Consider the following 288,358-nt stretch of genomic DNA (forward strand, 5'->3'; position numbering starts at 1 on the left):
TTTTGGGATTATTGCTAAGTAGTTTCTCCAGTCGTTTTTCACATTTTCATCATCTGAAAGAAAATATTTGAAAAGAAAGGAGGGATGGAAGGAAGGAAGGAAAGAATTGTGGTAGGATGGGAGGGAGGAAAGGAAGAGAGGGAAGGAGGGAGGAAGGAATATACATAAGGATCCATATGGACTATTTTAAGCAGTCACTCAGGAACTCAAATACAGCAATGTAAATCAATTTCAGGTGCTTTTGTTTATTATCAGTTCAGCCTCTCAGTCGCGTCCAACTCTTTGTGACCACACGGACTGTAGCACACCAGGTTTCTCTGTCCATCACCAACTCCTGGAGCTTCTCAAACTCATGACCATCAAGTCAGTGATGCCATCCAACCATCTCATTCTCTGCCATCCCCTTCTCCTTCTTTATTATGCTGCTAAGTCGCTTCAGTCGTGTCGGACTCTGTGCGACCCCATAGACAGCAGCCCACCAGGTTCCCCTGTCCCTGGGATTCTCCAGGCAAGAACACTGGAGTGGGTTGCCATTTCCTTCTCCAATGTATGAAAGTGAAAAGTGAAAGTGAAGTCACTCAGTCGTATCCGGCTCTTAGCGACCCCATGGACTGCAGCCCACCAGGCTCCTCCGTCCATGGGATTTTCCAGGCAAGAGTACTGGAGTGGGGTGCCATTGCCTTCTCTGTTCTTTATTATTAATGAGCATAAATACATTTTTGTGGAATACTCACAAATCAAACTCAAAGTAATGATATTGACTTGACTACAAGTTCATTGAAATGTGTGACAAGAAAGAATATGTGTTGATGGCATTGCTTGACCCAGGATTCAAGGGCAAATTTGAAACTCCATGACTACTTCATGAAGCTATAGATCACCAGGAAGATGTTCTCATAAAGAAAATGTGGCAGGTTAGGTCATTCTCCTCCTTCCGGACTTCCTGGTTAAGTAAAAGCACCTTCATAAAACATTCACAACATATTTTCATAGGATGTCCTAACATGTCAGTCCCTGCTCTGGGAGCAGAGAGAAAAGTGTTTGATGATAATTGCAGAAACAGTAGTTTTACATGTTTACTTTGAGAGAGAGAGAGGGAGAGGGAGAGAGATTTAGTTTTATCAAGCATCCATCATATAGCCTTCATGAGTTTGGGATGGAAAAGCAAAAGTTGGATTTTGGGTTAAATTCCAGAGTTAGTGAAGTGTTAATGTGATGTAGGAAATAAAATGATGAGTTAGAAAGATTAGAATCTCAAGAAAAGCAGAAGAAGGGAGATCTAGAGTATGATGGGTAAGTTTTACGAATGAGATGTTTGGAAACATAAATTACTTATATCCTTGTTTTATTCGATTATTTTTAGCAATAGCTTTTGCTTCTATTTTAAGACTATTGCCAGTTCAGGTTAGCAAACATAGTTTTGCACGCCTACAGTACAAAGGTGTTTCAACACTAAAAATTGTTTTCTATAGTCACTGTGAGTAATATAGAAACAGTGTTCCTTCTAGAATTTATTCTGAGCCCTGGATTTAATTGCATTTAATTGCATTGACCCAATGCATAACTGGATTTATTTGCTATTTAATATTTTCCTGAAGTGTGGAAGAGAAAGTGATTGTTACTTTAAATTACCTGAGAAATTGCCATAATTTGCCACTTTATAATGTAAGGCTAGATTTCCTAAATTAGACTCTGACCTCATGATGAGTTTAAATGCCAAGACTATATTTCAACTATGCTGAGGCATACAGCATTGAAGGAAGGCAGAATACACCACCCTAAAATATTCTGTCTTGTCTGAAAGGATAAAAACTGCCTCCATTGGTTACTCTGCTGCTGCTGCTGCTAAGTTACTCTGCTGCTGCTACTGCTAAGTCACTTCAGTCGTGTCCGACTCTGTGTGACCCCATAGACGGCAGCCCACCAGGCTCCCCCGTCCCTGGGATTCTCCAGGCAAGAACCCTGGAATGGGTTGCCATTTCCTTCTCCAATGCATGAAAGTGAAAAGTGAAAAGTGAAAGTGAAGTCACTCAGTCGTGTCAAACTCTTAGCGACCCCATGGATTGCAGCCTACCAGGCTCCTCCGTCCATGGGGTTTTCCAGGCAAGAGTACTGGTGTGGGGTGCCATTGCCTTCTCCGAAGTTACTCTAGGGTCACCCAATTGTTTTTGGATTCCATACTTATGAAACTGAATTTGTTTTTCTCCTATTAGTCTGTTTTATGTTAGTTTAATTATTAGAACAAAAAGAACCTAGAAGAGAAGAAGGGTAAGATTTTCCATCCCTATAGCATGACATGAAGCTTTATTTGTTTAGATTATAATTAAGCCTTATTTTGACACATTATTCTATATATTTCAGCATCTTATCATTTACTAGAGCATTACCAAAACAAAATCTTTTGTAAGTTAGGAATAATTTTTCCATTTTATATTTTTATAGTCTAGTTCTTTATGTTTCCTAAAGGTAAATAATGCATGAGAAAATCTACAGTACCTTGACTAGCATTTTTCTTTAAATATTACATATTATTTTTTGAAAATGTTTGAACTACGAATAGTGGTGCACAATATTTTTCCTGTTGGAAAGAAAGCCTGATGTTTATCCATTTCCCTTTGATGTCTTGGCATACTAATGCTATGCCGAGTGGTTGACTACTGAATTCCTCCTAAAAGTTATCAAACTTATAGTTTCATGAAAAAAACAGAATACAGGTATCCTTTGAAGAGATAATTTAAATGTTTAATAGAAGGCTGAATTTTTGTTTTTTGTTTTTGCAGTGACTTTGGTTTCTCACTGATATAGTTTTCACCACTATAGATATGTTAGATTTTTTTTAATGTCATGACAACCCTAAATTAAATACACTAATACAAAAGCAAAATTGTTCCATGGCTAATACCAGACAGCATTTTATTTATATTGCTGTAAACCTTCCAGAGACAGTTCAAATTGCTCCCACCTAAGCTGGTTGTCTAATTTGAGTCTACTGCTTTATTCATCCAGGTTTCCAACAGATTGAGGAAAAATCCTCAGTCAAAACAAGTGAGGATTTTATAATGAGAAAAAAAATTACAATTGTTTACAGGTAAAATAGGTACAATGACAGATATTAAAGTAAGACATGAGTTGTATTCTAAAAATGATCCAAATAATCATGAATATTCAGTAACATTTTTCTCTTTCCTTTCTGCCTTAAGAGTAATGTCTTCTGTTATGGACTCACTCTGCAGACTTTTCTTATTTCATGGAAATTTTACATACAATATAGAAAGAGCAGTAAGAGTAGTGGTAAAATATATGCATACTAGAGCCAAACTGTCAATCTTGCCAGTCATCTGACTTGGGAAATGTTCAATCATTCTGTGCCTTAGTTTTCTCATCTTCAAATGAGGATTGAACATAGGGCCCACTTCTAGCACTGCTGAGTAGTAAATACATTAATATACATCATGAAATAATAATGTCCGTCTGAAGCATATCACACAGATTATGATGTGGCAATATGGTAAGTTAATCAAATTCATATTTAACACATAATTAAATAATAATTTAATAGGTTAAGAGTGGGGGTGAGAAGTCTTCCTTCACTACCTTTTATTCCTTTAAAAAATATTTTTGGGAAATTGACCATGTGAATTCTGAGGTACTTAGGAAGATTGACTCTCTGAAACTATTGATGTTATTTAAGAATCCAGAAGTGTAGAAAAAAGAATCTGGCATGACTGAGCATGTCCCAGTCATTTAAGATATCTGAATGTCTACTAGCTAGAATTAAATATATTTTGGGTGTGTGCTCAGTTGCTTTGGCAAGAAGACTGGAGTGGGTTGTCATTGCCTTCTCCAGGGGATCTTCCTGACTCCAGGAACTAACTGGTATCTCCTGTATTGCAAGAGAATTCTTTACTGTTTACCCACAAGGGAATTTTTTTTTTTTTTTTTTTTTTTGGTGGGGTTAGCAATTTTTGGTGGGAAAGTAGACAAATCTTCAAAATGTTTTAACACTAAAGTCAAATCATAGACTGGGTTCCAATTTAATATTTTAGACAGGTATAATGTTAAGAATGAAACCAATCTCAGTCTTTACAAAGATATAATATGATATAATAGCATTTTAAGAAAGTTGGGAAAACCACTAGACCATTCAGGTATGATATAAGTCATTAACGATTATATAGTGAAAGTGAGAAATAGATTTAAGGGACTAGATCTGATAGCGTGCCTGACGAACTATGGACGGAGGTTTGTGACATTGTACAGGAGACAGGAGGCAAGACCATTCCCAAGAAAAAGAAATGCAAAAAGCAAAATGGCTGTCTGAGCAGGCCTTAGAAATAGCTGTGAAAAGAGAAGCAAAAGGCAAATGCGAAAAGGAAAGATATACCCATTTGAACACAGAGTTCCAAAGAATAGCAAGGAGACGTAAGAAAGCCTTCCTTAGTGATCATTGCAAAGAAATAGGGGAAAACAATAGAATGGGAAAGACTAGAGATCTCTAAAGAAAATTAGAGATACCAAGGGAACATTTCATGCAAAGATGAGCTCAATAAATGGCAGAAATTGTATGGACCTAACAGAAGCAGGGCTATGGTTTTTCCAGTGGTCATATATGGATATGAGGGTTTGACTGTGAAGAAAGCTGAGCACCGAAGAATTGATGCTTTTGAACTGTGGTGTTGGAGAAGACTCTTGAGAGTCCCTTGGACTGCAAGGAGATCCAACCGGTCCATCCTCAAGGAGATCAGTCCTAGGTGTTCATTGGAAGGGCTGATGCTGAAGCTGAAACTCCAATACTTTGGCCACCTCATGCGAAGAGTTGACTCATTGGAAAAGACCCTGATGCTGGGAGGGATTGGGGGCAGGAGGAGAAGGGGACAACAGAGGATGAGATGGCTGGATGGCGTCACCAACTCGATGGACACGAGTTTCAGTGAACTCCGGGAGTTGGTGATGGACAGGGAGGCCTGGTGTGCTGCGATTCACAGGGTTGCAAAGAGTTGGACACGACTGAGCGACTGAACTGAACTGAACTGAACAGAAGCAGAAGATATTAGGAAAAGGTGGCAAGAATAAAAAGAAGAACTGTACAAAAACGATCTTCACGACCCAGATAATCACGATGGTGTGATCACTCAGCTAGAACCAGACATCGTGGAATGTGAAGTCAAGTGGGCCTCAGGAGTCATCACTATGAACAAGGCTATTGGAGGTAATGAAATTCAAGTTGAGCTATTTTACATCCTAAAAGATGATGCTGTAAAAGTGCTGCACTCAATATGCCAGCAAATATGAAAACTCAGCAGTGGCCACAGGACTGGAAAAGGTCAGTTTTCATTCCAAACTCAAAGAAAGGCAATGCCAAAGAATGCTCAAACTACTGCACAATTGCACTCATCTCACATGCTAGCAAAGTGATGCTCAAAATTTTCCAAGCCAGACTTCAACAGAACATGAACCGTGATATTCCAGATGTTCAAACTGGTTTCACAAAAGGCAGTGGAATGAGAGATCAAATTGCCAATATCCACTTGATCATCTAAAAAGCAAGAAAGTTCCAGAAAAACCTCTATTTCTGCTTTATTGACTATGCCTTTGACTGTGTAGATCACAATAAACTATGGACAATTCTGAAAGAGATGGGAAAAGACCACCCGACCTGACTCTTGAGAAATCTGTATGCAGGTCAGGAAGCAACAGTTAGAACTGGACTTGGAACAACAGACTGGTTCCAAATAGGAAAAGGATTACATCAAAGCTGTATATTGTTACCCTGCTTATTTAACTTATATGCATAGTACATCATGAGAAATGTTGGGCTGGATGAAGCACAAGCTAGAATCAAGATTGCTAGGAGAAATATCAATAACCTCAGATATGCAGATGACACCACCCTTATGGTAGAAAGTGAAGAAGAACTAAAAAGCCTCTTGATGAAAGTGAAAGAGGAGAGTGAAAAAGTTGGCTTAAAGCTCAACATTCAGAAAACAAAAATCATGGCATCCAGTCCCATCACTTCATGGCAAATAGATGGGGAAACAGGTAAAACAGTGACAGACTTTATTTTTGGGGGGCTCCAAAATCACTGCAGATGGTGACTGCAGCCATGAAATTAAAAGATGCTTACTCCTTGGAAGAAAAGTTATGACCAACCTAGACAGCATATTACAAAGCAGAGACATTATTTTGCCAACAAAGGTCCATATAGTCAAAGCTATGGTTTTTCCAGTGGTCATGTATGGATGTGAGAAGTTGGAGTATGAAGAAAGCTGAGAACCAAAGAATTGATGCTTTTGAACTATGGTGTTGAGAAGACTCTTGAGAGTCCCTTGGACTTCAAGGTAATGCAACCAGTCCATCCTAAAGGAAATCAGTCCTGAATATTCATTGGAAGGACTGATGTTGAAGCTGAAACTCCAATACTTTGGCCACCTGATGGGAAGAGCTGACTCATTTGAAAAGACCCTTATGCTGGGAAAGATTGAAGGCAGGAAGAGAAGGGGATGATAGAGGATGAGATGGTTGGATGGCATCACAGACTCAATGGACATTAGTTTGAGTAAACTCTAGGGATTGGTGATGAACAAGGAGGCTTGGTGTGCTACAGTCCATGGGGTCACAAAGAGTCGGACATGACTGAGTGACTGAACTGAACTGAACTGAATAGCATTTTAATTGCCTAGGATAAGTTACACACCCATTATTAAATGTGCTTTTTATGAATGGCTTCATTGAAGGTCACAACAAAGCCCATTCTCTGTTGACCTCTGTACTGTGTCATCAAAGCCCATTCTCTGTTGACCTCTATACTAGGTCATCAGAGATGGACATGACCAGCTTTACCTGGCAGGGCGTTCATTGTTTCTCAGGTGGAGATGGAAGAGTGCTACACTGACATTATTATAAAATTCACTCGTACACTTCTTTAATTGAAGTACAGTTGCTTTACAATACTGTTAGTTTCTGTTGAATAGCAAAGTGAGTCAGTTTTATATATATACATACCTTCACTCTTTGTTAGATTTCCTTCTATTTAGCTCATCACAGAGCATTGAGTAGAGTTCCTGGTGCTATACAGTGGGTTCTCTCTCATTAGTTATCTATTTTATACATAGTAGTGTATATATGGTCTTCCCTGGTGACTCAGTGGTAAAGAATCCACCTGCAACTGTAGGAGATGTAGGCTTGATCCCTGGGTTGGGAAGATCTCCTGGGGAAGGAAATAGCAACCTATTCCAGTCCTTGACTGGGAAATCCCATGGGCAGAGTAGCTTGCCAGGCTATAGTCCATGGGGTCTCAGGGATCCAACATGACTTAGCAACTGAATCACCACCACCACCGTGTATATATGTCAATCCCAATCTCCCAATTCATCCCATCCTTCCTTCCTACCTTGGTAACCATAAGTTTGTTTTCTAATCTGTGACTTTATTTCTGCTTTGCAAATAAGTTCATCTGAACCATTTTTCTAGGTTCCACATTTAAGTGATATTATATATTTGTCTTTTTCTTTCTGACTTACTTCACCCTGTATAACAATCTCTAGATCTATCCATGTTGCTGCAAATGGCATTATTTCTTTCCTTTTCTTGGCTATATAATATTCCATTGTTTATATGTACCATATCTTCTTTATCCATTCCTCTCTTGATGGATATTTAGGTTGTTTCCCTTATTCCACTATTGTAAATAGTGCTGCAATGAATGTCAGAGTGCATGTATCTTTTTGAATTATGATTTTCTCAAGATATATGTCCAGGATTGGGATCACTGGGTCATATAGTAGCTCTATTTTTAGTTTTTTAAGGAATGCAGAAGCTGCAGGAGGTGTGAGTTTGACCCCTGGGTTGGGAAGATCCTCTGTAGAAGGAAATGGCAACCCATTCTAGTGTTCTTGTCTAGAAAATCCCTTGGACAGAGGAGACTCTTGGCCACAGTCCATCGGGTTACAAAGAGTAGGACACGACTGAGTGAGTAAACAACAGCAGCGATTGCGTAGAACCACATGTGGATGAGAAAGAAAAGAGGCAGGGGGTGAGCCTGGAGACAGAATTGTAGATGGGGCTAATAAGTTATTTTATACGGTTTTTAATGTTATAAACTAATAGATTTTATTTTTAGGGCAGTTTTAGGTTCACAGTTAAAGTGAAAGGAAGGTACAGAAATTTCCCATAAGCCCCCTACCCCTACACAGGGAATACTCCTCCATTATCAACATCCCTCACCAGAATTAGAACTGATGAATTTACATTGACCATCATAATCACACAGAGTTCATGGTTAACATTAGGGTTCTCTATTGGTGTTGTATGTTCGGTGAGTTTAGACAAATGGATGATGACATGTATCCACCATTATAGTACTAAAGTGCAGCAGAATATGCCACCCTAAAATATGCCTCTTTGGCATAAGCATTACTTTAATCTAAAGACAGTTGCAGATGCCTGAAAGGCATTCTAATTTTCCTTTTCATCCTGAAAACAGGAGATACAAATCCCCACGTGAAAGACAGTCTCCATGTCCCAGAAGGAAAGAAACATTCTTCAAAATGGAGAGTCAAAGCCAAGAGAATTCTATATAAAATGTACCTTATTAAAATTCTTATCTTCCTTTCACCTCCCCTATATTATAAAGTTAACATAGTTTAGTTATTATTCCACAGTTGCCTCTTTTTGTTCAATTCAATATTAAAGCCAATAAGGTTCACTATTTCTTTGTGTCTTCATTCCTTATGAAGGCTCCCATGCCATGTAGAACTTATCTGCATATGCTTTTCTCCTGTTGATCCCTTAGTTTAATTTTCAGGCCCAGCCAAAAAGCTAAGGGGGTAGAGGAAAAAAATTGCCTCCTCTTCAGTATCAGACAGACTAGTTTCACTGCCCTAGAAATCTGTTCTCCACCTCCTCATTCCTCCCTGCCTTCTATTCTTGACAACTACTGATGTCTTTGCTGCCTCCATAGTTTTGCCTTTTCTAGAATGTCATATAGCTGGCGTATGCTATTAATTAAAAAAAAATATATTTTTTATACTCTAATTTTCTTCCAAATAGTAAATAGTCAATGTCATGAAAATATGTTTCAGACACAGTTGATTTGGATGCAATTAGCAAAGTAAAACAGATTTGAATGAAAATAAAAATATTACAACACTGGTAAATTGTTCATCTTCATTTGCATAAGACAAGCTTGCTAAATGTCTGCAAAGAATATCTTTTTCATTGTCTACATGGCCCAGAGGAAGCAAAGGCAAAAAGTTAATTATGTTTTAGGCCTCAGTAGGGCTTGCCAGCTGTCTCCTTTACATACTTAAGATTTTTTAAATTCCAAATATACTGCAAAGTACATATTGCTATTATCCATTTTTTAGAGATGAAGAAATGGATTGTCATTGGATTGGATACAAGTAGTTTGCACAGGATCACACAACAGCTAAAGGCCACATCTGTGAACTCAACCCAAACCTGTTTCTAATTTAATAGTATATTGCCTTTTAGTTATCAAATTTATCCTCATCTCTTATATCCACTAATCACAAACTCCTACAAATTCTAGGTTTTAAATATTGTTATTTCTCTGACATAGAGAAAATACATACAACTTTGTTCCCTTCCACACCACTGCCTCTTCTTCTGTTACCCTTTATAGAAAAACACTTCCAAAAAGATGTTCTTTCTACTTCCTCACCTCCCATTCTCTCTTTATTTTAGGGTGATCATATTTTTAATAACAGGTTTACTGCAATATAATTGACAAATAGTAAACTTCACACAAAGTATACAGTGTGATAAGTTTTAGCTTATGTATCCTCCTGTCAGACCATCCCTACCACTGTGGTAATTAACATATCCATCACCTACAAAAGTTATTTCATGGCTCTTGGTTAGCATTCTCTCTATTCCTTATTATGGCTTGTACATTTCTATCTTTCTGCATTTTGGGTAACTTTTGTAGAGAATACCAGATATTTGTGCCTTTTATCTTGTTAAGTATTGGATATTTTTGTATTTATACAAGCAATTTTGAGGCCTCCCTAGGTGACAGTGGTAAAGAATCTACCTGACCAGTGCAGGAGATGTGGGTTTGATTCCTGGGTCAGGAAGATACCCTAGAGAAGGAAATGGCAACCCACTCTAGTATTCTTGACTGGGAAATCCCATGGACAGAGAAGCTCGTGGGATACAGTCCATGGGGTCACAAAAGGGTTAGACACAACTTAGCAACTAAATAACAACAACAAACAGTTCTGAGTTTTCTCCTGAAATTCAGTTAAGTTTCATGGGTCTTGTGTTTAAGCTTTGTTATATGTAAACAGAACAACATTTAATTTAGGGCTAATAATTATCCCATCCATTAGGCAAAAACCTCTGAGCAATCTATTTGATGCCCCATAAATCACAAGGTTTTCCATTCTGACTGGTAGGAGCAGCATTATTCCTGTTCCTCTGAGTGGCAAAATTTTCCCTCTTATCCTTTTAGGTAGTTCTTTATGGCTATGTAATTGAATCTCCATAAAAACTCCTCGATAATGAGGCTCACGATCTTAGGGGTCAGTGAACACATCAAGATATCAGGATGGTGGCACACCTGGGCAGGGCATGGAGATGCCACACACTTCCATCCATGTCTTGTCCTAAACGCACTTCTGCCTTCTGTTTCTTCCCTCATTATATCCTTTAAAACAGGAGTCCCCAACTCCCGGACCATGGCCAGTGCACGGCCAGTTAAGAAATGGCCAACCAGCAGGAGAAGAGTGGTGGGTGGAACCAAAATAATCCCTCCCCTTCCATCTCCACTCTGTGGAAAAATTGTTTTCCACAAAACCGGTCTCTGATGCCAAAAATTTGGGGACCGTTGCTTTAAAATATATCAGTGATCATAAGAAAAGCAGTTTCCTGAGTTCTGTTAATTATTCTAGTAAATTATAGAACCTGAGGGAATTGTAGGATTCCCCCAAATTTGTTGTGGGTGGAGCAGAAGTGTGGGTAACTTAATCACCCATTTGCAGATTAGGTATAAACTAGGGGAAGTATTAGGGCTTCCCAGGTGGCATTAGTGGTAAAGAACCCACCTGATAATTCAGGAGACACAGAGATTTGGGCTCCATCCCAAATGGATGCTTGGCAACCCACTCCAGTACTCTTGCCTGGAGAATCCCCATGGACAGAGGATCCTGGAGGGCTACTGTACATAGGGTAGCAAAGAGTTGGACATGACTGAAGGGATTTAGCATGCATGCACAGGGGCAGTATTATGGGCCTGAGCCCTTAAACCTATGGAGTCTGATACAACTCTGTGAGCTTTACCCTCTCTCAAATCCAGAAGGGAGAGTCCTTCACTTCTATTGATTTGTGGATAGTCCTTGGCTTTCATTGGCCAAGTGGTCCTTGGCTGCCTCACTTCAATTTCTCCTTCCAACTTTCCATTTCATTCTCTCCATTTGTGTGTTCTGGCTTTCTTTTCTCTGTGTGTGTCTATCTTCTCTTCCTATAAGGGTGCTGGTTATATTTAATCCTCATTCTAAGGACCTCATCTGAACTTGGCTACATTTGCAAAGACTCTACTTTCAAATAGGATCATATTCACAGGTAGTAGGATCTAGGACTTCAACATATCTTTCCTGAATGGATACAATTCCACACATCACACTGACCATTCTGTTAGATCTTTCTCCCAGCTTCTAAAAGTAGGAGAGTTCTTCCTCAGTCTTCACTTCCCTTCTTTTGTATATTAATTTGCGAATAATTCCATCTAGTCCTAAGTCTTTAAACACCACATCAGTGTTAAGGTTTCCAAACATTCTATCTCTGGTACCAATTTGAATTTGAGTCTCATATATCCACTTGCATAATCAGTATTCTAACTAAAATCATCCAAAATAAATACTTTGTTCACATTTTTGTTCCCCACTACCTTCAAACCTTCACTTCTCCTGGTCTATTTCATTTTACTACTATTTACTTGTTGCTCATGTTAACAAATTGGAATCGTCTTTAACGTTTTGTTTTTGCCAAATAGATCTGATATTCAATTGCTTAGCACTCCCTCCATCTCTATTATCAGACTAGTCATTTTTGGTTTTGTCAGGGTTTTTTGTTTGTTATTTATTTAACCTTGACCAGGAGACCTGGGTTCAATTCCTGGGTTGGGAAGATCCCATGGAAAAGGAAATGGCAATCTACTTCAGTATTCTTGCCTGGAAAATCCCATGCACAGAGGAGCCTGGTGGGCTATGGTCTATGGGGTCACGAGAGTCGGATATGACTTAGTGACTACACCACCACCACTGCAATGGTTTCCTAACTGTCTCCACTCTTATTCATGGTAATCCATCTACCACAAATTAGCATGCTGATCATTTTAATGCTCAAAGAGTTCACTGGATTCCCGTCACACTAAAAGCCCATATTTTAAATTATGACAGATCCAGTGTGATCTGGGATGTTAATTCTCTTCAATCTCTCTTCCTTTAATTATTCTCCTCATTCACTCCACTAGCTTTCCTTTCTAGCTTCTCCTTGAGTAAGTCAAGCACATCCCTACCTCAATCCTTCAGATAGTCTCTTTGTACCTGGCACAGTTCTCTCAATCTTCAAACAAATTTCTTCTCACAAATATTCAGTAGCTCACTCTCTTATTTCATTCAAATCTCTATTACAAACCACCTCTATGGTGGTATTTACCGTGACTGAAATGGCATTCCCAGGATTTCTCCATCTATTTTTCCTGCTTTATCCTTCTTTGCATTCTAATCTTTATTAATGTTTTGTTTGAGATATATTATTTTATTTTCCTTCTCCTCTACTATGTAATAAATATGTAAATAAATAAATGAATTAAAAAAAAACAAAGACTTGCTTAATATATTGGAGATACTCAAAATATCTTTGAAAACAAAATTACTTTTATTTATTAGTATGTGCCTTGTACCTAATCACAGTATCGGGCCTAAAATATGTTTTGGTAAGTATTTGCTTAATGAATGTAGAGTTTCTTAATATTAATTGAGCCAGCAGAAATTATTAATAAGGAAATATAACTTAGATTTAAAAAATCTCTATCGCTTATAAATTAATTCTAACCAACTAAGTACTAGCAACTCCTTGGGGAAGTAAAGCCATCATTTAAAATATCGCTATCCTTTCTGAGTGACTTTGTGCTTTTCTGATCCTTGTTGTTACTGTTTTCAGTCACTAAGTCATGTCTGACTCTGTGATCCCATGGACTGTAGCACACCAGGCTCCTCTGCCCTCCACTGTCTCCCAGAGTTTGCTCAGATTCACTCCCATTGAGTCAGTGATGCTAACTAACCATCTTATCCTCCTTCCACCATTTTCTCCTTTTGCCTTCAATCTTTCACATCATCAAGGTATTTTCCAGTGAGCTTGCTCTTTGCATCAGGTAGCCAAAGTATTGGAGCTTCAGCTTCAGCAACAGTCCTTCCAATATTCAGGGCTGATTTCTTTTAGGATTTGGTTTGATCTCCTTGCAGTTTAAGGGATTCTCAAGAATATTCTCCAGCATCACAATTTGAAAGCATCAGTTCTTCAGTGGGGGCAGGCAAAAAGATGATGAAATGATATCAGTGATAAGATTGACAATGATAAGGAAAAAGAGCCATTACTCTTTGGAAATTGTTATTATTATAGCTCTGAATTTGGACTCTAAATAAACCATTGGTTTTGAAATAACTGCAGGAATTTGTTACTTTTAAGTCCTTAATATTTTATTTTCCCCAACTTCTAAAACTTGGGGTCTCTTCACTTTCATCTATAAGTAACTTTTGAGTATTTGAAGTTGATTATGATCACATATCTTACATGCTAATGAAATGAGCAAATTTTCTTATCAATTTAAATATTTGTGAAATTGAATTTTTGTACACTCTGCTGACCAAACTACTAGTAGGGTGATGTGATAAATTAGCTTCATCTTCAAAAAGTTATACCTTTGCATCCAAACACAACCTTAATTCCTTCTCAAAGTTCTACAAGTTAAGTGAAGCACTCATACAAAAATAAATAAAGTGAAATTAGATAAGTATGCTAATCAAGCATAACTTATTTCCTGTCTGACATATTTTTTAACTTTCTCATATTTATTGAGGCATTAAAAAAGTGACTGCTTAAAGAATTTGTGTGATAATCTGTTTTCATTCCTATGGTCCAAGAAATTATGATTAATCATTTTTAATACTGGAGCTTCCTATGTGGCACCAGTGGCAAAGAGCCTGCCTGCCAAATGCAGTTGACAAGAGACGCAGGTTTGACCCTGGGTTGGGAAAATCTCCTGGAGGAGGGCATGGCAACCCACTCCAGTATTCTTACCTTACCTTAATTTTAGTATTTCAAATCAGTGTAACCAATTTTTCACATATGAGTATTTTGTCATGCCATATGTATGTTTCAAGATTTGAAAAACTGGAAAAAAAAAAAACCCAGTTCAAGGTCTTTTTCAAAATAATTTTTTATTGGGATGTAGCTGATTTACAATGTTTTGTTAGTTTCAGGTATACAACTAAGTGGTTCAGTTATACAGATACATATATCCACAAGTATGTCAGTCCCACTCTCCCAATTTATCCCTCCCTCACTTACCCCATGGTAATCATAAGTTTAACACAACTGTGACTCTACTTTCCTTTTGCAAATAAGTTCATTTTTAAATTCAATCTCTCCAACTGTAACTTTCATGGATTCAAATTAGGTACTGTTCTAGACTTTATATTAGGCACTAAGGTAGACAATGAAAAACAGTAACATCTTTACCATTTTGGGGAATGGAGAAAATCACAAAAACAATTTCCCAGGTAATTGAAATAAATAATTTTTTGTATTACTAAACAGCTTTTATATTTATCACTGGAAAGAAAAACATATCCTAATTGTGTTACCCGTAGTCTGGCCTCTTGAATAGAGCTTAATGTAACTTGAATTTCTAATGCATATCACTCATAGCACAGGGGTATGGTATAATCTGCCTTTAAAACTTGTACAGGAAACTGATGATACAGATTCAGCTGTGTGATTCCCCAACAACTATAATTTTCTGGTTTATATGTGTTCTCTCTGTTCTTTTTAAAAGTTACTTTTTGCCTATCAATATACCTTCCTCTAACTCTGTTCCCCACTTCTTAGTGATTCAGTTCAGTTCAGTTGCTCAGTCGTGTCTGACTCTTTGAGACCCCATGGACTGCAGCATGCTAGGCCTCCCTGTCCATCACCAACCACTGAGGTTTACTGAAACTCATGTCCATTGAGTCAGTGACACCATCCAACCATCTCATCCTCTGTTGACCCCTTCTCCTCCTGCCTTCAATCTATCCCAGCATCAAGGTCTTTTCTAATGAGTCAGTTCTTCGCATCAGGTGGCCAAATTGCTGAAGTTTCAGCTCCAGCGTCAGTCCTTCTAATAAATATTCAGGACTAATTTCCTTTAGGATGGACTGGTTGGATCTCCTTGCAGTCCAAGGGACTCTCAAGAGTCTTTTCCAACACCACAGTTCAAAAGTATCAATTCTTCTGCAACTCAGCTTTCTTTATACTGCAACTCTCACATCCACACATGACTACTGGAAAAACCATAGTTTTGACCAGATGGATCTTTGTTGACAAAGTAATGTTTCTGCTTTTTAATATGCTGTCTAGGTTGGTCATAACTTTTCTTCCAAGGAGTAAGCATCTTTTAATTTCATGGCTGCAGTCACCATCTGCAGTGATTTTGCAGCCCCCCAAAATAAAGTCTGTCACTATTTCCATTGCTTCCCCACCTATTTGCCATGAAGTGATGGGACCAGATGCCAAAATCTTCACTTTTTGAATGTTGAATTTTAAGACAACTTTTTCACTTTCCTGTTTCACTTACATCAAGAAGCTCTTTAGTTCCTCTTCACTTTCTGCCATGTGTAGTGTCATCTGCTTATCTGAGGTTAGTGATATTTCTCCCGGCAATCTTGATTCCAGCTTGTGCTTCTTCCAGTCCAGCATTTCTCATGATGTACTCTACATATAAGTTAAATAAGCAGGGTGACAATATACAGCCTGGATGTACTCTTTTTCCTATTTGGAACCAGTCTGTTGTTCCATGTCCAATTCTAATTGTTGCTTCCTCACCTGCATATAGGTTTCTCAAGAGGCAGGTCAGGTGGTCTGGTATTCCCATCTCTTTCAGAATTTTCCACAGTTTATTGTGATCCATACAGTCAAAAGTTTTGGCATAGTCAATAAAGCAGAAACAGATGTTTTTCTGGAACTCTCTTGCTTTTTCCATGATTCAGCGGATGTTGTCAATTTGATCTCTGGTTCCTCTGCCTTTTCTAAAACCAGCTTGAACATCTGGAAGTTCACGGTTCATGTATTGCTGAAGCCTGGCTTGGAGAATTTAGAGCATTACTTTACTAGCGTGTGAGATGAGTGCAATTGCACAGTACTTTGAGCATTCTTTGGCATTGCCTTTCTTTGGGACTGGAATGAAAACTCACTTTTCCAGTCCTGTGGCCACTGCTTGAGTTTTCCAAATTTGCTGGCATATTGAGTGCAGCACTTTCACAGCATCATCTTTCAGGATTTGAAATAGCTCAACTGGAATTCCATCACCTCCACTAGCTTTGTTCGTAGTGACGCTTTCTAAGGCCCACTTGACTTCACATTCCAGGATGTCTGGCTCTAGGTCAGTGATCACACCATCGTGATTATTTGGGTCGTGAAGATCTTTTTTGTACAGTTCTTCTGTGTATTCTTGCCACCTCTTCTGAATATCTTCTGCTTCTGTTAGGGCCCTACCATTTCTGTCCTTTATCAAGCCCATCTTTGCATGAAATGTTCCCTCGGTATCTCTAATTTTCTTGAAGAGATCTCTAGTCTTTCCCATTCTGTTGTTTTCCTCTATTTCTTTGCATTGATTGCTGAGTAAGGCTTATCTCTCTTTGCTGTTTATTCTTTGGAACTCTGCATTCAGATGCTTTTACCTTTCCTTTTCTCTTTTGCTTTTCGTTTCTCTTCTTTTCACAGCTATTTGTAAGGCCTCCCCAGACATCCATTTTGCTTTTTGCATTTCTTATCCATGGAGATGATCTTGATCCCTGTCTCCTTTACAATGTCACAAACCTCATTCCATAGTTCATCAAACACTCTATCTACCAGATCTAGGCCCTTAAATCTATTTCTCACTTCTACTGTATAATCATAAGGCATTTGATTTAGCTCATACCTGAATGGTCTAGTGGTTTTCCCTACTTTCTTCAATTTAAGTCTGAATATGGCAATAAGGAATTCATGATCTGAGCCACAGTCAGCTCCCAGTCTTGTTTTTGCTGACTGCATAGAACTTCTCCATCTTTGGCTACAAAGAATATAATCAATCTGATTTTGGTGTTGACCATCTGGTGATGTCCATGTGTAGAGTCTTCTCTTGTGTTGTTGGAAGAGGGTGTTTGCTATGACCAGAGCGTTCTCTTGGCAAAACTCTGTTAGCCTTTGCCCTGCTTGATTCCGTATTCCAAGGCCAAATTTGCCTGTTAATCCAGGTGTTTCCTGACTTCCTACTTTTGCATTCCAGTCCCCTATAATGAAAAGGACATCTTTTTTGGGTATTTGTTCTAAAAGGTCTTGTAGGTCTTCATAGAACCATTCAACTTCAGCTTCTTCAGCATTATTTGTTGGGGCATAGGCTTGGATTACTGTGATATTGAATGGTTTACGTTGGAAACAAACAGAGATCATTCTGTCGTTTTTGAGATTGCATCCAAGTACTGCATTTCAGACTCTTTTGTTGACCATGATGGCTACTCCATTTCTTCTAACGGATTCCTGCCCACTGTAGTAGATATAATGGTCATCAGAGTTAAATTCACCCATTCCAGTCCATTTTAGTTCCCTGATTCCTAGAAAGTCGACGTTCACTCTTGCCATCTCTTGTTTGACTACTTCCAATTTGCCTTGATTCATGGATCTGACATTCCAGGTTCCTATGCAATAATGCTCTTTACAGCATTGGACCTTGCTTCTCTCACCAGTTGGAGAATGAAATGGTAACCCACTCCAGTATTCTTGCCTGGAGAATCCCATGGATGGAGGAGCCTGGTAGGCTACAGTCCATGGGGTCCCAAAGAGTTGGACACGACTGAGCGACTTCACTTTCACTTTCACTTTCTATCACCAGTCGTATCCACAGCTGGGTATTGTTTTTGCTTTGGCTCTATCCCTCGTTCTTTCTGGAGTTATTTCTCCACTGATCTCCAGTAGCATATTGGGCACCTACTGACCCGGGGAGTTCCCGTTTCAGTATCCTATCATTTTGCCTTTTCATACTGTTCATGGGGTTCTCAAGGCAAGAATACTGAAGTGGTTTGCCATTCCCTTCTCCAGTGGACCACATTCTGTCAGACCTCTTCACCATGATCCGTCCATCTTGGGTGGCCCCACATGGCATGGCTTAGTTTCATTGAGTTAGACAAGGCTGTGGTCCATGTTATCAGATTGGCTAGTTTTCTGTGAGTATGGTTTCAGTGTGTCTGCCCTCTGATGCCCTCTCACAACACCTACAGTCTTACTTGGTTTTCTCTTACCTTAGGTGTGAGGTATCTCTTCACGGCTGCTCCAGCAAAGCGCAGCCACTGCTCCTTACCTTGGATGAGGGGTATCTCATCACCGCCACCCCTCCTGACCTTGAATATGGAGTAGCTCCTCTCGGCCCTCCTGCACCTGCATGAGCTCATCTTATATACCAAATACTATTTCAAGTCCATCATGTAGAAACTCATTCATCCCCACAAATACTCTGGGCTAAGATATAGGAATGTGACCTACTGGGCAGATGAGCTACTTCCTATGAAAGAATTTCCCAGCTAGAGAGTTGCTGTAATTACACACAGAAACAAGTCAAAAGGACTGAAATGAAAAATGTTCAGGAACAAATGGTTTAAAGTAGGAATTGAAAAAGTAGACAAGGGCCAGTTCTTCTAAATAACCTGGCCAAATCTCATATTCTAGACATGTACCTATTGAGCATTGCATTGTTTTTAAAAAACATTGCTCTTATTTTGTGTTATGTACAGTTATTTCTGTAATTCTTTAGTATTTTGGCATTTCCTCCAGGACTGAACATCTTTGTTTCTTTCTTTATCATTCTTTAATATCAGTACCAGTCTTTTATGAGGTAAATGGGTAATAAATGAGGCTGAATTTCTATCCACATCACATGGATACTAAGTCGCTTTAGTCATGTCTGACTCTTTGTGACCCTGTGGACGATAGCCCACCAGGCCTTTCTGTCCATGGGATTCTCCAGGCAAGAAAATGGCAGTAGGTTGCCATGCCCTCCCCCAGGGGATCTTCCTGAGACAGGGACTGAATCCACATTTTTTAAAGTCTTCTGCATTGGTGGGTGAGGTGGAGTGGGGGTGTGGTTTTCCACTACTAGCACTACCTGTGAAACCCAACTAAGGTTCAGTTTGCTGGAAGTAGGTGCCCAATATGCTACTGGATAACAGTGGAGAAATAACTCCAGAAAGAATGAAGGGATGGAGCCAAAGCAAAAACAACACCCAGCTGTGGATGTGACTGGTAATAGAAGCAAGGTCCCATGCAGTAAAGAGCAGTATTGTATAGGAACCTGGAATGTCAGGTCCATGAATCAAGGCAAACTGGAAGTGGTCAAACAAGAGATGGCAAGAGTGAATGTTGACATTCTAGGATTCAGTGAACTAAAATGGACTGGAATGGGTGAATTTAACTCAGATGACCATTATATCTACTGCGGGCAGGAATCCCTCAGAAGAAATGGAGTAGCCATCATGGTCAACGAAAGATTCCAAAATGCAGTACTTGGATGCAATCTCAAAAATGACAGAATGATCTCTGTTCATTTCCAAGGCAAACCATTCACTATCACAGTAATCCAAGTCTATGCCCCAACCAGTAGTGCTGAGAAGCTGAAGTTGAACAGTTCTATGAAGACCTACAAGAACTTTCAGAACTAACACCCAAAAAAGATTTTCATTATAGGGGACTGGAATGCAAAATTAGGAAGTCAAGAAACACCTGGAGTAACAGGCAAATTTGGCCTTGGAATATGGAATGAAGCAGGGCAAAGACAGTAGAGTTTTGCCAAGAAAATGCACTGGTCATAACAAACACCCTCTTCCAACAACACAAGAGAAGACTCTACACATGGACATCACCAGATGGTCAACACCAAAATCAGACTGATTATATTCTTTGCAGCCAAAGATGGAGAAGCTCTATACAGTCAGCAAAAGCAAGACCAGGAGTTGACTGTGGCTCAGATCACGAACTCCTTATTGCTAAATTCAGACTTAAATTGAAGAAAGTAGGGAAAACCACTAGACCATTCAGGTATGACCTCAATCAAATGCCTTAGGATTATACAGTGGAAGTGAGAAATAGATTTAAGGGCCTAGATCTGATAGATAGAGTGCCTGATGAACTATGGAATGAGGTTCATGACATTGAACAGGAAACAGGGATCAAGACCATCCCCATGGATAAGAAATGCAGAAAGCAAAATGGATGTCTGGGGAGGCCTTACAAATAGCTGTGAAAAGAAGAGAAATGAAAAGCAAAAGAGAAAAGGAAAGGTAAAAGCATCTGAATGCAGAGTTCCAAAGAATAAACAGCAAAGAGAGATAAGCCTTACTCAGCAATCAATGCAAAGAAATAGAGGAAAACAACAGAATGGGAAAGACTAGAGATCTCTTCAAGAAAATTAGAGATACCGAGGGAACATTTCATGCAAAGATGGGCTCGATAAAGGACAGAAATGGTAGGGCCCTAACAGAAGCAGAAGATATTCAGAAGAGGTGGCAAGAATACACAGAAGAACTGTACAAAAAAGATCTTCACGACCCAAATAATCACGATGGTGTGATCACTGACCTAGAGCCAGACATCCTGGAATGTGAAGTCAAGTGGGCCTTAGAAAGCATCACTACGAACAAAGCTAGTGGAGGTGATGGAATTCCAGTTGAGCTATTTCAAATCCTGAAAGATGATGGTGTGAAAGTGCTGCGCTCAATATGCCAGCAAATTTGGAAAACTCAAGCAGTGGCCACAGGACTGGAAAAGTCAGTTTTCATTCCAGTCCCAAAGAAAGGCAATGCCAAAGAATGCTCAAAGTACTGTGCAATTGCACTCATCTCACACGCTAGTAAAGTAATGCTCTAAATTCTCCAAGCCAGGCTTCAGCAATACATGAACCATGAACTTCCAGATGTTCAAGCTGTTTTTAGAAAAGGCAGAGGAACCAGAGATCAAATTGACAACATCCGCTGAATCATGGAAAAAGCAAGAGAGTTCCAGAAAAACATCTGTTTCTGCTTTATTGACTATGCCAAAACTTTTGACTGTATGGATCACAATAAACTGTGGAAAATTCTGAAAGAGATGGGAATACCAGACCACCTGATTCGCCTCTTGAGAAATTTGTATGCAGGTCAGAAGGCAACAGTTAGAACTGGACACGGAACAACAAACTTGTTCCAAATAGGAAAAGGAGTACATCCAGGCTGTATATTGTCAACCCTGCTTATTTAACTTATATGTAGAGTACATCATGAGAAACACTGGACTGGAAGAAGCACAAGCTGGAATCAAGATTGCCGGGAGAAATGTCAATAACCTCAGATATGCAGATGACACCGCCCTTATGGCAGAAAGTGAAGAGGAACTAAAAAGCCTCTTGAGGAAAGTGAAAGTGGAGAGTGAAAAAATTGGCTTAAAGCTCGACATTCAGAAAATGAAGATCATGGCATCTGGTCCCATCACTTCATGGGAAATAGATGGGGAAACAGTGGAAACAGTGGCAGACTTTATTTTGGGGGGCTCCAAAATCACTGCAGATGGTGACTGCAGCCATGAAATTAAAAGACTCTTACTCCTTGAAAGGAAAGTTATGACCAACCTAGACAGCATATTCAAAAGCGAGATATTTCTTTGCCAACAAAGGTCCGTCTAGTCAAGGCTATGGTTTTTCCTGTGGTCATGTATGGATGTGAGAGTTGGACTGTGAAGAAGGCTGAGTGCCTAAGAATTGATGCTTTTGAACTGTGGTGTTGGAGAAGACTCTTGAGAGTCCCTTGGACTGCAAGGAGATCCGACCAGTCCATTGTGAAGGAGATCAGTCCTGGGATTTCTTTGGAAGGAATGATGCTAAAGCTGAAACTCCAGTACTTTGGCCACCTGATGCGAAGAGTTGACTCATTGGAAAAGACTGTGATGCTGGGAGGGATTGGGAGCAGGAGGAGAGGGGAGCGACAGAGGATGAGATGGCTGGATGGCATCACTGACTCAATGGACGTGAGTCTGGGTGAACTCTGGGAGTTGATGATGGACAAGGAGGCCTGGCGTGCTGCGATTCATGGGGTTGCAAAGAGTCAGACATGACTGAGCGACTGAACTGAACTGAACTGAACTGATGGTCTTCAAGATAAAAGAACTTGTTTGTTTTTTTCCCTGTTGCATTTGAATGTGATTATCTTATCTCTTTCCTGGGTACAGACTTACTTCTCCACTTCATCCACCAGTGTCCCAACTTCCCACATGCATATTCAGTTATGTTTTTCACCAGAAATGCTTGTAATTTCCTTAAATTTAATAATAAAATCTGCTTATGAAAATTTTCCAGTCTAAGAATGCACTAACATTGGATGCTTCCCCAAAGTGACTAGTCACTTTCTTCTTTAGACATCAATATATGTTTTTACTTTAAACAAGAGAGCACACTGCAGTTCCCTTTGATTTGGTTCTGTATTTGCAAAACTAAATGTAAAGCAAATGTAGCTTTGTAAAAATCACCTCTCCTTTAAAACAAAAGAATATGAGGAAACAAACATAATAATTAGAAGCAAACCATCTTAGTAAGATGATGAATTCTTTGTACAGTAGAAACATGTAATCATCAAAGAGTTTTATCTCCCTCTGAATGCTGCATCACATAGATATGTGTAAATGCCAACATACTGCCAACACACCTGCCTGAACATTGAGAAAAACACAAAGGTTCCATCTTTCATTCTTATACTGGGCTTAGTTTTTACCCTGAGGTGCTGTAGGCACTCATGTAGCACCACATATTTTAAGACATTCAACACCTCGCATGAGTGTTCCCGAGCCAGAGCAGATTATTCAAAATAATAGCCTGGAATGGTGCCTGTATACTTCAGAGGGCTGCCTCATCCATTGTTTGTTTCAAAAGGAGAGACAAGTCCCTGAGAATAGATATTGCCAATCACATTTCAGTGCTGAACCAAATCCTCTAAGGGAAACCAGAAGTTTGAGAGAAAGGTAAGCATTTTCCTCCTAGATCTGCATTAAGCATTCTAACCTTGAAAATGGAAAAAATAGCAATAAATAAGCCAGGGACTAGGAAAAGGGAATATTGATAATCCAAGAAACTGGCAGTAAGAAAAATTTTTTTTCAAACCTGATTTTTAATTGAAAGAAGAAAACAATGAGATAAAGAAAAATAAGAGGACAATTTTCTTTTAGAAGGTAAAACAAAAAAACTCTACAAGAATTTTCCTCTTTCAGATTGTTTTGCTATTGTTCCAACTAAAAGTCATTGTTTAGTATTAATAATGTGTGTGAGAGAGAAATAGATTCAGTTTGAAGAAAATAGTGGATGATGATTTTTGTGAGGGTGTGGGAATCTGATAGTAATGGTTCAGTTGAACTTAAATAAGTATTTTTTTTTTCTGATTTTTTTTCTAATTTTATTTTATTTTTAAACTTTACATAATTGTATTAGTTTTGCCAAATATCAAAATGAATCCGCCACAGGTATACATGTGTTCCCCATCCTGAACCCTCCTCCCTCCTCCTTCCCCATACCATCCCTCTGGGTCGTCCCAGTGCACTAGCCCCAAGCATCCAGTATCGTGCATCGAACCTGGACTGGCAACTCATTTCTTACATGATATTTTACATGTTTCAATGCCATTCTCCCAAATCTTCCCACCCTCTCCCTCTCCCACAGAGTCCATAAGACTGTTCTATACATCAGTGTCTCTTTTGCTGTCTCGTACACCGGGTTATTGTTACCATCTTTCTAAATTCCATATATATGCGTTAGTATACTGTATTTATGTTTTTCCTTCTGGCTTACTTCACTCTGTATAATAGGCTCCAGTTTCATCCACCTCATTAGAACTGATTCAAATGTATTCTTTTTAATGGCTGAGTAATACTCCATTGTGTATATGTACCACTGCTTTCTTATCCATTCATCTGCTGATGGACATCTAGGTTGCTTCCATGTCCTGGCTATTATAAACAGTGCTGTGATGAACATTGGGGTACACGTGTCTCTTTCCCTTCTGGTTTCCTCAGTGTCTATGCCCAGCAGTGGGATTGCTGGATCATAAGGCAGTTCTATTTCCAGTTTTTTAAGGAATCTCCACACTGTTCTCCATAGTGGCTGTACTAGTTTGCATTCCCACCAACAGTGTAAGAGGGTTCCCTTTTCTCCACACCCTCTCCAGCATTTATTGCTTGTAGACTTTTGGATCGCAGCCATTCTGACTGGCATGAAATGGTACCTCATAGTGGTTTTGATTTGCATTTCTCTGATTATGAGTGATGTTGAGCATCTTTTCATGTGTTTGTTAGCCATCTGTATGTCTTCTTTGGAGAAATGTCTATTTAGTTCTTTGGCCCATTTTTTGATTGGGTCGTTTATTTTTCTGGAGTTGAGCTGTAGGAGTTGCTTGTATATTTTTGAGATTAGTTGTTTGTCGGTTGCTTCATTTGCTATTATTTTCTCCCATTCTGAAGGCTGTCTTTTCACCTTGCTAATAGTTTCCTTTGATGTGCAGAAGCTTTTAAGGTTAATTAGGTCCCATTTGTTTATTTTTGCTTTTATTTCCAATATTCTGGGAGGTGGGTCATAGAGGATCCTGCTGTGATGTATGTCGGAGAGTGTTTTGCCTATGTTCTCCTCTAGGAGTTTTATAGTTTCTGGTCTTACGTTGAGATCTTTAATCCATTTTGAGTTTATTTTTGTGTATGGTGTTAGAAAGTGGTCTAGTTTCATTCTTTTACAAGTGGTTGACCAGATTTCCCAGCACCACTTGTTAAAGAGATTGTCTTTAATCCATTGTACATTCTTGCCTCCTTTGTCAAAGATAAGGTGTCCATATGTGCATGGACTTATCTCTGGGCTTTCTATTTTATTCCATTGATCAATATTTCTGTCTTTGTGCCAGTACCATACTGTCTTGATAACTGTGGCTTTGTAGTAGAGCCTGAAGTCAGGTAGGTTGATTCCTCCAGTTCCATTCTTCTTTCTCAAGATCACTTTGGCTATTCGAGGTTTTTTGTATTTCCATACAAATTGTGAAATTATTTGTTCTAGCTCTGTGAAGAATACTGTTGGTAGCTTGATAGGGATTGCATTGAATCTATAAATTGCTTTGGGTAGTATACTCATTTTCACTATATTGATTCTTCCAATCCATGAACATGGTATATTTCTCCATCTATTAGTGTCCTCTTTGATTTCTTTCACCAGTGTTTTATAGTTTTCTATATATAGGTCTTTAGTTTCTTTAGGTAGATATATTCCTAAGAATTTTATTCTTTCCGTTGCAATGGTGAATGGAATTGTTTCCTTAATTTCTCTTTCTGTTTTCTCATTATTAGTGTATAGGAATGCAAGGGATTTCTGTGTGTTGATTTTATATCCTGCAACTTTACTATAGTCATTGATTATTTCTAGTAATTTTCTGGTGGAATCTTTAGGGTTTTCTATGTAGAGGATCATGCCATCTGCAAACAGTGAGAGTTTTACTTCTTCTTTTCCAATTTGGATTCCTTTTATTTCTTTTTCTGCTCTGATTGCTGTGGCCAAAACTTCCAAAACTATGTTGAATAGTAATGGTGAAAGTGGGCACCCTTGTCTTGTTCCTGACTTTAGAGGAAATGCTTTCAGTTTTTCACCATTGAGGATAATGTTTGCTGTGGGTTTGTCATATATAGCTTTTATTATGTTGAGGTATGTTCCTTCTATTCCTGCTTTCTGGAGAGTTTTTATCATAAATGGATGTTGAATTTTGTCAAAGGCTTTCTCTGCATCTATTGAGATAATCATATGGTTTTTATTTTTCAATTTGTTAATGTGGTGTATTACATTGATTGATTTGCGGATATTGAAGAATCCTTGCATCCCTGGGATAAAGCCCACTTGATCATGGTGTGTGATCTTTTTAATGTGTTGTTGGATTCTGATTGCTAGAATTTTGTTAAGGATTTTTGCATCTATGTTCATCAGTGATATTGGCCTGTAGTTTTCTTTTTTTGTGGCATCTTTGTCAGGTTTTGGTATTAGGGTGATGGTGGCCTCATAGAATGAGTTTGGAAGTTTACCTTCCTCTGCAATTTTCTGGAAGAGTTTGAGCAGGATAGGTGTTAGCTCTTCTCTAAATTTTTGGTAGAATTCAGCTGTGAAGCCATCTGGACCTGGGCTTTTGTTTGCTGGAAGATTTTTGATTACAGTTTCAATTTCTGTGCTTGTGATGGGTCTGTTAAGATTTTCTATTTCTTCCTGGTCCAGTTTTGGAAAGTTGTACTTTTCTAAGAATTTGTCCATTTCTTCCACGTTGTCCATTTTATTGGCATATAATTGTTGATAGTAGTCTCTTATGATTCTTTGTATTTCTTTAATTAAGTATTATAGAGGGTTTGATCCTTCACATCTAAAAATAGACATCAGTTTTACTAGACTATAACTTTTAGTATGTCTGTAAATCAAGGTTGTTTTTGTTTTTTTGCATCTTTTTGGGGCCAGTTTTGTTTATAGTTCTAAATATGTGATTCTCAAATATTATATGTGGAACTCTAACTTTCAGACATTTCAAGCTGCACAAGCCTGAGGCCACCATCTTCACAAGTAGAACCTTTTAACTGGATTTTTTGGGGGACCTGAAGGCAGACAAAGAACACTAAATGAATTGCAGGACTTGGAAACTGTCACAGAGATTTTCTTTCCCCAGGAGTGATAGGGACATTTGGAAGAGGCAGGCCTGCTTGTTCCCATTAACTGCTGGAGTTAAAGCTGGACTAGAGACAGAGTGATGGGCCCTGCAGCTTCAGGGGCAGGCTTGGGAATGATTAAAAAGAAAAATAAATGATGGAAATTATTTGGGAGAAAATTTATTTTATACACATGGGTATTTAGTATTTCAGTATCTTTTTTGATCTCTGCATCTTTGTTGAGAATCAATAGACTATATGTTTGAGAGTATTTCTGGCCTCACTATTCTATTTATCTAGGGGTATACCCTTTTTAATATAATTTTGTTTGTTTATTTTTGGCTGTGCTGTGTCTTCATTACTGTGTGGGCTTTTCTCTAGTTGTGGCAAGCATGGGCTACTCTCTAGTTGCAGTGCATGGGCTTCTCGTTGAGGTGGCTTCTCTTGTTGCAGAGCATGGGCTCTTGGATGTGGGCCTCAGTAGTTGTGGCACATGGGCTCAGTAGTGGCGGCTCCGGATAGTTATGGTGCTCAGGCTTAGCTGCTTCACAGCATGTGGGATTTATCAAACCATGTCTTCTGCGTTGGCAGGCAGATTCTTTGTTACTGAGCAACCAGGGAAGCCCAGGTATATCCTTTTAAGGATCACACTATCTTAGGTGCTGAAGCTTTATAGTAAAATTCATAAATTAAGTAGCATGAATCCTTCAATTTTGTTCTTTTTGGTCAAAGTAATTTTGGCTATTCTAGTTCTTTTGCTTTTCCACATAATTTTAAAAATCAGCTTTTCAATTTCTAAAGGATACTTCAGTTCAATTCAGTCACTCAGTTGTGTCCAACTCTTTGTGATCCCAAAGATTGCAGCATGCCAGGTTTCCTTATCCATCACACAACTCCTGGGGCTTACTCAAACCCATGTCCATTGAGTTGGTGATGCCATCCAACCAGCTCATCCTCTGTCATCCGCTTCTCCTCCTGCCTTCAATCTTTCCTAGCATCAGGGTCTTTTCAAATAAGTCAGCTCTTCGCATCAGGTAGCCAAAGGATTGGAGTTTCAGCTTCAGCATCAGTCCTTCCAATGAATATTCAGGACTAATTTACTTTAGGATTGACTGGTATGGATCTTCTTGCAGTCCAAGGGACTCTCAAGAGTCTTCTCCAACACCACAGTTCAAAAGTATCAATTCTTCGGTGCTCAGCTTTCTTTATGGTTCAACTCTCACATCCATACATGACTACTGGAAAAACCATAGCTTTGACTAGACAGACCTTTGCCAACAAAGTAATGTCTCTGCTTTTTAATATGCTCTCTAGGTTGGTCATAACTTTTCTTCCAAGAGGCAAGTGTCTTTTAATTTCATGGCTGCAGTTAAAATCTACAGTGGTTTTGGGGCTGCCCAAAATAAAGTCTGTCACTGTTTCAATTGTTTCTGCATCTATTTGCCATGAAGTGATGGGACTAGATGCCATGATCTTAGTTTTCTGAATGTTGAGTTTTAAGCCAACTTTTTCACTCTCCTCTTTCACTTTCATCAAGAGGCTCTTTAGATCTTCTTCACTTTCTGCCATAAGGGTGGTGTCATCTGCATATCTGAGGTTATTGATATTTCTCCCGGCAATGTTTTTTTTTTCTTGTTTGTTAAATCAAGCTTTATTGATAAAATGGAATTCAGAATATCTTACTAGGAACAGCAGCAGGCCCAGCCAATCATGATAGCAAAAATGTGGCAGTCTCCTACTATTTGTAGGAAGCTGCTGCTTATCAATTAGTAATTAAATGTAAGGACTTGTAAAAGAGGTGCAAAGAATCAAGGCATTTTAGCCCCAAGATTGATATTCTTACGAATATATTCTATTACCTGCAATACTCATGGCAACAAGGAGAGAACCTAAAAGACAGTTAAATGAAGGGATCAACTTTATCAACAATTCCAATCCCACTGCCAAGAACATTAAAATAGTTTGCAATTAACTCCCTGGATATTCAGCTTTGTAATAATATTCTGGAATAATTCTCCATAATCAGGTGCACATGTGAGTGTCTAGCTGACACGGCTGCTGCTCTTCCTGTCCCAACCCCAAGTCCAAACACAACATGACTTGAAAGGGCTATATATCTGTTGCATCACACAATAAGCCAAATATTTCTTATAACTTCGATAGTGATTTAAAGCAGTTCATAATTAAATATGAGCATTTTGTACAAGGACAATTACACTTTACAAAAAACAAAATCATACAACAAAAATTGCTGGAGTCTGATTTACTCCAGGCTTCCTGGAGATTGATGAACATATGAGAGTTATGTCAGAGAAGAAACATGGTGCTGATAGGAGTGGGTCAACAGCTGTGGGTGTCTTAATTTCTCCTCAACACACATATTTCATTAACTGTGGAGACTCAAGAGGTTTACTTTGTAGGAACAGGAAAGTTTACTTCTTCACACAAGATCACAAACCAAGTAATCCGCTGGAAAAAGAACGAATTCAGAATGCAGGTGGTTCTGTAATGATTCAGCGTGTGAATGGCTCTCTGGCTGTGTCGAGGGCCCTTGGGGACTTTGATTACAAATGTGTCCATGGAAAAGGTCCTACAGAGCAGCTTGTTTCACCAGAGCCTGAAGTCCATGATATTGAAAGATCTGAAGAAGATGATCAATTCATTATTCTTGCATGTGATGGTATTTGGGATGTCATGGGAAATGAAGAGCTCTGTGATTTTGAAAGATCCAGACTTGAAGTCACTGATGACCTTGAGAAAGTTTGCAATGAAGTAGTCGACACCTGTTTGTATAAGGGAAGTCGAGACAACATGAGTGTGATATTGATCTGTTTTCCAAATGCACCCAAAGTATCGCCAGAAGCAGTGAAGAAGGAGGAAGAGTTGGACAAATACCTGGAAAGCAGAGTAGAAGAAATCATAAAGAAGCAGGGGGAAGGTGTCCCTGACTTAGTCCATGTGATGCGCACATTAGCGGGTGAGAACATACCCAGCCTCCCACCAGGGGGTGAACTGGCAAGCAAGCGGAATGTAATTGAAGCCATTTACAATAGACTGAATCCATACAAAAATGATGACACCGACTCTACATCAACTGATGATATGTGATAAAACTGCTCATCTAGCCATGGAGTTTACCTTCACCTCCAAAGGAGAGTACAGCTCAACTTCATTGAACCTTTTAAACATCCATCCTCAACTTTAAAGAAGAGCATATATGACATGGGTGAGAATGATTACACCAGAGAACTTCAGCAGTACAACAGCTAGCCCAGAACTGATTTTTTTTGTTGTTGTAAATTTGAGACTTATGTAAACGTGATTTCAAACCATAATTCATATGTTGTAAATCAGACTCTCCCGGCAATCTTGATTCCAGTTTGTGCTTCATCCAGCCCTGGATTTCACATGATATTCTCTGCATAAAGAATACTTACTGGGATTTTTAATGAAATACTGTTTAATTTCCAATTAGTTTGGGAAAGCTGACATGTTAATATGTGTGTAATTTTAATTTTTTGAGGCTTGTTAATGGTTGTTTTGTAGTTCATAATATGGTCTATATTGGTAAGTATTCTATTTATATATGAAGGTAATATATACTCTGTGGTAGCTTCTATAAATGCCAGCTAGTTGGGCCAACTAATGATCTTGTAGTTTTATTAATTTTAATTAATTTTATTAAATTTATTAATTTTCTGCCTTCCTATTCTATCAGTCTCTAAGAGAGAAGCGTTGAAGTCTCAAAAGGTAAGGGTGGATCTATTTATGTCTACTTTGAGTCCTATTAGTTTTTGCTTCACGCATTTGGAAGATTTGCTCTTGGTGATGGATATAAGTTTATGATTAATATGTATTCTTGGTGAATTGATCTGCTTAATATTATGTAATAATGATATTGTCTAGTATTAATATATGCAGTCCAATTTGACTAATGTTTGCATGATGTAACTTTTTTTATATTCCACTTAACTTATTTGTATCTTATTTTTGAAGGGGATTTTGTGTAGATGTCTTTTAGTTGAATCTTTCTTTTTAATTCAATCTGATAATCTTTAAATATTGTGGACTTTTTAAGACATTTCATATTAATATAATTATCAATGTGGTTGAATCAATATCTATCTTTTTCTGTTTTCAGTTATTTTTCATTTATTATTTATTTTACCCCTTTCTGTCTTCTTTTATATCAAGTGGCTTTCTTTGTTTGTTTTCATTTTATAAATAACATTGGTTTATTATTTATATGTCTTTTTGAAAACTCAGTGAACCCCCTAGGTTTTGTGATATATATTGAATGAATTTGTGTGCCTTTAAAAAATTATACTGCTTTATATGCAGTTAGAAATCTCACAAATATATGCCATCAATCTATTCCTTTCATCTTTTCTTGCTAATGTCATACAGTGCATCTTTATACTTGCTATAAAAATAAATTCCTCACTTTTTTTTGCTTTAAGTAGCCAGTTATCTTTTAGAGTATTAATAATTAGAAATAGGATAAATAGGTTCATATACTTATCTTTATTTATGTAATATCCATTTCCCTTGATTTTTTGTTTATTTACTTAGATCCAAGTTTATGATTAATATCATATTTCTTTCTGAAAACATTTTTGAATATTTCTTATTTGCTGATCTTCTGACAATAAATTATCTTTATTTTTGTGTTTCTGTCAGTTTTAAAACTTTTTCTTTCTTTTAAAATATATTTTTTTAGCTATTGCATTCTGGGTTGACCATTGTATTCTTTCAGACTTCAATAATATACCTCCATCTTTCTCTTACACTGCATGTTTTTCCATACAGAGGTCTGCTATAATAATTTCCTCTGGGTTATGGGAGATGTGTCCTTTTCTCTAGCTATCTTCAGTAAATAGCTCTGTTTTGGTTTTCAGCTATTTTAATTGTCCTCTTGTTCCGATTTAGCCACAATTTGAGGCATGCATATGCCACTGATTTTAGTGGCTATGGTCTTGCCAATGATCTTGCCTTCTTACAGATCTCTAATGATTTGGACTCAAAATGTATTTCTATCTCTCCCCTGAATACATTATTTTTGTGTGTTGTTTCCTACCCCTAGATGCAGGAGAAAAGGGGGTGACAGAAGATGAGATGGTTGGATGGCATCATTGACTCAATGGCCATGAGTTTGAGCAAACTCTGGGAGATGGTGAAGGACAAAGAAGCTTGGTGTGCTGCAGTCCTTGGGGTCACAAAGAGTCAGACATGACTCAGCGACGGAACAACAACAACCCCTATATGCAGTGGGTACTTTCCTTTGATAACACTTAGCAAGTTACCTTTGTTCTACAGGTAACACAGGGGAATAGGATATTGGTAGGAACCATCCCTTTTCTGCTCTAGCTGCTCTTGTCTTCCCTCTAAACTGAAACCCCCTGGAGGCTTCTTGTGTATTTCACTGTGGCCTCAGATATTTTTCATGGATTCAAGCTCCATTGCCACCCCTAGAAACCATGAAGAAAAGTGCTTGCTAGTGGTTGAAAATTTTCCTAGGTGGAACCTCTGAGATTTGGAGCTTTTGCACTACCCCATTTTTACATTAGCTTTTAGGAATTCATTCAAAATTTTAGCTTTAAACAGACTTGTATTGCACCTGGCATCTTCGTCATGGAAACAAGTCCTTGCACCATGTCTCTCCTTGAAGGTATGATTTCCTTGAAATTTGTGTGTGTGACCCAGTATGTTGCTGTTGCTATTTAGTCACTAACTCATGTCTGACTCTTTTGTGAACACATGAACTGTAGCCTGCCAACCTCCTTTGTCTGTGAAATTTCCCAGGCAAGAATACTGGAGTGGGTTGCCATTTCCTTCTCCAGGAGATCTTTCCAACCCAAGGATCAAACTGGTGTCTCTTGCATCTCCTGCATTGGCAGGCAGATTCTTTACCATTGAGCCAACAGGGAAGCCTAGTATATAATTAATAAATTTCCACAAGTAGATATAATACAGGCAAGACTCTCTTACCACAATGCAAAACCAAGGTACAAACTTATAAATTATTTTAAAAAATATGAAAACCAAAAAATGCTAAATTTTAAATGCACATCTATAACAATTGATCAAAAATAAAATGAAAATAAAGTTAAATAATATATGAAAAAGTTGAAAGTACTGCAAATTAAAATGAATGTGATACTATTAAAAGTGCTTCAAAAGTTGATATCCATAAAAATGAAAAAAAAATGACAATAGAAAAAAATGAAAACAAGAAAATTCAACATTTAACTAAAATTTTGAAACATAACCATAAAACAAAATAAAGATTAGGAAAGTAATAAATATCATGGCAGGCAGAATTTTAAAATGACTTTCCAAGATTCCCTGCTTTAAATACAGAGACCATGAAATATAACAAGATACCACACTGTAATTATGTTGTTACATATGAAAAGGTTTTTTTGAAGATGTATTTGTGGCAAATCATTTATCTTTGATTATCTGTGCATGCCTGTATTAATCAAGAGATCTTTAGAAGTAGAGAGCTTTCTCCTCTTGATAACAGAAGAGAATTTAGAGAGTCAAAGCATAAGAAAAGATTCTGTTTTCTGTTTCTGTCTTTGAAGATAAGAAGGATCCACCTCACATAGACTTTAGAGTGTCCTCTAGGAACTAAGAAAGATCTCTGGCCAATAGAAAATAAGCTAATAGGGACCTCAGTCCTATAACCTCAAGGTACTAAATTCTTCTAACAGCTTGAATGAGCTTGGAAGGTGATTCTTTCTGAGTACCTCCAGAAAAGAGTCCCCCTCTGCTCAGCTGATTGACCTCGGCTTGGGAAAACCTTTAACAAAGAACCCAGCTGAGTCTGTCTGGACTTCTGACCTACAGAACTATGAGATATTAAATGAGCTTTGCTTTAAGCTGCATATGTGTTGCAATTTATTACATGGCAATAGAAAACTAAAAGAAAGATATAACAGAATTTAGTGAGTTAAACAACAGAAAAGTGGTAGAATAAATAAATAAACTGGTTCTTGAAAAGCTTACAACATAGATATCATAAACTAAGCATGGCAAAAAAGAAGAGAAAAAACAAATACAAATTATTTTGCTTGGTGAAAATAATAACAAACATGAAGAAAATAAAAATAAAAAGAACATATATATATATATGTGTGTGTGTGTGTGTATATATATATATATTACTTTGCAGAAAAGAGACGGGATAACATATGTATAAAGAAACTCAGGAAGAATACTGAAGAAACTGTTAACTAACAATTAATAGCCTGAGATGGAAGCAGGATGGGCACTGGAAACAGTCAATGACAGTGTGGGAGAGAGTATACATTTTTACTTATATGTCTGTGTATTTTATTCTTGAACTTATTTCCTTTTCAAAAATTAATTTTTAAAATTAATGGACAAATTATCCTAAAACATTACTAGATTACTTTTCTGACCTGCACTACTGTTGCTGCTGCTCATTCGTGCCCAATTCCTTGTGACATTTTGGACTACAACACCACCAGATTCCTCTGTCCATGGGATTTTTCAAGCAAGAATACTGAAGAGGGTTACCTACCATTTCCTCCTCCAGGGGATCTTTCCAGCCCAGGAATTGAACTTGCATCTCCTATGTCTCCTGCATGGCAGGAAGATTCTTTACCACCGAGCCACCAGGGAAGCCCCACCCTATTGTTAAGGTGATGTAATTACCTATATTTCAATTGGTCTTATTTTAAAGCAAATTCTTTGTACATTATTTTCATTTCATTAAAGTAAATATCTGACACACAGGTAATTGTCAAAGCTTACCTAGAGAATGTCTTTTTAGAAGATACTTTTTTTTTCTTTTTAATTAAACAAGGAGTCTTTTGGAACAACTAAGAAAATGTAGAAGTCTCTTTTCCCTCCTTTGTGGAAAGTGTGGGAAATGAATAATGGACATAGGCAATTAAGAATGAGCATTTTTTATTTTCCTATGATGACATTCAGCAAAACCAAGAGGACATCCTGGGGAACATTCAAAAAAATAAAAAGTCTTCTTAATAGATATGGGAAACAGGACAAGAAAAAAAGAATGACTTTTATTTAGATACAATGATAATGGTATTCCTTCTAGATTTGTTTCTTTGGTAAGAAAGAAGAGCTTCTTCTTGTGTGGGGCAGAAAATTATTCTAATAAGTTTTATATGGCAGGTTGATAAATATAAAAAAGTGATGTGATTGTCATTGCTTTTGTAACTTCTCCTAAAATATATCATTGGGAAAAGATAGAGGGGGATGTAAATATCCTTATAATGAATATATGCAGAGACCATATGGTAAAATTGTAGCTCCCAAATGGCATCAATTTCTAGATAGCACTATAATTTGGAATATTACTGATAACCTAATTTTGAATCTATTTCAAGCCCATCATCATATTTATCTCCAAGAGAACTAAGGGAATGCATTTTCAAAAGCAGAAAAGGAAAGAGAGAAAATCAAACTGTAGTCTGTTAGTTATTGAATGCATTTAGGGATAATAAATAAATAATATAAGTTACATAATGTGTAATGATACATGGCATGAGGAAGAAGTGATGGATGAGCCAACGTACAGATGCATGTGTTTGTTTTTTTTTTCTTTTTCTTAAAATGAGAAATCTCTTTGGGAGAATGATTAGATCAATGGATAATCACAAATAGTTAGTGAGTTTTTACAGAGTATACACACATACTCATACACACACACACACACACACACACACACACACACACTAAGTTTTTTTTTAATATATAGCCAAAGATGGACACAGGTAATAAAAAGCTAACTCATCTCTACTTACAATAAAGCTCTAAAATAAAGAACAAACCTTATTATAAGGACATGAAATTTCAAATGAAAGTATAATTGGCTTGCCGCATTTTAAGACTGCATTACTGAGCTACAACATTATTGTTGTAACTTTATTACATGCATTTAAAATTGAGCTTATTGTAAAGCAGTTTGGATTCTCTTTCAGTCTGCTTCATCATTCAGCCCATCTATTACCCCAGTTCCTACTTGATGGACAACTCTCTCTCCCAGGCAGCATGGGTCAGAGTTTATTCTCAATTGCCCACAAATGGTATCACATGGCCTCTACATGATTTTCAGTCATAATTGTTGCAATTTATCATTCATGTAATATCATATTTTTGAAACTTTTTTTTAACTCTGTAGACATCAATTCTAAGCTAATAACATAATGAAGATGATATCTCCCTGTCATGATTTTTTTCAGAAACATGAACATATTCAAGAACATAACTGTTCAAAGCTTTCTAGCTTTGTTTTGAAATACTCAAGATCAGTCAGGGAAAATGAGTTTTACCTAACTATTATATATATATTAATATATTAATTATATATATGTAATAGTCAATGTATATAGATATACCTTTACTGTAAAAATTTGTCATGCTCATTGGACAGCTTAATCATTTTTATTTTAGTTCCACCTAATAAAAGATGATCAAAGCAAAACAAGACCATTCTGTTTAAGGATGAAATGTTTTCTATTCTAAGTGTAAGAATTATCCTTGAACAAAAATTAAACTTGAAGCAAATATAATACTTAGGAATTAATAATTCATTATCCTGTCATCCAAGTTTAAGGTAATCTAGGTTTTATATTCAGACTGTTTGGGCTCAAATTTTGATCCATCATTTACTCAGCTGTATGACCTTCAGGATTTTCTAAACTGTAAAATAAAGTTTTACAAAAATGCCTCGTAGGATGGTTCTGAAGATTAAAGGAGTTAATGCTTGAAAAATGTTTTGCATAGTGCATGGCAAATTAGTTAGTACTCACTTAATGCTAATATTATTATTTTATAAACATCAGAGTCCTTTAGGGAAGACATGAACCACTGTTGCTTTCAAGAACAATTTATCTCCTATTTATTCCCATTTATTAAGTGAAATGGGAAATGTAGAGAGTGAAGGTAAAGAGAAAAATATTTAATACAGAGGAAATAACATGTACAAAAGCCCAGAGAGAGACCTGTCATGTGTCTATACAATCTTAATACATACTTATCCCTTGAAAACTTTCTCAAATCAAGCCTACACAATTATAAAAACACAAAAAAGTCATCATTCTCTCTCTCTCTCCTATTCTTTGTAGTCACACTTCTTTAAATAATTGAACCTGGATGCCACATTGATTTCCTCAGGACCTTCTCAGTGTTAAACCAATGGCAGTATGTTTACAATGGTCTCTCTATGCTAGTAAATACCTTGTATGTATTTCAGTCCTATTCTCTTTGAGTCTACTTGTTACCAACCCACCCTTAATTTGCTTGAGGACTACATCTTGGAATAGCATTTGATATCATGAACTATTCTCTTTACTTGATTCCCATAGCCTTATCTGGTTTTTCTCCTACTTCTCTGGCTTCTTTCTCCTCCCTCTCTGGCTTCTTTCTCCTCAATCTCCCTTGCCATCTCCTTAAATGGAAATGTTCCTTACAACAGAGTTATGTCTCTTTCTGACTGAGAGCCAAGGGATATTTCACTCACCTCTGTCTCCAAGATCTATATTTTCTACCTGGACCTATCTCCTGAGCTCCTGACTAAGTCTACTTGAAAACCTTCTGAAATAGCTAGTTGAGTGTCTTAAAGTCACAGTGACTTCAAACTGAGCTCTTCCACTATCTCTTTTTTAAAGTTGCTCCTCTTCTAAATGTCTCCAGCTTACTAAATGATCACCACTATGTGATTTCTCAGGCAAGAGGCTGGGGAAGCATGTGTGCCTCCTTCCTATTCATACAACCAGCGTTCCGTCATCACTAAACCCTGTCCCATCTATCTCCTATTGCCTGTTCACAGTGTAGTTCCATTTGTAGGACTGTCATTGTAGTCTAGCCGCAAACATCTCCTTGAGTTACTACAATGCCACTAAACTGCTCTCCTCAGCACCATCCAAGCTTTCCCTGTTCATTTCCTACCCTTATTCAAACATCAACCCTTTAAAAATGAAAATTTCATAAATGTTTTCCCCATGACAAGTTTTTAACGCCTCTCTGGAGTTCCTCGGAGAAGATGAAGATCAAAATCCTTTTGTAATTCAATCTTTGCTTACATATTCTTCTGGAAAAATACTCTTATGCCAATCTTAGTGTTTGATTTTCTATTTTTCAATTGCATTTTCTCTTATTTCAAGGTTTCTCTTAGTAGGTTGTATTCTGTGTCTAAAACATTCAAACTTGTTTAGTCTCTAATCATTGGGCACTATTGTCCTCATTGGGTTTAACATAATTTCTGAGGAGTAAGATAGGATTTTCTTCTCATTAAGTTATGTCACATCCCTCGATCCCAACCATTACACTTTGGAGGAGAGACTCCTATTTTTCAACCAATATTCATTATTAATAGATATAAATGTATTAGTAGAACTCTCATATTTTAGCTACAAAAGTGGCAAATCTATCTAAAGACTGCATTCCTAGCCTCCCATTCAACTCAGAGAGATCATGTAATTATTATGTCTGTCAATTGTGAACAGACATATGCCACTTCCTAACTGTGTCCCTAAAATGGAAAATGGACACATAGCTATTTTCCTTTCCATCCTTCCTTTTGATGAGAAGATAATGAGAACTAAAGCAAGCTGCCAAGGATCCAGCAATGGAAGCCATGTATCGCTCCACTAGCCCCAGATTACTTATCATCGTAAATTTATATGTGGTTTGTATCACTATATTTTCCAATCTCTCATAGCAGCTCAGGCTGTACTTATACGTACTATGTTTCCCTTATTTCAACCTATATTACTCTGTATTTCAATTTCTTTTTTAATGTCTGTTTAATCTGCCACACTCCGTGTTTTAATCACCATTTTGTTCTTAAAGCCTAACACAGAATCTGAATAAAAAGGAATGAATGAGTAATTAATGAATGAAAGCAAGCCTACAAGGTAAAGTTGGGGAGAAGTCTCCTGATTCTTTACCCAATTCTCTTTCATTTCATAACACATTATTCCCTACAAATAAGCACTCTAGCTATAGCTTGAACTCATAACATCACCAATACTGCTACCTAAGCACATTTATGCTGAGTGAAACTCCCAAATATTCCTTTCTAAAGATTGGATGATCTGAGATCTGAGCACTAGAGCCTTTTAAATCAAGGTTCAGAATGTACCATTTCTTGCTGACATGCTATATTTCCTTTTTGCTTTGAGTGAGATTATACAGAACACTGAAATGATACCTTCAGTACTGAATTATTTGGCATTCAAGAGAATTAAAATAAGCTTTCCTTTATGGTTAAAAGTAAATTACAAAAAAGGGATACTGGCAGGCAATTACTCTATAAGCTATAGGAATGATAGGGATTTCACAGTGTGAGTAGTTTAGATTCATATAATGTGAAGAGCTGTTGGCAAGTAGGAAAATCACTCAGCAATCTAAAGAAGAGTACTGAGGCTACATATGCAATCTCTCCTCTCTCTCTCTGTCTCTCTCACTCTTTTTTCTCTCTGTTTCTGTCTCTCTCTCTAATGCTCACAGACAATCATTCACACACCACAAATATGCCAAATGCAGTCACTCCAAGGTAAAGATGTAAAGTCTTACCTCAAAATGTATTATATTTTTATTTAAAAATAGTTGAGAATATATGTATTCTGGATATTTGTCATATAAAAAATAAATATTATAGAACTAGAGGTAAAATAGAGACATCTGCACTCTTAAATTATGTAATAGAATTTAAAATCTGGATTACATGAGAATTTAAAATCTAGAATTAATAAACTTAATGGCTTTGAAAATACCCTGGCATGGATTGAATTGTATCCTCTCAAAATCCATCTGCTAAAATGTTAACCCTCACTGCCCTAGAGTGTAACCTGATTTGGAAAAAGGGTGTCTGCAGATGATCAAGTTAAGATAAGGTCATTAGGATTGGCCCTAACCCAATATGAGTGACATCCTTATAAAAGAGTATATTTGGATATAGACATTCATTCACACGGGTGGAACATCCTGTGAAGATGAAGGTAGAAATCAGAATGATGCATCTACAAGGCAAAGACTGCTAAAAACTGCCAGCAAATCAGGAGAATATATGAGAGAGGCACTTAGAAGATGCCTCCTCACAGCGCTGGGGAAAAACTAACCTTGCTGAGACCTTGATCTTAGACTTCTACCCCCATAACTCTAAGATGATGAATCAGCCTCTGTTGTTTAAGCCTCTCAGTTTGTAGTACTTTGTCACAATAGCCTTGATCGACTAATACATACTCTGATGATTCAAAATGCCCTCTTTATTCATTTAATTTTTTAATGTCTGAAACATTCACAGTCAGTTCAGCAGAGCCTTCAAATGCTGTACTCAGCATTGCTACCAAGGAGAGAACATCAAAAAGACCTAAATTTTTAAACTCTTTGCTAGAGAAGGCAGTATCTTACTCTGTAAGATTTGGGAGCCAAGCAATTATTGTCCAAGATTACTGCATATCATTGTACAGGCTGAGCACTGACCAGCCATAGAGGTCACCATTTATAGTGTAGACATTGTAGAGACTTTTTTTACTAGATACATGGTAGACTTACTAAAATAATTTTGACAGATGGCATCAGCATCTCATATCCTAATAAAATCAATACATTATAATTTTTGACACATGGAAACAAAGTGTCTTGAGATAGGGGTACATTTTTCTAATTTACACAAAGATTATGTTGTCCTGTGCTGTGCTATGCTAAGTGGCTTCAGTAGTGTCCGACTCTGTGTAAACCCATGGACTGTAGCCCACCAGGCTCCTCTGTCCATGGGATTCTCCAGGCAAGAATACTGGAGTGGGTTACCATGCCCTCCTCTACACAAAGGTTATGAGCAAGCACTTGTTCTTGTATGTCCAACCAAAACTATTACTTCCAAGGTCTGTTAATGACACCTAAAGTTGTTATCATTTTATTTCCTTAAAGAAGAGGTTATAAATCATCAGCTTAAGAGTCATGTTTGGAGCATTTGCCCATCCCAGGTAAGTGAGAGATAGAAAATAGATAGATAGTAAGGATCACCCTTGGAAGATAGGTCTAGGCAAGTTGGTGAGCAGAGCCTGGGCTAGAGTGGCAGTGAAGATCTTTTCTCATTTATTTTATAGAGCCAATCTCTTCTGTCTCAGAAGCCTTATGTTTGGAAAAGTTTGAGCCCAACAAGTGCCACAATCTCCAGTGTGATTACCAGGTTCCCTTAGTCATTCAAGTCCTCTCTGAGGAGACTCTCTGACTCTCCCCTTCCACCAGCCATAGAATGCATTGACACTTCAGGGTCGTCTCTTAGAAAAGAGCCCTGAGAGTCTTGGGCTGACAGTGAAATAGATTCAATCTGTTAGGTAGTTTGAAAAGGAAAATGGCTGTGGCTAAAGAACTGGACATGGAAAAACAGACTGGTTCCAAATCGGGAGAGGAGTACATCAAGGCTGTATATTGTCATCCTGCGTATTTAACTTATATGTAGAGTACATCACACAAAATGTGGGCTGGATGAAGCACAAGCTGAAATCAAGATTGCCGGGAGAAATATCAATAACCTCAGATATGCAGATGACTTCACCCTTATGGCAGAAAGTGAAGAAGAACTAAAGAACCTCTTGATGAAAGTGTAAGAGCAGAGTGGAAAAGTTGTCTTAAAACTCAATATTCAGAAAACTAAGATCATGGCATCTGGTCCCATCACTTCATGGCAAATAGATAGTGAAACAATGGAAACAGTGACAGACTTTATTTTTTGCGGGGCTCCAAAATCACTGCAGATGGTGACTGCACCCACGAAGTTAAAAGATGCTTGTTCCTTGGAAAAAAAGCTATGACCAACCTAGACAGCATATTAAAAAGCAGAGACATTACTTTGCCAATAAAGGTCCATCTAGTCAAAGCTGTGGTTTTTCCAGTAGTCATGTATAGATGTGAGAGTTGGACCATAAAGAAAGCTGAGTGCCGAAGAATTGATGCTTTTGAACTGTGGTGTTGGAGAAGACTCTTGAGAGTCCCTTGGGCTGCAAGGAGATTCAGTCAACCAATCCTAAAAAAAATCAGTCCTGAATATTCATTGGAAGAACTGATGCTGAAGCTGAAGTGCCAATCCTTTGGCCACATGATGCAAAGAACTGACTCATTTGAAAAGACACTGTTGCTGGCAAAGATTAAAGGTGGGAGGAGAAGGGGACAACAGGATGAGATTGTTGGATGGCATCACTCACTTGATGGACATGAGTTTGAGTAAGCTCCGGTAGTTGGTGATGGACAGGGAAGCCTGGTGTGCTGCAGCCCATTGAGTCACAAAGAGTCAGACATGACTGAGTGACTGAACTGAACTAAACTGAAAAGAAAGAATGGAAAAAGCACACAAAAAGGGAACAAAGGAAAAATCCTTGGACCTGAGTGAGAACCTCAGGTGAAACAAACAGGCCCCCTTCCTGGCTAGCCCTAATTTGCATAAGGCAGGCTCCAGGGATAGGAGACAAAAGGTATAAAAAGAGGGAGCCAAGGTGGGTTGGGGCCTCTCCTTTGGGGTTGGCCTGTCCTCATGCCTCAAGGGTGTACTATCCTTTGTTTGCCAAATAAAACTCTGAGCTGTAACCAAGCTGTAACACTGGTCTACTCATTCAAATCTTTGTTGCAGCAAGACAGAATGGAGGAAATTACACACTCTCCCAACAATTCAAACAAGAGTAAACAGGGAGACAAGGGCCCTATTCTTTGCTCATGGTGTAAACCAAGGATAAAGATGACATGGGCCCAGAGAGTTTCTCTATCCCAGGTGACATTTCAGCCACCATAGGCTGATTACATATTAATATGGGGGCGAGCTTAGTCATTCAGTCTTATCCATCTCTTCACGACACTTTGGGCTATATTCTGTCCGGCTCTTCTGTCCATGGGATTTCTCAGGCAAGAATACTGGAGAGAGTTGCCATTTCCTTCTCCAGGGGATCTTCCCAACCCAGGGATCCAACCTGTGTTGCTTGTGTCTCTTGAATCACAGGGGAATTTTTACCTACTGAGCTATCAAGGAAGCCCATAGTGGGGTGGAGCGTGGGGTGCTTTAAATCTCATGTGCCTGAGACATATGAATTGACTAAGAATTGAATGAACTGCCAGCATTACATAGAATGGTTCTAGGGGACAGGCAATATTTCTATGAAATTGGCACTAGAAAGTTAGACAGTGAAAATCCTGGGATACTTTATTCAGTCCTCCCAGAGCAGTCTCTGCCCGGCTTCACTTGGCCCAGCATATTGCAGAGATCCTTGGGAGGTAGGGAGAAAGTGGGAAAGAAAGTTTTGGGGTTGGAGGGAGTGGTTTCTTGCCATGGAAAACCTTGGGGCTGGTAGGACTTGGACCCAAAGCTCAGAAACATAGCCAGAAGTCAGAAACTTGCTACACTTATGACTCAGCCTGTAAGGAAAGGAGAAGCTGCTATACTTTGGCGTTTACATTTTTGGGAAGAAAAAAAAAAAAAAAAACTGCCCCCTGGGGTAATTTATATTGCTTCTCAATCGTGGAAATGTTTTATTATTTCCCTTACAAAGTTGGCCACATCTACTACCATCCTCGGTCAGGACATCTAGCCAGCACACAGCACATGATGCTGTTTAAATTGGATTACAAACCAGTATTCATGTTCAACTTGTACTATTCTATATAAATAAATTTGTATTTCAGGAAAAAAAGAATCATATTTGAAGATACTCATTTTACTTTGTATACTTTGTGTTTTAAACATTTGAGCTAAAGTGTAAAAACTGGATGACTTACATGAAAATTTAGGTGTTTGCCTAGTTTTGAAAAACAATTAGAAAATTTTGCTACTTGGATATACATTTCAGCCTAGCAAGAAGAAACTGGTGATGAGTGATAGACTGCACTCACACCAAACTCACTGCAGTCCTAGAGGGCTAAGGATCAAGTGACATGTCATAAAGTTGTACTCTTGTACATCTTATAGTAAAACAAACAAATGTATTTCTCTGAACATATGTCTTAAGTGAAAATGTTAAATAGTGAAGCTGATATTTCAAGAAAAATGAGAAGCAGCACATATGCCCCATAACTTCACTCTTGTCTGTGGCTCACCCAACCCTAAAGTACTTTGGTATGAGACCCCAGGTAAAGGCATCACATTCTGTTAAAGTTCAAAAGCTCCTGGGAGGAACCAGTTAGCTTTATCAGTCATTAGCACCTTTCCGAGAATGTGCTTATCAGATGGACTGCAGTCCTTCAGGCAGGTGGTAACAGCAGTTTTGATAAAGGAGAGAAAGGAAGAGCAAGTATCTAAAAGAAGGTTGAGTGTCCATCCTGATGGACTCCAGATCATGAAGCTTATTCTTACTAACATTTTTGCAGTAAATTTACCTTAAAATTGGATTTCTCTCCTTCTCAGTATATCAAAATAAATAATTTATTTGCTGCTGTGTTCAGTTGTGTACAACTCTTTATGACTCCGTGGACTCTAGCCCATCAGGCTCCTCTGTCCATGGAATTTTCTGGGCAAGAATACTGCAGGGGGCTGCCATTTCCTACTCCAGGGGATCTTCACAACCCAGGGATCGAACCAGATCTGTTTCTCCTGCTTGGCAGGCAGATTCTTTACCACTGCACCACCTGGAAAGCTCATTTTAATATATTTACTGGTATAGAGCCTCCCAACCTTCTACCCTTACCTAAAACTCTTAAATAAACATTAGAATTGATCCAGCACTATAATAATCTTTACATCTGTAATTTCACTTTTGTGTTTAATATTAAGGTCTCTATAAATTAACTACTTCAGTAGGAAATAATAAATTTAGTACAATGTCATATGTGTATTAGAACAGACATGGTTAAGTATAAAGATATTTATTATTAAAAGTGCAAGCATCTAAGTTATCAATATATTGACCCACATATAGAAAAGGAGAAAAAGTAGACCCCCAAAGTTAAATGTTCTAACTTAGAGCATACTACTTGTGTGGATTTGGCCAAGGTATTTAACTTCTCCAACTCTTATCACTTTGTTAAATCCCTGCTTATCTCCTAGTCTTGATGTGTGCATCAGTAAAAGAATAGTGGGTGGGGAAATATTTTATAAATGATAAAATAGGGTTGTATAAATACAAAGCATCATTATCAAATAAAATCTACCACATGGAGAAGTTTTCCATGTATATAGTACACATGTGTGTGTTTGTGTGTGGGGGGGAGATAGTTCAACATTCTAAGATAGGTTTTAATCCCTTCTGTTTATAGATATGAACATTTTAGCTGAGAATGAAGATATTTGTATAAAGTTATATGGTTATAAGTGAAGTCTCAGGTTTCAAATCTAATGCTAACCATATTATGAACACATAGAAACAAAACAAAACCAAATTTCTCTTTTTCACAATAATACTTTTAAAGCTAAATAATAAAGGGTATCAGAAAATATCTACCTTCCCAAATATGCTAGTTTGGCATTGGACTATTTTGAACTGGAAGCAACTAACAGATGCAGAAAGAAGCCTTCTTGGAGCTTCACTTTCTGACTAAAAGCAGAAACCGTTGAGGGGTGAAGACAGCCTTAAATTTTCTTTAAAGAGGGCTTTTGGGCCATGAACAAGATGGAGAGTGAGTAACTACTACATCTTCACAGACAAATCTTACTAAAATAGCCTTCCATTAGTTGCCCCATATATTTATCTTCTAACAATATACTACTCCTGGAAACCCTAAACTTTGTCTAGCCACTTCTTCACAATTTATCAATGACTGTTAAAATAATGTACAAGCTTTTGAGTCTAATTGCTTCTTGTCTTTTCTGTGTTGTTCCTATGTATGCCTTTTTCTCTTGTTTTGCTCTCTTTTGCTAGTTTAATTTGCAGTGTCCAGGCAAGGAACATAAGAAAGCAAAGGGAAAGTTTTTCCTCCCCCACAATGATATTGCATATAACTTAAGACAGCTATGTTTTCAGAAATACATTGTTTCATTTTTCTATGAACAACATTTTTATTGTCTTGATTCCAACTCTGAATATAACATTTATATATACTTTTGAGAAGATTGTGTCAAAACTGGACAATAAATTTAAGTATATAGAAATATATTTAAACTTAATATAGGTCAAGGAAATGTAAATTATGCCACAGTGAAATATTTTTCAGTCAACAGAGTGACAAAGATACAAGAATATTTAAAATCTTACAAGGATGTAGGAAAACAAGATTAAACGCATTTTTTACTGAGGATAAAATAGAAATCATTTTCAATATCCATCAACATTAATTATAATTTTAAAGAAGTTTCCTGACTTTTGACTCAACAATTTCATTTTGGAAACTCAGTCCTACAGAAATAATACCACCATTAAACTCATGTCTATGTATGAAAGGAATTGAGTGTGGGGATATAATTGTAGTGTTGTTTGTTATGGGGTCTTCCCAGGTGGTGCAGTGGTAAAAAAAAAATCTGCCTGACAATGTAGGAGACACAAGAGACCCATGTTTGATCCCTGGGTTGGGAGGATTCCCTGTAGAAGAAAGCGGCAACCCACTCCAGTGTTCTTGCCTGAAAAATTCTAGGGACAGAGGAGCCTGGTGGACTACAGTCTATGGGGCTGCAGAGTCGGACACAACTGAGCATGCACACATCTTGCCTGTCAAGGTAAATCAACAAAACTGAAATTGCACCCTAAGGATCCACCAACTGAAGAAACAGTTGAAATATTGTAATCTATTGATCTATGTAATATTTCACAGCTATTTTAAATGTATTGGCTTAGAGAGTATCTGCAACATTAATTGAAAAGCCAAAATAAAAAGTAACATTTTCCATAAGCCCATTTTTATAACAAACGAAAACACAAGAAAACCTTTCTACCCTTGTCTCAGCTCATATATGAATATACAAACAGAAATAGACAAGAGTAAGAAATTAATCATCAAGTATTTGTAAACTAAGGCAAGGCATAGAAGAGAAGATAGAGTTTTTTTAATAAAAGTTTTTTTAACATGATAAAACACAAATATTATTTTATGTTTTATAACAAAGTTTAATAACATTTGGGGGAAAAAAAAGCAGTTCAAGGAGTCATCTTTGATGAATGGAGATTTTTGAGGGAAACTAAGCCAAGTAAATAAGCCATTTAAATCCCTTTTCAAAAATATAATAATGGCAGAAATTAGAAGTATCTCCGCAAATGTGCTATTGGGTAAAGGATGCAATACAGTTATAGAAATATAACAACCTAAAATAGTGTCCTTCTCATTACCTAGGATAGTTTTATGTGTCAATTTGAAATCATGTGAACCAGCTCCTTAACATAAGCACAATATACTACATAATATGTACTATATATACTACTGTTTCTGTTTTTCTGGAGAACCTTGACTGATACACTAAAATGTAAACTGCCTTTTATAAAATCACTAAACTAAGCAGATTATTAAGCATTTATTTGAATTATGTTTCAGTGGTAAAGGCCTAAATCAGTATACGTGGGCCAAAAGTGCTGATTGCATTTTGTTGTTTTAATGGAAAGGCTTGTGTTAGTTACAGATGTCGGAAACTGGTGTTCGTTATAGTCACAATGTGGACAATATTCCCTCCAACTATCACCTAAGTATTCAAAAATATGACACACAACTGTTAATAGAAACTTTCTTAATCTCCTCACAATGTCAAATCATGTTTTCTTAAGGACAGTATTTTCTTATGGAGTTTTTCAAAGGACTCATAAATAAACAATGACCTAAAATGAAGATAAATAAAAATGCCTCAATGTGTCCATTAAGAACCATTCAAAAACAGTTCACAAAGTAGAGGGTTAAATGCAGGACCAGTTTGATGATACATCTATGTAATTACATTCATTTCAGCTTTTAACAAATTAGTAAATAACATAATGGCGTGTCAGCGTTTCATCAAGTACAGAAACTCCTCTAAGCAAAGATCGGACTAGACAGATAAGATTTTAAATTCTTGCAATTTCAGTGAAGATTGTAATTTTTTTCATCAACTCAAAAAGACCTTAAGCACATAGACCATTATAAATAGTGAATCAGAAAAATTGTTTGACATAGGGTTATCTCCTTTTCATTTATCTTCCTAGACCCATTTCCTCCTGCTAGTGCCCTCTGGCCTTATTTCCATTGGTAATAATCTGTAATTTCTGCTATTTTCTCTTTCAATACAACTAAGAGTCAGATTTTCCTCAGGACATATTACCTATCTGTAGCCATTTAGAACATTTTACACCAATCGGCACTTTGGAGCTGTATCTTGCAGTGTAACTAGCATTTACAGGGTTTCTGCAGACTTTTATTACGTGGTGTGACATTAGATTGATGGACTGTCTCAATCTTATTCTCTGTCAATTGTACACTGATCCGTGACAGCATAATGGGTCTGTGACAGTGTTTGGAAGGGTGAGAACGACTACAATAACATTTTGGGGAAGATGGATATCAGAGTTCCTTTTAATACTCTTCTTAATTTTCCTCTCATATTAAAATTTCCAAAAGCTGCCAATGTTAGGATGTGCCAATTTTCTTCATCAAAAAAAAAAAAAAAAAGACACTTGTTTTAGACAATTGGTATTAAGTATGATGGCAAAATAGCTGTCGATCAGGCTGAACAGGGCTATTAGGCATTCCCCTGTAGCAAGGAGACTTCCAAGGACCCGCTCAAAAGGGAATCATGTTGTGTTCCTGTCTAGGTCAAAGGTTATTATATCTCAGAAGGTATTCTCTGTTGACCGAGGAGGAGAAGGGTTTACTGCTCTCACAGCAGAGAATTACTCAGGACTTGCCTGAGGAGATAGTTGAACCTTCCCCTCAGCAGGCACGTGGAAGCTGTGCCAGGGAACTCGCTTCTGTGACTAGCTAGCAAGCCTTTCAACACTAGACAATTTCAAGTTTATTTACTGTTTCAAAGGTTTTACTACTGTCCTCTCTTGGGGAGTAGAGGAAAGAGTACAAAAATGTTTGCAGCTCTTTGCTCCTTTCTGAAATGCCATAAATGATACCCTTAAGCCTGTGGCTTTGGTTTTTGGTGAGAGAGGTGCCAGGAAACTTCTGGAAAGTGGCAGAGAGAACCAGTAAGTTGGAGAATTAGCAATAAAGCAAAAAGCACTGGAGGGGAAGAACCGTGACCCAACTTTAGCTTTGTTTCAGCAGGAACAGCAGTCAAGGTTAACAGAGTGCAGTCAGACAGGGTGGCAGCCTGCAATATACGACATGATAATGGATACAAAACAGGGAGCCAGGGAGAAGTTACCAAGTCAGCAACAAAGAACCAGTCAGGGATACATACACTCTTTGTCCAAATGGAGAAATTCAGTCAAAGGTTTGGCAACTGTGTGAATCAGTCTCATTTATTTAAACTTTATTAGAAGCCATGTTATGCTTTTATTTTTGGAGAGAATGAGTATTCTGAAAAAATTTTATACATGGGAAATATGTAATTTACATCTCTCTTCCCTGCTGTGGGTCAATGCCAAGCATACACATACATGCATACACACACCAGCCCAAGTTTCTCTCAGTATGAAAAGAAATTGGAACAGTACATGTCTTTGTTAAAAAGATAAGAAAGGTCTGAATGTGCCAGTGGTTTGGGCTAGAGAACATTAAGTGTCAAGACTCAAAGTCTTTGTCAACATCGCAGGGAAGGTGTCAGTCTCAACCCCAACTGTCTAAAATGGAAAGTTCAGCCGCAGCCGGCTGCAGAAGACTTATCATAGTCTTGGGATTATGGCTTTGGGACGATGGCTCACCGGGACTTATTTCCACTAAGTCAAATGTGTTACTTGATCCTCATCCACATGGGTGTGATTCTGTGGGACTCCAAACCCAATGGAAATAACCAGCATGACTTTGATTCAGGTAGAACATCTAGGCTAAAAATAATGCAGCACTCAACACAACATGGGCTTCCCAAGTGTCGCTAGTGGTAAAAAAATCTGCTTCCCAATGCAGGATACACAAGAGATGAGGTTCTATCCCTGGGTTGGGAAGATTCCCTGGAGGAGAGCATGGCAACCCACTCCAGTATTCTTGCCTGGAGAATTCCCATGGACAGAGGAGCCTGGTGGGCTAAAGAGTTGGACACGACTGAGCGACTGAGCACACTGAGCAAACAACACAAAATACCTTAAGCAATGAAAGTCTGGTTCAGATGATCAAAAAATTAGGAGGAAATGCTGGCTTCTGACAGTCTATTTTAACAGCATGACCAGATCCTTCCTGTTCTACTCTCCAGGTTTTCTCTTCAGGATGGTGGCCAGGGGCTAGATGAGCCTCAGAATTTCTCTTTCACATCATATAAAGTTTGGGGTAGAGCTGGCCATAAGAAAGGACAGATACTTTATAAAATGCTCCTGTCTAAAAGAGAAATGGGTACTTAGTGGCAATAAATAACAAATATCAACTGCTGATCCTGTGTCATTGTGCTTCCTCCTCACCATTTTATCTCTTGAGTTTCATCCTTCTCCATAACTGGCCATTCATTTAGCCTGTCGGTCAACCAGTGTGCAAGCAATTGTTGGGTACCTACTTTATGATCTGTCTTATATACTTGGGCTACAATATTGTATTCCTATCTTTAGGAATTCTCACTGTAGTGAGAAGAGGAAATATAAACTTTAATTAAAATATTATCCATACATTCTAATTATGAGGATAAATGCAAGATATTGTGGCAACATGTCCATGTAAAAGGATGTCAAGGCAGGTTTTTTAGTAGCTGGATTTGGAATTTGACCCCAGTAAGAGTTCTTCAAGGTGGGGACCAAGTATGAGCAGAATAAAAAGCATATACAAAGGAAGGAGTAGGAATGATAAAAGTGCTCCGTGTTTTTGAGGAACAGTTAGAGAGATGATAAAGATAGTAGTCGTAGAATTTGAATCAAAAAAAAAAAAAAAAAAAAACGGACAGAGGGCTGCAGTTTTCGGTCATACTATTTGACAGCTGTGGGTCTCTGGACACACCAACCATCCTAGTTTTATGCAGTCAGAGGAAACTATTTGATGGTAACCCAGAATGGGGCCAACCTGACCTGGGATTTGTTTAACAATTTTTTGCAAGATGTTTGCTATGTGCAAAGCACTGGACTGCTTACTGCAGATGCGCCTGACCTCAAATAGAGCTTTTCCATTGAAGTCCCCTGACTCATCTCTCTAAAACATGTCTTCTCTCTTTATGATTCAATGTAGTCAAACTACATGTTATAAACTTGTATCCATCCACACTTAATCTTCAAGATGTGTCTACCTTTACATTCTTTTTCAAAACCTAAAATTTCATTTTCTGCTGTGATTTGTCTCCTCCTGTTCCCTGGTTCCAATCTCTGAAGCCTTGCACAAAGCATGCTTAGCCCTTCCTGCCAGATGATGCTCGGCCAAGCTCTTCAGTGATTATTTCAGTGTTAAATATGCTCAGGATTCTGCCTGAAGGAGTCTGATATGGCCAGGAGTAACTTCTCTTACCTCCCTGGTGCATTGTTCCATCATTTATCACTTTCCTGTCTTATTAGCTCCCTCTTCACTGACTCTTGCCCAATGACATTCAAAATGCACCAATAATCCATCCTCCCCAAACAAACACTAAAAATCACACATCAATTCTAATCTCCCTCAATATTCTTCTTCACATGGAAGAAGTTTAATTCTTGCCTTTTTTATATCTTATTACTAATTATTCACTCATTCCTTAGATTATCAAAATGAATTTTTTATATAGCATTGGCCACATGATTTGTGGACTCCAGCACAAAAGGAAATTGTGCTCTTTGTTACAGAGCAAGAGAAAAATGTATTCTCTAATTCAAAATATTTCTGCTAACCTGTCATAGAGTTTTTAATTTACCATTTAATGTCATGCTCCCTTGGCCACATGGATACTCAAATGAGGAGTGCAGACTATCACAGGCACCCTGGGACTCTACTTTGAAACTCAGTACATAAGATATGTACCCCCATATCAGGGGAACCCACAGGGGCAGAAGGCGAAAGTGCAACACTATATCCAGGCAAAAATTCTGAGATAAGGTGTCATCAACTCTGCCCTGGTTTGCAGTAACTTTCTACTTCCCTTCAGATAATTCTGCAAAGTTCTTCATTTCAGAGACACTCCTTTTCTTTCCTTGCTTCACAGTGGAAATTGTTGTGGTCTTTGTGCAAACTGCCTCAGCCACTAAGTAGGTGCCTAATTTTTTAATGAAAATAATTTTTAACTATGCCTATCAGAAGAGACGGAGAGGCAATGGCAACCTACTCCAGTACTCTTGCCTGGAAAATCCCATGGATGGAGGAGCCTGGTAGCCTGCAGTCCATGGGGTCTCTAGGAGTCGGACACGACTAAGCGACTTCACTTTCACTTTTCACTTTCATGCATTGGAGAAGGCAATGGCAACCCACTCCAGTGTTCTTGCCTGGAGAATCCCAGGGACGGGGGAGCCTGGTGGGCTGCCGTCTATGGGGTCGCACAGAGTCAGACACAACTGAAGTGACTTAGCAGCAGCAGCATCAGAAGACAAAAAAAAGGAGAAAAATGTCACTGACTGCTGCCTATCAAATAATTGGAGTTCTCATGAACAAGCCCTAGATGACACAGCAGCCTTAAATAAAAGATAAAATGGAAACAAGACTCTTTGAATAATACTGCCTGAAAGCAATTTCCTTCTTGAACTAGGACACTGCTGATCTGAAAGCCACAAATTTTAGAGAATCATGCAGGGCCTGAGACTTTGATTGTATAGCTAATAAAGGATTAAAAAAAATCTTCATCTTATACAGTTGATGACATGCAAAACAAATTCAAGATGTTCAGTGACAGAGTTGCAAGAATTCTAAATAAAAAATGAAATAGGAGTTAAGGCTGTTCTGCTCACAAACTTATACCTACAGGGTCAGATAATTTTTTTCCCCTTCAAATCACAGCATTGAAGTTTGGGGATAGAAACATTTCAAAAATTAATTCTCAAGATGTCTGAGTCATCCTTATATTGTCAGAAATTTCTTTGAAAACAAAAAAATTAAATGCCTTAGGACTTTTTATGCATTTAAAAAAATTCTTCAACTGGGATTGTGTTTTAGAAAGACCTCTCCTTTTCTTGCTTCCCAGGTATCTCAGTGGTAAAGACTGTGCCTGCCAATGCAGAAGACACAAGAGATGTGGTTTCGATCCCTGGGTCAAGAAGATTCCTCTGGAGAAGAAAATGGCAACCCACTCCAGAATTCTTGCCTGGGAAATTCCACAGACAGAGGAGCCTAGTGGGCTACAAGTTGGACATGACTGAGCATACATGCACTCCTTCCCTTGCTCTCTATCTTTTTTCTCAAGTCATTGCCTCTGCATGAAGGAAACCAGTATATCTGACATTTAGCTCAAGCCATTTTGCTCAAGACTCTAATAGCTTATGTTCTTTCCCAGAATCATGAAGTTTGAACTCGAGAGAAAATAAATATATTTCACATTTTTAAATGTAGTTGTTCTATTATAAGCACATTCTTCTCCCAATATTGATGATATTAAAAGGTTAATGAAAAAATATAAGGAATAAGCCAGCCACTAAGACTCCAGGCAGAAAGAGGATTGTCTGGCCAGATGATATAATTCCAAAAAGATAAAAGGGGTTAAGACTCCATTTAGTCAAGTACAGCAACAGGAAATGAAAGTCCTAAAAATTAGGTTTGACGGATGTAAGCAAGAAAGGAACGTACCATCATTTTTAAGAAATATAAGAGAAAATTTCAGAGATGAGGCACAGAGGTGACCATTGGGATGAATTTTGCTGTGGTGGCAAGACCTCTGGACCTTCCTGCCAGATTGTGTCTGTAATTGCTGTGATCATTTTAAAAGAAATCATAAAAATATTATCGTAATGTATATGTTTGTGCCTCTTTTTGCTAAATTCTGGGAATATCCTAAGATGTGGTAAGTGAAGGTCACTGAATTTTTTGTTTCTATTTAATGAAACTCATTTTTTTAGTGCTAACTTTCTATCGATGTGACTATTATTTTATGCTTTTAGCAATCACAGAGTGTTTATCTTCTGCTTATTGCATCTTCTTAATGAAGAGAACTTTGCTACAGACTTGAACTTTTCCCTCCTAGATTATTTTTAACTAGGGTAGGTCAATTGAACTTGAATCTGTTTCTCTTTCAGTGCTTGATCCAATCTGTATTGGGGGTGGGGGTTGGATCTGGGGAAGGGGAGAAGAGAGGCCTATGCTGTGAAAAACTGTAGATGAGTCTAAAGGGCTTCCCTTTTGGCTCAGCTGGTAAAGAATCCACCTACAATGTGGGAAACCTGGGTTCAATCCCTAGGTTGGGAAGATCCCTGGAGAAGGGAAAGGCTACCCCCTCTAGTATTCTGGCCTGGAGAATTCCATGGACTGTATAGTCCATGGGGTCTCAAGGACACAACTTAGGGACTTTTGCTAAAGGTGGAATCTTCCACAAACCTTTTAATCTTATCAAAGTTATTGCTCCTTTTTTTCCCCCCACTGAAAAATTATGAGTAGAAATGGAGACTTTATTCTGCTAACATAATCAGGTCATTCAGGGACAGAAATGCAATGTTTTTGGCCTTTGGCTAATGATCTTCTTTGACTGATATTATCACCTAATCCGCCCCCTGGAAGTAAATAAAGAAATCTAAAATCTTTGTTTAATTTTTTTTGTGAAGAAAAATCCTTCTGGCAAAAGTTCTATCAGCTGATACGAATTAATTGTTGCCATGGGGAAAGTTAGTGACAGGTATATTTTTGTTTTGTTATAGAAGTATTTAGATTTAATAATAATCAGGGCTTCAGGTATACATCTAGTGATTATATACTGTTATTGTTGTGTCCCTCAGTCATATCCAATTCTTTACCACCCCCATGGACTGCAGCATGCCAGGCTTATATATTAATATATGTTATATATATTCAATTCAGTTCAGTCACTCAGTCATGTCTGACTCTTTGTGACCCCATGAACTGCAGCATGCCAGGCCTCTCTGGCCATCACCAACTCCCGGAGTCCACCCAAACCCATGTCCATTGAGTTGATGATGTCATCCAACCATCTTATCCTCCGCCGTCCCCTTCTCCTGCCCTCAATCTTTCCCAGCATCAGGGTCTTTTCAAATGAGTCAGCACTTTGCATCAGGTGGCCAAAGAATTGGAGTTTCAGCTTCAACATCAGTCCTTCCAATGAACACTAAGGACTGAATTCCTTTAGGATGGACTGGTTGGATCTCCTTGCAGTCCAAAGGACTCTCAACAGTCTTTTCCAACACCACAGTTCAAAAGCATCAATTCTTCACTGCTCAGCTTTCTTTATAGTCCAACTCTCACATCCATATATGACCACTGGAAAAATCATAGCCTTGACTAGATGGACCTTTGTGGACAAAGTAATGTCTCTGCTTTTTAATACGCTGTCTAGGTTGGTCATAACTTTCCTTCCAAGGAGTAAGTGTCCTTTAATTTCATGGTTGCAATCACCATCTGCAGTGACTTTGGAGCCCCAAACAATGAAGTCAGCCAATGTTTCCACTGTTTCCCCATCTATTTGGGACCACTACATGGTCCCATCCCATGAAGTGATGGGACCAGATACCATGATCTTAGTTTTCTGAGTGTTGAGCTTTAAGCCAACATTTCACTCTTCTCTTTCACTTTCATCAAGATGTATTTTAGTTTTTCTTCACTTTCTGCCATAAGGGTGGTGTCATCTGCATATCTGAGGTTATTGATATTTCTCCCAGCAATCTTGATTCCAGCTTGTGCTTTCTCCAGCCCAGCGTTTCTCATGATGTACTCTGCATTTAAGTTAAATAAGCAGGGTGACAATATATAGCCTTGATGTACTCCTTTTCCTATTTGGAACCAGTTTATTGTTCCATGTCCAGTTCTAACTGTTGCTTCCTGACCTGCATACAGGTTTCTCAAGAGGCAGGTCAGGTGGTCTGGTATGCCCATCTCTTTCAGAATTTTCCAGTTTATTGTGATCCACACAGTCAAAGGCTTTGTCATAGTCAATAAAGCAGAAAAAGTTGTTTTTCTGGAACTCTCTTTCTTTTTTGATGATCCAGTGGATGTTGGCAATTTGATCTCTGGTTTCTCTGACTTCTCTAAAACCAGCTTGAACATCTGAAGTTCACGGTTCACATATTGCTGAAGCCTGGCTTGGAGAATTTTGAGCATTACTTTACTAGTGTGTGTGATTAGTGCAATTGTGTAGTAATTTCAGCATTCTTTGGCATTGCCTTTCTTTGGGATTGGAATGAAAACTGACCTTTTCCAGTCCTGTGGCCACTGCTGAGTTTTCCAAATTTGCTGACATATTGATATATATTAAATATATACTCTATGTATATTATGCATTTATGGATTTATATATGTGGGCTTCCCTGATGGCTCACTGATTAAGAATCTACCTGCCAATGCAGGAAACAGAGATGTGGGTTCAATCCCTGGTCAGGAAGATCCCCTGGAGAAGGAAACAGCAACCCAACCCAGTACTCTTGCTTGGGAAATCCCATGAATAGAGGATGCTGGGGTGTTACAGTCTATGGGGCCACAAAGAGTTGGACCTGATTTATCAACTTAACAACAACAAATATACATATATAAACACACACACACACACACACACATATATGTATATAAATCAATGTTTTTATTTAATAGTTCTAGTTGATGCCAAAAATGGCCCCTGTACATTTGTGTGGAATTGAATCTCAGAGACAGAGCTTTGGGTGAAGTAGAAAGTAACAGTTCTATTGCATTGCTTAGGTAAATGTTTATGTAGCAGGTTTTTGCCTCTCAAAACTGTGCTGCCTAAGCTGGGAGGATTTGGGAAGGAATTTTATAGCAGTGGTTCAATAAGTGTTGATAAGATTAAGGGGTGTGTAGCATGCCCTCCTTTAATATGGTCTCAAGTAAACTCTTGAGAGCCTCTCAGTTTCCTTTAACGTGAACTCAGGTGGTATTCTCTAGAATGAAGAATGCTGGCATTTTCCATTTGTTGGCCCACCAGGCTCCTCTTGTCCATGGAATTTTCCAGGCAAGAATACTAGATCTTTCGGACTCAGGGATTGAACCCATATCTCTTATGTCTTCTACATTGTCTGGCAAGTTGTTTACTAGCAACTGGGGAATCCCTTTTAGTTCTGTAAAGAGTCAACTCATTGGAAAAGACCCTGATACTAGGAAAGATTGAAATCAAAAGGAAAAAGAGTGGCAGAGGATGAGATGGTTAGATAGCATCATTGATTCAATGGACATGAAACTGAGCAAACTCTGGGAGATAGTGGAGGACAGAGAAGCCTGGTGTGCGACAGTGCAAGACTTGGGAACTGAACAACAAAAACATCAACAAAGGAGCTCAAAGATAGTGTTGTGTATCCCTTGAGGCTGATTGATGCTTTTGAACTGTGGTGTTGGAGAAGACGCTTGAGAGTCCCTTGGACTGCAAGGAAATCCAACCAATCCATCCTAAAGGAATTCAGTCCTGAGTGTTTATTGGAAGGACTATTGTTGAAGCTGAAACTCCAATACTTCAGGCACCTGATGCGAAGAACTGACTCATTGGAAAAGACCCTGATGCTGGGAAAGATTGAGGGCAGGAGGAGAAGGGGACGACAGAGGATGAGATGGTTGGATGGCATCACCAACTCAATGGAGATGAGTTTGAGTAAACTCCGGGAGTTGGTGATGGACAGGGAGGCCTGGAGTGCTGCAGTCCATGGGGTCGCGAAGAGTCTGACATGACTGAGGGACTGAACTGAACTGAACTGAGGCTGAACCAGGACTCTGCCCCAAGCCTGCACTATTGTTTCCTGGCTACTCCTCTCTTGTCTTTGCATCCCCTGCCTTTCCTGATAAGCAACTGAAAGGTCTCCATGGCCCAGGAGCCTGATAGTTTCCTCCTCAGTTTCATAGGTTAGTTTTCCAAAGTGTTATGAAGAATTGATTTTTGTGACAATGTGGGAATATATCTTTTCTGTCAATTTCATATGTGAGAATCATTTGAATTAGTAAATAAGTAGGAGATAATTTCCTCTATAAGAATGATTCAGTACGAAGATTCAGTAGTTGATCGTCAAGCAGAGTACCATACACTAGTTATCAAACTCAGGGCACGACTCTAACAACTTCTGCCCACAGCATCTTGGTATTAGAGTCACCAAGGAAAACACAACTCAGTCAAGCATTGAATGAAATAACACATTACTCATATAGAGAAGAGACAGAATACAATCAGCTTCACTACTGGGCATTGACTCCTCATGGCCAGCAGATCTTTCCCCAGTGCCCATGCAGGGCAACTAGCCTGTGTGCACCCTTCTTGTGCAACAAAGGAAGGACACTGCTCCCACACTCCCAACAGAGGACAAGATATAGCAGAGTTGGAGGTGGACAGATGCCGTATGATGCACACGCTTAAGCAGAACAAAAGAGTACACAATGAGCATGAAACAGGAAGAGATATTCCCATACAAGGTGATAAACCCAGCAAAGGATTTGTTGGCTTTTTATCCCTGGTAAGGAAGTATTCCAGGGCTTCCCTGATCAGTCAAATGGTAAAGAGTCTACTTGCAATGCAAGAGAGATGGGTTTGATTCCTTGGTTGAGAAGATCCCCAGGAGAAGGGAATGGCTATCCACTCCAGTATTCTTCCATGCAGAATTCCATGGACAGAGGAGCCTGGTGGGCTACAATTCATGGGATTGCAAAGAGTCAGATACAACAGAGCAACTATATTCTATTCTAATTCTATTCTAAGGAAGTGTTCCAGGTTCAAGGTCCATTCTTATGTAACTGAGCAGAACCCAGAAGACAGCATGAGACTACCTTTTCCAGTAGGAATGAACACATACCGTAGCCCATTAGGTGTGTGCGTTCAGTCACTCAGTAGTGTTCAATTCTTGTGACCCATAGACTGTAGCCTGCCAGGCTCCTCTGTCAGTGGGATTCTCCAGGCAAGGATACTGGAGTTGGTTGTCATTTCCTTCTCCAGGGGATCTTCCCAACCCAGGGATAGAACACAGGTCTCCTGCATTGCAGTCAGGCTCTTTACCAACTGAGCTATGAAGCCCCTTTCAAAAGAGGGGGAGTTGTGGTATCCATGGTGATGCCCTCTCCAAATGGTCCGTTAGGTGTATTGTTGCAAAGATAGTGGTCTTCATAGTTGGGAAGTTTTAGTTTTAATTGTAAGGAAATTAAACCATTCAGAAGAGATGTGTTTATGCAACCTCTTAATGGTTAGGGCCATGTCTTAATTGTGTGATATACTCTAATTGAGTAATAAGATGACTTTTTAATGAAAATATCAGGACACTTTTCTTATCCTGAGCTACACTTGTTCTTTTCTATCCATGAACACCAAGATAACTTTGGAAATTTCTGGCTTGAAGGAAGGAGTAGTTAAATATGACCCAGATTGGGGGCCCAAATCCATGCCACTCAGAATCATAAGATGGGTATTGATGTATTGGGAAAAATTAAGCAGCATATTATTTAAGATTTCCTGAGGAATATTTTATCCAATTGAGCTGAACTCTGAGATGAATCAACACCTACAGAAGGTGTAATAAACCAGCAGGATCTAGCCAAAGGAGTAGCTGACTTGATGGCTTGATGAAAATCTCTACCAATGCCTAACACTATGGAGAAATTTTGGAGCTAAAACAGCTAGTATTGTTCTACATTGGGTGGGCTGAAATGATCTGGCATTTATATAAACCCTCCATCATCAAGTGATATGGCCACTCTCGTAAGAGGATGATGCTGGACAAGGAAGTTCTTTGCAACTGAAGCCACTACTAAAGGTGCTGTCAATTGCAGCTTGCCCTTGAAGGTGGATTTGTGCAACAAGTACACCTTAAAGGAGGATCTGGAGAGGGTGTCACCATGGCTACCACAACTCCCGTTTCTTTTGAAATAAGGCCGTGTTGGGCAGGAAAAAATGTGCATGGAAGGGTTGCATACAATAATTCACTAAGCACGATTTATCATCATTTCCATGAGTACCTTAGATTTAATGTCAATTCCTACATAGATTTTCTTCTTCATAAAAGAAGACTCTCCAAGCTTCACCAGCACCCCACCACCGCCGCCACCTCCAAATTGTAGTAGTTAAATGCCTTGATCATAGAATATGTCAATAAATGTTCCTGGAGTTGATTTTTTCAAATCTGAGAGTTGTCCATTGAGAAAACTTCTAATCAAAAGAAACTCATGGCAGTTTTAAGTGTGAATGCACAACACTGTAGTAAATCTAAGGGTTCAAATTTCACTTAAAGTTTTCACAGTTTTAAAGAAAGCTGTTTCATGTCCCAGAATCTAACATGAAGGTGATTTTAATATGCTGTAATTATAACTTGTCTGGTAGAAGTGCTACTCCTAAAAGAACATTCATTATATATAATTTAATTTATAAAATATTATATCTTCCAAAAAGTTAATACAACGTTTTGACATTTAAGATCAAAGATGATTTAACAATATTTCCCAAGAAAAACACCATCAAGTACAAACATTACAAAGGATCTCTGAGTGTTATTAAGAGTCTAAATCATGTTGTATACCTTAATTATGTACAGTTTACGTATTTTTGTACATATAAGAAAGGGCCATTCACTTTAATAGAGTTTTCTGAGCATTTTTGTGCTCGTGTGGTAGTTGCTCTTTAGGATACCAGTTGGAAAACAGCTCTGCAGACATACTCTTTAGATGAAAAACACTATCTTCCTGACCAGTGGAACCAAATGCTTGTTTAGTGTAGAGATGCAGGTAAAGAGTATCTCTTTTCAGGCCCTCCCATCCCTGCCCCGGGGTTAAGATCCATCACAGAGCTCTGCTGTATCCTTGATGACCAGAGGTGAATCCATGCTGTTTAAGCCTAGGATCAACATCTGGGAGAACAGACTGAGTTGATCTCATCCAGGACAACCCATTCTCCTCTTTATTAAGTCCTTATTTAGCTGAACTATAAATATTATTAAACATTTGCTTATGAACTGCCAGAGCACCATGCTGTTCAACAGATGAAGCTGGTGTGTTTTAATTTTATGCACTCTGAATGTGCTTAGTTTAGTTTCCATTCTGCACTCCACATTTTCCTAAGTTCCAGTTATTGGAAAGAATTTTTACCTACAATCCAAGGCACAGATTGTCTTAATTTTTATTTTCTGTTGTTGGTGGGGTGGGGGTTGGTTTGGGGGCATGTGTGAGAACAGAAGGATTATGGGAGTGGAATGGGTTATGACACATTTTCATTTGCAGCTGCTACAACTCCCTTGCCTTAATCCAGCCCAGATCTCAGCGGAAACCTAAAACCATTCCAGTGACCCTAGAATTGCACCAGCACCTCAAATGGCCAAATAAGGTAAGTCGTTTGTTATCTGAGCCATAAATATTTACATTCACTAGTGACAAATGTATAAAAAGTGTGGAGTGACTGTGTAATTTCAGCTGCCCTCCTCAAGCCTGTCAATAGTTTCTGTTATCTCCTGAAAGCCCCAATGACTGATGTGTGCTAGTTTAATAAGAATGCGCTCACCAGCTTGTTACCCTCCTCTAATTGTTCACTCTGACCACATTTGTCATCTAGAAAGTTTTCTCCTTTTAAATTTAGGGCCTGTTACATGAAATTGTTTGGACTGGCAAGCATCCATCACCTTCCTGACCTCCTTCATTCCTTTATACGTTCTCTTCCTATTGTTACCAAAGCCTAAGAGATCAGCACCATTTCTTTTTCTTTTCCATTTTGCAACATAATAGAGACAAAACAATTTCATTTTTCTGATTTTTTCTGCATATAGATGACTTTGAAGGGTAAATCTTAAGAATGTGTCTAAGCAATGCTTAGGCATAGGCTGATGCTTTCTGAATCTTACAGGTGACCACACCACAAAGCACTTATGATATCAAAGCACTTTCAAGCAAACACAGTGAAAAATCTTTCGAATATTAAATGGACAGAAACAGAGTATGCTGAGGGCAAAGTGAATCCTGTTTTATTTTTGCATCAAGAGTGAACCAGTAAGAAAAATGGAAAATAGTAACATCACGCTGTTGGTCTTTTGTCCACTAGGCCAATATATAGAGCTTGCATTTTGATATAATCACTAGGCAAAGAACTCCAAAGATCAGATAGGGTGAAAAAAGTATATTTAATGAATTTAAAGGATAAGATCTAACAATATTTAAACATTTGGGTAATTCAATTTTTGAAGAATATTTTGTTAAAAGGAGTTTTTGATTGTTACTAGGTTCAGTTCAGTTCAGCCGCTCAGTCATGTCTAACCCTTTGGGACCAATGGACTGAAGCATGCCAGGCTTCCCTGTCAATCTCCAACTCCCAGAGCTTATTCAAACTCATCCCCGGAAAGTTGGATGCTGATGCCATCCAATTATCTCATCCTCTGTTGTCCCCTTTTCCTCCTGTCTTCAATCTTTCCCAGCATCAGGGTCTTTTAAAATGAGTCCGTTCTTCTCATCAGGTGGCCAAAGGACTGGAGTTTCAGCTTCAGCATCAGTCCTTTCAGTGAATATTCAGGACTGATTTCCTTTAGGATGGACTGGTTGGATCTCCTTGCAGTCCAAGGGACTCTCAAGAGTCTTCTCCAACACCACAGCTCAAAAGCATCAATTCTTTGGCACTCAGCTTTCTTTATAGTCCAACTCTCACATCCATACATGACTACTGGATAAACCATAGCCTTGACTAGATGGACCTTTGTTGGCAAAGTAATGTCTCTACTTTTTAATATGCTGTCTAGGTTGGTCATAGCTTTTCTTCCAAGGAGCAAGCATCTTTTAACTTCATGGCTGCAGTCACCATCTGCAGTGATTTTGAAGCCCCTCCCCACCCCCCCAAATAAAGTCTGTCACTGTTGCCATTGTTTCCCATTTATTTGCCATTATGTGAAGGGACCAGATGCCATGAGCTTAGTTTTCTGAATGTTGAACTTTAAGCCAACTTTTTCACTCTCCTCTATCACTTTCATCAAGACCTTCTTTAGTTCTTCTTCACTTTCTGCCATAAGGATGGTGTCATCTGCATATCTGAGGTTATTGATATTTCTCCCGGCAAACTTGATACCAGCTTGTGCTTCCTCCAGCCCAGTGTTTCTCATGATGTACTCTGCATATAAGTTAAATAAGCAGGGTGACAATATACAGCCTTGACATACTCCTTTTCCTATTTGGAACCAGTCTGTTGTTCCATATCCTATTCTAACTGTGGTTTCTTGACCTGCATACAGTAGTCTTAGGAGGCAGGTCGGGTGATCTGGTGTTTCCATCTCTTTCAGAATTTTCCACAGTTTGTTGTGATCCACACAGTCAAAAGCTTTGTTATAGTCAATGAAGCAGAAATAGATGTTTTTCTGGAACTCTCTTGCTTTTTTATGATCCAACGGATGTTGGTAATTTGATCTCTTGTTCCTCTGCCTTTTCCAAATCTAGCTTGAACATCTGGAAGTTCACGGTTCACCTACTGTTGAAGTCTGGCTTGGAGAATTTTGAGCATCACTTTGCTAGCATGTGATATGAGTGCAGTTGTGCAGTAGTTTGAGCATTCTTTGGCATTGCCTTTCTTTGGGATTGGAATGAAAACTGACCTTTTCCAGTCCTGTGGCCACTGCTGAGTTTTCCAAATTTTCTGACATATTGAGTGCAGCACTTTAACAGCATCATCTTTTAGAATTTGAAATAGCTCAACTTCAATTTCATCACCTCCAATAGCTTTGTTCGTAGTGATACTTCCTAAGACCCACTTGCATTCCAGGCTATCTGGCTCTAAGTGAGTGATCACACCATTGTGGTTATCTGGGTCATGATCTTTTCTGTATAGTTCTTCTGTGTATTCTTGCCACCTCTTCTTAAGATCTTCTGCTTCTTTTAGGTCCTTACCATTTTGTCCTTTATTGTGCTCATCTTTTACAAAATGTTCCCTTGGTATCTCTAATTTTCCTGAAGCGATCTCTAGTCTTTCCCATTCTATGTTTTCCTCTATTTCTTTGCATTGATCCCTAAGGAAGGCTTTCTTATCTCTCCTTGCTATTCTTTGGAACTCTGCATTCAAATGGGTATATCTTTCCTTTTCTCCTTTGACTTTCACTTCTCTTCTCTTTTTCTCTCAGCTATTTATAAGGCCTCCTCAGTCAACCTTTTTGCTTTTCTTTTTCTTGGGGATGGTCTTGATGGCTGCCTCTTGTACAATGTCATGAATCTCTGTCCATAATTCTTCAGGTACTCTATCAGATCTAATCCTGTGAATCTATTTGTCACTACCACTGTATAATCACAAAGGATTTGATTTAGGTCATACCTGAATGGTGTAGTGATTTTCCTTTTCTTCACTTTAATATGAATTTGGCAATAAGGAGTTCATGATCTGAGCCACAGTCAGATCCCAGTCTTGTTTTGCTGAGTGTATAGAGCTTCTCCATCTTTGGCTGCAAAGAATATAATCAAATTTGATTTCAGTATTGACCCTCTGGTGATGTCCATGTGATGGTACTAACTGAATATATACCTACATTATAGGTATTTTTTGTTGCTCAGTCACTAAGTTGTGTTCAACTCATTGAGAGCCAATGGACTGTAGCCCACCAGTCCCCTCTGTCCATGGGGTTCTCCAAGAAAGAATACTGGAGTGGGTAGCTATTTCCTTTTCCAAGGGATCTCCCCAGATCAGGGATCAATCCCATATCTCCTGCATTGGCAGGTGGACTCCTCACCACTTAACCACCAGGGAAGCCCAAACATTCTAAGTATAACCTTTAAGAAAATGGTTAAGGATTTTCTAATATACTATAGTGGTTTGATGGATAAATTCATAGTTTAGTGATGTTTTTTCCTTTTAGTAAGAATTTAGATATAACAAAAACATTAACAGATCCTCAGAAAAAACTAAGTTGGTAACTTGCCAAAATTTGCATCATACCTGAAAAGAAGATTCAACTCACAGATCCTCCTAAAAGTTTCCTAACACTTCAGGCTAAATTAAGTGCTACTCTTTTCCAGCTCCTGTACCATCCTATGAATATTCTTATTATAGAATGACCCAGAAATTTCAATTCTTTGAATCAGGATTCTGCTGATTCATTTCAAAATCTCAAATATTAAGCACAATTGTTAATTTGAGCATAAAAATGTTAGTTGAATGAGTGAATGAGAAAAGAAGATGATAAAGACAAAGTGGAAAGGATCTTAAGGGAGGGGGTGTTAAATCTTCTAAAATCTTGATTAAAATAGGCGGGTATCACGAACATTCTGTGTGTGTGTTTATGTGTGTGTGCGTGTGTGCGTGTGCACAGTATCTACTATATAACACTGTTTTTCAAGAGGCAATGACTTATAAAAGATTAAGCTGAAATGAACTGCAGAGCCTGAGCTGACTTAGGGAGAGTTATATTTGTAGCCTTAAGAATTATTTGGAATTCACTTACCTGAATTAACAGCCATGTGCACAAGATAATTTTCACTGATACATTGGCTGCTATCCAGGCTCAGGGGCACAACTTGCCTCTAGTATACAACTGCTTCTTCACCTTCTGCTCTGCCTTCCACCTTCTAAATGTTCAGTGCCCTCTTAATGGTTCCTAACAGTGCAAAGTTCTTCCCTTCCCACCAGGGTCTTATATCCTCCAGGCTCCCAAATTTCCTTTTTTCCTTGCCCAGCAAAGCTCCTATTTCCTGAGTTACTTTTTAGCTTCATATTCGTATGATTATTCAAATAATTGTCACTATGACTTACAGATTTGATCTCCTCAGGATATTTGCTTTTAAAAAGAGGAGTTTGCTAATCCAAATTAGTTTCTAATTGTTCAAATATTTATATGAGAAAAGATGAAGATATTTTAATTAGAAGGCCTTTTGGTGGCTCTTTCTATTCATACCTATCCTGGCTGTGCACTCCCACACTTACTCATCAAATAGTACAGTATACAAATCAATACTGTTCAGGTTCATATGGTCACACTATGTATCTTGCTACGTTCTTTGGCCAGTGTCTTTTTATCTCAAAATTTCCAGTGAAAGAAGAATTGCAACAAACAAATGCAACAAGGTTTAAAAGAGCCATCATTCAAAACAGGAGTCAGAGTGCATAAAAATGTCCAGTATCCAAGATGATGCTCTATTGTGGCAGGTCATCTAGATCAAGATTTATGTCATTTGGAAACTCATTTAGGCTTTTATCCACCATTTCCTTATGTGTAAAGTGGGAATAAATGCTGTTACTATGGATCGAGGAAGTAATATATATGAGAGTGCTGAGTAAAATAATCATCTTGAAAATATAAAACATTATTAATATCAACTACTGGAGAATATTGGAGTGGGAAATAGCAACCCACTCCAGTATTCTTGCCTGGAAAATCCCATGGATAGAGTAGCCTGGCAGGCTACAGTCCATGGGCTTGAAACAGTCAGACATGATTTAGTGACTAAACCACCACCGCTGCCACTGGAGAATATAAGTAGAATATATACAGTATGATTATTCTTGAGCTGACATTTTCTCATTTGAAGAATAAATCCTCTAAAAATATGATGAATATTTTATTATTTAAAAATTGTTTTGATTCTTAAAATACAATTCAGATTCAATGCAGTTCCTATTAAAATATCACTGGAATTTATCACAGAATTAGAATAAATAATTTTAAAATTTGTATGAAAGTACAGTAAAATTTGTGTTGATCCAAAATCCCCTGCATTGCAGGCAGATTCTTTACCATCTGAGCTACCAGGGAAGCCCATGGATAGAAACACAAAAGCCCTCAAATACCCAGAACAATCTTGAAAAAGAAGAGACATAAAAGTATCATGCTCCTTGACTTCAGACTACACTACAAATCTACAGTGATCAAAATAGTATGTTACTGGCACAAAAACAGACACATAGATATATGAACTAGAATACAGAGCTCAGAAATAAACCCACAGACTTATGGGCAGTTAATCTATGATAATGAGACAATGAGACACAATGGAGAAAAGACAGTCTTTTCAATTGGTAATACTGGGAAATCCAGAGAGCTATATGTAAAATAATGAAATTAGAATGTTTCCTCACATCATCTACAAAAATAAATTCAAAGTGGATTTAAGGCCTAAATGTAAGACTGGAAACAATAAAACTCTTAGAAGAAAACACAGACAGAACACCCTTTGAAGTAAATCATATTTTTTAGATTTATCTCAAGGCAAAATAAAACAAAGTAAACAAATGAGACCTATTAAACTTAAAAACTTTTGTACATCAAAGGAAACCATCAACAAAACAAAAAGACAACATTCTGAATAAAATAAAATATTTGCAAATGATATGACCAATAAGTAGTTACTATCCAAAAATATATACATAACTCATACAATATATCAAAAAAGAAAAAAGAACCCAATTAAAAAAATAGGCAGAAGACTTGAACAAAGACTTTTTCAAAGAAGATATACAGGTGGCCAGTAGGTACATTGAAAAAGACCCTGATGCTGAGAAAGACTGGGCAGGGTAGAAGGGGGCAACAGAGGATGAAATGATTGAATGACATCACCAACTCAATGAGCATGAGTTTGAGCAAACTCTGGGAGATATTGAAGGACAGGGAAGCATGATGTGTTGCAGTCAATGAGGTTGCAAAGACTGGACAGAATTTTGCAACTGGACAACAGCAACACCACTGATGATCAAAGAAATGCAACTTAAAGCCACAATGAGATATTACCTCAGATCTGTCCGAATCAGTTCAGTTCAGTCACTCAGTCATGTCCGACTCTTTGCAACCCCATGGACTGCAGCACTTCAGGCTTCCCTGTCCATCACCAACTCCTGGAGCTTGCTCAGACTCATATCCATTGAGTCAGTGATGCCATCCAACCACCTCATCCTCAGTTTTTCCCTTCTCCTCCTGGCTTCAATCTTTCCCAGCATCAGGGTCTTTTCCAATGAGCCAGTTCTTCTCATCAAGTGGCCAAAGAATAGCTATCAGAATAGCTATCATCAAAAAGTCTACAAATAACAGATGCTAGTGAGAATGTAGAAAAAAGGGCATCCTAGTACACTGTTGGTAGGATTGCAAATTGGTGCAGCCATAACAGAAAACAGTATGAAGTTCCTCAAAAAACTAAAACTAAAGTTACCATATACTTCAGCAATTTCACTGCTGGATATGTAGCCAAATAAAGCAAAAACACTAATTAAAAAAAGATACATATGCCCCAGTGTTCATAGCAGTGTATACAATAGCTAAGATATGGAAGGAAACTAAATGCCAATCAACAACCTAAGGGATAAAAACAATTGAATATATCTCAGCCATAAACAAGAATGAAATTTTACCACTTGCATCAATATGGATAGACCTTGAGATAATCGGACAAAGACAAATATTGTATTATTTATATGTGGAGTCTAAAAAATAAAACAAACCAGCTAATATAATATAAAAAGAAACAGACTCACGAATATAGAGAACAAACGTGGTTACTTAGTGTGAGAAGAGGAAAGAGGGGAGGGGCAAAACAGGGAGGGATAGAAGATTAAGAGGTACAAACTATTATGTATAAAATAAATAAGCTACAAGGATAAATTTCATAGCACAAGAATTACAAATTCCTCTTTCTAAAACTTGATGTAAGGGATGATTCATTGTGAAGTTGCTCAGTCATGTCCAGCTCTTTGCAACCCCATGGACAGTAGCCTGCCAGGCTCCTCCGTAAACTATATTATAACTTATGATAATATATGGAGAAGGAAATGGCAACCAATTCCAGTATTCTTGCCTGAAAAAGCCTATGGACAGAAGAGCCTCTGACCATCCATCAGTTCGCAAGAGTTGGATATGTCTTAGTGGCTAAATCACCATCACCATGATAATATAATTTTAGAGCCTCAAATTTAAAATCAAGGACTTGCAGTTGAATATTAAAGCTTAGAGAAAAATTACAGTTGGGAAAGTGAGTGAACAAGATACAACTTAATGTCTATTTGTCTGAGTTACATGTTTAAGGAAGAAATTTGGTTCTGTGTGGGATTGGTTGGCAAGAGTTATATGTTGCCATGTTCGGAAGGAGGCTGATTTTTTTTTTCTTTTTTTCTAGCTAATGTTTCTCCTTTCACTGTTGCCTTTGAAAGATTTCAACAGTTCTAGTTGCATGTGTGCAGAGGAATGTTTCTACTTTTAGTTAATTCATTATAGTGTTTCATGCTTATTTTAGATAAGACTTCTACCTTCTTTAATGCAGCGGAAACATGTTATGTATGATGTGAAAAAAAATGTTTAAAGAAGAACTATGGATCAGAATGTCATGAAGAAAACATATTGCAGATCCCGAAACACCTAATCAGGTTGCAGCTAGAAGGGCTCTCAAAAATATTAGTGACACAAGAAATGTCTTTGGGAATATCTTCATTTTATGTATATGTTTCCTTTTTTTTTTTTTCCTGAAGTGCTTCATTATTCATATATTATGAACTGTTCATAGGACTTGGCTTAGATTCTCTCCAGGCACTTTGGTCTCCAGTGACCTGTTAAAATGGTCTTAGCACATTCACAAGGCTTTTCATTGCAGTCCAGCCTGTTTGTAAAAACGATCAATCAATATCATGTTCAGATGACAGTCTATACAACCTGCCTTTGCTTAACCAGCCTGTCTAATGCTGAGAGCATAGAATTCTATCCAGGAATGACATCTTGAATAAGTTTGAGTTGGGGCATATTGCATTCTTCTTCAAGACTATTTTTTTTCCTCTTCTTTGCAGACATTTCCTTGCTTTTACAAGGCTATAAAAATAGGAACACATTTTTTTTTCCTTTGAAATGATGTTGGCCCCAGTTTTTCTCTTCTCTGGGGTGCAAGATAATTAAATCGGCATGCAAAGAAGGAAATGTTTACAAAGCCATGATTTTGATGTTAGATGCAATATTCAACCCCAATATCTATGCCAGCCCATCCAACCTCTGCTAGTTGACGTCAGCTGAATTTTCAGGGCTGACATTTATGGGGGTATCATTTATAAGACTTCCAGTTGTCTTCCAAAGTAATATTCAAAGAAGTTCTCCAAAAGATAGTCTCACAATTGTTACCCACACTGACTGATTCCTGTACATGCAGGAGAAGACATGACTAATTAGACTGAATTAAAAATTGCCCAGAAAGCTGTCAGTGACAGATATACATTACATGTGCCAGTTCTAGTCCAGATGCTGGAGACAGAGCATACTCTTCTTCCTTTAGCAGCCCTTAACTGAGATTCAAGTTGGTTTGCGTATTTTTGAATACTTTTAATGCTATTATTTTTCTTTTTTAAAGAACTCACTTTTTATTCTTTTTAACATTACTGCTCCATTAGTAATCTTTTCCTCTCCCAGGGTGGGCTGGCTGACACACAGCATATGTCTTTTTCCTCAATGTGATGCTGATGAAAGGGGTCCCCACCACTTCCTTTCTGCCTTCAGCACTCTTCCACGGCATGCCCTAAGTCAGTTTATGTTCTTAATAACAAAAGTGCAAACAGACCCCAAAAGGTATGAGTTCATATGCTGGGGAATTGAGAGAAAGGAGGAGGAAGTCCATAAAGAATATAAAGTACTACTTGCTACACAGTAATCTCAATGTTTTATTCTATAGAGTAGAAGACTGAAAACACTGACTTGTACTTAGAAAGAAGTGATACCACACAGACCCCTTCTTTATGCATTGTCTGAGTGCCTAATTCACCATAATAACTAATTTATGTGAACCTATATGCCAAGCATTGCATTATATACATTAACAATATCATCATATTGTTATTTATTTCAATTACACTATGAGAAATGTACTATTGATGCAATCATTTTATAATCATTGGAATTGAGGCTTATAGAGATTAAATGTGTTTTACCTAAGATAAGAGAAATAAAAACAAGGAAGAAAGAAGACTCTAGGCCAGTTATGTTCACCCCCAGAGGCCATGACCTAAAATTTCATTCTGCTGCATCTTCAAAATCACAAAACAGGAAGAAACTCTTTTAACATTGGCATTTTCTTAGGTGATGAAATAAGAGCTTATGACGTGATTCCAGTTCCTTATTAGTTAATGGTAGAACTAGAACTCCAACGTGTAAGTTTTTAAGCTCTCAGCCCACATTTTGGGCAGTAATCCCTCTAGTGATCACAGAAGATCCTTGAAGAAATAAATCTGTTAAAATACACTATCCAGATTCAGTTTCTGTTTAACATCTGTCTACCATTTTATACCTAACAACTCATAAGTGCTCATCATTACCTATATATTAAGATACAACATTTTGAAATTCAAGACTGTAAAAATTATGGCCCCACTTCACCTTAGAGCTTGTGTCCTACTGCACGTCTACACAAACACTCCTCTCCAGTCATATCACTTTACTCTTATCTCTCTGAATATTCCATGTTTGTTTTCCCTTGTACTATTAACTCTATTTGAAATGTTCTCTCATATCCTTTCCTCAATATTATGAAGTATTATTATCAGCAACCTCCAAAGAGGGAAACTAAGGTTCATAGAAGGGGTATATTTTGCTTGACTTATTTCAATTGTCATTTCCTTAAGAGAAGACAGTGTGGTGCTGTTGTGAGATCAAGAGTTTGAGATAAAGGGAGACCTAACATTCAGTCCCCATTCCGAAAACCATTAATGATACAAATTTAACTTCCTCCACCTCTCTAAACCACAGTTTCCTCATTTGAAAATTTGGGGTAAAAATATCCAACTCATTGAATTATAAAGCTCAAAAGTGGCAATGTTAGAAAAGCACTCAGTACACAGTAGGCTCTCAAAAATATGCAATTCCTTTCTCTTCTATACTCTTTGCAAATACTTAAGAAATGTTTATTGTCAGTCACAATATTTTTGACTCAAGTATTCACTAAGATAGAGAACATCCTGAGCAAACTCTTCTCTGCCCCAACATTGCAAATACTAAGTATCTAGTTGGGAACATGTGTTCAAAATGGAATGAAGCAGTTCAGCAGAAAGATCTTTTCACAATTGCTTCTATTGAGAAGACAGATACATGTTTCCCTATATCTTATGAAAGAATATGAATCTAAAATGCAGAATGATCAGGAGAGAAGAGAGAGGAAGATAAGATAGCTGCCTGATGAAAGGATAAATCTCTATCTGACTTATGACTATAAGAAATCTGGGTTGCATTATTGGGGTTTAGGACCAAATTCTTTAAGCATCAGCCACAAGCACAGCTCTCTGAGACAGATAATAATAAGATTTGGATTTGGATTATATGGAATTATTTATACAGATTCCCTGGAGAAGGGATAGGCTACCCACTCCAGTATTCTTGGACTTCCCTGATGGCTCAGCTGGTAAAGAATCTGCCTATAATGCAGGAGACCTGGGTTTAATCCCTGGGTTGGGAAGGTTGCCTGGAGAAGGGAATGGCTACCCGCTCCAGTATTCTGGCCTAGAGAATTCCAGGGACAGAGAAGCCTGGCAGACTACATACAGTCCATAGGGTCACAAAGAGTCAGACACAACTGAGAGACTGTCATAAGCACAGCTCTCTCAGACAGATGATAATAAGAATTGGATTTGGATTATTTGGAATTGGAATTGGAATGGTTTACACTCAGCTTCAATTTTTAACAACCATAGAAGCTAAAAATTAAGAACTTCAGTGGCTGGTATTCCACAGATGTGGGAGAAAAAATATATAATCAGTGATCCCCAACTTTTTCTACAAGCGAGGGCTGGATGGGGGTGGTACATGCGGTAATGCAAGTGATGTGGAGTGGCAGATGAAGCTTTGCTTCCTGGCCTGTCGCTCACCTCCTGCTGTGTGACCTGGTTCCTAACAGGCTGCAGATCGGTACCTGTCTGCTGCCCGAGGGTTGGGGACCCCTGATCTGAATCACCAAACATTGAACTCCCATCTTTTACAGCCTTGACTTTAAGGTATGTTTCCTCACACCTGCTTCTCAGCCAACAACAGCAATAATGGCAATAAACTCTTATAGAAAGCACCATTACTCCTTTCACAAAAGAAGACACTGAGATTTAAGGGGTGAACTCTGTTTCATGGTCTCAGTGAATGGACTGAATTGTGTCAAACACTAGAAAACATGTTCTCTTTCTTTTCTGAATCAAAGCATCATTCTGCTTACATGAAGATAACATTTTTAACTGCAAGCTTGGCTCCCCAGTCTTGGTAACTGCAGACAAAAAGCCCAATTATAACTGACATGTTTTTCTTACTATATGAAATCAATTTAAATCTCTACTTAAAATCCTTGTATAAATTTTTTAAAGTAAATGTTCTTTGCATAGGACACATAGGAATAGTTAGAAATAATTTTCTAAAGAATTTTCTCATCAGTAATTTGCAGAAGCTGCTAGATTCCTAAGCTATATTAGGGCATTTTAAAGATATTAAAAAATTAAATTAGCAAGGTGGGAAATCACTTCCTATTCAGTTAGTCAGGTCATCAGTTATACAGTTTTTCTAAGGACAAGTTTTGTTGTTGTTTTCACAACTTTATGGTAGACATTGAATTTTGAAGATGATTGGAAAATTTATTAAGTGAGATCTAACCTAACTCTTTCCAAATAAAGGGTGGTGTGCACATCCATTACTATAAACTAGGCTTTGCTGTGGTAAAAAAGCTCCAAAAACTCAGTGTTCTGACAACAGTAAATAGATTTTCCACTCAGGTTATATCAACCAATGAGGTCAGCAGAGCACCTCACCACAGCAAGAACCTGGTTCACAGATGCTCCATCTCAACATACACAGTCACAGTTTCTGTGGTAAGTAGATGGAAGCATGATACATCACACACTGGCTCTTGAAACTTCCACCTGGGGGAGACACATGTCACTTCTGCTCATATTTCATTAGACAAAGCAAGTCCATGGCCATGCTTAATTTCAAAGAAGGTGGAGAAGTATAACCTTACTGTGTGTCTGAAGAAGGAGGTCTGGATTATATGCAAATATCCTAATGCCTCCCATATAGGTATTCCAGCTTCCCTTGACTGTTGGTTCATTGTCATTTGTCTTAAAGTCTCTCTAATAAAGAGAGGTTAAGACACCTTACTTCAGAAGAAGCTAAACTACTTTTTGCCAGCCCACAAGTGATTAGCATTAAAGTTTTGGCAGGATTCCATGCTTATTTTGCCATACCTAGGATGGGAACTGGTTTTGCTTCCTTGCTCAAACCAACCATGAAAGTGAAAGTGAAAGTGAAGTCGCTCAGTCCTGCCAGACTCTTTGTGACCCCATGGATAGTAGCCTGCACCAAGCTCCTCTGTCCATGGGATTTTCAAGGCAAGAGTACTGGAGTGTGTTGCCATTTCCTTTTCCAGGGAACCTTCCCAATCCGGGGATCGAACCCAGGTCTCTCACATTGTAGACAGACGCTTTACCATCTAAGCCACCAGGGAAGTCCAAAAGCAATTGAATTTTATGTTAGTAGAAAGATTTTAAGTCAAATTTTTCCAAGCTGCTTGGGAAAATGTCAGTCACTTAGGACACATGAATTCATTCTTCTAGCCACTGCACTTCATTTTGTCTGGCTTGCAAGTAAATAAACATAAAGGGTAGCAGTGTTTTCAAATTTGCAAACTATAATTTTATTATATTTTTGACATGCACTCTCTTCTCTTTCATGGAAAAGATGAAAGTACAATCCAGTAATGGCTATTTAAGCTCTGTAGTGGTTTACAAGAGGAATTCTCTAAGTTCAGATATACCGAATAATAGCCTTTATATATAAAAAATACCCTAAAGTTAAAGCACAGGAAACTTGGCTCTTGATATAATTCAGCATAGATTTAAAAGAAGTATATTAGTCAAATTGGATGAAACAATACAAACAGATAAAGGTAACTGATTATAAATAAAAAGATTTGAGGGTATAATTTAACCAAAAGAAATATTAGTATAAGGGTTAGTATTTCATTTTATCTCTTTACTACTTTTACTTAATTTATTCTTTTCAAAAGAGAAAATACATAATTGTAATCTATATATCAGGAAAATTATGCTTATTTTGTTCAGATTTCATATACTAGATTATATTGTCTTTTGGTTGCAAGCACTCTAATGTCAGAAAACAGAAAATAAGGACTTTTAATGGCTAAATATGAACACTTAAGATAATGAAGTGAGACTTAACGACCAAGTAGCCAACATCCCCATGAGAAGCTTCTATTTCTGTTGTTCTCAATATAGTAATATTGAATGTCCTGTAATAGCTTTGCCCTTACTCTCTAACACATGTGATTATGTGACAATGACATATTCTTATGTCTGAGGTAGTTGACCCATTTTTGAATACAGTCCAAGATAGCTTTGTGATATTCTAAATTATATTCTATTTTTTTGCACAGCTTTTAGCAAGGTTTTAAACAATTGATATCGAAGAACTCAGAAAACTCCAATACACTCAGAGTTTTCATCTTTAAACCACAAAGGGAAAGAACTTTGCCAAAGGGAAAAACATATACCAAAGACAATGCTTGCAAATTAATATTACCCCAAGACTATGGCTCCAAATTTCAATATAGAATTCCTATGAGGTAAACATCCATATATGTGGCCATATTTATTCTAGATAAGGATTATTCTAGAACAGTATCCATTATCTCTTCTCCTTTCTCACCAAAACAACACACTAACACTGAGAGGAAATTAAATGAAAGATATTTACCTCATATGTGGGTAGGTCTTTGGAAGCTGTGGTGGACTGAGATCAGAAAGGAAACTTTTAGAGCTTGTTTCACTCACTATTTTAGCATCACAAGAGAAGACGTGAACCACAGTATATGCGTCTTCTTTTTTCTCTGGTTAACTTTTTGTGTGCAGTAGGATTAACCAATGATGAAGGTAGTATAGGTAAATAGTGGATATATGCTGTGTTTTCTTTTTGTGCATTTCTTAAAACTGTTACACAATAAACCTGTATTTATTAACAGGGATTAGAAAGGAAAGCTTATGAATTTTAGGGTATGACCAATGGTGCTTTCTACATTGCATACATCTACAAATTTTGTCTTGATTGATTTAAGTTAAAAGGTAATATTTAAAGGATAGTTTATTTGCAACTCTGGCTTTCTAGACTCAGTTCAGTTCAGTTCAGTCGCTCAGTCGTGTCCGACTCTTTGCGACCCCATGAATCGCAGCACGCCAGGCCTCCCTGTCCATCACCAACTCCTGGAGTTCACTCAGACTCATATCCATCGAGTCAGTGATGCCATCCAGCCATCTCATCCTCTGTCGCTCCCTTCTCCTCCTGCCCCCAATCCCTCCCAGCATCAGAGTCTTTTCCAATGAGTCAACTCTTCGCATCAGGTGGCCAAAGTACTGGAGTTTCAGCTTTAGCATCATTCCTTCCGAAGAAATCCCAGGGCTGATCTCCTTCAGAATGGACTGGTTGGATCTCCTTGCAGTCCAAGGGGCTCTCAAGAGTCTTTTCCAACACCGCAGTTCAAAGGCATCAATTCTTCGGTGCTCAGCCTTCTTCACAGTCCAACTCTCACATCCATACATGACCACAGGAAAAACCACAGCCTTGACCAGACGAACCTTTGTTGTCAAAGTAATGTCTCTGCTTTTGAATATGCTATCTAGGTTGGTCATAACTTTCCTTCCAAAGAGTAAGCGTCTTTTAATTTCATGGCTGCAGTCACCATCTGCAGTGATTTTGAAGCCCAAAAAAATAAAGTCTGACACTGTTTCCACTGTTTCCCCATCTGTTTCCCATGAAGTGATGGAACCAGATGCCATGATCTTCGTTTTCTGAATGTTGAGCTTTAAGCCAACTTTTTCACTCTCCACTTTCACTTTCATCAAGAGGCTTTTTAAGAGTATACCAAATCTTTGCAGAAATTAATCAGTGTATTCTGGTTGATGGTTGCCAATCATGAGTTGATATTTTAATTGTTGCTAAAGCCATAGGTGTCCAAATTGAATGAAATACCCTTTAAAATATTTTATCCATGCTGCTGGCAGCAGTGCTAATTTGAGGATACTAAATGAACATTTTTTTTTCTTTTCAATACCTATATTGATTGATAGCAGGGGAGTTATCTTTAGACAGGTCCAGTGTTTGGATATGTTTCAGCACGAAGCAATATAAGAAACACTTAAGAGGGGGAAGTTAGATATCCAAATCATATACTCTAGAAGACTCATTATATAATGGGGACCTTGATAAATTTATAATAATTACTCATTATTGAGTGCTGTTTATGCATAAGGAATTGAAGTTATTTTGTTGTTGCTGTTGTTTAGTCACTAAGTCATACCTGACTCTTTTGTGACCTCACAGACTGTAACCCATCAAGTCCTTTCTCCACGAGGTTTCCCAGGCAAGAACATTGAAGTGGGCTGTCATTTCCTTCTTCAGGGGATCTTTCTGACTCTGGGATTGAACCCATATCTCCTGCATTGGCAGGCAAATTCTTTACCATTAAGCCACCAGGGAAATCCCAAATTAATTATTTATATGATAGCATTTCTAATGCTCAACAGTCATATTAATTACAGGCATTCATCAATATTTTAGAGTGAGGATCCTGAAGCTGGAAAATTAATTTAATGCTGCAAGATAGCACTGAAATTAAAATCCAAATCTGTTGGAATCCAAAATCAGAAAAGTTACACAGTAACCTCAAGCCCCACTTTCTCATTAAAAAGGAAGGTAAACATGTATCCCAATGGATATTATGATGATTATATTAAATACTATATCTGAACAAGCTCAATGGCTAAAATCTTCAAGAGGACTTATACTGCTAACCAATACCAGGCACTAACTGGTGATGCTGAGCAAATCATAATCTCACTTTCCCCAGTTTTTCCCCACTTTCCTCACTTTTCTCATCAGTAAAATGGTAGTTTTTAATGATAGTAGTTTTTCTGTAAGTTTTGTGTGTGTGTGTGGGCAGTTAGATAGGTCAACTGCTTAGAATAAGACCTAAAGCATGTGAAGAACTTAATGAAATATTTTAATGGATTCTACTGTCACTTGGATGAAATCTCAAAAATGACAGAATGATCTCTGTTCATTCCCAAGGCAAACTATTCAATATCAGGGTAACCCAAGTCTATGCCCCGACCAGTAACTCTGAAAAAGCTGAAGTTGAATGGTTCTATGAAGATCTACAAGACCTAGAACTAACCCCCCCCCCCCCAAAAGATGTCCTTTTCATTATAGGGGACTGGAATTCAAAAGCAGGAAGTCAGGAAACTCTTGCTTTTGCTTTGGAGTACAGACTGAAGCAGGGGAAAGGCTAATAGAGTTCTGCCAAGAGAATGCCCTGGTCATAACAAACACCCTCTTCCAAGAACACAAGAGAAGACTCTACACATGGACATCACCAGATGGTCAACACGAAAATCAGATGGGTTATACTCTTTGCAGCCAAAGATGGAGAAGTTCTATATAGTCAGCAAAAACAAGACTAGGATCTGACTGTGGCTCAGATCAGTTCAGTTCAGTTCAGTTCAGTCACTCAGGTATGTCTGACTCTTTGCAACCCCATGAACCACAGCACGCTAAGCCACCCGGTCCATCACCAACTCCCAGAGTCTACCCAAACTCATGTCCATCAAGTCAGTGATGCCATCCAACCATCTCATCCTCTGTCATCCCCTCCTCCTCCTGCCCTCAATCTTTCCCAGCATCAGGGTCTTCTCAAATGAGTCAGCTTTCTGCATCAGGTGGCCAAAGTATTGGAGTTTCAGCTTCAACATCAGTCCTTCCAATGAACACTCAGGACTGATTTCAGGTCATGAATTCCTTATTGCCAAATTCAGACTGAAATTGAAGAAAGTGGGGAAAACCACTAGACCATTCAGGTACGACCTGAATCAAATCCCTGATGACTATACAGTGGAAGTGACAAATAGATTGAAGGGACTAGATCTGATAGACAGAGTGCCTGATGAACTATGGACAGAGGTTCCTGACATTGTACAGAGACAGGAATCAAGACCATCTCCAAGGAAAAGAAATGCAAAAAAGGAAATGGCTGTCTGAGGAGGCCTTACAAATAGCCGTGGAAAGAAGAGAAGTGAAAAGCAAAGGAGAAAAGGAAAGATATACCCATCTGATATTGGGAGGGATTGGGGGCAAGAGAAGAAGGGGACGACAGAGGATGAGATGGCTGGATGGCATCACTGACTAGATGGACGTGAGTCTGAGTGAACTCTGGGAGTTGGTGATGGACAGGGAGGCCTGGTGTGCTGTGATTCATGGGGTCACGAAGAGTCTGACATGACTGAACGGCTGATCTGATCTGATCTGATACCCATTTGTAAGCAAAGTTCCAAAGAATAGCAAGGAGAGATAAGAAAGTCTTCCTCAGTGATCAGTGCAAAGAAATAGGGGAAAACAATAGAATGGGAAAGACTAGAGATCTCTTCAAGAAAATTAGAGATACCAAGGAACATTTCATGCAAAGATGGGCTCGATAAATAACAGAAATTAGATGCACCTAACAGAAGCAGAAGATATTAAGAAGAGGTGGCAAGAATACACAGAAGAACTATGCAAAAAAGACCTTCATAACCCATATAATCACGATAGTGTGATCATTCACACTCACCTACAGTCAGACATCCTGGAATGTGAAGTCAAGTGGGCCTTAGGAAGCATCACTACAAACAAAGCTAGTGGAGGTGATGGTATTCCAGTTGAGCTATTTCAAATCCTGAAAGATGATGCTGTGAAAGTGCTGCACTCAATATGTCAGCAAATTTGGAAAACTCAGCAATGGCCACAGGACTGGATAAGGTCAGTTTTGATTCCAATCCCAAAGAAAGGCAATCCCCAAAATGCTCAAACTACCACACAATTGCACTCATCTTACACACTAGTAAAGTAATGCTCAAAATTCTCCAAGCCAGGCTTCAGCAATACGTGAACCGTGAACTTCCTGACATTCAAGCTCGTTTTAGAAAAGGCAGAGGAACCAGAGATCAAATTGCCAACATCCACTGGATCATCGAAAAAGCAAGAGAGTTCCAGAAAAACATCTATTTCTGCTTTATTGACTATACCAAAGCCTTTGACTGTGTGGATCACAATAAACTGTGGAAAATTCTGAAAGAGATGGGAATACCAGACCACCTGATCTGCCTCTTGAGAAACCTGTATGCCGGTCAGAAAGCATCAGTTAGAACTGAACATGGAACAACAGACTGATTCCAAATAGGAAAAGGAGTACATCAAGGCTGTATATTGTCACCCTGCTTATTTAACTTATATGCAGAGTACATCATGAGAAATGCTGGACTGGAAGAAGCACAAGCTGGAATCAAGATTGCCAGGACAAATATCAATAACCTCAGATATGCAGATGACACTACCCTTATGGCAGAAAGTGAAGAACTAAAAAGCCTCGTGATGAAGGTGAAAGAGGAGAGTGAAAAATTTGGCTTAAAGCTCAATATTAGAAAACTAAGATCATGGCATCCGGTCCCAGTACTTCATGGCAAATGGGTGGGGAAACAGTGGAAACAATGTCTGACTTTATTTTTCTAGGCTCCAAAATCACTGCAGATGGTGATTGCTGCTATGAAATGAAAAGATTCTTACTCCTTGGAAGGAAAGTTATGACCAACCTAGACAGCAATTAAAAAGCAGAGATATCACTTGCCAACAAAGGTCTGTCTAGTCAAGCCTATGGTTTTTCCAGTGGCCATGTATGGATGTGAGAGTTGGACTATGAAGAAAGCTGAGCACCGAAGAACTAATGCTTTTGAACTGTGATGTTGGAGAAGACTCTTGAAAGTACCTTGGACTGCAAAGATATCCAACCATTCCATCGTAAAGGAGATCAGTCCTGGTTGTTTGTTGGAAGGACTGATGTTGAATCTGAAGTTCCAATACTTTGGCCACCTGATGCGAAGAACTGACTCATTTGAAAAGACCCTGGGAAAGATTGAGGGCAGGTGGAGAAGGGGACAACAGAAGATCAGATGGTTGGATGGCATCTCTGATGCAATGGACATGGGTTTGGGTGGACTCTGGGAGTTGGTTACGGACAGGGTGGCCTGGCATGCTTCTGTTCATGGGTGGCAAAGAGTCGGACATGACTTAGCGTCTGAACTGAACTGAACTGTCACTTAATCCAACATGAAACACAGCAAATAAAGGATGAAGACAAATGCTTAGGATCCACAGAGTTCAAATTCTTATTAAGAATTTTAGACACTACTCTTTATTTTTATTCTTTGTCTTACTTTGAAATCTGAGGGATGATTTTTATCTTCAGGATTTTCCAGAACACATTATGCTTTGATGTAATTTCCTGTACATCAATCAGTGTATCATTGGATCATGTACTGAGGAGTACAGTAAAGGATCTAAAGAGACAGTGCAAACTCTAAGTGCTCACAGGGGATCTCATTTTGTCATGCCCTTTAAAAATAATCTCTTTGCTTAATTCCTTGCTGCCATTCATTCTCCTGTTCAGTTGCAAGTGACACTAGGTGACTAAATTCTTTTGGATTCTTATATCTTTGTATTCTAATTTCAAAAATTGAATATATATTTGATAAAATTTTTGTGCTTGCCTTACTTATTTTGAGCCGGCTGGTCCAACATGGGTTTTTTTTTTTTTTTTTTTTAATGAAGACATTAAAATACTAGGCTTAATAAATTCTTTAACTACTTTTTTGCATATCATTAAATTACACATGTAAGTGCCTGCTGATTAGCCACTTCACAGAGAAAGTGAAGTGAAAGTTATTAAAATACCTTCAATGCCTTGAAGGCAGTATGTTGTTTAGAGAAATAACAAAAACTGAATTGCTTATCATTTTACTCATTGAATATTATACCTCTCCCCACACTCCTCCACAATACAACTATAAGTAAAAAGAATCTGGATGTTTGGGAAAATTTTGTTTCTTGTCTTTTTTATTTTTAGAATGCTAATAGCCCACATTTAAATGTAATTTGAAGAGTTCTAAGAATATGCACTTAAATTAATTTCAAAATACAGTATATAGCATATCTATACTCCTTGGCATATTTAGACAGACAGTATCATATACACATGAACATGCAGTATCAATTTTCAAAAAATTATGACAAAAATGGAAACTTTAGACTTTACATTGTGCAATCTACCTTGATGGTTCAGAAAACATTTAAGGACTAAAATGTCATGTGGTCAAAATTATGAACATAATTTATCTCTGTAACACTCATTACTACAGATTTTTAGAGGTGCCAAATGAATAACACGTTCCAGTTAACCATCTATAATGTCCTTTTTCTTCAGTTCAGTTCAGTTCAGTTCAGTCACTCAGTCGTGTCTGACTCAGCGACCCCATGGACTGCAGCATGCCAGGCCTCCCTGTCCATCACCAACGCCCAGAATTTATTCAATCTCATGTCCATTGAGTTGGTGATGCCATCCAACCATCTCATCCTTTGTTGTCCCATTCTCCTCCCACCTTCAATCTTTCCCAGCATCAGGGTCTTTTCAAGTGAGTCCTTCGCATTAGGTGGCCAAAGTAATTTAGAGCACTGATTATCAAAGTAGTTCCCAGACCAACAGGATCAGCATCATCAGAGAATTTGGGGCCTTTCCCCAGACCTTGTGAATTTGAAATTCTGAGGATGGGACCCAGCAATCTGTTTACCATGTCCTCTGAGTGATTCATGTGCAGCTAAACTGAAGAGCCACCTAATGAGAGATTCACAATGAGGTAAAAGAAATGAAGAATCTCATACTTATGACTTTGATCTTTTGAGTTCCTGACTATAGGAAACAATGCCAGGCATTGGGCAGTCCATTTAAAGTAAGGTATGGGTCTTAAGCAGCAATAAATTTGGAAAAAGAAATCCTATTTCTACTAGGGCAATAGGTTGTTCCAAGACTTGAAGAGCCTCATGAGAAATGCTGCACTAGATTAAAATTTTTATGAACATATAGCCACCAACTAATCCCTCCACCTTGGCTTGGCTTCAACTTTAGGGCACCCCAGGAGTGTGAGACTAATTCCAGGGCTTTAATGGTTGTAGATGCCCTACATAGCCGAGGAGGTTCATTTTAATTTTCACTATTCCTTTTGCATGAAACAAGGACTGAAGGGAGATCTACATTAAAAAAAAAAAAAAAATTGGAACATAGGACAACTCCTGGGACTATAATATAAACCAAATTTCACATATAGGGAAAACAAAAACATGTTAATTGAATATAGTTTTGTCAGATACAGTAGAAGATGTTACGTTAAATTGGAATTTTGAAAACTACAATTCATTTTTTTATTACAAGTATTTACTATTGTTCAGTCACTTAGTCATCTCTGACTCTATGTGACACCATGGACTGCAGCACGGGCAGGCTCCTCTGTCCTTCACTATCTCCCAGAGTTTGCTCAGGTTCATGTCCATTGAGTTGGTGATGCTATCTAATCATCTTATCCTCTGCTGCTCCCTTTTTTGCTTTCAATCTTTCCAAGCATCAGGGTCTCTTCCATTGAGTTGGCTATTTGCATCAGGTGTTCAAAGTATTGGAGCATCAGCATCATTCCTTACATGATTCACTTCAGTTCAGTTGCTCAGTCATGCCCAAATCTTTGCAACCCCACGAACCGCAGCACGCCAGGCCTCTCGGTCCATCAACAACTCCAAGAGGCCACCCAAACCCATGTCCATTGAGTCGGTGACACCATCCAACCATCTCATCTTCTGTTGTCCCCTTCTCCACCTGCCCTCAATCTTTTCCCAGAATCAGAGTCTTTTCAAATACGTCAGTTCTTTGCATCAGGTAACCAAAATATTGGAGTTTCAGCTTCAACATCAGTCCTTCCAATGAACACCTAGGACTGATCTCCTTTAGGATGGATGGACTGGTTGGATCTCCTTGAAGTCCAAGGGACTCTCAAGAGTCTTCTCCAACATAACAGCTCAAAAGCATCAGTTCTTCGGTGCTCAGCTTTCTTCATAGTCCAACTCTCACATCTATACAGGACCACTGGAAAAACCATAGCCTTGACTAGATGGACCTTTGTTGGCAAAGTAATGTCTCTGCTTTTTAATATTCTATCTAGCTTGGTCATAACTTTCCAGGGAGTAAGCGTCTTTTAATTTCATAGCAGCAATCACCATGTGCAGTGATTTTGGAGCCCAGAAAATAAAGTCAGACATTGTTTCCACTGTTTCCCTACCTATTTGCCATGAAGTGATGGGACCAGATTATCTGGTTTCTGGTCCTGTCACTTCATGGGAAATAGATGGGGAAACAGTGGAAACAATGTCAGACTTTATTTTCTGGGCTCCAAAATCACTGTAGATGGTGACTGCAGCCATGAAACTAAAAGACGCTTACTCCTTGGAAGAAAAGTTATGACCAACCTAGATAGCATATTGAAAAGCAGAGACATTAGTTTGCCAACAAAGGTCTGTCTAGTCAAGGCTATGGTTTTTTCTGTGGTCATATATGGATGTGAGAGTTGGACTGTGAAGAAAGCTGAGCACCGAAGAATTGACGCTTTTGAACTGTGGTGTTGGAGAAGACTCTTGAGAGTCCCTTGGACTGCAAGGAGGTCCAACCAGTCCATTCTGAAGGAGATCAGCCCTGGGTGTTCTTTGGAAGGAATGATGCTAAAGCTGAAACTCCAGTACTTTGGCCACCTCATGCGAAGAGTTGACTCATTGGAAAAGACTCTGATGCTGGGAGGGATTGGGGACAGGAGGAAAAGAGTTGACTCACTGGAAAAGACTCTGATACTGGGAGGGATTGGGGACAGGAGGAAAAGGGGACGACAGAGGATGAGATGGCTGGATGGCATCACTGACTCGATGGACGTGAGTCTGAGTGAACTCCGGGAGTTGGTGACGGACAGGGAGGCCTGGCGTGCTGCGATTCATGGGGTCGCAAAGAGTCAGACATGACTGACTGACTGAAGTGAACTGAACTGAATGGAACCAGATGCCCTGATCTTAGTTTTTTTTTTTTTTAATTGATTATCAAGCCAGCTTTTTCACTCTCCTCTTTCACCCTCATCAAGAGGCTCTTTAGTTCCTCTTCACTTTCTGCCATTACGGTGGCATCATGTGCATAGCTGAGATTGTTGATATTTCTCCCAGCAATCTTGAATTTAGCTTGTGATTCATTCACCCTGGTATTTTGCACATTTTTTTTTATAAAAGTTAAGTAATCTGAGTGACAATATATAACCTTCACATACTCCTTTTCCAATTTTGAACCAGTCCATTGTTCTATGTCTGATTCTATTACTTCTTGACCTGCATGTTGGTTTCTAGGGAGACAGATAAGATGGTCTTGTATTTCCATCTCTTTAAAAAATTTCAACAATTTTTTGTGATCCTCACAGTCAAAGGCTTTTAGCATAGTTGATGAAGCAGAAGTAGATGTTTTTCTGGGATTCCCTTGCTTTCTGTATGATCCAACCGAGTTTGGCAATTTCATCTCTTTGTCCTCCGCCTTTTCTAAATCCAGCTTTTACATCTGGAATTTCTCAGTTCACGTACTGCTCACTTGGAGGATTTTGAATATAATCTTACAAGCATGTGAAATGAACACAATTATATGGTAGTTCGAACATTGTTTGACATTACCCTTCCTTTAGATTGGAATGAAAACTGACGATTTTTTCAGGATCAAACTTCCATCTCCTACATTGGCAGGCAGATTCTTTACCACTTGGCCACCAGGGAAGCCCATGACTAGTATGTCCATGCAATATTTGGGGGCATACTTATACTAAAAACAATATTATCTATTTGAAATTTATATGTACCAGAGTGTTCTGTGTTTATATTTGGTAAATCTGGCAATATTAACTGAGTATATACTATTCCTAATTCATCCATCCAACAATAAATTGGTGTGTTCTTATTATATTTATTCAAACCAGACACTTACTGCTCTGCTGATAGGTTAATTTATACATGTTTTTCTTAAACTTGTCAAATATATAGATGGGATTCAGGTTTTCAAATTTTCACTTGAAAGAGAGAGGCAAAGTATATATCTAAACATTAATTGTAAATTTTCATGTGAATTATCTTTATCTAGAAAACTATGTTGCATGTTATGAGACTTAAATGGTATGTAAAATAAATGTAATTCCATTTATCTTCCTAGTTTGTAGTAAAGATATATTTCTGAAATATAATAATTTTAAAAATCTAACATCACTTTAAATAAATTCTGGAAGTTTCATATTTCCAACATAATTGGTGGATAGTTTTTAAGAGTAAGAAAAATCCTACATTTGAATATTAGAAGAGTATCTGCCATTTGTACAATGTTATAGCAGACAAAGCCATTCTATAGATACCATGTCTTTGATTCTCACTATATTTTGTGAAATTTGTCATGATAGAAATATTACATAAATTTTTACCATAAGGAAAGTGAGGTGGAGAAATGCTAAGAGTTTTGCTTAAGAGCACATTGTAGGAGAACTATTATTAATATATATCTCATTAAAAAATCATAACATATACTTATCGTGATTTAGTACACATGCATGCTTACATCACTGATTCCTCTTAGATGCTCTGTGTAAAGAAAGCAGATTATATTTAACTCCCTTTACAAATAAATAAATATAGGCTCAGAAAAATGACTTGTCCAAGATTATAAGATCATAGTATAATAAATGATGAAACAATGACTCAAGTATAGTGTTTTATCAATCAGGCCATAAGGAGACCCCTCCTGAATCACAAATAATAAATTCTTTATTTATCAATTTTGGTAAGTGTAGAATTGTTTTATTTTTAGAGACTATAAACCAAGATTTTTTTAAATGTCTCTCTTTCCCTTTGATGAAACATTACAATTCATTCAAAAGTTAGGAAGCAATATAATATACTATAGGGCCTTAATTAATAATAAATTATCTCTGTGACAGCATTGAATCAGGTGACAAAAAGACTAAAATCACCCTTCAAATAAAGGCCCATAGATACATGAGATCAGAAAAATTAAAACTGCACCAAAAATTCCTTTACATTCTTGCATCTACTTAGCACATAGAAATCTAGAGATAGTACTGTTGCCACGTTCAGTTCAGTTCAGTCGCTCAGTCGTGTCCGACTCTCTGCGACCCCATGAATCGCAGCACGCCAGGCCTCCCTGTCCATCACCATCTCCCGGAGTTCACTGAGACTCACGTCCATCGAGTCAGTGATGCCATCCAGCCATCTTCACAGTAAGGAAAAAAGTTGAACAATCTATAGAATCATAATATTTTTATGAACTTATCAAAGAGCTAAAGATGCAGGACAACCAAGTAGACTGAAATCTAAGAAAAAAACAAACTCCTCCAAGGAGACATGGCATGAAGATGAGCTTACTTGGAGTAAGAAAATAGTGTAGGAAGAAAATAAATTCATTAAATAAGATATTAATTTTTCTTAGAGTGGCCGATACAGGAGAGCTGGCCAACAATACAGGAGTTCTGGCAACAGACCCTTCTCCACTGACCTAACCATTTAATCACAGGAAGGGTTGGGGATAGGCGGGGAGCAGAGATGGCTTCCTTAGATGGTAAAGGCCTTGGACAGGGAAACAGTATCTGTGTAGGAAAGACATGAAGCCATGACTGGGTCATTCTGCCATTTTCCCCTTTGGTACAAAAGTTTTATGACATTGGGGGAAGGACAGTAAACCCTCTTTGGATCTGAACAGGTGTAAAAGCATTGAGACCAGGGGATAGGAAAAGGAAACAACCCTCTACACTGGTGAAATGGCAGGAAGCAATGCTGAGTTCAGACCATTAAAAATTTCCCCATTAGTGGAGGAGAAGCCATAGAAAACTCTCTTCCCCCAAAGATTTATTGAAGATACAAGGTGAAGTTTGGCTGCCATGGGGAAGAAGAACAGTATCACTGAGAAAGCCTCATTCCAGAGACATGATGATGCTTGACTAGGACAGAGTCTGAACTGAACAACAGAGAAAATCTCCCTGAAAATCCCCACTAGGCTAGCAAGCTGCTGCTGCTGCTGCTGCTAAGTTGCTTCAGTCGTGTCCGACTGTGCAACCCCATAGACGGCAGCCCACCAGGCTCCCCAGTCCCTGGGATTCTCCAGGCAAGAACATTGGAGTGGGTTGCCATTTCCTTCTCCAATGCACGAAAGTGAGAGTGAAGTTGCTCAGTCGTGTCTGACTCTTCGCGACCCCATGGACTGCAGCCTACCAGGCTCCTCTGCCCATGGGATTTTCCAGGCAAGAGTACTGGAGTGGGTTGCCATTGCCTTCTCCACTAGCAAGCATGAAGAAATAAATAAACGTAGCCTTCTACTGCTAGAAGCAATGCAGGGTATAGGTCTCTCTGAGATGCATGCTGTAAGAGAAAGCCCAATGTTGATCATGGAACACAAACACTGAATAAATGTTTTGGCAATCAATTCAATTATAAGGAACACAAAAAGGATTTGTAACCTGTAGTTTGCTGAAGAGAATCATAAAACAACAACAAAACCAACAATACAAATCAGCTCATCTCCTAACTAGATTGATTCAATCTGTCCACTGTAAAGTCAAGAAGAAATGCCATTCCACTGGCCACTCTGGTTAATCTGCCTGATAGAAGCTAGAACCAATTGTATTCAGCTGTGTCACTGAGCGTTAATTAGGTTATTATCTCTAGCACTAAGAGCAGCAGCTCGAGGCCAACTAGTGATATTAAACTTCAGTATGATCCCAGGCTCTGGGAACCAACCAGCTGGTCTTAGAAAGCCAGGTGGCTTTATCCACAAGTTTCTGTGTTAATTTCCCCAGTTGGCCTGAGGCATTAATTCAGGTACAGCAGGGTATATTAATTATTGTACTAACTCCATATTGATCCATAAGGACAAAATCTAGAGCAATTCTGTATTCATACAAAACCTGGACAATACACTGAGACTGAACTAAATGCTTTTCCAGATCAGGGTGATTTTTTAAATTATTTCCTTCAGTCAAGGATAAATTCCTTCATATTTTTTCCTAATTCGAGGACAACATCATAGAGTTAAATACCTATTGATCATAAATTATGAGTTATACATCCCTCCAGAAAGTTCTCTTAAGTAACAAATTGTAGTCTCATTTTGGAGGGATCTTTGCAGTTAATGGGCTTCCTTGGTGGCTCAGATGGTAATGAATCTGCCTGCAATGTGGGAGACCTGGGTTCAATCCCTGGATCAGGAAGATGATCCCTTAGAGAAGGGAATGACAACCCACTCCAGCATTCTTGCCTGGAGAATCCCATGGACAGAGGAGCCTGGCAAGCTATAGTTCATGGGGTCACAGATAGTCAGACATGACTAAGTGATTAACACTCTCACTTTTTTTCAGTTATCTGCTGTGTGTGAAATCTACTTATTTTGTTTCCTTAAATGTTTCAAGCTCTCTTTTGACCATCCTTGAATTACAAATCAGGCTTTTGAAAGGAAAGCAAGTTAATAGCTGGCTTCCGTATAAGTAGAGTCCCAAGGCTGAACATGGTGCTGCTATAGTAAAGTGTCATTTAAAATTGGTGGACACTTCAAATGGGACCTTCCTTGGAAGGAAAGCAAAAGTTGACATTGCCTCTAAGTTAGTCTCCTGACTGGCTGGTACACCTTCTGATTCCAAGTTCAACTTAAATTTGAAGCCCATCTTTATTTTATAGGGGACTATCTGAGGGCAATAAGTTCATCCCCTTATGTTTGCCTGTATTGTCCTCAGTTGGCATTTATACACCTTGCAGAATGACTGAGTGATGGCAACAGTAATGAAGGTATGAAATATAGGAGTCTTGATAACTATTTCTTGTTGGAAATGTAAGAACTGGGCCGACCAACTCCTATAGTTTCCAATACTCAATAAGTTGAATGAAGATGAAGGTTAAATTGTGTCAGAGCCCTCTGACAGGGCTGGTAAACCCAGCAGTCCATTAAAGTTGTCCCTCAGTATCCATGGAGGATTGATTCCAAAACATCCTTCAATACCAAAGTCCACGGACTTAACTCCTGTACAGTTGGCCCTCCACAACCACAGATGTGCAACCCATGGCTTAGAAAGTCTGACTGTGCATTTAAACTTCTAGCAACAGTTTGGGAAAACCTCATCAGGAAGTTCCCTTCATGAGTTGACCTTCAGGGGTAATTCTGAAAGACAAAAATAATATTGCTCCCTCCCTCATAGCTCCTGGGGTCTGAGGTTTTCTCTCTACAGGTGCCAAAGTTTTGTTTTTTCTCATCAACTTCAAAATCACTGTTTTCTATTCAAGAAATCATAACTTTTATCTTTTTTGCAATCACTTTTTATTTTCACCCAAACTCCCCCGTTTCCCCCCGAAGGACCGAGTGCAAGGAAGACAGGGTATTTTTATAAAACTGACAAAGATTCACTATATCCTCCACTTTTGGTTTGTGTGGGCTGTTATGTGGGACTTGGAGAGATGTGTCATCAACAATATGGTCATTATTCTCGTGATATAGGGTCATGTCAACCCAACAAGAGAATCTAGGTAGCTGAACCCAAATTAAGTCTGAATCACCTATACCATCTTTTGGCCAGGCTGCCACTCAGAAAATGTACCAAGCAGACTGTTTAACACTGCTATCAGGGAAAAGAAAGAAGACCAGGAGTGGTCAGGGCAAAATATCAAGTTTTCAAACTAGGAATATGCAGTTCCCATCTTTTTCATCCTGATGGTTACCCAGAAAAAGATCTAGGGGGATTATTCCTTTTAAGAGTCAGCCACATTCAGTGACTAAACCACCTTGCTAAGGAAGATGCAAAGAAAGTAGAGTCAAAAAGGTTTCTAATACTTACCAGATAACAATGGATGATACAGAGAATGCAGGTCCATCAGCTTTGTTGAGTAGACCATCAGACTGTAGCTGATTCAGAAAGCTGCAAGCATGACATAGATTAGGATTAAGGACCACAGTAGTGTGATTGATTGGACTCGAAGAGCAACACAGTGGTTTGAAAAAGTGATGAGAGCAGTGAAGCATCACTGATAGTCCATAAAAGGGGTAAAAGGTCCAATTTAGTCAATTTTCCAGAAATAAGTGCAGTCTATGCCCCCAGTGATGTGGCTTCCCTCACCATGAGAAAACAGGTCAGTTTTGTCAGATATCACAATATCCGACATGTACTGGTAACTCCTTAGTCAGAAACATGCAAGCTTTTATCTTTCCTCCAGTCTATAATAATGAATATGTTGCCATGGCTGGTAGAATGATGGATTCAGACAACAACAGTGGAAATTCAGGGTCTGTAGACTTGATCAGCAATTTGATTCTATTCAGTCTCATCAGAGAATGAGATCTTTTCATGGACATGAGTGACCCAAACAGTTGACATATAGCTGTAGTTTATTTCTGTTGTTCACAGTTCCAAAAAGGAGTTTACCACTTTCCTGTTTTCTAGATCATCAGCAACAAGTGAGTAAAGTGCATGGAAGGAAATAGTGACCAGAGCTCAGAGAATGGCATTGAAATCTGTCCACTGAGTGGAGTAACCACATCCATCATCAACTCTGCATAGCTGATGCTAAAGTTGAGTGGCGACAGCAGGACAATGGACAACATCAGGTTTTGGCACAGCCAAACAATCAGTGAACTGTTCCCAGGCTTTTAGGTGCCTCTGTGATTTGAGAGCTCTTTGGAGCCAGTGGTTTTCTTCACATGGTAGAACAGAGGATACAGTTTCTCACAGAGGAATAGCTGTCACTTTTTCTTCTAACACGAAGATGTCTCTGACGCCAACTGTGTTCTTAATATACCATTTACCACACAAGCCCAGTTGAAGCCTTCTCACCTTGTTAGTTACTGAAGCTGAGTTGATATACACTCAAGTGGAAACACCACGCAGAGGTGTCATTGCAGGGCATCCATGCATCAAGAGTTCAGCTTTGATAAAAGCCCAGTAGCCAGCTAACAATTTCTTCTCAAAAAGGGTGGTAGCTGTGTCACAGAGGCAATAAGTCCAAATCTTAAAAGAGATCCCCTGAGTGGAGGTTGCCTCCTTTGATGGAGGCTCTAATTGGCAAAGTCATTAGCTACAGAGACTTGTAACTCAAAGTGGCCATTAGAGGAAAGTGAAAAAGTGAAAGTGCTGGTCACTCAGTCATGTCCGACTTTAGACTGACAGGCCCCTCTGTTCATGGAATTCTCCAGGAAAGAATACTGGAGAATACTGCCACTTCCTTCTCCAGGGGATCTTCCTGACTCAAGGATCAAACCCAGGTCTCCTGCACTGTGGTATTCTTTACCTTCTGAGCCACCAGGGAAACCCCAAGCCTACAGCACTCCAGCCATTCCCAAATGGTCTCTCATCCAAGTACTAACCAGGCCAACCCTGAGTAGCTTCCGAAGTCACATGAGATCAGGCATGTTCATGGTGGTATGGTGTTAGCTGGCCATTAGAAGAGGGGAGCCCCAAATGTACAGAGAGACCACAGCTTCCTGGACCACTTGCAACTCTGCCTGTGGATCAGGGCTCCTCTTAAACTAGGCTGACGTGTGGCTTAGCCAACATTAAGGACCAGGTAGAATACCCAGGGGAGATATATACTGTCTCTAGTTTTCAAGGAATTCAATAAGGGGTTGGGCCTCATTTTGGGTGTGTGTGGGTTGAAGTAACAAAAGGATTGACATATGAATCTATCCATATATTGTCAAGAAACTTTACCTGGGATTCATATAATGCCTTCTTCTTACTATTCCACTAGGAAACACTCAGTCTTCCATGGCTGCTTTCTATACAAACATCCCAAAAAGATAGCCCAGAAGAAAGGGCAGACAGTCCCTGTTTGAAGGAAAGGCACAAATGTGAGAACCCATGCACTGTCTCTTAATATTCTACACTAAGGGCTTCCCTGGTGGCTCAGATGTTAAAGAATCTGCCTGCAAGGTGGGACACCTGGGTTCGATCCCTGGTTTGGGAAGATCCCCTGGAGGAGGGCATGGCAATCCACTCTAGTTTTCTTCCCTGGAGAAACCCATGGACAGAGAAGCCTGATGGGCTACAGTCCATGGGGTTGCAAAGAATCAGATAAGACTGAGCAATTAAGCACAGCACATCACAGCACTCTACACTAAAAAGCATGAGTTTTTCTTTATGTAAATCATACATAATTTTTTGGAAAGAAATCAGAATAGGAGATGAGGTTTGACCCAAGGATCAAACCCAGGTCGCCTGCACTGTGGTATTCTTTACCTTCTGAGGTAAAGAAAATTCTTTCTTCTTTTCTGTCCTCAAGGTACATATTTCCAGTGTGAGAGTTTTTTTTTTTTTTTTTAATATATAATTGGATTGGAAACAGAACAAATAACAAAGCCATGCATGTTCTTAAGCAAAAGAACCTAATAGTATACTAAGTACTGGAATGCCCTTCAGTTCAGTTCTGTTCAGTCACTCAGTCATGTCCGACTCTTTGTGACCACATGAATTGCAGCACACCAGGCCTTCCTATCCAACACCAACTCCCAGAGTTCACCCAAACTCATGTCTATAGAGTCGGTGATGCCATGCTGCCATCTCATCCTCTGTTGTCCCCTTCTCCTCCTGCCCCCAATCCCTCCCAGCATCAGAGTCTTTTCTAATGAGTCAACTCTTCGCATGAGGTGGCCAAATTATTGGAGTTTCAGCTTTAGCATCATTCCTTCCAAAGAACACCCAGGGCTGATCTCGTTCAGATGGACTGGTGGGATCTCCTTACAGTCCAAGGGACTCACAAGAGTCTTCTCCAACACCACAGTTCAAAAGCATCAATTCTTCAGCTCTCAGCTCTCTTCACAGTCCAACTCTCACATCCGTACATGACCACTGGAAAAACCATAGCCTTGACTAGATGGACTTTTGTTGGCAAAGTTATGTCTCTACTTTTTAATATGCTGTTTAGGTTGGTTATAACTTTCCTTCCAAGGGTAAGTGTCTTTTAATTTCATGGCTGCAATCACCATCTGCAGTGATTTTGGAGCCCCCCCAAAATAGTCTGTCACTGTTTCCCCATCTGTTTGCCATGAAGTGATGGGACCTGATGCCATGATGTTAGTTTTCTGAATGTTGAGCTTTAAGCCAACTTTTTCACTCTCCTCTATCACTTTCATCAAGAGGCTCTTTAGTTCTTCTTCACTTTCTGCCATAAGGGTGGTGTCATCTGCATATCTGAGGTTATTGATATTTCTCCCAACAATCTTGATTCCAGCTTGTGCTTCATCTAGCCCAGCATTTCTCATGATGTACTCTGCATATAAGTTAAATAAGCAGGGTGACAATATACAGCCTTGATGTACTCCTTTTCCTATTTGGAACCAGTCTGTTGTTCCATGTCCAGTTCTAACTGTTGCTTCCTTATCACTAACTTTATTTAATTGAGCCCAGTCAGCTCCATATATCTTGAGAAATCCTCTGACATGACTGTTTATTCTCAGAAAAGATAAAATATATAATAATGTATTTGTTAATAGTTGATGGGGTTTTATATAATGAGGAAAAAAATAACTTTAAGAATGGAAGTTCCTCTTATTACTCTGAAACAATATTTTAGTAATATAAAAACAAGTTATTCTAGATCAGTCTATGGACAAAGGATTTCTGGGTCTTTGGCCTATATCTATTGTTCTCAACTCTAGCTGCATATTACCTGGAGAACTTTATGAATATTGATGCCAGATTTCACACCAACAAATTCTGATTTAATTGGCTTGGGGTAGAGCTCATGCCTAGGTGTCTTTTAAAATTCCCCTGTTATCCCAGGATTATAGACAGAATTGGGAGCTACTGGCATATGCAACAGAACATGCTGCTATGAAGTTCTCTTTTAGCTACTTAGTCTGTGAGAAAATTTCTAACACAGATCCACTAGTGTTATTTAACCATATGAAAAATAAAAGTACACAGAGCAATTTAAGAATTTTATGGTTTTGACTTTAACATTGAAACATGAAAGGTGAGACAAAAATATGTCATTAATTTATTTCAGCATTTTTTAATTTTGGGTTTAGAGGTGGCAAATCAGAACCATCTGGGTCATTTGTTCAAATTAAAGTACCCATGTTCCCACCAGAAGTGTCTAATGTTTAGGAAAGGACAAGAGTAGGAGAAATGTCTAATTTTTAAGAGTTCTCTGTTTGATTCTGTGTCCCCACTGTGGCCACCACCATTCTATTTTTTTGTGAAAAACAAAACTGATTTATTTCTTTTGCTTCTGACTTGCCAAATAAATTAGATACTTGTTCCAAGAATCTGTGGTCAGTCCCAAATCTCTACCCTCTTGTTATGTGATCAGATTAACCATTTGGGAAGCCTTAAATACAAATTTGAGAAGAGGAACACTGTTACAAAGACACCACAATGAAAGGAATTTTAGCACAGAAATAGCCAAAAACTTTTCTAATCTAAAAAAAAAATAAATTTGTTCTAGGAACAATCACAAACTTGTGCTTATCCTTAGAAATGTAAAATTCATACAATGAAAAGAAATGATCATTTTAGTAAATTCAAGGTATCATATTCTGGAACCCAACTTTGTCTATAAGGTTTCTAACTAACCCAGATAAAGCCACAAAAATGTTCAATTTCTTTGACAGTTAGAAAGAAAATGAGTTTCAAAACTTCTTTCCATGGATACACTATCGTCACACTTTTCTCCAATAGATAAGCAGAAATGTATCTCTGTAGAGTCTTTTAACCCTTTGCTACTCATAGTATGGTCCATGGACCAGCAGCATCCTATCATCTTGAGACCTGTTAGAAATGCTGAATCTCAGGCTACACCCCAGGTCACTTGAGTCAGACTCCGCATTTTAACAATAGCTATCAGTGACTCATATGCACAATAAAATTAAGAAGCACTTTTCTAGCCCTTTGTTTCTATGATGGACACCTAAACTATCCAGAAACGTGCAATAATACCTAAAAATGCCTGTGAAACAAATAGCAGAAAATAATTCATTTTAACAGAATTCTTTAAGAAGACAAAAATAAAAGCTTTAGAAAAGCCGTGTCCTTTCTGTAAACCGTTAAACAAGATTCTTACACTCTAACGTGGTGGGAATTTCATCTTTCTGTTTGAATGCAGTCAATGATGACAGAGCTGAAGCAAGCTTGCTGATGGTGTTAGTAGTAGAGTTTTGTTGCTATTCTTTTTTCTCAGTTTTCCATTTCTATTTCAGAAAGTGAACACAACAGGCTGCAGTTTGCTAACAAGCAGAACTTCAAACTGCTCTTGAGGGGGGGGGAGAACAAAACATAACCATGGCTTCCACCTGTTTTTTATTTAATTTTAGATCAATACTAGATAATACTTTTTGTCCAGGCATTGAATATCAAGGAGGAAGGGGAGAACAGGGTACAGGCCAAACTTAAGTTGTGTCACCTTAAGTAAATAAATGACCCTTTATCCTCCAGGATGGTAATTCAATTCAAGCTGATTTCTAAAAGCAACCCTAATTTAAACACTAAAGAATAATAAAAAACAAAAGCAACAATGGCAAAAATATTTAAAGCCTTATTCTTTCCTACTGGCACATTTGAACATTCCATCATCTGAGTTTTCCCATTTTTATTAACATCTTTTGTATCCCCTTCAGTTCTTTCTGTTATTTCCAGGTAAGAATGATTTAATATAATTCTTCTCACCAAGTGAGCTGATAAATAGCATTGTAAGCATTGTAAGGGTAACACGCTAGACTTTGTGTTAAGGTCTCCACAGTAAGTAGTTTGAACTGGAGAGCATTATATCATACACATAATATTTTCACAAGCAAGCAGCGAGAAGGATTTTCTTTTCATAATGTGTAAAACACTAACTTTAAAATTTCCAATGTTATAATTTTAATCTACATGGATAATTATGTCACTAATAAACACCATGCCTGAGAGTAACACCTAGAATATGCATTTAGTGAAAACCTTGGAAAACAGTGTCCATATGCGGACTATATATGATGTAAAGGGCCAAGTCCTAATAAAGATCCTGCCTTATAAAAAATGCATTGTGGATTGGCTGAGATACATAGAAACAGGTCTGTGCTTCCAAAGTAACACCTTGTGTCAAAATTCATAATATGAGATGTTTGGCTCAATGCCACTGTAGTAGGTTGTACCTGTAGGTACATTGTGTTTCTGTGATGGTTTTAGGCCAGCCTTCTAATTGCCATAAAAATGATTGAAAATTGCAAGTGATGAAAATAGAAATTAGAAAAACAGTTTAAGTCAAATCGCTACTTTACTTTGTTTGCTTGTTTTTTTCTCATATGATTATCTCTCTTTTTTTAAATTTCAGAGGAGATCCTTTGCATTATAGGTTTAGAAGAAAAAACAGCCTGATTTTCATTAGGCTTTAATTTAATGATTTTATTTTCCCAAGTCTGTTCTAGTTTGATTCTGATTTCATGCCTGTATCAATGCAATGAGAAATAGGAGTTTATACAGTGCTACTCTCTTGGGAAGTGATAGGGGGCTGGGATGATTGTTATGACTGAGAAAGGAAATTTAAATAGAGTTGGAAACTAGTAAGTTATTGGTCTGAAGTTTATGGTATAATTCAACATTAGACTATGTAAGAAAAGATTGGTTCAAATTATAAGGTTTAGGCTGCAGTTAGAAAAAAAAAAAATTGTTGTTCAGACACTAAGTCATGTCCGACTCTTTGCAACCTCATGGACTGTAGCAAGCCAGGCTCCTCCATCCTCCACTGTCTACCAGAGTCTGCTCAAATTCATGCCCATTGAATTGGTGATGCTCTCTAACCATCTCATTTCATCCTCTGCTGTCCCCTTTTCCTTTTGCCTTCAATCTTGCCCAACATCAGTATCTTTTCCAGTGAGTTGACTTTTTGCATCAAGTGACCAAAGTATTAAAAGAGAATACAAGAAAGTATTTTCGAGAGTGCTTAACATAGCCTGTAACACCTACTATTTATTGATCCAAAGAATAAATGAATGGAAAAGAATCATTGAAAAAGACCCTGATGCTGGGAAAGATTGAAGGAAAAAGGAGAGGGGTGGCAGAGGATGAGATGGTTAGGTATCATCACCAACTCAATGGACATAAATCTGAGAAAATTCTGGGAGATAGTGAAGGATAGGGAAGCCTGACATGCTGCAGTCCATGGGGTTGCAAAGAGTTGGACATGACTGAGCGAATGAACAACGCTCCGGGTCCCAAATTACCTCCGTGCCTTCTCTGACCAATCTTTCTGTGGCACAACCATGGCTTTTCAATTGTCATGGTTCCTCTGTCACATTTCCTGATAATTTTTTCACTATTATAATTCATGGTGTTTCCTCCCTCTCTCCTTTCTCTCTTTCTTCCTTTTCCTTTTCCCCATGTAAAGGTAAGCTTTACAAGGATAAGAAGCCTCTCTATCTTGTCTGCTGTCTTACACTCTGCACAGTACAAGTGTTCAGTAAATAATTATTTTATAAATAAATAAGGCTTTACATGTATGATTATCAATAGAATTTTATTTAAATTTCAAAATCCTGCTACAGTAGTTATTTCTCAACACATCAAAAGGTAGCAGAACGGTCAGCTTTCTTTTTACTGCTGTAAAATGTCTAAAATTACATTGTGTGAACTTCTAACAGACTTCTATCATGTAAACTTTTCCTTTTTGGGAAAAATGGTTGTGCTGATGGTTAGGAATAATTACTTTTATCATATAATCTATACTATTTAATTACAGAACTGCTGAAATAAAAATATTTACCACTGATATGCCCCTTATTGTTGGATTCAGCCTGGCTATACCTCCAGTACTTTGCCTGGAGAAGCCCATGGATGGAGGAGCCTGGTGGGCTGCAGTCCATGGGGTCGCTGGGAGTCAGGGACGACTGAGCGACTTCCCTTTCACTTTTCACTTTCATGCATTGGAGAAGGAAATGGCAACCCACTCCAGTGTTCTTGCCTGGAGAATCCCAGGGACGGGGGAGCCTGGTGGCTGCCGTCTGTGGGATCACATAGAGTCGGACACGACTGAAGTGACTTAGCGGCAGCAGCAGCATACCTCAAAAACCAATTGTACAATAACAAATTATGGTATTGCCATTAATGTTATTTGTGATTTGTTGAATTCAGGAAGAGAGGTTAACTCTGTAAAAAACACTATTCATAAAAACACAGGACTTGCTACAAAAAGCTATAAATGATTCAGAGCTTTCATTTCTACCCTTCCCATATTTCCATTTTTTCATTTCCTCTCCTTTTCTTCACATCCTTGTGAGAGTATGATATCCTGAGCATCATTCACAGTGCTCTCTTCAGCAGATGTTAGCATGCATATGTTAATTCAACACACTTCCTTCCTACCCATTTCTAAATTCTCAACATCTTCAGTGTTTTCTAAACAAAAACTCAAACTACCCAGATTAAAAATACTGATAGATGTATATGGTGTGTGTGTGTGTGTGTGCGCACGTGTGTATACCTATACACAAACTATATATATATATATCACAAAACTTGGCTGCAGAGAACTGCATTTTTTCCTGAAAAGTTTTGAATATCCTCTAAAATTGCTGAAAGTCTGAGCTTCAGTTTTATCAGTGCTTTCATCTTCAGCGTGAGTATCAGAAAAGGAGAGAATTTATATCTGATAAGAAAACAAGACAATATGGTTTTTACAATTATTTAAAATTATTTCTTCATGTGGAGAATAGTTTAGGTGATAAAGAATACATCCAAACAAGTGAATAAAACAGTATGAAGCTGTGCCCTGAAGAAACAGCCTTAGAAGACTTCTCCAAAGTGTTACCCATTTTTTTCCAGAAAGTATTGTTATCATTTCCTTTTCTGGAACCTGAATTTGCATATTTGTTTATTCATTTTTTTAATTAATTCAACAATAATTAAGTATATATTTTATCCAATAAATTATATACTTTGTAAAGCATAAAGAGCTAGGCTCTCTCCTCAAGAAATGTATAGTTTAGATGTGTAGACCATGCACATACTTGACTAAAATTCAAAGTAAAACAATGAAGAACATTAAAAGATGTAGAAATAAAATGACTTCAACTGGATCTTAAAGAATTGATAACATCTAATGGGTATTTAGCATTAAGACTCAGAAGGAACAGCATGAATAAGGTCAACAATAAAACGGCAAGAGAAATTTTCTCAGAAATAAATAGAAGTTTGCCTGGAAATAAAATACAGAAAAGAAAGTGAAAACAGTCAGAATACATATATATACAGAGGGCAACTTAAAGAAGACCATGAATGCAAGGATAACATATATACTTTTTTCTACAGGAAATGAAGAACCATTGATTGCTTAGTGAAAGAAAATGCTTGATTATGTGTTTTTACAGAATTAAAATGGTAGAAAGGACTATAGACAAGCAACTTAGAAAGAAATAGATCAAATAAGTTACAAAATATAACAGACAATTCAGATGGTAATTAGGAAGTCAACTGTTAAGTGAATAAATGAGAATAGATGTGATAAATACTAAGGATAGAAAATGGATTTAGGAATGAATCAGACATGGATGTGAAGGAAATGGAGATTTTGAACTTGGATGCATATGTGATAGTTGACAAGTGAAAGGAGATACAAGTATGAAGCTAAAGATAATAATAATTTTCAAGGCAAGTTTATATGTAAATATATCCAGTTGACAACTAGTAATGTTGGATTCAAACTGGGATGGTGATTGAAGGCCATAAAAAGAATTCTGTTAGTTCCTCTGAGCTCACTACAGTTTCAGGAAGTGTTTTCTAGTGATTTAATTTCTATGTAGCTCTTCGGTGTTCAAAGAGTTTGTCTCAACTACCCATGTGCACTAATAAAGTGTCACTTCTTTTTTTTTGCTCCACCCTAGCCAATAAGACAGAGAAGCCAATGGCACCCCACTCCAGTACTCTTGCTTGGAAAATCGCATGGATGGAGGAGCCTGGTGGGCTGCAGTCCATGGGGTTACAAAGAGTCAGACACAACTGAGTGACTTCACTTTGACTTTTCACTTTCATACACTGGAGAAGGAAATGGCAACTCACTCCAGTGTTCTTGCCTGGAGAATCCCAGGGATGGGGGAGCCTGGTGGGCTGCCATCTCTGGGGTCGCACAGATTCAGACACGACTGAAGCGACTTAGCAGAGGCAGCAGCAGCAGGCAATAAGAAACACTTTATATATCATAATTATTATAAAAAACTCATGAGGTAAGTATAAGTATTATCATCACTTTATAATTGAGGAGATCAAGTCATAGAATAAGTAACTTAGTCATGTACAGATGTGAGAGTTGGACCATAAAGAAGGCTGAGCACTGAAGAACAGATGCTTTTGAACTGCAGTGCTGGAGAAGACTCTTGAGAATCCCTTGGACAGCAAGAAAAGCAAACCAGTCAATGCTAATGGAAATTAACCCTGAACATTCATTGGAATGATTGATGCTAAAGCTGAAGCTGCAATATTTTGGCTACCTGATGCGAAGAGCTGACTCATTGAAAAAGACCCTGATGCTGGGAAAGACTGAGGGCTGGAGGAGAAGGGGGCAACAGAGGATGAGAAGATTGGATGGCATCATCAACTCAATGGACATGAGTTTGAGCAAAGTCCAGGAGTTAGTGAAGGACAGGGAAGCCTGGCATGCTGGTCCTTCCTCCTGGACCCCAATCACTGGGATTGCAAAGAGTCAGACATGAACAAATGAGTGACTGAACAACAACAAGATTATACAGCTAGTAAAAGGCAGATCTAAAATTCTAATCAAGGTCTTGAGCTTACCGTTATATCCCACCATAAATGCTTCCCCTAACCAAGATTTTCAGGAGTCGTTCACAACCTGAAATTAGTCTCATGGCTCTAAACATGTTATTAGGTGCATGAAGTGTGGATCACTTGTTTTCATATGTTTACTAAGCTTTAGTTTTCATCATTACCCCTATATTTAGTTTACTGAGTAATGTTCAATTTATCTTGCTGGTTTGGGGGCCTCTCTTCATTCTCTTGCTTGGAATTTCACTTATCCTAGTATACATTTTGCTGGCTTCTTCTATAATAGGCTGAATTCCAGACTATATAATTCCATCCAATAACATGGATTTCCCTCAACTCAGTTTAGTGATATTAGAAGTACAATTCTATAACTCTTCTCACTTTGCTTAGAGATTCTATACATTAGTCACCAGAAATAATTTGATTAAAATAGATAATCAACAATGATCTACTGTATAGCACAGGCAGCTCTGTACAATATCCTGTAATAACCTAAGTGGGAAAATATTTGAGAAAGAATAGATTCATGTATGTGTACAACTGAATCACTTTGCTATAATCCTGAAACCAGCACAGCATTGTTAATCAACTATGCTCCAATATAAAATAAAATAAAAACATCTAACTAGAATAGAACTGTGTTGCCACCTCCTCCCTGACAGCCAGATATTAACTATGAGTAGCTTTATTCCTGCTTATTCATCAGTTCTCCAGGCCTACTGATGAATACACTTTATCTTAACATTATACTGGGCTTGACATAATGAAGTTGATACAGTCAGGAGGATGTTTAATGGTCTTATCCAAGAAATGCCATGATGGGCATGTTTCTGCCCAATGAGGATAATATTTTTCAGCTTAGATACCAAATAATAAGTACATTTTTCTCTCAAAAAAGCATTCTCATCAGTCTTTGCATTGCTACAGCATAGAGCAGAATGCAGATAGATTAGTGACAGACCCATGGACTAGTGTAAGAAGATGATGTAGCTTAGTAGAAAAGCAATGGACTTTGAAACTTGTTTTATGACCCTATAAAAGTGAATTTTCCTGTCAGTTTACTTAAATATAAAATGGAAGTAACAACTATTGTGTGTGTTTTTTTGAGACTTATATGAGATAATATTTATAAAATACCAAGTATTGTTCCTAGAGCTTTGTGGAGTCTAAATAAATGGCAACTAGTTATCATCATCATCATCACTTTTATTATTAAACAAAGGTTCACCCATGAAAAGAGGAGCTATTTCTTAGTGATAAGAACTAGCATCTGAAAATTTCAAGACCATTTGGAGAGGAAACAACCTTCAATATGAGATGATAATCATTAAGTTTAAAGTTCACTTAAGCAATTCTAAATGGAGAGATGCAGGAAAAAAAGTGAAAAAAAAAAAAAAGAAAATGACGTGCTGGCATAGAAAATATTTTTTTCAATTATAAAAAATAACAAAAATATACAAGTAACTCCTACAGCTCAATTCCAGAAAAATAAATGATGCAATCAAAAAATGGGCCAAAGAACTAAACAGGCATTTCTCCAAAGAAGACATACAGATGGCTAACAAACACATGAAAAGATGCTCAACATCACTCATTATCAGAGAAATGCAAATCAAAACCACTATGAGGTACCATTTCACGCCAGTCAGAATGGCTGTGATCCAAAAGTCTACAAGCAATAAATGCTGAGAGGGTGTGGAGAAAAGGGAACCCTCTTATACTGTTGGTGGGAATGCAAACTAGTACAGCCACTATGGAGAACAGTGTGGAGATTCCTTCAAAAATTGGAAATAGAACTGCCATATGACCCAGCAATCCCACTGCTGGGCGTACACACTGAGGAAACCAGAATTGAAAGAGACACATGTACCCCCCAGTGTTCATCGCAGCACTGTTTATAATAGCCAGGACATGGAAGCAACCTAGATATCCATCAGCAGATGAATGGATAAGAAAGCTGTGATACATATACACAATGGAGTATTACTCAGCCATTAAAAAGAATACATTTGAATCAGTTCTAATGAGATGGATGAAACTGGAGCCTATTATACAGAGTGAAGTAAGCCAGAAAGAAAAACACCAATACAGTATACTAACGCATATATATGAAATTTAGAAAGATGGTAACAATAACCCTGTATACGAGACAGCCAAAGAGACACTGATGTATAGAACAGTCTTTTGGACTCTGTGGGAGAGGGAGAGAGTGGGATGATTTGGGAGAATGGCATTGAAATACGTATAATATCATGTATGAAACGAGTCGCCAGTCCAGGTTCGATGCACGATACTGGATGCTTGGGGCTGGTGCACTGGGATGACCCAGAGGGATGGTATGGGGAGGGTGGAGGGAGGAGGGTTCAGGATGGGGAACACATGTATACCTGTGGTGGATTCATTTTGATATTTGGCAAAACCAATACAATATTGTAAAGTTTAAAAATAAAATAAAATGAAATAACATGTGATCCAGTGAAGAATTCTTGTGAATAGAACCTAAATAATGAAAAGATGAGAGAAATATAGCCTGTAATAGCAAATGCACACATAAAAAAAGAGAAAAGACTCACAAGCTATTTAGTTAGGGGACTTAGAACTTAATATCAGAACTTTAGTATACTATATTTTAGTTGATATTATTATGCTTTAGATACATTTGTCATTTAGCTATATACACTTTTTATTTTCTAGTGTTGGATTGCTTTCTTTATTAAGTGCAATTATTGTCTTCATGAAGTCCACAGTTTCTGGCATAGACAGCATGCATTGTATATGCTCATTCTAATCAAGATTTTCATGCTCTGACTGAACAATATAGACGGTCGTAACCCTTGTAGAGTAGGAATATTATTGGTGATTGTTAATCAGGTGAATCTTTGGTATTCATGATATTGAATCATGGTATTCATGATATTGGGTCACCAGTAGCTATTTTGAAAGTATTATGAGACTTCTTTTGACTTATAAAAGGTATATCAATAAGTATAGGTGGGTTAGCCTGCAGTAACAAGCAAACCCCAAACTGTATTGGCTTACAACAGCAAAAGTAGGTTCATTTCTGCCCACATTATATGTTGCTTGAGAAGCAACTATAGTTGACAACCTAAAGTAAGCACTATTTTTCACACTAAATGATGTTATTTTTGTCTCTTTAACTAACTTTTTAGGAAGCCTAGAAACACAGCAGTCAAAGAACTATGTCTGATTAATATTAGGTTTTCTGTGCATCACAAGTCATGTGTAGGCCATTTATAATCACATTTTTATTATTTTAAAAAACTTGATAGTTTTACCATATATCTTCAAAAGATTAACTGTCAAAGCTTAATAGAAGACACTAATAATTTCAAGAAAGTAAAAAATCAGATGGCATTTCTGAGTCTTACTTTTAATAGTCACTAAATAAAAAACACACATAAGCAATTTAGCAATGGAGTTCAATGTTAAAATTAAGTAACTAAAAACATAAAAAGAAAAAAGGAACAAAAGATGCTTATTTTTAAGAACTTAAATATTTTCCTGTATAACCAGACACTTTGATTAAGTCAGGCCTAACTTCCTGATATGTCTCCTGGTACTTCCGTGAAAACTTATTTTATGACAGATGTTCCTAGAGGCAATACCAGAAGAGAAAGAGGTAAAAATGGGAAACAATGTCACTAAAGAATGACATTAAAATGTATTTTCCTCTAATACCAGATCTGCAGTCTATTTTGTATTTAGACTGAGGTATTGGTCGGGATGTGATTTGTACAGGAAAGGGAAAACTATAAAGGAGTAAGCTGTTTGTGGGCCTGTATTCCTCCTATTTCCCTACTTATTGGTTCCAAATAACTGAACTTTGCGCATCCATATGCTGCTGCTGCTGCTAAGTCGCTTCAGTCGTGTCTGACTCTGTGCGACCCCATAGACAGCAGCCCACCAGGCTTCCCCGTCCCTGGGATTCTCCAGGCAAGAACACTGGAGTGGGTTGCCATTTCCTTCTCCAATACATGAAAGTCAAAAGTGAAAGTGAAGTCGCTCAGTCGTGTCCGACTCTTAGCGACCCCATGGACTGCAGCCTACCAGGCTCTTCCATCCATGCGATTTCCAGGCAAGAGTACTGGAGTGGGGTGCCATTGCCTTCTCCGGCACATCCATATAAATGTGTCTAAAATCAATAGGGGTTGATTATAGGACAAATGTGTTACCCAGGACACGTGTGCATACATACACACGTGCACACACGCACAGCTGAGCTCTATTAAAAAAGATATCGTGTGGGACTTCCTTGGTGTCTCAGTGGTAAAGAATCTGCCTGCCAATGCAGTAGACACAGGTTTGATCCCTGATCCAGGAAGATCCCACTTACCTTGGAGCAACTAGCCTTGTGTGCCGTAACAACTGAGCCTGTGCTCTAGAGCCCAGGAGCTCCAAGTACTGAGCCCACATGCCACAGCTGGTGAAGCCTGCATGCCCTAGAGCCCCTGCTCTGCAACAAGAGAAGGCACCGCAGTGAGAAGCCCAGGCACTGCAAGTATAGAGTAGCCCTCTCTGCAAATAGAGAAAAGTCTGCAACCAAGATCTAGCACAATCAAATATATATATATATATATATATATATATTATTTTTTTTTTAAGAAAGTTATCATAGAGCAATGCTCTTCAAACCATCCCTACAGACCAAATCTGGTCTTAGGTCAGTTTTAGTATGGTTACCAAACCAAGAAATATTAAAAATATTTCTAATGTTAAACAACTTAAAAGAAGAAAAGAATTTTCATAAAATGTGAAAATTATGTGAACTCAAAGTTTGGTGTTCACAAATAAAAAGTGTTACTGCCACCAACACATTTCCTTCTTTCTGCAGTGTCTACAACTGCATTGACAGATACTGTATAGCCCACAAGGCTTAAAATATTTACTTCATGGCCCTTTACAGAAAAAGATTGCTGACTTCAGTCTTAGTTTATTCTTAAATTAAAATGTCTAAGAAGCATGCTCTAATGATCAAGGTATAAACTCTGTAATACAGAAACCGTTCTGGTAAACAAACATTGCTTTCACAGTGTGTGTGTGTGCATGGGCACGCGTGCATGTGTGTGTGTATGTGTGTGCTTGTGTCTGTGTTTTAGACAGTACATATGATATCTTTTATGTGGTTGACTCCATGATGCAGACCCATCAGACAGCATAACTTTCTTGCCTTCAGAATCTGAACACTTTGCTGTTTAGTCAGTCAGTCTGATCTGACTCTTTGGACCCCATGGACTGCAGCACGCCAGGCTTCCCTATACTTCACTATCTGAAGACGCTGCAGCTTTTCTTTTTCTGCTTGCATTGCTATAACTTTTGGTCTGAAGGTAGTTCCCTGATTGAGGTTGGTTCTGAGACCTTAAGGTTATTTCATTATCGGTGTAGTTTCCCAACTTAACTTTTAAGATCTTATTTCATGTATAGAATAAAATCACCTTGCAGTATTTTCCTTTAATTTCACAAAAGATCTCATGATTTTGATATTCTACAACCCTGATAACTAATCTGGGAAGAGATTCCTCGTTTTAAATTTGGAAGCCAGCTTGTTCTTTAATGAAAGTGGAAATGAAAGTCACTCAGTCCTGTCTGAATTCTTGTGACCCTATAGAATACTGGAGTGGGTAGCCTTTCCCTTCTCCAGGAGAATCTTCCCAACCCAGGGATCAAACACAGGTCTCACGCATTTCAGGCAGATTCTTTACCAGCTAAGCCACAAGGGAAGCCCTAGAATACTGGAGTGAGTATCCTATCCTTTCTCCAGAGGATCTTCCCGACCCAGGAATCGAACCAGGGTCTCCTGCATTGCAGGCAGATTCTTTACCAACTGAGCTATCAGGGAAGCCCCTGTTCTTTAACGGTTCACTTTAAAAAATACAATTTATGTAATCATTTGCAGGTAGTTTTCCTTCCATTTATGTTTGCACAAAATATGAAAAAGTGTTAATGGTCTAGTACTTCTATTTTTTTTTTTAAATCAAGTAATTGACTATTTGTGTTCTCTACCATTAAAGGGGAAATGTTACTTAAATTAATGTTTAGATTAGCAATTTTGGTATGTGAATAATTTAAATGTTTGTTTTCTAATGTTTAAGACAGACTCCTTATACCATTTATTTTGGAAAATTTCCAATTATTTTCTGAAATTCACCAATTTCAGTTATCATTACCTTCATGCTGACAGTTATATAGCATTTTTATTGCACTTTTCTTAATGGTTTCCCTCTTTTTTTTCATAACCTTTTTCTACCATGGACTTTGAAGCATCAGACTTTTGTGAAGAAGTTTCATACTTTCCTTCTCAAATCTGTTATAATAAAATGTCAAGTTCCATGAATCTTAATCAAATCAAAATGGTGTAATAGGGAGAAGATAAAGTAAGTTAATCAAATACATAATAAGTGTTTAATAATTCTGCCTGCATTCAAATGTGCTTTAAGATTTCAGAGAAGGATGCTATAACATAATTATAGACATATATCCTGTTGTGTATATATATTTTGGACATATCTGAAAACTTGTTCATGATATGTGTGACATAATAAGTATATATTTGGTCTCTGTCTGGTTCCTTACATAGAGCTACTCAATTCCTTGGAATTTCCTGGATAATAGGAGCATCCTTTATCATGATGAAGCATCTCTTTGTGGGATTCTGAATAACTTCAGGATAAGGGCTGATCACCAGTGAAGCCAAGACATGGTTAGAAACTTGGAACTTTCAACCACATCCCATCTTTCAGAAAAGGGAGAAGGGCTAGAGACTGAGTTAATAATCAATCATGCTTATTTCTGCTTTGCAATAGAGATACAGATGTAGAGAGCAAACGTATGTTACCAAGGAGGAGGGGATGGATTGGGAATTGGGATTGACATATATACACCACTGTGTATAAAGTAGATAACTGATGAGAACAGATTGTATACCACAGGGAACTCTACTCAATGCTCTGTGGTGATCATATGAAAAGGAAATCCAAGGAAGAGGGGTTATATGTATATGTGTGGCTGATTCACTTTGCTGTATAACAGAAACTAACATAGCATTCAGTTCAGTTCATTTCAGTCACTCAGCGATGTCCGACTCTTTGCGACCCCATGAACCGCAGCACGCCAGGCCTCCCTGTCCATCACCAACTCTCGGAGTTTACCCAGACTCACGTCCATCAAGTCAGTGATGCCATCCAACCATCTCATTCTCTGTCGTCCCCTTCTCCTCTTGCCCCCAATCCCTCCCAGCATCAGAGTCTTTTCCAATGAGTCAGCTCTTCGCATGAGGTGGCCAAAGTACTGGAGTTTCAGCTTTAGCATCATTCCTTCCAAAGAAATCCCAGGGCTGATCTCCTTCAGAACGGACTGGTTGGATCTCCTTGCAGTCCAAGGGACTCTCAAGAGTCTTCTCCAGCACCACAGTTCAAAAGCATCAATTCTTTGCTGCTCAGCTTTCTTTATAGTCCAACTCTCACATCCATATATGACCACTGGAAAAACCTGGAAAAATCATAGCCTTGACAACATAGCATTGCCAAGCAACTATACTCCAATAAAAATTAGCTGATCTTGCCTACGTGATGCCTCCATAAAAATGTGTAAACTATGGGGTTCATAGCATTTCCAGTTTGATGCACACACAATGGTGGGTGAGAGGGTAGTAGTCTTAGAGGGGGCATGGACACTCTGTGCCCCTTCCCCATATCTAGGTACCTCTTCACCTTATTATTTATTCTTATCCTTTATAATAATTCTTTGTAATAAACCAGAACATGTAAGTAAATGTTCCCCTGAGTTTTTTGAACTTTTCTAGCAAATTATCAAAGCAGAAGAGGGGGTCATGGGGAAAGTCTGATTTATAGTCATTCAATCAGATAGACATGACAATCTGAGATCTGTGATCCGTGTCTGAAATGAAGGACAGTGTTGTGAGACTGAGCCATTAATTTGTGGTGTTTGCATTAACTCCAAGGAGAATTGAGTTAAATTGTAGGACACCCTATCATTGTTCACCAAGAATGGAAGAATTATTTGTTGTGGAAAAACCCACACATATTGTGTCAGAAGTGTTCTGAAAATAAAGGAAATAGTCTATCTTTAGTCATAACAATTATAGATGTATATCTTTCTTTGGACAATATATACACATCTGAAAATTTTCCTATAATATGAAATTTCATTTATATGCCAACACAAGACTAGGTGCTTCATGTATATTATCATGTTTGACACCCACAACACACTCTGCATTGTGTATGTCACAGGTAATATTCTCCATAAGGAAATGTTGAGAAAGACTTTAGATGCAAGGTATGTATTGGGGATCAACATAATCCTTGAAATTTGTGAAAGAAAGTGGAGGAATGGTCAGAGAAAAGTCAAATAATGATGCAGAGCTGAAAATATCTTAGCCAACCATGTGAGGATTTTTGAAATGAATATTGCTTTTCAAAATTATTCTGTATTAAATAGAATAAGATCAGGCCTTTTTAATACCACCTTGCTCAGCCATGGGCTGCAGCTTCCCCAGGCATGATAAGAATAGCCTGCCATCCAATGAGGTAGTTCCTTGCACCTGATGCTGACTCTAATCAAGAGCTGGAGGCTCTCTAGTGACTATGCTTTCTATTTTAGGGGAAACAAGGAATATATCTTCGTGTTTTCCACAAAGAACTAATATCACCCTCATTTTATAGCTGCAAGAAAAAAAATTAAGTCTTAGAGGTGATGTCTAAAAAATGACAGATGGAACTCAAATCTAAATATAGGTTCAAAATAAGTAATCTTAACCAATTTGGTTCACTAACAAGTAACAGTGACATGATGCATCATTATTCATTCAACCAGTTAATTATTGCATGTTTCTATCTATATCATAGGTTAAGTATCAGCTTATAGATACATAAACATGGAAAAATAGTTCTCATGAAGAGATATCTCCCTATGAGGTAAAGGATATCATTCATAATTAAAAACACTTAAAATAATGTCTGAGAGCACCACCATGGCTTATAAGATCTGACCTGCACTCTTCTGCAAACTAATTTTATTCCACTTCACCCCCAGCACTGTCCCTGCCATTCACTATACATTCACTATAGAGTAGCCAGATTATCCTTGCATCTAACCTTTAAACAACTCAAGATACCTCTTCAGGGATTTTAGAAGTTTAGGTCCTCTGCCTGAAATTTCCCCTACCATTAAAAGGAAATTAATTTTAGAATGATTTTACATTTTCAAAAAACATAAAGATAATACAGATAGCCCTCATATCTTGTACCCAGTTTCCCCTACTGGTAACAGCTTACGTTAGCTGGTATATTTATTATAATTAATGAACTAATATTGATCCATTACTATTAAATACTATACATTATTATTACTATCCATACTTTATTCAATTTCCTTATTTCTTATTTAATTTCCATACAGAATACATCATGAGAAACGCTGGGCTGGAAGAAGCACAAGCTGGAATCAAGATTGCCTGGAGAAATATCAATAACCTCAGATATACAGATGATACCACCCTTATGGCAGAAAGTGAAGAGGAACTAAAAAGCCTCTTGATGAAGGTGAAAGAGGAGAGTCAAAAAGTTGGCTTAAAACTCAACATTCAGAAAACGAAGATAATGGCATCTGGTCCCATCACTTCATGGGAAATAGATGGGGAAACAGTGCAAACAGTGTCAGACTTTATTTTTTTGGGCTCCAAAATCACTGCAGATGGTGATTGCAGCCATGAAATTAAAAGACGCTTACTCCTTGGAAGAAAAGTTATGACCAACCTAGATAGCATACTGAAAAGCAGAGACATTAATTTGCCAACAAAGGTCCGTCTAGTCAAGGCTATGGTTTCTCCTGTGGTCATGTATGGATGTGAGAGTTGGACTGTGAGGAAAGCTGAGCACCGAAGAATTGATGCTTTTGAACTGTGGTGTTGGAGAAGACTCTTGAGAGTCCCTTGGACTGCAAGGAGATCCAACCAGTCCATTCTGAAGGAGATCAGCCCTGGGATTTCTTTGGAAGGAATGATGCTAAAGCTGAAACTCCAGTACCTTGGCCACCTCACGTGAAGAGTTGACTCATTGGAAAAGACTCTGATGCTGGGAGGGATTGTGGGCAGGAGGAGAAGGGGACAACAGAGGATGAGATGGCTGGATGGCATCACTGACTCGATGGACTGAGTCTGAGTGAACTCCGGGAGTTGGTAATGGACAGGGAGGCCTGGCATGCTGTGATTCATGGGGTCGCAAAGAGTCGGACACGACTGAGCGACTGAACTGAACTGAATGTCCTTTCCCACATTACATTTATTAGGCTTCTTTCCTTACAATCCACTTGGCTTTAATAATTTCTATCACAAACAGATGCCTTCTAAGATTACTCTGTAGCATATCATTTTATTTATCAATTAAAAATTTTCAATTTGTAGGTTTAGTCTAATTGACAGGAGTAATCTGATTCCCAAGATGATGCTTGAAATGACAAAGACTCAGAAAAGCCATTACCTTAATTGGAATTTACATGATTAAGAAACAAACATAAATTGTGTAATGTTACTAAAATATGTTTTTGAAAAGATAGCTTCTGTATGCTTAAATGTATATGGTTTATGCTTCTCAGAAACACCAACCAGCTTCTAAGTAGTAGAACAGACTGCAATCCGATTTAAATAGATCTTTTACAGGATGTTTTTTACTTAAATAGCTGTCAGTAATATGGTGTGTCAGTCACTAAGTCATATCCGACTCTTTGTGACCCCATGGATTGTAGCCCATCCGGCTTCTCTGTCCATTGAATTTTCCAGGCAAGAATGCTGGATCAGGTTGCCATTTCCTTCTCCAAGGGATCTTCCCCACCCAGAGACTGAAGCCAAGTCTGTTGCATCTCCTACATTGGCAGGTAGATTCTTTGCATCAGCGCCACCTGTCAATAATATAATTAGTTTTTTTTTTTTTTTAAACAAAGAGAAGCAGATATTTAATGCCTTCTGTTTGAGTGATAATAGGAAAAAAAGAGACTGCTGCTGCTGTTGCTGCTAAGTCGCTTCAGTCGTGTCCAATTCTGTGTGACCCCAAAGACAGCAGCCCACCAGGCGCCACCATCCCTGGGATTCTCCAGGCAAGAACATTGGAGTGGGTTGCCATTTCCTTCTCCAGTGCATGAAAGTGAGAAGGGAAAGTGAAATTGCTCAGTCCTGTCCGACTCTTAGTGACCCCATGGACTACAGCCTACCAGGCTCCTCCATCCATGGGATTTTCCAGCAAGAGTACTGGAGTGGGTTGCCATTGCCTTCTCTGGAAAAGGAGACTAGACCTTAGCAAAATTTGGTCAACCTGGCCTCTACATAAGGGAGGGTGTCAGAAGTACAGAAGAGAAAAAGGGAGAAAGGATTGTCTGAATATAGTTGACTATTACCAATCCTGTGGAATCCATGCAGATTTGTTCTCTATAGTTCTATTTGGCACATGAAAAGACTGTTTTAATATATAAAAATGTGTGTAGATACATTGAAAAATCAAAGATTATCTGTATATCCCAGATAATGACTCCTAAGTCCATAATTAGGGAGGTAATTAAAGATCAATATTTCCTTCATGTAAAACAGAGGTGGAAAGAGCATAGTGTAAATATTGTGTATAAAGCAACAGAAGTTCAACAGTTTTAAAAAGCAATTTAAAATAAAATATTGCTCAGCTTGATTTACATTATACATGTAATGTTGCTATAAATTTGGCCATTCTCATATTACAAATGTAATTCTACCACGGTTCACTGAAAGATTTTCCTACTTCTAAACCTGAACATCTTCTTAAAAATAAATGAACATTTTGGTTACTTTTGTTTTATTAACAAAATTAACATTTTGTATCTTTTGCTTTAAAAGCACTGTAATATCTTTCATTACTCTTCAAACACTATAGATAGCTAAATTTATTTTTACTATATTTCATTTAATCATTAATATAAGCTTCAGCAACCAAGAAACTTAGTTCAGATAATTGGCAATTTACTGAAGCATTGCAGATGGGATAACAGAAGTAAAACTCTCCTTTGGTCATTCTTTTATAATCAAAATACCAGTGCTCATAGTCTGAGACTTGCCATTTCAAAGAACATCATAGACAATTAGAGTAAAACTACCCAAGTGCTGTGTTTTTTCACAATCTCTCTTGGAACAAATTTTGATGACAAATATGGCACAGTGGTTAAGAACATGGGTCTGAGGGTCACTTAGAACTGGAGCTAAATTCCTTATCCTGGTTATTTCCTAACTGGCCTTGTGCATGCATTATCCTCTTTTACCCTTAGTCTCTTTTTCCCTAATATAGAGATGATAATAGTACTTACCTTACAGGAATATGCTGAAACAGATAATGTTACTAATGTATCAATATTAAGAATAGAACAAAGCAAGCTTTCAAAAATGTTATATTATTTGATGAATACTCTTTTATTTATTTTTTTTCATTCTTTTTTTATTAATTTTTTATTTCTTAAACTTTTTATTTTGTATTGGGGTATAACCAATTAACATGTCATGATAGTTTGAAGTGAACAGCAAAGGGACTCAGTCATGCGTATACATATATCCATTCTCCCCCAAGCTTCCCTCCCATCCTGGCTGCCACATAACACTGAGCGGAGTTCCATATGCTATACAGTAGGCCCTTGTTGGTTATGTTTTAAATATAGCAGTGTGTACAGGCAACCATAAGTTTATTCTCTAAGTCTGTGAATTTTTCTGTTTGTAAGTTCATTTGTATCATTTCTTTTTAGATTTTCCACATGTAAGAGATGTCATACGATGACAAATATTCTTTTAGTCAGGAGCTCTAAATTGTGTAATTTTATTGTACTCTGGGGTCATAGAAAAAACAAAACTAGATTAATTAAATTATTCAGGAAAATGTTACCTAGTAAGTTGATTATTTACATTTTGTTCTCTGACCTTTATCACCCTACTGATATGTGTATATGTATGTGTGTGGAGGAGGGTACTTTTCTGGGAGGGAGTAAAGTCTTTCCTGGTGGCTGCTGCCAAAGCAGGAGACATGGGTTCAATCCTTGGGTTAGGAAGATCCACTGGAGAAGGAAATGACAAGTCACTTCAGTATTCTTGCCTGGGAAATTCCATGGAAAGAAGAGTCTGGCAGGGTACAGTCTGTGGGGTAGCAAAGAGTCACACATGACTTAGCAACCAGACAACAAACAAAAGCTGTTGACTATATTATCTTACCCACTGATGATTTTTTTATTCCTCAAGGGAAATAAAAAAATACAACTTCCTTAATTTGGCATTCAAGAGCCTATATTCTGAGCTTCATTTTACCCACAGTAGGAGGATTAGTGGGAAGATTTTATAGCCTTCATTGCTGCAGTCAGTCCCAAGGCAATAATAGATGTTTATAAACTCTTTACTGAACATTCTGGATCCAGCCTCACCCCTGACCTATAATTTTACTGATCTAGTTTTCCCATAGAACATTTTCCTGTAGATTTGGAAGTAATTAACTTGCTACCAAGTGACTGGTTGGTCTCATTAAGAGATAGCACCCTAATCAGTACTCAGTATTGGTCTCTACTACTCACTTGGTTTAGGGGAAAGAAATGTAAGCAATTGAGTTCACGCATAACTTCATTTTTGTCACTGTGAATACTCTGTTCATGGGCCCCTTGAACAAGTACCACCATGGTTAGGGACATAAGCTGGCTGACATATACTGGTTGAATCATTTTATCCAGTGTTTGTCCAACATCTCTTCGCAGTGGGCACTTTCTAGTGGACATTGATATAAGATATAAAGATCTTATATTGATTATAAGATATATTGATGTAAGATATAAAGATATCTTTACTGATATATTGATTATAAGATATATTGATATAAGATATCTTATATCTTTAAAGATAAAGATATAAGATATAAAGACATCTTATATCTTTAAAGATATAAGATACAAAGATACTTAGTGCCCTCTCCTATAGGTCCCCATCTTTAAATCTTTTATCCCCTTCCTCTGCACTCTGCCGATGTGATTCTGGCATGTTGAACTTGTAGGCCAACTTTGTCTCTAAGCTTCAAGGAGATGTTACAGGTCCTTGTGAAAATACCGAATTCTGAATCACAGGAGACTGTCCTGCTATTTGTAAGTCTCCGTTGTCTTGTCTTATATTCTGCACTGCACTCAGTGGGTCATTTTAGGAATATTCTCATAAATACCCTGCCATTACATAGTATAAGGGTTCTTCAGATTTTTCGTGAATAATCCATACCAGGGACAGACTTCCCCTGTTAATGCCAGGACAAGACTTGATCTCATTTATTGAACATAGAATTGCTGATGCAGAGGAGTGGAGCAAGTACAGAACTTGAGGGGGGGGCAAATATCCTTCTGGCATGGACCTCATATGAAACCTTTGAATATGTCCAGACAAGGGGAGTGATGTTTTCCTCTGCCAGTGATGAGGGAGGTATAGAGGTTGAAAGTTCTCAAGCACACTTACCTACTAAATGGCTCATCTGAGTCCTTGATGTCTCATTCTTCCCTACATAGCACTGAATTTGGCATATAAGACTTTTGAGGGCTGTGAACTGATATTTGTTTGTAGTTACACCTCTCTTATGATCAAATGGTGAGCCTAACAGTTAGCACATCTTGCACTTCAGCTGCAGAAGAGGATCTCAAACACTGCCATGAAGGCTTTCTGCTCTCACAGCTCCGAGCTGATAGTTGGTTGACCTAAGGCTGTCATTCTCTTTCTTCAAGGCATTTACTTAAGTTATAAAAAGTTAATCTGCTCCACAATTCTTATATTTATCCTCATATATTTAAAGTTCTAAAGCATTGGCTCTTAAACTTTACACCATGTTAAAATCACTTGTAGAGCTTTTTATTTTTATTTATTTATTTTTTTTTACTTTCTTTTTTTTTTCCTTTTTTTTTTCTTTAATAGAAAATTATTTAATTAGTATACATGTGTTCCCCATCCTGAACCCTCCTCCCTCCTCCCTCCCCATACCATTCCTCTGGGTCGTCCCAGTGCACCAGCCCCAAGCATCCAGCATCGTGCATTGAACCTGGACTGGCATCTCGTTTCATACATGACATTTCACATGTTTCAATGCCATTCTCCCAAATCTTCCCACCCTCTCCCTCTCCCACAGAGTCCATAAGCCTGTTCTATACATCAGTGTCTCTTTTGCTGTCTCGTAGACAGGGTTATCGTTACCATCTTTCTAAATTCCATATATATGCGTTAGTATACTGTATTGGTGTTTTTCCTTCTGGCTTACTTCACTCTGTATAATAGGCTCCAGTTTCATCCACCTCATTAGAACTGATTCAAATGTATTCTTTTTAATGGCTGAGTAATACTCCATTGTGTATATGTACCACAGCTTTCTTATCCATTCATCTGCTGATGGACATCTAGGTTGCTTCCATGTCCTGGCTATTATAAACAGTGCTGCGATGAACATTAACACAGGGTTTGAAACCCCCAATCCCCGAGTTTCTGATTCAGTAAGTCTGGGAAATGGCATAAAAATCATCATGTTTACCATTTTCCCTTTTTACCATTTTTCCAGGGGCTTCCCAGGTGGCACTCATAGTAAAGAATTCACCTGCCAATGCAGGAAACATAGAGATGGAGGTTTGAACCCTGGTTTGGGAAGATCCCCTGGAGGAGGAAATGGCAACCCACTCCAGTACTCTTGCCTGGAGAATCCCAGGACAGAGGAGCCTGGCAGGCTGCAGTCCAAGGGGTTGCACAAAGTTAGACACAGTTAAAGGGACTTAGCATGCATGCACACACCAATTTTCCACATGATGTTAATGCTGATGGTCCAGAGACGACATTTTGGGAATCAGTGTGCTAAAACTATTGAAAGCCAGCACTTTCTCTTCCATTTCACATCTCAGTCTGTCATTGATGTGAATCTGTGTAATTAGATGTTACATCATGCCTCAATGAAGACATACCAGTTTTAGTTTGTATCACCCAAATGCAGACTCTGCACAGTGGTTCGGGTGCAAGTGGTTTATCTGGGAGATATGTAGGTCTGGGTACATTTAGGGGATAGGACTCAAACAGAAATTTAAGCATGGAAAGCATCATACAAAGAAGTATAAACTGTAAAATGAGATTGGAGTAACAGAGATTAGCTAAAACTAAGGAATAAAGAGAATGCTATAAAATGTGGAAAAGGTAGATATAAGCAGCAGACACTAACTATCCCAATGCTTACATGGAGCAACAAAGAAAGGTCCTCTAGTAGAGTGCTTCCACTTCTCCACCACACACACATACAAACACAGACACATCCTCAGGTCTAAGATCCAGACCTCGCTGACCAGGTGCACCTCTGGCTAAGTGAGTTCAACTGAGGCAGTGAAGATGCCCAAGGGGTTCTGAGAGGAGCCACCTACAGGGAGATACTGTGCCAATGCCATTTCACTTCAAAACTGCTTTAGGTACTGCCATGAAAAACCTTTCATGGCAGGCACTGTGCTGGAGGGACTCTGCTGCCAAACCACCTGGGGAGTATGCCAGGAGAAGTTGTTCACGGAGTTCTGACTGCCAGGTGCCCTGGAGCATCGTATTTTGTCATACATAACTTACCTAAAGAAGCACACTGAAACCAGGAGGAGACACCCCCTTCCTCTCCAGGGTGTTTCTCCATCACCCTCTACTGAAACAGCTTAACACTGGATCAACTGGCAGAAGACAAACTCTACAGGGCTCATCTCCATTACCCAAATCAGGAAATAAAGCCTAGATTTGGAGCAAATAACTTGATAACTGGCATAGAAAGCAAAATGTGAGAGTGATGAAGTTAGACAGCAAAAGGAGAAGAGTCATAGAACTTCTTTATTCATGAGAAGGGGACTCTTCTAGGAAGCTGGAGACTCTATCCACTGAAGATCATCTGACAGAATTTCTGGAAGAGAATTCAAAGCTACTCCATAAAAGGAGAAGAAGCCTAGGTTCTCACCCATAAATTCCCTTCTTCATTAGTTGGGGATCACTCTTATGGTTGTTCCCTGGCTTGTACTTCTGGTCTACCTATGTGAACCTAGGTTAGGCCTCACTTGAAGTCAGGAGAGAATCAGGAAGTGGTAGGTTTACATGGAAACTTTGTGATATCACTCCTTGGCTAGGCCACTGGATGTAGGTGGCATGAACAGCATAGACTGTGCCATCTTGAAATCCTAATAAACTAGGATTTAATTCACAAAAAACTAAAATAAAGTGGAAAACAAAAGAAGTGTACACCCACAATTCATGATAAATAAAGTTGTTTGGGCATTTCAAATGGTTTGTATAAATTCTACTACTTTTGTCCAAGTTCTGAGACTTTCTAATACTGATAATGGTTGTTAACAGTTACTGAATATTTACCATGTTCCAGGCCCTGTTCCAGCTGATTTGGTTACTTCATATCTTGTTTATGGTAAAAAGAAAAAGTTAGATACTATTATTATTACTGTCACAGCTAAGGAAATCTTGGTTTAGAATGTTTAAGATTTAAGAATTGCTTCACAACCCAGATAATCACAATGGTGTGATCACTGACATAGAGCCAGACATCCTGGAATGTGAAGTGAAGTGGGCCTTAGAAAGCATCACTACGAACAAAGCTAGTGGAGGTGATGGAATTCCAGTTGAACTATTCCAAATCCCAAAAGATGATGCTGTGAAAGTGCTGCACTCAATACACCAGCAAATTTGGAAAACTCAGCAGTGGCCACAGGACTGGAAAATGTCAGTTTTCATTCCAATCCCAAAGAAAGGCAATGCCAAAGAATGCTCAAACTATCGCACAATGGCACACATCTCACACGCTAGTAAAGTAATGTTCAAAATTCTCCAAGCCAGGCTTCAGCAATATGTGAACCATGAACTTCCTGATGTTCAAGCTGGTTTTAGAAAAGGCAGAGGAATCAGAGATCAAATTGCCAACATCCGCTGGATCATAGAAAAAGCAAGAGAGTTCCAGAAAAACATCTATTTCTGTTTTATTGACTATGCCAAAGCCTTTGACTGTGTGGATCACAATAAACTGTGGAAAATTCTTCAAGAGATGGGAATACCAGACCACCTGATGTGCCTCTTGAGAAATTTGTATGCAGGTCAGGAAGCAACAGTTAGAACCGGACAGGGAACAACAGACTGGTTCCAAATAGGAAAAGGAGTTCGTCAAGGCTGTATATTGTCACCCTGTTTATTTACCTTATATGCAGAGTACATCATGAGAAACGCTGGACTGGAAGAAACACAAGCTGGAATCAAGATTGCCAGGAGAAATATCAATAACCTCAGATATGCAGATGACACCACCCTTATGGCTGAAAGTGAAGAGGAACTCAAAAGCCTCTTGATGAAAGTGAAAGTGGAGAGTGAAAAAGTTGGCTTAAAGCTCAACATTCAGAAAATGAAGATCATGGCATCCAGTCCCACCACTTCATGGGAAATAGATGGGGAAATAGTGGAAACAGTGTCAGACTTTATTTTTCTGGGCTCCAAAATCACTACAGATGGTGACTACAGCCATGAAATTAAAAGAAGGTTACTCCTTGGAAGGAAGGTTATGACCAACCTAGATAGCATATTCAAAAGCAGAGACATTACTTTGTCAACAAAGGTTCGTCTAGTCAAGGCTGTGGTTTTTCCTGTGGTCATGTATGGATGTGAGAGTTGGACTGTGAAGAAGGCTGAGCACTGAAGAATTGATGCTTTTGAACTGTGGTGTTGGAGAAGACTCTTGAGAGTCCCTTGGACTGCAAGGAGATCCAACCAGTCCATTCTGAAGGAGATCAACCCTGGGATTTCTTCGGAAGGAATGATGCTAAAGCTGAAACTCCAGTACTTTGGCCACCTCATGCGAAGAGTTGACTCATTGGAAAAGACTCTGATGCTGGGAGGGATTGGGGGCAGGAGGAGAAGGGGACGACAGAGGATGAGATGGCTGGATGGCATCACTGACTCAATGGACGTGAGTCTGGGTGAACTCCAGGAGTTGGTGATGGACAGGGAGGCCTGGCGTGCTGCAATTCATGGGGTCGCAAAGAGTCGGACACGACTGAGCAACTGATCTGATCTGATCTGATCTGATGTAAGTCTCCAAATACAGAAATTGTTGAAGCTTTCTTTCCTGTGGCCCTTGGATTCCTAATCCCACATTGCTAATTTCATGGCTGCAGTCACCATCTGTAGCCAGATGCATTGTGTTTGCTTTGTACAGAGTACTTGCTCAGATAATGTTAATCAATAATGATGGCCCTCAAAATGAGAACTCTAGGGCCTCTCAGATGGCTCACAGGTAAAGAATATGCCTGCTATTGCAGGAGACCTGAGTTTGATCCCTGATCCAGGAATATCCCACTTGCAGCAGAGTAAACCTGTGAGATGCAACTATTGAGCCTATGCTCTAGAGTCTGGGAGCCACAACTACTGAGCCCACGTGCTGCAACTAATGACTCTGATGCGCCCTAGAGCCCTTGCTCTGCAGCAAGAGAAGCCTTTGCAATGAGAAGCCTATGTACTGTAACTAGAGAGTAGGCCCTGCTTGCCACAACTAGAGAAAATCCTGCACAGCAATGAAACAGCACAGCCAAAAATAAAGTAAATATTTTTTTTAATTAAAAATATAGAAATCCAGAATTCAGTTGTCTAAGACATATCAAGCAACATTTTCAGGTACGATTAACATTAAAAGTTGCCAGATTTGTCTCCTTGCTTCTATATCTTCAGATTCAAACCATTCTGCACACCATCAACTTCTCGATAGTTCTGATATTCTTTTTTTATATCGTCTCTCTGATACAAATCAATATATTCTGACTAAATCCTGTTAATTTATTCTAGTTCAAAATATTTTTTTCATCACCTAATCCCTCTAGGACTCTTATTCCTAACTAGTTACATACTTCTTTATATTATTGTTATTTATGTCAATATATCAGTGTTAATGTTATATTTTATGTTATGTCTATTTTCATGCACAAAATAATAAACTCAGTGAAGTCAGGGATTATATATTATGAATCACTCATATTTGCTCCTATGCCTACTCCATATTAATTCAGTGAGAACTGCTTGAATAGGCATTGTTAAAAGTAGGAATAGCAACAACAAGGCACCAGTTTTTTTTTTTTTTTTTTCTTTTCTTTTTTTGTCTTAAAGAGAATTAATGAGAAAATCCCATTATCCAAATTCAGAGTGTACCATTTAATCAAGGTTCTACTGTACTATTCTCTTTCTCTTTTCTGAGTAATTAAAGCCCTCCCAAGCAGATTAAATATGCAATGATAGAGTTTTCCTTAATTTTATTTTATATCTTAAATTCAACCAGTATTAAGAAGAGATGTTCTGATCCCCCAGTTTGAATTAATTGCTTCTACCTCCAAATAGCTCTTGTAGCCTTTAGTTTATACCAGCTCAGTGAACACCACAGAACATACATTACCTTTCATTAGTCATGCATGTACTTACTCTTGTTTCTCACTAGGCTATGAGATCTTGGAGTTCAGGAACCCTGTGATTTTAATTTTGAATCTACAAGCATATCTAGCAGAAGGAATTTGTACATAGAGACACTCAACTATAGAATGGGTCCAGTTTTAAGTTATTGATATCTGGAAATATATCAAATACTCACATAAGACTATCTGATGCATTGATCATCGACACTTTGAATGCACTTGTGGCCCCGGGTTCCTCCTAGGGCTACGCCTGAACGTCACCTCATTTAACTCTTAGTGGTGGATCACTTGGCTTGTGCGTCAATGAAGAATGCAGCTAGCTTCGAGAATTAAAGTGAATTGCTAGAGTATCTGTGTATGGCAAGCAAAATTTGATACTTTCACATACTCTCATATTCTCAACTTCTCAACAATATAAAATGTAGGTGTAAATAGGGAAGCACTCTTTCAGAGGTGAAGGTTGGAATAACATTTTTAAAACTCCAACTACATATTGTATCTTCCATTGTATGTTTTATACAATCATTCTATTTTTTACTAATTGTCCAGGGCATAAAATGTACATAACTATGCTGTAATTGACTGTTATATTCCTATTAGTAAAATGAGGCTCAAGGAGGTTAAGAGGAATTTATTTATTTAGACAGTGCTGCCAGAGCTGAAACTCAAGTGTTTTTGTCTTTGTTTCCAGGACGCACACTGCTGTGTCTAAAACACAAAGAAATAAAAGGCAAGATTCTTGACCTCAGAAAATTTACAATCATATTTATGAACTGATTCTGAAGGCCAGTAGAATTGGGAAGAAGCAGCTTAGATGATTTTTTGCAGGTCACCATCAGAATCCTGTAGAAAGGCTCTTTCGAAGAGACTTGAAATGACCAGCATTGAGCTGTGGACCAAATGCACAGTTAGAAAAATGAGTGGATAAATTGCCTTCCAACTCTCCAGACTCAAATAAGAAGCCAAGGGAATAAGGCTCACAGAAAACAAAACAAAACAATAAACAAACCAAAATAACAAAGACTGAGAATGCACTTATTTCCTTTGCATGAAGTCAGGCTCTTCTCTACCAAGTCAACAGAGGTTTGACTTTGCAGCTCTTAGCGGGAAAGCGAGCACTGTGAGGGCTTCAGAGAGCACTGAGCTGTGGAAGAACTTGTGAGCACACAGAAAACAGCCTTAATCAAAGAAAAACAAGAAGAAAAGCAGGGAGAGAAGCAGAGAGGCAGAAAAGGAGGGAAACAGGCAGGCCTGAAGGAAGAAGGAAAGGAGAAAGCACAAAGAAGAAAATGAGAGTTAAGAGTGTAAGAAATTTCAGTAACAAAAAAACAAGAATAGTGTTGGAGAAAAGGGGAACAATGTCATGCTCCACCGTTACAATCCGGAGAGGCAGAGAGGGCAATTCTACTGCATGCTTTATTAAACTGTCTTCTCCATTTCTCCCCAGGCTGGACTGCACAGAAGAAATTCATTAGCTCCATTTAAATGCACACCCCAGAGCCTACCTTCAGCTTCCAGCAGAGCACAACACATTTCACATTGGATAAACCACTATGACTCTAGAGAATAAATTTTTTTAAAACTTAAATCAGCCTTCATGGAATACTTTATATTGTTATGATTTTTTTTCCCCTTATAAGTGAAGAACTACTCTGTAGACAAAGACTGGGAAAAGTCATTATAAAAAACAATTCATAGTAGAGAATTTTGTTGTAATGAGATCAACAAGACACTAATGCTCTAGGTCATTGGCCTGGGCTTAGAAGTAATTTTATTATTGCAAAGATTTTTTCAATATTGTTTCTTGTTAAAATAGAATTTAACTCTGCAAATAAACTTTCATCCATTTACAACTCACAAGTGAAGACCAGTAACCCATGCTTGAAACTTTAGAATCATTTTTAACTCCTCATGTGTGACCCCCCACCACATCCAATAAATGTCCAAGTCTTTTCTCTACTGTTTTTTCTGTTGTACCTCTTGGATATTCCAACATATCCTTTCAGAGTATTGTACCTGAGCTGTCTCTAAAATGTTGACAATCCTTTGCCTCAGATCTTCTCTTGCTGTAAGCTTCAGAGGTTAAATTCTCCATTCTCATGACTTTAATTACCATTTATACTATCCATTCAAAGTATCAGTTCCTGACTATCTCTTAAATTTTGATAGTCTTTTGCCTCAGATGTTTTCTTATTGCAAAATTCAGAGGATTAAATTCTCCGTTCTGATGACTTTAATTACCATTTATACCTTGGTAACTTCTACAATTATATTTCTAGTCCACACCACTCTCATCAGATTTATTTGCATATTATCAACTATCTTCTAGTTATTGTATATGGATGTAACACAAAACAAAGCCCAAAGCTGAATTTTTTATACAAACCCAATGGCACACTTTCAGCTCCTCCTGTAATCCTTGACTCAGAGACTATGACCTCACATTCATTTAATGGGCCAGACCAGATGCTCTTTCCTCTATCATCCATCATTCAAATTACCACCATCAGAAATACTTTATTAAAATGGGAAAGTGATGCTTCCCCAACCCTGGGACCCAAGTACCACCAGGTAGCAACAGTAATCACTGACTTGTTGAAGTGACCTCCTTCTAATCTCAGCCTCAAAGATGGAGGGTATAGACTAGGGAGGGATTCTTGTATGGAAAACAGGAATAATTGATTCCTAAGATTTTGTGAGAAAGCTGGAGAATTTTCAGATAATCCTGTAGAAATACTTTGAGAAAAGCAATATCTAGCAAGTAAATCTATAGGGACTCACACTACTTTTTATAAGTTATTTCAATGAAATGGGACATCATTCTGGAGTCCTACCTTCAGCTTCCAGCAGAGCACAACACATTTCACATTGGATAAACCACTATGACTCTAGAGAATAAAATTTTTTTAAACTTAAATCAACCTTCATGGAATACTTTATATTGCTATGATTTTTTTGTCCAAAAACTGGACAAAATGATGATGTTATTACAATTAATTATTACAATTAATCGTGAAGAGGAACTAAAAAGCCTCTTGATGAAAGTGACAGAGGAGAGTGAAAAAGTTGGCTTAAAGCTCAACATTCAGAAAACGAAGATCATGGCATCTGGTCCCATCACTTCATGGGAAATAGATGGGGAAACAGTGGAAACAGTATCAGACTTTATTTTGGGGGGCTCCAAAATCACTGCAGATGGTGACTGCAGCCATGAAATTAAAAGACTCTTACTCCTTGGAAGGAAAGTTATGACCAACTTAGATAGTATATTCAAAAGCAGAGACATTACTTTGCCAAAAAAGGTCCATCTAGTCAAAGCTATGTTTCTTACAGTAGTCACGTATGGATGTGAGAGTTGGACTGTGAAGAAGGCTGAGCACCGAAGAATTGATGCTTTTGAACTGTGGTGTTGAAGAAGACTCTTGAGAGTCCCTTGGACTGCAAGGAGATCCAACCAGTCCATTCTAAAGGAGATCAGTCCTGGGTGTCCTTTGGAAGGAATGATGCTAAAGCTGAAACTCCAGTACTTTGGCCACCTCATGTGAAGAGTTGACTCATTGGAAAAGACTCTGATGCTGGGAGGGATTGTGGGCAGGAGGAGAAGGGAGCGACAGAGGATGAGATGGCTGGATGGCATCACTGACTCCATGGACGTGAGTTTGAGTGAACTCCGGGAGTTGGTGATGGACAGGGAGGCCTGGCGTGCTGTGATTCATGGGGTAGCAAAGAGTCGGACACAACTGAGTGACTGAACTGAACTGACGTGTAGAGTCTTCTCTTGTGTTGTTGGAAGAGGGTGTTTGCTATGACCAGTGCATTCTCTTGGCAAAACTCTATTAGCCTTTGCCCTGTATCATTCTGTAGTCCAAGGCCAAATTTGCCTGTTACTCCAGGTGTTTCCTGACTTCCTACCTTTGCATTCCAGTCCCTTATAATGAAAGGACATCTTTTTTGGGTGTTAGTTCTAGAAAGTCTTGTAGGTCTTCATAGAACCGTTCAACTTCAGCTTCTTCAGCATTACTGGCTGGGGCATAGACTTGGGTTACCATGATATTGAATGGTTTGCCTTGGAAATGAACAGAGATCATTCTGTTTTTGAGATTGCATCCAAGTACTGCATTTTGGACTATATTATTTATTATTTTAGAGAAGTCTAAATACAAACTAAGTAATTGCAATTGTTGAATTTTTATCACAGTGATATGTGGGTGATGGGTAAAAAGAAGCAAATTTGATAAATTAGGATGTTTGTCAATGCAGATTTGCTTTTAGAAATGGGCAAATGTACTGCCTAGAGAGTTGCCCAGTAACATTTTGAGAGTAAAGAAGGACTGAATCTATGCAATTCAGAACTCCTTGGAAGTCAGCAGGAATGAGGAGAAACTGTGGCATGTACTTAGCTTTCATGAGCAGGTCAAATATTTAGAAATCATATACAGCCCTGGGAAATGGGGCACTCAGGATCCAGTCAGTAAGCTGGCTTCCTAATTAGTAGACTGACATACAGAACATGCTTTACCATCATGTATCCTCCTAATATCACCAGAATCTTATATAGCAGCCCAAAATAACCAGATGCATTGAAAGGCACTTGAAGAGAAGAAAGCTGCTTTCACCAGGTATTCAGAGCAGATGCTATCCATTATTGCCCCTACATCAAGAAAGATCTTAACACTTAAAAAAAAATCAACATTTTTTGTTTTGACACTATACACCCTACTAGGTTGAAAAATCTTTAAGATCAAGCTACACTGGCTCTACCTGAGAGTAGGCAGCTTATACAGGGTGAACCGCAAGAATACCATTAAGACCAGCATATCCTATTTCAGTAAACGTGGTTCAAATGGAATAGAATTTCTTTAAAGCAGACAGAATTTGCAAGTTATGTGAACTTTTATGTTAGTGGCCCTGTATGTGTGTTTCTTTTCTTCTGGTAAAGTAAATGAGTCATTTGCCTGAATCCTATCCAACCAGTCCAAATCACTGCTGATGTTAGCGTTACAGGCCTCTAGTATGAATGACTTATTTGTAGCCTGTTACCTGTCAGAAAGGGAATTTTCATTGGTTCTCCACAAGGGACCATAGGAATTCAATGTCCCTGATAGTTTTTGAAACAAGAATTCACCTTACAGTCAAAATTTATAAAATAATGAAGACATTTTATTACCTATGTACTTTCTTTTTCTGTTGTTGCTATAATTTCTGGCTCCATAAAGGTTTTCCAGTCATTACTTTCAGGTCTTTGCCACCTTCTTTATTTTAAGGACTTCTCTCTATCTAACAGACTTACAAAGTCTAATAGATATAGGAAAGTATTCTGTGTAAAGGTTTTTTTTTTCTTTTTCCATTACACAATCAATTATCAAACATTGTGAAATACCCAATATGCTTTTTACTTTTACATCTTTAGATTTTTCAGACTAGAAAATTATTTCTACAATTTTGGCCCTGGAGACCCAGAGAGCTGGCAGTGTTGCAGATGACAGCATTTCTTGGCTGTGACATCCACCCCTGACTGCCTGTATTTCTCCTCCCTGAGCTTAATGGGAACCTTGAAGCCACAGTCAAAACACAATAAATGCTGGTCTTAGCCCTCCCTTCTGCCCCGTTGATACTTTCCTGAATATGATATGTTTGTTTCTATTTCTTCTTTTATCCTTTTTCTTTTTTACTTTTGTGATTACCTTGAGAATTATTTCTCCTAGTTCCAAGAGAGCAGCTGCTGCTATAAAAGTCCACTGAATTTTATCCCTGTGACAAGGAATCTTATGCTGTCATAAAGATACCTTCAGTATCCCTCTGCCTCCTTAGGCACAGGAGAAGGGAGTGCAGCAGGAAGCACATAGTTGCAAACAGCCTGAGTATTGCCAAATACTCGAGAACCCAGGTCTGGCTGGTGGTCAGCCCAGGCTCTGGCATCCAGCCACAGAATGCTAGGAGACCTGGAGGGAATTTCAAGCTATTAAAGACTCGAGCTGATGCATTTTTTTTTTTTTTTTTGCAGTAAAATTAAAATATTGGTGTCTAGTTGATATTGATGTTACATTTTAAGGTTTATTTTCTTTCATAGAGCTTTTTGAAAGACTACCAATCACACAGCAATTCAGCAATTGGTAAGTGATTTTATTTCTACAGGTCACCTGAGAATTATGTGCATACATAAATTAACACAGAGCCAAAGTAAATCATCCATATATGATTTCCAAACCACCACTTCATTTTGTCAGAGTGGATTTGATGTAACATCATAGCATTTATTAAAATGCCAATAATTGTCTCCTGAATCCTATATTAAAATCTTTACCATCACTACTTGTGATTCGCCTGACTAGGAACCAGCAGGCTCAACAACATTGTCAAGTCCCTCGATAAAATATTCTACATGGCAGAAGATGCTGTGCACACCCAGATTAAGACCCAAACTCAGAATCAAGCTACCACCAGATAGCCTGGACTCAGTACTTCTGCTCTAACATCAGGGTCTGTCAGATTCACTAAGTCCAGTCTTTCTATGTGACCTGTTTCCACAACTAAGATTCATTCTTTTCTGAGTTCTGTTAAATGACCTAGCAATCTGGCTTCTTCTTACTCAGTTCTGTGGATTGTTTCTTTTAGCATCTGAAATCTCATATGCTTATGGAATCTACCATTGTGTAAGTCTTGATGAAACATGGGTCCCTGATAGGCTGCCAAGAGGGAAAAAAAAGATATTTGCTATGTCAAAAATAGAAGAAGCAGCTAATGGGAGTTTACATGTGATTTAAGTTTGCCCCATTGGATTCCTCCTGCCAGGACATTTGAAATACATGACCAAATAGGCAAGAATGATTCATAATTTGTTTAGGCAGCAGTAGTACAGCATCCTTAGCAGAGTTATGGTGGCAGCAACAGCCCAGCTTCCTTGTTCCCGTCCATTTTCTAAGCCTGGTGTTCTAGGCTTAGTTGATTTTAGTTGATTACAACCAAGAAACAAAAAAGCAAACCAAGAAACCAAATCAAACAAAACAAAGACTTTGCTTTTGCAACCCTGACCCTGAATAGCCATTAAGTCCAGCTTCCTTGCTCTCATCTGCATAGCCAACTAAATTTCTCAGTGCCATCCAGGCTAGAAGTCTCCCCATATGCCCAAACCACCAACTATCTCATTGTGGACTCCGTCAATGATTTATTTTATTCAGATTGGATGTAATTGTGATTAATTTCACCTATTCATTCTGTGCCTGCTGCTGTAGATTCATCTTTCTCTGGAAGAATCTGCAACTGCATCAACTCTTCCACGACTAGACCTGTAAAAGAGACTGAGAATGTCAGAACCCAGCTTCTCTCTGTCTGATCCCATCTTAGGAATGACTCTTTGTGACCCTGTGGACTATACATGGAATTCTCCAGGCCAGAATACTGCAGTGGGTAGCCTTTCCCTTCTCCAGGGGATCTTCCCAACCCAGGAATTGAACCCATGTCTCCCACATTGCAGGCACATTCTTTACCAGTTGAGCCACAAGGAAAGCCCAAGAATATTGTAGTAGGTATTCTTACCTATTTAATCTCTAGGGGATATTCCTGACCCAGGAATCAAACCGGGATCTCCTGAATTGCAGGCAGATTCTTTACCAACTGAGCTCTCAGGGAAGCTTCCCATCTTAGGAAAGAGAATACATTACCTTCAGACAATTGATAGTGTATAAGTGTGATGATAAATGTGGGAGGATAGGCCTTTTAAAGACCTAAAAGAATCTAGCTACTTTGAGGCTAGAGGGAAGTTGCTTCAAAATTATAGGCATTGACTTTTGAAATCCTTGAGGAATCACTGATCTTTATTTTGGGTTTTCTCAAAGGTAAGGTATAAAAATTTATAAAAATTGACAGAACTCTTCCCATAGGAAAGCTTCCTAATGTTCTCTTGAAATTCTTTTAATCACTGCATCTGCTCATACTCATTCTGTCCCTGTCCATTGGTCACACTTGTATACCTACTTCCCCTTCAATCTACTCCCCCAGCCACAAACTCCTCTGTAGGCATGAGGCAAGAAGAACCCCTCAAGAAACCTCTCTACTCACTTTCTTCACACCTCTTTTCCCATAATTAATGGCCCCTGAGTGGTACAGCCCTTTTCCCACTGAATATATTTACTTGATTGTTTTTGCTAGGAGTAATTCTTTAGAAATTCTGGGTCATTCTTAGAACAAATATTTATTGGTGGCCTATTATATGCTTGTGACCCTTACACATTGAACTTACTTAGAAGTTGTAAGAAAGAATTCTTTTAGTGTACTGCTTTGTTTTGGTAGATTTAATTTTTTAAAGAAAGCTTTTACTTATTGACTGAAATTATACATGCTTTTTATTCTATCCTAGTTTTCATCATCATTGAATTAGGAATTTTGTAATAGAGTCCTTCCTTGATATCTGAGAGGTATTGGTTCCAGGACCACCCCTCCCTCACTTCCAGCAAATATCAAAATCCACAGATGCTAAAGTCTTTTAGTTGGACCTTCTTATCCAGGCATTTAACATTTTCAAATTCTACCAGTTCCTGATAGTACACAATTGGAGGTTGTTGAGTCCAAGCATATATGCAGAACCCCAAGACATGGAGCCTGCACAGACTGTACAGGCATGCCTGGGAGATAATGTGCATTTGTTTTTGATTTTGGCAAGCAAAAGTACTTGGCCCTTGACTTCTTAGAAGAAAGAATTCCACGGAGATCAAGATTGTAAAGCAGGTATAGAGTTTATTAGAAGCACAGTATATGTGGGAAGACACACGAAGAAACAGTTTATTTAGGGCAGAAGCAAAAGAGCAAAAGTTACACACTTGGAGAAGAGTGTTTAGACATCCTTGCAAGTGAGAAGTGTGCAATAGGGGCAGCTTAGGTTGTTAACATGGGCTTAGTCTCAGGGTTTAGATGTGAGTGATTCCCCTTTCCTTCCCCTGTGAGTGTGTCATCTGCAATTCTTTATTTGGACTTCCACTCGGCCTGAACACCTAAGAGAAACCCACCAGGAAGGTGGGTCAAAACCGCAATGATAATGATATTACAATGATATTACATCGCAGCCAAGGTTACTAGAAGATGACTTGAAAGCCCCATCTGTGCATGTGTCAGACTGGGAAATCTTGACAGAAAACACAAAGACGCTGCAGTGGACTGCTTTGTCTTTCAACCCATCATCAGTTACTTGTATATTTTTATTTGCATATGTTCCACGCCTTTTAAGGTTAGAGTTTCTTGCTCTAAAAAAGTTTCTGTTTTAGAAGCCATTCCTCCATGCATTATGGCCTCATTAAGTGAAAAACAAGAAGGTGGTTTTGGCTTCTACTTAATGCCTATACATGAGAAGGCTGTCCTTGCCCTCGTGCTGTCTTTCCTGCCTCAGTTTCAGACCACAGCAATAAAGTGAATATTGCAGTGAAGTAAATTACACAATTTTGGGGATTTCTCAGTATATTGAAGTTATGTCTGCACTGTAGTGTAGTCTATTAGTGGGCAATAGGATTATGTCTAAAAAAATACATACCTTTAATACTTTAAACATACTTACCTTAATTAATAAAAAAATAATTTCTATTGTGAGAAAAATACTAACCATCACCTGATCATTTAATAAGTCCTGATCTTTTTCAATAGGAACATCAAAGATCACTGATCACCATAACAAATACAATAATAACAATGAAAACTTTGAAATTTGAGAGAGTTACCACAAAGTAACACAAAAACATGAAGTGACAAAATGCTGTTGAAAATAGACTTGTTCAGTTCAGGGCTATCAGAAACCTTCAATGTGTCAAAAACACTGTATCTGTGAAGTGCAGTAAAGCTGAACACAATAAAATGAAGTATGCCTATACAGGATTTCAACAACATCTAGAAATAAAGCAATAGTTTTCTGTATTGGGGGTTGGCTTAATTCTCCCCTTCTGTACCCTAATTTGAAATTTGTATAGTTTACACAATCAGTTATAATATAATAGGTTATACTTGAGGACTGAGAAGCAGGAGAGTATAGTAAGCTCATTGTTAATAAGATAATTTTAAATGATTGAGGGACTGAGGAATTCCTGGCCCTGGGAAATATAGAAAACTTGTTGAAAGAAGAAAGGAATAAACAGGGACTTTGACACAGCATTTCAGTGACTCTGAGAAAGAACAATGACAACAAATAATTTTGCCAGCAAAATAGCCACATAGTTTCATGATTTATCAATCTGTGTGTGTAAAACACATAAGAGGATCTATCATCTCCCTGTTACTTTCTAGCCCTAGTTCCTATTGTATAGGCACCCTTGGGAACCATCTGTTGGTAGTTCTCAGTTAAGGGAACCTATGATAGGGTCAACCCACTAACGTAGGGGGAACTAATTCTGTGGGGCCTCAGGAGCACTTAGCAGAAGAAGAAGGAATTGGGATCTCCAAGTGTGTAGAAAAAGCCCAGAAGGAAGCAACTTTTTCCACCCCTAAAATACTAATTCCTGAAATTCCTTGAGGTTGCTAAGATTCTGTCTAAATTCTCAGGATTGGCCTATGCAGGAATACAGAATTGTACAGAGTCTAAATAGAAAGGGGAAAAGAAGACAGATTTCAAGGACTTGGTGATAGATGGGGAAAAGATGAATTGGGAAGAGGCTTAAAGAAAATCTCATGAGAATCATTACAAGCTCATTACTCAATCTGTAATGAATTAAGGTCAAAATGGCATCACTGTTTGTAATCATCCCAGGGAATATGACTGAAAGATTATGTAGCAGAAACTGCTTAGGAAAGGAAAACGGATTCTAGAGGCTATGCATGGAGCAAAGGGATGATAAAGTGGTGAGGAAATTAGTTAACTTACCAAGTAAGTCAAAAAACCACCAAGAATCCACTGGAATGGTGTGAACAGTGTGTATTAGGAAATATGCCCTGCTGAAAAATCTCTAAAAATGGGTAATATTCTAGCAAATAGGTTTTGAATAACCAAGTGTAATACCTGAAGAAATTATTAATCTCACTATACAAAAACCTTTTCAAAGAATGATATCCAGCTTATGGAGCCCCAAGACTATTCTTACACTGGAGACAGAATTATACAGTTAAAAGAATGGATCTGCTCTCATTAGCAGGAGTCTTAAACTCTAAACATAAACTAAGTCTTAAACTATATACATCTTAATACAGTCAGTTTCATTTTTTTTAATGTCCAATTAAATTTTTTAAATGAAAATCATTTTATGTACTTACTTATGGATTTTTATTTGAAAATTTTCCCAAACAACAAGACATTTATAACAAGATTGTAACCCAAACTTAGTGTTGCCTGACTTTAGCAGCGCTTAACTTCTCTGGGGCTCTACTGTCTTATCTACAAAATTTGGAAATACAGCATCTGCCTCATAGGGTTAAATGAGAAAATCCAAGTAATGTTCTAACTCTGTCTGATATGTAAATATGAGCTCAATAAAATGTTGGTTATTGCTATAAATTCATCAAGATTCTTATCATCCAGATTACTTGACCAGAAAGACAAAATGCAACCATGTAAACATGTGTTTCTTCTTTTTACTTCATCACAAGACCTGAGGAGTGTGGAATTGGAGAAGTGATGACCATAAGCAAATATACTTTGACAGAGAGTGTGATATAGAGTTGAATATGACAGTCAATGATTTATGATCACCATTACCAAATAATGATACTCGATTAGTTCAAGTCATAGAATTTGGGGCAAAAGAAAAAAAATAAAATAATGCAGGAAGAAGGGGAGGCAGAGAGGTAGGGAGTAAGGTAGAAAAAATAAAGGAGGAAGAAAGCAAGGAAGGAAAGAGGTAAGGAAGGGGTTATGTTGTTATATTTCAGGTTGCTAGAGGAATCCAGGAAAATGTAACTGATCATCCATATGTTGGAACCTGAAGAGAAGATTGGATTTATCTAATGTAATAGGATTGTTATTTACTGTCATATGAATGTGTCCACCCAAAATTCATGTTGAAATCCTAATTGCCAAAGGTAATAATACTAGTCGGTGAGGCCTTTGGGAAGCAATTAGGTCACGAGGGAGGAATTCTCAGGCATAGGGTTCTCTTATAAGAGATTCCACCGAGCTCCCTAGGCGCCTCTGCCATTGGTGGTGGTGGTTTAGTCACTAAGTTGTGTCCAACTCTTGCAATCCCATGGACTGCAGCCCACCAGGCTTCTCTGTCCATGGGATTTTCCAGGCAAGAATACTGGAGTGGGTTGCCATTTTCCTTCTCCAGGGGATCTTCCTGATCCAGGGATCAAAACTGCATCTCCTGCATTAGCAGGCAGATTCCTTAGGATAGGATACAATAAAAAGTGTAGGACCTGGAAGAGGACCCTCACTTGATCCTGCTGGCACCTTGATGTCACACTACCAGTCTCCAGAACTGTAAGAAATACAATTCTGTTGTTTATAAACTATTCGGTCTATGGGTTTCATTAGTGCAGTCTGAACAGGCTAAAATACCATTTATTTGAGAAACTGGAGATATACAGAGCTGATAATACCATTAGTCGCTCCTTTAAAATTTGCTTTGTTAACAATTAGAACAGGCTCTTCTGCTTTCCAAGTTTCCTCCCAGACTCCATGGCTGGCAACTAAGGAAGAAGAAGGGAGTACAGCTAAGGACACTTCAAAGTAGCTATTTTAGGAGACAGCTGCAGGGCCACGGAGTTTTATGGGCCCTCAACTCATAAAAAATCAAGAAAAAATAAAAGGAAAGATAAATGTGATATTCATGTTTTAAGGAAACAAAAACCTGAAGTCAAAAAAAGTCAAATTTGGGTGGTAATAGAATAGCAGACTAAAGGGAGAAAAATTTGTCTCATTGAGAGAAAGAGCATGAATAGATTATAACTGAAGACAGAGAATCATCCATCCAGCCACTATCACTTGAAATGCATTTTATGCTCTTAAAAAAAAACAAAACTGGCTTGAGTTAAAGTGAGAATTTATAGTGATAATTTCTTCAGGTGGAGAAACAAAACAAAACCAAAATAAAACACAGAAATATGTCTGATCCTAACAGCTATATCAACAAGAGAGCAACATCTTCTTTCATATTTGCAAATAAAAAGCTGTGGTTTTTCTATGGACGTGATAGTTGGACCACAAAGAAAGCTGAGTGCCATAGAGTTGATGCTTTTGAACTGTGGTGTTGGAGAAGATTCTTGAGGGTCTCTTGGACTGCAAGGAAATCCATCCAGTCCATCTTAAAACTTCCAGATGTTCAAGCTGGTTTTAGAAAAGGCAGAGGAACCAGAGATCAAATTGCCAACATCTGATGGATCATCGAAAAAGCAAGAGAGTTCCAGAAAAACATCTATTTCTGCTTTATTGACTTTACCAAAGCCTTTAACTGTGTGGACCAAAATAAAATGTGGAAAATTCTGAAAGAGATGGGAATACCAGACCACCTGACCTGCCTCTTGAGAAACCTGTATGCAGGTCAGGAAGTACCAGTTAGAACTGGACATGGAACAACAGACTGGTTCCAAATAGGAAAAGGAGTACATCAAGGCTGTATATTGTCACCCTGCTTATTTAACTTCCATGCAGAGTACATCATGAGAAATGCTGGGCTGGATGAACCACAAGCTGGAATCAAGATTGCTGGGAGAAATATCAATAACCTCAGATATGCAGATGACACCACCCTTATGGCAGAAAGTGAAGAAGACCTAAATAGCCTCTAGATGAAAGTGAAAGATGAGAGTGAAAAAGTTGGCTTAAAGCTCAACATTCAGAAAACTAAGATCATGGCATCTGGTCCCGTCACTTCATGGCAGATAGATGAGGGAAACAGTGGAAACAGTGGCTGACTTTATTTTTCTGGGCTCCAAAATCACTGCAGATGGCAATTGCAGCAATGAAATTAAAAGACCCTTACTCCTGGAAGGAAAGTTATGACCAACCTAAACAGCATATTAGAAAGCAGAGACATTACTTTGCCAACAAAGGTCCGTCTAGTCAAGGTTATGGTTTTTCAATGGTCAAGTATGGATGTGAGAGTTGGACTATAAAGAAAGCTGAGCACTGAGAATTGATGCTTTTGAACTGTGGTGGTGGAGAAGTCTCTTGAGAGTCCCTTGGACTGCAAGGAAATCCAACCAGTCCATCCTAAAGGAGATCAGTCCTGGATGTTCATTGGAAGGACTGTTGTTGAGGCTGAAACACCAATACTTTGGCCACCTGATGCGAAGAGCTGACTCATTGGAAAGACCCTGATGCTGGAAAGATTGAGGGCAGGAGGAGAAGGGGACGACAGAGGATGAGATGGCTGGATGGCATCATCGACTCCATGAACATGGTTTGGTTGGACTCCGGAAGTTGGTGATGGACAGGGAGGCCTGGTGTGCTGCAGTTCATGGGATTGCAAAGAGTTGGACACAACTAAGCAACTGAACTGTTATAACCTGAAGAGAAGATTGGATTTATCTAATGTAATAGGATTGCTATTTACTGTCATGTGAATGTGTCCATACTAGTCAGTGAGGCCTACTGGAATTTTATTAAAACATCTACCCAGAAACCATGTATAATTTCCTAATGTTGCCCAGAAGTGGCTGCCAGACAGACCTCAGAAACGATATGAACTCTATGGCAAATTCCCACCAGCTATCTGTTTTAACATGGTAGTGTGTATATGTCAATTCCAGTCTTCCAGTTTGTCCCACTCTCCCCTTCCTACCCTGTGTCCACACATCTGTTCTCTATATCTATGTCTCTGTTCTTGCCCTGGAAATAACTTCTTCTGTACCATTTTTCTAGATTCCACATGTGTGCTTTAATATATGATATTTGTTTTTCTCTTTCGCATTTTCTTCATTCTGTATGGTATGCTCTGTGATGACCTCAACGGGTGGGATGTGGGGAGAGGGAGGTCAAAGAGGGAGGGAATATATGTACACATAGAGCTGATTCACTTCATCATACAGCAGAAACTAACACAGTATTGTAAAACAATTATAATCTAATAAAAAATGCACAAAAAGATTCAAAAACATTTCAGCAGAATATTTAATTTTTCCATATAAATTATTCAAGTTAAGATTGAATAAAGAACAGAAAAAAGGAACCAGTGCGAGGCAGAAGTTCTGTTCTGAGGGCTGAGCCAACTCCAGTAGTGGTTCGATGGACACACTCTAGAATACAGGGTTCAGTAGACGTTAAGTGAGCGCTTAGTCTATGGTAGGCACTGTACAGGAAAAGGACAAAGACGGTCTCACCATGAGTCTGTAAGTGTGGCAAATGGCACTAAGATAACCTAAAGTGGTTAATGAAGTCTGAGGGTCATTGTCTCAAATTCCACAACCCTATGGAATCAAGTCAGAGGATTCCCTGGTAACCAAGACAGTAAACAATCCGCCTGCAATTTAGGAGACCCAGGTTCGATCCCTGGGTCAGGAAGATTACCTGGAGAAGAGAATGGCAACCTATTCAAGTATGTTGCCTGGAGAATTGCATGGGCAGAGGAGAATGGTGGGGTTCAGACCATGGGGTTCACAAAAAATCAGACACAACTTAGCAACAAACACTTTCACTTTCATGGAATCAAAGGGAGTTATCAAGATGTGAACCACAACTTAATTTTGGCAAATGCAGGCATTCTCTTTATTCAAATTCAAGATTGTTCAGCTGTGAATTTTAGATAATCTAAGTAAGGAGAACCTATATTTTATCACATATAAGATATTCTTGATTCATTACTTAATGTTTGACTAAATCAGAGACAGAAAGTGAGAGAAGAGAGGAAGAGGCTTAGACTCTGGGATTCTAATAGCTGATTTCTACAGATACCATCTTAAATTCTCACTGCAAGGATAAATAAAAATTAAACTCAACACCTAGGACAAGACAATGAAAGAAACTTGCTTGTTTCAACATTGACTGTGGATAGAGGAAGAAGCAAAAATATCTCCAATGAAAATTTGAACTGCACTTTACCACTTTAGCATATGTGCAGTCTGAATGCACAGCATTAGTATGGTCCAAAAATCTCAGTAGAAGGTTTAATTTGAAATGGCCTTGGCTTGATAGTGTCCTCAGGTGATTGGCAAGAACAAACATAAAAATTTCCTGGAAGAAGGAGAAATAAGAGCGACTTCCATGTAGTACAGTGGAAGTGGTAAGATGCATCAAATGTGAGGAACATCCAGATTTCAGACAGATGCAAATGTGAACAAAGTGCTTTGTAATCTGAAGAAATCAGGCAGCTCATATGAAATGCTGGTTGGTGAAGCATAATGGCTTTCACATATGCTCATTCTGTAAAAACCATGTCGATGATTTTGACTTTGCTGGCTCTGATGTGGAGAAATTTCTTTGTTCCTAGGTTCTCTTCTGATTTTGGTCATCCTGGAGCTTCAACCTAAGATATCTTCATTTGATTTCATCCTAGTCTTTGCTTCTTATCTTTGGTTTTACAGTTTTTTTTTTCCTACTTTTTTGTTAATTCATTCATTCAAGAATATGCATTCAGATAACTTAGAATTTCATCAGATTCTTGACTTTCTGGAGTTAAAAGACGTACCTAGGGATTTTCAGACTTAAGTAAATGCCAAGAATCCTATTAAGAATAAAGGTGTTCGTTCCTCTTTTAGGGACTCTGATTCAGAAAGTCAAAGATTGGACCTCACCGATGCATACTAAGCTCTGGGCTAGCCCACTGCTATGCACTCCCATCTCACCTCCAAAATCCCAGAGTTCACTTTGCTTTATTTCCACAAATCATTGCTACTCATCATCATGGGTCTGAAGAAACAATTAGAATTAAAACTTGTCCATGACAATTCATTAAGGCAGCTTTGATCCAAGCCAACAGAATCAAATTATGTTTTATAATTGGTTGGATTTGATCAACCTAATGGGCTCAGCCATGTAATTCTACTGCACTATTTGCTTTAACAGCACCTGAATTGCTTGGAAAATTGCCCCAGTTGCCATTATGGAGGACACAACTCCATAACTCAGGGCCACGCTTTCTGGGATTCCTATTATGTGATGAGTTTTTCTATAGGTATTCATTGAGATAAATAAGCTGGAGCCCTCAAAAAATTCCTAAAACCCTTTTGAATGACCAGGAGAAACTTCTATTAGAAAATAAGGTATTTTGTACTAGTTTGCATTCCCACCAACAGTGTAAGAAGGTTCCCTTTTCTCCACACCCTCTCCAACATTTATTATTTGTAGACTTTTGGATCGCAGCCTATGGACTCTGTGGGAGAGGGAGAGGGTGGGAAGATTTGCGAGAATGGCATTGAAACATATAAAATATCATGTATGAAAGGAGATGCCAGTCCAGGTTCAATGCACGATACTGGATGCTTGGGGCTAGTGCACTGGGACGACCGAGAGGGATGGTATGGGGAGGGAGGAGGGAGGAGGGTTAAGGATGGGGAGCACATGTATACCTGTGATGGATTCATTTTGATATTTGGCAAAACTAATACAATTATGTAAAGTTTAAAAATAAAATAAAATTAAAAAAATAAAAAAAAAAGAAAATAAGGTATTTTGTTAATAGCAAAGAATTCTGATTCTACGTGGTGAATTGTATTCTTTTTCCCTGGAGACACATGACTAATTGTTAGTGTATATAGAAAAATCAGAAGGTCCCATTTTATAATCATGTCAGACATCAGACACTTTTCTATTTTTCTCGTTACAAGCATATTTGCAAAGCATGCCATATTAAACACCCTGATCATTTTCCAGCTTGGTTATTGAAGTAGAAAGGGAAAGAGAATGAGAAAAATTTCAGAGATCTAGTCCTGACTCTGTCAGAAACAATCTCCATTGCTTGGGCTTCCATAACTACACTGTAAAATGATGAGTTTGACTTAACATGCTGTGTAAACTCTCAGGCTTAACTTGTGATAAATACAAAATGCAAGGTAGAGTTTTCATTAATAATAATGTCATTAGACTGAATGAACCAGCTGTTGTAATTTGGTTACTTTCAAGAATAGTTTTTAAAATATAATTGGGAACATATTACACTGTAAACCCTTCATTCATTCAGCCCTTCTGTAGGCATTCAGTTTCGGAAGGGCACAACAGTACAACTCTAGATTTGACATCACTCTACACCTTTCAATCAGGATTCTCATGTATCAGGCTATTAAGCAAAGACACATCATCCATTGTTTTTACTGTAGAATGTTTAACAAACCATGCCTATGGCTGCCTTCTGAAAAATGAGCTAGAGAAAACTGATTGTCAGACTGTGTCACCCTACTCTGAAGGCAAACAAGGCTTTTTGAACCCACCACTTTTCTTCTTCTTCATCATATTATACAGACTGGAAAGGTGTGGGTAGGTCTTCAAGGTGCTTGATCTTGTGATGGCAGATCGATTGTTTCCAAAGAGCATGCTTAGTGACCTTATGTTCAGTGGCAGGAAGGAAATGGCATGTCAGCATTCCCCATCATGCCCAAAGTTTTACATTCTTCTCCCCCCCACCCCCAAATTCAAATCATTTTCTTTTATGCCACTCCAGGCCTTAAAAAACAAATTTTGAAAACTGTCATGTGCTTTATTATTTAACTACCTGAGTGTTATTATTACTTCTCTTACTGTTGTTATTAAGTAACGGATCCTCTCTCCAAATCAGTACAGAAACCCCAAATCTGGATGTTTTAGAAAGTGAACCCACAGGGGCTCTGTTGACTTGGTGAAGGAAAACCATGTTTCACTGCTGTGTTTATTCAAGGATTTCCCTGATAATATTTATTTCCCAAGAAAGAGCATCCCATCTTGCGCTGGGAAATTGGAAGCCTGGCACTACAATCCCATAGGGATTGAAACGGCCATCCGTAAATCTGCACAGTATGTCTGATTCTGCCCCCATCAAGCAAGTGTAATAAGAGTTCTATAGACACGGCAGGAACTGAATCAAGACTGTGGAGTGAGAGAAAGCTGCTGTCAATGCTGTATATGTATTAAAGACAGTAGAGGGTGGGACATGCATTCTGCAACCATAAGGTTTCCCAATGAGATCAGTCTTTCATTGTAAAACCACTTGGGTTTATTTACCAATACCTTGCTATTTTATTTATTAAGTTTGTCACTAAACTGTGTTTTGCATACACTCATACTTGCTCATGCATGCCTTATGAATATAGAAATTAGCATCTCATTAACTTGATAATTAGGCCAATGATAAACAGCTGTTTGGTTGCTGTGTAGGGCAAGATTTCTACCCAAGTTACTTATCTGCCATACACAATAGCAGCACAATTATTTGTCATACAATCAATTATAGACAGACAATAGGAAATAAACTTTTCTTTTATACAATTGCTTTCATTGTAATTAAGATCCAAATTCACGCTCTGCTTTTGGAAAAATTATAATACAGTGTTGTCTGACAATCTTGATAATGTACATTTTCAGCTTGGCTTTCATGTTTTGCATGCAGTTTAAACATCTCACAGTGTGCATTTTGTTACAAATGACAATTTCCAATTTTTCCCCTTTAACTCTCTTGTTTCCATTTCATGATGCAGAGAACATGGCATACTTTGAAATTCAGAATTTCTCAAGTTGGCCTGTTTTGCTCTAGTTTCTGTCTACTTCCCCCTCTGAGATTAACCCATACTTTGACCTTCTCTTGCTTATAATAGGTCTTGTGCTGAGAAAAATCATCTAAGAGATCTTAGAAGCACAATGAAAGCTATGAGAACGTTTTCTCAATTGTTTAGGCATAGCTCAATCCACATTTTTTCCAAAAATAAGAAAAGAAAATAAAAAGGAATACAATGTATTTCCCTTTCAATCTACGTGGATTTCAAATTGGAGATATAATTAAAACAACAACAACAACAACAAAAATAAGAAACCTATCTTTCCAACTAATGAAAAAGAACTCAGTGCTGTGCTCACAGTGAATTCGTGGAAGATAATTTGAAACTTCAGTTAGTTTCCTGTAGAGAAAAATAACAACCACCAAACTAATGGGTAATCAATGGCCAATTACTTCTGAAAAGAGGCGCCCCACAGAATTCCCTGGGAATTAATGTACTACATAGGAGGCACTGGGAAACGGCCTAAGACCATCCAAGTGAACCCACTTTTCTTAACAAATAAGTGAGGTCTAGGGGTGCTATTTTTGCTAATCAAGACCTGGAGATGAAATGCTGTCTTCATTTCTTTTTCCCTGTGCTCTTCTCTGAACCACTATATTAAAAACAATCTTCCCCCATGATTTCTAGTGCCGAAGTGGGGTATAGTTTATGTGAAAGTAAATCTGGAAAGATTACCTTTCAAAACTGCCAGATGCTTCGCATTTTCTGGTAGAAATCTGGATTCCAGGTCTGTAATGATATTTCCTGCTGTGCTCAACACTCAATCAGAACGTATGCTTCTTGGAGGGCAATATAAGGATTCCAAGGCTAACTGGGCTGTTTGGCTTTTATATTTTTCCAGGCCAGCTGGGGGGTATAAATTTAAATTCTGGGGCCCCCAAGCTAAACTTCAGAAAGGGGCCTTTGTTAATTTTAGAACTCCTGAAGTCAAAGCCTGCTCCTTTCCTAAATTTTCCCATGCAATGCAGTTTATGATTATATTTATATCAATGAATAAAACATACCCTTTTAAAAAGGAAAATAAATTATTGCATTAATGATACAGGAATGCATGGGTACTCATTGCCCCTGGCTCTCCCATTTTAGATTCCAGTTCTTGCCTACACCCAGTTCGAATTACATTAATGTCCCCTTCTCTTTTTTCCAACATCCATCTTGTACATTCCGTAATATGGTGTGTTGGTTATCAGCACATACTCTGGAGTCTATGAGACCAAGGTTGAAATCTTAGCTCTTTGATTTTAAAGCTGTTTCACCTTGGGATGATTAACTTAATTTTCTGATCTGTGGTTTACTCATCTATAACACAGGGCCAATATAGCATCTATTTCCTAGGGTTATTCTGAAGAGTAAGTGAAATTACATATACAGAGCGTTTAGCACAGTGTTACACGTAGCACATATCAGGCCATGTTAACTGTTTTCCAGGCCATGTACTGGGGGACAGCTTCCTGGAGAGGGAACATGGTAGGGAGGAGGCAGATTCTTGCTGCCTTGATTCAAATCCCAAGTCTGGTGTGAACTTACACAGTGATCAACATCTCTGTTTCCTTATTTCAGAAATGAGAAATAATAGCAGTGCTTTTCTCAGGAAGCTATTGTGAAGATTTAATAAGTTCATGATTGGTAAAGAGTAAGTTCTATAGGTTCCTCCCAACCATTTCAAGTTGAGTCAACTTTTCCTCTCACCTCACTGTCCAGTCACACCATTTCTCACACTGCTTCTACCACAACTGTGGGGAAACACCACACCAGGCTCTCCTGTGTTGGGCAGCATATGATGGTGAGGCCTGAGGCAGCAGTGTCTTGTGAGGCTAAGTGGTCATTTAAGACAAGCAGACTAGCCTGGGGATCATGTAGTCATGCACTTCAGGCTGACAGCACCTGCTTAGTTTTGAGATTCTTTCTTTTTTGATTCCACTTATTCATCCTTATTCTTCCTTGCTCTCTGGCCTCTGACCCTATGAAATGGTGGATATATAAGATAAGGATGGTTCCCTTACTGCTGAGGGGCTTCTTGGGGCACTTTTAGCCACAACACACTGGGACTCAGCAGACCTCCAATAAGTTCAAGTCCGGAGCACTGTGTGTGCTCCACAGTTTCCTTGCTTATAAATTGCACTCAATTAACCCTGGTATATATTTTATTGTTCAGATGGCAAAGAATCCACTTGCAATGTAGGAGACCCAGGTTCCATCCCTAAGTAGGGAAGATCCCTTGGAGAAAGGAATGGCTATCCACTTCAGTTTTCTTGCCTGGAGAATTCCATGGACAGAGGAGCCTGGCAGGCTATAGTCCACGGGGTTGCGAAGAGTTGGACACAACTGAGCAACTAACACTAACACACACATGAAGTTGTATTGTGGTGTTAGTATCTCTGCCATATTTGTAGGATGGTTGTACCATGATTAAAGTATGTGTATTATTTACTAGTTAGCTGTAAAGTTCCTTGGGAATATGTGACACTGTGTGTGACCTCAAAGTCTGGCCCTATACTTAGCCTATCAGACACTCAGTACACCTTTGTGTTTGGATGATTTTGATAAAAATAGTTAGGGTTGAATTTAATGGCAAGTATCAGAGAAAAGTCCAAATAAATCATTATGATTTAACCTAAATTGTATATTTCCTTCTTACGTTCAAAATTATGGATTCTAGTGTTAATGTGCCCAGAGCACAGGGATCTAGGTTCATTCTCTCTCTCTGTTCTGACTTCAGATCCTGGCTTTAGATATCAAGATTTTCACGTGGTCCAAGAAACTGTTGGGGCATCAGACATTGTGTACCAATTGCATAAAACAGAAAGACAAAAGGAGTGAGCCCCTCACTTGAGGAAAATTTACTGGTATTTGAACACCAGGCACATGTTAACAACATTCCATTGGATAATGGATCATATGTACCTGCAAGGAAGATGAGAAAATGGCCTTTGTTCTTAGTGGTGATGAGCCCTGTTACAAGGTACAATATAATGACTGAAAAAGAAGGAGAGAATAGACAGTGAGTGTACCAAGCCTTGGAGAAGGCAATGGCACCCCACTCCAGTACTCTTGCCTAGAAAATTTGGAATTTTCCAATTTGGAACCAGTCTGTTGTTCCATGTCCAGTTCTAACTGTTGCTTCTTGACCTATATACAGATTTCTCAGAGGGCAGGTAAGGTGGTCTGGTATTCCCATCTCTTAAAGAATTTTCCACAGTTTGTTGTGATCTACACAGTCAAAGACTTTGGCGTAATCAGTAAAGAAGAAGTAGATGTTTTTCTGGAATTCTCTTGCTTTTTCTATGATCTGATGGATGATGACAATTTGACCTTTGGTTCCTCTGCCTTTTTTTTTTTTGCCTTTATTTTCTTTGGCTCCAAAATCACTGCAGATGGTGATTGCAGCCATGAAAGTAAAAGATGCTTGCTACTTGGAAGAAAAGCTATGACTAACCTAGACAGCATATTAAAAAGCAGAGACATTACTTTGCTGACAAAGGTCTTTCTAGTCATGTAGTCATATATGGATGGCTACACAGTAGTCATGTACGGATGTGAGAGTTGGACTGTGAAGAAAGCTAAGCATCGAAGAGTTGGTGCTTTTGAACTGTGGTGTTGGAGAAGACTCTTGAGGGTCCCTTGGACTGCAAGGAGATCCAACCAGTCAATCCTAAGGGAAATCAGTCCTGAATATTCATTGGAAGGACTGATGCTGAAACTGAAACTCCAATACTTTGGCCACCTGATACAAAGAACTGACTCACTGGAAAAGACCTGGATCCTGGGAAAGATTGACAGCAGGAGAAGAGGATGACAGAGGATGAGATGGTTGGATGGCATCACTGACTCGATGGACATGAGTCTGAGCAAGCTCTGGGAGTTAGTAATGAACAGGGAAGCCTGGCATGCTGCAGTCCATGGGGTCGCAAAGAGTCAGACACGACTGAGCTACTGAACTGAATTATGATTTTAACTATTCTATTTAAAACAGACATCCTATGGAAAATCGATATGGTAATAGATGCCTTTAAGGAGTGAAGGTGTAATAAATCACCTCAGCATCTCTCACAATTTTGTAGCTCTTATTTAGAACATCCTTTATTTAAAGCTCATGTCTCATAGATCTCATAGTGAATTAGAGGCATTCTTTCCCTCTCTTTTAGTTTGCAGGTTATACACTCACAGGGTTAGGATGAGCCAGAACAGAGTTATAATCTTTAAGTGTTCTTGGAAAAACAAGAGTAAACCGTAAGGTCTGATAACTAAATTACCAAAGTTGTTCCCCCAGTACCACCTCACCTCCAAATCTGTGGAAAGTTTTTCCCCATATCACTGTATGTTTGGTGTGCCCATATTAGAAACAAAAAACAAAGTAGTGTTCCAGAAGAGGGAAAAGGCTCTAGTTGCCGAATAAAGGGATGCAGAATATTCCTGTCTATATTAGTATCTTTCCCATGACAATGAAAAATAAAACGAAAAGACAATTTCTAGGCTCAACTGAGTCCCCATTCTTTCAGAACTGCTAGTCGCATGTCAACCCCATACTCTAGCTCTGACAACAGTGTTTATCACTTAATGATCCCACAACCCTGAGTTGTGAGTTATCATAGGTAACTGGACTGGTGAGGGAAGGGCCCCTGACTAAGACATTCAGATTAATTCTTCCTCAAGAATTTGTAATTATGGCTGAGGAGCAGCCAGTCATTTTAGGCTCATACATGATTCTTTTTCTTCCTTTTGTTTGAAGAGATGAAGAAAGTTGAACTGTGGAGAGTCAGAAGCAAAGTACAGATGATAAGAGGACCAAAGATGTAAGATAGAGAGGTTGAATGCCCTGTACTCCTTAAGGCTTTTTGCTTCCTGCTTCCCTCATTTCTTTCCTCTTTGCTTGCATTGGCTCAATTTGATTTCTGATATTAAATGTAGCCCAAAGAACCTTAACTAATGCAGGAGGGAAACAGAATATTAAGAGGCAAAGTGAGACAAGAACTTTTAAAACCGTTTGATAACTGCTCAGAAATGAGGCGGAAAAACCAAAACCCCTCGAGAGGCAAAGCAGCCCTGTTGGTCGTACTCCTCCCACCTGTCCCGACTCAGAGTGGAGAACACTTTTCTCACTCGTCAGGCCACTCATGACAGTATCTAATCACAGAAATCTCTTCCAGAGGGGCATTCCAAGATCTTTGCCCTGCAAAATACTTGAAACTGAACTGTACGAGCTTATGAACAGACTCCCACTATCCTCAGTGTAATGGAAACAACAGGACTCCCTATGCGTATCTTTGGGCAGGGAAATCTCTTAGAAGCTATGAAGCTTGAAACCAAAGATTCTTGAAATATAATGCATGAAGATGATCTTCTTTGTCTTGGCATTCTTCCACAAGCCTTCAATCACTCTGTGAGCTAAATTTCCTTCCATATGTTTTTCATTCATTTACATTTAAGATAAAAATTATTGGCTCTGAGAGCCATTTGTTGAGTGGTGATTCAGTGATTCTTTTCATTGTGATCTCAGCTCAGTGATGATGCATGTCATCCACATGATGTTCAAAAAAATCAGGATCTTTACTGATGCCATCTAAAGTCATCGCTTGGTAATAATAGACTTGCAGTCTCTCTTACTCTCCAGTGAAGAAGTTTGAAATAGGATCAAAATCTGTTTTGTTTTTCTATTTTGAATTCATACTTTTTGAATTCATTAGCTGAAAAATCAACAGTCTAACTGGGACAAAGTCCCCTCATTTAATTTGAGAAAATCATGTGTGTATTTTATCCTGATTGCTCCTTCCAAGAACACATTAAGTCACAATTAAAATCTCTAAAGCTAATTTTGAGAACTTTTGCCTTAGTTTACCTTCTAGAAACAAATGATTATTTGATTTATTTTTCATTATTAGAAACAGTGAAAAACTTTCATTATGGTCATATTTATGCTACATTGAGTTGTTTGACTTGCAATTACTTCATTTATTCTCCTGACTTTGCCAATATGTACATATTAATATTAAGAATATAAGCATAAAGAAAACTTTAAAAAGCAGCCACTAACAAATATTTGAAACATTTACCCTAATATCTTCCTACCCATAATCTATCTTTGATGAAATGTAATTTTTATCTTGCCTTCTCTGAAGCTGTGCCTATCTACCTGATGCCAAAATATCAAGTAATTTTGATAAATCAATAAACCATTCAAAAATCAATTAAAAAAATCCATTTAGCAAGTTCTATAGTGATATATAGCTTTATGTTTTTCTTGATTGGGGTTCTATATAAGGGAGTTAGTCTAGATACAAAGATAAAATAGTTAGATCTTACAGAAACTATTTTTATCATTAAAAAATATGTATATATATATATATATTTTTTTTCTTTTTTTTCCTGATCCTTCACTGAAACTATCCCACCTGGGTTTTTTAGAATGACAAAAGGCATATGTTGCCTCTGTGAAAATATGCTTTCTTGAGAGGATGGAAAAGTCTATACTATTTGAAGTGCAACTTGATAAGTGTTTCATTTTTTGTGCACCCCAGGAAAAGAAATTTATTTCATTTTTACAAATAGTAAAGTTTTTTTTTTTTAATTCTTAGAACCATCTCTGTTGGTATCACATGCTGAATATTTCTTATGTAGAGAATTATTTATAAAAAAGAACACAAGTTTTCTTATGACAATTACTAGAGTTAATATTCAGGTTCTGATTAGTGTTGAGTGTTGTGCAAATATTATCTCATTTAATCTTTCATAAGCCTAAATACCCAGTTATCACCCCAGTTTACATGTCAGAAAATGATATTGTAAAGAGTTTAAATTGTTTGCTTGTAGCCACATAGCTAGTAAAAAGAAAAGCTGAGATTCAAACCCGAGTTTCATCAACTTTCAAAAACTCAAGGTCATCATCGTAGGAAGACACATCCATTATAAGTTTTGAAACCACTATTAAGGAGAAGAGATGCCAGGAGCTAGGTTTGGCCTTCCATTTACTTATAAAGTGGGTTTGAGAAAGGCACCTACTTTTTCTGCATTTATATACTTATATTTTCCTTTCTATAACACAATAATAATAATACCTTCTGCCTGAGAGAGTCAAAGGAGATAGTTTTTGTGAAAGTGTTTGAATCTGTTAAGTGCTCTTCATAGATAATTTAGAAATATTAAGCTCACCTGCATCTAAAATCCTAAAGTGTGACTGTGTCTGTTTGCTGTTTAAGGTCACAGATGAGAACCAATGCTTTCCAAGCAGCAGGGTTATGCATTTTTTCTGAGTGGGGAGTGATGGGTACTGATTGCTCCAGCTTTTCAAGTTATCTATAGAAATAGAAAATATTGTGTTTTATCTGAATAAACAAGATACTGTTTCTGAGTATTCACAGTCTCATCAATTTCTCTTGAAGAACATGTAATTACACAATGGATGGATCTGAATCCTGAGACTGAAAAGTAAAAGATGGAATTGCAGGATGCTGGAAGATGTGAGGAGCACAGTTGAAGATGTATATTTGCATTCACTTCCTTCCCGAAAATTATGGCTTCATTTTCTGAGAGAGAAATGGTAATGATAGCTTATAAGAGAAATAGTTTCTTCTCTGAAACATCTTGAAGAGTATTTTCAGAATAAAAACTTGTTTCAGAACTGATCATAGATCCTAATTTTGGGGGCAACTTTAGTATTTAGAAAAGTTCTTGTTGGAAAGATAAATTAAGAGTTTAAGATTAACATCACACTGCTATATAAAATAAGTGAACAACAAGGACCTACTGTATAGAACTGGAAACTATATCTTGTAATAACCTATAATGGAAAAGAATCTGAAAAATAATACATATACATACAGATATACACACACATACATTCTTTGCTATACACTTGAAACTAGCACAACATTATAAATTAACTATACTTGAACAAATTTCTTCAAATGAGCTACTTTTGGTATTGGCATTATCTCTTTCTCTCCATGTATATTACTTACGTATGTGCTCATGCTCAGTTGCTCAGTCGTGTCCAACTCTGCAATCCCATGGACTGTAGCCAATCAGGCTCTTCTGTCCAGGGTATTTTTCAGGCAAGAATACTGGAGTGGGTTGCCATTTCTTCCTCCAGGGGATCTTCCTGATCCAGAGATCAAACTCATGTTTCCTGCTCTCCTGTGTCTCCTGTATTGGCAGGCGGATTCTTTACCGCTGAGCCACTGGGGAAACCTGTATACATATATGTATATATATGCACATGTATATGTATATATGTGTGCATGCTAAGTTGCTTCAGTCATGTTCGACTCTGTGTGACCCCATAGGCTGTAGCCTGGCAGGCTCCTCTGTCCATGGGCTTCTCCAGGCAAGAATACTGTAGGGGGTTGCCATGCCCTCCTCCAGGGGATCTTCCCGACTCAGGGATCAAACCTGTGACTGTTAAGTCTATCTGCATTGGCAGGGAGGTTCTTTACCACTAGTGCCACCTGGGATATATGAGAGAAAAGGCAGTGTTAGTATTTGGATAGCTATCTCTTGCTGCTGCTGCTGCTGCTGCTGCTTAGTTGCTTCAATCATGTCTGACTCTGTGCGACTCTATGGACTATAGCCCGCCAGGTTCTTCTGTCCATGAAATTCTCCAGATAAGAGTACTGGAATGGGTTGTCATGCCCTCCTCCAGGGGATCTTCCCAACCCAGGGATCAAACCCCGGTCTCCTGCATTGCAGCAAGTTCTTTACCACAGAGCCAGCAGAAAAGCCCAGCTACCTCTTAATGAACACATTACATACCAGTCAAGGGCTTTCCTTTCCCTCCCAGTGATGTTCTGAATGCTATTACCAGATGAAAAGTAGAGGTTTGGATAGGTTGGTGACCTCCACTCCTTACCTCTGATAATAACCATAACTGAGAACCAACTGTATGTCTGACATTTTACATACATAATGTCCAGTCTTCATACTAACACTACAAGACAACTAACATTGTTCTCATGTTGCCATTGCAAACACTAATTCTCAGAAGACTTGAAAAAAACAAGTCGTATAACTAGCAAGTCACCAGCTAAGAATCCATGCCATGCTGAGCCAGCTTTAAAGCCCAAATCCATGTATCATGGTACAGATTATGAATGGTCAATAAATTCATTGGCTGTAGGCAGAATTAAATTCCTCAAGGCATCACCTGACCCTCCCCGTCATATAGTGTTCTCTAGGACACAACAGTTTGCCTCCCTAAAACCAGATAGAGAGCATGTCTTTTTAGTATGTTAGAACAGTCATAGAAAGCATGTCATCAGTGGAATGACAAATCATCGTTTCTGGCATATAAGATATCCTTTTCAAAGAGGGACATCTCATCATTTTCGTTATATTCTTTTGGATGGAAACAAGACGCAGTTTTTTCACTGCACTCAAAGAGAGGAAATTATACAAGGGTGTGACTCATTGTGGGTCACTTTACAGTATGTCTGCCAGAGTTAATACCAAATAATTCTACCCAGGTTAGAACTGTCATATAATCTAAACGCTATGATTCTGTGCTGTATTATGTAGTTTGCAAGTAGATGAGAGCTGAAAAAATAACAAAAGTTTCTTTATAAAATTATGTAGCCAACATACTCTGTCCTTTAAGTTTTCATTGTCACTATTTTCTTACTTATTTAGTTCTTGACAATTATTTTGTTCATGAAAGTAAGTGCTCACAGCCTCACTAATTAGTAGAGTATTTGACTTTTTTAATGATTCTTTCAACATTTATGCTTCAGTTGATTGATGAAATTTACCATATAAAATTCAGGAGATTTTTCTTTTAAGTTATGTCTAACATTCTTGCCTATATTTGAAGTTATTTGGATAGTAACAATAAAGTCAAATGTTATACTTTGTTCCTATTAGCATAGTTGCAGTGATTATTTGGGAAAGGAAGCTATGTAATCATATAAGCATTGATAATACAGCATTCAGGAATGTCAGCTAGCTGAAGTAAGCAATAGGCTATTCAGCTTCCAAAATGCTGACTTTAGGTGGAACCCAGTACCAAAGTGAGAGCTATCACTGTTGTTTCTGCTGATTTGCCCTCATGGTAGCTTTAGAAGTGCTACTGTAGCTGAAGTTCTGACCCATTTTTCACTCCCATTTTTTATCTAACTTGTAACTTCTATCCTTTTCTCTTGATTAATTTCACCAAAGTTTTGTTTGTTGGTTTTGCTGAAGAATTATTCCCTCTGGATTTTGTTATTAACCTTCTCTATTTCTTGGATTATTTTCCTGTAAAAATGAAGATGATAACAAATTTATTTTCTATTTCCAATAATTTCTGTTCTTATTATTTCCTTTTTTCTACTATATTTGGGTTCCCTTTTTTACCTTAAGTTAGGTTTTTAGCTTTTAATTTTTAGCCCTTTCTCTTTTGAACATGAGCATTTCTAGCTATAAATTTTCTTCTAGCTACTCCTTTAGCTATACTTTTCAAATTTTGACACACTGTAATTTCATTACTTTTCAGACCTAAGTGTTTAAAAAATTTATTACTGTCTCTTTTCTGACCCAAGAGTTATCTATAAGCTTGATTTCTTATTTAGAGATGCCTTGTTTTATTGACCTTTTTATTGATTTCCAATATAATTGCACTTGGTCAGAGAAAATTACGCGACACTTCTTTTTGTAAAATTCATTGAGTCTTCCTTTATGAACTAGAATATGGTCAATTTTGTAAGTGGCTTAAAGATTTTAATATTAGGTATTCTTTAATTGCCTTTATTTGATAATCCACAAACATCTTAATGAATTTACATTACAAAAGTTTATTTTGAAGTCAGGTGAAAGTCCAGAAGAGATACTGGTGGTCACTTCAAGCAGTGATTCAGAATCATTCTGCTTCCACATTGTACCTCCAACTATTTTTGAAATGCCACTTCTAAGGTCATCTTGAGGATTATCTTCATTCTAAGTAGCCATGAGGGGAAAACATCATGGAGACCATCTTAGTCACATGGCCACCGATGACTGCCAGAGAGGTTGAGAAATGTACCAAGAAGAAGAGGTAATGGATTTTGTTGGCTAGCTGCAATACCACCTCAGTACTGATATTTTAATTAACTCATAAATTAAATATCTTCACTATTTTTATTCTTTTAAACACAGAGTTACAAATTATGTTTGTTTAGAGTTCTACATGTTTACTAATATCTTTGCTCATTATTTTCTTGATTTTGGCATTTTTGTATTAGCCAGATAGACAGTTTAGGCTAAAGCAACAAATTAACCCTGAAATCTCAGAGGGTTAACTGTCAAAAATGTATTTCTCACTCATACCAAATGTCAAATGAAGGTGAATGGAGCCCCGTCTCCTTAAAATAAGTCAGGACCTCAAACCAATAAGACCTCATCATATTGCGATGCTGCTTTGGGATTACATGTCCCTCCCTTTTATGGCTCATTAGTCAGAACCTGCAGTATGGCCTCCAGCTGACGGCAATCACCACACAGCGGAAATAGGCTGGTGAACACATGGGACTGTCTCTGCCACACTTCTCTTCTGGTTTCATTTGCTTCTTTGTTCAGAAATTTCCTCCCATGAACTTCTGTGGGTTGTAAACATTCTTGCATTCTTATTTTACTCTGAACATATCCCTATTTATCTTCAGTACTGAACAGTAGATAGTTTTGTTGGATTCACAATTGTAGGTTAATTATTATTTTCTCTTGTGAACATTTTGAAAATAGTATTCCATTATCTTCTGACTTCCATTGGGCTTATGGAGGTTAGAAGACATTTAGCTCTTTTTTTTCCCTATAACTTTATAGTTTCTAAATTTTTACCACAATATGTATGTGAATCTTATTAATTATTCCTGGAACTAAGTGGCCCATTCCGAATTTTCAAGTGTTTTCCCTCAGTTCAGTGAACTGATATTCACTACTTTGTTCATTATTTTTCATCTGTTCCCTTTGTCCTTTAGTAATTATACTTTTCATTAGGTATCCCAGATCTTTCTTCCATATCTCATGTTATTTAGCTCATAATTTCCTTTTCTTTGTAAATTTCTTTTGCACGGGTGCTTATTTCTTCAATTTGATCTGAGATAACTATTATCCAATACAACTATTTCCTACCATGTTGTCTTTCTTTAAAACTGTCATATCCCTTCCCTCTTTTGTTTTAATAAGGGGAACTCACCATACTTCTCTGAGTACAAGATCTATCAGAGAAGTCTTCTTTATCTTCCTAGTATGAAATTGGTTTGCTGACACCCATTTTTTTTTTTTTTTGCCTTTGTCCCTATTGCAATGGTGATTTATTCTATTTGTGCTACAGATATTAATACCTTCTTCATAGCTATTCCTTGTCTCTATTTTTCCACTTATATTAGCATACAAACATGTTATGGTGGCAGATAATACAACATGGCAGTTATGGAGTCAAACTGTGGAAATTCAAAGCTTATCTCTGCCAATTCCCTGTCTTCTATCCTGAACAATTTGATTAAATTTGCTATAAATCTCTTTTATCATCTAATGGGAGGTATACTAGTAATAACCTCTTGGTATTGTTAAGAGTAAATAATTTATTTATTTGAAGCAATTGGCATAGTGCCTGACCCATATCATTCAATAAATAGACTTTAATATTGTTATTTTAAAAACAGAAGGCAATCTCACTTGATGCTACAGGATGCCCTGACTCTTGCCCAGTTGTCTGCTCCCTTTCACATCAAAACTATCTTCACAATGTGTCTGTACTCTCTCTCTGACTCATCTTATCCATTCCTTGACTTGAAATATTTATCAACATGCTGCTGCTGCTGCTAAGTCGCTTCAGTCGTGTCTGACTCTGTGTGACCCCATAGACGGCAGCCCACCAGGCTCCCCCGTCCCTGGGATTCTCCAGGCAAGAACACTGGAGTGGGTTGCCATTTCCTTCTCCAATGCGTGAAATTGGAAAGTGAAAGTGCTGGTAACTCCTAAATTTGTATCTCTACCCACTTACTCCCTTTGCATCCTAGACTCATATCTGCCCATTCAGTATCTCCATTTCAATATCTCAGTTGCTTCTCAACCTTAACATGGTTAGGACTGAAGCTTTGATCTTGCCCCTCTCCATCAAATGTTTACTTTTCCTAGTGTTTCTGATCTCATTAAATGTCACTACCACATTTTGTTGCTGTTCAGTCACCCAGTCACATCCGATTCTTTGCAACCCCATGGACTACAGCACACCAGGACTCCCTGTCCCTTACCACCTCCTGGAGTTTGTTTGCCCAAGTTCACATTCATTTCATCAGTGTTGCTTGTCCAGCCATCTCATCCTCTGATGCCCTCTCCTCCTTCTGCCCTCAATCTTTCCCAGCATGAGACTTTTCCAATGAGTCATCTGTTCCCATCAGATGACCAAAATACTGGAGCTTCAACTTCAGCATCAGTCCTTCTAGTGAATATTCTGGGTTGATCTCCCTTCAGTTTGACTGGTTTAATCTCTTTGCTGTCCAAGGGACTTTTAAGAGTCTTCTCCAGCACCACAGTTCAAAGGCATCAATTCTTTGGTGTTCTGCCTTCTTTACCGTCCAGGTCTCACAACCATATGTGACCACTGGGAAGACCATAGCCTTGACTATATGGACCTTTACACTACCACATAGTCAATTTCTTAAACCAAACTCCTAAGAATAACCTTTGAGTCCTGTATTTCCCTCTCCAACTATATCAGTATGTATAATTGGTTTTATTTCAAAATATATCTTAAGTTCACCCTTCTATTACTATCTCTGTGGCCACAGGCATGTTCAATCCAGCATCATCACACACTTGTTGTATGACACAATAGCTTCCTAATTATCCTGCCCACTTCTGTTCCTGCACCAGGGGTCCCTTCACATATTCTCCAGATAGTTGCCAGAATCATCTTTTTATAATTAAAATATTACCATGTAGTGATCCAACCTCTTTCCTACTTTTCTTATAGCCCCAAAGTTGAATTCATACACAATTTATAGATCTCTGACTATCTCTCCTCCTTTATCTTGATCACTCTTCTTGCATTCATCATGTTCTAACGTCACAAGCTCACTGAGACTTCACAGGGCATTTGAACTCCTTCCTGTATCAGCTGAGTCTTTTAGACATAGTTCACTGTAATTAAAATGATACTCATTTGTTAAATTACTTGAACTCTTTGGAACTGTGCTAGCTCCTCCATAGACAGGATTTACCTACAACACTATATAAAGTAGTCCATACTCCCCTCTCCTATTTGTTTCCTATCTTTGCACTGTTCTCATTGTCTTCCTGGCACTTCACACAATTTATTATTCTCTTATATTGTGGCCTCTTGTTTGCTTTCTCTCTCTCTCACTCAAATATAAGTTCTTTAAGGACAGGAACATCTATCTTGTATCCTGTTAAATACACTATGCCTAATACACGATAGATTCTGCATAATGCGTGTATTAAACACACAAGTAAATAAATGAAGACTAAATTGTTTCTGAACTATATTATTTTGTTAATCTCTCTCTTAAATTTTAAAATAAAATAATATGTCTTATTTCATTTCAGAAATACATTTTAAGTTTTAATAGTATCTCTTCAAAAGATTTCATTATAGTTGTATTCAGTTTTCTTTTTTCTTCTGTTTTCTCTGTTTCTTTATTTGTCATTCCATACTGCTCTTGCACAGAACCACCAAGCTTTTTCTTTGACTTATGATCTAATTGTATCAACTTAAACTAATTGTGATGGCTCCTTGGCTGGTCATGCTTGGATTGGCCCGTGGTGGATGTCTTTCAAGCACTGTTGGTCTGGAAGTCACTGAAGATAAAGAAGTGAATTTGTTTTACAGTGAGTCAAATGAACTGTAAATCAAATGAATTGTAAACCAGGGAACTCTCTTTTAAGTCATGTGGTGAAGCTCCCTGTTTTTCAGATGCAAGTGAAGACAGGCTGTCCTCAGTCCAGCACTACAGAGAATGCTTGTGCTGCCTCTGGTATCTTGGGGAAGGCAATGGCAACCCACTCCAGTATTCTTGCCTGGAAAATCCCATGGACAGAGGAGCATGGTAGGCTACAGTCCATGGGGTCACAAAGAGTTGGACACGACTGGGCGACTTCACTTTCAGAACAATTATATTAGTTTTTTTCTGAAGGTAAGCATCATGCACTGATCAGAGCAGTCCCCTAGATTTACACTCTCTGTCATTGTACTCATTGCCCTCTCCCTGGATGTGATAGAAAGGTAGAGCATATTTCCAAATCACCTAGTTCTTAATCGTCTCCACCCCCTTGGTTAATCACATTGTTTAAACAATTATACACCCTTCAGGTACCTTCTACAATAAGCCTGGATATCCAGATGTTCCAGGGCTTCTTCCATGAACTAATAATGATAATCTCAGCAGGAAATTGGGAGAGAGACAAAGGGTCAAGAGCAAGTTTTTAAGTTCCCATTTCCCATCTGTGTTTTATTTTGAAAGCCTGGGTTGAATCAATAAAGAGTAAAGGTCCCTATATGATGATAAGCCCAAGCAAAGATCAAGAAAACAGCATAAAATTTGACTCAGGTGTGGAAAAAAGCCTAGGTGTGGGCTAGGGATGAGAATAGTTGAGGCGGGGGTAGCATGAAGAATTAGCTAGAAAATTTAACAACTTTTCCAGATGTTTTTGACAGTGAAAAAAAATAGTTCAAAACTATGTAAATTAATTTCAATCAATTAAGTTAAAAAATTTTTAAATTTGTTGCAATGCACCTTACATTGTACTGTAATATATAATATATATGAAATTCATATGCTATAAATATGTTGTGATCAAATACTTTGGTATTAGCTATATTGACTGGCTGGTGGATGGCTTCAGATGGTCACTTTAAGCAGATAATATCAGCAAAAATATGTTGGAGAATTTATAGAGAGCTCAGCAACTGTGATTTATACTGGACCCCAAAGAACAAATCTGATATTATCTTGATGTTTGTTCAGTGTCAATAGCTATAAATAGCTGGACCATAGGAAAATTTATACATTTTTAAAATGTGATTAAAGGAAGTAGCACAGTTTGACTTATACTTGCCTGCAATATTTTTTAATGATTTCATCCTTCTTGATCTACTGCAATTTTAATACTTAGCACAAAGCATGGGACAGAGAAAGCAGTCAATAAGCACTAAATACTGAGCTATGTTCTAGATTGTAGAATTTAGTCTTTGGGCTGATCATTTTGTATTCTATTCATGATAAAATGGAGAGGTCAGAAACAAAAATATACTAATATTGAATAATAATTTTACAAAGGTACCTCCCTGGTGACCCAGTGGTTAAGACTCTGCACTTCCACTGCAGGGGGCAAGGTTTAATTCCTGCTCAAGGAACTAAGATCCCACATGCTGCATGGTGCAGCCCCCAAAAATAGTTTTATAAAAGTTAATAAAATACATAATGAAAGAATTACTGGAAAGAATAACAAAAATATAGATTATAAGGAAGTCAAAAATAAAAATCCCAAGGGCTAGAAAGGCACTTAAAGGAATAAACTCAAGAGAAAGGAAGTATATTATAAAAAAGAAAACTGTCAGCAATAGAAATGTTAGAATATGTTCTCCTTCTGTACAAAATGTCTGCTCATGCAGTTCTTCCCATTTAGCAAAACTAACCTAAGAATTGTGTCCCTGTAACATAACTTATTATGAGCCCCACAGTTAGAGGGGCCATTGTTCTTATTGTCTCTTATTGTTAAACTAATCAAGAAATAATAATTTAAAAGAAGAATGAAAACTAGGAAGTCGGTCTGGATAGGGGCTTTTAATTTTTCTGAAGCTTGATGACTATTAGAACAAGTTCATTTTTGAATATGCTTCTTAAGAACAAAAAAGTGGCTGCTTTGAGCATTGTCAAGTCCATTCTTTTTGTATCCTGATAAACGGTTTTACTGACACTTGAACTTTATAACACAACTCACCAATAAATTTTGATGACAGGGTACAGACTACTTGGGTGGCAAAGGATGACACATTCTTTTTCAGTTTGTTTCTTTTTAGAGAGGATGATTTTTGTTGGCTAAATTTCTGCTGAGTTGAGTAATTTCTGAACTAAAATGCAATGCTTTAGAAGTTTTCCTAGCATTTAGAAAGGGCTCAAAAGCTGGTGTGTTATTTTAAATGTTATTTTGATGGCATAATGGTATTTAGATTGATGTGAAAATGCCTCCTCCTGCACCCTTTGTGGGAATCCACTACGGGAATGCATGTTTGGAACCATCTTGTGACCTAGTGCATGCTTAAGAGTGATAGGATGCTTTAAGACAATAAACTCGATGGAATTTTAATTAATCTGATAAAACACAAAAATCCCTGCCTGGAAATGGACACAAATATGTCAGGTGGCGCTAGTGGTAAAGAATCTGCCTGCCAATGCAGGAGACACAAGAGACACAGGTTTGATCCCTGGATTGGGAAGATCCCCTGGAGAAAGAAATGGCAAACCACTCCAGTATTCTTGCCTGGAGAATCCCCATGAACAGAGAAGCCTGGCAGGCTATAGTCCGTGGGTGTCACAAAGAGCCAGACACGACAGTACACACATACTTATGTCTTAGACATGGATGCTGAGTCAGAAAATTCTAGAAGAGAGGAGTTAATAAGCTGAGAATGCCAGATATTACGGTATATGGTGTTGGAAATATTCAATTATTGCTATGGTAAAAGAAACAAATATGTTGTTTTTCATGGTTTCACTGGAAACCATGGTGAAAGGGAAAAGATGGCTGGATTTAAAAAGAAAATCTAAATGACAATTATAGTAAGGTGTGTTGAATACTTACTAACATGCCCAGCCAGCACGGTGGTCAGCACGTCCCAGAAAAGAGGTCATTTAATGGTCTCCAAAAAGCTAATGAGGCAGAAACTGTATCATCCCTACTCTAAAGTTAAGGAAACTGAAACTCAAAGAGAGCAAACAAGTTATCCAGATAGATATAGAAATAACAGAGCTAGGATTTGAATTCATGACTGCCTGACTCCAACACGCTTGCTCTCTATTGTCTCAATAATATGTGTGTATTAATTTGAGTAAGATCCAAAATCTGCCTGTTCTAAATTGAATTGTCTTCTGATATCTACAAAGAGCAGCACTTTTGAATCTAGAACAGAAAGCTGCCTTTTCATTTTGGCTTAACTATGGGCTGTAAAATTTTAATTACCTTTTGTTTAGAAAGTGCTATAGAACCTGAACTTGTAATCAGTGCTGGAAGTAGGCACACCAAGGGGTTGTTGATTTCCCTAGTGAATTTGAGTATCATTTATGGAAATGTAATTACAGTGGAATCCTATTATAACGATCAATTTGGGCAACCCCCATTTGATCATTACATCCAAATGATCACCACACACAGACCATAAAACAGTGAGCCTCTCAAACCAGACAGGCTAAACAGTAAAATATCCATCTTGCAAAAACAGTATTATTATCACTAAGTACCTCAGAACCAGCACAGGGTCAGTAGAATTATTTGCTCTAATTAGCTCTTCTAAAGCCTATACATTCTTTAGCTAAATTGTAATGGCTCATATGAAAGGTTTGGAATTCAACTAAGTCAACTAGTATTTATTTTGTACCTGCTGTGTACTCTGAATGAGGCTAGTCACTGAGGAGGATATAAAATAAATAGGACTTCTTTCTGAAGCTTACTATCCACTTTCAGAAACAAGTTGCATAAACTCCTTGGGCAACTCTGCCTAAAATGAGAGCCTAAAAGGACCCCATATTATAATAACAGTCAGTTTCAGAGGTGAAAACTTTGGCACCAGTGAAAAACAGGTTAGGAGTATATTCTTTTGTCACAAAAAATGATTGCAAAAGAAAATGCAATAGGAAATGAAAATAAATAGGTCCTTCCTGCAGAGGCAGCACCTGAAGTCAGAGACAGCAAAGGGGGTTCATCTCACATTCCAACTTCAATGAATTGGTACTTAAGCAGGGAGAGCAATGGGATTTTCTCTCTCTCATATCAATATCAATAAACAGTTAAATGGCTGACTGCATAGCTGGGCTGCGAAGGATTTTTAGACCAAACTGAGACTCAAGGGGAAGAGTGATTACTGCTAGTGAGTAACTTCTGACACTGAGATTATAGGTGGAAGCCACAGATGAAGTACTGAAGCAGTGTTCTCGCTTGGATTTCTTTAATTTCAAGATCTCTGAATTTATATGCTCTAACTACTGTCTTAGAATCATAGCAGAGGAAACTCTGTAGTGTGATGCACATAATAATCTGTTATCTTTCCTGCCCTCTTTACTTTCCTTTTTACTCTCCTATAACCTCACACTCTGCTGTAACCATTAGCAGTACCCAAATTACTACTTTGTCCACACCAATAATCCCCATCTGACCACTCTTTTTTCCGTTCCCAAACCAGATACTATAATCGACCACTTTAATGTTGATTTCACACCCTCCATTCTAAACACCCTGACATTCAACATTTTCTCTAAGCTTGTTCAAGCCAGTACACATCTGGAGCCAAGCTGAAAACATTACCACTCTGCTTAGGCAGATATCAATACCTCTCTCTCCCCTGACTTCAAGGAAGCCCAATTTATGCAAGCAATGCTATCTATTTAAACTGCTATCTCACCCTGTAACTACATGTTTCTAAACACCAACTATTCCTTAGGGCAGAAGGCAGTTGCCTTGTATTTTGATTGTTTCCAATACCCTCTTTGTGTTTTTTTCTCTCCAGAGAATCCACTCCAGAATCTTCCTTGTGATTATCCAACATAGTATCTTCTTGGACTTTAGCCCCAATTCACATATATCATATTTTATCATATAAGATACATTCTATGAAGCTTTTTCTGATCTCTCAATACTTTGTATAACAACAGTTATATTTTGAAATGTGCTAATATGGTGTCAGTACAAAATATCATATCTTTTCCAGTCTCTCTTTCTCATATAGCTGTGGGCCACGTCTTTTCATTTCTGGGCCCTTATCATTGGCAAAGTTCCAGACACATAGTAATTTCCCCCAAGATACTTTTCTCAAGCTTTTGGGGAATTTTAAGGAAGGAGTCATAACCAAATAGATTCTTGGGTATCGTTCTGTTTTTTTTTTTTTTTTTTTAAACACATACCTTTGAGGAAAAAAATATGGTGCAGAAAAAAAAATAAATAAAACATAGATTAATATTGCCTATTGAGAATGCTAACCATGAAAAGATAAGCACTGACGTTTGAAGTGCACATTAGTTCTCACCTTTTCTACAATGATCTGGGATAGTAGATTTCCACCACTCCTTCCCCTCCACCAGAACTTTCTGAAAAGGATACATGTAGACTAATTTTTTACCGAACTACAATGGAACAATAGTAATGCCAACACTTATCCCAGCAAGTTTCAGGGTTATAAGGCTTCCCAATCATAGTCTTAGTGTTTCTGGAATTCGGGGGCCCTACGATTCGACTCACAGCTCTGTAGGTAAAACTTGTAAGAGTAGCGTGTAGTCCAGAATTGTTTTGAGAGCAGGGAGGTAGTAAGACAGAATTTAAAATGAAGAAAAAATCTTGTTAACATTCACAGGGAGACAGCCACTTTTTAAAATAAATAGTCAATGAAAAAGGGATCAGTAAATTTCAGACAGACAAGAGAACAGAGGAGACCAAGACTACAGCAGTGAAAATAAACGTGTATCATCTTGGCAAGCCTGTAGGCTGGAAGGGACAGCCCAGATAGCCCTGCACCAAAACTGGCATTTTAAAAAGTGCTTTTGTAATTGCATTTCTTTGCGTAGAAACCTTAAGGCAGAGACAAGAAGACTGGAATCAGTTGAAATTAGAACTTCCTCCAATGCTAACAGTAACTACAGTAAAAACCACAGATTCCGTTTTTCTGGTGACTTTTCCTAAAAATCGTTTTCAGACACAGAGAAAGTTTTCTTTTTCTTCTTCTTCCTACTTTTAACAGATCCTGGAATGAAAATTGCTCCTTAGGGTCCCTTCATTTTTGCTGACTTTCTATTATAGTGATTATACCTGAGGGTAACTTCTTGAATGATGAACTTTGGTCCTGAATAATTAAAAGAACACCATCATGTGGGCAGGCTTAGAAAAGGGCCTGCTTTGACCTCACTTGCCAGAGGGCAAGAGAAAGTGCCTCGCCAATTTCCCCATCATCTAGTTCATCACTGTGGTAGGACAGCCGGCTTGAGACAGAAGCCCAGTCAAGAATAAGGGCTGGGCAACTGATTAAAGTATCCTCCCTGTTGTACTTGTTAACATGCTAAGAGCAGTAGTTGGAGGTTCTTGCCTGTATTGAGCACCTGGAAAACATTTGATCATAATTAATTTCCCAGTTCAGTGATTAGTGAGTGAATTTTCAGAATTAAAGAAACCTAGAAACAGAAGCCAAAAGTTGGGTCAGCTTGGTAAAGGTTGAAATGATCAAGTGGCAGGAAAATTTTACTTTAGGAGAATAGGATGGACGTGATGGGGGGATTTCTTGAGCACATGCTTTGCCTTCTCCATTTCATATTACCTGCCTACCAGATACAGGAAAAAGCAGGTTGAGTGACACCTCAATTGGAATCATGGATTTGCCATGACTTGTGACCTTGGCCAATTTTTTAAGTTCTGAATAATAAAAACAAGTCAATTAGTACTTTCCTAACAGAGTTTTGAGGACTCAATAGGACAATATATGCAGTCTGCTCAGTACAAAGCGTGGCATACATGGGGCCATCCATACATACCACTTCCTTCCTTCTCTTCATTTTACCCCAATTTTATAAAGTCACATATTAATAGAATTAATCTTGAATTTAGTTGTGAGTTAGGTTCAAATATCTAGAGCTTATGAATCAGGGATCAAGGAATTCTGCGGGGCCAGCACCTCTTCCCTTGCCGCCATTTGCATTGTAGAGCTCGATCCTCTCAGTTTATCTCCCAGAGCTGTATGTTTCCAAGGTAGGTTGTTTATTTCCTTCACTGGGTTTGCGTCAGAGCTGGAAGTTAAGAGCCTTACATTTGTGGAAGTTCTTGTGAGGCAAAGACTAGGCAAATGATTTCTACATGTGCTGCCCCCTCCTTGAGTGGACCAACTCAACTTTAAGCAGAGTTATTACCTGTGTCTTTTGGTGCCACTGCTATGCCCAAGATGAATATGAGGTATCAACTTCAGATTGTGAAATGTATACACTGATGGATGACAAAGACTCATTCAATTACAATTAGGACAAAACAAACAGCTTTTTGAAATGGAGCTCACTGTGGGAAGAGAAGGGGGTGAAACTTCTACCCTGCTATACTGATACGTTTCCTTTTCTAAATGAGCATGGCAGCAGACAGGTTATACAGAAATGCCTCTGGCAGTAGAGGTGACAGTGACATTAGCAGCATTTGGGAAAGAAAACAAGTTGGCATCATCAAAGTACAGCGTGCACCTTGTAAATTTCTTTCTTTATTATTTCTTCTGCAACATGCATAGCATATCTATGTATCTGTAATAGCCATTGAGTGCAGTAATAGCACCATACAGCATATTCAAAATCACATATAAATGAATAGTTCAGTAAACTAATTATGGCATTAATTTGCCTTTTTAAGTAGAGAGTCTGGCATATTGAAAATCAATAAAATGAAGAAGTAGTATGAATTTTAGGGTGACTCTAACCTGGACTCAAATTCTGCCTCTATTTTACAATACATATGTCTTTTCCAGATTTCAATTTTCTCATTGGAAAATGAGAGTATTAATATCTACTATGAAAGGTAGTTACCCCTACAGAGCTGTAGTGAATGTTGGCAGTCTCATTTGCTCCTAGCTACTTACTACTCTCTTTATAGACTGAGATGGGATCATCCTTCCCTACACTCAACAGGGAATTCAGTGCCCTTTAGTTAGAGAAGTCTTCCAGGACTTCTCTGAATTATGTGCTTCCCACATGACTCAGTGGTTAAAAATCTGCCTGCCAATGCAGGAGCCATCAGAGACACAGGTTCAATCCCTGGGTTGGGAAGATCTGGAGGAGAAAATGGCAACCCACTCCAGAATTCTTGCCTGAGAAATTCTGTGGGCAGAGAAGCCTGGAGGGCTACAGTCCATGGAGTCATAAAGAGTCAGACATGACTGAGAGATTGAGCATGCATTCTGAATTATAAATGTATCTTGACTTTTACATTTCCTGCAATTAGACTAGGAATTTTTTTATATGTTTCTATAAACATAGATCAGAGCATGAATACTTTAATTAAAAAGTCCAAAGTTAGGGACCTCCTTGTTGTGGTTGCTCTTTGGTGTGCTCAGTTGTGTCCGACTATTTGTGACCCCATGGTCTGTAGCCCACCAGGCTCCTCTGTCCATGTAATTTTCCAGGCAAGAATACTGGAATGGGTTACCAGTTCCTAGCAGGGATTGAACCTGCATCTCTTGTACCTCCTCTGAATTGGCAGATGGATTCTTTATCACTGTGCCACCTGGAAAGCCATAGCAATCTCCTGCTCTTTATCAAACATTTCCAACTCCTTGACATTTGGTTATAAGAGATAATCTGAAATATTATCTTCCAAATCAGTTCTCCAGTGGACCATCTGGGAGAATCATCGCTAATATAACTTTAGCTGGACCTTCATGTTTACTTCACCCTCAAATACATGGGCCTAATATGAAATAGGTTTTCATGTTTATTTTGAATATAGACACAAGATTAGAATCTTGCAGAATCTCAGTATTTTCAAAAATAACTACTTTTCCCCCCAAATTTATGTTAGTCTCATTTTATATATAAATATTTGTATAACTTTGCATGTAAAATATCTGTATAAAGGTGAATGTGATATATTGTAATTAGAAAAAGATAATTTTTCATTTAACATTTTTCCTCCAAAGGCCTGTAGGAAACTAGATCCATAAACACAAATTGTAAGAAAATAACTCAAAAAAGTTATATACTCTGAGGCAGGGAGTAAACAAGTGGCCAGATGGCTGTTAGCAAAATTTTACTTGGATCTGAAGGCAAAGGTCATTGCTTATTTTATGAAAAATTTCAAGCTTATAAAGACATTAAATGATTATATATGTGTATAGGTATATATACACATATACTAAATAAATATGTATATGTATTACACACATATATATATATATATATTATACATACAGAGATTTTGATGTTATATTTATTTTTATAATATATATGATATATAGTGTGTCTGCACCCCCCACACACACATATATACACATATGGAGGGTTAATAAAACTTTTAGCCATGCAGTTATTGTCCCAGGAGGTTGTTATGAGACTATTTCATTCATGACACAAATCTCTTCCCTAGTAACAACAGTGGTAGCGGCAGTTTAGTTACTAAGTTGTGTCCAACTTGCAATCCATAGACAGTAACCCTCCAGGCTCCTCTGACCATGAGATTTTACAGGCAAGAATACTGGAGTGGGTTAACATTGCCTTCTTCAGGGGATCTTCCCTACCCAGGGATCGAACTCATGTCTCTTGTGTCTCCTGCATTGCAGGAGGATTCTTTACCGCTGAACCACCAGGAAATACAACAGTGCAGTATATAGAAGTAGACAACAGGAAGAGAGATGATTTTTTAATGAAAATACATATTTTTCTTAGCTTAGATTATTTTCAAAGAGCTGATGAAGATGTATTCTTAGGCAAACAAAAGGGAGTAAACCCTCCAAAATATCACAAAATTTCTGGATGAAAAATGTATTTTTCACCAAAGACTGCACCACTTGTTGTTTCGTCCCCACATAACCAAGAGTTTTCCACTCTCATTACCTCTTAGAGAATTCTGAGGCTAGGAGGACAATGTGCAAAAGTTGTTCTTGTCCCTGTGGACTGGCCTTTTGGTGGGCCCTGTAGTAGTACTCACTCTGCTGAGAATGAATGGCATTGATAACATTGTACATCACATTTCCTTCCTCTGAAATTTGTATTATTCAGATGCACTGAAACCATACAATGTTATGAGGGAAAAGCTACTCTCCAGACCTGTAAAAATAAATGTCAGTCCCTGACATACTGGGGAAGGATTGTGCCCCAGAGAAGGTGCTGCCCCCTTCCCTTCGTTGTCTGTATACTGTGATGCTCACGATGTAGCAATGCTTCTCTTCTCAAAGAAGAAGGGAACATATGTGAAACAGTCATTTGATTCACAACAAGGTCAGAGAACAAAGCACTCTGAAACCAAATGAGGAAATTGGGATGTGAAGATAATAATTTTAGAATCTAGCTGGAAATATGTTAACCAGTCAAGACACATTTATTTCCAAGTGTGGCATTATGATTTGGCATGGGGATTTTAATTCTGAGTATTTTTATCATGATATGTAGTGCTGAAGGGAATATGTTGACATGTCTGAGAACTAAAACAAATGTGAAGAATGAAGCTGAAAATAGCCGGCTGTGAAGAAAACATTAAAAAGCGCTGGGTGGCACTCAACGTTGTACATCTAGAATTCAGAGGTTTGTAAGGAGAAGGTGATAACATGGCACTCATAGCCAGTTTTCCTGAGAAGGAATTAAGGAAGGCACACTGTTTGCTACTACAGACTCAGGGATCTACACATCTGTGCTCCTCCAGTGCCCATAGGGATACACATGAAGAAGATGCAGCTGCACCTCTCTTTGCATAGTGCATTCCTGAAAAGCTCTGTGCAAATCAAATCCCATTATAAACCCAGAAATGATTCATCTTTTCTGATTGATCTTCAATAGGAATGGCTCCAATAGGAATGGCTCATTTAACCTTTAAGATCCTCTGTCTGAGCCACAGGGGGTTCAACTTCCTTTTCAATGTGCCTGGTTCCTAAATATTAGTTCTTGATGAAGTTTTTACCAGACTGGGGTGAAATAAGAAAAATAAAGAAGATGAAGTCAATTTTTTGGGAAGAAAAATGCATTCAAATTACTATTTTATTCTGAAATTATGCTTTCCCTTCCTTTTTTTGGTGTTTACAACAAGATTTTTTAAAAATGAAGTAGTACTGATAATAGATGTTCATTTTAGCATGTTGCTTGCAATTTTACTAGTTTGTGAAATCTAAAACTATTGAGCTCACAGTATATAACTACCCAAGCCATCTAAATCCAGTTGCCCTCAAAAGCTGACACACGTTTTAAAACAAATAAATGCAAAACTTTCTTTTTAAAGAAAATGTGGGACTTCTCTGGTAGTACAATGGCTAAGAGTCTGCTGGCTTATGCTTGGGACACAGGTTTGATCCCCAGTGTGGGAAGATTCCACATGCCTTGGAGTGACTAAGCCTACATGCCGCAGCTACTGAGCCCGAACTCTGGAGCCCGTGAGCTGCAACGACTGAAGCCCACTCACTTAAAACTCATGCTCCATAACAATAGAAGACACTGCAATGAGAAGTCCATGCACAGCAAAGAAGAGTAACCCCCATTCATCGTAACTAGAGAAAGCCTATGCACAGCAAAGAACATCCCCTGCTTACCATAACTAGAGAAAGCCTGTGCACAGCAACAAAGCCCCGATGCAGCCAAAAATAAATAAATCATAAATTAAATAAATAAAATTCAAATGCATCATTCATCTTGAAAAAAAATATGCTATGCCTCATCTTGTAACTCATGGAGATATCTCCAATATTCCTGGCTTCCAGCAGAGGATGCTACATATTCCTTTTCTTTCTAGCAAACTCATCAGACTGGTGATATGAATAACAATGTCAGTATATGTGAAATATAGTAATTCCACCATCCAGAATTTCACATTTTACAGGTTGTATTAGCCAATGCTCTTAGCAACAAGAAACAGAATTTAAGTATTCCCTCCTCTTTAAGATTGTTTATGAAAATTAAATAAGATAATGCATATAAAACATATAGTCAACTTGAAAAATGTTTTGTATTATCACTTCCCCGAAGAGTTATTTGGTAATGAAAAATGTTGGTTATCTTAGCACAGTTACACAGGTACAAGAAAAACTATAATAGATTCATAAAAAACAAACAAACAAACAAAAATGAGTAGGGTAGCCTGTGTATTCTGATTGAAGGTGCAGAGTCTGAACTGGCAGAACTCTTCACATAGCCAGTTGAGTGTTTTTGTTCTGTCATGAGTTCTAGTCACCACGCCGATTTCTCCAGCCCCCCACCAAAGGAAAGATCAACCCCCTAAACCATAGTGCATATTTTAGTGGGAATGACATACTAGTCGCTGAAATATATCACTATAAATGATGACAAGTGCCATGGCAGAAAAAGTGAGTGGTAAAACAGAAACGTGTTAACGTGTTACTAAGAGCCCTGGTGTGGACCAGCAGCTTCCCTGAGGAGGTGACATTAGAACTCAGAATAATAGGACAATTAGAAGTTAATGAAGTATTTCCTGTGAGGGAAATGGTCAGGATTGGGAGCCAGGAGGGAGTAGGGTGAATTAAAGAAATTGAAGGTCAGTGTGACACAGTGAGTGGCTGAGCATGCACATATGCATGTGGCTGTAGCCTAGTGAGTTAGAAGATGTAAGATGGTGCAATGGTAAAGGAAAAAGGCATTGCCTCCAGCAATATGGTGGGACAAACTGATCCCAACAGACACCCTTACACACAAAAATGATATAAATGCGTGACATTTACTAGAAGTTGATTTTAACTATATTAACAATTTCAAAAAGAAGCAAAAGAAATTTGCATAAAGAAGAAAGGGAAAAAGGAAAGCTAGAGGGTTAAGATTCACACTGCAGAGATCCATTAGGGCTTCAGACTAGATGCTGATCATCTGGGTAGAAGCTAAGGTTCTAAAGCTCACGTAGAGACAAACGAATAACCAAGGGCTGGTATGATCAGGACCAACTCCCGGCAGAAGGCCCAGGTGCTCAACATTCTCTCATCTTCCTACTGTGTATACACCCACTCACTGATCCATAGACGTATCTATAAAACTTTCCATGAGAGCCAGGCTCCATGTGGAAAAATAAAAACTAAAGCCCTGCTCCTAGTCAACATGTGAGATAGAAATGAACACAACCTAAACAGTGTGGAAATGTTAATCAGAGAAAGGAAAACAAGAACTTATTCAGGGGACTTCAGTGGGCAACCTCGAGGCTTTCAGCAGAATATTTCGATATGCTGTCTGTGTAAGAAAATATTAACAAACTAGCCCAGGTGGTGCTGTTGGTAAGGAAGCTGCCTGTAAGAGACACAAGAAATGTGGGTTCAATCCCCAGGTCAGGAAGATCTCCTGGAGGAGCAAATGGCAAACCATCCCAGTATTCTTGTCTGAAAAATTCCATGAAAAGAGGAACCCCGTGGGCTACACAGACCATGAAGTCGCAAAGAGTCAGACGAGACTGAACAGATACACGTGCTAAGAGTGTGTACTGAAGAGAAACAGGGGAGTGCACAAACACTTCATTTTTTTTTTAATCAAAATTCTACTGAAGGTGAATTCCCAGTTAAAAATGAAAAAATATGTCATAAAATAAACTACCATGGGGGAAAGTCAGAAGAAGCAACTTTTACATGAAGCTTCAGTTTCAAAGCTCCTTAGTTGCATATGCATTTTAATAGGCCTTGGTAATATGTTTTCATGGCCACATATGTCTTCATAAAATTTTAAAGTAAAATTTCTTGGGAATTCCCTGGCCGTCTAGTGGTTAGGGCTCCATGCTTCCACTCCAGGGAGCACAGGTTCAATCACAGAAAATGTACTTAAACAAAATTCTTATATATGTTAACATCAATCATTCTGGAAAGCCTTTTGAATAATAAAGTGGCAAAATACATGGGTAATAGTGAAGTATTAGGTTAGTCAGGTTAGTCTTCATGACCCTGATAACCATGATGGTACGGTCACTCACCTAGAGCCAGATATTCTGGAATGGGAAGTCAAGTGGGCCTTAGGAAGCATTACTATGGACAAAGCTAGTGGAGGTGATGGGATTCCGGTTGAGCTATTTCAAATCCTAAAAGATGATCCTGTGAAAGTGGCTGTACTCAATATGCCAGCAAATTTGGAAAACTCAGCAGTGGCCACAGGACTGGAAAAGGTCAGTTTTCATTCCAATCCCAAAGAAAGGAATGAAAAAGAATATTCAAACTACCACACAATTGCACCCATCTCACATTCTAGCAAAGTAATGTTCAAAATTCTCCAAGCTAGGCTTCAACAGTACATGAACCATGAATTTCCAGATGTATAAGATGAATTTATAAAAGGCAGAGGAACCAGAGATCAAATTTCCAACATCCATTGGATCATAGAAAAAGCAAGAGAGTTCCAGAAAAACATCCACTTCTACTTTTTTGACTACGCCAAAGCTTTTGACTGTGTGGATCACAAGAAACTGTGGAAAATTCCTAAAGAGATGGCAATACCAGACCACTTGACTTGCCTCCTGAGAAATCTGCATGCAGGTCAAGAAGCAACAGTTAGAACTGGACATGGAAAAATGGACTGGCTCCAAATTGGGAAAGGAGTACATCAAGGCTCTATATTTTGACCTGCTTATTTAACTTATATGCAGAGTACAATTTGCAAAGTGCTGGGCTGGATAAAGCACAAGCTGGAATCAAGATTATTGGGAGAAATATCAGTAACCTCAGATATACAGATAATACCACTCTTATGGCAGAAAGCAAAGAAGAACTGAAGAGGAGAGTGAAAAAGCTGGCTTAAAACTCAACATTCAAAAAAAGGAAGATCATGGCATCCAGTCCCATTACTTCATGGCAAGTAGATAGGGAAACAATGGAAACCAGTTAGTTAGGAGTAGGGAACAATTTGAGGATCTCCTGAAAAACCCAACAAGAAATAGGTAGTAAAATAATCTTATGGAAGGTAAAATTGAGCCAAGACAAGAGAATGACACTCATATCAGATGGAATAACTTAACCTTAACTAAGATCTTGCAAGCAGCGTGGCCAAAAAAATAAAAATAAGGTAAGATTTCTCAAGGGAAATCAACTGTATTGTTGCCTATTTTCACTTTAATTTCCTGGTCATCACAGTTCTTCTTTTATTCAAGGGTGGTAGAGTGACCTTGAATATTTTTTTTATGTGCCTAAGAGAAGCTTACATTTACTGTGATATCCTCATGTGGTTCCCAGTCAGCTTCTTGTCTAGGTAAATTATTACTAACTGACTCAACATAAGAATGGCTTCCAGACATGCTCTCATGGCCCATTGGACCAATTCACTTCTTGTTGTGACTTTAAGGTGTAGGGACAGAGCTTGTATTGCAGTTGGTCTTTCTATGCAACCAGGTATCCCAGGTATATGAGGCCACTTCAGTTCAGTTCAGCCGCTCAGTTGTGTTCGACTCCTTGCAAGCCCATGGATTCCAGCATGCAGGATTCCCTATCCATCACCAACTCCCAGAGTTTGCTCAAACTCATGTCCATCAAGTCAGTGATGCCATCCATCCATCTCATCCTCTGTCTTCCCTTTGTCCTCCTGCCTTCAATCTTTCCCAGCATCAGGGTCTTTTCCAGTGAGTCTGTTCTTTGCATCAGGTGTCCAAAGTATTGGAGCTTTCTGCTTTGGCATCAGTTCTTCCAATGTATGTTCAGGACTGATTTCCTTCAGGATGGACTGGTTGGATCTCATTGCAGTTCAAGGAACTCTCAAGAGTCTTCTCCAACACCACAATTCAAAAGCATCAATTCTTCAGCACTCACCTTTCTTTATGGTCCAACTCTCACATCCATACACGACTACTGGAAAAACCATAGCTTTGACTAGATGGACATTTGTCGGCAAAGTAATGTCTCTGATTTTTAACATGCTGTTTAGGTTGGTCATAACTTTTTTTTCAAGGAGCAAGTGTCTTTTAATTTCATTGGTGCAGTCACCATCTGCAATGATTTTGCAGCCCCCCAAAATAAAGTCTGTCACTGTTTCCATTTTTTCCCCACCAGTCTTTCCAGTGAAAATTCAAGTTTTATTTCCTTTAGGTATGTGAATAACAGAAGAGAAATGGGTGTTGAAGGGCAAAGTGTTAACAATTGACAAGACTAAGTGAGTTCATTGTAAATATTTTTTCAGCATATTCTAGGAGATAAAAATACAGTAAATGTATCTGTGGAAAATACAGAAGAAAAAGAAAAATCTTATAATTTGTTCATCATTTAAGAATATTCACTATAATTTCTAAATCTATATTAGTAATTTTGTATTTTTTTCTTATAGAAGGCCTTAAAAATTGTACAAACATCAGGTCCCACAAAACCTGGATCAATCACTAGTCAGCACAAATAACAACAAGAAAAAATGTAAAGCCATAGAAATAGAAATAACTCCCAACACACACCCCAAAAAGAGTAATCTGAAGGACTATAAAACGGACATGTTTAACATGATTAAATGTATTTTAAAGAAAAATTAAAATTTAAAAAGAAAATATGCTATATGAAAACTTTAAGATATGTTGCAAAATAACCAACCAGACATTCTGAAAATAAGAAAATATAGTCACGGATGTTAAAAAAGCAAATGGTCAGGAAATATAGACAATTTTGATCACAAAATTAAATCAATAGAAAAATATAAATATGAGAAGATAATTCAGAAGGTAACTAGAGAAATGAAGAAGTAAAACATTTGAAGAAAATATAGAAATGTGTATATAATGAAAAGTTAGAAGATGCATTTAATAAAACTCCAGAAGAGGATAATAGAGAAAATGGAGAGAAAAGTTATTCAAAGAGGAATAGTCAAGAATTTCTCAGAATTAAAAGTAACATGTTCAAATTGAAGATGCACACTGAATCATAATAAGAAATCAGATATATCATGAATACTGATATTATATTAAAAATTACTGGAGATAAAAAAAATGTTTATCTCCAAAATAATAAGAACCAGACTGATAGTAAGCATTTCATCAGCAATAACGCATACCACGTCACAGCCAGAATAAATGAACTAACATCATAGAATCTATAAAACAATCCTTTAAATTGAGAGCAAATGAAGATATTTGGAAGAAAAGAAAAACTATTTTCTTTTTACTCTTCACAGGCTTTTACTGAAGAACTAATCTAGAAGAAATGTGTTACATACAATAAATAATTATGAGCATTAAAAATATACATATTAGTAAATCTAATAAGCACTCTATAAATCTATAATCATAATAGCTTGGGAAAGATGTAACAGAAGTTAGAAATAGCTTACTAATATATGAGGAAGGGCTGCTTTTGCTGTTTATAAAGATAGAGATATTTATTTAATTTCATTAAGCCACTAAAAGATGCTAAATTGTAAAATAATTAATTTAAAACTTAAAAACAGAAGAAAGCTAGAGGAGAGTGATTAAGTGAATTTTGTTTACTTAGTAGAAGGTAGGAAAGGAACGGGAGAAAGGGAAAAAAAAAACATAAAATAGAAAATACAAATTAAAATGACAGTAGTATTTCAAATATATCAAGAATCACAATAGTTAAATGATTGTATGTACCTATCTAGAAAATAGGGATTTTATTATTGGATGAACAAAATCCCATTATCAAATGAGATACAATTTATAAGAAACATAAAAAGTAAGAATACAGAAATGTGGACAGTAAAAGGATGAATAAGAGTATAAGTCAATAATCAAGAGATTGCATAGTAACATATATTGAATATATTGACTAATAAACAGTAAATCCTAAACTGGTATTAAATAAAGATTATAGTTACTTCAAAAATAACAGGAAAATGATAGAAAGATATAATAGTAATGACACAAGTACATGTCTCAACATGAAAATTAAAAACAAATTTTAAAATTTGAGCAGAATTACAAGGAAAAATTCAAATATCTGCAATCATAATTGGATATTTTAGCACATTTCTTTATGAACTGAGACATTAAATAGGTAAAATATTATTAAGAATAGTGATTTGTATATGTATACGTATGGCTGTTTCATGTTGAGGTTTGACAGAAAAACAACAAAATTCTGTAAAGCAATTATCCTTCAATAAAAAATAAATTAATTAAAAAAAGAATAGAAATTTGAATAGAGTAAATGATCAGCATGGTTTATGGATAGGCATGTATCCACATACCCATATATTATATAACATATTTTTTTAAAAAGAGCATTTACAAACATGGTCAATTTTTATAAATGCTTATTTGAAAAATGTATAGATATGAACATATAAAAATATATAAAAATATATTCTATTAAACTTATGCATTTGAAAATAATTGTAAAAAATTCGAGGGATTTTATTAGGAGACAATGCTTGTGGTCAATAAACGTGTAAAAAGTTGTTCATTCATCAGAAAGTGCAAATTTAAATAAAGTACACTGTTCATCAGGTTGGCAAAAATTATCTGACTATCCAAGTTGCTGGCAAGCAGAAAAAGAACTGGAAAACGTATATACTGTCAAAATAAAATATTGGAGTGGCCACTTTGAAAGAAATTGTTAATATTTGCAAGAGTTGAATATATGCAATGATCTAGTGACTTTGACTTAAACACTCTGGAAAAGTATACATATATATATATATATACACACACACATATATATGAAAATATACAGATATATATCTAGAAAATATGTATACTCACATTGCAAATCAGAACATAAACATACATACTAAAGCATATTACTGAAATAATTTTATAATTTAATATATACCCTTTTACATGCTATTTGATAGAAGTTTATTCTATTCTAACTCGATTTCTTTTCTAAAGTATCCCATTCTATTCTAGCCCATCCATTTTAGTCTCCACTTTACTTCAATCTAATCCATCCCACTTTGGTCACAAGCCATTCATTTGATTTCAAAACACTAAATTGATCATATCCCTTAATTTGAAAATCATCCTGTTAGAAAAATTACAAACACATGCCTAGAATCACCCAAAGGTATCTGCAATAATGACATGTGTGATCAGTTTGAATGTTATTAAGTCAAAGAATGGATAGATAAATAAAATCATACAATGGAATTCTCTGGAAAAGTTAGACTTTCCTGATTTACCTGGACAGTATCTATTTCCTCCTCTTATCTTTTTATCCTGTCTGGTTAGTTATCCTTTCCATATTTCAAATGTATCAAAGTTTGAAATGATAAAGTCAGGCAGGGCCAGCTTCATGGGCATGTGATCAGTATAGTCACAAAAGGTGCAACTCTCAGATGGGCTCCATGCTTGGAGTTTAATGATTTGCAGTCACTGTCTTGAAATTCTAATGATATTACCTTTAAATCAGTGTTTTGGAAGTAAAGTTGGTGTAACAGTGACAGATATGTGTGTGTGGAGACTCAGCTCCTACATGTCCCTACCTCATACCTTACCCTCACCCTTCCTGGTACATCTTGAATCCCTGTTTCTCCACCTCCTGGTGTCATGGGTCCCACCTGGCCCCCAAATTGACACTATTTTTCCTTTTTAGTTTTTATGCAATTTTAATATCATACTCCATTTATAATTATTACACAATTTTGGCTATATTCCTCATGTTGGGCAATACATCCTTGAGCCTATCTTATACCCAATAGTTTGCACCTTCCATTCCCAGACCCCTTTATTGCCTTGCTCTCCTCACTAGTAAATCTATATCAGGGAGTCTGTTTGCTTTTGTGTTATATTTATTAGTTTGTTGTATCTTCTGGATTCCACACGTGAGTGATATCATACAGTATTTGTTCTTTGTCTGAATCTTAGCATAAAGTTCTCCAAGTCCTCCAACATGGAAAAATTTTGTTCTTTTATAATGGCTGAGTGGTATCCCATTATATATACATATATAAAATGTACACAATATAATATATTGTTGTTTAGTCATTCAGTCATGTCCGACTCTTTTGCAAACTCATGGATTGCAGCAAACTAGGATCCTCTGCACATTGGATTTCCCAGGCAAGAATACTGGAGTGGGTTGCTATTTCCTTCTTCAGGGGATCTTTCTGACCCAGGGATCAAATCTGCATCTCCTGCAAGTCTCCTACATTGCAGATATATTCTTTACCATTGAGTCACTAAGGAAGCTCATATATATATATACACATAAAATATACATATTAAATAATATATATTTTATTGTATATATTATACATAAATATATCGATATATATTATACATATAATATGTATAAATATATATCATATCTACTTTACACATTCATCTGTTGATAGACACAGGTTTCTTCTGTATCTTGCCAATTATAAACAATGCTGCTGAATGTTAGAGTGCATAAATTTTTTTTTGAATTAGTGTTTTTGTTTTTCCCATATATATATATATATACCCAGGAGTAAAATTGCTAGGTCACGCAGTCATTCTATTTCTAGTTTTTTGAGGAAACTCCACAATGTTTTCTGCAGTGGTTGCACCAGTTTACATTCCCACCAACAATGTACAAGGATTCCCTTTTCTCCACATTGTCAGCAACATTTATTACTTGTGTTCTTTTTGATGATAGCCATTCTGATAAGTGTGGGGTGATATCTCATTGTGGTTTTGATTTCCGTTTCCTTGATCATTAGTGATGTTGAATCTCTTTTCATGTGCTCATTGGCATCTGAAGATGCTCAGCCTAACCCCTGTCCATTAACTGCAGCCACCCTCTGTCTGAGGTCCAGGTATGGCTGGGGTCAGCTGAGTGCTCTGTGATGTTCTGTGGAAGGATATGGCACAGAATGATTCCTGAACCTCTTGTCCAACGCTGATCCACGTAGGAGTGCAGAGACTGCAATCCTGTAGGGGTTGCCCATCTACAGTGTTGGAGCATCAGGCCTATGAGGAGAGATGCCTAAGAAAGGGAATATCTCCTTTCCTGAAGAAAAGTCATATCAAATATAATACACTAGGCTTCTCAGGTGGCACTAGTGGTAAAGAACCTGCCTGCCAATGCAGGAGATATAAGAGACAAGGGTTTGATCCTTGGGTCAGAAAAATCCTCTGGAGAAAGGCATGAAACCCACTCCAGTATGCTTTCCTGGAAAATCCCATGGACTGAGGAACCTGGAGGGCTACAGTTCATAGGGATGCACAGAGTCAGACACGACTGAAGGGACTTAGCACGCACACATGCATAATGCACCATGGCAAGTAGAGAAAAAGAACACAGACGAAAGACAAAGTCTTACATTTCAGTATACATTATGTGCCCCACCACCCCCTGCTTTTTCAATAAGGGCCTAACAGATTTTGTAGCTAGGCCTGGAATAATTATATGATCATCCTAATAGTATTTTATTCTTCCACAGATCAACGAGAAGCCATTAAACCGTTTTCATCAAGTAACTGGCATAATCAGATTTATATCCTAAAAAGATCATCCTTTAACTTCGGTTCCTCCTGTGATTCTAGGGTCTGTCACCCCCGCCTGAATGCAGTGTGCTGATACAATCACTGCTTGTATAAAACCAAATCACATTGGTTTTCAATTATTATGCACATATTGCAACCCTGTTATAAACCTGAATCACTAGAAGTCATAAAAGGGGGGAAAAAAGAGCAATCGTTTGCCACTTGCTCTGTCTTCTTCCTTCTCTGTGTCCAGTCCCCTTGGGTGTTTCTCTCCGCCTTTGATCGTCATCCATTTGAGCCCCTCTTGTCTGGGTGGAGGGTCCTTTTGCAACACCGCACCTGGCACACTTAGTGTACATTGAGGTGATTACCTTTGTTGACTAATTTTGTCAGTTCTCTCATTCTTTCGGCAAATTCAGTTGGGTCACCTTGAGGGTACTTCAGTTTTAATTTAAATACATTTTTTAACTTGCTTGTACTCTCTGACAGCAGCTATCATTGAGTTTGCTCTGTGAAATATTCTGCACATTTATTCTCTCTTTTCCCACCCTAAGATATACTGAGTTCAAAAATAAAACCATGAAATAGTACTGAAAGGTGGCTTCCTGAGGTTATTGTATCCCTTCCCTCTTCAGAAGGACTGCAAGGAAATCACGTGTAAGGAAGGAAGACTTTTAAACTATTTTCAGAGATTTCTGGAGAAAGGAGGAGCTTTCCAGGTGGTGCAGTGGTAAAGAATCCACCTCCCAGTGCAGGAGATTCAGGAGACATGGGTTCAACCCCTGGGTCAAGAAGGTCCTCTGTAGGAGGAAATGGCAACCCACTCCAGTATTCTTGCCTGGAAAATTCCACGGACAGAGGAAACTGGTGGGCTACAGACCATGGGGTCACAGAGTCAGACATGACTGAGCACACACACACACACACACACACACACACACCACACACAAGAAAGGAGAATTCACAGCCTCCCCCCAAATTCATTTCAGGGTTAAAGAAGCCTGTCAGGGAATTTTTCTTCTATCTAAACTAGATCTAGCTTAATATTCCTTTTAGGACAGGAAAAATACACAGTGTTCACTTCATAGTCAAACTAAGGCTTTCTTTTTTTCTCTGACATGCCCCAAGGTGTTTTAGGACAGTGGTTGGATATGTCAGAGAGAAAATAGGTTTTATGTTATTCGGCCTGAATTTCCATTAGGTACCTATTTGTCTGGACAAACAGGCAGGAGTGCCCATCTTTAAATAATGAGCTCGGAGTTACCTGGGGAATTACTTACCAATGAGTGTTACCTTCAGGACGAGAAAAAATAGCTGATAAAATCATTCCTGAGGGTTATAAAACACCCAGGTGGGTAGTGTGTGCAGCTTCAGCCTGGATAAATCATGCCTCTCTAATGTATTTGGAATTTTTGAAAGAGTTAACGAAATAGTGAAGCTTAGAGAAGTAGTGGGTATTAAATATTTAGACATTCAAAAGGGTTTTGCTCAAGAACCTACCCAGAGACATTTAGGATCCATTTCAGCCTTATGAAGGGCCCAAGATGTGAGAGCTAAAATCTTTTCCTATAAAAATTCAGTTAAAACAACAACAAAAAAAGGTTAACAGTGAAAATGAAAGGTAGGAATAAATGATGCAGTTAGCCTGAAGGGAGGTTAATAAGAAAGTGCCCCAGGGAATGATACTGGAACCAGAATTTTTATATATGTTAACACCAATCAATCTGGAAACCCTTCTAAATAATGAGGTTTCAAAATATGTGGGTAACAGTGAACTGTTAAATTAGTCAGGAGTAGGGAACAATTTGAGGAAATCTAGAAGAAACCAACAAAATATAGGTAGGAAAACAATCTTAGGTAAAATCAAGTGAAGACAAGAGAATGGCACTTCATGTTATATGGAATAACTTAAGCTACCTGATGCACTCAGGTAGATTTGGAATTAACTATAACCTTTTAGAAGACAGGTCTAACAGTCATTATGAATATCTCAGTAAATGTATCTGCTCACTGAGAAAAGTCTCTGGGAAAAGTCTATAGAAATGCAAGTGAAATGATGAGATATATGTGAGAAATGATGGAAATGGCAAGGACTGTTTTATTTGGCAAGGAGAGAAATAGAGGAAAAGGGAAATGTTGAAACAAAAAGTCTAGTTGAGTACTTTTCTTCACTTTCTTATAATACTGAGTGAGGTTAGATAACACAAAAGCTAAAAATGAGAAGGAGGGAAATGCTTGTGTAATTCATTGTTAACATTAACAGCTCCCTGCATGGAATGTCATTGAACCAGATACCAACTACTGAGCAATGTATCACCTGGGTTACACATTCACAGGGGTGGGCTGAGATTAAACTTTCTCCACAAGATCCTATTAGAGACAGTATATGAATGCATATTCTAAGAGACGTTTCAGTCGTTCTCATATTTGAATTAATTTATGTCTGTCTCTCTCATCAGGCTGTGAATTCCTAGAAAGCAAGACTTTTTTCTTAAACATCCTTCTGTCCTTTCCCTTTTCCTCTTTGGTAGCTAGTAATATGCTTTCTTCTGCAGGGCACTCAGTAGTACTCAGAGCTTGCATGACTTGAGGGAGTGGGAGGGTCGATCAAAGGAAGGAAAGATTTCATTCCCATAGTCTATTCATCCTCACCACTCTCACCAAATGTTTATTGACTTCAACTATGGCAGCTATCCAGCAGCAATGAACATTGATGAGAAGACATCAGAGAAAAGAAGGGAAGAAGGTTGGGAAGTTTTAATCATTATTAACAATCTATTGGGTACTAGGCACTTTGCTGTGCATTTTCTTGCATCTTCTTCCCTGGTGGCTCAGAGGTTAAAGCGTCTGCCTGGAATGCGGGAGACCCAGGTTCGATCCCTGGGTCAGGAAGATCCCCTGGAGAAGGAAATAGCAACCCACTCCAGTACTCTTGTCTGGAGAATCGCTTGGAGGGAGGAGTCTGGTAGGCTACAGTCTATGGGGTTGCAAAGAGTCAGACACGACTGAGTGACTTCACTTTCACCAATACCTAAAGAACAGTTACCATAGTGACTAGTCAAAATTATTTAGCAGAAGAAATGCTATTTGTAAATTATTTCCCTTCTTTGTCCCAGGCAACTCATGAGAATACAAAAGAGCTCAAAGAGCTGAGCTTTAGTGCCTTTCTTGGAAGTTATCTACCTGAGAAAAACATAGTACAGAATCAATAGGATATATACTGTAAAATATGTATACATGCTCAGTGATAAAGAATCTGCCTGCCAATGCAGGAGACATGGGTTCAATTCCAGGCTTGGGAAGATCCTCTGGAGAAGGAAATAGCAACCCACTCCAATATTCTTGCCTGGGAAATCCCAAGAACAGAAGAATCTGAAGGGATACAGTCCATGGGGTTGCAAAAAAGTTGGATACAACTCAGCAACTAAACAACAAAAACAAATATATATACACACATATATGCAGTGCAGGAGACCCAGGTTCGATCTCTGGGTTGGGAATATCCCCTGTAGAAGGAAATGGCTACCTACTCCAGTATTCTTGCTTGGAGAAGACCATGCACAGAGGAGCCTGATGGGCTACAGTCCGTAGGGTAACCCACGGACCTATGGACTACAACCCATCAGGCTCATAAGGAGGCAGACATGACTGAAGCCACTTAGCACACACATGTAGAGAGAGAGAGAGAGAAAGAGAGGGAGAGATTTTAAGGAACTGGCTCATGTGACTATGGAGGAAGGCTGGCAGAAATTCAGCCAAAGTCCATCTGCTGACAGAATCCCTCTTCCTCCAAGATGGTCAGTTTTGGGTTTGGATTTTTTTTTTTTTTTTTTTTTGCTTTTTGGTTTGCTTTGTTTTTATAAGGCAAATTGGATGGGTCCCACTTTCATCCTGGAGAGTAATCTGCTTTACTCAAAGTCTACTGATTTAAATGTTGCTCTAATCTGAAAAATACCTTCAAAGAAATTCCTAGAATAATGTTTGACCAAATATTGTTTTAAGTTGACACACCCACCACAATAAGGCTATCATACCCAGACACCGCTGGGTGCAGCTGACAGGAGGTTTGGCCTGGGCATGAGGGCAGTAGGAAATGCAGACCGTACAGCAGCAGCTGGGCCACCCATCAGTTATGGTCCTGCAGCAGATCTGAGCAGCTTCACACACCCTAAAGCAGTGACCAGGGCAGCTGCAGAAGAGTTGTCTACTGTGTGACTGTAAGCGAGTACTATAGATTTGAACAAAAGCAGTAGACAGGCAAATAGGACCAAGGGAGCACATATAAGATAAGAGCCATCAAGGAACTGTGAATGTTGTCAGACACTGGAGCTGAGAGGAAAGTAGAAAATTCAGAAGTGGCAGAAGGAGCAGAAACCATTGCCAAACCAGCAGCCAGCAAAGTAATCCAAACGCACCATCTCATCTGCTGCTGCTGCTAAGTCACTTCAGTCGTGTCCGACTCTGCGCGACCCCAGAGACGGCAGCCCACCAGGCTCCCCCGTCCCTGGGATTCTCCAGGCAAGAACACTGGAGTGGGTTGCCATTTCCTTCTCCAATGCGTGAAAGTGAAAAGTGAAAATGAAGTCGTTCAGTTGTGTCCGACTCTTCACGACCCCATGGACTGCAGCCTACCAGGCTCCTCCATCCACGGGATTTGCCAGGCAAGAGTACTGGAGTGGGGTGCCATTGCCTTCTCCCATACCATCTCATCTACTTATCTCTAAAATGTAATTAAGCATAAATTAACATCACTGTAAAAAGAAGAGACTGAAGCTCAGAAAGGCTATGTAACTTGGCCAAATTCATCCAGGTATTTGTGAAGAAGCCAGATTCAGAATTTGTCTTCCTGACCTTATATCTCCTCTCTCTCTATGATACTGACTTTCTTATCTATCTCAGGACCATGAGAACCGACTGTTGAGTAAAGAAACAGGCCAGGGGCAGCAGAAGCAAAACATCTTTGATACGAAGCAAACCATCTGCCTCAGCCGAAAAGTATCTTAATATATTTTCTACTAAAGCAACTTCCAGTTCCCGGGGGAGTCCGTGCTCAGGCCTACATGTGAAAGCAAGAAACTAGTAGATTTAGTCGGTGGAAGCGGTGGGCATGAAGGCAGAGACACGGGCTGATCTCGACACATCTTTGTGAAATGGGAATGAACTATCAGAAACAGAAGGCAGTTTTCCTTTGAAAGTCTGTCACATTCACAATGAGGGTGATAAAAGACTGCTTCCTTGCCTTTTAGTTGACTTCAATATGGCCAGACTTTGAAATCTAATACTGTACTGAATTTTGTATTGAATGCAGTGGTGCAATATTGAACGATAAAAGAAGGGGCTGATACAGTACTTTTCAAATACTTGCTGCTCAGAATCTCTCTGCCCTTTTCCACTTACAGGTATGATCTTATCTATTGATATTTCTGTCTAAAAGGGCCCTCTGTCTGTTCTATCAGGTTGCCCTATTTTTCATTGTGCTATAGGCTGCATTTTGAAAATGAATAGCCCAAACAACTTCGATATATTGCTATTACTGTGCTGTTCTTTTGAAGAAATTCTTCAGTTGGCATTTGCACTTTAATCCGACTTCAAGCTGCGGTGACAGCGGTGCCCTTCCATTGCCAGGCCCCACCACCACCCAGGCACTGGCTCCTTTGTACATCTCAACGACTTCTGTCATCCTTCATGCCACCTGTGCCCCTCCTCCATCCTAAGCTGGTAAGGCGCAGCTGGAGGCTTTCTTCTGACCTCTTTCCAGCCATGCCTGCTGCTGCCACTCTGTAGCAACCAGAAAATGCACTGGGTGGCTGCCTTTACTCTTCTCCTTGCTCTGATCTGCCCACCATGGCTCTCAATGCCCTCTCAAAGTCCTCCTGCATTACATGTGTGGGTTCTCATGGGCAATAAACCTAAAGTGAACATGCCAGAAGGAGCTATTGGGTGGCCACAAATCTGTGAAAAGCTCTTTATGTTCCCTGGAGCAGATACTGAAGAGTCGGCCCATTTATGTAAACACTGATCACTGAGATGCTGGTAGTTTAGCTGCATTTTGAAGAATTTCTAAATGAGACTGGTCTGGGGACAGAATATAATTGTATAGTTATGAAGAGCCTCAACAAGCTATGATCAGTTATAAAACAAAGGGAAGGATACTGTCGGTTGAATGTCTCCTTGACTGTGATGGTTGAAGACACAGACTGAGGCTCCCAGCACCCTGAACATTCAATGCAGGCACAGTGAGCACTCAGTCAGTGTATATTTAATGGAACTGAACTTACAAACTAGGGAAACTGTAGTTCCTAAGCTACTTGTGAGGGACATGTTGTAGAATTTTGGATGATTGGGTGAAAGTTAAGAGCCCTCTCCACAGAGACATGCATACACAAAAACTTAGCACATTTTAAGTGGTCCTATCACCCACTGAAGATGCTGCCATGATCTCATTTAGATTTTCACACACTTGAGATTCTAATGTAAAATGAAGGGAAAAAAAAAACAATCAGAAGAAGAACAATGAAGTATCAACAACCAGGGTTACAGTCTCTTGTGGCAAAAGGTTGATGATCTGACATTTAGATACAAGCCCGACATTTACTGTTTATGTGCAAACATTTCTTAACCTCCCTAAAGTTCATCTGCAAAATAAGGATGAAGCATGATTTTTCTTCTCTGTGCTGTTGTGGCATTTAATGTGATAATTTATGTGAAACAGTTTATGCAACCTTTCCAGAGACTGAATTATCAATGTTATTGTTGTTGAGGAAATCTAAACTGGTTATTTTATTTTTTGCTTGTTTCTTCCCTCCTCTTCTTGCTTTTCTTCTTCTTCTCCATCTTGCTTGATATTTGGTAAATTAAAAAAAAAAGTCCATGTTTTATTGGTTGTTTTGTATCCATGAAGTGTCACCAGCAATGAAAATCCTTAGATGTCCCATTAGCATCTAGGGAGTTGTTGTTGTTGTAGCAGTATGCATTTCTTCAATTACATCATCTGAAAAAAAAGTCTGCAGAGCCTTTTCTGACACTTTTAAGTGTCAGAACTTACAATATTGAGATTTAAATATTGCTTCCATTCATTTGGAGAAGGTATATAGCTGTACTTCTTAAAGTTTACCATTTGACTGCACATATATCCAGAAAAAAAGAAACATAATTCAAAAAGACACATGCACTCCAAAGTTCATTGCAGCACTATTTACAATAGCCAGGACAGGGAGGCAACCTAAATGTTCAACAGCAGAGGAATGGCTAAAGACTATGTGGTACATATACAGTGGAATATTACTCAGCCATAAAAAAGAATGCAATTGGGTCATTTCTAGGAAGGTGAATGGACCCAAAGATGTCATATAGAATGAAGTCAGTCAGAAAGAGAGAAACAAAAATTGTATATTAATGCATATACATGGAATCTAGAAAAATGACACATGACTTTATTTCAAAGCAGAACTATAGACTTAGATGCAAAGAACAGATTTATGGACACAAAGTGGGGAAAAGGGGGAGTGGAGTGAATTGGGAGATTGGATTGACATGTATACACTATTGATACTATGTGGAAAATAGATAACTAATAAGAACCTATGTTATTGCTCAGGAAACTCTACTCAATGCTCTCTGGCAACCTAAATGGGAAGGAAATCCAAAAAAAAAGAAAGGGGGGTGTATATGTGTATATCAACAACTGATTTACTTCACTATACAGTAGAAACAAATACAAAATTGTAAAGCAACTATACTCCAATAAAATTAATTAAAAAATAAAGTTTAGCCCTTTTGAAAATGGGGACAATAACAAGGTTATCTGCAAATTCAAGAGACATTGTACTTAAAAATAATATGTTGAAAATTGTAAAGTACTCTGTAAGAATTAGTGACCACTAGAAAATAAAGATGAAGGTATGCGAGTCCCACTGTGCCTTTCCTTCATGGCTACTGTGAGACTGAAATGAGTATTTATTTTGTCTGTTTGCCCCTCTGCTGCTAAGTCGCTTCAGTTGTGTCCGACTCTGTGCGACTCCATAGACTGCCTCCTACCAGGCTCCTCTGTCCCTGGGATACTCCAGGCAAGAACACTGGAGTGGGTTGCCATTTCCTTCTCCATTGCATGAAAGTGAAAAGTGAAAGTGAAGTTGCTCAGTCGTGTCTGACTCTTAGCGACCTCATGGACTGCAGCCTACCAGGCTCCTACATCCATGGGATTTTCCAGGCAAGAGTACTGGAGTGGAGTGCCATTGCCTTCTCTGCCCCTTTGCTGCTGCTGCTGCTGCTAAGTCACTTCAGTCGTGTCTGACTCTGTGCGACCCCATAGACGGCAGCCCACCAGGCTCCCCCATCCCTGGGATTCTCCAGGCAAGAACACTGGAGTGGGTTTCCATTTCCTTCTCCAGTGCTCAGTCGTGTCCGACTCTTAGCGACCCCAGGGACTGCAGCCCACCAGGCTCCTCTATCCAAGGGATTTTTCCAGGCAAGAGTACTGGAGTCAGGTGCCATTGCCCTCTCTGTCCGCCCTCTAATGGGGTCTAAATTGCTCTTCAGATTTCTACCCTGACCATCACAGGTGAGAATGATAACATTAATATTTTCTTCTCCCAAGCAAAGTGGCTGGTCTAGGTTAGGTCAATCAGAGACTTTGCCTAAAACTTTGGCTAATTGTCCAAGTTAGAATTAATGGAACAGGAGATTTTCTACTCAAGAAGCCAAGCTAGAAAGTTATTAGTAGGAGCATTAAGTGACCATAGTTCAACCTCAGGTGAAAGCTGTTTTGAGAGAATGAAACCAACAGAGAAGAAGCATGGAGAATAGGACACAGAGAATCTGGAAGTGATTTAAATCCCTACAAGTTCAAGAAGTTGCAGCAATCCTTGCTTTCTCAAGCCTTGATTATTCTAATATTTCTTTTATTCTATAATAAGTTTTCTTTATCTCATTTTCTAAAGTTACTTTGAAGTGGGCTTCTCTCACTGGTACATAGTAAAATGCTGACTGACACAGATCTGCACGTGCTTTCAGAGAAGGGATGGGCATATAGCTGTCAAAATCATGTGTTTGCACATCTGCAAGAGGGAGGGTATTCCTCCATCCTCACTCTGGTCCTAGCCCAACCAAACCCATATTCAAGTGTTATTACCTGTGAAAGGAATATGAACAATAACATTCGCCTAAGAAGCCAAGAAGATATTTCTGCGTAGTTTACAGAGTCACGTGTTCCTTAGTCCAGAGCTTGTGTGGCGAAGCCCTGGGCTCCTTGGACTTGCAGTCTTTCTTGCAGCCAGAATGATTTTTTGTTTGTTTGTTTGTTTGTTTTAAGAAGCCAAACAGAGGGAAATGACATGAACAGAGCAATTTGGGTTGACTGGAGAGCAGATAAGCGTGAGGAGGAGACGACAGCAGGAAAGGAATGATTTCTGAGCAAGAGTAGCCTGCTGCTGTTTGGCTCTTTTAGCCCATGGAACCCACTAATAATTTTCCCCAAGTTCCATATTTCCTGCCAACTGAGCCCTATAATCATATTTCTAGGGAGGTCTGAATCACTTTGCTTGTCAAAGAGGAATGTTGTTTATAAGCTGAGAGCTAACATACTACTTTGCCCTCCAGTCAAGAGAAGACAGATCTGAATAGAAATAAGGGAATACCTAAACACTCCCAGTTTATGCCAAGATAATCAGGAATTTTTAATACCTCCAAAATTTGATTATGATGTTTTGTTTTAGGCTTCACAAGAGTTAATACCATCATGTTTTAAAATTTGAACTATGACAAAGCAATATTTCGGTTAAAAACCATCAATCTGGAAAACCAAAATAATTATGTAAACCTAATCCAGAATGTGTTACCCTTAAAACACAACAGATACAGAGACTAGTAATGAATAGAAAAACTAGACTTGATAATTTCCCCTAAAGCCTAGGAACTTTCTCCAAATGCCACAGCATATATCACTATTTTATTTCTCAACTGTATTCAATTAAAAATTTCTATAAGAATTCCTGAAAGGGATGGTCTTTCACCTCCTCTGTCAGGACCCACTCTTGATGCCTATCCTCTTTTACTTTTTTGTTAACTGCTGTACTTGTGTTTTCTATATTTGATATTCTAGAACTTTCTTCATGTTTTATAAGGAAGTCACCTAATCTAAGGGCTTTTGTTTACTTGTTTCTTTCTGTCTCTAAACATTTAAAAAAATCGTTTTGTTATGTCAGTCACTTCTTAGTTTCAGATGCTTCTGAAATTAAATAAATATGTAGAAATGGTATTTAATTCTTTATTTTGAATTCATTTTTTCAAGGTATTATTAAATTTATGTCTGAAATTAGTCTTCAAGATAATTAACTTGATCATTTGCATGTCACACCTCATATCCTTACATACTCATTAAAAAGCCCTGATATTTTTTAACTTTATTTTATAGAAAATTATTTTTCCTTTAATTATGTATAATATTTATATGCACACTTTCCTAGTAACCCTGCTCTACTAAACATAGATTTATAAATGTCAGGAAAAACAGCTCCTTTTACATGTCACTTAATAGATTTTTATTTTTCTACTTCAATTTTCCTTATATCCACTCAATTTTCCTTAGACAATTAGATTTTAAGCATTATACTTGAAACTATATTGATCTAAATATGACTCATGTTGTCAATTGAGTTTTTAAAAATATATCAGCCTATATTCACACATAATTCAAGACGTGTGTAGTTTTCTTTTCTGCCCTTTGCCCTGTAAAATGTACAGTAAACCCATAAGTACAAGTAGCTTATGTGAGGGTGAATTATTGAACTAAAAATGTAATATATGATGTGAAGAAAATACTTTATTTTCACTGAAAGCAAACCATGAATCTCTTTGGGGCAATTCAATTTGACTCCTTGGACTCTAACTTCAAGTGTTTCTTCAAGGCATGCTGTTCTATCCCTTTTATTTATGAATACATTTTATTTTGCTGGTAATAAAAGCATTAAATAAATATTAAAGAAGGCATTCATTTTTATGTAGAAACTTTAAAATGCACTGGTGTGCCAATGTATGACATTGTAGAGTGCTTATATTGGCTATTTGATTTGTGTTGATATTTTCAAAATATTTCTCCCACAATAAAATTTTATTATGTCAATAATACCCAAGAACATTCCTAAGTTAAAATAAAAGGAAAGTGTATAAAAAGATGTGAATATTCTCCTTTATTCATCCTGTCCCCATCTCACATGTATACACATGTATTTTTTCTAGTAGTTTGATTTTTTATTGTTTGTTTAGATTTCACCTACAAGCAATACCCTAACTACATGTCTATCTCTGTCTGGCTTATTTCAGTTAATATAATACACTCCAAGTTCATTCATGTTGTCACAAAAGGCAGAATCTTCTTTTATAATGGCTGAATAATATTCCATTGTATGTGTGTCTTTGTGTGTGTGTTGCATTTGCTCAATCCAATCATCTATCGATGGGCACAGAAGTTGTTTCTATATGTTGGTTGCCGTGAATAATTAGCAGTGGACATAGGAGAGCAGGTATTAATAGAGATACTGATTTAGTTTTCTCAGATATACACCAAGAAGTAGGACCGTTGGATCATATGGTGGTTTAATTAAAAAATTTTTGAGAACCCTCCATGCTGCTTTCCGTCATAGCTGTACCAATTTACATTCCACTAACAGTGCACAAGTGTTTCCTTTTCTCCACATCCTTACCAACACTTATCTCTTGCCATTCTGTTAACTGGCATCCTAACAAGTATGAAGTGATATCTCATTGTGGATTTGAATTTCCTAGATAATTAATGATGCTAAGCATTTTTTTAGTGTGAATCTATATATGCTATGGAAAAATGTCTAGTCAGTTTCATTGCCGTTTTTTAACCTGATTTTTTGGGTTTTTGCTATTGAGTTGTGAGTTTCTTATATATTCTAGATGATAATTACTCATCAGATATACAGCTTGTAAATATTTTCTTCATTCCATAGACTATCTTTTCATTGTGTTGTTTGCTTGCAGAAGTTTTTTTAGTTTGATGTAATTTTACTTGTTTTGCTGTTGCTGTTGTTTACGCTTTTGGTATGATATCCAAAAAATCATGTCTAAGATCAGCGTCAAAAGGTTTTTCCCATATGTTTAATCCTAGAAGTTTTGTAGTTTCAGTTTCTATGTTTAAGTCTTTAATATATTTCAAGTTAAGTTTTGTGAATAGTGTAAGATCAGCAAACAATTTCATTCTTTTACGTGTGAATACCTACCTCAACACCATTTTTCACGCTACCTATTGAAAAGAGTATCCTTTCCTCACTGTATTTTCTTGGCTATCTTATCAAATATTAGTTGACCAAATATGTGTGAGTTTATTTTGGGGCTCCCTATGCTGTTCCATTAATCTATATTTTTATACTGTTTATTTCTGTAGTATGTCTGCTGTAATATATCATCTTTTATTTCTGACATTTTGTATTTGGGGCTTCTGCTTTGTTAATCTACGTAAGTTGTTTTTTTTTTTTTTCAATTTTGTTTATGTTTCCTTGGGGCATCCCTGGTAGCTCAGCAGGTTAAGAATCTGCCTGCAAAAAAAAAAAAGAAAAGAAAAGAAAAGAATCTGCCTGCAATGCAGAAGACTTTTTTTTTTTTTTTCAATTATTGTTTGCATTTCTTAGCTCCTAGTTTTGTTGATCTTTTCTCTTGTTTTTCTAGTCTATTTCATTATTTCTGGTCTGATCTTGCTATTTCCTTTTTTATGCTACCTTTGGGCTTTATTCTTTTTCTAGATACCTGAGGTATAAAGTTAAGTCATTTGAGAATTTTTTTTCTTAATATATGCATTTATCACTATAAATTTCCCCCTTAGAATTGCTTTGCTGCCTCCCCAAAGTTTTAGTATGTTGCATTTCCATTGTCATCTATGTCAAGATATTTTTTTATTTCTCTTTTGATTTCTTGTTTGATGCATTGATTCAAGAATGTATTCTTAATTTCTACATATTTGTGAATGTTCTCTTTCTCCTATTATTGATTTCTAATTTCACATCCCTGTAGTCATAAAAATATTTAATATGAATTCAAGCTTCTTAAACTTGTTAGAACTTTTTTGTTTGTGTGACCCAGCATATGACCTAGGGCCTCCCAGGTGGCTCAGTGGCAAAGAATCCACCTGCCAATGCAGGAGATGCAGGTTTGATCCCTGGATTGAGAAGATTCCCTAGAGTAAATGGTAACCCACTCCAGTATTCTTGCCTGGGAAAGGCCATAGACAGCCCAGCCCATAGCCTGGCTGGCTATAGTCCATGGTGTCTCAAAGACTGGACATGACTGAGCGACTGAGCATATGCACAACATATGATCTATCCTAGAGAAAGTTCCATGTGCAATTGAAAAGAATGTATAGTCTGATACTGTTGGATGGGATGTTCTAAATATATCTAAAGTCGCATTGACGTCCAATATTTCCTTTTTGAGTTTCTGTCTAATGATCTACTCATTGCTGAAAGTAGATTACTGTAGTCCCCTATGGTTATATTGCTGCCTATTTCCGCCTTCACATCCTTTAACATTTGTTTAGTACAGTCAGGTGCTCTGATGTTGGATGCATATACATATATACAACAGTTATATCTTCTTGGTGGACTGACTTATTTATTTTGTATCTATTACATTTTTTGACTTAAAGTCTAGTATTGTGTTTTATTCATAACTACTCCTGCTCTCTTTTGGTTTCTGTTTTCTGGGGATATATTTTTTCCATTCTTTCACTTTCAATTTATGTGAACCCTGAAAGCTGAAGTGAGTCTTTTGTAGGAAATGTAAATGGGTGTTGCTTTTATCCATTCATCTAATCTAAGTCTTTTGATTGGAAGATTTAAATGACTTAATTATTGATAGGTAAGGACTTGCTATTACTATCTTGTCAGTTGTTTACTGGCTTTTTTTTTCGTAATTTTCTGTGTATTTCTTCCTCTCTTGCTGTCTTCTTTTGTGATGTGATGATTTTTCATAGTGATGGAGAACTCTATGCCTGAGCCAAAGATGCACACAGAACAGCCGCAGAGACAGGGTCGGGAAAACAGGCACACGTGGAGCATCTGTGGTCCTGAGTGTAATGTATGCACAGGATTAGGGGAGCTGATGGCCTTTGTCCCAGGGTGGTGCAATAGTAGGTTTTTCTGGGGTTGGGGGATCAGTAATATTTCCCTTACCAGAGTTCTGTGAGAGAGATAGTGTTGATTTTCTCAATGAAAAACATTGCTGCTATCCTCTTCATAGCTGTCTACTGGAGTCTACACTGACAAATACTACAAGGTCCTAGTGTGAACATTGTGGAAAGTCACAGTTTTCATGGGAATTATTGAGATCCTCAGTGGTAAAGGCTGCCAAGATCCTCTACAGAGAAGGCCACTGGTGTCCATGATGGCACCCATCATGTGACTGATTCAGACAGTCCCCATCTTTTTTGTTCCTAACTGTCTCCAGACATCTCTACTGAGTTGATATCCCTAGCAATTATCAATTATTTCTGTGAAGCTATTCTCTTTTATTTTTCCTCCACTGTTTTTCTGTGGGTTTTAAATTAGACTCTTGTGCCTTCCCAGGACTATTTTCACTCATCTTAGCTGTCTAATTTTTGTCTGTATTGGGGGAGAAAAGCTAGTATCTCCTACTTGCCATCTTGGTGACATCTCTACTATAAATTTGTTGTTTTTAAACCAACAAGTTTGTGGTAATTTGTTATGACAGCAATAGAAAATGAATGAAAATTAGTAAGTATTAGTCATGTGGAGACTATACTGGATTATCTCGGTGAGCCCAGTCTAAACCCATAAATCCTTAAAAGCTGAGAACATTTTCTCGCTGTGGTCAGAGAGGGCAATGTGACACAGAAGAACAATCAGTGAAATGCAATAATATTGATTTTAAAGGTGGAGGAATTGGGCTATAAGCCAAGGATTATGTGTCCTCTATAGTGAAGTGAGGTGAAAGTCACTCAGTCATGTCTGACTCTTTGTGACCGTATGGACTATACAGTCTGTGGAATTCTCTAGGCCAGAATACTGGAGTGGGTAGCCTTTCCTTTCTCCAGAGTATCTTCCCAACCCAGGGATCGAACACAGGTCTCCCACATTGCAGGCAGATTCTTTACCAGCTGAGCCACAAGGGAAGCCCCAAAATACTGGAATGGGTAGCCTATCCCTTCTCCAGCAGAGACAAGGAAATAGATTCTCCCTGGAGCCCCTAGAAAGGAACACAATCCTGCTGACACCTTGATTTTAGCTTGGTGCAATAGTCAAATATTTCACAATGATCACAGGAGATTACAGACATGTTACACTGATGCAACAGTGAGGAGTTTAAGCATGCCTAGACAAGCACACCAGCACACCTGCTGTGCCAAAGACTGATGATGGCCTGAGGCTGACAAACCTAAGTTGGTCCTATCCCCACTCATCCCCCCAGCTTATACAAGCACATGCACAAATCTCCAAGTTTTTAGAAAAGTTTGATAAGCACTTTTCCTATGTTTTTTTTTTTTTTTTAATAGACCGTTTAGGTTAGTATCCCAAGGCAACAGAAATAAAGTGAAATAAACAAATGAGACCTAATTAAACTTGTAAGTGTTTGCACAACAAAGAAAACATAAACAAAATGAAAAGACAACCTGCAGACTGATATAAAATATCTGCAAATGATGTGGTCGACAAGGGCTTAATTTTCAAAATATACAAACAGTTCATGCAGCTCGATAACAACAACAACAAAAAATAAACCACCTGATCAAAAAAATGGTCAAATGGCCTAAAAAGACATTTTTCCAAAGAAAAGATATTCAACATTGCTAGGGAAATGTTCAGTTACTAGAGAAATGCAGAACTACAATGAATTGTCACCTCACACTGGTCAGAATGACCATCATTAAAAAGCCTACAAGTAAGGCAGTTCTATTTCCAGTTTTTTAAGGAATCCCACTGCTGGGCATACACACTGAGGAAACCAGAAGGGAAAGAGACACGTGTACCCCAGTGTTCATTGCAGCACTGTTTATAATAGCCAGGACATGGAAGCAACCTAGATGTCCATCAACAGATGAATGGATGGGAAAGCTATGGTACATATACACAATGGAGTATTACTCAGCCATTAAAAAGAATACATTTGAATCAGTTCTAATGAGGTGGATGAAACTGGAGCCTATTATACAGAGTGAAGTAAGCCAGAAAGAAAAACACCAATACAGTATACTAACGCATATATATGGAATTTAGAAAGATAGTAACAATAACCCTGTGTACGAGACAGCAAAAGAGACACTGATGTATAGAACAGTCTTATGGACTCTGTGGGAGAGGGAAAGGGTGGGAAGATTTGGGAGAATGGCATTGAAACATGTAAAATATCATGTATGAAACGAGTTGCCAGTCCAGGTTCGCTGCACGATACTGGATGCTTGGGGCTGGTGCACTGGGACGACCCAGAGAGATGGTATGGGGAGGGAGGAGGGAGGAGGGTTCAGGATGGGGAACACATGTATACCTGTGGCGGATTCATTTTGATATTTGGCAAAACTAATACAATTATGCAAAGTTTAAAAATAAAATAAAATAAAAGCCTACAAGTAATAAATGCTGGAAAGGGTGTGGAGAAAAAGGAATCCTGTTATACTGTTAGTGGAAATGTCAACTGGTGAAGCCACTATGGGAAACAGAATGAAAGTTTCTCAATAAACTAAAAATAGAATTACCACATGATTGAGCAATCCTACTTCTGGACATATATCCTGAGAAAACTCCAATTTGAAAAGATGCATGCACCCCACCCCAATGTTCATAGAAGCACTATTTATCATAGCCAAGATGTGGAAGCAACCTTGGTACCCATTACCATGGGTAGGTAATGGATAAAGAAGATGTGGCATATACATGAACAAAATGGAATACTACTCAGATATTAAAAAATAAAACAAAATAATGCTTCTTGCAGCAACATGAATGGACCGAGAGATTATCATTCTAAGAGACGTAAGTCAGACAGAGAAAGACAAATATCATTTCAAGTCACTTACATGTGGAATTTGATATATGGAATATGATAGAAATGAACTTATTTACAAAATAGAAAAAGACTCACAGAGGTAGAAAACAAACTTATAATTACCAAGGGGAAGAGAGGCAGGGGAGGGGAAAAATTAGGAGTCTGAGATTAGCAGATACAAGCTATCATATACAAATAGATAAACAATGAGTTCATATATATAGACAGGGAACTAAGCTGAAAATTCTCCAAGCTAGGCTTCAGCAATACATGAACCGTGAACTTCCAGATGTTCAAGCTGGTTTTAGAAAAGGCAGAGGAACCAAAGGTCAAATTGCCAACATCCGCTGGATCATCGAAAAAGCAAGAGTTCCAGAAAACCACCTATTTCTGCTTTATTGACTTTGCCAAAGCCTTTGACTGTGTTGGATCACAATAAACTGTGGAAAATTCTGAAAGAGATGGGAATACCAGACCACCTGACCTGCCTCTTAAGAAACCTGTATGCAGGTCAGGAAACAACAGTTAGAACTGGACATGGAACAACAGACTGGTTCCAAATAGGAAAAGGTGTACATCAAGGCTGTATATTACCACCCTGCTTATTTAACTTTTATGCAGAGTACATCATGAGAAATGCTGGTCTGGATGAAGCACAGGCTGGAATCAAGATTGCTGGAAGAAATATCAATAATTTCAGATATGCAGATGACACCACCCTTATGGCAGAAAGTGAAGAAGAGCTAAAGAGCCTCTTGATGAAAATTAAAGAGGAGAGTGAAAAAGTTGGCTTAAAGCTCAACATTCAGAAAATGAAGATCATGGCATCTGGTCCCATCACTTCATGGCAAATAGGAGAAACAGTGGAAACGGTGTCAGACTTTATTTTTTTGAGCTCCAAAATCACTGCAGATGGTGACTGCAGCCATGAAATTAAAAGATGCTTACTTCTTGGAAGGAAAGTTATGACCAACCTAGACAGCATATTAAAAAGCAGACACACTACTTTGTCAACAAAGGTCCATCTAGTCAAGGCTATGGTTTTTCCAGTAGTCATGTGTGGATGTGAGAGTTGGACTACAAAGAAAGCTGAGCACAGAAGAATTGATGCTTTTGATCTGTGGTGTTGGAGAAGACTCTTGAGAGTCCCTTGGACCTCAAGGAGATCCAACCAGTCCATCCTGAAGGAAATCAGTCCTGAATATTCATTGGAAGGACTCTTGCTGAAGCTGAAACTACAATACTTTGGCCACCTGATGCGAAGAGCTGACTCATTTTAAAAGACCCTGATACTGGAAAAGTTGAGGGCAGGAGGAGAATGGGACGATGGAGGTTGAGTTGGTTGGATGGCATCACTCATTCAATGGACATGAATTTGGGTAAACTCCGGGAATTGGTGATGGACAGGGAGGCCTGGTGTGCTGCAGTTCATGGTGTCACAAAGAGTCGGACACGACTGAGTGACTGAACTGAACTGAACTGATCTTTAAGAAACCAAAAAGAAAAAGAATTTGGAAAAGAATACATGTGTTCTTTTATATATATGTATATATATATATATACATACACATATATAGTACACACACATACATATGTATATATATATACACACATCTTTATTTGAAGACATATAACTGAATCATTTTGCTGTATACCAGAAATTAACACAACATTTTAAATCAACTATGCTGCAATTAAAATAATTTTTAAAAATAAAGAATACAGTTAAGATACACTGTAATAACATTTGGAAAAGATAATGATATGACCTTGGAGTTGCAGAGATGAAATGAATAAATTTTAAAGATATTAAAAGTTATAACAAGTAGTACTTGGCAATTACTATTGTTACCTATGAACAAACTATCTCAAAACTTAGTGGTATAAAACAGTAAAAATTATTTTTATTACTCACACAATATAGGTCAAGAATTCATCCATGGCTAAGAAGGTATGCCCATTTTTGCTTCAGATGATGTCAGCTGGGAAGACTTGACTAGGGTCAGAAAGTCCATGATGCTTTTATTCAGCGTGTGAGAAGTTGGTGCTTGCTGTCTGCTAGGCACCTGGTTCACCTCTCTGTGAACTCTCTACGTCTCTGTACAGGTCTCTGATCACTCAGTAATCTACCTCAAGCTTCTTTAAATGGTGCCAAGCTGAAAGAGAATCAAAATGGATGATGTGAGCTCTTATAATGTCTCAACTGAGAAGTCACATCGTGTCACTTTTACCATATTCTCTGCATTAGACAGGTTGTAGAGCTGCCTAAAATTCAGGGAATGGACACATAGCAAAGTCACATTTTAAAAGGGCATGTGAGAGGGAAATTGAGTATCAAGAGACCAGAGGCGTGACTTAACTAAATGAGTGAAGTTATTAATGGCATGGAGGAAGAAATAGGAGAAAGACCAATTGGAGGGGAATACAGCAAGCTAGAGTTTCTACATACAGGTATACAGATATATAGAAAGATATCCAAGAAATTTCTAAGATAAGGTTATAAATCAAATACTTGTATTACTAACTTTTTGACGTTCTAAGTACTTTGCAAATGGTTAACAAACTATCAGTTAAACACTATGAAATGAAGATATTATTATTTGTATTATCCTCATTTTGCACATGGAGGTCAAGTTACATGCCCAAATTCACATATTTATTAAGGGGCAGAAGAAGGATTAAAGCCCAAGTAGTCTGGTTCCACATTTCTTAGTTGAATCACTTTTCTCTGCTAATTCTCAGTTAGATAGAAAAACTTGTTTTTCCAGAGCTCAAGAGAAATATTAGATGATGTGGATACTTATAATATTTCAATGTTTAAATCAGAAATGAATGAAAATAAAATTAAAAAAATTTAACCTAAGGAAATATATATATAGGGCTGAAGAATATAACCATTGCCTTTTGTCTTATTATCGTATGTGTTTTGAGACATCACAGCAAGAATGATATGAACCTCCGATCTTGTGGCAGGAATATTCATACAAGACAGCTTTCTGGTGAGATATTTAATTATTCCTAGGAATAAATAGACAATAATAAATAATAATGCTAATCTGACTTAGTTTTGTGATGTTTTTAATTTATTGATGATGCAAAGTCCAGAGATGCCAGATATAAGAATTTTTGCTACATTTTGTCCTTTAGTGTGCCATTTACACAATAGTGCGTGTTCAAAGAGCTTACTGCCTTTTGAACTCCTGGGATATTGTGATATAATAAAAACTATACATTTGATTTTGTCCCTGGTTCCTGCACAGAGCTTCTAAAATCCTTGGAATTTCTTAAAAGGGTAAGCGAAGTATCTTTTGTTATTCATAATAAGTCCCTTTCAACCATTCCTAAGTTTATGCAGATGAGGTAAATCATACAGGATGCAGACTGGTTCCCTGACAACCAACCAATTTTTAGCTCCAGCCCCAGATCTCCAGGGAGAGAAGAAGAAGAGAGACTGAGTCAATCGTAATGGCTAATAATATAATCAAACATGTCTATGTAATGGAACTTTTGTAACACTCTAGGCGTTAGGGTTCTTACAGCTTCCAGTTGCTCAACACACAGAGGTGCTGGTAGCATAACACACTCAGAGCAAACATGGAAGCGTCATACCCCTTCCTCCACTAATTGTCCTATGCATCTCTTCCATCTGGCTGTTTCCTTTTATGGTAAACTGGCAATCTGCTAAGAAGGGCTTCCCTGGTGGCTCAGTGTAAAGAGCCCGCCTGCCATGCGGAGATGCAGGTTCCATCCCTGAGTTAGGAAGATCCCCTAGAGAAGGAAATGGCAACCCACTTCAGTATTCCTACCTGGGAAATCCCATGGACTGAGGAGTCTGGCGGGCTATAGTCCATGGGGGTCACAAAAGAATTGGACACAACTTAGTGATTAAACGGCAACAACAAAATGTGATAATAAACTGTTTCTCTGAGTTGTCTAGTCTTTCTAGAAAAATATCATACCTGATGAGGGGTTCATGAGGATCCCCAATTTATAGCCCATGAGTCAGAAGTACAAGTGACAACCTGAAACTTGTGACTGGTATTTGTAGTTGGAGTGGGGGACTCTCCTGTGGGGTTGATCCTGAAACATGTAAGGTCTGCACTTTGAGCAGGCAGTTAGTGTCAGAATTGAGTTAAACTGTAGACACTCAGTCTGTGTCCACTGAGAATTGAAGAACTACTTGGTGTGGAAAACACTCCTGGTGTCAGAAGTGCTGAGAATGTGGAGAAAAAAGGGGGAAGTTGAACTCCGCACTACATGACAGGACATTCTGAGAACAATGACTGCTATCAAATGTTCCTCAGTATTGCTGAGGAATTTTCAAAGTGCAGAAATCCTTGCTTTTAGTTTAAATTTGGCTCGTTTCTGAAAACTTGACTTTGGATTCCAACGCAAAACTCCCTTGAGAGTTATATAGAAAAGTCCCATATAAGAGGATGGGAATGAACTTTATCAAAAAGAATTGTGCCGGCTTAGACCAGGGAAAAATACCCAGTGAACTGATCAATTTATTCCTTTTGAAGATGATTTAGCTTATTATATCAAGTCTATAATGTTGAATTCCTAAACCTTGATGATATCTCTCTAGCAATTTTTTTTTAATCAAAGGGTTTACAAAATACTCAAAGACCAATTCCTTTTATAAATCACTTCTCAAAATCTTAGCAAGCATTTTTTAGACAATTCAAGTTCTGTGAATAATTGTGAAAAACTTGAATTAAGACATGATGGTGGCACCAGAGTGTGAGCCAGACGGTTTGGATCTGTCCTAAGGTCAACAACTAAATCTTTAATCCCAGGCAGCTGTCACTCAGAGTCATTATTTTGTCAGAGAATAAGCAGGGCCCAGTGCAACATCATATCTCTTATCACAGTTTGTGGGTGTAGAGGAGAGTGTCAAAACTGAGTTAAAAAATCAAAAAATAAAATAAATTCATATTAGAGCTATATACCCTTTGCCTGTGAATTGCAGAATTGTATTTATGTGCAGAAAGAAGCATTCCTTAACATACTGGCAGCCTTGATCTGAAATAGTCTAGTGTTAATATCCACTGGAATAGAGCCCAAATCTTCTGCCTACTCACAGTTGCTATTCATGTCTGCAACATCCAGCAGAGAGATTCTGTGTTCAATTTTCACATGAGTGTGGAGCAGACCAACGCGCTGTGGCAAACATCTCTAGGCTTTGTAAGTTTATGAATAGGAGTTTTCCTATGGATGCAAGTGAATTTCCCACAAGGCCCTGCTGCCTCTTTCTTAGCTTCCTAAACCAGAGCAATCCAAAGAGGATCTAAACAAATTAAGATCATTGTATTCCAAACTTTTGAACATGCTGCCTTTTTATCTGGGATACTCTTTTTTTCCCCCCTATAGTCAGAAAATTGCTATAATCTCTTTAAGTCTCCACCTAAAGCATTAATTTTTCTACTGAGATATCAGTAAGGTGTTCATTTAGGCAGAAGCCTCTTTTATGTGTTTCTGCTATATTTTATGTTTGTTTTTTTTTTTTTCCTGATTTTTCTAGCTAGATAGTTTACTTACACAGAAGGGTAAGAAAGATTACAACAAATTGATCTGAAACTAAGAATTAATTACCACAATTTTAATTCGTCTGTGTGGAGTCCACTTTTATCTCTATTCCTAGTCCTATTTACTTCTGGTCCTGACCTAGGATAACTACTATCATGAGTTTAACTTCAATACTTCAAATCCACTCCTAATTTTTGCACACATATACACACAAAAGCTCATGAACAATAACATACCATTGCATTGTATATGTTTACACTTACAGAAATACACTGTTTGTGTTGTATAACAAACAACATGTCTTTGGCAATATATCTGTGTCGATAGTTGTATGCCATTCGTTTAAATTACTGTGGCTTACTACATAATCGTTCACATGTGTACGCTGAATGTACTGACTCTTAATTTCTCAGAAAACTTCATGAAATTATGAATGTTGATCACCGTTATTTCCCTCACTGAATTGCATTATGCTTGCTATTCTACTCACAAACAGTAGAATAAGGATTGAAGTTTGCTCTTACATTTACCTTGAAATGAGATCCGTGTATGTATTTGAATATCTGATCATTCAGTGCCTTACTCTTGCGTCTACTAAAGTTTGTAGGATAACTCAGAGAAAATGTTGATGAAGTTTTGTTGATTTAGATATTTGGTCTTAATTTAGTGGGATTTTTGAGAGCTTTATTAATACCATATACTCCTGGTCAACTAGTAAGTTATAGCAAGTTGTCTGAAAAGGCCTGCTGAATACAGGAGAGCTCGTCCTCAGTGGGCAGGCCTGACTAGAATGGCACACTACTTTTTCTTTCCAAACTTCAATTTTATCTGTAAGACATGTTAGGAGGTGATAATACTTCACCACCAGGATTAAAATAAAGTAATCCATATAGAGCCATTATGCAGTGTCTGGTAAACCATGTGAAGATAATGAACACTGGCAGTTATACAGATTACAAAATATTAAAGAGTGTCTGCATTCTAGAATGTTGAGTAATGTTATATATGAACATCTTCTATGGCATAATCTCATTAATCTTTTTGAAAGAGACTTCAGGACTCACCTTTAAAATTCACAATGCTCGCTATGCCCTTCCTATAAAGTATTAGAGTAGTAGAAAGAACAGAGGCATCAGATTTACTCAATTGTTGTTCAGGCCCCAGTCATGTCTGATTCTTTGCTACCTTATGGACCGCAGCACATCAGCTCTGCCTGTCCCTCACCATCTCCCAGAATCTGTCCAAGTTCATGTCCACTGAATTGGTGATGACATTCAGCCATCTCATCCTCTGATGCCCTCTTCTCCTTCTGCCCTAAATTTTCCCCAGCATCAGGGATTTTCCAATGAGTTGGCTGTTCATATCAGGTGACCAAAATACTGAAGCTTCAACTTCAGCATCAGTCCTTCCAATGAGTATTAAGTGTTGATTTCCTTTAATATTAACTGGATTGATCTTCTTGTCCAAGGGACTCTCAGGGGTCTTCTCCAGCACCACATTTCGAAGGCATCAACTCTTTGGTATTCTGCCTTTTTTACAATCCAGTTCTCACAACCATGCATGACCACTGGGAAGACCATAACGTTCATTCTACAGACCTTTGTCGGCAGAGTGACGTCTCTGCTTTTCAACCCACTGTCTATGTTTGTCATAGCTTTCCTGCCAAGAAGCAAACATCTGATTTCATGGCTGCGTGACTTTAGAGCCCAAGAAGAGGAAATCTGTCACTGCTTCCACATTTTCCCCTTCTATTTGCCATGAAGTAATGGGGCCAGAATCCATGATCTTGGTTTTTTTAATATTTAGCTTTAAGCCAGCTTTTTCACTCTCCTACTTCAAGACCTTCTTTAGTTCCTCTTCGGTTTCTGCCATTAGAGTGCTATCATCCGCATATCTGAGGTTGGTGATGTTTCTCCCACCTATCTTGATTACAGTTTGTACCTCATCCAGCCCAACATTACTCATGATGTGTTCAATACATAGTGTAAATAAACAGGGTGTATTTAAACATAGTGTAAATAAACAGACAGCCCTGTCATACTCCTTTCTCAATCCCAAACCAATTAGTTGTTCCATACAGAATTCAAACTGCTGCTTCTTGACCCACATACAGGTTTCTTAGGAGAAAGGTAAGATGGTCTGATATTCCCATCTCTCTAAGAGCTTCCCACAGTTTGTTAAAGGTTTTCACATAGTTGATGAAATAGAGGCAGATATTTTTCTGGAATTTCCTTGCTTTCTCTACGATCCAGCGAATGTCAGCAATTTGATCTCTGCTTCCTCTGCCTTTTCTAAACTCAGCTTGGACATCTGAAAGTTCTTGGTTTACATAATGTTTAAGCCTAACATGCAAGATGTTAAGCATGACCTTACTAGCATGGGAAATGAGTGCAATTGTCTGATGGTTTGAACATTCTTTAGTACTGCCCTTCTTGGAAATAGGGATGAGAATTGACCTTTCCCAGGCCTGTGGCCACTGCTAGGTCTTCCAGATTTACTAACATATTGAGTGCAACACTTCACACTGTATAAAAAGATATATAACACTTTGCAACACTTTTAATTATATAAAAAGATAAAAAGATTTAGTCAGGCCAGAGTCCAAATGCTGATAACTGATTAGTTGGGTAACTTGGGCCAAGTTATTTCACTCACTGAGCCTGTTTTTCATCTGCCAATCACAGGTTCTATCAGGGATTGTCAGGCTCCCTTGACAGTTTATGTTATGATCCTTCCTGCTCCCAGCCTATGGAGAACCCTATAAGAAAGTAAGGACAAAATAGAAGTCACAAAGCACACTGTGATATATGTGAGGGAAGTTCCTATGAGATAATTGAAGTCATTATGATAGGTCTACGTAAGTGTTAAGTTGCTTTGCTGCTACTGCTGCTAAGTCGCTTCAGTCATGTCTGACTCTGTGCGACCCCAGAGATGACAGCCCACCAGGCTCCCCCGTCCCTGGGATTCTCCAGGCAAGAACACTGGAGTGGGTTGCCATTTCCTTCTCCAGTGCATGAAAGTGAAAAGTGAAAGTGAAGTTGCTCAGTCGTGTCCGACTCTTAGCGACCCCATGGACTGCAGCCTACCAGGCTCCTCCGTCCATGGGATTTTCCAGGCAAGAGTACTGGAGTGGGGTGCCAGTGCCTTCTCCAGTTAAGTTGCTTTAGTTGTGTCCAACTCTTTGTGGCCCTATGGACTTAGCTTGCCAGGTTCCTCTGTCAATGGGATTCTTTAGGCAAGAATACTGAAGTGGATTACCATGGCCTCTTCCAGTGGATCTTCCCAACCCAGAGATCGAACGCACATCTCTTACATCTCCTGCTTTGGCAGTCAGGTTTTTTACCACTAGTGCTCCCTGGGAAGCCCTCATAATAGATCTAGACCAAATCGTCTTTCTTTCCAGCTGTATATTTGCTGTGGCTTATGTGACAAAATCAGCAAGGAGGATTTGGGATCCCTACCCACATATTGAAAATGAGAACTAGATAAAAGATAAATAGAAAATATATGGAATAGAATCTTTAGGAACCTTATTTGGCTCAGCTCCCATAAAGGCAGTATGCTTAGTATAGGTATGGGCCAGATAGATGAGCTATAAATAAAATGTGTTTCTCTTCTTGTAGTAAACTTTGCCCATTGAGCCTTTGGGAGCCAAGTAACAGTAAACAGTTGGTGGCTGGATCAAGTGTTAAGGAACTGGGGTCCGTGTTTTAACCATTAAATTTTCCAGGGTCTTTGTATTGGCACCATCATCAAAGAGACATTACAGGATATAAATGAAATGACACATAAAAAGGATTTTGCTTATTTTCTTCTTCCTACAAGTTTTCATTCTTAAGGTCTTGAATGGAGCAAATTGTAAGTAAAATATTAAAATAAGCAGTGTTGGGTTTGGCATCCTCAATTCTACTTCTCTGTACTTGATATTCATCTTCTCTTTGTCCATTTTGGCAGATTCTTTGTTGAGCTAATCACATGAATCATGTTTCTCCTTTATTCATTTCACCTTCACAAATATGAGACTTTCAGCCTATGATGGGAATCATGCATCTTAGCACCCTCAAGCAAATAATAACATTAAGGAATGTTATTGTGATCAAGCCAACAAATTATCATGTCTCATCCAAAAACTCACCTCACACCATGATGACCGAGTATAGGCTCTTTAAGAAAGAATTTTCTTCTACATTAACTCATTCAGAACTAGCTACTCATGAAAAATAGGCATCTACTAATAAGATGCTTTTTCACTGCTATTTCATTTTAAGGAGGACTATTGAGGATTAGGGGCTTCCCTGGTGCTCAGATGGTAAAGCATCTTTCTATAATGTTGGAGACCCAGGTTCGATCCCTGGGTCAGGAAGATTCCCTGGAGAAGGAAATGGTAACCCACTCCAGTACTCTTGCCTTGAAAATCCCATGGACAGAGGAGCCTGGTAGGCTAGTCCATGGGGCCACAAAGAGTTGGACATGACTGAGTGACTTTTATTGAGGATTAAGAGCGTCCCCGGTGGCGCTATTTGTAAAGAGCCTGCCTATCAGTGCAGGAGATGTAAGAGACACAAGTTCCATCCCTGGGTCAGGAAGATCCCCTGGAGGAGAGCATGGCAACCAACTCCAGTATTCTTGCTTGGAAAATATTATGGACTGGGGAGCCTGGCTGGCTACAGTCCATAGGGTTGCAAAGAGTCAGACACTACTGCAGTGACTTAGCACACACACACAGTGTCACAATTAAATGGGATTCCAAACAATGAATTCTTAGGTGAAATTTCAGTTATGGGAATGATAAAGGTGTATAGCTTATAGAAATTGCTCAAGATATAGTTGCTGACTGATTGAATAAATGGAAAGATGAACATATGAATGCGAGGTATTTTGTAAAGGGATGACTTAATAGAATTTCTTAAACGACTTGAAAATATTCCCCTGGACTTGATTGCTATTTCAGAAACTGAAAACCTTAACCTACCTTCTACATATCCTTGTTTCCAAGAATGCCTGTGGGAGATCTGGCAGTATAACACATCTGGGGTGGGAGAAGGGAATGAGTCACTGACCTTGGGTGATACCTGGAATGCGACCTGCAGACAGGAGTACACCTCTCTTTTACAATGTTTCATTCTTACAAAGCTTCTGAGCATTTATGGCTTTAAGGCAGGAATTCTCTCAGGCTTAAGACATAAATTAAAGCCATACAGTGTCAGCTTCAATAAAGGCCTCTGTTTTTCACAGTTTTTGACTTCTACTTAGAAAGACAACACTGTGCTGAGAGGTTACTCTTTCTGAACAGTCTCATCATTTCATTCAGCTATTCTCAACTCCCCTTCAAAAGACTCTCCCACTAGAATTGCATGAATATTGTGCACCCAAGGTGAATGTATGTTTAGAACAACAAAATATTGATTTTTCATTGTGTAACTTCCATTTAATTTAAGCCAAAATGCAAGAAGGGGAAAGAGTTGGTAAGAGAGGACACTGATCTAACCCTTTCTAGTGATCCTTCAAAACTTCACACACTTCCAGTGTTGAATTTTGTTGACAGATACTTATTTCAGTCACATTTTGATTTTATACAACTCTTCAAAGTCTGGTTTTAAAACAAAAAAATCTAAAATCTTTCTTAAAGCTTGGCTTCTCTAGCCCAGGGTGATTCTAAAAATTGACATGGTGAACACTAAAAACTAGCTGTTTGCCCAATTCTGTGTAATTCATCATAGTTGGTTTAATTCTCAGGACTTACTCCAAAATAGCCTCTAAATGTGTTGGCTGCTCCATAAATGCATGAAAAAGACAGCTCTCTACCACCTCCAGCAACATGTACTGTTTTACAATCCTGTTATTATTCCAGCCTAAGTGTAACTTCAAATCCTCTTGAGCAATGTTCTACCATTTGTATATTCTATTATCTTACTAAACATTTCCTAATCTGCTTTTCTCTTCATCCCCAAAGGTCAGAAGCATTTTCCCAAGATATTTTTCTCAGTTAACCTTATTTTATAAAACTACAGTAAATACATTTACCAATGGTTATTTTGCTGTCTTTGTCTCTGCCTCATTTACTTGAGGAATTGTTGAAGTCTTTGGCATCTGATTAGTTTAGATCAGGAGATTTTCCAATATTTTTCTCAGGTTTTATCATTTTTATCTCCTAACAGATAAGGTAGTCATTCTCCTGATTGTTAACTTTTAGGTTTTTTTTTTTTTTTTTAATCTATCCATTTGTTAATTTACTGATCTCAAGTCTCAATAATGCAAAAACAACAACAACAACAACAACAAAAGCAAAAAGCAAAAAAAAAAGCCTTATCTTTTGCTACCAGGCTATACTTAGTACTTTATCATGGACTTTTCACAATAACTTTGTGAGGTTGGTTCTACTATTCTCATTTTCCTGATAGAACAAGAGGCTCAGAGAAGTTGGATAACCTACTCAAACTTACACAGATAAATAGCACAAGCAGAACTGCAACCAATAAACTTTGCTTTCAAAGCATTTTAGCCACCATATTATTCTATGTTTATCAATGGATCACTGTTTTGAGACAACATGCTAGCTGAAGAAAGAGAAAAACAAATTAAAAAAGATACATAAATTGCCTTCGCAAAGCTTGCAGTATACAGCAGTAGAAGAAAAAAGAAATCTATATACACCAAAAACTGTAATACCTGGTATAAATTTGACACAAGTCTGGGAAAGATAAAAGCCCTTCACATAGAGGCAGAAAAGTTTCTGATGATTGAGGATGGTGGGTCAAAAGAGATTTTTTCATAAAAAGGAGAAAGGAGGCTAGGGCAGATTTATTGAGTCACATAATTGCACAGTCTGAGAGTAGATCTGAAGTCCACTAAACTTGATCTTGTGTTTCAATGGTGTAGTTAGACCCTATTTTTTTTTTTTTTCTCTCCTTCTATTTCTTAGACTTACAGTTTCAGTATTGGTCATTCCTCTCTCTGATTCCAAAGCTTTGAGGAAATATACTTCTTGACTTATGCCCAGCAAGAGAAAAACTGCTTCACCAATAATTCACTCAAAATGTATGGAATTTTTATTGGTCATGATAAGCCTGACTTGAGTTATCTATCTCCCAAATCAATCATTGTTGCCAAAGAAGGAAGGTATGCTAATTGGCTTAATTTAATTAAGGACTGGCCTTCCATTCTAGATGGGGTCAGTTGGAGGTGCAAAGCACACAGCAGAGAAAATCAGGATACTATCAGAAAAGGGAAGAAAGTAATGCCCCTCACTAAAGATTTGTGACTTCAGATCTCGTGATTTGTACATACTCTGCAGTAAACAGAAAATTTACTATTTAATAACTTGAAATTGTGAAGTGGCACTCTCAAAACCCATTTATCAATATGTTTCCATTGAGCTGATATGTAATGATTCTTTATAAATTAACAATCCACTATAATGAAAATATGCTTTATTTTCTTCTGAGTTTTTCTTCTCTTGTCCCCATCAAAAGAATTATGTTCCCTAGCTAAAAGAGCACAGTTTAAACCCATCTTCAGAATGCCTTTCCTGGTTACCTTACCCTACAATGCTGTTATTGTCAAATTCTGATACTGTCCTCTGCAGTTCACTGACAAGTTAGTATTATTGTTTGTAGTATATTTGTTTTGCGTATATGGGTTGCCTCATCAATCTGTTGATAATCTTCCTGAATCCTGTACCTGACTATCCAGGCTAGTTTGCATTAAAAATAAAGAACATTTGTAACTGCAATAACAAACACAGTTCATTTTTGGTAGTGCTTCTTAACTTGGTCAGGTGGCAGAACACTTAGGACTTGGACTTATTACATTGTAAAATGAGATATAAATACATCTGATGTATATTCATTTTATTATATGTATATATTATTTTGATACATTAGATATCACCCTAGAATTTATACAGATGATAATAAAAAGCAACAAAGAGTTATGAAAAAAATTTGAGATGAAAAATATAAAATTTTATTAGTCTATGTGTTGACGCTTTTCTGTTATATTTTGCTTTGCTTTGTTTTTTGATGAAGTAGGGAAATGTAAGCCTTTTGAAATAGTAGCACTATGATTCAGCTCACAAGGCTTTGGAGTTCTATGGAGCCACAGTGGCAAAATGTTGTATTTCTCCTGACATCAAACTATGAGACATGGAATGGCTACCTGTGTTATTAATTACAGTGGAGTTCAGACTGCCTTAATTACACTCTTAAGTACATGGTCTCAAAAACTCAAATGAATTCCAAAGTCAATGCTTTGAAAGCCCAGTACATCTTGTTTTGATCTTCAGACATTTAATCCTATCTTCCTATTATATTTTCCTAGAACACTAAAGAAGCATATACATAGATTAGAATAGTTGTAAACATTTTCAATGCTGTTCATATCTACCTAGATACTTTCATCTTCATTAAACAATAAAAAGAAGATAAGAGAATATACCAACATTCATTTATCTCCAGTTAGGTGTCAGGTAATTTTTATGGCATAATTTATACACTCATTTATTCATTCCTTTGTGGTGGTGTTTAGTCGCTAAGTTATGTCTGACTTTTTTGCGACCTCATAGACTGTATCCCACCAGGCTTCTCTGTCCATGGGATTTTCTCAGGCAAGAATACTGAAGTGGGTTGTCATTTTCTTCTCCAGAGGATCTTCCTAACATAGGGACTGTTAGGAGAACTCACATCTCCTGCATTGGCAAGCAGGTTCTTTACCGCTGAGCCTTATCAAATACTTTTTTGAGAGCTAGCACACAACAAAACAGACTGACAAAAAGAAGTAGCAAAAATAGATATACTCCCTACATTTATGAAGGATATATGTTATAGTGGGGAGGAAAAAGTCAAAGTGAAAGTGAAGTTGTTCAGTCGTGTCTGACTCTTTGCGACCCCATGGACTGTAGCCTACCAGGCTCCTCTGTCCATGTGATTTTCCAGGCAAGAGTACTGGAATGGGTTGCCATTTCCTTCTCCAGGGGATCTTCCTGACCCAGGGATTGAACCCAGGTTTCCCACATTATAGGTAGATGCTTTTACTGTCTAAGCCACCAGGAACTATTACTAACCAAATTCATAATTGCAAATGGTTTTGGGAAGGAGTAAAATGTGATTTTATCCTCAACAATCTTTAAGAAGCATGCTGTCCCCTATTTATAAATGAGTAGGCTAAGGAACTTGTCCAAACCTTTAAGATTAGTAAAGGTCAGCAGGGCTGCCAAGAATTGCTGGGCAAGTGTCATTCTATATCACTTCTGGGGATAGGGGCCATCATTCAGACCCACAGCAATGTGGCTGAGGCTTTTAGAGTGTTGTAAGGTACCATCCGCACAACCTAAGCATGGCCTTGAGTCAGGGAAAAGATTGGGTTTTTAATTTGTCCACATTACTTTGGTTACTAAAGATTTTCAACATTACCATATCTGAAATGTGTCAATTTTCTCATTAAAATAATTATCTATGAAAAATAAGATGTGTGGGATAATATCTAAACAACACTCTGAAACATAATTGCCCATCCAATTAATAAAAGAATGTTTGGGTATTCAGCATATGTGGAAAAAAAAAAAAAAACTGGGAAAAAGATGTTTTCTGGTCTCATAGAGTTTTCAGTAGACCAGGAAAATAGATAAAAATGTGACTGATCCTTATGATACAATAAACTTAGAAGGCATTTTGTTGTAGTAAAGAGTTTTTATTTGCTTCTCCAAGCAATCATATTAAGTATGGGATAGACATTTGGCAAGATAACCAGAATGCTTGCATTAAAATGCTTGAATTTTCTATTCTGTTTAAGGGTCAACCACAGCCATGTGGTGGCTCAGATGGTAAAGTGTCTGCCTGTAATGCAGGAGACCCGAGTTCGATCCCTGGGTCAGGAAGATCCCCTGGAGAAGGAAATGACGACCCACTCCAGTACTATTGCCTGGAAAATTCCATGGATGGAGGAGCCTGGTAGGCTACAGTCCACGGAGTCACAAAGAGTCTGACACTACTGAGCTTTCTCACTTTTTTTCTTACAGCCACTTTAAGGACAGAGTTATGCTGTGTGTTACACAAGATTTAGGATTGTTACTCTGGGAGGATAAAGATGCATGAAAAAAATTCCTCAAGTCTCAGGAAATTCAATTAGAAGGCTTTTACAAAAGATTGATTTAAGGTAATAAGTTCTTAGTTTATGGTAATGAGAATTTTTAAAAAGGGGGAGGGGGATAAGTTCATAAAAACATGTACTGTTTAGAAGGAACATCAAGGTCTCTTTTTGTTTTCCTGCAGTTACAGCTTTGTGAGGCAAGTAACACTTAGTAAATCTTCCTTACATTTTCACTGTAATACAAATGAACAATCTTACATAGTTCATTTCTCAGCTCATTTTAATTAGTATCAGAATAGGAGAATGGGTATCTCAGGCTGTTAGTAATTTGATATAGAACTTTTCACCTCCAGGTCAATGGTAAGTGAAACACATTTACATATTTTTAAGTGGATTTATTGCTCTTGAAGGGAGTCCAGTTGTAATCCTTCACACTAGAACACGTTATTGCCAGAAAGCCCACAGGCGTTGAAACATTGATCAGGAAGTAACAAGGAGAAAGGGTTCAATTTCAAGTGCTCTTCAGTGTGTGGCTTGCCTTACAAGATCTTCTTAAATTGTTTTAATTAATCCTAATTATGATTCTATTTTTAAAGACTGATATCTATCTGATAAATTGGATATAGACCAATAAGCTGGACTTATTTTAATTTAGAATATGAGCTATCTAATTATTCAGAAATGATTATCTATATCAGAAAAAACAAGGAATTTACTACAGAGCTCACTTTGAGGTAGGGCATTAAAGAATGAGTATTCAAGAAACTGTATTACAAATTTTAGTAATAGGAAGGTGGCTTTTAAAATTAGAAAACAATAGTGCTGTGTATATTAATCTTAGTATCAAGGGGATTAGAAGTTACTTTTTCTCGATGTGTGTGCCCCACTTAACTCCCCTAGAAATGGTCATAATGGATTCAACCCTGTTTGATTCCCCCAGCCTCCAAGGCAACACATCCATGGCAACAACTAAGTATCATTATAGTTTCTCAAATGTGAAAAAATAATAATTTCTTAACTCCCTTTAACCTCAGCTCTTAGTAGACAATGTAAAAAAAAAGCAATAGGTTCTATCATCACTGTATATAAGCTCTGTCAGACATATTATGAGGAGAGGAACAAATAATAATAAATAAAGCACAATAACTGTGTTTTAGCTTAAAGTACACCAAATGAAATACTTAGAAAAAGAACTCACAGGAAGTTTACTGGGGACATACTCTCAAGGATCATGAGTGAGAAACAGTGGGGTGAAATAAAGAAGAAGCAAGACCAACCAAAGGTGAATGGATAGATCATCGCCATGGGCAAATGGTGTTCCATCCTGCCAGATTTTCTAAGGGGGCCAAAGAAATGTGTCTTAGAATTGTTCCCTTGAAAAGGGAAGTGATGTTATTCACTGGCTCCATTTCTCCAATTGTTAAATGTGAGACCTTATTGGCAGGAACTACCCCACACTGCCCAGTTGCAGAGGTGTGACTGGCACAGGGAAACAATCATGTGGCAGCAACAGGGCAGCCTCATGGGGTATAAATAAAGCAATGTAGGTCCCCCTATGCAAGTCTGGTCAGAGCCTACATGTGACTGAATGGTGCAACAGACGCTAGGGAAGAAGAAGAGGCTGAGAGAATGTCAAGTAGTCAGGGTGGAATGTCTACCATCTATCACACTCTGCCCTTATAGTACTCAATAGCCAATGCCTCTCTAAAGAGGTACATTTTCTTTCAAGGGAAGGAACTTGAAAATAAGAAAATCTTAAGATATTGTTTAAGATGCATCCTTTTAGAACTATAATACAGAATAAGCAGATAGGTAGAGATAAATACATAAGTTTGGAAACAGATAAATTGTAGTTTGAACACTGCCTCAGATTCTTATTCATTGTGTGGTATTTGTCAACTCAGTTTCCTTATCAGTCTGGTGGGGGAGGGGAGGTAAAACAGTCACTAATGCATGCAACAATGTTGAATATGCTGAATATTAAATGAGAATATGCATTTTCTAGAAAAAGTAGCGTACCGGGGGGTGGGGGGTGGGGAAGATGGTTAGCTATTGAACATGGTAAAAACTGACAATCCTCCTGTTTTTTTAAACTAAAATTAAAAGATGCTTGCTCCTTGGAAGGAAAGCTATAAAAAAACTAGACAGCATATTAAAATGCAGAGACATCACCTTGTCAACAAAGGTCCCTATAGTCAAAGGTATGATTTTTCTAATAGTCATCTATGGATGTGAGAGTTGGACCATAAAGAAGGCTGAGTGCCAAAGAATTGATACTTTCAAGTTGTGGTTTTGAAGAAGACTCCCTTAGAGTACAAGGAGATCACACCAATCAACCTAAAGGAAATCAGTCCTGAATATTCATTGGAAGGACTGATGTTGAAGCTGAAGCTCCAATACTTTGGCCACCTGATGCTGAAGAGCTGACTCAGTAGAAAAGGCCCTGATGCTAGAAAAGATTAAGGCAGGAGGAGAGGGGGATGACAGAGGATGAGATGGGAGGATGGCATCACCCACTCAACGAACATGAGTTTGAGCAAGCTCCGTTAGATAGTGGAGGACAGAGAAGCCCGGTGTGCTACAGTCCATGGGGTCGCAAACAGTCAGACATGACTTAGCAGCTCAACAATAACATATTTATGTATCAAATGATGCTGTGAAGCATAACCCATTTTTAATATGATTTGAGGATTCCCTGTGTGGATCACAATAAACTGGAAAATTCTGAAAGAGATGGGAATACCAGACCACCTGATCTGCCTTTTGAGAAACCTATATACAGGTCAGGAAGCAACAGTTAGAATTGGACATGGAACAACAGACTGGTTCCAAATAGGAAAAGGAGTACATCAAGGCTGTATATTGTCACCCTGCTTATTTAACTTATATGCAGAGTACATCATGAGAAATGCTGGACTGGAAGAAACACAAGCTGGAATCAAGATTGCTGGGAGAAATATCAATAACCTCAGATATGCAGATGACACCACCCTTATGGCAGAAAGTGAAGAGGAACTAAAAAGCCTCTTGAAAGTGAAAGTGGAGAGTGAAAAAGTTGGCTTAAAGCTCAACATTCAGAAAACAAAGATCATGGCATCTTGTCCTATCACTTCATGGGAAATAGATGGGGAAACAGTGTGAGACTTTATTTTTTGGGGCTCCAAAATCACTGCAGATGGTGACTGCAGCCATGAAATTAAAAGACGCTTACTCCTTGGAAGGAAAGTTATGACCAACCTAGATAGCATATTCAAAAACAGAGACATTACTTTGCCAACAAAGGTTCATCTAGTCAAGGCTATGGTTTTTCCTGTGGTCATGTATGGATGTGAGAGTTGGACTGTGAAGAAGGCTGAGCGCCGAAGAATTGATGCTCTTGAACTGTGGTGTTGGAGAAGACTCTTGAGAGTCCCTTGGACTGCAAGGAGATCCAACCAGTCCATTCTGAAGGAGATCAGCCCTGGGATTTCTTTGGAAGGAATGATGCTGAAGCTGAAACTCCAGTACTTTGGCCACCTTATGCGAAGAGTTGACTCGTTGGAAAAGACTCTGATGCTGGGAGGGATTGGGGGCAGGAGGAGAAGGGGACGACAGAGGATGAGATGGCTGGATGGCATCTCTGACTCGATGGACATGAGTCTGGGTGAACTCCGGGAGTTGATGATGGACAGGGAGGCCTGGCGTGCTGTGATTCATGGGGTCACAAAGAGTCGGACACGCCTGAGCGACTGAACTGAACTGAAGGTAGGAATAAATGCTTCCTGTAGCACTGAGGAGTGCAAAATAAGGATAAGGCTGCTACATGCTATCTGAAGTCTTCTATCGGAGTTCAAAATAGAAATTGGTTACTCTTCATTTTCAGAGGCGCGGCGGCTGCGACGGACTGAACAGAAGTGTGGCAGAGAGGAGCTACCCCACGCCCAAGGTTAGGGGCAGCGGCTGAGAGTGCCAGGCTGCGACGGCGCAGTAGCTGCCAAGAGGAGCTACCCCACATCCGAGGTCAGGGGCAGCGGCTGAGACAAGCTACCACATGTCTGAGGTCAGGGCTGGCAGCCAAGAGGAGCAACCCCACATCCGAAGAGCAGTGGCACAGGAGGGCCAAGAGGAGCTATCCATGTTCAAGGTCAGAAGGGGCGACCTCGTCCAAGGTAAGGAGCAGCGGCTGTGCTTTGCGGGAGCAGCCGTGAAGAGATAGCCCACGTCCAAGGTAGGAAAAACCCAAGTAAGATGATAGCTGTTGCAAGAGGGCATCAGAGGGCAGACACACTGAAACCATAATCACAGAAAACTAGCCAATCTGATCACATGGACCACAGCCTTGTCTAAATCAATGAAACCAAGCCATGTCGTGTGGGGTCACCCAGGATGGGGAGGTCATGGTGGAGAGATCTGACAGAATGTGGTCCACTGGAGAAGGATATGGCAAACCATTTCAGTATTCTTGCCTTGAACTCCATGAACAGTATGAAAAGGCAATATCTTATCAAAGTATGATAGGATACTGAAAGAGGAACTCCCCAGGTCAGTAGGTGCCCAGTATGCTACTGGAGATCAGTGGAAAAATAACTCCAGAAAGAAGGAAGGGATGGAGCCAAAGCAAAAACAATACCCAGTTGTGGATGTGACTGGTGATAGACGCAAGGTCCGATGCTGTAAAGAACAATATTGCATAGGGACCGGAAAGTTAAGTCCATGAATCAAGGCAAATTGGAAGTGGTCAAACAGGAGATGGCAAGAGTGAATATCGACATTCTAGGAATCAGTGAACTAAAATGGACTGGAATGGGTGAGTTTAACTCAGATGACCATTATATCTACTACTGCAGGCAGGAATCCCTTAGAAGAAATGGAGTAGCCATCATGGTCAACAAAAGAGTCCAAAACACAGTTTGGATGCAATCTCAAAAAAGAATGATCTCTGTTCATTTTCAAAGCAAACCATACAATATCACAGTGATCCAAGCCTAGGCCCCAACCAGTAACGCTGAAGAAGCTGAAGTTGAATGGTTCTATGAAGACCTATAAGACCTTTTAGAACTAACACCCCAAAAAGATGTCCTTTTTATTATAGGGGACTGGAATCCAAAAGTAGGAAGTCAAGAAACACCTGGAGTAACAGACAAATTTACCTTGGAGTACTGAATGAAGCAGGGCAAAGGCTAATAGAGTTTTGCCAAGAGAATGCACTGGTCATAGCAAACACCCTCTTCCAACAACACAAGAGAAGACTCTACACATGGACATCACCAGATAGTTGACACTGAAACCAGATTGATTATATTCTTTGGAGCCAAAGATGGAGAAGCTCTATAAAGTCAGGAAAAACAAGACTGGGAGCTGACTGTGGCTCAGATCATGAACTCCTTATTGCCAAATTCAGACTGAAATTGAAGAAAGTAGGGAAACCCACTAGACCATTTAGGTATGAGCTAAATCAAATCCCTTATGACTATACAGTGGAAGTGAGAAATAGATTTAAGGGACTAGATTTGATAGACACAGTGCCTGATGAACTATGGATGGAGGTTTGTGACATTGTACAGGAGATAAGCATCAAGACCATCCCCATGGAAAAGAAATGCAAAAAAGCAAAACGGCTGTCTGAGGCGGCCTTACAAATAGCTGTGAAAAGAAGAGAAGCAAAAAGCAAAGGAGAAAAGGAAAGATATAAGCATCTGAATGCAGAGTTCTAAAGAATAGCAAGGAGAGATAAGAAAGCCTTCTTCAGCAATCAATGCAAGGAAATAGAGGAAAACAACAGAATGGAAAAAACTAGAGATCTCTTCAAGAAAATTAGATACCAAGCGAACATTTCATGCAAAGATGGGCTCAATAAAGGACAGAAATGGTATGGACCTAACAGAAGCAGAAGATATTAAGAAGAGGTAGCAGGAATACACAGAAGAACTGCGCAAAAATGATCTTCACAACCCAGATAATCACGAGGTGTGATCACTTACACTCACCTAGAGCCAGACACCCTGGAATGTGAAGTCAAATGGCCTTAGAAAGCATCACTATGAACAAAGCTAGTGGAAGTGATGGAATTCCAGTTGAGCTATTTCAAAACCTGAAAGATGCTGCTGTGAAAGTCTGCACTCAATATGCCAGCAAATTTGGAAGACTCAGCAGTGGCCACAGAACTGGAAAAGGCTAGTTTTCTTTCCAATCCCAAAGAAAGGTAATGCCCAAGAATGCTCAAACTACCACACAATTGCACTCATCTCACACGATAGTAAAGTAATGCTCAAAATTCTCCAAGCCAGGCTTCAGCAATATGTTAACAGTGAACTTGGCATCTGGTCCCATGACTTCATGGGAAATAGATGGGGAAACAGTGGAAACGTGTCAGACTTTATTTTTTGGGGCTCCAAAATCATTGTAGATGGTGATTGCTGCCATGAAATTAAAAGACGCTTACTCCTTGGAAGGAAAGTTATGACCAACTTAGATAGCATATTTAAAAGCAGAGACATTACTTTGCCAACAAAGGTCTGTCTAGTCAAGGCTATGGTTTCTCCAGTGTTCATGTATGGATGCGAAAGTCCGACTATGAAGAAAGCTGAGTGCCGAAGAATTGATGCTTTTGAATTGTGGTGTTGGAGAAGACTCTTGAGAGTCCCTTGGACTGCAAGGAGATCCAACCAGTCCATTCTGAAGGAGATCAGCCCTGGGATTTCTTTGGAAGGAATGATGCTAAAGCTGAAACTCCAGTACTTTGGCCACCTCATGCGAAGAGTTGACTCATTGGAAAACACCCTGATGAGGGATTGGGGTCATGAGGAGAAGGGGACGACAGAGGATGAGATGGCTGGATTGCATCACTGACTCGATGGACTGAATTTTCATTTTCAGTTCACAAAGTTTCTTGAAACTCTAACTTATAAGAAGAGGCCAGTGGATGGTTTAATGTGCCTGTTGTTAGTTTAGTTTTTTTTTTTTTTAATTTAAGACAATGTTGTGTTCGTTTTTGCTGTACAATGAAGTGAATCTGCTGTATATATTCCCTCCTTCTGGGACCTCCCTACCACTCCTACCCATCCCATCCATCTGGTTCATCAGAGAGCACCAGCCTGAGCTTTTATGCCATAAAGCATGTTTCACTAGGTGTTTCAGTGCGTGCATGGTAGTGCATGCACATGTACTGGCTTCCCAGGCGGCACAGTGATAACAACTCCGCCTGCTAATACAACAACACAAGAGATGGGGGTTCAATCCCTTGGTTGAGAAGATCCTCTGAAGTAAGAAACAGCAACCCACTACAGTATTTGTGCCTGGAAAAGTCGATGCACAGAGGAGTCTGGTGGGCTACAATCCATGGGGTTGCAAAGAGTCAGACACGATTGAGCAAAGTATGCGTGGGCACATATGTCAATCTCAATGCCCCAGTTCATCCCTCCCTCCCCCGCCATGTCCACATATCCATCCACTGTGTCTGCATCTTTTCCTACCTTGCAAATAGGTTCCTCTGTACCATTTTTCTAGATTCCACATACATGCATTAATATATGATATTTGTTCTTCTCTTTCTGACCTACTTCATTCTGTATGACAGATTCCAAGTCCATCTCCTTTCTACAAATAATCCAGTTTCATTAAAAAGAAAAAAAAATTAAGACAAAAACTGATATTTGGCTGGACCATTTCTTGAAACATCAGTGACCCTGAATGCACCGTCTTTACAAGCTAAGAATTCCCTAAAGCTCAGTAGAAGCTCTGAGATCTTAACCTACACAACAGAACAGCAGGCTCGGGCAAGCCGCTGTGCTGAGACACCACTCGCGGCCAGATTTTAATAGCTGACAACTCATAATGGATTGACAAAAGCAAAACATCATTAACTTGAATCTACAAAGTCGACATTTCCATATGCAAATCGGAACTAGCACATATGTGCCTGCGTACAAGTCTCATTGCTTGTTTAGTTGTCTGTATGTCTTTTAGGTGGCCTTCTTTTGTCTTTAAGATCCCAGTAGACAAGCACCATGTCTGGTAACGCACTCTGCAGAACAACAGGTGCACACATTGAGCCTCACTAAATGTCTTTTATGGTAATGATGGTGATATTGTTGATTTTTCTCTCACAAGAGGATTAAGGTTTACAGTTTAATGTTGGCACCCAAGAGTGAAAGGATACTCATGAATAATAGGTTTGAGCTGTGGGACATGAAAGTCACTGCATATTTATATGACAAAGACCACTGAGCTGTCTTCTAAGAGCAGGAATGCGAGAAAGAGAACTCCTCCTAAATTTTCCTATATATTAAAGTTCATAATATCAATTCTTACAAAAGACGTCTCCTTCATTGCAAGCTAGGTAACTCTTATTTATCTTTCTTAAGAATAATGGGGCTGTGGCATTTTGCTTCTTAGTTGAAATTTGCTTGGTTCAGTGGCACAAAAAATTGGAGTGATTCTGTCCGGTGAGGAAATGATTTAACCTCTCTAAGCATTAAGTTTTTCTTGAATAATTGTAACCTGTTTTACAGACTCATTCTGTGGATCAGATAAGATCAAATAAGATGATACAAAATATTATAAAAGCTTAAGCTATTGTTATCACTGAAAATGCATCCTTTGGGCTGGGCTTATGTGATTAAAGGAAATAGCCAATTATGCCATATCCTTTATGAAAAATGTGATCTTGGACATGTTGCTCTGCAAATCTGTATTAATACACCAGGAGGCTCAGTGGCCTCTTAAGATTCCTTTTTTTTTTTTTCATTTCACTTTTTAAAAAAATTTTAAATTTATTTATTTTAATTGGAGGCTAATTACTTTACAATATTGTATTGGTTTTGCCATACATCAACATGAATCCGCCATGGGTGTACAAGTGTTCCCCATCCTGAAACCCCCTCCCACCTCCCTCTCTGTACCATCCCTCTGGGTCATCCCCTCTATGTTTTCCCCCATTTTCCTCAGTAAGCTGTCCTTTCTCGGCTTGTCTTTCCTTTTCTGTTGTGTATACAAATGTTGTGTGTTAAGATCAAGGAGGTGGACACCTGGTTTGCTTCTCGGAATGCTATCACTCACTCTCATAAGGATTTTGCTCTGGGCATTGCAGCTGGCATTCTTCTCTTTCTTTGCCTTGCTGCCAGAGAGTTCCACAGGAAAGAATCATGAAGGCTTAGACTTTTCAATTCTACTTCCTCTCTACCTCTCATCCTCCTGTTACCAAAGGGGAAACACATGTTTTTTAAATTCAATTTTTTTCTGATGAAAATTTTGTTCAATTTCACAGTTTGACTTCAGAATTCTCTCAAGTGATGGTAAATTCCATTCCCTTGCAAACAAGGAAAAAATGTTTGGAAGGAAAACTTAGAAAGTTCCCTTAAGCTTTAAGTATCAGATAAATACAAGGGGAAAAAAATGTGTTTTGCCAGGCTCTCTGTCATACAGAATACTAACATGTTTAATAATTGTAAATTTGGCAAAAATATTTAACGTAGGTCAGTGGAATTTATTAAGTTACAAAAATGTAAACTTTGAAGCACAGATATTTTTAGCAGTGGTAGCATTTGGACAATGAATAGACAAGGATAGAAGTGAAGCTAGTAGGTGGCTAGGGTTGAACGCATTTTTGTTGAATAAATTTTAGTTGAAAAGAGTGCTCAATTAGGTTTTATTCTTGTGTCTTATATTATTCTGCTTAAAATAGTTTTTTAATAACATTTTTACTTGTGAAAATGTATTTCTCTTATTCCTTTACTTGATAGTTACTTAAACCATTATAATCCCAAGTTTCTTTTTCTTTCCTTAGTTCACTACAGCCCTGGTAAAGCCCTTGCTATAGGTCACTTTCATTACAGGTGTTATAAAAATAAATGGCTTGTAACAGGTAGACAAAACATGAACTGGGAGGAATGGTCCAGAATCTTATTTCCCAGCAGTGCTATAGGAAGCCTTCCTGTTCTTTGGGGTTTTATTTCTGTGTTCAGTTCATGCTAAGTAAAACCCCCTACTTGGGTGTCAATGGCTAGTACTGAAAACTGCAAAAGGCAAGAGAGACCTTTTTCTCCCTGAAAGGGGTTTTGGAAGTGAGCTAGTTTATATAATCCCCAGGCAAACCTGAAGTCAAGCTAATCAGAATGAGAAAAATAGCTACTACATGTGTGCTAGGACAGTGAGAAATTGTTTTTCAGCATGGTTTATAGCCAAAAGCCTTCAAGGGTATGGAAGAGCTCTCCAACCAGGGGCACAAATATTCAAGGAGAGCTTGTTTGCTTTATGGCTATTTTTATCCCACAATAAACAGCTTAAATTTGCAGACTATACTTTTTGACTATAAAGTGGGTTATTTCTCAAGATGCTGGTGCTTTCCAATAACAGATGGAATAAATAGAAGAAAATGCTGAGAATACACCACTGAAATTCTGATTTATTCAATCATTAGCAAAAAGAAGGGCAATTTCAATCGTAATAGAATGAAAACCTGTTTCTGCTTTCCTTCTGAAACCTTATTTCCTATTGAAAATGTTGCTCTTAGGTAAACACCTATTCAAACCTCAGTGATGGGTAATCCTAACTTCAGGGAGCATGATTTTATAGGTTCAATAATTTGTAATACCTACGCAACTAAGGATAAAATATTAACTTTCAATAACAGAAGCAGTATCTGTAGTACAAATAGTGAAAGAGCACATTATCTTCTAAGAAAATGTATGTGCATATATATACACACACACACATATATATATGCATATGTATATATATATGCATATGTGTATATATGTATATAGATAGATACTCTGTACTTGGCTTTCAATGCTTCTCAAAATAGTTACTATGCAGCGTATTAGAGGAAACATAGTCCATGCATACTCTCTGGGAACTTGGCACTAAGTAGACAACCAATCAGTTTAACATCTCTTTCTCAGAAGACAATTAGGAAAGAAGGAAACAAAAGCCATTTGAAGTGCAACAATGCTTAAAATAATCTTAGCAAGAGGCTACTTTCAGGTTGGAAGCCACACTAAATCCTTCCTTTGAAAATAGTTTGAATGCAATGAAAGTAAATAAAAAAGACAGAAAACTGAAAATAAGAAGTCTGTGATACACACACATGTGTGCACACTAACAGGATATGTAAAAAGGTGGAACATTTCCATTTATTTGAAAGGTATATCACAATAAACCTGTGGGGTATAAAGATTTCAATATATACTTGCTTAAAACTTTCTAAGAATTTGAAGTTCTGTGATGAGTCCTTGATCTGGATGGATCTAACAGAATTTATTTGATGTAGAGCCAGAAACCTAAGATTGGAACCTGGCTCTGTTAATCTGTGATGGAGCCTCGGCTAAAGCATTCATTTTACCACCTGGAATCTCTTTTTTTTTTTTTTTAATTTGGTAATTGGACTTAGTCTAAATCAAGGGTACCCAGTCTCTGGGCTGTGGACTGGTACCTCCTGTCACATCAGTGGTGGCATTAGAAATAAAGTACACAATAATATAATGTGCTTGAATCATCCCCAAACCACCCTCCTCATCCCCGGTCCATGGAAGAATGTCTTACAGGAAAGACATTGGCCCCTGGTGCTGAAAAGGTTGGGGACTGTTGTTCTAAATGATCTGTAAGGGCCCTTCTGATTCTAAAATCTTACTATCTTAAGCCTTTCTTTCTTTTTATTTTCAATTATTACCTTCCTTACTTTAACCTTGAAGTGAAGTGAAGTCGCTCAGTCGTGTCCGACTCTTTGCGACCCCATGGACTGTAGCCTACTAGGCTCCTCTGTTCATGGGATTTTCCAGGCAATAGTACTGGAGTGGATTGCCATTTCCTTCTCCAGGGGATCTTCTCAACCCAGGGATCTAACCTGGGTCTCCCACATTGTAGACAGACTCTTTACCATCTGAGCCACCAGGGAAGTTAAAAGAAATCAACATTGAATTATCTTAATGTCATGCAGCTACCTAGATGTACTAAACAGATATATGTTTGTGAGGGCAACCGTTCAGCTTTGTCCTTTATCATCTTTAGTTTCTATCAGATGAAAACTTCTCCAGCAGCTAGAAATAATAGCAGTTACAATCTACTAAGGTTAGAATTAAAATTCATTAAATCATTTTATAAATGAGAGCTGTTTAATAGATTCACTTATCTCTTACTTATCCCGCTCGTTCCCCTTTTATGTCAGCCCTCAGTCCAATTTTTAAAATCTTAGAATGGACCTTCATGGTAGACTCCCCAGGAGTTCTGACAAAGCTATGTGTATAAATACAGCCTAGCTAAACATTTTAAATCTATACATTCTGAAAGTTGATGTAGCTTCTGTCTTCTGCTCTAACAATGCGAGCAGAATGCAACAACGTTACTGCTTAAACCAGCAAGATCTTTTAAAATGTGCTGTCCTTTTCCTTTTTCAATCCACCTGAATGCTGCTGTTCTTTTCAAACCTCTTTGGCTCTCTGTGCTTGCACAGTTTCATGCCATTCTCCTGTGGCAGGTGAATGTTTTGTGAGGGTTTGTTTACAGTGGTGGGTTTGATTGTAAAAGCCCTGTATTATGAATAAACCAATGCCTGAAATGGAGTGGAACCTTGATTTATTTGGGTAGAACTGTTTTCCAACTCCGTAAATCAGAGTTTGGTGTTCATGTACCTTTGTATTCTTTTTGAGCCACCGGCACTGATGCTGACGAATGGGAATCAAATGAAGTGTGCTAAGTGCTTCTGCCAGAGGGTTCCATCTTCCCACATGCCGGGGTGTGATTTATCTCTGCAATACATCATGCAACTTATTTTCCTTTACTTATTTTATTTAGCGTTGTCACAAATAATATCAATTGGCCATTGACTGTGAACCCTAAACAGTAGTAAATTAATGAAATAAGCTTCATCTACAGAACTCATATGTCCCTAATTTGATTAGAGCCACTTTGGTTGCACCAAGCCATTTACTATAGATGAACCTCATTTATTAAACAAGCAGCTTCATGAGTTTTGTCTAAATCATTATGCATAGTATTTGCAGTGATTTTAATGAAACACTTAAAGCTGACTCTTTTATATCTCAATCACTAAGAATATTTTATGCTTGCGAAATAGGCATTTTCAGACATCCTGTGACTTCAGCCTAAGTAACTCTATCTGAAGTTAGTTGCCCATTTATGGAAGGGGGTGGTCTTTCTTTCTTTTGTTTCTGGAAAGATGATGGGAGCAGGGAAGGGGCACAGGGCTTTTTTTAAGAGGAAAGGCTTCTTGGAGAAGGTGTCCTAAAAGTTGTGATTAAAGTTGCATCACAACACAGGGAAAACTGTCACAGCCTCTGCCCCAGCATCCCAGCATTCTTCTGCTTTCCTTAGCATAGAATTTCAGAATTCCACATGCGTACAGGAGTCCTAGTGGTCAATTTACCTTGGAATTTAGAAAGGTAAGTTTCACCAAAGATTGGCTTCACTAAACGCAATCTGAATAATTTAAATTGACAATGTCCATGTTTCTGTGTAGTGGCTATAAAAATGTAAAAGTGTAATGCTAATTCATGTTCCAGAATTAGCACAGAGAGGTCTGTAAAACAAAAACAGGGGACACATAAGCAAGTTCAATATGAAACAAGGTGACAGCCTCTGGGCACTAAAGAACTGCACAAAAGCAGGAGCGAAAGTGAGCAGTGTAACCAAGGGGGACATGGACTTGGACTTGGAGTGGAAGGGGTTGATTGTACAACTTTAGTGAAGGGCAGACGAACAAAGCAGAGAAACAAAAAAGTCCTGGTGGATGAGATAAGAACATTCCTGAGAAGTATCTGTGTGAAACTAAAGCAGAATAAAAATTGGAAACATTTGCTAGAGCTTGTCTTTTTCCAGAACATAAATGAAGGTGGGTGGTGGTGATGTCATACAGAGTCCTCCAGCAAGTCTTTGCTGAGGACATATGCCCTCATCATGAATCCACATGATGAGATCTACTGCAGTCAAGGTCTGATTAAAGAGCTGTGAGAAAAATCACAGCAATGCTGTGTTAATATTAAAAGCATATTCAATATCCTTGTTTTCCTGAAGAATTTGATGCATACCAGTACTCTGAACCCTCAGATGTTTTCAAAGAAGTTTAGAACCCGCAATTCTCGAACTTAAAAACTAGAAATGAGGGAATTTAGCTATCTGAGCCCCACAGACTGTGTGAATGGAGCTTCCCAGGAGTTATTGCATATACGTTTTTCCATATATAGTTATTAATTATCTAATTTACTGGTAAAAATTCATTGACTTAAATAAAAATTGCATAGGTCATGGAAACAATCTCTTCATTAGAAGAACATATCAAGGAAGGAAGGGGAAGGGAGGGAGTGGGAAGGAAGAAAGGAGGTGGATTTATGCACATACATTTTTATCACTGAGCTATTTTTATACTACACTGTACAACATATGAATACAATGTAACAGTTTGAAGAAAAAGGAACTGGAAAATATTAGATAAAATATGTCTAATGCAGTATGCCTCAAAGTGAGTTTCTGAAAAAATGAATTTTTGGTCAAAAATGTTTGGGAAACTGTAATGATACATATTTCTTCAATAGTCACAGTGGATATAGTAAGGTTCTGAGGAGTGCTGCAGTAAAAAAAAAAAATCTAAATTTGTTTTAACCTGCATTTCAAAAATACATTTCACTAGGATAGCTTTGTTGCCTTTAATACCTATTAACAGCCTATGGCACAACCATTCCATATTTTGGGAAGCTGCTCTCAGTACTTCTGCAGAACTCACCTACAGAGTCTTTTAGAGATCATGCAAAGGAAAGTGTGTCCAAGCATAGAATTACCTATAAGGAAAACAGAGTTTATAAAGGGAATTCTTAACTCTGAAATCTTCTGAAGTGATGGATGAGAGAATGAAAATCTTATTTGGGGAGTTCCCAAACATCAAATATGCTCTAGTTTTCCCATAACCAAACTCGAAGTTACAAACTCAGCCTTTAGAATGCAGTAGCATTGAAAAATAAAACCAAACCATAACTGTGTAGATAGCATACCACAGTTAACTACATTCTTTTTTCCCATTTTTAAAGCTGTGAGCATGACTGAAATCCACTTATGAAAATTGCAGTTCCTGTTCAACAACTTTGTTATCTGAATTCCACATCTTCTAAGCAATTACTACATAAATCTCTCTCTCCAAAATTAGTAATTACTCCCTTCTGATTATTTCTCAGATTCAACTCCCCTGGTGTCTGAGAGGCATTTGATAGTGTTGATCATCACCTCTTACATGTATTATGGTCCAGGTCCTCTGTGCCACGTCATCCTTATTCTCTCTCCCACCTCTCACCAGGCTTCCCTGGTGGCTCAGAAGGTAAAGAATCTGTTTGCAATTCAGAAGACCTGGCTTTGATCCCTGGGTTGGGAAGATCCCCTGTAGAAGGAAGTGGCAACCCACTCCAGTAGTCTTGCCTGGAGAATCCCGTGGACAGAGGAGCCTGGCGGGCTACAGTCCAAGGGGACACAAAGCATCAGACATGACCGAGTAACTAGCGCTCACTTTTTACCTCTCAGATTACTCTCTCGATCACTATTTCCTGATTCAGTAAGTCACTGCTCCTCTCATGTCACACGGTCCATGTTCTAAGCAGATACGTATTTCCCTTCATGTTTATTCCTGTAAAGTTCATACCTAGTCTCCATGTTATCACCTCTAAAAATAGGCCTGTCCAGTGATGCATATCTCTTCCTAGTTTAAGAACCACTTCTGCAGTTCCAGGAATACCAGAATTTTATTTTTTTCTCAAATACCCTTTGACATATCCAATTGAACAAGAAAACACTAAGCTTCCCATCTACTCTAAGCCACTTCTATTGACTAATGATCTCTATTACTCCGTGTAGCAACATTATTTTCTCATGTTTAAGATGTAAGTTTTTCTAGTGCTTTGTTTACATTTGCCTTCCACTTGTCAGGACATTTTACATATTATGCATCAACCATTTATTAAACTCTTAGAATATGCCACTACCCTGGCAGGCACTATAGATGCAACCTTGCTTGACCTTTAAGAAACTCATGATTTAACATGAGAAGAAGGAATATAAACATAAAACTTAAATAAGCTGCATGCTACAAGTACAAGTTGTTATGGAAGGAAAAAAAGATTTCAGAGAAGCATGGGACAATATTGTTGTTGTTTAGTTGCTAAATCCTGTCTGACTCTTTTGTGACCCTAGACTTTAACCCTCCAGATTCCTCTGTCAATGGACTTTCCCAGGCAAGAATACTGGAGTGAGCAGCTATTCCCTTCTTCAGGGCATTTTCCTGACCCAGAGATTGAAGCTGCATCTCTTGCATCACCTGTATTGGCAAATAGATTCTTTACCACTGAGCCACCTGGGACGCCCAATGGGACAATATTAGAAAAGGTTTAAAAGGAGAGTCAACATTTAAGATCTATCTTAAAAGATAAATTGAAGATAATATGAGGGAAAATAGAATCAGCAATCGCACCCCAGGCTGTAAATATTCATAACTTATTTAAAGGAATAGCAAAAACTTTGGTGTGCCTGTGGGGTGGGGATAGGGTTTATGTCACATGTTTGGGTTTGAAAGGGTTATTAGGAGATGAGACTGAAAAGATGTGGAACATGGTTTACTATGGATCTTGAATGAACTGATAAGGAGTTTGGACTTGACCTTGAAGGTGGGGTAGATGATCAGAGTTTGAGCAGCCAAGTGCAGAATCAATCTATATCTAAGAATGATCATGCTAGCAAGACAGAGGATGGAAAATAGAGGATGGGATGGAGGACATGAAAATAATTTCCCAACTAAACTTTTCTTGTTCTTAGCTCTTTACTTAATTCCAATATTCCTGGATGACTATATGACATTTTATTGCACACATGCACACACAAACACATACAATTCAGAAGTACCTACCTCTTTCTTATGACATCAAAATTAAACTCTTCCTGACTCTCATTGTCTGCTATAGACTGAATGGTTGCATCTCTCAAACTTCATATGTTGAAACCTAATCCCCAATGTGATGATACTTGGAGGTAGGGTCATTGGGAGGTGATTAGATCATGAAGGCAGAGCCCTTTAGAATGGGGTTAGTGTTCTTATATAAGAGAGCAGCCACAGAGCTCCCTCACCTCTTCCACCATTTGAGGACAAAGCATGAAGATGACCATCTTTGAACCAGGAAGTGTCCACACCAGACACTGAATTTGCTGGCACCCTAACCTGGGACTTTCAGATTCTAGAATTGTAGGAAAAATAAATTCTGTTTTAAGGCATCATCTGTGGTATTCTGTAGCAGAAGTCTGAATGGGCTAAAACAATATACTTCATGTTTCCTGAAGGACTCATAATCCTGCATATGCAAGTGTCCTCCTCTTCCAAATGCCCACATTATTCTTGTTTCTCACCAACATCACCCTCAGCTTTATCCTGCAGTCATTCCAACTGAACTAATTCTTATTGCCTCTCCCATGGAAAGCTCTTATTCATGAATTCAGATCAAGACTATTCTCCAATATCAAATCTAAATCCTCCCTTGTCCCACAAAGCCTTTCCTGAAGACTTTCTTGCATCTTGCCCTTGCACTTACTGGTATTTTTCTTTTCCCAATGTTTTGGTATATCCTGTATCTCACAATTCATGTATTATCTTCATCATTTGCTACTTTTATATTTGAATATCACTGCAGATGGTGACTACAATCATGAAATCAAAAGGCTCCTGCTCCTAGGAAGGAAAGCTATGACAGACCTAGATAGTACATTAAAAAGCAGAGACATCATTTTGCTGACAAAGATCTGTAAAGTCAAAGTTATAGTTTTTCAGGTATGGATATGAGAGTTGGACCATAAAGAATGCTGAGTACTGAAGAATTGATGCTTTTGAACTGTGGGGTTGGAGAAGACTCTTGAGAATCCCTTGGAGTGCAAGGAGACCAAACCAGCCCATCCTAAAGGAAATCAGTCCTGAATATTCATTGGAAGGAATGATGCTGAATCTCTAGTACTTTGGCCACCTGATACAAAGAGCCAACTCATTGGAAAAGACCCCAGTGATGGGAAAGATTGAAGGCCAAAGGAGAAGGGGGTGGCAGAGGATGAGATGGTTAGAGAGCATCACCAATTCAATGGACATAAATCTGAGGAAATTCTGGGAGATAGTGGAAGACAGGGAAGTCTGGTGTGCTGCAGTTCATGGAGTTGCAAGAGGTTGAACATAACTAAGTGACTGAACAACAATTAACTTCAAATAACATTTTTGTTCCTTGAGGAACAGGACTATGTACCTAATATGCTCCTTAGTTTTTACATTTTAATGAACACATTACAAATAATCAACATCCTAAAAAAGAAAAATCTACAAGAACTCTGTTAGAATGTTATTCTTATTTTGGTTTCAATTCGAGAATCTGCAATAAGAAAAACAAAGTCTAGATTTATTGAACATATATGGAAAGCACTGCACTAGTGTATGTGTGTGTAATACAATACAACTTGGTATGCACTATTATTGTTATGATTATTAGATCATAGATTATTATATCATTATTAAATTGATAACCATAACCACCATATCCATATAAGAAAACTGAGAGATAACATTAAACAATTACTTGAGGTCACTGATTCAACCATCCATGCAATATATTTTTATTCAGTTTTTATAATGTCCCAGACATGGTTCTTAGCACCTAGGAAGTAACAGTGGATAAAAACAAAAAGTTTTGTTTTAGAAGTAGGCCATTTTTCTTAGGGGAAGATAGACCATTAAAAATTGAAACATTTTAATAAAATAGTTTAACAAAGAATCTTATAACAATGTCTGGTAAGTGATACATGCTATAAAAATAAACCAATGCAATAGCATGCAGTGCAATGGATAGGGAATCATCAAAATAGCATGGAAATGTCAGACTCTAATTCTCTGTATTAAACCTCCCCATTATCATCAGCTTCAGGTACTGGCACTTGAGCCCTGCAACAATCTCTCCTCACATGTATATTTGAATGTAACTTAAGTCTTATCAACATCAAGTTTACATTCTAATCAGACAAAAGTACTTATCTTCATTTAAAGTGCACTACTACGGCTTGGCTTTTGTGTGTGGTTCACACAGTTCTTTTAGTGTATGTTCACACACACATACACACACACACCTGCAGTCTTTTTTGCTTTAATTGAGATTCAACTTATTCTGTAAATTCTTTTTTGTCTGTTAAAAACAAGAGTTGCATCTTCAATTTTGTTAGCAATTTCCATTATATATACTTTTAATCTAGGCAATTTATATATATTTATAAAGGAAAACAATATGAAAATTCTCAAACCCTGAAGACCCAAAGAACTATAACTTTGGGTCTAAATTTTTGTAACATCTGCACTGATAATTATTTTAAAACTTAAGTTATAAAAATCTGAAAATATCTTTGAAGTATTGAACTTTCTGATTAAGATAAAACATTAAGAACAAATACAAATTTGATCTGTTTGATGTTAGACTTTCAAGAATTTAGCAGCATTAAATTCAAGATAACCTTTAGAACTTGTGCATTGATATTATTTGAATTTTATATCTTCCCATTCCCAAAAATGAAGAAATAAAATAGTCCTTCATGTCATTTTAACCTTTAAATGTTTCAGTTCAGTTCAGTTCAGTCATTCAGTCATGTCTGACTCTTTGCAACCCCATGAATTGCAGCACACCAGGCCTCCCTGTCCATCACCAACTCCCGGAGTTCACTCAGACTCACATCCATCGAGTCAGTGATGCCATCCAACCATCTCATCCTCTGTTGTCCCCTTCTCCTCCTGTCCCCAATCCCTCCCAGCATCAGAGTCTTTTCCAATGAGTTAACTCTTTGCATGACATGGCCAAAGTACTGGAATTTCAGCTTTAGCATCAGTCCTTCCAATGAACACCCAGGGCTGATCTCCTTCAGAATGGACTGGTTGGATCTCCTTGCAGTCCAAGGGACTCTCAAGAGTCTTCTCCAACACCACAGTTCAAAAGCATCAATTCTTAGACACTCAGCTTTCTTCACAGTCCAACTCTCATATCCATACATGACCACTGGAAAAAACCATAGCCTTGACTAGATGGACCTTTGTTGGCAAAGTAATGTCTCTGGTTTTGAATATGCTATCTAGGTTGGTCATAACTTTCCTTCCAAGGAGTATGCTTCTTTTAATTTCATGGCTGCAATAAAATACTTTTAAAAGTGATGACTCAGTTTTAATAAAGAAAATGATTTCTTTCTAAAGAAGAGGAAGTGGGTGTATTCACAGCTAAATGGGGAAAAAAAAAAAAAACCATGTTTGAGAAGAAGCAACAAGCTGAGGATTCATATATTAACACCATCTCAAACTAATGCTCCAGTGACCTTGCCAGTAACATTTATTCTGTACAACCAAACAGGGAAAGAACCAGCTTCTCAATACAAAAATGTATTCATCCTGCTTTTTAAAAATATTTCCAACAGTAATAAAATGTCAGAAACAGGCCTTGACTGGACACTGATTGCTATTCCTGCTTTCTGATACTTTTCCAACTTTAAAATATAATTTAAAATACAGTTTGTAAATCTTTGTAAACAGAAGAACTATTCTATACTGTGTGCGTGTGTCAGCCACTCAGTCGTGTCCAACTCTGTGATGCCATGGACTGTAGCTTGCCACCAAGTTCCTCCGTCCATGGACTTCTTCAGGCAAGAATACTGGAGTAGGTTGCCATTCTCTTTCCCAGAAGATCTTTCCAAACCAGAGACTGAACCCGGGTCTCCTGCATTGCAGACAAATTCTTTACCATCTGAGCCCCCAGGGAAGTCCATTCTGTACTGTACTCAGTAGCAACTAGTATGTGTTGTTAAATTTGGCAGATTTAGCCAGAAAAACACAAATAATAGTTAATAGTTCAAATCTTTAAGTTGCTACTTTTCCAGATACAGTATATTGATACTAATTTATTAGGGTTGCCTTAACTAAAACTTATTGACTTATAGTTCTGGAGACTAGAAGTACAAAATCAATTTCTTGGCAGGGCTGGTTCCTTCTGCAGTCTGTGAGGGAAGCCTCTGTACCAGACCTCTCTCCTCCATGTAGTTCACCATCTTCATGCCCACATGATGTTTTCATATATATATATACACACACACATTTATATTTCTATCACCAAATTTCCCTTTAACTTTGAAAAGAACTGACCTTAATGGCCTCATCTTATTTTGATTACCTCTCTAAAAGATCTCTCCTCTCCCCAAATAAGACTACATTTGGATGTATTGAGGTTTAGGATTTCAACATATAAATTTTGAGGGGAAACAATTCATCCCATAACAGGTATTTTCTTCATTTTTAGTTGAAATATTATTTCAGATTAGATCAGATCAGTCGCTCAGTAGTGTCCGACTCTTTGCGACCCCATGAATCACAGCACGCCAGGCCTCCCTGTCCATCACCAACTCCCGGAGTCCACTGAGACTCATGTCCATTGAGTCAGTGATGCCATCCAGCCATCTCATCCTCTGTCGTTCACTTCTCCTCCTGCCCCCAATCCCTCCCAGCATCAGAGTCTTTTCCAATGAGTCAACTCTTCACATGAGGTAGCCAAAGTACTGGAGTTTCAGCTTTAGCATCATTCCTTCCAAAGAAATCCCAGGGCTGATCTCCTTCTGAATGGACTGGTTGGATCTCCTTTTAGGTTGGTCATAACTTTCCTTCCAAGGAGTAAGCGTCTTTTAATTTCATGGCTGCAGTCACCATCTGCAGTGATTTTGGAGCCCAGAAAAATAAAGTTATTGCCTAAAATCTATAGATTATAAAAGTATGTATTAGGGATAGTATTTGGACGATTCTTTACAGCTACATAAATGTATCCAAATTGGAAAGGAATAACTTGAATTTCCTGTTTTCAAATGGCATGATCTTATACAAAGAAAATTCTAAAAACTTCACACACACACACACACACACAAACCTGTTATGTTGCAGGATACAAAATCAATATACAGAAATCAGTTGCATTTTGATACACTAACAATAAACTGTCCAAAAAATAAATGAAGAAAACAATCCCATTTACAATAACATCAAAAATTATAGAAAGAAATAGTTAAACAATGGTTACTAAGGCCCTGGACATGAAAGAAATAGAGAGATGTTGGTCAAAGGGCACACATTTTTATGATAAACAGGTTCTGGAGATCTATTTGTTAGCATGATGACTATAGTTAACAATCCTCTATTGTATACTTGAAGTTTGCTAAGATAATAAACATTTGTTCTCACCACTCACACACACAAACAGGTAACTACATGAGGCAATATACATAACTAACCAGATTGTGGCAATCATTCCATGACATATACATATATTAATTTATTACATTGTATATTTTTATAAAATCACACTGCAAAACATAAATATGTGCAATTTTTTGTCAATCATACCTCAATAAAGCTGAAAAGTAAGAAATAAGTAAAAATAAATAGAAGAGAGAGAAATCTGAAAAATATATAAATTTAAAATCACAAAGTAAATAAAAGTATATTCTATGGTTGTTTGTTTTAATGTTGAAACATTTAAACTGCTAATGAATTAGGAATCGAAAAGTAACTAAACACTGATATTCAAGTTCATAGACTAACTGGACAGCTGCCTACCATGTGAGATACATTTGAGCTGCTGGGAATTGCTCCTACAACATATGTGCACTGTCTGTGTCTGCCGAGTATCTGAATTTTCACTAGAATATTGTCTCATGTTGAAATGTATGTGTTTCAGAAAGTAGAGATAGATCAAGCCAATCATCAACTGCAAAAGTTGTGTTGAAAGTAATTTAACGGATTTCTTCCAGCCAATGCTGTTTCACCATCCAGTAGCACAAAGTGCTGTCACACTTCCCACCTAGCCTCTCTAGTGTGGGTCTAGGGTTCTCTACACTGTCAACTTCAAAACCATCATATGAAACTTTTGCCGAAACTGCTGAAACAGGATCTTAACCAAATATATACCTTAATTCCCTTTTTAGACAAATATTTATGGGGCTTCTACCATGTACCAAGCACTATCATAGATCCTTGAGTACTTTTTGTGAGGAAAAGCATCCCTGTCTTTGTAGGTTGTATCTAGGGAAATATGGAAATGCCTCATTTTTTGTCTCCCTGAAATTAGTTATTTGCATAACATCCAGAGTGATCTTTTCAAAGAGAATTCTGAGCCTGCCTCTACTTCTTTAGAACCTTTTCATACTTTCCAATTGCTCTTGATTAAACCTGAAGAGCAATTTGTATAGCCTTCTAGGTTCTGTGGAATCTGATTCCTGTCACCTCACCCACTCTGTCCCAGCCACATTGGCCTTCTAGCTAATGGTGATATTAACCAAATATCTCCTGTCTCAGAGCATTCACACATTTGTTTCTTCATTCAGGAGCTTTCTTACTCCTCACATACCCACTTAGAACTCTTCCTTTACATCTCATGAAAAATACCACTTATTTATGGGTGTTTTCCTAACCCACCACATTAAGTTCATTGTTCCTATAATACCTCTAGAACTTCTCATTTATAATAATTATTAATATATGTATACTTTTATTATTTGTAAATGTCTAAATCATTATCTGTATAATACCTGTCTCTCTAATTGGATTGAATTCAGTTAGGACAAAGGTCATGTAGGTTTACACTTATCTCCCTATTCTTTGCACAGTACTGGATAGATGAAAAGTACTCAGTATTTATTGACTTTAAGAGGAATGAGGTACAAGAGAAAAGAGAAATAATATCTTGACTGTTGGAAAGGCCTATATTACATTGGAATGAGGTTAAATTAGAAAGGACAGTAATTTAAAGATAGAGATTCAGGTTCTGGGCAGAAAACTTCAGATAAAATAACTTATTTTAGCCAATGTTTTCCAAGTACATTTAATGGTGTACTGTCCCCATAAACTGCTTTTCAAAAGCATGATACCATGGTTAAAGAACATTGTCCAATATCTTCTGCCTCTCGGGATTCATAGTGCCTATCATGAGTTCCTAATAAGAGCTCTAGGAACTGTTCTGGTAAAGAAATCTGTTTAACAAATCCCCCTCTTCCTCCATAATAGCTAGTAACACTTTGGGCATTTGCTGAAAAAGACTTCTAAGATATAATACACCTCTTCCATTCCCTTATTTTTCTCTTACAATTGAAGGCATTTAGTGGAAAATCTCATTCTGCATGTTTTCTTGCCTCAAAAGAGAGTCTTCTTATCTTTAGAGATTTTGTTTTAACTTATTGACTGAAAACCAATATATAGCATCAGGAATTTTAGCCCCCCTTTTATAGCATAGGATTTATGTATTTTTTTATAATTAATGTATCAATATATATGGATTTATAACATGATACAAGTGGCCAATAAGTTTCCATCTTGAATTCTTTTAGCCTAATTGTATTGTAGATTGGAAATCAACAAATAATTTTGCATGCAAATTTATAGTATTTGTATATTTATAGTGTTATAGTGGAGAAGGCAATGGCACCCCACTCCAGTACTCTTGCCTGGAAAATCCCATGGATGGAGGAGTCTGGTAGGCTGCAGTCCATGGGGTCGCTAAGAGTCGGACACGACTGAGCAACTTCACTTTCACTTCTCACTTTCATGCATTGGAGGAGGAAATGGCAACCCACTCCAGTGTTCTTGCCTGGAGAATCCCAGGGACGGGGGAGCCTGGTGGGCTGCCGTCTATGCGGTTGCACAGAGTCGGACACGACTGAAGTGACTTAGCAGCAGCAGCAGCAGTGTTATAGTAAACCAACATATAATTTAATGTATCACCACGCATGCTTAGTTGCTCAGTCATGTCCAACTCTTTACAACCTCCTTGACTACAGCCCAGCAGGATCCTCTGTCCATGGGGATTCTCCATGCAAGAATCTGAAGTGGACTGCCATGCCCTCCTCCAGAGGATCTTCCCAACTCAGGGATCACACACAGATCTCCCGTATTTCAGGCCAATTCTTTACCATTTGAGCCACCAGGGAAGCCCAAGAATACTGGAGTGAGTAGCTTATCCCTTCTCCAGGGAATCTTCCCTAGCCAGGAATCAAACTGGGGTATCCTGCATTGCAGGTGGATTCTTTATAAGCTGAGTTACCAGGGAAGACCAATATATGACTATACTCTCATATAATTTATTTTATAAAATATATTCCAAAATAAAAGTTTTAAATGCTGATGTGAAATAAATATAATGAAAGGTCTTCACACTTTTTTCTACTATTTCATTAATCATCATGCATATTTCCTAGATTCCATGTATTCACCTTATATTAGATATAAATTTTATAAACTGTGACTGGGTTGGAACTCACCAAGGAATGATGAGGCCTAGGATTATTGTTCAAGAATAATAATTCATTTGAGGACTTACAGTCTTCATTTACTCTGTAAATGATCAGCTGCTATTAATATCCACTGACTGTGGCTTATTAAGTGGTTAGAAGGAACTAAATTTAGAGGGTTTATAGAAGATATTAACATGTGGACAAGGGCTATATCTTTATAAAATTTGTGTCAGGATTGAGATGTTGCATAATTTACTGGGACATGGATACCAGATGGAGCCATGTCTTTACCTTGGCCTAGTACCCTAGCAGCACAATTTCAAAGGCACATGGTCCTCCTAGATGACCAAACTACAAGGCCACGTGATTACTTGAGCACAGATCTATCAGGAGTTCAAAGTGCAGAAAGTGGGGATTATAAAAGATGACTTCTGAGCTCTTTTCTGGGTTTCCTAGGTGGCTCAGTGGTAAAGAATTTGTCTGCATTGCAAGAGGATGCAGGAGATGCTGAGAGTTCGATCCCTGGGTGAGGAAGATCCCCTGGAGGAAGGCCTGGCAACCTACCCCAGTATTCTTGTGTTGGTGAATCCCATGAACAGGGGAGCCTGGATCCCTGTCTATGGGATTCACCAAGGCAAGAATACTGGAGTAGATAGACCCCCAATGTAGGCAGGGGTCTCCCAATTGAAGGCAGATTCTTTACCATCTGAGCCACCTGGGAAGCCATTGTGAACACCTGAATGAGAAGTAGTATTGCTGAATGATTAGGAACTCTGACTTGAAGAGAGATGGGTCTGATGTCATTTTCCACTTTAAACAACTTAAAAACAATATCAGCAGGGACAAGATATTTGATCTCTCTGAAATACCATAAAACATAAATAACTATAGTCCCACAAATCCTGCCTTGAGTTAAAACACTTAGCAGAATGTTGCTGCAGTTGGCATTCAAGAAAAGTAGTAATATTTCTTCTTATCATTATTATTATTTTTTACTTCCAGGAAAGAAGTGAGAATTATTTATGGTGCTAAGCATTTTCCAGGTATGTCACTGAACCCTAAATTTGATCTTTTTGTTTCATATAAATGCATTTGACTACTTTTACCTAGTGACCACATGTCAGCTGACAATTTCGATTAAGGAATTTTCAATTTGAGCTTTACTTAATCTTTAGTTCAGGTGGCAAATCTGGTAGTAAGGCTTTCTCTCCTTTTGAGGTTCTGTTAAACACTGTAGTCCATGGAGACTGAATGGTAAATTAAACCAAGGAAACACACCAAAGAAAAAATTCTGTGGAACTGAACCCAGAAGCAATCAACGGCTGCAGGAAAATAACTAATCAACACTGCAAAGGCAAATGCCTCCTGCATCCTGTACTGGCAAAATCTGAGAGCAAAATAAGTTCCACAAATTAAAACCCTTTCAGAATAATAAGTTACAGATAACACACCCATCAATCTTGATTTTTGAATGATACTCTAGAACAACTAGAGTTCTGTCACATTCAGAACAATTGTCAAGAACACTAGAGACTGTGTTAAAAAGTAATCGACAATAAGTTTTATAGGTTTTATGTGTTGCATTAGTCTTATCAACTACTAGGGGTAAGGGCTAGAATTAGAGTTGAAAGTAGAAATGATCAATTCTTCCATTTCTTCGAAGAAAACATACATATTTATAAAGTGATTTTTTCTTTTACAAAGAAGGATCCAGGGTCCAGAATCTAATAGGATAAGGTAGACTCATTGATTGATCTTTTAGGATCTGGAACAGTCCAAGAAGAAGGCACAAAATGGAACAGAAATACTTCAGCAGAGAATTGATGCTCCAGTTCATTCTCTGTAGAATTATAAATGTCTGGGTTTTCCATTGTGATACATTTCCTCCTATGAATCTGCAAAGAATTGTGCAATGTGTTTAGGAAAATCTTGTGATTTTACTTTCAAGGTCTAGGAGATTTCAGGTTTCTTAACTCCTTATTATCCTGGAATAATCAAGACTAAGCTGATTTCCTGAAGAAATTTCTTTCATTTTTTTTTTATAAATTATTTTCTTAACATAAAGGTATCACTAATGGAGAACACACGTAAAACTTTAAACTTCTGCAAAGCAACACAACTTCCCATGCATGAAGCAAAGATTGACTGCCATCAGACTCTTTAATTTTTTGGACCAGCTTAAAAATAGAGTACACTCATTTTGCACCACTACAACATGGTCATTTTTACTAGAGTAAGTATTGGATTCATTAGCCTAACACCCTCAAGGCAAAATTCTAATGACCCCTGGATCATAACGAGATGGAGGGCACAGGAGAGCCATTTAACTTGATTCCTAACATAAAGTTATTTATGAAAAAAGATACAACTGAATTGTTTTTTGCACAAATGCTATAAAATATTTTTATTAAAATAAAAACAGTGATACGAAAAACAGAAAAGGAAAGAAAATATCCAAAAGAAGCCAAACATATTTAACAGAGATGAAGTGCATTCTATTTCCCTGGAGTGCAAATGTGTGGTTTAACATATGAGAAGGATATTTCACTTGGTGTATGTTACCCATCACAGAGGCACCAGCAGGAGCAGCTACAGAAAATGGTCCATTAGTTTTGCCATAATAAACTTTTTTTTCACTCGTACACTCCTGGGATTCTTTGACATTACTTCAGTGTAGTTATTGGTGGAAGACCTTAATAATTGGAATTCTCACAATTTGAAATTAACGTTTTCCATGTCAGTCTGCTGCTGTTGCTAAGTCACTTCAGTCATGTCCGACTCTGTGTGACCCCATAGATGGCAGCCCACCAGGGTCCTCTGTCCCTGGTATTCTCCAGCAAAGAATACTGGAGTGGTTGCCATTTCCTTCTCCAACACATGCATGCATGCTAAGTCTCTTCAGTCGTGTCCAATGCTGCACAACCCTATGGACAGCAGCAGAGTACAAGGCTCCTCTGTCCATGGGATTCTCTAGACAAGAATAATGGAATGGATTGCCATTTCCTTCTCCTCCATGTCACTCTGCTGTTGCTGCTGCTGCTGCTGCTGCTAAGTTGCTTCAGTTGTGTCCAACTTTGTGCGACCCCATAGATGGCAGCCCACCAGGCTCCCCTGTCCCTGGGATTCTCCAGGCAAGAACCCTGGAGTGGCTTGCCATTTCCTTCTCCAATGCATGAAAGTGAAAAGTGAAAGTGAAAGTGAAGTCGTGTCCAACTCTTAGTGACCCCATGGACTGCAGCCTACCAGGCTCCTCCATCCATGGGATTTTCCAGGCAAGAGTACTGGAGTGGGTTGCCATTGCCTTCTCCACGATATCACTCTAGTATATGTTAAATATTGCAAAACTTGATTTTATGGGCATCCTCTCCAATATGTATGATTCCAAAAGGCAAAATTGTAAATGCAAAATGCTCTTTGTGTCTTTGCATTTTAGATTTGCACTTGTTTCTCAAATTAGCATGTCAAGACACCTATTCAGCCAGTATGACTTTATCATGCTCAAGGAAGGACTAGTGAATGAGAGCTAACCGCTCCCAGTTGGAGTCTCCAGTGTGTCTAACTTATAAGGCAATAGCCTCCACACAAGGGAGTTCTCAGAAAATATGTGCCCTAAAATGTACAAGCACACATGAGAATTGGATGGAAGTCTTCACTGAGGCAAAAAAACAAAAAGTCAGCACCTACTTGTGCCAAGTGCCAGGAAGAAGATATGGTGTTTATGCTAAAAGGAAATCACAATCTAATACAGAAGCTAGAATTTTGGCAACATAATGAAGTAAGTTCAGTCAGAGAAATGTACAGCATTTAAGAAAGAACACAGAAGAAATGTGATTTGTGTGTGCCAAAACACTCTTTGGAAATTTTTCTTACAGCTGCAAAGGATATTAGACGTCATCTCCTTTATGTCCTCTCTAAATGCTATGTTGTGCTGTGTTTTAGTCTGTCAGTCATGTCCAGCTCTTTGTAACTCCATGGACTGTATTCTGCCAAGCTTCTCTGTGCATGGAATTCTCCAGGTGATAATACTGGAGTCATAGTCATTTCCTTCTCCAGGGGATCTTCCTGACCCAGAGATCGAACTTCAGTCTCATGCATTGCATGCAGATTCTTTACCCTCTGAGCCTCCAGGGTACCCCCTCTAGATGTTATGGATAAGACTGAAACTTAAAAAAGGAACATGATTCATGCAAGGACCCACAGCTCATTTATTTCATAGCTCCAAATTCCAAATCTAATGTTTTATTGACTACAGCAGGCACTCTTAGGGAAATATATAGCAATGTATCCCTAATTCACAATGCTAATTTGCACATTATTCCTCTCTTCTCAAAGACTGTAATAAATTAGGGAGGGTGTGGCCTGAGGGATAACAATTAATCTCTTACTTACTTTTCCCTTCAATTGTGCTATTTAATAAAGGAATCATCACTGAGAGACCAAGGACTTGGAAACAAAGTTGAGCTAAAGGTATGAGAGAATAGTCAAAAAAGAAAAATAGTCCTTGGACTCAGGCCATGGAATAAGAGATGAGAATTTCAGCATTAATAAAAAGTATCTTAATAACTCTTACAAAATGGGTAGGATTTCTTGAGGCAAAGAAAAGAAATAATAATCACAAAAATTCAATCTGCTTAAATAATGTCAATCAAGAAATATTTACTGAACATTTATTATGTCTCATCAACAATATTGGGCTTCCATGGTGGCTCAGATGGTAAAAAGTGTCTGCCTGCAGTCCTGGAGACCAAGGTTTGATCCCTGGGTTAGGAAGATCACCTGGAGAAGGAAACGGCAACCCACTCGGGTATTCTTGCCTGAAAAATTCCACAGATAGAGGGGCCTGGTGGGCTACAGTCCATGAGGATGCAAAAATTCAGACACGACTGAGCAACTTCACTCACTATGAACAATATTGGATACTAAATGTTGTACAGGAGAGGTCAAAGATTCTGTTTTTAAAACAGAATTGAACAATCACATGAATAATTCAACACAAGTCAAGTGCTCTGTGACAGGAGTGTGGTTCCATGGGGGGTTATGACAAAGAATTCTGACATAGTCTGGGAGGTCAAAGAAGTTCTCCTGTACAAATTGACACTTAAGTAAGATAAAGGATAAATGAAAATTAACTATTAATAGGTTAAATGTAGGAGGGAAAGGAAGTAATATTTAGACAGGTAAGGGGAGAGAACTGTGAGGCTAGTCTGTGGTCCAGGGACCGTATTAGCACATATGAAAGACTGAGGTCTTTGTAGTAGATTGATTACATAAACAGCCCCAATCTATCACACCTTCCTGAATTCATGCTCTTCTACTTCCTTCCTATAACAACTCCAAGCTTGTCCTGTGGCTTGCTTTGGCCAATAGAACAATAGCACATTGTACGCAAGCAGAATTCTGAAAAAGCACTTGCCCATTGTGACTTCCTGTCACTCCATCATGAAAACATGCTTGGGCGAGCTTGCTGAATAAGGAAATGTGGAGCAGAGCCCTGTTGCCCAGTTGTCTCTGCTGAGGGCTACCCAGACCATCCAACCACCAGCCAGATACTTGGAGGAGCCCAGCAAAGGTAAGTAAAGCAACAGGTTGATCTCTAACTAGTGGTTGAATCCTGCTAAGCCCTGCTTATATCAATAGTGCTCCTCGGGTAAACCCAAAAGAATAGCCCAATCAATCCACAGGTTTGTGAGCTAAATATATATTTAATGTCTTAAGCCACTAGTATTTGTGATTGTTAGGTGGCATAAACATAGCTATAGATAACTGATATGGTGGGAAATGTGAAAAATGGAGTATCAGTGGTATATAGTGTGCATGAAAGGAATGATTTTAGTGGAATGATTTTCAGGCTGTTGCAATAAGAGATAATGGCAGCTTGGACTAATTGATAGTGAGGATGTAGACAAGGCTATAGAATCAGGGCAACTTGGATTTAATTCTCTAGAAAATGGTGAACTACTAAAGGCTTTTATGCAGACGGATAGTGACATGAACAGAGCTCTACTAATTCAGGGAAATTAAATTAACTGTGTTTTCATGAACAGATTACACTAGAAGGAAAGTTGAAGCACAGAATAAAAGAACAAAATATTGACCCCCCCCCCCCAGAAAAAAGTTAAATGCCAAGAGAGTATATTTTCACAACATGATATTTAATGAAGAGCTTCAGACAATGAAACCTCTCTGAGGCCCATTATCAAGAATAGATTCTCACTCTTAATCTTTTTAGATGTTAATAGTTTAATTAGAGGCCCTCTGACAGCTCAAATTCAATTAGTTGGTAGCTTGAAAGTGAAATGGAATCTATGGATTTAAAACATGATAAATTAGTTCCAAGACCACTTTGCATTAAGTGGTCTAGTGGATGAGAAATTAATATAAAGATATAAACAGTTTAAAGAGCATGGGCTCCATTTTAATATTCACTTCCACATTATTGGCAAAGGCTATCTATAGATTAAGACCCTAATATAGACACTTCCCTTGTAGCTCAGTCAGTAAAGAATCTGCCAGCAGTGCAGGAGACCCGGGTTCAATCCCTGGGTTGGGAAGATCCCCTGGAGAAGGAAATGGCAACCCACTCCAGTATCCTTGCCTGGAAAATCTCATGGACAGAGGAGCCTGGTGGGCTGCAGTTCATGGGGTCACAAAGAGTCGGGCATGACTGAGCAACTAACACTTATTACTTATAGACAACAGGCTACTCCTTTCTGACTTTTCAAAATTTTCTCAACTTCATCCTCATGGTCATAATAGTTACCTTATTCCATAATCCATAGAGACACATTATAGTCTCTCAGTGAGTGTGTAGTCATTCCATAATATTTATGGTGTAATATGGAATAGAAATGCTTAGGAAAATGAGCAATGGATTTTAGTCATATCTCTATTTGAAGTCAATCCCTTCTCTTCTGTGTAATTCCCATCTCCTCATGCTGGTTTAAGGACATTATTCCAGGAATTCTTTGAACATCATCACTCCAGCAATTTTTTTCTTTTCCTCCTACTTAGATATTTATCTCTCTTTCTCCTGTATAGCTGAAATCAGTGTACACATACCATTATAGAAATTCTCTTGTTTCATCTTCCATCACTTATCTATCTATTGCTTGATTGTATTTATTGAAAAACTCCAAGAGAGTTATCTATTCTCATAATTTCTCATTATCTCCACCCATATTCCTTCAAACCCACATAAGTTGGGTCTTTACCTCCATCACTCTATCAAAATATTTCACCATGTGTACCATTGATGTCCATACTGGTAAATCCAGAGGCTACTGTCAGCAGCATACTCACCACTTTGACCCATTTTTCTCACTTGCATTTCATACCACCCATTCATTCCCTTGTTTATCCTTCTTCTTAATGAATTTTTTTTTCAAACTTGGTTATTGGATTTTTTTCTATTCCCTGATCTCTTACATTTGGAGCACACAGCAGCCTTGTCCATGAACTTCCCTTCATTCTCCCTTCACACTTTTGATTATCTCATCCAATCAAATGGATTTAAGTATAATTCATATGGAAACTGCTCACAAATTTATATCTCTAGTCTGGACATCTACTCCAAATACCACACATATCTCTGCCTAGTTAACCACTTGAAAATCTTGAATGGGCATTTCAAACTGAGACTCTGCCCTAAAATAAACACATGACTATATCATCTGCAATCAGTTGATGGAAATTTAATCCATTAATTGCTCAGAAAAAAATACATACATATATAAAGATATATTTATCAGAAAAATACATACATTTATTTATTTATCCTTGAGTCTTCTATTTTTTAACACTTTACATTCATCATATCAGTCAATTCTAATATATTTCCAGAATCTCATCATTTCTTTTCATCCCTACTGATACCACTCTGGTGTGTGCTACTATGATTACTTGAATTACTGTGATGCCCTCCTTATTGGTTTCTACCTTTTTCTCCTGACAGCCTGTTCTTAACAGAGCAATCAGAGTAATACCTTTAATATTAAGACAAATCATACCATTCCTGTATTAAAAACTGTGCAATATCATCTCCATACTCATGCAGGCTAGGAGCCAAAAATTTAAAATAGTAAATGACCCCTACCTCTGTACCTGAGTGCAATTATTCCAATAAATGTATCTCCTAAGATTCTACACCTCACCCCCCAAACCACTATGTCTCTTTACTTTTTCTTAAACATGATGAGCATACTTTCACCTTAAGGGATTTGATCTCATCTGCTTAGAATACTCTTCCTCCAGGTGTGTGCATCTCTCTCAACCTTTCTTTGAATTTCTGTTCAAATGTCATCTGCTCAGTGATGCTACCCTGACCTTAGTATTTAATATGACAGTCTAACTCCCTTCCCCAAGCTCTGGGACTATTGATTCCCTTTGCCTTATTCTATTTTCCCCCATAACACATATTTAATATGAATACAGTAAATAATTTACTTATTTATTATATTTATTGTTTATTTTCTCTCTCTCCTCTTAAACATGTGAGGTCAGAAATCCTTAGTTCCATTGAATAAAATATTTCCAAGAATAAATAGTGGTTAACACACACTAAATAATTATGTATTGATTGAATGAGTGAACAAAATGATATTCTGATTTATTTGAAATGACATACCCCACTCCACAACTAAACCCTAAAACTGTATGTATTATGAATTGTTTCTGTGTCTGCAATGACTCCTTTTCTGTTGGCTTATACTTCAGAATGAGTTTTTAATCTGAATTAAGGCATCCTCATCTCACTATTGTCCTATGTATAACTTAATCATCTACCATTACTGCTACTTTTCATGTAATGTGGAAGCCCTGGCCTCACTGAAGACAAAACATAGGAACAGTTGACAGTATTGAATGACTTGTTGGATGTAGGGAGTGTAAAATGACAAGTAGGAGTCAACACTCTATGAGACAGAAAGGGCAGAAATTTAGTTGAGTGATTTACTCAGAATTACAGAATAAATTAGCGACTACAATGGAATAATGTAGGATTTCTACTTTCTGGTGAAGTTTATAGCCACTAGAATTTACGCTTCAGAGTCTAGTTCTAGTTCTAGACTATGGTTGCTTCCATCAGAATGAAAAATCTCATGCTAAGTCCTAGATGATATGTTCTTCTCATCCGAGATACATGCCGGATAGTCCTCACCATTGCTTTTGTTCTTGCTCATTATATTAAAGTTGAGAGCCCATAGTGTTTTAGGCCCTGTATTTCCTGGCACAGCATTATGGCAATTAGTTTGGTATTTGAGTGTGTGCGTGTATATGTATATGTAATGGGGAAAACTTTATAAAAAACAGAGATGGTGAGAGATTGTTTATGGCAAAAAAAAAATATGAACAATTTCATGTTGATATTAGCAAAAAGCATACTTTAACTCTGCTGTTCTACTTTTCTTCTTATATCTATCACATATTAGTGCAAATCGTTATATGTTATTTATATCCTGCCTGCATTTTGCTAGAGTTGTTCTATGCTTAGATAGTGAATCCCCACAGAACCTAATCAGCTAGTTCACAGAATATTTCATCATTCTATGCTCTGGTTCTAGTTTCATACCTAGACATAATATTGATTGTTGATGCAAAATTAAGGACAGAAAGAGAAATTTAGAATAAAGGCAAATGAATGAAAAAAAACAAGTATGATTAATTACTGGGCAATCCTCTTAATTAAACAATAACATGAACCGTGAACTTCCAGATGTTTAAGCTGGTTTTAGAAAAGGCAGAGGAACCAGAGATCAAATTGCCAACATCCCCTGGATCATTAAAAAAGTAAAAGAGTTGCAGAAAAGCATCTATTTCTGCTTTATTGCCTATGCCAAAGCCTTTGACTGTGTGGATCACCACAAACAGTGGAGAATTCTGGAAAAGATGGGAATACCAGACCACCTGACCTGCCTCTTGAGAAACCTATATGCAGGTCAGGAAGCAACAGTTAGAACTGGACTTGGAACAACAGACTGGTTCCAGATAGAAAAGGAGTATATCAAGGCTGTATATTGTCACCCTGCTTATTTAACTTATACACAGAGTACATTATGAGAAACGCTGGGCTGGAAGAAGCACAAGCTGGAATCAAGGTTGCTGGGAGAAATATCAATAACCTCAGATACGCAGATGACACCACCCTTATGGCAGAAAGTGAAAAGGAACTAAAGAGTCTCTTGATGAAAGTGAAAGAGGAGAGTGAAAAAGTTGGCTTAAAGCTCAACATTTAGAAAACTAAGATCATGGCATCTGGTCCCATCACTTCATGGGAAATTGATGGGGAAACAGTGGAAACAGTGTCAGACTTTATTTTTTTGGGCTCCAAAATCACTGCAGATGATGATTGCAGCCATGAAATTAAAAGAAGCTTACTCCTTGGAAGAAAAGTTATGACCAACCTAAAAGGAGATCCAACCAGTCCATTCTGAAGGAGATCAACCCTGGGATTTCTTTGGAAGGAATGATGCTAAAGCTGAAACTCCAGTACTTTGGCCACCTCATGTGAAGAGTTGACTCATTGGAAAAGACTCTGATGCTGGGAGGGATTGGGGGCAGGAGGAGAAGGGGACGACAGAGGATGAGATGGCTGGATGGCATCACTGACTCGATGGATGTGAGTCTGAGTGAACTCCGGGAGTTGATGATGGACAGGGAGGCCTGGCGTGCTGCAATTCATGGGATCGCAAAGAGCTGGACACAACTGAGCGACTTATCTGATCTGATCTGATCTGAGATAGCATATTCAAAAGCAGAGACATTACTTTGCCAACAAAGGTCCGTCTAGTCAAGGCTATGGTTTCTCCAGTGGTCATGTATGGATGTAAGAGTTGGACTGTGAAGAAAGCTGAGCGCCTAAGAATTGATGCTTTTGAACTGTGGTGCTGGAGAAGGCTCTTGAGAGTCCCTTGGACTGCAAGGAGATCCAAGCAGTCCATCCTAAAGGAGACCAGTCCTGATGTTCATTGGAAGGACTGATGCTGAAGCTGAAACTCCAATACTTTGGCCACCTCATGTGAAGAGTTGACTCATTGGAAAAGACCCTGATGCTGGGAGGGATTGGGGGCAGGAGGAGAAGGGGACAACAGAGGATGAGATGGCTGGATGACATCACCGACTCAATGCACATGAGTTTGTGTGAACTCCGGGAGTTGGTGATGGACAGGGAGGCCTGGCGTGCTGCGATTCATGGGGTCACAAAGATTCAGACACGACTGAGTTACTGAACTGAACTGAACAGAAACAATAACAAAATAAATGGCAGCTAATGCAATAAATTCAAATAGTGAAAAGAAGTTGATTTTTCCTATAGCATTTTCTTTTCCATATTTTAGTACCAGTTTCCCCCACTATCCAAAAGTAAAGCATGCAAAAGTAAATCTTTTGTAAGCCAAAATGACCACAAAGCAAAGAAACAATCACCTTTTATTTTCCATTAAAGTAAAAAATTATCTTAGAATTTCTTTCTTTTCGTGAAAATAGGTAGGTATTTTGTAAAGTTGAAGTGCTATAAAGCAAAATTTTGAAAAGCAGGGGATGACTATATTAAACCATTTGAAGACTTTTATTATTTTAATTAATTATTATTTTTGGCTGTGCTTGGTCTTCATTGCTGCAAGGGATTTTCTCCAGTTGTGGTAAGTGGGGGCTTCTCGTTGTGGTATTAATAGCTTTTCTTGTTGCAGAGCTCAGACTCTCTAGCCTGGGATCAGTAGTTTTGGTACATGAATTTAATATGTGGGATCTTCCTGGACCAGGGATCAAACTCATGACTCTTGAATTGGAAGTAAATTCTTTTCCAGAGCTACCGGAGAAGCCCAATTTGATGACTTTTAAGCTGTGATCTGTTCTCATGTTCAATGACATTTACTGCTCAGGGATACTTATTTTATGTAGAATACTGGATTCTGTTAAGGTTTAGCTAACTATTAACTTCACAGGATGAATTTGTACGAATGGTATTTGAAACTTCATCACTGCAATGATTCTAAATTTTCCACCATATAACCAAAGATGTGGTTCCTTATGTTCACAACTTCTTAAGGACCACATTATTTCTTTCCCGAATCCATTTTCCAGTAAATTATCTTGTGTAAAAAAGGTGTTTTACCTCGTCTCAGTTTCTCTCAATGAGTCTATCTTCTGATCCAGAATCTTTCTGCATCACCCATAATAAAAAATAATGAAATAAATAGCATTTTACTTATTCCAAATTTTAACTAATTTATTTAAATTATGTATTTTTAAAGCACATCTTAAAAGTCCATCCATGCCGTTATTGTTATAAAGACCTTAAATCCCTATAAGTGAAAGAAAGAGTACATTTGAATGATTCCAGATAGTATTATGCAAATAAATACAAAACATTCAGATAGTGATAATAGTTATTATATTAGATTTTAAAATTCAGTTTGATAACATTGCCTTAACCAGTCACATATTAGCTATGATGAGTTCTATAGAACAGGGATATTGAAAAGAGGGTTGAAAATGATATTTTTTTATGAAGTCTACACCAACAAGTTAATAAAAGGCTACCCCTCTCCTCCTCAAATGTGTTTTGAGGCTAGAAAATCTGAGTGGGTAGGCTTGAGTAAACTTAAACAGAAAGTGTGTTTACTCCTCACTTTTTCATTGGCTAAGTCTGCGGCTGAAATGGAATCCTAGTGCCAGTTGTCTTTCCTTCCATTTATCTATCTTTGAAGCAGTCTTAGTGGTATTTTTCAATAACTATTTGTGGTCAGAGACCAAGTAAATAAATAATTATATTTTAAAACTATAATGCGATAAAAGTAGAGTGCTTAAAAGTCATTTTTATTCCCAGACTAGTTTATTTAACTAATGTCCTACAGGGAAAAAAATCCTGCAAAAGGCAATCCATTTGCCTGAATTCTCTCTCCAACATTAACACAGTTCGAGGTGAAGTTCTGTTTATTCCTTTTGGTCTAGCAAGCAAAAGAGGTGTTTTTAATTTTCTAAAGTGTTGGTTTCTAGGCACAGATAACAACTATCTGGTGTTTGAAGAATTGTTTAGTCAGATCTAAAATGCATGCTTTTAAGCCAAGGAAAAAATTCAGTTAAGTAGAAACCAAGATAAAAAGCATGGATATCTGATGACAGGTTCCATGAGTGGTTTAGGAAATGCTTTTGTAGGCACTGTGGAGGCACCCCACTCCAGTACTCTTTCCTGGAAAATCCCATGGATGGAGAAGCCTGGTAGGCTGCAGTCCATGGGGTTGCTAAGAGTCAGACACGACTGAGCAACTTCACTTTCACTTTCATGCATTGGAGAAAGAAATGGCAACCCACTTTAGTCTTCTTGCCTGAAGAATCCCAGGGACGGGAGAGCCTGATGGGCTGCCATCTATGGGATCACACAGAGTTGGACACAACTGAAGCGACTTAGCACCAGCAGCAGCAGTGGAGGATGTCAATCAGTGAAAAGGGCAAAATGGAGGAAGTAAGAGTGATTTTGGAACAAAATTTACTCTAGAATCTACAGGCAGAATCTAGATGAACTTTTAGGTGGAGGAGAGAACTTGAAGACACTCCAACTCCAACTCAAAAACATTTCTGTGGATTGAAGGAAAAATGAGGGGTTTTCATTAAATACATTTTCTATGAAAGAGAAGTGAAATAGTCTGCTGTGAGGGAAAAAAATGAAGATTCTGGGAAGAATGCTATTTGGAGGTTATTACAGAAGAAGAAAACAATCAATTGGCAAATATAAAGCAGAATAACCTACCTCTGTAATAGGATCAGGGCCTTCCCAAGTGGAACAATGATAAAGAATCTGCCTGCCATTGCAGTAGACACAGGAGACATGGATGTGATCCCTGGGTTGGGAAGATTCCCTGGCGTAGGAAGTGGCAACCCACCATTTTCCAAATATGTCTAAAATACATTGTTTTTTAGACTTTGTATTCCCTATTATCAATATGTAGATATTTAATTAATATTTAGTTGTGAAAAAGTGAAAGTGTTAGTCACTCAGTTGTGTCCCACTCTTTGTGACCCATATTCCATAACCTGCTGGCCTCCTCTGTCCATGGGATTCTCCAAGCAAAGATACTAGAGTGGGTGGCCATTCCCTTCTCTAGGAAATCATTTTTCCCTTAGTGTTTAGAAATTTGGGGGGAATCTCACACACAAAATAACTAGGACTATTTGGATTTCAGAGCCCTCCACCCAAGTAGGCCATGTCAGGAGTACAGTGTCCAGTTTCAGATGTCTCACCATCGACAAAGCATCCGCAGAGAATTAGCAGGATGTTGAGGGCACTGGCCAGGCCATCTGAGAAATACTTTAGGAACATAAGGCTCTTCTTCTAGAAAATCAAAGAAATGGAAGGATTCCTAAAGGTCATCTTTTCCAAGTGCTTGATGTGAGAGCTTTCAGATACCCCAGCAGATGTTACAAAGAAGCTTTGGCTGTCCTTACTGAGACTCACTCTTCCAGCGAGATTCTTTTCCTTTGCTCTCCAGGAAAAAAAGCTCTATAGTTGAGACAGCTAGATAGAGAAATATAATTCCCGCTTTATTTCTCTAAAGCCATGATTTTGAAACTGAGCTATAGACAAGTATCTTTCTGTTCTTCAGAACAGAAAGAGTCTGTTGCTCAGTTTTCCAGACCCTAAAGTTTTGCCCCACAGTGTATATACTAATTTTATTTCTCTCCATTGTGCAGACAGGCTAATCTGACTCCATTCTACACAACAGAGTGTTCTCGTTCTGTTCTAGTGGCTATTTTGGGTTTCTATTGCTATGTAGCAAACCCCTGCAAAACCAGGTGGCTTTAAAACAGCACTTTTCGTTTTTATTCACAAAACTCTATGGATCAGGAATTCAGGAAGGATTCAGATGGAAGTTTTTGGCTTTACCTGATTTCATTAGCAGTCATTCATTTAACAGTCATACTTAAATATTAGAACATAAAGAATACAATCTTTATAGTAACTTCATTGCAGTATTTTTATAAAGGTATAAATCTATTTAGTCCTCTATTGATGGGTATTTAGATTGTTTCTAATTTTTTTCACCATTGCCAACATTATTATACTTAATGCTCTTTGAGAACTTATTTGGATGGGTCTCTGTATAGGAGAAGGCAATGGCAACCCACTCCAGTGTTCTCGCCTGGAGAATCCCAGGGACGGCGGAGCCTGGTGGGCTGCCATCTATGGGGTCGCACAGAGTCGGACACGACTGAAGTGACTTAGCAGCAGCAGTAGCAGCTGTTGTATAAAGTTCTACAGTAATTTCTGAATAAAATATAAATTCATATAAATTTTAGTACAAATGTATAAACCAACAAATAAAGGTAGTCCAGTATGGACCAGCTTAGGAGAATGATCACTTTTACATCTTTTCTCTGTTTCCATCCTGCAGTCTGATAGTGAATTGTATCACTGTTATTTTCATTTGCATTTCTCTGAGTATTAGTGAGGTTGAGCACTTTTTTATGTTTAATGATTATTTGTATTTTTTCTGAATTTTCTTTTCATATCATTTTCCCATTTTCATAGGGATATTTTATTTTTTATTGTATTGGTAAGTAATAGGTATAACAAATATATTGTTTTTGACAACTACAGTAATTTTCCTCAAAGAAATTCTCTTTTAACTTTATTTGTAATGAATATGTCCCATAAAGAAAATGTTTCAAATAAAATTTGTGTTTTCCTTTTGGTACTTCTAGTTTTGTTTTCATGTTCCTCAATATTATCAAAATATTTACTTATATTTTGTTTCAGTGTTTTTGTTGCTTCATGTTTTACATAAATATTTCATCTATCTGGATGTGTGTGTGTGTGTGTGTGTGTGTGTGTGTGTGTGTATACTGTAATAGAGATTTTTTTTTCTCAAATGGATAGCTGGCTAATCCACTGTTATTTATTTAATAATGCATTCCTCCTCAACTAATCTGTAAAATCAAGTTATTATAGCTAGACTTTATTCTGTACTTCAATTTCTTTCTCTCTTCTTCCACAAGTATAAACTAAATAGATAAATATAAACTGCTTTAACTTCTGTAGTTATATATACATGTTCCTTTTTTGATTTCATATCTGTGACATAAGTTTTTATATTATTGTCAAATTTTCTGGGTATTCTTGCAAATGCATTCTTCTAAATGAAAAAAAATATTTACAGTTGTGTCATACAGTAGAATATAAATTTTTATTGAGTTAAAATTATAAATTAAGTGGGAAAAAGTAAAAAAATATATAATATTGAATTTACTCACCAAGAAACATATTATGATTGTTTTTACATTTATATAAATACTCCTTTATAGTCTTAAGCTTTATGGAGTTATTTTATGTAGTTATTTTCTTTTTATGCTGTAATAAAATTTTTCCTATTATGTTTTCCTATTATTTTCTCTTTCTTGCTTGCTATTAGTAGAATAAAAGAAAGCTATCACTTTTTTTATGCAATACCAAAAACATTTTTACAATATCAGATTTTTATATTAACCAAGTGTTGTATCATTTAAATGACTTAACTAATTATTTCTTTCAGCTGGTCATTTGCTTAACAAGGTTTCTAGGTAGGTATTTGTAATATGTTCAAATAACAATCTTTTAGAATCTGCCTTTAAATTAAGGATACTGTTTGTTTATTACTGCATCAGTGTTTTATTATATTGGTTAATTTCTCTTAAATAATGTTAAGTAACTTTTGAGTAATTTGAAACTCACAAAGATATATTTCTTAAAAAGTAGTTAAATTTCCTTGATGTCATTGAGTTTATGAAATGGTACTAGGCACTATAATAACTACTATTACATGGAATAAAAATTAACACTAGCTGGTCACTTTCTATGTAAAGCTTTTACTTCCAATGTGTAATGTACCTGACAGCATTTCAGGACATTTTAAGACTGAGAAAAAGGTCACTGATTTATTTGGAAAAATAGATGGTTCAGTTTGAGTTTGGGGGGTTACAATTTCTTTTGTTTGGATTTTAATTAATATGTGTTTGTCTTTCTTGGATGAAAAGAAAAATGGAGGAAAGTTAGAATAGTAGGCAGAGCAAAGGCAGAGATTGATGAAGAAGCCATAGGCAAAACTTGAATGGATGTGTGATGATCAAGTAATGAGCAGAGGAAAAACATGTGTAACTTGAAGGAATGGGCCTTGTGTCTCTTAGTTTACTATATAATTTTAGAAGCTGGTAGTATGATAAGCATAGAGAAGTGCTTAATAAATTTGCTGAATGAATAGATGAAAAATCAGTGTCAAAAAAAAAAGAAAAATCAGTGTCAATCTATGAACTAGGTGCCCATCTTTAATCCAAATGGCAGGTTGTCCACCTCCAGATAATTCCCACATTAGGTGGGATGCATGAACATACATCCTTAAACATCTTCATTGAATCTGCTGACTCACAAAGAGTCAGACATGACTGAGCAACTTTCACTTCACTGGGGGGAGGAGAGAGATCTTGGACAAGACAAGAAAAATAATTATTCAATTATCTTAAATAAGTTCTTGGTGTTCCAGGCTGTCCTTCTTCTATTGAGTCTTTTCAGAGAAAATGGAAAAGTAAAGAAGTATGCTATTTGATGATGAGGGAAATTTCAAACTATCTACTTCTGTTTCAGTGCTGTTTGTGATCCAAAATAATATTATACTTTAAAAAAATGTGAACAAAAATGAATTCAACATCCAATATCTTTTCTCTGAAGCAAGACTAGAGAGCTACTCACATAAGAAATCTGAATAAAGTCACTATTTATATGACAACACAGAAGAGTATTTAGTTAAGACCTAAAGAAATTAGATCTAAGCTCTGCACATTTCTAAGCCTCAGTAACTTAGTAATGTCTAAATACAGTCTTTTTGACCAAGAAGGTTTCGAGTCAAAAGTGCCCTGATGATTCAGCCAAGCTTTAGGGTACTTGTTTCAAATATCACAGTATTATACATCCACATAAGCAGAAATGCAACACCATAAAATATTAATTACTACAAAAAGTTCTGAAAACTAAAACAAAATCCTGTGGCAACAAAAACAGTGCAAGGAGACTTCATATGCTCTGATTTATTCATAGCTCTGGGCTTCCTTAATGTTCTTCATATGGTGCATTAGTTCAAACATTCCAGATTACTGAAATGCGTATTACTGATTTAAGTTAATTTCTGTATAAAGTTTTTATAGGAGGCTAATTTTGTGCTGAATTTTGTCATATATTGGAAAAAGTGTGGAGATAGGAAAACTAGGTTCTAACTGGACTCTGATTAGCTCAATGTCTGTTGAACATGTTATTCACAGAGCCTAATTTCTCTAGGACCTAAATATAAAATGAACCATTTTATTGCTAAAGTTGATCCTTTCTCAGCTACGTAAGGCCAAGTGGGAGTGGACATGTGGTTGGATTTTGAAAATTGAACTTAGCAGAAGGTAATTGAACTCATAGGTGATAAATGCAATAAATTTAAGCAATTTAACCAGAAAATTTAAATTAAAGGGAAGAATAGAGCCTGGCATAGACTGAGATAGAAATGTGGTTAGGAAAAAAGATAAGATGTTCTATTTGGGACAGGAAAGCTTGTGGTTTAATGTCATTCTACTTATATACTTCAATTCTGGACACTCTGAGTGACTTCTTTTGAGTGTGCTAGAAGCTTGAGTGGGAGAGAATTGCAGATAAAAATACTATATCAAACCTAAAAAAAATTGATATCACCCTCTACCAGAACTATCATGTCTGGATGTCAAATCCATAATTCTCAGCAACATCTGGAAAGATTTTATATCACAGGTTGTATTAGCTGGTTTCACTGGGCCAAATATGCTTACCACCTGTTCCACGGTGTGCCATATGTAGTGAAGTAATTGCAATAGGCTAGGAAGAGATATTGTGTAAGGATACCCACTGGGTCTATCTATATGACCAAGTGACAAAACAGACCTAAAATGGACTCTGCCCAGCTGATTCTGTTTCCTTGGCCATATCAATTGGCAATATCGTATCCATTGTCTGTCTGAATGGTGGGTGCAATCTTTTTGAAACTGTGCTGCAGGGTAATTGCTGAGAAGTTCTGAATCAGCTACACTAGGGTGATCTGTCAACACCAGGGTTTGTGTTCCGTCAGTGTGGTCCCCATCCTTACTTCAGATTCAGTGGCAAAACTGTTGAATGTGGAAAACTCAAGTACAGGGGAAAGACTTATTAGCATGTTATCTAGACTGGGCTATTTTTAATTCCTGGAGGTTTCTGGGAGACTAGAAGATTAATAGGAAATGCTCACCTAGAATCTCCATGAAAGAATTCCCAATCACCCTGGGCAAAGGTCTGTGCTTGCTTCACTGTCACACTTACACACTTGGGATATAGGAAAGTGGAGGTGAAAGAAACAAAGCCAGAAATAAAAGGGCAAGGGTTCAATATATGTAAATGTTTCTATAGAAGTTGATAAAAAACACATGACTCTGAATGACTTCCAAAATATTGAATCCTATAAGACACTCAAAAAAAAAAAAAAAATGAATGATCTGAACACCATCTGTTTGTCCTTTTGGTACATGTGGTAATGGTCACTTATCTGACTACCTGTGGATATGGAAATGCATTTGAAATAATGAAGGACCCTCTGCTCTATTATAATGACAACTACCAGTGACACCTATAACCTTAGCAGCAGGTTAGAAACTATTTATGTCCACTCCCATTAAGAATTTTACCTTTTTTGACACATCCATTTGGTTCTGTTTGAAAGAAAAAATCATTAGTCTGACCTAAAACCACAAATGAAGACCAACTTCTCTCAAGTAATTTGCATATGCTTAACTATTCATGAGTTCCCTGCTGAGCATCAGAGGTGGTTATCAATCTACCTGCACCCCAAACTTCTATAGAATTCTCAGTTTCTGTTAAAGCAGGCTCAATTCCTTGTGAAATAAAACTTGAGATGAGAAGCATACTAGGCAGTGCTTACTTTTTCTTGGGAAGCATTGTGTTTCACATTTTCTGCAATGAATACAGTTTATCTGTTCATTGAACAGATATTTATTATGTAGCTACAATCTGCTGAGTACCTAGTCCAATTGTGGAATGTGTTGTGTATTAAAATCAATCTTATTTTAATAAGAATAGTGTATTAAAATTGATCTTATTTACCATCATATATTCTTTCAGCAGCATTCACAATCACTCCCTCCTCTTACCATAATTCAATTTGTCATTTGTTGATAGATGGGCTAGAAGACAAAATTTGGCAAAATACAAAACATGGAATATCTCCTATTTTTGAAGCATGTGTACTAGTAGAATTTTGGGTCTATAACCTACACTAACAGCACTTGAATATGCACTTATCTTTTAATTTTTATATTTATGTTTTCATGCTTTTGAGTTTTCATCTGATTAAAACAAAATATTAATACTGCTATATTTAATATTTCAGTGCCTATACTGGTGAGGCAGAGATCTCAAGGAAATTACTGCTGTTGAATGTAAATAAGTTATTTATTGTTTTGTTGAAGGAGTTACACTTCCAATGTGCAGTGCATTATGCTTTGTTTATTTTACATTTTTGATGCAAATGACTTGCCATCTTCATCTCAGAGTACATCAGAAACGGAGTGATAGAAACTTTGTCAAAACTACCAATGCTCAGCATTTTTTTTTTGAAATTACATGGGTCGAATAGCAAGAAGATTATTTAGGAGGTACAAAATAGCATCAGAGGGCTTTTGGAAAAGATCATTTTATATACGTCTGACCACTAACGACTTCTGAAGTCTTTAGCTCACAGCAAGAAAACTATACTAGAAACAAAACAAAAATATGTTCACTAATGCCTCTTTCAATTAGTCTTTGTTTTTAGTATAAAATATAGAGTGTATTTGGTTTTTATTTCAAAAATGCATAGAATCTATTGAATTCCAGCTGATACTGCTCTAGGCAAATTTTTAAGATTTTCCATTGTATGATGAAAATCTTATTTACATTACTTTGCATCATATTTCTGTGTTGTATAGTTATCAAATAAACTATTTAGGAGTTATACGGGGGAAGAGTAGGGGGAAAAACCCTCAACCATCTTCCTGGGGTTTTGTTTGTTTTCTTTCTCTCTTTTTTCATAAAGTGTTTATAAAATGGGCAAGTCTAGGGAAACTTTCTAATTTGTGGATGGCGGTTCCAAGCTGTGCCTATACAGTTTAATGACTGCTTAGTTCCAAAATATATAAACATATTACCCTTCTACATAGCAAAATGCCCAGGAGAAGGCAATGTAGAAGAAATGAAGCAGAAGAAAATATATTGCACCATTTTCTTTTTTTCCATTTAATTTAAAATTGATATAAAGTGTTTTCAGCTTTGAGGAGCTAGTGAATGCTTTCCACTTGCTGCTTCCTCATTTTATCTTAGATGCCGTTGGCCAATATACCAACCCTACACAGCTTCTGGGAAAGTCTTCTCAAGCAGATTTTGAAGGAAGATACAGCCTTTGTTCTGAGAGTCAGCAGCCAAAGTTTTTATTATTTATTTTGAAGATAAATGATTTTTTTATTTTAAGAGTGTGTACGCGGGCATGTGTGTGTGTATGTGTGTGTGTAATTCTTCATAGTCTTATCTTTGTTACGCAAAACAACTTTTCAGCAGGACCTGCAAAGTTTAGCCATCTACCAACAAAATATTTGGTACATCAGCTTCAGAACAAAATGTCTGGGTGTCAAGTTGCCTCACTGTATCCTATATTTTAGTGTGCTGTATGCATAAGCAGTTGGTATGCAACTGAAAGAAAATTCTGTATTTGAGAATGGAGGGGGGCTGAAAAGCATAATTAGAGTGAAATTCTCCATTATTCTGTGACGATTAATGTAAAATACATGAGGAAAAGCTCAGCAATGTTTTTGAAACATTAGTTTCAAATTAGTAGGATTTAACTAAGTTGAATTAGTAGGATTCAACTAAGTTGTATTTGAATCCGAATGTTATGAAGCCTCAATGTATTCCATGTTTTGGAGAAAAATAGCAAAGTATATTCCTGCTTATGTAGAAGAAAAGAGTGTACAACTTGTCCAGACCAGAGCGGGTAATCTATCAAAAATTTTACTCTGGTACCAGCTCTACTGGGAATGTGGCCACAAGAATAGCAAACAATCCAGACTCTGTTCATGAATATGAGAGGGACTCAGAGACATGTGGCAATTGCCATTCTTCCTTTTGCACAGCACACAATCCTAGAGAGGGTAATTGGCTGTCACTGTTTCTACCATTTACTCCTCAAGTCATTAAACAGTCTGCTCACAGAGTGGCTTTTGCCTTCACTCCCCATGCAAACTGTTCATTCCAAAATCCACCACATGGTCAGTAGCCAGTGAAAAGATCTGCTTTCATGACTCATTTTTTGAGACACATTTGATACATCATCTCTTTAAAACAGACCTTAACCTCTGCAGCCAATTTAGTTCCTTTCTCCTTTGTGTTCTCACAACAAAATTTTTATAATTATGTTATTATAATAACTTTGCATATCTGTGTACAAAGTGGCTGCTCTAACTAGACATTAAACTCCTTAAAAACAAATGTTATTAATTCATTTTTTGTAACACTAACATGCAAAAGATATTCTGACCATAATGTAAGGGCACAATAAATACTGAATGAGTGAATATTGGAGATACCCGACCAGTTTTAGAACAGCCTTGTTGTATTCTATGATATAAAAAGCCCTATCACTTATATCAGGAAAATGAGTCAAAAGACCGCAATGATTTTTAGGCATGGCTTTCTCATACTAGCATATACAGCCTTCCTGGAATACAATTTTTTTATTGTTTTAAACCTCTGCTCCATCACTCATGTAACTAACATTGCTGCTGCTGCTGCTAAGTCACGTCAGTCGTGTCCGATTCTGTGCGACCCCATAGATGGCAGCCCACCAGGCTCCCCTGACCCTGATATTCTCCAAGCAAGAACACTAAGTGGGTTGCCATTTCCTTCTCCAATGCATGAAAGTGAAAAGTGAAAGTGAAGTCCCTCAGTAGTGTCCAACTCTTAGCGATCCCATGGACTGCAGCCTACCAGGCTCCTCTGTCCATGGGATTTTCCAGGCAAGAGGACTGGAGTGGGGTGCCATTGTGTTCTCCGTAACTAACATTAAGCATCTACAAACAGAAGTCTTTAATGACTCCTTTCAGTCTGTACAATTTAGTCAAAACTTGGGATTTTCCAGCATTTTTAACATGCTATATTTTTCCAATATGTTCAACTAAAACTCATATGATATAGAAGTTACTTGTCTCTGACATCTTTAAAGTATCATCACTTTACTGAATGATCCAAAGGTGGTAGAAGGAAAGAAGAGAGAGATGAAGGGATGAAAAATTTCCAAATGTATTTCTATTTCTTTATCAGAATAGGGGAAGTATTTCAAAATATAAATTCAGATTAATTTGATATTTGATGGCATTTATGTTTCAAATGTTTGATTTTCCAAAAAGACAAAATGTAAAATAAAAGCAGAATGTCAAACTGGAAAATAGTAATTCAGGTAGAAGATTATTTCTTTATGGGGAAAAAAAAAAACCAAAAAAACCCCTAAAATGTACAAAACCACACACACACACACACACACACACACACACACAGAAATTTGAATGGCCAGAAACAAGTTTAATTGATAACAGGATATTGCTTTATCTAGAATATGATGCTATTTTTCACTGGTGAAAATGTGAATGTGAATTTTCAGAATGTGAAAAGCATGTGCAGGAGGAGGAAACAAGGAACAGGTCAGAGAGAACTTCCATCAAGAGTGTGAAGAGCTCCTCAGACATTTCCTGCTCATTAGTTCAGTTCAGTTGCTCAGTCGTGTCTGACTGTTTGTGACCCCATGAATCGCAGCACGCCAGGCCTCCCTGTTCATCACAACTCCCGGAGTTCACCCAAACTCATGTTCATCGAGTCGGTGGGCCATCCAGTCATCTCATCCTTTGTCGTCCCCTTCTCCTCCTGCCCTCAATCCCTCCCAGAATCAGGGTCTTTTCCAATAAGTCAACGCTTCACATGAGGTAGCCAAAGTATTGGAGCTTCAGCCTCAGCATCAGTCCTTTCCAATGAACACCCAGGACTGATATCCTTTAGAATGGACTGCTTGGATGTCCTTGCAGTCCGAGGGACTCTCAAGAGTCTTCTCCAACACCACAGTTCAAAAGCATCAATTCTTCGGCACTCAGCTTTCTTCACAATCCAACTCTTATATCCATACATGACCACTGGAAAAACCAGAGCCTTGACTAGATGAACCTTTGTTGGCAAAGCAATGTCTCTGCTTTTGAATATGCTTTCTAGCTTGCTCATAACTTTACTTCCAAGGAGTAAACATCTTTTAAATTCATGGCTGCGGTCACCATCTGTAGTGATTTTGGAGCCCCCCCAAAAAAAGTCTGACACTGTTTCCACTGTTTCCCCATCTATTTCCCATGAAGTGATGGGACCAGATGCCATGATCCTCATTTTCTGAATGTTGAGTTTTGAGCCAACGTTTTTACTCTCCACTTTCACTTTCATCAAGAGGCTTTTTAGTTCCTCTTCACTTTCAACCATAAGGGTGGTGTCATCTGCATATCTGAGGTCATTGATATTTCTCCCAGCAATCTTGATTACAGCTTGTGCTTCTTCCAGCCCAGCTTTTCTCACGATGTACTCTGCATATAAGTTAAATAAGCATGGTGATGATATTCAGCCTTGATGTACTCCTTTACCTATTTGGAACCAGTCTGTTCCATGTCCAGTTCTAACTCTTGCTTCCAGACCTGCATATAGGTTTCTCAAGAGGCAGATCAGGTGGTGTGGAATCCCCGTCTCTTTCAGAATTTTCCACAGTTTATTGTGATCCACACAGTCAAAGGTTTTGTCATAGTCAATAAAGCAGAAATAGATGTTTTTCTGGAACTCTCTTGCTTTTTTGATAATCCAGCAGATGTTGGCAATTTGATATCTGGTTTCTGCCTTTCTAAAACCAACTTGAACATCTGGAAGTTCACAGTTCACGTATTGCTGAAGCCTGGCTTGGAGAATTTTGAGCATTACTTTACTAGCGTGTGAGATGAGTACAATTTTGCGGTAGTTTGAGGATTCTTTGGCATTGCCTTTCTTTGAGATTGGAATGAAAACTGACCTTTTCCAGTCCTGTGGCCACTGCTGAGTTTTCCAAATTTGCTGGCATATTGAGTGCAGCACTTTCACAGCATCATCTTTTAGGATTTGAAATAGCTCAACTGGAATTCTATCACCTCCACTAGCTTTGTTCATAGTGATGCTTTCTAAGGCCCACTTGACTTCACATTCCAGAATGTCTGGCTCTAAGTGAGGGATCACACCATCATGATTATCTGGGTCATGAAGATCATTTTTGTACAGTTCTGTGTATTCTTGCCACCTTTTCTTATTATCTTCTGCTTCTGTTAGGTCCATACGATTTCTGTCCTTTATCGAGCCCATCTGTGCATGAAATGTTCCCTTGGTATCTCTAATTTTCTTGAAGAGATCTCTAGTCTTTCCCATTCTGTTGTTTTCCTCTATTTCTTTGCATTGACTCAGATGGCCATTATATCTACTACTGTGGGCAGGAATCCCTTAGAAAAAATGGAGTAGCCATCATGGGCAACAAAAGAGTCCGAAATCCAGTATTTGGATGCAATCTCATAAAAGACAGAATGATCTCTGTTTGTTTCCAAGGCAAACCATTCAATATTACAGTAATCCAAGCCTATGCCCCAACCAGTAACACTGAAGAAGCTGAAGTTGAATGGTTCTATGAAGATCTACAAGACGTTTTACAAGTAACACCCCAAAAAAGATGTCCTTTTCATTATAGGGGACTGGAATCCAAAAGTAAGAAGTCAAGAAACACCTGGAGTAACAGGCAAATGTGGCCTTGGAATACGGAATGAAGCAGGGCAAAGACTAATAGAGTTTTGCCAAGAGAACACACTGGTCATAGCAAACACCCTCTTCCAACAACACAAGAGAAGACTCTACACATGGACATCACCAGATGGTCAACACCAAAATCAGATTGATTGTATTCTTTGCAGCCAAAGATGGAGAAGCTCTATAAAGTCCTCAAAAACAAGACTTGGAGCTGACTGTGGCTCAGATCATGAACTCCTTATTGCCAAATTCAGACTTAAATTGAAGAAAGTAGGGAAAACCACTAGACCATTCAGGTATGACCTAAATCAAATCCCTTATGATTATACAGTGGAAGTGAGAAATGTTTTAAGGGACTAGATCTGATACACAGAGTGCCTGATGAAATATGGACAGAGGTTCATGACATTGTACAGGAGACAGGGATCAAGACCATCCCCATGGAAAAGAAATGCAAAAAAAAAAAAAAAAAGGCTGTCTGAGGAGGCCTTACAAATAGCTGTGAAAAGAAGAGAAGCAAAAAGCAAAGGAGAAAATGAAAGATATAATCATCTGAATGCAGAGTTCCAAAGAATGGCAAGGAGAGTTAAGAAAGCCTTCCTCAGTGATCAATTTCTGCTCATAACCAGGGATATTCTTAGAAATTGGAATAACAGATAGAAAGGAAGGTGAAGAAGAGCCATGGGATTCCATCGAACTCCAAGTTATGGCTGCTGCCAGGACACTCTGGGCGTATTTGTATCCAGGGTCCTGCAACTAAGAAAAAGAGTCTCTACCTAGATGGGGTTGGGGGGCGGGGAGCTTCCCAAATGGTGGTAGTGGTAAAAAATCCTCCTGCTAATGCAAGAGATGCAGGTTTGATCCATTTCTGGATTGGGAAGATTACCTGGAGGAAGAAAATGGCAATACACTCCAGTATTCTTGCTTGAAAAATCCATGAAGAAGTAGAGCCTGGTAGGCTACAGTCCATGGAATCTCAAAGAGTCAGACATGACTAAGCAACTGAGCACTGAGATAGGAATAACTAACTCTGAGCAGCAGGTTACAGCAGGACTCCATTAACAGAGTGGGTGCAAGAAGGATGTTTCCTTGCAGCACTCATTGTAAGGGTGCAAGGCATGCACAGTCCCACTCCAGCCTAAAGGGTATAATTGTCAAATGCCATGGACTGAATACTTTAATTACCCTAAAATTCATGTGAGGTCAGTCCTTGGGGGAAAATAATTACATCCCCCATGAATGAAATCAGTGCCCTTGTAAGAAAAGACCAGAGAACAAGCTTTATTTCCATGTGAAGATACAAACAGAAGTCAACTCTGCAATGGAAGAGGGCTCTCATAAGACCCTGACCATGCTAAAACCCTGAACTCTGATTTCCAACCTCTACAACTGTGAGAAACAAGCACAGTAAGTCCTTTACATATGAACCTATAAGTTGTGAATTTTGAAAGATGCAAATATATGTTCACTTGTCCAAGCATGTAAGTTAGTTCACATGTCTGGCATACATTGTCATAGCAGGCATCATCTTCAAGTGATTGTGCTTTTGTGTACTTATGTACAGTATGTATAGAACACAGTAGCACAGCATCTTTATTTCCAGTGTTTGTTTTTTATGTGTTATTTATGAGAAAAGTATTATAAACATACTAAAGTACAGTACTATATAGCCAATTTTATTAGTTGGGTACCTAGGCTAACTTTGTTATTCATGTTAGTTGCTCAGTCGTGTCTGATGCTTTGCAACCCCGTGGACTGTAGCTCACTAGGCTCCTCTGTCCATGGAATTCTCCAGGCAATAATATTGGAGTGGGTAGCTCTTCCCTTCTCTGGGAGATCTTCCTGACCTAGGAATCAAATCCAGGTCTCCTGCATTGCACACTGATATTTATCATTAGGGAAACCCAACATTGTTGGATTACAAATCAACTGGACTTACAGACACACTCTTAGAATGGAACTCATTCATATGGGGAGGAGTTACTGTATTGTTGTCTAAGTCCCACAGTTAATGGCAGCTTGTAATAGTGGAAAGCTAAAACAGCGGACTTCCCTGGTGGCTGAGACGGTGAAGCGTCTGTCTACCATGTGGGAGACCCGGGTTCAAGCCCTGGGTTGGGAAGATCCCCTGGAGAAGGAGATGGCAATCCACTCCAGTACTATTGCCTGGAAAATCCCATGGACAGAGGCGCCTGGTAGGCTACAGTCTATGGGGTCGCGAAGAGTCAGACACGACTGAGCGACTTCACCTTCAAGCTTTCTTTCAAAACAGCAGTCTATAGCTCATACTCCACAGGATTGGAGATTTGGATTACACCATAAGGTAAATTTCCATGTCCTTCTGAGATGATAGATGAGAGTGAGAATTCCACAATTTGGGATGGATAGTGGAAGAGGAAGAGGATGATTGTCAGTGGTAGTCTTGAGACTACCTACACAATGAGTCCAAGTTCATCTCACAAGTTCAGTTTTGTTTTGTTTTGTTTTTTCTCCTGAGGAATAAAGGCCTACAGATCTATGGACGACCTGCTCTCCATCCTGTGGATCTGTGAGACACATAGGAAGGACCATGATGACAATGAAAAGTCAGATTTCCTGGTACAAGAAGTTTAATTGATTCATTGCCTTAGCTGCTGCCCTTAGGGATCCACCATTAATGCAATCCATAGCCTGCTTCCACATACTGAGTGAGTGAGTACAGCAGGAGTTTCAATAAAAACCCAACCTGTGAGATGTGAAACTTCCTTAAGTTGTATCTTTTGCTCAAGAACATTCAGTGGCATTGTCAAAGCTTTCTCAAAATAATTTAAAATTCAGAGTCCAAAACCACAATTACTTTTGCACCAATTAGTAATAGCAATAGTATCACTATTAAATTGATAATAAATTAATAGTATCAAATTAGTATCTCTCAAATACTATTTGTTGTTCAGTCACTCAGTCATGTCCAACTCCTTGCAACCCCATGGAGAGCAGCACACCAGGCTTCCCTGTCCTTCACTATCTCTTGGAGTTTGCTCTAATTCACGTCCATTGAGTCGATGATGACATACAACCATATCATTCTCTGTCATCCCCTTCTCCTCCTGCCTTCAATCTTTCTAACCATCAGGGTCTTTTCCAATGAGTCAACTCTCATCATCAGGTGGCAACCATTGTCCTTTCAGTGAATATTCAGGGTTGATTTCCTTTAGGATGGACTGGTTGGATCTCCTTGCAGTCCAAGGGACTCTCAAGAGTCTTCTCCAACACCACAGTTCAAAAGCATCAATTCCTTGGCACTCAGCTGTCTTCACAGTCCACCTCTCACATCCATACATGACTACTGGAAAAACCATAGCCTTGACTAGATGGACCTTTGTTGATAAAGTAATGTCTCTGCTTTTTAATATGCTGTCTGGATTGGTTATAACTTTCCTTCCAAGGAGTATGCGTCTTTTAATTTCATGGCTGCAATCACCATCTGCAGTGATTTTGGAGCCCCCCAAAAATAAAGTCAGCCACTGTTTCCCCATATATTTGCCATGAAGTGATGGGACTAGATGCCATGATCTTAGTTTTTTTTTTTTTTTTTTAAATGTTGAGTTTTAAGCCAGCTTTTCCACTCTCTTCTTTCACCTTTATCAAGAGGTTCTGTAGTTCCTCTTTGCTTTCTGCCATTAGGGTGGTATCATCTGTATGTCTGAGATTATTGATATTTCTCCAAGCAATCTTGATCCCAGCTTGTGAGTCATCCAGCCCAGCATTTCACATGATGTACTCTGTTTATAAGTTAAATAAGCAGGGTGACAATATACAGCCTTGACATACTCCTTTCCCAATTTGGAACTAGTCCACTGTTCCATGTCCAATTATAATGTTGCTTCTTGACCCGCATACAATTTTCTCAGGAGGCAGGTAAGGTGGTATGGTATTCCAGTCTTTAGAAGAATTTTCCAGTTTGTTATGATCCACACAGTCAAAGACTTTAGCATAGTCAATGAAGCAGATGTAGATGTTTTTCTGGAATTCTTTTGGTTTTTTCTATGATCCAACAGATGTTGTCAATTTCATCTCTGTTTCTTCTTCCTTTTCTAAATGCATCTTGTACATCTGGAAGTTCTCAGTTCACATACTGTTTAAGCCTAGCTTGAAGGATTTTGAGCATAATATTGTTAGCATGTGAAATGAGCACAGGTGTGAAGTAGTTTGAACATTCTTTGGCATTGACTTTCTTTGGGATTGGAATGAAAACTGATCTTTTCCAGTCCTGTGGCCACTGATGAGTTTTCCAAATTTGCTGGCATATTGAGTGCAACACTTTAACAGCATCATCTTTTAGGGTTTTAAATAGTTCAGCTGGCATTTCATCACCTCCACTAGCTTTGTTTGTAGTAACGCTTCCTAGGATCACTTGACTTAACACTCCAGGATGTCTGGCTCTAGGTGAGTGACCACACCATTTTGGCTATCTGGGTCACTAAAACCTTTTTTTTGTACATTTCTTCTGTATATTTTTGCTACCACTTCTTAATATCTTATGTTTCTGTTAGGTCCATACTGTTTTGGTCCTTCATTTTGTCTATCTTTGCATGTAATGTTTACTTGGTATCTCTAATTTTCTTGCAGAGATCCCTGGTCTTTCCTATTATATTGTTTTCCTCTATTTCTTTGCACTGTTCCCTTAAGAAGCCTTTCTTATCTCTCCTTGCTATTCTTTGGAACTCTACATTCAGTTGAGTATATCTTTCCCTTTCTCCCTTGCCTTTCACTGCTCTTCTTTTCTCAGTTATTTGTAAGGCCTTCTCAGACAACCATTTTGCCTTGTTGCATTTCTTTCTGGGGGGATGGTGGGGATAGTTTTGGTCATCACTTCCTGTACAATGTTACAAACATCTGTCCATAGTTCTTCGGGCATTCTGTCTATCAGATCTAATCCCTTGAATCTATTTGTCACTTTCTCTTTACAATCATGAGAGATTTGATTTAGGTCATACCTGAATAGCCTAGTCGTTTTCCCTAATTTCTTCAAATTAAGCCTGAATTTTGCATAAGGGGCTCCTTATTTGAGCCACAGTCGGATCCCTGTATTGTTTGTGCTGACTCTATAGAGCTTCTCCATTTGCGGGGGGGTGGGGGGGGCAAATAATATATTCAATCTGATTTCTGTATTGACCATATGGTGATGTCCAATTGTCTTTTGTGTTGTAGGAAAAGGATGTTTGCTATGACAGCACTGTTCTCTTGGCAAAAGTCTATTAGCCTTTGCCCTGCTTCTTTTGTACTCCAAGGCCAAACTTGACTGTTACTCCAGGTATTTCTTGACTTCCTACCTTTCCTACCAGTCCCCTATGATGAAAGGGACATCTTTTTTTTGGTGTTAGTTCTAGAAGGTTTTGTAGGTCTATCATTGACCCATTCAATTTTAGCATTAGTGATTGGGGCATAGACTTGGATTACTGTGATGCTGAATGATTTGCCTTGGAAATGAACCAAGATCACTCTGCCATTTTTGAGATACCCAAGTACCCAAGTACTGCATTTCGGAGAATGACTATGAGGGCTACTCCATTTCTTCTAAGGTATTCTTGCCCACAGTATTAGATGTAATGGTCATCTGAATCAAATTCACCCATTCTGGTCCATTTTAGTTCACTGATTCCTAAAATGTCAATGTTCATTCTTGCCATCTCTTGTTTGGCTACATCCAGTTTACCTTGTGAAGAAGGAATGGCAAGCTACTGCAGTATTCTTGCCTGGAAAATTCCATAGACAGAGGAGCCTGGCTGCCTATAGTCCATGGGTTGCAAAGAGTCAAACACAACTTATCAACTGAACAACAACAATTTACGATTCATGGACTTAACATTCCAGGTTCCTATGCAATACTATTCTTTGCAGCATCAGACTTTACTTTTAGCATCAGACACAGCCACAGCTGGCATCATTTCTACTTTGATTCACCTCTTCATTCTTTCTAGAGCTATTTCTCCACTCTTTCCCAGTAGCATATTGGGCACCTATCCACCTGGGAGGTCTCAGCTTTCAATGCCATATCTTATTGCCTTTTCAAAGATCAATAAACATAAAAATAGGTTTAATGTCTATAATCACATATATGTATATTACAGCAAAAAGTAGGTTCTTTTTTCACTTGTAAAAATTAAAATGATAAAATTGATTGAGAGTAGGAGAACTCTTATGAATGACATGAGAAGAATTAAAAGAGTTTTTCTGAAATCAATTTAGCAATATATATACAGTCTTGAAAGTGTTCTACCCTTTGAACTAGTAATTCCACTTCTAGAAATCTGTTTTGAGAGAATAATAAGCAGTGGAGTCAGAGATTTATGTACTTGAACACAGTTGTGTTTGTAATGATGAAAATTTTAAATAATCTAAGTGTTCAACATTAGGAGACTATTTTAAGAAATTATGGGACACATATTATACAGCTACTAAATTTTTTGTTTATAAGGATTATTTGACATGAAAAATTACAAGATATACTTTTCAGTTAAAAATCTTGAATAAAGAGATATACAAGCTATTATAAATACCAGATGTTTTCATATACATAAAAAGAATAAAAATATTCCAGCTATTACATTCTGTTGTGTATGATATATTTTAAATTTTATCTGCATTATTTTTCTCATTTTTCTACAATTGACTTTTATATGTATGTGTATATAAATATATATATACATATATTCATTAATTAATGGAAAATCAGGAAGTGAACAGAAGTACAATATAAAAATTATTTGTTTTATTTCCTGGGGCTCATGATTTTTGTGTTAAAATTCTTAGGAGATAGTAATTTCTCTACCAAAGTAACTGATGATCTAAAGAAAAGAAATGGCCTCTTAGTCAAGCACAAACTTCAGAAGTGTATACTTCAATACTTCATTTTTCTTTCCTGTGATCCCATTATATACCAGGCTCTGCTTTCACTTATTTCCCTATCTAAACTGATCCCTACGATTGCCAAGTTCAAATTTCTTACTAACATCTTCAATTTACTTTCCATCTTTCTACCATAACCATCAAGGCACTCTCCAAACATTAGTATATAAAACTATTTCATCTACCTCTTTCTTTTTCTTGGGACACTAAAAATATCCCAAAAAATGTATAAAAAATGGCTAAGTACTTTTCAAATTTCCATTTAACCCATCTTCTCAAGTGAAAGGAGATCCCTCTTTCTTTCCTGGACATTCTCTCTTTTTCTCTCCTATAGCCGAGTCTGTCTTGTCTCAAATTTTCTCTCCTTCCTTTCCAGCTACAAGGAGCTGGATCACAGATCGCATCTGATGAGGTCTCAGCCATGAAGCCTATAGAACCAACGTGACAGGCAAGGGTTCAGGGATGGTAAGGCTGAGCATATGACTTGCTAATGGGGCTACAAATTGCTCCTCCTCAAGGAGAAAACTGGAAGTTGCATTACCAGAGTACAAACAGATGCCGGAGGCTAATATTCCATCAAAAGGTAGTATACCAACACAAACTAACTCAGGAAGAAGATGATTGAGGTTTAAATCAAGGCTCTGCCACTTGATAGCCCTGTGACTTTGTCACAATTTCCTTCTCCAGGGGATCTTCCCGACCCAGGGATGGAACCCAGGTCTCCTGCATTCCAGGCAGACGCTTTAACCTCTGAGCCACCAGGGAAGCCCTACTTAATCCTAGGGCCTCAGTTTTCTCCTGTGTAAAATGGGGCTCATGTGATTTACATCAGTATTAGCACAGGAAGTCTGTGTGCAGATCAAAAGTATAATCAAATAATTCTAACAAGTAATTTGTTAGAATGCCTCATACAGTAAATAAGCAATAAAATTAGTAGCTATCATTGATTCTGGTGATTTGGTGGTTTGGTGATCCGGTGGTTTCTATAACCAGATTTGTACGGTCAGACACAAAGTAATTATGTAGTCCTGTGCTTTCCCTCTGATGTGAAGCCAGAATTCAATGAAACAGCCAGAGTACTTCATAGGTAAATACAGCTCCAGGAGTCTTAATAAACCACTAGCTTGACTGAAATAACTCTGGGTGAGCCTGCCAGTTTGGGAGAGCTTGTGAGAGTTCATAATGAGGCAACTAGCATGGAGTGGACAATCTTAGAAAGCCTCCCTGAAGAAGAAACTTTTAAGGTTTGAATGGAAGCAGGTAGATGAAAATGGAGAATGGAAGAGAAAAGGGTAGTTGCAAAGACACTGTGTGGAAAGGAGTCTATCACAGAGAAATCAAATCCAGTGGGGTCAGTGCATGGTGAGCATGGGAATAAGTGGCTCAGGATGAGACTGAAGTGAATGATGAAAACCAAATCATTCAGACCCGATAAGTCATGCTGAGGGAGTCAAGGCAAAATCTGAGGAGTAGTGAAAGGAAGGGGAAACATGTGTCTTCTGAGATGACTTCTGCATTCCCTTTTACTTCAAATTCCTGTTGATTCTTACAGATAATCATTCCCTGGGGCCAAGTCAACACTGATCAGTATTGAAAAATGAAAGTCACACACACACACACACACATGCCACATATGCAAAAAAAAAAAAAAAAAGAAAATACAGATCCCCAGAGGAAATTTAAAACAGGCAAGTTAGAGATGAATGACTTCCTTGTCACCCTTTGTTGACAGGTATCCCCCTATATTCCTCAGTGGCACAGATGTGAAGACATAGAAGTTCTTGATTATAATATCTGGACAGCTGAGGAATGTGACTGAGGCTCAGAGGAGGTGCCAGTTTAATAGCATGTAAAGATGTAAGAAAGGCTTCCTCAGTGGCTCAGCGGTAAAGAATCCACCTACAAAGCAGGAGCCACAGGAGACGAGGGTTTGATCCCTGGGTTGGGAAGATCCCCTGGAGGAGGGCATAGCAACCCGCTCCAGCATTCTTGTCTGGAGAATCCTATAGACACAGGAGAATGGTGGGCTACAGTCCAGGGGGTCGTAAAGAGTCAGACACGACGGAAGTGACTGAGCAAGCACGCATGCAGGCAAAGACGTAAGAGGTCAGGACATGTGGATTTGCAGACATGCATATTACGGTAGTTGTGTTAGTTGCTCAGTCCTGTCTGACTCTTTGTGACCCCATGGACTGTAGCCTGCCAGGCTCCTCTGTCCATGGATTCTCCAGGCAAGAATACTGGAGTGGGTAGCCATTTCCTTTCCCAGGGAATTTTCCTGACCCAGGGTTCAAAGCCAGGTCTCCAGCATTGTGGCTCTAGAAATCTACATGAGAGAATTAAGTAAATTTACTTCTCCAGTTTCTTAACCAGACAAAACAAGATAAAACCCAGCCACAGTTACCATATGACACTTTCACAGGAATCATGCACACCCTGAGAGACCTGAGAAATGGCCTATTGATTAAGAGCCTTCCCTGTTGGATTGGAGACCTATGAGAAGACTCAGTAGAATCTGAAATGTTTAGGCACACCTCACACATCAAACCCTTGGAACCACTTCCTATCAAACTATACCCCATACTTAGCTTGATAATCAAGATTAAGCTGAAGTTACATATGTAGTAGGATATTAATCTGATTTAGGTTTAAGATGGTGACAAAAGCAAAGTGACTAACAGGGGTGGTACTAAAAGGAACAAGGATAACTCAAAAAAATGCTGTTGCATGAGTCACAGTAATTTATTTAATAAATATTTATTGAGTACTTTCTATGGGTCAGACTCTATTCTCAAGCATTGGGTAAAAGAGCAGTGAAGAAAACAAAAATCTTTATTAACATATATTCTAGTTAGAAATGGTAATGCTGCTTCGTGGTGAGGCTTTGGTGTTTGACTAAAGCTGTTACATAAGCAGCCCAATAAGCTTCTGTTTAATAATCTGTGTGGTCAGAGGAACCTGAAGGCCTTAGTTTCAGTCTATGTGGTTTGCATGCCATCACAGACATACAGTGAGATGAACTGTGCTCTAATAAATACATTAGACTGGCCTGATCAATCAACAGACAATTTAGTCTACTTTGTTAATCTCCCTCTCTAGAATAAACCTCACAGTGCGACTATATTTGTGGAAAGTTCTCCATATTTCTAGAGCTTATCATACATGTGTTATGCTTAGTCGCTCAGCTGTGTCTGACTCTCTGGAACCCAGGTACTGTAGCCCGACAGGCTCCCCTGTCAATGGGGATTCTCCAGGCAAGAATATTGGAGTGGGTTGCCATGCCTTCCTCCAGGGGATCTTCCCAACCCAAGGATCGAACCCAGGTATCTCACACTGCAGGGCTGTCTGAGCCACCAGGGTTCTTATTGAAAATAGCAAGCTGTGAGAATAAAACAATAACTGAGTTTTGGTTTACATTTGCTTTAAAATAAGTATAATGAAGCCTCCAAATTTCTCTAATTATTTTTCTAACTATTGAATCTATAGTTGGTGTAGATAGGCTTGGTGGAGACTCAAAGAATTACCATATATCCTAGAGATTATTTCTTATTCTATTTAGACAAAGCAAGTGAATATTATTGGAGCTTTCTTGCCTACTAATATTTTTTAAACACAAGGATTATTGTATATATCTTGGAGTGAGTTTCTGTGTTCATTAAGGGTTTGTTAGAGATCAGAGTGTTTTTGGTAAATTACACAGTTTGACAGTTGAAAAGATAGATGAGACATAGATAATGACTATTAATTAATGAGTCACTAATAAATCATGAAATAGCTCCCTATATACACTACTTTTTCAACAAACTTTCATTGACAACTGACAGTGTTTCAGGCTCTTGCCCTCATAAAATGTATAACCTAGACAAGCATTAAAAAATAAGTATATATTTCTACTTATATATTTATAAATATATAAATAAAACTATATTTACAAATTATATTGAATATTGTGAATAAAAGTTTAGGGTACATTTTATATATATATATATATATATATATATGATAAGAAGTGCCATTAATTGGGATGTTGGAGAGGGAAATGGCAACCCACTCCAGTGTTCTTGCCTGGAGAATCCCAGGGACGGGGGAGCCTGGTGGGCTGCCGTCTATGGGGTCGCACAGAGTCAGACACGACTGAAGTGACTTAGCAGAAGTCTAGAAACTTGGCAGATTTGGGAGGGTCATGAATTCAGTTTTAGATGTATTAAGAAGATGCCTGTGAGACTTTCAGCAACAGAGATGTTACACTGAAATTCACAGATATAATTTTCGAGCTATATTTTTTTCACAAAAAGAAGACTTCTATATCACCGTAACTACTGCTGCTGCTGCTGCTGTTTAGCCACTAAATTGTGTTCTACTCTGTGACCTGTAGCCTGCCAGGCTCCTGTGTCCATGGGATTCTCCAGGCAAGAATACTGGAGTGGGTCACCATTTCCTTCTCCAGGGGATCTTCCTGACCTAGGAATCAAACCTGCGTCTCCTGCTTGAGTGATAGGTTCTTTACCACTGTGCCGCCTGGGAAGCCTCATAATCCTAACTAGAAAGCAATTAATCTAATAAAGGTATCCTTAAAATAATGGGAAAGCAATGTTGAATATGTGTTAATTTGGCCTGGAAGTAGTGGAATAAAAACAACGAAAGTCATGACTCTGCTCCATACATTCCAATTTGGCAAAGGTTCTACAGATTAACAAATTGTGTTTGGCAAACAAAATACATTTACTCTTTTTCCAGGGGAAAAAAACACGAAGATAAATATCAAAGGACTTTTTTTTTTTAATTGACACTGCTTGATCACCACCACTCTGCTATCCTGCAAAATATTACCCCCAAGACCGTAGATCTCTGTGAAAAATTACCTACGTGACACAGAAAGATCAACTTTTCAAAGTGGAGGTGGAAGAGGGGGGACAACTAGCACAGTAGTCCTGGGGAAATCAACAGCAAGCACTGTGATCTGAGTCAAAGTTAAGTAGCCCAGACTAAAAGTAGCTGCTGAGACATGAAAAGCAGAGCATATTGGCAAAAAAAAAAAAAAAAGAAAGAAATCAGAGTGTTTTCTGAACTTCCACCAATTTGGTTGAAAGTCAACTTCTAAAATAGGAGCTCTTCGACAAACAGGTTTTATACCAGCTCTATAATGGGAAGCTTAAAAGATCATTTACTAATTTGAATTTCTATGAGGAATAGGGCAAGTGCTTCCTAGACCATGAAAGAGTATGAGTTAACTGCTCACACTTGCAACTGTGATGAGGTGATGAATGCTGACGTCAAAACCTCAGCCCCAAGGTCCTGGAAGATGTTTGACAGCCATAGAGTTCAAAAACTGATGTGCTTTCTTCCACTGGCTATACACATGGAAACTAAGTAAAAATCTTGAAAGTGAAATACCCTGAGAATAGAATCATTCAACATATAAACTTGTTTTGACTTCTTGAGAAAAACAAGGGGGAGAATGAAAAAGGAAAGAAACAGAGATTCAACCATTACATTTTTCTGCTGATCCTGAAGGCATGTGTGTTTTTTTATATGATTTAATTACAAACAATTTGATTCATTTAAAAAAATAAGGAAAGAAGGGAGGGACAGGAGGAAGGGTAAGACAGAAGGAAAAAGAAAAATCTTAAAATGAAATCATTAAAATCTGGAAACTGTAAGGAGCCTGAGAAGTGTTCTAAACCAGATCACATTTTGGTAATCTCTTCTTTCCCTCGGACTACTGTTCACCCACCTTCTTCTTGATCAATCACACTGAAAGGAAACCTGGCCCATTCTCGTGTTAGATGCATCTAATGTATTCTTCAGTTTTTCCTTATGTTGAATTTTAATCTGCATTCCAATAACTTATACTTACGGGTTCTTATTTTCTCCTCTAAGTTTACCAAATTATGTCCACTCCCTTTTTCTCACAAGCCCTTCAGTACCTGAAGACCTATAGTTTCAGCCACCTCAGACCCCCAGATCTATGAGAAACCCAGTCTAAGCAGAAGCACAGCAAGCAGAAGCAGACCATCCCTCAAAGGAAATGCGGCTTCGGGAGCCGGCTATGACATCATTGTGATTAGAGAAGATGTTGTAGCTGGACCCCTGGGTTGTCGAGCATTTGTTAAACATTAAGCAGTGAAGCCCATCTCCACAGGGAAACTAGAAACAACTGTAAATGGGGTCAGACTTGCCCAAGGGAGCCTGAGGCAGAAGTATTCTGACACAAACAGAAAGGATTGATGTCTCTGATGTAGTTAGTAAGGCAGTTCTTACATTGCAGTTTGGTTCAGTAACATGGGAATTATTTGATTCTACTGAAGCTAAAGCAGAAAGCCTGTTCATAAAGGCATTGTTTTGTCCCATGCGGGAGACCACGGGGAACTAAAGAATCTATGAAGGAGGATAGAAGATTGCAAACACAGTGGAGCATCCAGCTCCAGGAAGACTAACAGGAAGTTCCACAGCAGCTCAAACACAGGGCCCTCGAGATGATAGATGAGACCTGTGTAGGGAGAGTGATTGCAATAAACTGTGTGAACTCAAAACTCAGTCAGGAAGGAAAGCAAGACTGAAGAGAGCCTGCTCTTTATAGAAAAGGGATATATTTTCTTCAAAATTTCAATTGCAAAAAAAAAAAAAAAAAATTTCAATTGCAGATTTTCTGCAGATACACTTGAAGTTGTGACCCAAGAACTGGTACACAGAGAGTAATGTTTAAAATGCGGTAGCTAACAAATTTAGAATAAAGTTTCTTTGTTCTTGTAGAAAAATTCTTCACATTCAAACCCACTGCATAAAAGAGAGAGGACTAAACATCCGAGAAATAAATCTTAGATAAGAAAGCAACACAACATAAGAGCCAGTCAAGTAGGACTAAACATGCTGAGGTCAAGAGGCAAGTTACATTAGTGGAAATAAATCAGTGGATTATAGGCCCTCTGACCATCAAGACAATCCTTATCCATGATCCTAATGAAAGGAATGGACAGGAATTGTTTGGACCCACCTATCAGATCTTGATTGGACCCAAAAATCAATAGCTTCACTAGCATCTTGATAGCACTAATAGGAAAAGTCATATTTCCTATAACTGAATGACTATAAGTAAAATGTTAGAATTAAAGAAATTTGCAAGTGATTCCAAACAAAACAAAACAAAACAAAATTTGCATTCGTGTTTCTTTATGTTATTAAATTAGGCAACATTATTCTTAGAAATTACACCTTTTGGGTGGTTTCTCAACTCACAATGAACTTTCTTTTTGACCCATTTACCTTCTGAAACAAGCCCTTGATGACTTTATTTATATTGATTTGTTCCCAAGTTACAGCAATTGTATTTTCCATAGAAATTATGCAGAAGGAATTCTAGCTCAGTTTGGTCCTGTGTTTTTAACAGGGTGTTATAGACTCAGTGTCCGCCATGTGGTCTGAAAAGCAGAAGAAAAGCCTACAGAGGAAGAATTCTGCAATGAAAATGCAAACAGGCAAATACGAGGTATACAGTCTTTTCTAATTTATGATTCTAACTTTACTTCCTAATTCCAATTTTCTTCTGGACTGAGGGCCAATATACACTTTCCAATATTTTTCAAGAGGTACCTGTATATATGTCTCTCTTTTGTGTTAACTGGTTTAATTATTTTTATTTGTTTTTACTGACGCGCAGAGTGCTATATACTATAGAACAGGCCTGTGTGTCCGTTTTGAGCAAGATTTTCCACAGACCTAAGTTCAGGCGTAAAATTATGTTTTTTACCAATGCTTTCCTGAGTCAATCTGAACAGCCTAGCATAAGCCCGGGAACTGCAAGCCTCTCAGAGAAGGCCTCTGGCAGAACTGAACTCACCTAAGCAAACATATCCATACCCGAGGCACCTGTCACGTGTCTGTACACTGATCTTGGTGCAAGAGTTTCCCTAGTGGACAAGATGCAGTCCTAACTTACAAGAAGACTGTCAAGTCTATGGAGGAGTCTACAAAGGAAATTTCAGTGCAAAATAGTAAGTCCTAAAATAGGAGTAAACCTGGATGATATGTGAACAGATATAAGAACAGATATTTCATTTTATAGAGACCCAGAAAAGATGTCCAAGGGAAATGAGGCAAAAGGCAATATCCAAAAGATAAGTAAAAATTAAGCCAGACTAAACAGTTAGGATAAAGAGAGCAGACTCCTATGTCAAAAGTCAAGCATGTCCCAAGCCTTATAGGCAAGAGTTAGCGTAAGCAACTCTTCACTGTGTCTGGCACCTAAAATTCAGAATAGGAATAAAGTGAAAAAGAGCAAAGTCCAGATCCAAAGTGAGGAACTTGGATTTGATGCTAAAGGAAATGGAAAATATTTAATGGATTCCAAACAGGGGAGTTCCAAGACCAAAAATGTGTTTTAGGAAGATCATACTCTCCTAAACAGTTTGGAGGATGGTAAGCCTGCCTTCAAAGAGACCTGGAGAAGTAAATCGGTTCAGTGATCCATGCCAAACATAATGCCTAAGATTAACAGAGTAAGTGTAGGGATTGAGAAAATGAGAAAATATAGTGAGCTAATGACCAAAGTGTTCTGCCGGGGAAATTGTATCTAAAAAATATGAGCTAAAGGATCATGTCACTTCTTACCATGATCCAAAAACAAAAGGCCCTGATGATAAATATAATCACATCAGAATATTTCAAAAATAGCTTTTTGTTCCAGAAGAAAACTTTAAGTCTTAGTAATTCATAGTTATCTTAGCCTCAAAGGGCTCCAAGACTGGATTGAAAACTTTACTTAACCACTTTACTGCCACATAAGTTACAAAGTCTGGGGCCGGCCATAAAGATGTTAATTTAATGAATATTCATAATCAATAAATATTCATTAAACAACATTTCCGTTACAGGCATGCTGTTGCTTCTGGCAGGTCCCGCCTGCATGGCAGAGTGCACTTGTTAAATGAGTGTTGCTCATCGCAGAAACACCTTATGGGATTTCATGAAAGAAGCTGCGTTCATCTACAATACATACAGATATGTAGAGACAAGTTTGAACAAATTCTGTACAAAAGAAAAAAAAAGCTTTTCGTCTTTGGTAAAATGCTTGTGTTTCACACGTCAAATGTGTGGCCAAATATGTGAAATTCTATGGGGGAAACCAAGTAGAATTCAAAGAGTTTTATTTCTATCTCTATATGTGATGTAAGTGCAAAGGCAGTGGTCTCTAACAAGCTTGATGGCTGTCTGATGGAAGTTTTTAAATGCAAATGGAGAGTTGTGAGCATAAATGCTCAAAAAATCTTTTTCATTGGATGATGACTTCTGAGAAAACAATCTATTTAATATTAGATGAAATTGCTTTGATGCTGTATACATTTCAATTGGAGGATGTGTGTTCTGTTAAGATAAATTCTTTTTCTGAAAAATTTCACAAGCATTTTCATTAAAAACCCAGAAGAATTCTGTGTGACCACCACCCAAAGAATCTTCACATGTTCTTACACACTGATAATAATTTACAAAACTTAGTGGATAGTGACAGTAAACAGACAAATACAACTACACAGTGTTATCTGGTTCAAAATTTTCTGCTTAAAAATGCTGCAAAAAGAATCAAATATTCAACAGTTTTCTACATACACAAGATCCTTTAGGACCCTTGTTTTCTGTTGATTCCATAGATTTCCTCAGGGAAGCAATTCTATTTTGTTGTGTTCTAAAAGTATGATGAGCTTCTAGTTGGCATATAGTAAAATTACTCTTCTTTCAGATACCTCACAGTTTTACAAGCCTGGATATGCACAGGCTTTACCCTAATTGGTGGGCAGTTAAAATAAGAAAAAAGTCCAGTTGTTCTCACACCAGGCAACTAATTCAGTGAAAAAGAAGATTCACTTGGCAAAAAGCATCTTAAGTACATGGCTTTAGTCTCTCTGAAAGAGCAAGGCAAATTAAGAAGCTATGGAAGACTCAGCAGCTTTGTGGGAAACTCGGTGAGTTTTGTTATTGCTGTTCTCAATTTTGTTGTTCACGTTGATTTTCATCATCGTGTAGTTTCTTCCATTGCACTTCCCTTCACATATTCTCAAACAACCTTCATTCCAAGAAAAATTAGTATACATGTAAAGGTAAGTTTGTCTCTCACAATTTGATCTTTATTTTTTCTTCACATCTTGGAACTTTGACTAATACTTGCATACTTTGGATAAAGTACTAAGTTTCATGCTTCTATAAGGATGACATTTACTGCTATCTGCCTTGACAGTCTTTGAATAGAAAATACAAGAGGAGAAAGGTTGGTGGAAAGGGCTTATTGTCTCAAGCATACAGATGGAATAAGATGCCTCAGCATGGACATACCCTCAAAGGAAGAGTGATACTCTTAAATTTTTCCAACTTTGCTTTCTGAGTGACCCTTCTCTTAGTAGGCCTTATATCACATAGTTTTCCTTTTAAAAAGGATGGTATAGAAACCACAGGACTCTCAAAGCCAAAGTAACTGCCTGCCTGTCAAATCCAAGTCATTAAGTAGCCAAATTAAATTTTTCATATACTCAACAACTCTCACTATTGTTGTTTAATTGCTGTCATATCCAATTCTTGTAACCCCATGGATTGTAGCCCACCATGGTCCTCTGTCCACAAGATTTCCCAGGCAAGAATACTGTAGTGGTTTTTCACTTCCTTCTCCACATTTTCCTGACCCAGGAATCAAACCTGCTTATCCTGCTTTGCAGTCAGATTCTTTACCACTCAACCACCTGGGAAGCCCACTCTCCTTATTGCTACTGCTGCTGCTGCTGCTAAGTCACTTCAGTCTATTATTTCTCCAAAAGAGGCTCTAAAAATGGTTATCCTATCACCTAAACAATTGTAATTGCATTTGTGTTTTTTTATTAGTGAGTTGCTTAAGCTTGCTCATGAATAATAACTGCAAAATATAATAAATTTTTTAATACAAATTATAAGAAAAGTGAAGTCAAATACTTTTCTAGGAGACCAATTTTAACTCAAGTTGAGCTTTGTCTATTGAAGAAGGGATTCATAGGGCCTGGACTCCATGTTAGGCCTGTTCATGCTGATCATGCTCGGCCACCTTTCCAATGGACTCTGAACTCTGTGTTTAGTGCCTATGAAAACAACAACAGAAGGATAAGACCCCCTCCAGACAGGGGAACCTGTCTGTAGAGCGTATCTAGGTTACTCATCACCTAAGAGAAAACATATACTAATCACTCCTTCCTCCAAACAGACCATACATTTTTCTGTATCTGTCAGAGTGTAACCTCCAGCTTATTCATTATTTGCTAATTGTTTGACTGTTTGAGCATATGAACACACAGAACGTGAATGATGGGTTTATTGGGATTGTATTTTCCTTGGTTTTTGTAAGTCTCAAGGAATTTGGGGTGGTGGGTTCAGACACTTACACATGGGGTATGAAAGATTTTCATAAATGCTGGTCAGTGTCCTTGGCTAAGAGGAGACTCTGCCTTGGGCCCACCGGTGTAATAAACTGCACTCCACTATCTGCATTGTCCTGAGTGAGTTTGTTTCCCAGAACGTGTGGCTACAACACTATAAATTTAATTTTCTTTAGTGAGACTGGAACACTACAATGGAAAAGTTTCATCTTAATTGACTCCATGTGACACTATATCTTACCTAATCATAGTTTCAGTTCAGTTCAGTTCAGTCGCTCAGTTGTGTCCGACTCTTTGCGACCCCATGAATTGCAGCATGCCAGGCCTCCCTGTCCATCACCAACTCTCGGAGTTCACTCAGACTCACGACCATCAAGTCAGTGATGCCATCCAGCCATCTCATCCTCTGTTGTCCTCTTCTCCTGCCACCAATCCCTCCCAATCATAGTTTAGGGAAGTGTAGCAAAATTATTTGAAAACTCTATATTGCTAATAATACCTTTGTTACTATGATGACTTTAATTACAAAGGTCCTTTTATCCTAGATCTCGATGATTTAGCAAATACAGATTATTTCTTTTACCTCATTTGCACAAAGATAACATTTTCAAGGGCACTTCAAGAAAAAAAAAAAATGAGTTAAACTATCCACCCTGTCTTTAAATAGAACTTTTTAATTGCCATTAATACTGCATTCCATGTAACCAGGCCATTTTTTTTGAAACACTACATGAATATTATCTTCTGGAGCAATGCAAAGGGTGGAAAAGATGAAGGTGCTGTGTTCTCATATTCAAATCCTATGTTACTTCAGATTTTACCCAATTTGAAATGTTAGTATGGAATTAAATATGATAGTATTTTTATCAAAGTAGATGTTCTTTCAGTTGATTAAACATCCTAAGAAACTCTTTTGCAAATATGCTTTCTAACAAAAATCTCTCCACCACTGATGCTCTTCTCCAGTCTTTTTTCTCAAATAAAACAGACATTCTTGCCACCTTGACTTTGCTCCAGATGTGCCTCTTCCCACAGTTTGTTCTCCAGTTATTGAAGCCAGGAGTTGCAAACCCAAAAGTGTGAAATGGCAGCTTGCAATCCCCTAAGGTGTCAATAAGGCTGGGGAAAGAGAATCATAGTTTTTGAGCATTTGGGCTCACAACTCAGAACAAAACCAAGCAAAACAACAGCAGCAAACCTTACCAACAGCATGTCTTTTAGCTTATTTTATCTCATGAGGAGTCAGCCAGTCACCCTGGTTTAAATCCTACTGTTCAAAGCTTGTTAACTCTTGAGGTGCTGCAGTACATGGAGACAAAGAGCTGAAACAAGACTCAAAAACAAAAAAGATGTATTCAACTCTCTTGATTTTAATATATGTGACTTGGAGAACAAAGGACATGGAATGGAGTGATGTCAGAGTTTGTATCCTGAGGGACATTGTTTTTTATTCTCTTAACATCTTCAACAGATCATATCTTGTAGTCTCAGGATCTGTGCTAGTCTTGTTTGGAAACATCACCTTCAAAACCAAATAACTTTTAATTGCTATCATTACCAGGTTACTGATATAACATATGACAGCTATAATCCAATCATGTCTATCATATATTTAACGGGAAGGCTTATCAGCTGCAGAGGAAACTTAATTAATTAGGTATTCTCCATTGTAAAGTAATACACAAACATTCAGATCACACTTACATGAGATAAGCAGCATGAGTCATGGTACAATAATACACTGGTTATGTGACAGGAGAAACAGACTAAGCCGTTAAAAATGACTCATTCAAGGACACAGAAATCATCAAGAACAGAACTCAGAAGGGAGCTTACATTTCCTGCCTCTTATGCTAGTTCTCAGAAAACCATTCTATTACCATGAGAGGCAACTGTAGCAACCGGAGTGTTTTGCATACAGATTTAAATTCACAGAAATGGAATTTAAAAGCAGCTGCAGAACATAGTAGAGAGAGCTGACTTTGCTAACTGTAAACTGATAATCTAGTTGGTTTTCTAATGTCCTTTCTCTATGTTCCTCTAACTAAAGGAAAGGGGCACCCACAAGTACCTTCAAGCCTAGCAATTTGCTTTTTTAGCTAGATAAACTTTGGAAAGATGAAATGTGTATGCCACTTTGCAAAACAGCATGACTCTGGTAGCCTTTGCTTGCTTTATCCTGAGCCAAAAAAAAAAAAACGTAGATCTGATAGCATCTGTTTCTACTACCCATGCTAGCCCAATCATCAGAAAAGCGTAAGGGTTGGGAAGGAAGTTCTGTAAGCTTTCAACGTGCTTGTTCCTTACCAGGAAAGTCACTTTTTTCCATGCATTCATTCTGCTTGTCTTCCTTATGTTTGACTCACATGTTCAGCTGGGAGGTAACTTAGGAGGAAATCAAGGGGAAAAGATCAAGGGTTAAGCGTTGTATTAAGTTTCATGATTATGGAAAAAAAAAAAAAAAAAGATGTCAAGTGTTTTCAAATGGAAGCTAAACAGAATGATCTTTAAAAGTTAAGAGGGTGGGAGTTCCCCAGTGACCTAGTGGTTAGGATTTCGGGATTTCACTGTTGTGGCCAGGTTTCAGTGCCTGATCAGGGACTGAGATCCTGCAAGCCACACGACATGACCAAAAAAAAGTTTTTTGTTTTTTTTTTTTTTAATAAAAATAAAAACATCTTAAAAAAAGAGAAAGAGAAACAATCATCCCCGGATCCTCTGAAAATTGTGTCAGCACATATTAGACTAGGCAAAAGAAATTTAACTTTACTGGAAACTTTCAGGAGACAGATCAAAATGTCTTAAAATACAGAATAATAGGAAAAAACCCACATTTATTACATCAATTTCCTTTTTGAAAAAGGAAACGGAAAACAGGATTTCTAAAAGCAAACACATACAATGGCATTCTCTTCCTTGCTCTTACTTTTTACTTTATTTTTCTTCATATAAATCAAGACTAATTCACCAATAAAGACTGTGAAAATATAAATTAATTTAGAAAAAGGAAAAAATTTGTGTAACAGTTAAACCAATGTGTTGAACTTTATACTATAAATAACTCAATATTGTGGCAAGAAGATGGACAGGAGATCAAAGAGGGATATTTAGAGGAGAAAAATTCTCTTTTTGTTTTGTTGTACATGACCTTGAGGGATCGCTTGACATTCGTAAGCCATTAACAACATTGAAGGATATAAAGAAATACTTTGAGCATTGGTTATCATAGACAGTACTTTGCAAAGCTTATTAATAGGAAAACAGTCACAGTGATATGAAGATTTTTGTGGATATTTTATTTACATTTCAGAAACATATGTACAGAAATGCATACACATTCATATAAGTTCAACTGCTTATTATTCTATTTTAAATATTAATAAATTCATATAAAGTAAACCCCCATTTACAGCTCAAACTTTATTTAGATCTCTATGAATGCTTTCCTATTAATAAGCTTTCCATAATAATTCAATGCTCAAAATTCTCTATATCACTCACCATGGGCAATAGGTTAAGGTCAATGGATTTCTCAAGGTTATATATAAGGACTTGTGTCTCAATCTCTTTATAAACTAGGATTAGAATTATTCATACATATTCATATCTGATTCCCAAAACTTACAAACCTTTCACTTAAAATGTTCATGCCACATTTTTAATATTGGAGAGTAGGCTGATCTGATATACATGATTTTGCTTCATATTTATTATTCACAACCCTTTCTCTTTTCATCTGAAACTTAGTACAGCTGTGAAGAGAAGCAAAAAGCAAAGGAGAAAAGGAAAGATATACCCATTTGAATGCAGAGTTCCAAAGAATAGCAAGGAGAGATAAGAAAGCCTTCCTCAGAGATCAGTGCAAAGAAATAGAGGAAAACAATAGAATGGGAAAGACTAGAGATCTCTTCAAGAAACTAAGAGATGCCAAGGGAACATTTCATGCAAAGATGGGCTCAATAAATGACAGAAATGGGATGGATCTAACAGAAGCAGAAGATATTAAAAACAGGCGGCAAGACACACAGAAGAACGGTACAAAAAAGATCTTCATGATTCAGATAATCACAATGGTGTGATCACTCACCTAGAGCCAGACATCCTGGAATGTGAAGTCAAGTGGGCCTTAGAAAGCATCACCAGGAACAAAGCTAGTGGAGGTGATGGAATTCCAGTTGAGCTATTTCAAATCCTAAAAGATGATGCTGTGAAAGTGCTGCACACAATATGCCAGCAAATTTGGAAAACTCAGCAGTGGCCATAGGACTGGAAAAGGTCAGTTTTCATTCTAATCCCAAAGAAAGGCAATGCCAAAGAAAGCTCAAACTACTGCACAGTTGCACTCATCTCACACGCTAGAGTAAAGTAATGCTCAAAATTCTCCAAGCCAGGCTTCAGCAGTATGTGAACTATGAGGTTCCAGATGTTCAAGCTGCTTTTAGAAAAGGCAGAGAAATCAGAGATCAAATTGCCAACATCCATTGGATTATGGAAAAAGCAAGAGAGTTCCAGAATAACATCTATTTCTGCTTTATTGACTATGCCAAAGCCTTTGACTGTGTGGATCACCACAAACTGGAAAATTCTTAAAGAGATGGGAATACCAGACCTCCTGACCTGCCTTTTGAGAAATCCATATGCAGGTCAGGAAGCAACAGTTAGAACTGGGCACAGAACAACAGACTAGTTCCAAATAGGAAAAGGAGTACGCCAAGGCTGTATATTGTCACTATGCTTATTTAACATATTTGCAGAGTACAACCTGAGAAATGCTGGGCTGGATGAAACACAAACTGGAATCAAGATTGCTGAGAGAAATATTAATCACCTCAGATATGCAGATGACATCACCCTTATGGCAGAAAGTGAAGAACTAGAGCCTCTTGATGAAAGTGAAAGAGGAGAGTGAAAAAGTTGGCTTCAAGCTCAACATTCAGAAAACTAAGATCATGGCATCTGGTCCCATCACTTCATGGAAATAGATGGGGAAATAGTGGAAACAGTGTCAGAGTTTATTTTTGGGGGCTCCAAAATCACTGCAGATGGTGATTGCAGCCATGAAATTAAAAGACACTTACTCCTTGAAGGAAAGTTATGACAAACCTAGACAGCATATTAAAAAGCAGAGACATTACTTTGCCAACAAAGGTATATCTAGTCAAAGATATGGTTTTTCCAGTAGTCATGTATGGATGTGAGAGTTGGACTATAAAGAAATCTGGGCACTGAAGAATTGATGGTATTGAACCGTGGGGTTGGAGAAGACTCTTGAGAGTCCCTTGGACTGCAAGGAGATCCAAGCAGTCCATCCTAAAGGAAATCAGTCCTGAATGTTCATTGGAAGGACTGATAGTGAAGCTGAAACTCCAATACTTTGGCCACCTGGTGCGAAGCACTGACTCATTTGAAAAGACCTTGATGCTGGGAAAGATTGAAGACGGGAGGAGAAGGGGACAACAGAGCATGAGGTGGTTGGATGGTATCATGGACTCGATGGACATGAGTTTGAGTAAACTCTGGGAGTTGGTGATGGACAGAGAGGCCTTGCATGCTGCAGTTCATGGGGTCGCAAAGAGTCAGACACAACTGTGAGACTGAACTGAACTGAACTGAGAAATCTAGTATATGAGCCAAGAACTTTGTGGCATTAAGCCTTTTATCTAGCTTTATATGTTTTGACTCATAATGGGAAATCAATGACTTCCCAGAAAATTAATAGAGGCTTTCACAAGTTTCTATTAATGGATGGTAACTTTGCTATTGTAGTCTTCGCAGAAGTTAACATTACATTAACCTCCCAAATAATACACATTTCTATTATTAAGCTCTTACAAAATATACAAACTTCTTTCCCTATCTTCTGTTTTTGCTGTAATTGTTGTTTAGTCATTAAGTTGTGACTGACTCTTTGCAACCCCATGGATTCTAGCCCACCAGATTCCTCTGTCCATGGGATTTCCCAAGCAAGAATACTGGAGTGAGTTACCATTTCTTTTTCCAGGGGTTTTCCAGACCCAGGGATTGAACCTGCCTCTCCTACTTTGGCAGGAGAATTCCTTACCACTGAGCTACCAGGGAAACCCAAAGAAATGATATAAGGGCACAAATAATTTTTTCACATTACTTGAATGTGTTTAAGGAAGAAAGTGCTCCTTACGGACCATGGCTTTTGCTCATCCCTTTAATCTTGATTCTGATAAGTAGTGTAATATCCTGGTGATTAATAAACACATAATAAACTAAGGATTTCTTTTTTGGCTAAAATCTAAACTTGAGAATGAACATTATTTATTTCCTGTTCTTACCCTTTAACTATTAAGGTAATTGCATTTTTGCACCATTAGAGGCTTACTCTCATCTCTGCATCTTTCCTGGCATATTTATGCTATTCCTTTTGCCTGAATCCCTTCTGCCAACTACTATTCCTATCTTCTGTTTACATGGCCATAAACCCTAAGTATTTACTCAAAGATTTTAAGTGCATTCTTTATCAAACTAAGAGTAACTATGTAGAAAGTTAAAACGGGGAACCTGTCTAAAGTATACATGCACGTGTGGCAGTAAGCGTACTGCAGTGCGATATTTAGAATATTTTCTAAAATTGAATACAATAAATATTTCATAAATGTGCCAATTTACCAAGTCATTATTTACTTAATTGCTTACTCAGATAAAAATAAGTTAAATCATAGAATAGCCTTCACATAAATGGAGCACTGTATTTAGATATATGTATCCCTATGTGTCAGCTCATAAGAGCACCTTCCAAAGATAGACTAATGCATTTGGAAGAAAAAGAGTCTGGTTGTACTATCTTGCCCAGGTGCTCAAAGAAAGCAGACTGGTTTTAACTATGCATTTTCACTTACCCATTGGAAGCATAGTCACTTAAATGCATTGTAGTATAAATATGCAAGTTAAACCACTCTTCATTAAGAAGTTTCAAAGCTATTTTTTAAGTGGGATTTTAGTTGTCTATACTAGCAAAGTAATGTATAAGTAACCGCTTAAATAATTCATACCAAGTGAACATATCATTTTGTAACAGATGGCTGCTTAAAAGTAAATCTATTTCAATTTTTACTTAAATTATTAGAATAATTATTTCAGTTCATTTGATAAGTATAAAAGAGATGGAAAAGTTGATTCAGGATGTGACCCAAAGAAAATATCTGTGAGTCACTTTATGTTTCCTGAAAGATTAACATTTTTGTTAATTAATTAGTTTTGGAAATAAGTACATTTAGTTAGAATTATTTAACTGATTTAAGTGTTTGTTAGTTGCTTAGATATTTATAAAGTACATTGTTATTGTTTTTTAGAAAGCATGAATTTTTAAAAAGAAACAAAGACGCAAACTTAGGGCAAAATTATATACTTTTAAAAAGTGGCTCAAAAGAGAAAACACATTGAGATTTCTTGTACTTGATTCTGATTCCAACTAGGTATCTTACTTAGCTGTATGACTGTAAGCAAATCTGTTAATCTCTTCAGACTTGTTTTAGTGAGCAAGATTATTATGAAAAGCAAGAAGAATTTTGTGATAGGTATAATACAATATCTTTCTTGTAGAATAAACCCAGAAAGAAATAATTTTTAAAAAATATTTTATTGCTATTTATTTAATTTATATAATTTTTACCTGAAGTTGGACTACCACTTGACTAAAGTTTTTAGTATAAAAATCAAAATAATTAGTGGTTTGTTAGAGTCACACATGGACATGAACAACAAAAAAAATAAATACATGGGATGCTATCTTTGTGCTTCATGTTATTTCTACCTTCAGAGTTTTAATTGTCTACTTGTAGCTGAAGGGAGCTCACATCCTATGGGTGTGACCTAGAGAATCTCAACTTTCTCATTTCCTGGCTTCCCTATGTCTGCATTTGTAATCAAGTGACGTTAATAGAGTTTACAATTACAATTTATAGAAGATAACTTATGCAAGCTGATGTTCCACTGTTAGAAATTATGAGTTCCAGTTTTAGTGTATGTTCCCATGAAAGTGTCATCTCAAACTCGGTGTCCCTTGAGTCCTGGTGAAGCAATTAAGGGGGACTTTGGATCCTATTATGTTGACTTGGTTGAGCTCTCATCTACCTCATGTCAGAAATTTTACTGTTTGAGGGATGGCAGCAAAATTTTGAAAAAATGCAAGACCACCTAAAGATTATACTAAGGTTTTTCATGAACCATTATCATGATCACTGCAGTTTTTAAGTTAAAAATGTAGAGAATCAAAGAAAACAGTATTAGAATGAAAAAGGAGTAGGTGAAATAGAATCAGGGATGTTCTAATTGGAGTACAGTTTTTAAGTACTTAATTTTGCTACTTCACTTTTGTGATTT

At 38.0% G+C, this 288,358-nt stretch overlaps 1 non-coding gene and 1 pseudogene across 1 annotated transcript; both read left to right on the plus strand.

Moving 5' to 3' along the window:
- The first annotated feature begins 29,254 nt into the window (after nucleotides 1-29,254).
- On the plus strand, nucleotides 29,255-30,331 carry LOC109556828 (protein phosphatase 1A pseudogene; annotated as a pseudogene).
- A 150,414-nt stretch (nucleotides 30,332-180,745) lies between these two features.
- TRNAS-GGA (transfer RNA serine (anticodon GGA)) lies at nucleotides 180,746-180,818 on the plus strand. The gene has a single exon. It is a non-coding gene; the product is annotated as a tRNA-Ser (tRNA).
- Nucleotides 180,819-288,358: the final 107,540 nt, after the last annotated feature.

The sequence above is a fragment of the Bos indicus genome, chromosome 3, assembly GCF_029378745.1.
Source record: "Bos indicus isolate NIAB-ARS_2022 breed Sahiwal x Tharparkar chromosome 3, NIAB-ARS_B.indTharparkar_mat_pri_1.0, whole genome shotgun sequence".
Classification (NCBI taxonomy): Eukaryota; Metazoa; Chordata; class Mammalia; order Artiodactyla; family Bovidae; genus Bos; species Bos indicus.